The 238,020-nt window shown below is 42.7% G+C and overlaps 1 protein-coding gene across 6 annotated transcripts; it reads left to right on the top strand.

Annotated features, from left to right (window-relative positions):
* Window positions 1–20,423: 20,423 nt before the first annotated feature.
* Window positions 20,424–235,296, top strand: DCLK1 (doublecortin like kinase 1). Of its 6 annotated transcripts, XM_038761722.1 has the most exons (18): window positions 20,424–20,461; window positions 26,635–27,023; window positions 37,904–38,250; window positions 108,643–108,742; window positions 146,090–146,206; window positions 155,764–155,858; window positions 173,567–173,651; window positions 175,669–175,777; window positions 179,947–180,004; window positions 180,484–180,603; window positions 183,034–183,180; window positions 192,907–193,040; window positions 194,198–194,275; window positions 194,968–195,064; window positions 197,456–197,536; window positions 210,731–210,844; window positions 216,169–216,242; window positions 229,216–229,365. In XM_038761722.1, the coding sequence occupies exons 2-18, from the start codon at window positions 26,648–26,650 to the stop codon at window positions 229,271–229,273; spliced, it is 2,190 nt and encodes a 729-aa protein (XP_038617650.1). In that variant the 5' UTR covers window positions 20,424–20,461; window positions 26,635–26,647; the 3' UTR covers window positions 229,274–229,365. The 6 variants fall into 6 exon arrangements, with proteins under 6 accessions (XP_038617650.1, XP_038617649.1, XP_038617651.1 ...); XM_038761721.1 differs by lacking the exon at window positions 216,169–216,242 and having other exon boundaries at window positions 229,216–235,296; XM_038761723.1 differs by lacking the exon at window positions 216,169–216,242 and having other exon boundaries at window positions 229,205–229,365.
* Window positions 235,297–238,020: the final 2,724 nt, after the last annotated feature.

Raw genomic sequence — 238,020 nt, 5'->3', positions numbered from 1 at the left:
ACTGTACATGCTGGGTGACAATCACCTCCATTCTGTCGTATAGTTGATCTGCCTTCGAAGGGAGTGAAAGAGGAAGTAATAAGCACACTGTTCTCTTTTGGATCATCGGAGACTGAGAACTGGAGACTTTGGTCACCATGGAAACTTGAAGGCGATCTCGGAAGGCAAAGAAAACCTTCATCTCCATATTCCAAAGCTGCTCTTTACTGCACAAATCCATATTCTCTCCCTGAAAAATCAGCAAGGCACTGCATCATATAGCAACCATTCAGCAAGCTGATTCATGTAACTCCCTCTTATTTTGGCAGCTTTTCATGAAAATATGTTTCTGCCTAGATTTTGAAGGCCAAGGTCAAGCATGCAAGAGGCATGTTGGGAGGTGGACAGCTTTTTCACGGGACTGGGCTTGGACCCTCCTGAGAATAACAAATTCTAGGAATACAAACTACTAATGGGCCCAAGCTGACAACTGCAGACTGCGGGTCTGTAGCGCAGAAAGCTGTCAGAGGATAGGTTGTTTGGTTTTTTTCTTCCCTTTCTCTCGTTCTTTCTTCCCTTGTCTCAGTGGTTATTTTTCCCCAGGGGAACTGCCAAACATTTATCATTCCAAGAACTTGAGTCTACCCAGCTATCATGTCAGCCTTTTGTCCAGATAACCAGATCCTGAAAGAAGCTTCCTGATTTAAAGCTCAAACGATAGATACAAAATTAACTTGACTTTACAGGTACAGTCAAACATCTCTGCACTGTTTCTTTTTTTGGTCTCAGAGAGGAAAAAACTCCTCACACCTGAAAGGAGTAAATCAAAAAGCACTTCCCTATAAACAAAAGCAAGAATGAATCTTCCCTTGGAGTTTTATTCCCTGGCAGTACAGGTGTAGCTCCCCAGGCTTCAGGCTTCCAGTATAACTGGAGTAACCCACTCCAGGATCATTAAAAATAGAAAAAAGACCCAGGAAGGCAGTAATTTTGGTTCTTTCAAATTTTCAGGTTCACTTTCCTTTATAACAAGAGAGGCCAGATTATCCTCCCAACGTTTTTTTTAACCCCTAATGGAGCCCTTTGCTTAGAAGAGTGATTTGAGCCATTGCCTTGCTGAAGAGGCCAGGGAACTGCATCTCTCCCCTAGTTCTGACCCTCAAAAGGTGTCAGAACTAGAGAAGTGAAGAAAGTATCAGGTCTCAGTTGTCAGCCGAGTTTGGGCCAGCCAGGAAACCCAAACAAACCTTCGCTTCTCTTTAGGATTTGAGACTTCAAATGAACTAGAGAAGAACCAAAAAAGATGTACAAACAAACTTCGACATATTTAAATTGTTTTTCAAAGTGAGACCATTCTCGGCTCCGAACCTTGGATGCGGAATGACCTCACTGAAGTGTTCGGCTGAATCGGGGTCCCTTGACAACAATCTGCAACTCATCAAAGACCCCTCCTCAACATCTGCGAGGGGAAGGAGTGAAGGGACACCCTTCCTCTGACCCTCCAGTAGTTTACTTTCTGCAGTGAGAGCTTGCATTATTTCAGGACAAATATTATTACTGGCCATAAACTTGCTCAGCATTTTAAGCTCTGCTACGGGTGCTGAGTAGCAAAGAATGTGTTTATGAAACTGCCAGGACCCTTCCTTCCCAAGATGGGAGACATACAAAAAATAACTTTAGAAACAGGTGTTCTCAACGGGTCGGTCCAGAGAGGTCACATTTGGGGATTTGCACTCAGCGCCTTGGACCCATTCCAGGCTGCTCTCAAGCTGAGCAAGAAGGGAAACCGTTCAGTCCAAGTGGGAAAAGATTGGAGAAATTAAGTGAAAAAGAGATGTTGGTGGAGGTGATTGACTTTATAATTTCCGAGCAGTCACCTTTTACATATAGACAGCATCTATCCAGGGGAAATTGTCCACATGAAATTTATAAAATGGAAACAGCTTGGGTTGATTGAACCCCTTTTATCAGTATCATCTGGGCATTTTCCTCCAAATGCTAATGAATCCTAACTCCTTTTGCTTCTTTAGACAGCAGAGCCAAAGAACTCACTTACATGGCCAGATGTGAAGTATCGGTCTGTGACCTCACCCATCGGATAAATTTGAGTAATCCAAGTTTCAACCTTGGTTTTCGCGTTGGTATGCTGAATCCTTGAAAGCAAATTTTCTGGCACATGCATCTGTGAGCCTGGCCATAAGACTTGGAACAGCGTGGGTTTAGTCTTCCTTCTGTTCAGCCCCATTTTGGGCCTCAACTCTCAATTTCCCCAGTTGTCACCTTCCATGGTGACGAGACAGGCTCCTAAGGTAGTGCAGGATCCTACGCTTCAGCAACTACGGATTTTAAAGGGCTATCTAGTGTCTGGGAACTGTGTGATAATGTCACTTGGTGAGGGTTTTAATTGATGCACGTAGTTACGTTGATTGGGCTCAGTGGATACATTTACTGAGCACCCAGAAAGTGTAGAGCAGCATTCCATACATAGCCCACAAGGCAACGGATTCACGTTCCTTTGTAATGTGTCTGTATTGTGAGAGGTGTTTTCTTGTAGACTGATGTGCAGTTAGTTGGGCCTTTTTTTTTTATAATGGCATTTATTAAGCGCTTACTATATGCAAAGCACTGTTCTAAGCACTGGAGGGGATACAAGGTGATCAGGTTGTCCCACGTGGGGCTCACAGTCATCATCCCCATTTTACAGATGAGGGAACTGAGGCTCAGAGAAGTTATGTGACTTGCCCAAGGTCACACAGCAGACATGTGGCGGGGCCGGGATTCGAACCCATGGCCTCAGATTCCAAAGCCCGGGCTCTTTCCACTGAGCCACGCTGCTTCTCTTGCCTTGTTTTAGAACCAACCCAGATGTGAAGGGTGAATCCTGTAGGTAAGTAAAAGTGATACTGCAATGCCCTTGCCCCAAACCTGGTACCTGCTCTCCCTTTTTCCCAGTGGATTTCCTGTCCCCCTTCCCCAACACGCCCTACCCCCTCCCTGGCATGCAGAACTCACCTTCCCATCAGCCAGAGATACCAGCTTTTCATTTTGAGCATTTTAGAGAGGAGCGCTGGGAGGAGATGAGCTTCAGAGAACTAATTGGAGAAGCAGCGTGGCTCAGTGGAAAGAGCACGGGCTTGGGAGCCAGAGGTCATGGGTTTGAATCCCGGCTCTGCCACATGTCTGCTGTGTGATCTTGGGCAAGTCACTTAACTTCTCTGGGCCTCAGTTACCTCATCTGTAAAATGGGGATTAAGACCGTGAGCCCCACGTGGGACAACCTGATCACCCTGTATCCTCCCCAGCGCTTAGAACGGTGCTTTGCACATAGTAAGCGCTTAACAAATGCCAATTATTATTATTATATTATTATTAATAGGCTTGAAGGTCACCCATTTGGGATCACTGTAGCCCCCGATGGGAAACTCTCAAATCTTGTCTCACATCTTTGGGATGGGCAAATCCGAGCATCCAGCTCACACTGCGATGGTGGCTCCGGTCCCCATCGCCACGTGGTGCCCGAAACTGCTGAGCAGCTAGGCTCAGGCCCTGCCTTCCTTCTCTTCTCTGTCCATTGCAATCAGTTCACGGCACCAACAACTGTCTTTCCTGAGCCTAGGTCAGCCCCTCCCTAACGTCACCCAACATCACAAAGCTTCCGAGGGCCGTTCACATGGAAACTCCTTCATTGGGCTTCCTGGCCCTCCCTCCTCTGCTTTCCCCAGTTAAATTGAGTTCATCTCCCTCTGCTCTATCCCAGCCAAACAAACCTCGGTATCCCCTGCCTACCCTCTTCTGCCTTCTCCCTCCCTTTCCTCTAAACAGTGCTTCTCACTTCCTTCCATATGCTACTCAAGGCTCAGGAGGCCTTTCCATCTAATAATAATAATAATAATAATTGGCATTTGTTAAGCACTTACTATGTGCCAAGCACTGTTCTAAGCGCTGGGGAGGATACAGGGTGATCAGGTTGTCCCACGTGGGGCTCACAGTCTTAATCCCCATTTTACAGATGAGGTAACTGAGGCCCAGAGAAGTTAAGTGACTTGCCCAAGATCACACAGCAGACATGTGGTGGAGTCGGGATTCGAACCCATGACATCTGACTCCAAAGCCTGTGCTCTTTCCACTGAGCCACGCTGCTTCTCTAATGTCACTGCTCCAGCCAAGTTTCTAAATGCTCTGTCCTTCCCACATGTGAGGTTGCTGAACACTTGGACAGTATCACTCTACAGTAATGCAAGACGTTCATAGGCTGTTGAATGCTTTTATGTTAAATGTTTAGAATTTTACATTTGTGTCACTTGTGTATACCTGGGTATTTTAGTTCTGTTTGTCCCTCCTTAAATCGTAAGCTACTTGAGGGCCAGATCTACAAAGCATCAGGGGGATGCTCAAATTTCAATAGAGATTGGTGGATATTGAGCTGAAAAAAGAGCCCAAAGAAGGAACCCGATTGTGCTTCTTTTGTGGTTGTTGGATGCCCCTATGCCTTGTCTGTCTCCTGCCCTGGGTGCATAAGATTCCCTGCGTGAATGCCAATGTCTGCTTCACTGACCCAACTCTAAAATTACTTTCCAATACTGCCCACCATCTGTCAGTGTACACTTGTCGCCTTTCCCATGCCTTCCCATAAAAAACCAAAGGTTCTCATAACCGTTTCTCATCGATTCACTTCCATTGCATAGAGAACGGATTTTTTTTTTATTTGTGGGGGATGGGATTCAGCCAAACAGGCTGCTGCCTTGCATTCTGCTGCAGTGTCGTCTTTTCTATTTTGAAAACTCCTCTCACTGATGTCTTCCCTCAGTGCCGCAACTTTCCAGTGTCTCTCTTGGGAATGCAGGGACACCCTGGCAAACTGCCAGTGGGTTTGTGCCAGGGAAGTGGTGAACTGGGTGGGAACGTCATGGGGGTGGCATTTCTGCCAGTCTGTGCCCTGTTCTTGGGCAGCTGGCCAACTGCAGGGCCCCTTGGGCTCAGCTCTGAATCGGGTCAGGCCCAGGTGCCCTGTTGGGTAGCAGGACACACCTGGAGAGGCCTCTCTCCTCAGCCGACCCAAGAGTTGGGTCACCGAGTGGTTCCAGATCCGCGGTAGAGTTGTAAGTCACGGGGGGAAATGTAGTAGTTTTTTTGCTGTTGTTGACTTGTATGGTAGTTGTTAAGCTCTTACTATGTGCCAGGAATTGTACTAAGTGCTGGGATAGATACAAGCTAATCCAGTTGGTCTCAGTCCATGTCCCACATGGATCTCACAGTTTTAATGCCCATTATACAGATGTGGTAACTGAAGCACATAGAAGCACTTGGGAAGTGACTTGCCCAAGGTCAGTCAGCGGACAAGTAGCAGAGCCGAGATTAGAACTGAAGTCTTTCTGACTCCAGGCCCGAGCTTTATCCTCTAAGCCACACTGCTTCTTGTAGTTGTAGTAGTTGCAGTATCAGCAGCAGCATCCCAGCTCCGCCAATTGTCAGCCATGTGACTTTGGGCAAGTCTCTTAACTTCTCTGTGCCTCAGTTACCTCATCTGTAAAATGGCTGTGAGCCCCTCATGGGACAACCTGATCACTTTGTAACCTCCCCAGCGCTTAGAACAGTGCTTTGCACATAGTAAGCACTTAATAAATACATATCTATTCTATTTATTTTATTTTGTTAGTATGTTTGGTTTTGTTCTCTGTCTCCCCCTTTTAGACTGTGAGCCCACTGTTGGGTAGGGACTGTCTCCATATGTTGCCAATTTGTACTTCCCAAGTGCTTAGTACAGTGCTCTGCACACAGTAAGTGCTCAATAAATACGATTGATGATGATGATGATTATTATTATTATTACTATTATTATCATTTACTGAGCAACCACTTGGTGAGGTCCGCTGTATTAACTGGGGCGGGGCAGCCTAGAATAATGAAATAACATGTCCTCTGCTCACAAAGAGCTTCCTCATTAATGGGGAAGATAAACATAATAACAATAACAATATTGAGGGAGTTGTTAAATACTTAACTATGTGCTAAGCCCTGTACTAAGTGCTGGGGCAGATACAAGGTGATTGGACAAGCTGCAGTACCTGTCCCACATGGGGCTCACAGTGTAAATAGGAGGGAGAACAGGCATTTCACCCCCATTTTCTCATTCTTATGAAGTGCTTTCTCATTCTTACATCTTTGCCCTCTTCACTCCTTACTCTCTGGCCCACATTCATTTACTATTCTATTTATGTTCTTAATGATGTGCATCTAGCTTTATTTGTTTATTCTGATGACTTGACACCTGTCCACAATTTTTTGTTTTGTTGTCTATCTCCCCCTTCAAGACTGTGAGCCCGTTGTTGGGTAGGGACCGTCTCTATATCTTGCCAACTTCCCAAGTGCTTAGTACAGTGCTCTGCACACAGTAAGCGCTCAATAAATACGATTGAATGAATGAATGAATGAATTCATGGTCCATCACTCTCACTTCTCTCTTCGGGGCCCCTTGCTTTTTCCCTCCCCTCGGCCTGCACCACCACCAGACCCTACCTCTCTAATTCAATCTAAAAACATTAATGCCGTCACATTATTCATATATAATTAAGCAAGCACCCAATTATGGGGAATTGGGGGAAGACTAAGGTATCCGGCCATGGTTCAGGAACCAATCCCCCATTTGTAACATTGTTTCCATGAGAAAATTGCTTCTGACTTTCACTGTTTCAGTTTAAGGCAGTGTTCAGGAACAAGTTGTGTCATTTATCCAAGGTTGGGCTGATAGCCACTTGTATGCTAATGGATACACAAACCACAGAAGTCTTGGGGAATTAGAAATAGGCATTGCCTTGGAATACGAATGACCTCCCAGAGAACAGTTTAGTCATCACAGTCTTTTGAGTCTAAGATCTCTTCCTGTTCATCTGGCTCTCTCCGCAACTTTCATTTCTTTCATCCCAGTTTTTTCTCTCCAATCCCTGAACCCCTTTCACACCCACAAACCAAAACCATCTTCTCTCCCTGCCCCAAACTCACAGCCAATCTCAGTTGTGAGAAGCCTAGCTGGAGCCACATTAAATTGAATAATGGGTAAGATCTTGGATCGGGTTCACGAAGCCACTTAATTATCCTTCCTAAACAATGCAAGTCAGACAACCTCACGAAACCTGTGCCAGACTAGTGTCTCGTCGCCTTGGCACAGTAAGAGCGAGGCCTGCGTGTCTGATACATCTTGGACAGGGATTAGAAAATCAATCAGTCGTATCATTGAAACCCCACCTGGACCACGGAAAACACAGCCCAGCTTCTGCAGCAGTTCATTAGGCTACCCTTTGACTCATGGTCAATGTGGTCATGGGTTCGAATTCCGCTCCACCACTTGGCAGCTGTGTGACCTTGGGTAAGTCACTTAACTTATCTGCACTTCAGTTACCTCATCTGTAAAATGGGGATTAAGACTGTGAGCCTCCCTTTGGGACAACCTGATCACCTTGTAACCTCCTCAGCGCTTTGAACAGTGCATTGCACTGCCTCGCTCTTACTGTGCCAAGGCGACGAGACACTAGTCTGGCACAGGTTTCGTGAGGTTGTCTGACTTGCATTGTTTAGCAATGTAAGCGCTTAATAAATGCCATTATTATTATTATTATTATTATTATTATTAATGGCAGGAGAAACTCACCAACAAAGAGGTCCTGGGAATGTAGTTAACTCAGTTGACTCATTGAGGCAATGCTCATGGCAACACTGAGTGGAATGTGTGAGCAGAATGGACGTGAGGATGCTCTGAAATGCTGAGTGGTGATCGGCTGAGAATGGACGACAAGGGGATGCTGAGAATTGCTGATGGGAGATTGGCTAGAAGGCCCACACAGGCCAAGAGGGCAGAACAAAAAAACATTTTAAAGGCAGAGTAAAGCACAATCTCGCCCAGTGGCAGTGGACCATTGTAGACCGGGTTGCTGGTGCGGCAATCAGTTGAGAATTTGCTCTCAAGGAGAAGCTTTGCGAAGATCAGGTTGCCAAGAAGCAGCCTTGAGCACGGCAACTAGCCCCACAAGCAGTAAATGCTATCAGTGGAGCAAAGATCTATTTTGTCATTCCCACAACAAGGAATGAATTGCTGATCGCGCATGAGTCTATTAAGCCATCCCTGAATGTTTAAATGAAGTTCCCAGTCCTGGGTAGCTTCTTCGGAAATAAGGACCAGTTCTAGACAGAGCTGTACCTAGAAGTACTCATGTCAACTTGAAAAGTAGTACCCTTAATTATAATGATGACATTATGGATTTAATAATAATAATAATAATAATGATGGCATTTGTTAAACGCTTACTATGTGCAAAGCACTGTTCTAAGCGCTGGGGGGGGATACAAGGTGATCGGGTTGTCCCACATGGGGCTCACAGTCTTCATCCCCATTTTACAGATGAGGTAACTGAGGCTCCGAGAAGTTAAGTGACTTGCCCAAGGTTACACAGCAGACGAGCACTTACTATTTGCCAAAGACTGTGCTAAAGTCCCTATCCACGTGGGGTGCCAAGGCAGATTGTTGTCTCATCTTTTCTTTTTTTTATTTAAAGAACTTCAAGGATGAAACTTCCATATCTTCCCTGCAAGGCAGGGAAGATCAAGGTGTTTTCCCTTCAGTTTAGTTAAAATAGAAACATTTAGGAAGCCCGCATGGCTGATGGCTAAATTCAGCCACTTCGGTATTTTTGAGATAAAACGATCTAATCCAACTCAGGTACCTAAAAGGAATGTGTCTGTTGTTATATTTCACTCTCCCAAACACTCAGTACAGTGCTCTGCACACGGTTAGTGCTCAATAAATAAAATTGAATGAATAAATAGCCATTATTAAGAATTTTTTGGTCCCCAATGAGTTGATGGTAATACAACAGTAAAGATAATAATAGATAAATAATAAATAATAATTAAAGATAAGTGCTTACTTGGTGCCAAACACAGTTCTAAGTTCTGGGGCTGAGCCGAGATAATCAAGTCAGACACAGTCCCTGTCCCATATGTGACACAGTCAAATGGGAGGGAGAACAGGTATGTCACCCCCATTCTACAGATGAGGAAACTGAGGCACAAAGAACTTAAGTGACTTGCCCAATGTCACATAGCGGGCAAGTGGCAGAAGTAAGATTGGAACTCAGGTTCCCTGATTCCCAGGCTCTTTTGTCATTTCCTCAGTAATTCCGGGATTTTCATTTTGGTGATAGATTCTCAGAAACTTTCCTTCTTGTAATTTCAAGGCAAGAGGATGGGGCAGCCCAGCAGCTGGAGAGAACAGTATTATTAACTTTCTCCCCGAGTGAAAGTGGGAAAACATTTACACACTCCTGTTCTCTGAAGATGGTATGTTCAGGTAAAGTTTCCTGCTCCAGGATGAAGGCTTGAATTCAATAATAGATTCTCATTAAGCTTTGGGAAATTGAATTAAATTTCCCTATTAGGACTCCACTCTCGAACTTTCGTGCAAGTGCCAAAAACAGAACAATTAGAACCATCCCCAATAAGGACATTGGCACCAAATGAAGGAAACGAGACCTTAAAAACAGAAGTAATGAATCTTCTTACAGAGTCTTTGAAACACCCTCAAACCTAAGGTTCTTCTCCCTCCAATTCACTCCAATTCATTTAAAATATAATTTCATCCACCCAGCGAAGCCCAAAGACAGTAAGTGTAATGTCAGCTGCAGTCAGTGTGGCATAGTGGAGAGAGCTGGGAGTTAGGAGTTCTAGACTCTGATCCCGGCACTGTAACTGGTCCATTGTGTGACCTTGGGCAAACCACTTTAATTCCCTTAGGCCTCAGTTTCCTGATCTGTAAAATGGGAATGAGGTGTCTGGTCTCTTTTCCTCTCTGATGATGAACCCCCATGTGGGACAAGGACTGCCTGATGCTTGTCTGTGTCTACCACAGTGTTTGGTACACAGTAATTGCTTAATAGCTGCCCGAGTTAAGTGATAGCTAATCCCTTGCCTCTGTTCCTTCACAGTGACAAGCCCATCCCTCCATCACAAATATCTCTTCTTTATGGCTCTGATGAGGCCCCTTTTGAGCAGCTATAGGCCATCTGCTGAGACAGTGGCCAGGGGGTTCTGAGCAAGAGATGAACTAAGTGCAGTTGACTCGTTGGTAGAGAGTTGGTTAGGCTACGCTGGGCCTTGGGGTAGTGGACGAGGCCCAGCGATTATGGCCCACATGCAGTTTTTATCTGAGGGAAGTCTTGGAGTCAGCCGAAAGGCCAACGTGAATCCCCGCCTCAGTCTATTTTGAGCATCGGGGAGCTGGCCTGCTGGGCCCGGGGTGGCTCCCCAAGGTCCAGTTGGATTTGCTATCAGGAGTCCCATGGGGGAAACCAAAGTTGAGAACCACAAGTTCGGACTCGAAGCCTTTTAGGGTGGGGAAGCTTAGCACGTTCTTAGAACAGCTCTGGCGCGACAGTTAAACTGTAGTTAAGCACGACAGGAAAAGACAAAAGGCTCAGGCTGCAATTGCAGTTTTTCATGGACCTCAGATTGCTCTTGGCCCACTGGCTCTTCAGCTTGAGGCTCTTCTGCCTCAGATCGGGCCCCGGCCAGAAGGCAGCGGAGACCAGCTGGATGCCTTGGCCCTCGGCCTGGCTGGACGTGACGGTAGCCCCATCAATATGTAAATGGAACCAAGAAAGCAGATCAGTTGTTGCCAACTTTATGATTTTGTTAATCCTAGGGTGAGACAAGAAATGAGTTCGACATCCAGCTTAGAGAGCAGCAAGACGTACTTGTCTCCTGGGGCACAATTCTTGGCATTTCCCCGGTCAGTAACACAATAAAGAACAATAAAATGGCGTAGTAGAGGTGGTATTTAAAGAGTACCCACTGGGCACTATGCTGTGCCTTTAGGAAATATTAAGCTAGCACTTGGCCCAGTGCTTTGCACATGGTAAGTACTCAATAAATACCATCAATTGACATATTCCATGCCCACAAGGAGCTTACACTCAAATGGGGGAAACAGTCATAAAAGTATATAGAGTGATTAAGTAGGCAAACAGAATTTTGGGATCCCTCAGATATTGGAGCCTTTGATCTGGAGCAACTAGACTAGAGCTGAAATAGAAATCTGATGGGGACTGTAAACTCACTGTGGGCAGGGAGCCTGCCTACCAACTCTGTAATATTGCATTCTCCCAAGCACTTAGTACAGTGCTCTGCACACGGTAAGGACTCAATAAATATGATTGATTGATTAAATCAGCTAAGCAGTGACCCCAAAGACCCAACAAAGAATCAGCCGTTTTCTCAGCGCCACAAGGTTCTGGGCAGACTACAGTAGAGACCAGTTCCCCACTTTCCAGGAGTTTCCAGTCTAAGAATCCGTCGGACTGGAGGGGCAGACTGGGGTGTAATGCGGATGTTGAATGGTGCCAGGATCAATATCACAGCACTTATTGGACAGTTATTTCAGCTGCATTGTTTATAAATGATGGCCAATTAGCTTTTTCAGAGCACTTTAGACCTTGGAGAGTATTTTATAATAATATTGATTACTTATAGTGAGTCAGGACTCCTATCAGTAATGGAAGCTCCCGACAGGGCCCAGCTATGGGGGGGCCTGGTGACAAAGACAACCCATTTGTAGGCTTCTGAGGGGTGGAAACTGCCAAGGTGGGAAAGGAAGCAATTATGGTCACCCCAGGGGACGTGGCTGGAGACAGGATATGAAATGGACCGTCCAAACAGACTGAATACTGGCCCTGGCTTTGGCCAAAGGCCAGCCTGGTCAAGAGGGAGGGAGAAGGGGAATGAATGAGTGGACAGAGCACGGGTCTGAGAGCCAGAATGTCATGGATCCTAATCCTGGCTCTGCCACTTATCTGCTGGGTAGCCTTGGGCAAGTCACTTCACTTCTCCAGGCCTCGGTTCCCTCATTCATTCATTCAATCATATTTATTGAGCGCCAACTGTGTGCAGAGCACTGTCCTAAGTGCTTGGGAAGTACAAGTCAGCAACATATAGAGAGGGTCCCTACCCAACAACGGGCTCACAGTCTAGAAGGGGGAGAAGGGGGAGACAGACAACCAAACAAAACATTTAGACAGGTGTGTTAATATGTTGTGTTTTGTTGTCTGTCTCCCCCTTCTAGACTGTGAGCCCACTGTTGGGTAGGGACCGTCTCAATATGTTGCCAACTTGTACTTCCCAAGCGCTTAGTACAGTGCTCTGCACACAGTAAGCGCTCAATAAATATGATTGATAATGATGCCATTTGTCTGCTGCATAGGGTTAGGGCACGGGCCTGGGAGTCACAAGGTTTGCTGCCGTTTGTCTGCTGCATAGGGTTCGGGCACGGGCCTGGGAGTCACAAGGTTTGCTGCCATTTCCCCATTTAGACTGTGAGCCCACTGTTGGGTAGGGACTGTCTCTCTATGTTGCCAACTTGTACTTCCCAAGCGCTTAGTACAGTGCTCTCCACACATAAGCGCTCAATAAATACGATTGATAATGATGCCATTTGTCTGCTGCATAGGGTTAGGGCACGGGCCTGGGAGTCACAAGGTTTGCTGCCGTTTGTCTGCTGCATAGGGTTAGGGCACGGGCCTGGGAGTCACAAGGTTTGCTGCCATTTCCCCGTTTAGACTGTGAGCCCACTGTTGGGTAGGGATTGTCTCTCTATGTTGCCAACTTGTACTTCCCAAGCGCTTAGTACAGTGCTCTCCACACATAAGCGCTCAATAAATACGATTGATAATGATGCCATTTGTCTGCTGCATAGGGTTAGGGCACGGGCCTGGGAATCACAAGGTTTGCTGCCGTTTGTCTGCTGCATAGGGTTAGGGCACGGGCCTGGGAGTCACAAGGTTTGCTGCCATTTCCCCGTTTAGACTGTGAGCCCACTGTTGGGTAGGGACTGTCTCTCCATGTTGCCAACTTGTACTTCCCAAGCGCTTAGTACAGTGCTCTCCACACATAAGCGCTCAATAAATACGATTGATGATGATGCCATTTGTCTGCTGCATAGGGTTAGGGCACGGGCCTGGGAGTCACAAGGTTTGCTGCCGTTTGTCTGCTGCATAGGGTTAGGGCACGGGCCTGGGAGTCACAAGGTTTGCTGCCATTTCCCCGTTTAGACTGTGAGCCCACTGTTGGGTAGGGACTGTCTCTCCATGTTGCCAACTTCCCAAGCGCTTAGTACAGTGCTCTCCACACATAAGCGCTCAATAAATACGATTGATAATGATGCCATTTGTCTGCTGCATAGGGTTAGGGCACGGGCCTGGGAGTCACAAGGTTTGCTGCCATTTCCCCATTTAGACTGTGAGCCCACTGTTGGGTAGGGACTGTCTCTCTATGTTGCCAACTTGTACTTCCCAAGCGCTTAGTACAGTGCTCTGCACACACTAAGCGCTCAATAAATACGATTGATAATGATGCCATTTGTCTGCTGCATAGGGTTAGGGCACGGGCCTGGGAGTCACAGGGTTTGCTGCCGTTTGCTGCATAGGGTTCGGGCACGGGCCTGGGAGTCACAAGGTTTGCTGCCATTTCCCCGTTTAGACTGTGAGCCCACTGTTGGGTAGGGACTGTCTCTCCATGTTGCCAACTTGTACTTCCCAAGCGCTTAGTACAGTGCTCTCCACACATAAGCGCTCAATAAATACGATTGATAATGATGCCCTTTGTCTGCTGCATAGGGTTAGGGCACGGGCCTGGGAGTCACAAGGTTTGCTGCCATTTCCCCATTTAGACTGTGAGCCCACTGTTGGGTAGGGACTGTCTCTCTATGTTGCCAACTTGTACTTCCCAAGCGCTTAGTACAGTGCTCTCCACACATAAGCGCTCAATAAATACGATTGATAATGATGCCATTTGTCTGCTGCATAGGGTTAGGGCACGGGCCTGGGAGTCACAAGGTTTGCTGCCGTTTGTCTGCTGCATAGGGTTAGGGCACGGGCCTGGGAGTCACAAGGTTTGCTGCCATTTCCCCATTTAGACTGTGAGCCCACTGTTGGGTAGGGACTGTCTCTCCATGTTGCCAACTTGTACTTCCCAAGCGCTTAGTACAGTGCTCTCCACACATAAGCGCTCAATAAATACGATTGATGATGATGCCATTTGTCTGCTGTATAGGGTTAGGGCACGGGCCTGGGAGTCACAAGGTTTGCTGCCATTTCCCCATTTAGACTGTGAGCCCACTGTTGGGTAGGGACTGTCTCTCTATGTTGCCAACTTGTACTTCCCAAGCGCGTAGTACAGTGCTCTCCACACATAAGCGCTCAATAAATACGATTGATAATGATGCCATTTGTCTGCTGCATAGGGTTAGGGCACGGGCCTGGGAGTCACAAGGTTTGCTGCCATTTCCCCATTTAGACTGTGAGCCCACTGTTGGGTAGGGACTGTCTCTCTATGTTGCCAACTTGTACTTCCCAAGCGCGTAGTACAGTGCTCTGCACACAGTAAGCGCTCAATAAATACGATTGATAATGATGCCATTTGTCTGCTGCATGGGGTTAGGGCAGGGGCCTGGGAGTCACAAGGTTTGCTGCCATTTCCCCGTTCAGACTGTGAGCCCACTGTTGGGTAGGGACTGTCTCTCCATGTTGCCAACTTGTACTTCCCAAGCGCTTAGTACAGTGCTCTCCACACATAAGCGCTCAATAAATACGATTGATGATGATGCCATTTGTCTGCTGCATAGGGTTAGGGCACGGGCCTGGGAGTCACAAGGTTTGCTGCCGTTTGTCTGCTGCATAGGGTTAGGGCACGGGCCTGGGAGTCACAAGGTTTGCTGCCATTTCCCCATTTAGACTGTGAGCCCACTGTTGGGTAGGGACTGTCTCTCTATGTTGCCAACTTGTACTTCCCAAGCGCTTAGTACAGTGCTCTCCACACATAAGCACTCAATAAATACGATTGATAATGATGCCATTTGTCTGCTGCATAGGGTTCGGGCACGGGCCTGGGAGTCACAAGGTTTGCTGCCATTTCCCCGTTCAGACTGTGAGCCCACTGTTGGGTAGGGACTGTCTCTCTAGGTTGCCAACTTGTACTTCCCAAGCGCTTAGTACAGTGCTCTGCACACAGTAAGCGCTCAATAAATATGATTGATAATGATAATAATGATAATTAAGGCCCTATGCACATCATTAACAAAATGAATAGTAAATATGTACCAGTAAAATAAATATGTACAAGTAAAATAGAGTAATAAATCTGTACAAATATATACAAGTGCTGTGGGGAGGGGAAGGAGGTGGCGGGGGGGGATGAGGAGGAGGAGAGGAAAGAGGGGGCCCCGTCTGGGAAGGCCTCCTGGAGGAGGTGAGCTCTCAGTAGGGCTTTGAAGGGAGGAAGAGAGCTAGCTTGGTGGATGTGCAGAGGGAGGGCATTCCAGGCCAGGGGAAGGACGTGGGCCGGGGGTCGATGGCGGAAGAGGCGAGAACGAGGCACAGTGAAGAGGTTAGTGGCAGAGGAGCGGAGGGTGCGGGCTGGGCTGGAGAAGGAGAGAAGGGAGGTGAGGTAGGAGGGGGCAAGGTGATGGACAGCCTTGAAGCCCAGGGTGAGGAGTTTCTGCCTGATGCGCAGATTGATTGGTAGCCACTGGAGATTTTTGAGGAGGGGAGAAACATGCCCAAAGCGTTTCTGGACAAAGATGATCCGGGCAGCAGAGTGAAGTAGAGACTGAAGTGGGTAGATACAGGAGGATGGGAGATCAGAGAGGAGACTGATGCAGTAATCCAGTCGGGATAGGATGAGAGATTGAACCAGCAGGGTAGCGGTTTGGATAGAGACGAAAGGGCGGATCTTGGTGATGTTGCGGAGGTGAGACCGGCAGGTTTTGGTGACAGATTGGATGTGTGGGGTGAACTAGGGAGAGGAGTCGAGGATGACTCCAAGGTTGCGGGCTTGTGAGACAGGAAGGATGGTGGTGCCGTCTGCAGTGACGGGAAAGTCGGAGAGGGCAGGGTATGGGAGGGAAGATTAGGAGTTCAGTCTTGAACATATTGAGTTTTAGATGGTGGGCAGACATCCAGATGGAGGTGTCCTGAAGGCAGGAGGTGATACGAGCCTGGAGAGAGGGAGAGAGCGCAGGGGCGGAGATGTAGATCTGGGTGTCATCAGCATAGCGATGATAGTTGAAGTCGGGGGAGCAAATTAGTTCACCAAGGGAGTGAGTGTAGATCGAGAACAGAAGGGGACCAAGAACTGAACCTTGGGGAACTCCCACAGTAAGGGGATGGGAGGGGAAGGAGGAGCCCGCAAAAGAGACTGAAAATGAACAGCCGGACAGGTAAGAGGAGAACCAGTAGAGGATGGAGTCTGTGAAGCCAAGGTTGGATAGCGTATTGAGGAGAAGGGGGTGATCTTGTAGCGCTTCTAGACTGTGAGCCCACTGTTGGGTAGGGACCGTCTCTGTATGTTGCCAACTTGGACTTCCCAAGCGCTTAATACAGTGCTCTGCACACAGTAAGCACTCAATAAATACGATTGATTGATTGATGAAGACTGTGAGCTCTATGTGGGACAGGGACTGTGTCCAACCCAATTATCTTCTATCTACCCCAGCGCTTAGAACAGTTCGTGGCACAGAGTAAGCGCTTAACAAGTAGGATGATGGTGATGATGAAGATGAATTTAGGAGGGGAGAGAGAGAGACCATGTCCCCGTGCTTCATGTGGAGAGGACCCTGTCATGACATCGGTCCCAGGTGTTTATCAAGTGCTCACTATGTGCCCAGCACTGTTCTAAGTGCTGGGGTAGGTACAAGATCATCTGGTTGGACACAGTCCCTGTCCCACCTGGGGCTCACAGTCTCCATCCCCATTTTACAGATGAGGGCACCGTGGCCGGGAGCAGTGCAGTGACTTGCCTAAGGTCGCCCAGCAGCCAAGTGGCGAAGCTGGGGATTCGAACCCATGACCTTTGGACTCCCAAGCCCGTGGCTCTACTCCCTAGGCCGTGCTGCCCATTTGTGCCATGGTAGGGGGTGTGTGCCGGAGCTCCTGGGGGATCTTCCACTTCTTTCCCAACTTTTAGAGAAGCAGCGTGGCCCAGCGGAAAGAGCCCGGGCTTGGGAGTCAAAGGTTTTGGGTTCTAATCCCGGCTCCGCCACTTGCCAGAGGTGTGACTTTGGACAAGTCACGTCTCTGCTCTGTGCCTCAGTTCCCTCGTCTGTAAAATGGGGATTAAGACTGTGAGCCCCCAGTGGGACAACCTGATTACCTTGTATCCTCCCCAGGGCTTAGAAAAGTGCTTTGCACATAGTAAGTGCTTAATAAATGCCATTATTATTATTATTATTATTGTTATTATTAAAATGAGGATGAGGACCGTGAGCCCCATGTGGGACAACCTGATGACCTTCTAGCCCCCCAGCGCTTAGGACAGTACTTGGCACATAGTAAGCACGTAAGAAATCCCGTCATTATTATTGGAGTAGCAGCGTGGCTCAGTGGAAAGAGCCCGGGCTTTGGAGTCAGAGGTCATGGGTTCAAATCCCTGCTCCGCCAATTATCAGCTGAGTGACTTTGGGCAAGTCACTTCACTTCTCTGGGCCTCAGTTCCCTCATCTGTAAAATGGGGATTAAGACTGTGAGCCCCCAGTGGGACAACCTGATTACCTTGTAACCTCCCCAGGGCTTAGAACAGTGCTTTGCACATAGGAAGTGCTTAATAAATGCTATTATTATTATTATTATTATTATTATTATTATTATTAAAATGAGGATGAGGACCGTGAGCCCCATGTGGGACAACCTGATGACCTTCTATCCCCCCAGTGCTTAGGACAGTACTTGGCACATAGTAAGCACGTAAGAAATCCCGTCATTATTATTGGAGTAGCAGCGTGGCTCAGTGGAAAGAGCCCGGGCTTTGGAGTCAGAGGTCATGGGTTCAAATCCCAGCTCTGCCAACTGCCAGCTGTGTGACTTTGGGCAAGTCCCTTCACTTCTCTGGGCCTCAGTGACCTCATCTGTAAAATGGGGATGAAGACTGTGATCCCCCACCGTGGGACAACCTGATCACCTTGTAACCACCCCAGCGCTTAGAACCGTGCTTTTGCACGTGGTAAGCGCTTAACACATAAGCTCTCCTCCTCCTTCCTCCCCCCTCCTTACCTCCTTCCCCTCCCCACAGCACCTGTATATATGTATATATGTTTGTACGTATTTATTACTCTATTTGACTTGTACATATTTATTCCATTTATTTTATTTTGTTAATATGTTTTGTTTTGTTGTCTGTCTCTCCCTTCTAGATTGTGAGCCCGCTGTTGGGTAGGGACTGTCTCTATATGTTGCCAACTTGTACTTCCCAAGCGCTTAGTACAGTGCTCTTGCACACAGTAAGCGCTCAATAAATACGATTGAATGAATGAATGAATGAATGAATAAATGCCATCATTATGATTATGATTTCTAGACCATGAGCCCGCTGTTGGGTAGCGAGCATCTCTATATGTTGCCAATTTGTACTTCCCAAGCACTTAGTACAGTGCTCTTGCACACAGTAAGCGCTCAATAAATACGATTGAATGAGTGAATGAATGAATGAATGCCATCATTTTATATATATATATAATGGCATTTATTAAGCACTTACTATGTGCAAAGCACTGTTCTAAGTGCTGGGGAGGTTACGAGGCAATCAGGTTGTCCCATAGGGGGCCTCACAGTCTTCTTCTCCATTTTACAGATGAGGTAACTGAGGCCCAGAGAAGCGAAGTGACTTGCCCAAAGTCACACAGCTGACACTTGGCAGAGCCGGAATTTGAACCCATGACCTGTGACTCCAAAGTCCGGGCTCTTTACACTGAGCCACGCTGCCTCTATGTTATGATTATGATTTCTAGACCGTGAGCCAGCTGTTGGGTAGGGAACGTCTCTATATGTTGCCGACTTGGACTTCCCAAGCGCTTAGTACAGTGCTCTTGCACACAGGTGCTCAATAAATATGATTGAATGAATGAATAAATGCCATCAATATGATTATGATTTCTAGACCGTGAGCCCGCTGTTGGGTAGGGACCGCCTCTATATGTTGCCAACTTGGAGTTCCCAAGCACTTAGTACAGTGTTCTTGTACACAGTAGGCACTCAATAAATAGATTGAATGAATGAATGAATGAATAAACGCCATCATTATGATTATGATTTCTAGATTGTGAGCCTGCTTTTGGGTAGGGACCGCCTTTATATGTTGCCAACTTGGACTTCCCAAGCGCTTAGTACAGTGCTCTTATACACAGTAAGCACTCAATAAATATGATTGAATGAATGAATGAATGAACAAATACCCTCATTATTATCAGTAGTAGTAGTAGTAGTAGTAGTAGTAGTAGTAGTAGTAGTAGTATATGCTGCCAACGTGGACTTCCCAAGTGCTTTGTACAGTTCTCTTGCACACAGTAATTGTTCAATAAATACGATTGAATGAGTGAATGAATGAATGAACAAATACCGCCATTATTATCAGTAGTAGTAGTTGTAGTAGTAGTAGTAGTAGTAGTATATGCTGCCAACGTGGACTTCCCAAGCGCTTAGTACAGTTCTCTTGTACACAGTAAGTGCTCAATAAATATGATTGATGATGATGATGATTGAATGAATGAATGAACAAATACCATTATTATTATTAGTAGTAGTAGAAGTAGGAGTAGGAGTAGTAGTAGGAGTAGTAGTACTAGTAGGAGTAGGAGTACTAGTAGGAGTAGTAGTAGTATATGCTGCCAACATGGACTTCCCAAGCACTTAGTACAGTTCTCTTGCACACTAGTAAGTGCTCAATGAATACGATAGAATGAATGAATGAATGAACAAACACCATTATTATTATGGTCATTATGATGATTACTATTATTATTATGGCTAGGCAGGGGGCGGGGGCCGCCTGAGGCGGAGCACGTGCGGGCCCAGGTAGAAGGCACGTGGCCGGGTGAGGCGCCCCCCCCCCGCCGCCCCCCCATGGCGGGCGTGCCCACGCGCATGCGCGCCTCCTGTCAGCGGCGACGCCGGGAGCGCGCGCGCGCGAGAGCGCGCCCCGGGCCCAGGAGAGGCGGGGCCGCGGGCGGGCGGAGGCGCGCGCGCGCGCGCACACCCCGGGGAGGAGCCCAGGAGGAGGCGGCGCGCGCTCCCCTCACCGCCCTCCCCGGGAGACAGAGAGCGAGCGAGCTGAGCGGGCGGGCGGGTGTGAAGAGGCGCGGCCGGCTTGGGGAGCGCAGCCCGCAGACCCTCCCTCCCTCCCTCCCTCCCTCCCCGGCATCCCGGCATCCCGCCATCCCGGCTTGGGGGTCCCGGGCCCCGGGCCCCGGCCGGCCGGCCCGCCCGCCCGCCCGCCCGCCCTGCCCTGACACCTAGGTGAAGCCCCTTGCAGCGGCCCCGGGAGCAGGCGGAGGAGGAGAGAGCAGCAGCAGGAGGAGCAGCAGGAGGAGCAGGGCGCCCCGGTCCCCGGCAGCCGGCTCCCCGCCCCCGCCCCCGCCCGGGGCCCCGGACCCCCCGCCGCTCGCCAGGGCGGCTCGGTAAGTGCGCTGGCCGCTAGCCGGACGATGGTCCGACGGCAGCCCGGCCTCTCCTTGCCCTGCCCTGCCCTCCTCTCAGCTCCCCGCAGTGCCCCTACCCTCCCTTGCCCTGCCCTGCCCTGCCCTCCTCTCAGCTCCCCGCAGGTCCCCTGCCCTCCTCTCAGCTCCCCTCAGCTCCCCGCAGGTCCCCTGCCCTCCTCTCAGCTCCCCTCAGCTCTCCGCAGGTCCCCTGCCCTCCTCTCAGCTCCCCTCAGGTCTCCGCAGTGCCCCTGCCCTCCCTTGCCCTCCCCTGCCCACCCCTGTCGTCGTCCCCTGCCCACCCTTGTCTTCTTCCCCTGCCCACCCCGTCGCCCTCCCCTGACCTCCCATGTCCAGTCCTGCCCACCCCCGTCGTCTTCCCCCGCCCACCCCGTCGTCTTCCCCTGACCTCCCATGTCTAGCCCGGCCCACCCCTGCCCATCCCTGTCGTCTTCCCCCTTCCCGACCACTCCTGCCCTCCCCTGTCGTTTTCCCCTGCCCTGCCCTCCCCTGTCGTTTTCTCCTGCCCTCCCCTGTCGTTTTCTCCTGCCCTCCCCTGCCGTTTTCCCCTGCCCTCCCCTGCCGTTTTCCCCTGCCCTCCCCTGCCGTTTTCCCCTGCCCTCTCCTCTCGTTTTCCCCTGCTCTCCCCTCTCGTTTTCCCCTGCTCTCCTCTCTCGTTTTCTCCTGCCCACCCCTGTCCTCCCTGCCCACCGCTGTCCTCCTGCCCTCCCCTCTCGTTTTCCCCTGCCCTCCCCTCTCGTTTTCCCCTGCCCTCCCATCTCGTTTTCTCCTGCCCACCCCTGTCCTCCCTGCCCACCCCTGTCCTCCTGCCCTCCCCTGTCGTTTTCCCCCTGCCCTCCCCTGTCGTTTTCCCCTGCCCTCCCCTCTCGTTTTCCCCTGCCCTCCCCTCTCGTTTTCCCCTGCCCTCCCCTCTCGTTTTCCCCTGCCCTCCCCTCTCGTTTTCCCCTGCCCTCCCCTGTCGTTTTCTCCTGCCCTCCCCTGTCGTTTTCTCCTGCCCTCCCCTGTCGTTTTCTCCTGCCCTCCCTGTCGTTTTCCCCTGCCCTCCCCTCTCGTTTTCTCCTGCCCTCCCCTCTCGTTTTCCCCTGCCCTCCCCTCTCGTTTTCCCCTGCCCTCCCCTCTCGTTTTCCCCTGCCCTCCCCTGTCGTTTTCCTCTTCCCTCTCCTCTCGTTTTCCCCTGCCCTCCCCTGTCGTTTTCCCCTGACCTCCCTTCTCTTTTTCCCCTGCCCTCCCCTCTCGTTTTCCCCTGCTCTCCCCTCTCGTTTTCCCCTTCCCTCTCCTCTCGTTTTCCCCTGCCCTCCCCTCTCGTTTTCCCCTGCCCTCCCCTGTCGTTTTCCCCTGCCCTCCCCTGTCGTTTTCCTCTTCCCTCTCCTCTCGTTTTCCCCTGCCCTCCCCTGTCGTTTTCCCCTGACCTCCCTTCTCTTTTTCCCCTGCCCTCCCCTCTCGTTTTCCCCTGCTCTCCCCTCTCGTTTTCCCCTTCCCTCTCCTCTCGTTTTCCCCTGCCCTCCCCTCTCGTTTTCCCCTTCCCTCTCCTCTCGTTTTCCCCTTCCCTCCCCTCTCGTTTTCCCCTGCCCTCCTCTCTCGTTTTCCCCTGCCCTCCCCTCTCGTTTTCTCCTGCCCTCCTCTCTCGTTTTCTCTTGCCCACCCCTGTCCTCCCTGCCCACCCCTGTCCTCCTGCCCTCCCCTCTCGTTTTCTCCTGCCCACCCCTGTCCTCCCTGCCCACCCCTGTCCTCCCCTGCCCACCCCTTTCTCTCCCTGCCCACCGTCCTCCCCCTGCCCATCCTCCCCTGCCCACCCCTGCGTCTTCCCCTGCCTTCCCCTACCATTTCTGACCTTGCTTGTCGTTTTCCCCTGCCCACCCCTGTCTTCTTCCCCTGCCCACCCCTGCCTTCCCCTTCCCACCCCTGCCTTCCCCTTCCCACCCCTGCCCTCCCCTTCCCACCCCTGTCGTCTCCCCTGTCGCCCTCCCCAGCCCTCCGCCCCCCTGCCCACCAGTGCTGATGCAGAGCATCCGTGATCCCGGCCTTAAGGTCTCCCGTACGTGGTTCTATCTATTGTCTGCTGACCAGTGTCAGGTTGGGAATGGGACGAGGGACTCGGGGGAAGACGAGAGTCCGTGGGGAAGTGGTGCAGTTTGCACCATTTTTGCTCTGCTTTGCGAGGAGAGGGAGAACGAGGTGAAGAGGGGTATTACCAGAGCCGGCTTGAGGAGCAGACCATTCCTTGAAGGAGAACCTGGGCTAGGCCTTTATCATGAGAATTTTTCATGTGTGGCTTTTGTGTGTGTATATGTGAGAGAGAGAGAGAGAGAGAGAGAGAGAGAGATGGGTCAGGCTGTCTTCTATGGGGTAATTACATTTTGCTCCTTCTATCTCAAGTTCCTCCGGGGACGCCAGGCAACATCCTGGTACAATTAGTAGCTGCAGTGTTAAAAGCATGCAAAGAGGAAATGGCATTTTCCTCCTTGCGGGATCGGGGATTCTCACTGCTGCTGCAGTGCCCCACTGGAAGGCCTCTTTGAAGGCATGGTGTCGCCTCTCCCGGCTGGATTTAGTGCCGAGATGCTTGTGGGAGATTTAGGTGAGGTTGGATTTAAATTGATCTGATAGAACCCACATCTTTGAATGTGTTGGTGTAAAAAAAAGAAAATTATCGAGGTTCACATTCTTACGGATTCCCCCACCGGGGAATATTATCTGTGCTTTCGGGATATTGGAGGAATGCATCATTTTACAGTATTTTTGAAAGAACAAAGGAGAGGGGAAAGCAGTAATTGTGAAAGCGTGAGGTGCTGGGGAAAAGGTCACATGGTAGGTAGGCTCTGCTGGGTCTTGAAAAAATAGAGACCACATGCAGGAAAACATGAGTAAATTTGTGAATAAGTGTGCGTAGCCATAGGTGGGCATTTCCCACGCAGGGTGCACCCATTAATCAGTGGTATTTATATGATTTGCTCCCAATTATCCATCCCCTTGCAGCATAATCTGTCCCTAGTCATTAGTGGTGTGAGGTGGGAGAAGCGGTGAAGCCATGTGGCCAAGAGGAAAGAGCCCAGCTCTGGAAGTCAGAGGACCTGGGTTCTAATTCGGACCCCACCACTTGTCTGCTTCGTGACCCTGGGCAAGTCACTTAACTTCTTTGTCCCTCATTTACTTCATCTGTAAAATGAGGGTTAAGACTGTGAGCCTTATGTGAGGCGGGGACAGGGTTCAACCCGATCATCTTGTGCCTACCCCAGTGCTTAGTACAGTGTCTTACACCTAAGTGCTTAACAAATACCATTAAAAAGGTGTTAAAGGTTCAGTTTTAGACTGAGCCATATCAAATTTGAAATTGCTAAATGTATGTGGTAGGGGTGTGTGTACTTGCAATCAATTGTGCAATGGGAGCCCGTGTAGTAGTGCTAGAGCTGGGCTCCTAGACTATGAAAAACAGTGAGGAATCCCCCAGGGAGCACACAAGATCTGCTAATGGGTGCAGTGGCGATACTTGTAGAAAGTCTCATTGTGGAGAGACAGACTGTTACCCTCTAGCACCTCAAATTTGTCCCACCTGTAGCTGGAAAATGTAATTGCATTTTTTTTTTAAACCCAGGAACTCTTTAGTACATGAATAATTCTGCAACATCCCTTGCTTCTGACACTGGCAACCTTCCTGCAAATGAAAATCCTACCTGACGCTGAGGCCACACACATGCTTAGAAACCAGGGGATTTATAGAGCATGGCCTATTTTCCCGTGGTAATTCTGGAAATGACTGCAATTCAGTGACACTTGAGAGAATAGAGCCTAAACCGAAAGGAATTCATGCCCTCTTTTCTTTTCCATCTGTGAAGAAGAGAAGAGCATGGCATAGTGGATGGAGCCCCAGCCTAGGAGTCAGAAGGTCATGGGTTCTAATCCTGGCTACGTTACTTGTCAGATGTGTGAGCTTGGGCAAGTCACTTCACTTCTCTGGGCCTCAGTTAACTCATCTGTAAAATGGGGTTTGAGACTGTGAGCCCCATATGGGACGGGGACTGTGCCCAACCCAATTTGTTTCTACCCACCCCAGCACTTAGTACGGTGCCTGGCACGTATTAAGTGCTTAACAAATACCATAATTATTATTATTATCCATATTTGAAACCAGTATTTTTTAGGCACTTTTGTGTGCTGTTTCTATCCATAGGTGTTCAAATTGATATTCAATATTTCTGTCATTGTAGTAATCGACCCCCAGGTGAACTTCAGTCTTGTCATAGGCTAGACTATTCCTTTTGCTGAACTGCAGTTGATTCTGACTATAAATTTAGGGCAGTCCCTGAAGGGAGTAAGGAGAATAAACCAAAACCCTTAAAGAAAATTGGATCCGTGGCTTCAGCTTTTGGTGAAGATGTTTGTTTTCTTGGAGGAGCCCTTGAGATGGTTTCTTAACAGCATCTCTGTTCCTGGGAATAAAAAGGAAACACAATATGCAGTGCTCGCATATTATTACAAGCAATAAGTGAGCAAGATTTGTTCAACTGTTCTTACCCTACAGCAGTATTGGTAGCTGTCTGACCGGTGTGGCTTCAGATGATAATTCCTCTCGCGTTATTCAGTTTGTAATTCATTGATTTTTATAACTCGGTATGACATAACTTCTTTCTCTGTGGAGAGAAGGAAAAATCCTTCAGAATAATTGAGTTTGAAAGAGTAAATTTTTAAGCTTCTCGAGGGCAAGGATTGTGTTTTCTATCTATCAGTCGGTGGAATTTATGGTTGGCTTACTGTGTGCAGAGCACTGGACCAAGTAGACCTAACCCTTGCCCTCAGACAGCTTACAATCTAACAAAGGAGACATGTTTAAAAAAAAAAATTGCAGGTTGGGGATGCAGCCGAGTGTAAAGATGTGTACCTAAGTGCTGGCAAGGGGTGGAATCAGAACCTAAGTTAAGGGTTACAGACTCAGGTGCATAGGTGGCACCCTGTTGTGGTCTCGCTAACTTTCTACAATGCTCTGCACTAAAGGTGCTTAATACTGTTGATTAGATGGAAGCAATATCATGATTTTGTGGGGGAAAAAGTCCTTGCCAAATAGCGATGCTGCTTTCATTACAGGTCTTGTTCTGAATCACATTCGTTTCCCTTGTTACTTTCCTCCTGTCTTTAGAAGAGTGCAGGGGTAAAATGAATGTTTCTTTCTCCTGCCCTGAAAATTTCTTTCCATGATTTTTAAAAATGGGACAGTTCAGTTCTTTGGGATTGCATGGGAGAGGTGTACAATTCACCCTCAAATACCATTGTTTTCCAGATTGTCACCTTTCCTCTGCACAATGCTATTACTGTTACATCGATCAGGCTAGTTAGTGGTAACTACTGCTGTTTCCAATCTTCCTCTCTAGAGTGGGTTTTATTTTGCTCACAGATTTTTCACCTGCTGCAAAATTGTTAACTTTTCCGAGTCAGAGGATGATCGGGGTGGAAACAAGCTGTGCTTTGTGCTTGGAATATGAGTGAATAAGTTTGGGTTGTTTTGAGGATTAGGAACCTCTTCTAGGCTGGAAGAAATGGCATATTTTCCCAATTATACTGGTGATTTCCTTTTGGTTTGAAGGTGACTTGACTGATGGTTAGATTGTGTCCATCAGTGTGTCCTTGAGAACATCTTTTGTGCATGTTGTTCCATGGCAACACAACTGGGCATCTTTTTTGGCCTCTTGGCATTTGGGTGAGTGTTGCTCAGATACCAACAGTTAAAAGAGGGTAAGGTGTGTTTTTCAGTCAACAGGACAAGTTGATTTTTTGCAGCAGTGGTGATGGTTTGCACTGAACAATTAACACTGCCCCCCACCCCCCTGCCCATGCCCAGTGGCAATTGTTGTTGTGTATAAAATCTTACTTGTTGTTGAATCAAAAATGCTATTTGTTTCTGGCCTGCTTCTCCCCACTCTGCCTCCACAGTAGCTTACTGCCAAACCCCACCGAGTTGTAAAACTGTGTTGAACATTTCAGTTTCAGCTTCAGAAAAAAAAGACCTGTTCATGCTCTACTTTCCCTCCTCTCTCCACTGGGAATTTTGTTCACTGTCAAAGTCCAGCAGTCACGCGCCCTCTCCCTAGCCGGACCTTTCGGTTGACGTTCTTTTCATTTCTGTCTCATTTCTCTCCCCCCAGATCCACCTTGAGGATGTCCTTGGGGAGAGATATGGAGCTGGAACACTTTGACGAGCGAGACAAAGCCCAGAGATACAGCCGAGGGTCCCGGGTAAATGGCCTGCCCAGCCCGACCCACAGTGCCCACTGCAGCTTCTACCGAACCCGCACCCTGCAGACGCTCAGCTCCGAGAAGAAGGCCAAGAAAGTTCGATTCTACCGGAACGGAGACCGCTACTTCAAAGGGATTGTATACGCCATCTCCCCAGACCGCTTTAGATCTTTCGAGGCGCTGCTGGCCGACTTGACCCGAACTCTGTCCGATAATGTGAATCTGCCCCAGGGGGTGAGAACAATCTACACCATTGATGGAGTTAAGAAGATTTCCACCTTGGACCAACTGGTAGAAGGTTAGCATTCAACCTACTCTCTATTCACTATCCCACCAATGACCCATTACCCACGTCCTCCTTCTGTCCTGGAATGCCCTCTCCTTCATATCCATCACTCTCCCCACCTCCAAAATCCTCCTAAAGTCACGTCTCCTCCAAGAGACCTTCCCTGACTAAGCCCTGATTTCCCCTACCCACCCTCTCCTCTTTGTCCCCTGTTCACTTGGATCTGGAATCCTTAAGCAATTGATATTCATTTCTTCCTCAGCCCCACCAACACTTACATATCCTTACAATCTGCCATTTTCCATATCTGAAATTTATTTTCATGCCTGTTCTCCCCTCTCGACTGTAAGCTCCTTGTGGGCAGGGATCATGTCCACTAACTCTTTTGTATTGTACTCCCATAAGCTTAGTCTAGTGCTTGGCACTCAGTAAGTACCTTTGACTGAGAGCCAGCCATGATCTAATTCAGTTGTAGGCTGTGGATCTGATATTTTGTCTCCTTTCTGGGTGTGATTGTCCAACTTCGGTCTGCATTTTTCCTAGCTAAAAATCGCATTTTCCTTTGCTCAAAATGACTAAAACTGTGTTGTTGTGACTGCTGACATTCCCTAGACTTAAATCTTCACTCTATTCTCATGTCAGGAAAAGCTTGATAATGTCGTTGGGTAGGGAAAGGGAGGGAATGGTGAAGAAGTGGAAAAGACAGTTCTGTCCTCAGTTTCACCCACTGGGTTTATTTCCATTGCCATTTGCACAGTTCTATTTAAAGGACCACAGATTCTAGAAGATGAGAGATATTCCACCAAAGGGAAAAGGTGAGAGATATTCCACCAAAGGGCAGAATTGGTCCCATCATCTGAGAGCCAAGGAATGAGCTTTCTGAAAGGGATAGACAGGCTCTTATTTGAGTTACCCACTGTTACCGTTTTCCCCTAAAGTCATGATGGCATCTAGGCTGTCAGACCCCTTGTTGTATTGAACTCTCCCAAGGGCTTAGTACAGTGCACTTTACTCTGCACACAGTAGGCACTCAATAAATACCATTGATTGACCTATTGATGGAGGAACAGAGGCCCGACTTGTCAAGCTTCTCAAGCCTCTTCTCTGGGTCCTGTTAATCTCCTGGCCAGATGATTGTTGAGAGTTGATAGATGCAGTCCCTGTCCACAATGAGCTTACTGTCTACAGGGGGAGGTTCATTCATTCATTCAGTCGTATTTATTGAGTGCTTACTGTGTGCAGAGCACTGTACTAAGCGCTTGGGAAGTCCAAGTCAGCAGCATATAGAGACGGTCCCTACCCAAAAACGGGCTCACAGTCTAGAAGGGGGAGACAGACAGCAAAACAGAACATTACACTATATTAGGGAGAGGTGAAATAGTAGACAAAAAAGAAGGATGAGCTCATTTTTCCATCAGGTAGACTTCTGAGCTGGTTCTGATGTGACTTTGAAAGCATATGGGGCTTATAATTTGAGAAGTGTTTCATTAAATGTTTGAAGAGATCTGGTCAAAGTAGAAGGGTTCTGGATTTTACATAACCAAATGTGTGTTTAGATGACTTTGCATGAATGTGTAGTGGGGAAAGATCTTAAAACCCATCTCAGCATATTTTAATGGCGTAATAGATTGAAGGTTATCGAACCTTGCTGTGTCCTAAAACTGTGGGATTTCACCTGTCTTCCTGTCTGTTTCTCCACCAGTAAAATAACGATTAGTCCTTGAGATACATAGCTAATCCCATGCAATCACAGGTTAATTTCACCATTGGAGGCATTATCTTTCAGCACAAAAGAACACAGTGCTAAAACATGTGAGATCATTTTGAAGTACCTTGGGCTCTCTTCCCCCACCACCGCCCCCCAAAAATAAAAGGGATAAATTACTCTAGGGGAAAGATCTTAGAATATAGATCTTCTGATAGGATGTGAACCCATTTTTTGAGCTGTTTTCAAGACTCTTTCTTTCATTTTTACACATCTTAAATATTTATGCAATTAATAGGGATAGTGTATCGTTTCCAGGTGTGGGAGTAGCAGAATTTTGCGGCTATTCCTGCAGAAAAGTCTTCTCCATTTTTTTTCTTTCTGCTTCCTACCCCACCAGTACATTCTCTTTAGGGTGTTTTGACTACTTGCAATGACATATGGAGGTAGCTTTTTCTCAAAATAGGAGAAAACGAGTAGGAGAAAATGTTATATATTTAAAGAAAGTGTAGTTCTCTTGAATTTTTTTTAAAGAGGAAATGCTCCATTTTTGATTGGCTGGTGACTCCATGATGCAGTTCTCCAGTTCACACATTGTCAGTTCTTTTCTTTCTTGGAAAAAAAAAATTGTCCTTCTTTGTTTCAGTGTTAACAGATTTTGCTAATTTATAAGTGCAACAATTAGCATGCAGCTGTGCCTTGTGTTCAGAGAGCTGGAAAATCATTTGGATTTGCCACTTGCCCAATTACATTTCTGCTTAGTTGGCTGAAATGCAAATCATTGCTTCACATTCATTATTATCCTCATCTCATCAAACTTACTCATTTTATGTGACTTCATTGCATATTATTAGCTTTCCATTTTTACTTCCTTCCCATTTGATGCCCTGGGTACTTTTGACGATTAACGATTGCCCCCTCTGCGCTGTGAACTCATCGTGGGCAGGGAATGTGTCTACCTACTCTTATTAATGATGGTAATAATAGCAACAATGATAATGGTATTAAGCGCTTACTATATGCCACTAAGCACTGCATGGGGAACACAAGCAAATTGGGTTGGACACAGTCCCTGTCCAACATGGGGCTCACAGTTTTAACCCCCATTTTACAGATGAAGGAACTGAGGCCCAGAGAAGTGAAGTGATTTACCTAAGGTCACATAGCAGACCAGTGACGGAGCTGGGTTTAGAACCCTTGTCCTTCTGACTCCGAGGTTCACTCTCCACTCGGCCATGCTGTTGTATTGTACACGCCCAAGAGCTTAGTACAGTGCTCCACATACAATGAGCACTCAATAAATACCTTGGATTGATGACACGCAAATTCGTGAAGCGTTCCATATTTTTTCGTTCTCGCCTGTCCCGCCGTCGACCCCCGGCCCACGTCATCCCCGGGCCTGGAATGCCCTCCGTCTGCCCATCCCCCAAGCTACCTCTCTTCCTCCCTTCAAGGCCCTACTGAGAGCTCACCTCCTCCAGGAGGCCTTCCCAGACGGAGCCCCTTCCTTCCTCTCCCCCTAGTCCCCCTCTCCATCCCCCATCTTACCTCCTTCCCTTCCCCACTGTACCTGTATATATGTATATATGTTTGTACATATTTGTTACTCTATTTATTTTACTTGTACATATCTATTCTATTTATTTTATTTTGTTAGTATGTTTGGTTTTGTTCTCTGTCTCCCCCTTTTAGACTGTGAGCCCACTGTTGGGTAGGGACTGTCTCTATATGTTCCCAATTTGTACTTCCCAAGCGCGTAGTACAGTGCTCTGCACACAGTAAGCGCTCAATAAATACGATTGATGATGATGATGATGATGATGATTCATTGAGTCCCCGGTCGAAGTTTAGAGATGGGCCTTGTCGAGACTTGCTGATCGTGAACCCGCCTGAGGGGATCGATGAAAGCGCTGGTGGTTTGCACAGTGTCACTCCCACTTTGACCCTGCCAGTCATCATCATCATCATCATCAATCGTATTTATTGAGTGCTTACTATGTGCAGAGCACTATACTAAGCGCTTGGGAAGTACAAATTGACAACATATAGAGACAGTCCCTACCCAACAGTGGGCTCACAATCATGTTCCCAGTGGGGCCCAGGGTAACAAGCGAGTAGGTGTGCAGGGGTCAGAGTGACCCCAGTGTACTACTGCTGTTGTGTGGCAGCTCTCTGGACCAGCAGGCGGTTGACAGGGCCTTCCCCTTAGTGGCCCCCATGGTCTTCGCAACTCACAAAAACCAGCCAATTTTCAAGATTCTGGCCATGCTTGTCCACCCCAAGAACCATCCTAGAAATGTAGCCTAGTGGAGTCAGAAGGACATGGGTGCTAATCCCAGCTCCACCACTTGTCTGCTGTAACCTTAGGCATGTCACTTCACTTCTCTGAGCCTCAGTTTCCTCACCAATAAAATGGGAATTAAGACTGTGAGCCCCATAAGAGACATGGACTGTGTCCAGCTTGATTAGCTTGTATCTACCTAGCGCTTAGTAAAGCACCAGGCCCATAGTAGGCACTTAAACACCGTTTAAAAAAAAATCGTTCTCCAGTCAGGGACCGTTGCCACCGATGATGCAGGCATTCTTCTGCTTCTGGCTGTTTTGCTCCAGCACTGCAGTGATGTGTGGTTTTTAGGAGGTGTGGAATTTAGGAGGAAGTTTTACTTAAAGATCCTTTAAAAAAGATGTCTGTGTTTGATGCTGGATTACAGTGCATTCATTCTTGCTTTACATAATCAGGGACTCCCAGCTCTACTGGGGTTGGATAGCATGCTGTTTGTCCCCAGGCCTAAGCTGAACACTGATATGTCCTCCTTGTCTTCATTTAGCAGTCTTTTCATTTCAACATTCAATCAAAATGCCTAATGATTCCCAAACGCTTAGTTCAGTGCTGCGCACACAGCAAGCTCCCAGTAAATATCATTGAAAGATGGATTTAAGACTTCAATTACTCTTTCCATTTAGTGTTATTCTTTGGCTTTTTATTTCCATCCTTTATTCCTTTCTTCAGTTTTTTTCCCAACTCCCACTCAAATTTCTCTCTGCTCCCTCTGAGTTAACGTGCCCCCCCCCCCGAACATCACATGACCTCTCAGGGTTTTCTGAGAATCTCTACCTCCAACTCTGTGATTCTTGGGTTAACTGTTAAATGGCTCCTCAGATAATAATAATAATAATAATAATAATGGCATTTGTTCAGTGCTTACTATGTGCCAAGCACTGTTCTAAACGCTGTGGGGGATTCAAGATCATCAGGTTGCCCCACATGGGACTAACAGTCTTAATCTCCATTACGGATGGTTGTCATGGACAATATGCCCGCTTCTCCCTGGACGGGCATGCATTTTGGCAAGACTAGTCAGAGAATCTGGCAAACTTGCCTACTTTGTTTCCACTCATCTAAATGAAACATTGTGATCTCTTTCATTACAATTCATCTTCCTCACCCACACACTCCTTTGCTTGGAAAGAATGAAGAAGGGCTAACTGACAATGTTCCATTAGCGGTATTCTCTGCTGATATTCAAGAAGCCCAGTTCAAGGCTCAGATGCCTGTGGTTCCCTGAGTCAACTGACACGGTGCCCATTTTATGTTGGGTTTGGAAAAGAAGGTTGCATATTCCTTCTGTGACCCCAGAAAACGTTTAAATATTTATTTTCGTGTTGCACTAATAGATTGTTGAAATGACTGTGACAGTAAGAATTGAAGAAGATGCCAAGAAGGTTGCATAGTCCTTCTGTGACCCCAGAAAACGTTTAAATATTTATTTTCGTGTTGCACTAATAGATTGATGAAATGACTGTGACAGTAAGAATTGAAGAAGATGCCAAGATTGTACCAACTCCCATTTGAGCCCCTTCTGCTGTCAATCTAAAATGTAGAAGGCTACCCGGGCAGTTGGTCAGACATTGCCATTCAGAGGGCGGGAGCAACAGCAGTCTAGAAAATGAGAGTTTAGGAATAGAAATTGGGGAGCGAGAATACCCTTGTATTTTTGTAGCCAGAAAGGGTAAATAATAGGTTGATTTCTATCGGCTAGGAAAACAAGCATTGGTTTGCTGAGCCTGTGGCCTGAGAAAGTCAGGCAGTGATCCTAAAAAAAAAATTAATAGGCTCCATCTCTTCTTGTCCTTTTTATTTTCTTTTTGAAGAAATATTTATTTACTTTAGGAACTATTTGCAAGGCTTAGTTACGTAGGCCAACTAAAAACTCAGATTCCCATGAGATTGCAACTTGATTATGAAAGATTCCAAGGGCATAATCCTGGCCTGTGGAATCCTTTTAAGTTGAGGTCAAGGAAAGAGGTAAGGGAAGGTGGAATGTGTCTGTTTATTGCTGTAGTGTCCTCTGCCAAGCACTTAGTACCGTGCTGTGCACGTAGTAAGCGCTCAATAGGTACGATTGAATGAAGTAACTGAGTCCTTTCACGCATCTTCGCCCTTGCTGCCACAACCTTTCTCCCTAATATTAATTTTGATCTCTCTACAGTTTCTAGGGACCACTCCCTCTCCATTCCCACCTCTTCCCTCTGCCATAAACATATTATGGCAGAGGGAAGAGGTGGGAATATTAATAATATATTAGAGCACTAATATCTGCCATAAACATAGATTTTCAGGAAGAAGAAGAAAAGAAAATGGAGCCTACTCAATTTCAAGTAGTGAGACGCACTACTTGATTTCCATTAATTTTTCCCTGAATTCTGATCACTTTATTTTCATAGAAGACATGAATGGGGTGTAGCTTAATTAATGAATCAGTAGTATTAAACGTGTACTGTGTGCAGAGCACTTTATTAAGTGCTTGGGAGAGTACAGTGCAGCAGGGTATCCAGGATCTGATCCATTGTCTTTTGTTTCACTATAAGCCATTTATTTCATCCCTCTCTACAGTCTTGACCAGGGCATTTTTTTCCTGGTCTTTTATTTGTCCAAATATGTATAAACACACACATTTTGAGCTGCATTTTCAGGTTATATATAAACACACAAAGTACACATGCGTGTGTTTGTGGTGTGTGTGTGTATGTGTGTTTTGAGCTGCATTTTTGGGTTATTGCCCCTCAAAGAAAATTAATGTGGGAAGACGGTGTGTGTAGGAAACTGTTCTCGTGAGGGGTTAGGGATTTTGGGATCCCAGCTCCAAAATGAACTCTGTGGGCCCATCTTATCCATCCCTTTGAGAGGCTGTGGTTTAGTTCATCCCATTCTGCTGAGGAGCAAGTGTGGCCTAGGGGAAAGGGCTAACCCTGGGAGTCAGAGGACCTCAGTTCTAATCCTGACTCGGCCAGTTGCCTGTTGTGTGAGGGCAAGTCATTTAACTTCTCAGTGTTTCAGTTTCCTTATCTGTAAAATGGGGGTTCAGTACCTGTTCTTCCTCGTTCTTAACCTGTGAGCCACATGTGGGTCAGAGACTGTGTCCGCTTATAATTAACTTGTATCTATCCCAGAGCTTAGTACAATGCTTGATACATAGTAAGTGCTTAACAAATATCATAGTAACAATGATAATAATAGAGATTCAAGGAAGTCAGTGAATCAGTATTGAGCAGCAGCTGTGTGCAGAGCACTGTATCAATTGTTTTTGAGTGCTTATGATGCGTTCCCTGTTCATAACAAGGTTACAGTGTAGATGGGGAGATGGATATTAGCATGGATAAATAAGTAGTGTATAATGTACAATTTAAAGATATGTACAGAAGTACTGTGGTGCGAATATCTCAAGTGTCCAAAGGTCACAGACTGAAGTGCATAGAGGGCTTAATTGGGGAAGGTCTCTTGGAGGAGATGTGACCATAGTAATGCTTCAGAAGTGGAGAGAGTGGTGGTCTGGCATGTATGATAGGAAGGGAGTTCCAGGCTAGGGGAATGACTCCTTTCCCACATCAGTATGGCCATGGCCATATTGAAAGTGGCCATGTAGCACTTGGGAGAATACAATAAAAATGAAAAGACAATCTTTGCACTCGAGGAGCTTACAATATAAGTGGTTCTTGGAAAACATCTACTGCCGTTTAGCCTGTACAAGCTCTTCCCACACCCAGGTCAAGGACCTTTTTTTTTAATCTTTTCCATTTTCAGTTCCTAGGATTGTATAATAGGAAAACGATATGACATTTTTCATTATCCTCTAGTAATTTTTAACTCCAAAAGCAATTTATTTTTGAAGCCTCATTATGGGATGGTTGAAATATTCAAGTCTCCGGTGGTTTTAAGGGTGTTGAAATCATTTGTTTTATAGCTTTTGTGGAAGTGGCATCTATCTTGGCAGTGTGACATCTGTTTACTGAAATGTTGGTGCCTTCTCTTTAGATGGTGAGAGTAAGAGCTATTGGAAACAGTACTTGCTATTATATCTTTGCAAACAGTTCAACTTACCTATGTAGCAATTTCTATATAGAGGTAGTAATAGTAAAACTAATTGTGGTATTAGTTAAGCATTGACTCTATGCCAGGCTCTGGAGTTGCTACAGTTCAATCAAATCAGACACAGTCCCTGTGCCCCAGGGGGCTCACAGTCTAAGGGGGGAGATATTTTAATCTCCTTTTTAAAGATGAGGAAACTGTGGCACAGAAAAGTCAAGTGACTTGCCCAAGGTCACTCAGCAGGCAAGAAGCAGAGCTGGAATTAGAGAGAGCGAGAGAGAGAGAGAGAGTGTGTGTGTGTTTTGCCTCTGTCCCCCTTCCCTCTTTGTCCCAAATGTGATTATCCCTCTCTTGGCATGTTTCTCCTTATTCCTGTTTGCTTGTGTCTCTACCTCTCCGTCCCTATTTTCTGTCTCAGTCCCTTTCTGTCATCCTTGACTTTCTGTCCTGTAGAGAAGTCAGTCTTTGCATTTCTGATGTCAACAATCATATTTATTGAGTGCTGACTGTGAGCAGAGAACTATACTAAGCGCCTGGAAGAGCGCAGTGTAACAGAGTTGGTAGACGTGTTCCTTGCCCACATGTGATGTGGTTTGAAATAAAGGTGTTTTTTCCATCACCTGCTTTGAATTCAATGAGTGCGCTGTCAGCATGTGCAACTTCACTAATGAAATATGTCGCTAGCCGGCATTCATCTCACACCTAGGAACTTTTATTGAAATTCATTTAGAAGGAATAAAGCTACGTTGGTATCTGCTCCAACCTGACTTGCCTCTTGGCTTTCTTGGTGGAACAATTAAAATCGATCACAGAATCACACAAAAAGAGCTCCAGCTGCTGAAAGGCACTTCTTCCAGTGGCAGGCATTTAATTTTGAAAGCTAAATCGCCCTGAAATTCCAGTATTGCATCAGTCCAACAAAAGAATAGGTATTTGTACTGGCATCAGCTTTGCCAGTAGAACCCCACACCTAACAGCTTAAGTTGTGGTTCATTAAATCACCTGTGTTGCCCTTTGACCTAGACTGAGGCCCTTGTTAGAGTAATTTGGGACTTAGGTATGTTTGTTACGAGACCGGCAGGTGTATTATAGGATTAGGGGGCCTGAAATTTTAAGTTCTCGAAGACTCAGTTCATGTGTTTTCTCCAAAGAATTTAATTAGTTATGGTATTGACTAAGTACTGACTTCGCTCCAGTCATTGTGCTAAACACTGGGCTGGATGTGGGATAATGAGATGGGCTATAGCCCCTGCCCCACACAGACTTAGAAGTCTAAGAGATAGGGAGAGCTAGTATTTGATGTTTGACCTTGGGATGTCGGAATGCTGATTCTCCACATATGAGACAAGGGAAAATATTACCTGGTGGATTTCAGCTTTACATCATTATGGCAGTGATTACTAAGAAGTTCTCTCCTATTTCCCTCTTCCACATTACACAATGGATTACAAACATTATCCTAACAGGATAAAGATTTTCACTAAACCAGGAAAGGTGATCCTAAGATGTCCACCTCTTAGTTCCTTTGGTATTTTGCAGTGAACCAATGTGGAATGGCCTATTTCTCTAGCTGGGAAGTTCTACAGGAACTTTCTGTAGAACCTAGTTCTTAGTACGGTGCTCAGCACCCAGTAACTGCTCAATGCCATTGATAAATTGATTTTAAGCTGCAACATACAGGGAGGAGGGAAAAATCATTTTCCTCCACCTTGTTCCCTGCTGGAATTCCAACAGCAGGCAAAACATCCCTTCTGGTTCCCCACCCACTTTCCAGGCTAACTGTGTTAGCCACTTTGAAGAGCTGCTAGAAGGGGATTGGAGTTGCAGCATTGCTTGTAATAGAGGAGGGTCACATTTTTCCTTCTTTGTCTTCGCCCTCCTTCAACCAGTGTTACTTTTTGAACATATATTGTGTGCAGAGCACTGTACTAGCCCTTCAGAGTGTACAATACAGTAGAATTTTGAGAGTGCGTTGTGGTTTTCTTCATCACGTTAGCCCTGAGATGTGCATCATTATTTTATATATGAAGAAACTAAGGTTCATGGAGATTCTTGACTTACTGAGGAGTATGTAGTCTATTGTGGGCTGAGCTATCACAGGATTAGAAATCTCCATTCTCCCTGTCTATGCATGGCTTTGCTTTAAAGGTGAAAACCAGCCTTTTTGGTGACAGTGGGACTGAAAAAATTGGAGAATTATAATGTGGTATTCAAGTGCTTACTATGTGAAAAGCACTATACCAAGCGCTGGGGTAGATGGAAGATAATCAAGTCAGCCACAGTTCCTTAGGCTCACATGAGACTCACAGGCCAAATAGGAGGGATAATAGGTATTGAATCCCCATTTTACAGATGAGGAAAGTGGGGCACTGAGCAGTTAAGTGACTTGCCCAAGGACGCACAGCAGGCCAGTGGCAGAGCCAGGAGTAGAACTCCAGATGAGAGAAGTAGCATAGCATAGTGGATAGAGCTTGGGCTTAGAAGTCAGAAGGTCATGGGTTCTAATCCTTGCTCTGCCATGTGTCTGCTGTGTGACCTTGGGCAAGTCACTTAACTTCTCTGTGGTTGTTATCTGTAAAATGGAGATTAAGACAGTGAGCCCCATGTGGGACCTGGACTGTGTCCAACCTGATTACCTCATCTCTACCGGAACAGTGCCTGGCACATAGTAAGTGCTTAACAAATACCATAAACTCCCAGGCTCCGTACCCGTTCCACTAAGCCCTGCTCCTTCTCTAGGAGGAAAAGGGAAAAATCGGTTCACATCACTGTATATTAATGGCTGGACAATTCTTTTCTTTTCTCCCTTCTCTTCCCCAGGAGAGAGTTATGTCTGTGGCTCAATAGAGCCCTTCAAAAAACTGGAGTACACCAAAAACGTGAATCCCAACTGGTCCGTGAACGTCAAGACCTCCTCCGCATCTCGCCCCGTGTCCTCCCTCGCCGCAGCGAAGGGAGGCCCAGCGGACGTGAGGGAGAACAAGGATTTCATCCGCCCCAAACTCGTCACCATCATCCGAAGTGGCGTGAAACCCCGTAAAGCTGTCCGGATCCTGCTGAACAAGAAGACGGCCCACTCTTTCGAGCAGGTCCTCACGGATATAACAGATGCCATCAAACTGGACTCGGGAGTGGTGAAGCGCCTCTACACCTTGGATGGGAAGCAGGTAAGAGTCTTCTCAATTTCTTCTCCGGAAAATGCAGAGGGAATTTGGAAGGGGCTGCGTGGAAAACCTCTCTGAAGGTCTGGGTCAACCCCTCCCCATTCCCAGCGAGGTTGCTAAAGTCTGGGAAGGGGGCAGATGATGGTGAACCATTCTTGGGTAAACAACTCAGTGTAAACCTCTGGGGTAGGGGAGGGGAAATAAAACACAGCTAACTTTTATGGGGGCTCAACAGATATGCTCATCTATTTGTCATTGGTAAGTAGAAAAATCAGTCTTGAGAAATGATATACACCCCTCAGAATTCCATGGATAATTCATTCAGTCAGTCATATTTATTGAGTGCTTACTGTGTGCACTGTATTAAACGCTTGGAAAGTACAATACAGCAATAAAGGAAGAAAATCCCTGCCCTCAACGGGCTTGCAGTCAGACATGGCAGAGGTAGGCATTGAGAGAATATGCCGAATGAAAGAAAATCCCAAAATAAAGCCACCCCAGGCAGAGGCAGACAGCACCTGATCAGTGGCCATTTAGTTGGACTGGTAAAATAGGCCATCATTTTGTTATCACATTGAGGGGACCTTTGCCATGTATTTCTCAAACTGCCAGTAAATAAAGCATCCTTCTTCCTCGAGTGTAAAAGTGAGACAAACCTGGCCAGCAATGCCCCCTAGCAAAGGAAGCTCAGAGACATTTTCTGACCTAGATAAAGTTCCCCCGTTCTATATTAAAGTGACACAAATTTACAGAGACGGGAGGTGGGAAGGAGCTTTAATGTGGATCTCAAGAGAATGAAGAACGGCTCACTGGCCGGAGTTGAAAGGTATGTTTCTGCAATTGTCTTTCTAAATATGATTGATTGATCTTTTGGTTTGATAAAGAGTAGAGTAAAAGTGATGAAAGGAAATCTCTGTGTGTGGCAACTTGATCTGGCTCTGAGCCAGGCATTAGGTGAGTGGTAATTGACAGTTAGTCGGGCCTGGTGACCACTTAAGACCCCTTTCAGGCTCTGCCATCAGTCTGATATTAACATTGGCAGAGCGGTGCTTACGACCTAATGCAAATCCGGAATTGGAACTGGAAGGGAACCTGTGAACTCATTTGGTCCACACCTCCGCTGCCAGGTGAATACCTAAGCCATCCAGGACAAATAATAACAATGGTATTTGTTAGGTGCTTACTATATGTCGAGCACTGTTCTAAGTGCTGGGGTAGATACAAGCTAATCAGGTTGGATACAGTCTCTGTCCCATATTGGGCTCACAGTCTTAATCCCCATTTTACAGATGAGGTGACAGAGGCACAGACAAGTTGTGACTTGCCTAAGGTCACATCGCAGGCAAGTGGTGGAGCCAGAATTAGAACCCAAGTCCTTCTGACTCCCACGCTCATGCTCTATCCACTGTGTCACACTGCTTCCCTAAAAAGCATCTGCCTGTCTATTCTTTCCTTAAAGCTCTCTAGGGATGGAGCCCATTCCAGTGTTTTGTCACCCTGGCTGTCAAGAAGCTGTTCTTTAAACCAACCCAGTTGCTTCCTGCTTCAAGTGAAGCTCATTTTGCCCTGCTCATTAAACCCCATTATGTTCCCAAATCTGGTTAATGAGTCACCTACTCACCATCTCTTCTGTAGGCTAAATAACCTTAATTGGCGCTTTAGCCTTTTGTCAGAGGGCTTACTTTTCAAACCTTTTTCTGGTGACTCTTCTCTGGACCCTCTCATCGTCACAACACCCGTGTCCCCGCATTTTTTTTTGAAGTGTGAAGGACTGAGCCAAACCAGCACTTCAATCTGTGGTGTTTATTGAGCACTCACTGCAAGTAGAGCACTGTATACGTAAACGCCTGGGAAAGTAGAATACAACCGAGTCAGTAGATGTGATTCCTGCCCACGGAGCTTGTGATTTAAAGGGGGAGAGAGATAATGGAATGGATTAGGGATAAGGGAACTAGTAGAGTAAAAGATCCCTTTGGTCATACAGTCCCACATTCATGTACTTTACATGTACTACAAAGAAAACTAAGTTTGTCCCCCAAATCCCAACAATCATGAACATAATGTTCTTGTGACCTAATGTTGAGAAAAGATTTTGTTTGACCTCTTGCCTTGAGCAGAAACCTGCTTCCCTTTGAAGAACCCCATGGGTACTGTTGTACTCATGTCCCCTTCAATCAACCATATTTATTGAGCGCTCAAGGTGGGCAGAGCACTGTACCAAGTGCTTGGGAGAGTACAATGTAACAAAGTTGATAGACATATTCCCTGCCCACAAGGAGCTTACAATCTAAAGGAGGAGACAGAATATGTACCTGTGTGCTGTGGGGCTGAGGGTGGGGTGAATTAAAAATGTGCAGAGACAATGCCGAAGGGAGAGGGAGTAGGGGAAATGAGGGATTAGTCGCAGAAGGCTTCTTGGAGGAGTCAGGATTTTAATAAGACTTTGAAGGCGGGATGACTGATGGTCTGTAGGATATGGAGGATGGAGGGCATGGCGGAGGGACTGGTGGTGAACTTGAGGTACAGTGAGCAAGTTGGTGCTGGAGGAGTGAAGCTCACAGTCTGGGTTGTACTAGGCAATCAGCAAGGTAAGATAGGAGGGGACAAGGGGATTGAGTACGTTAAGGCCGGTGGTGAGGAGTTTCCGTTGGTGGAGGTGATTGGGAAACCACTGGAGGTTCTTGAGGAATCTCTCCTTGAAAATTTCTCACTTGGAACACTCCTGTTTTGAATTGTCTTATATCCCTCTCCAACTTGAGGTTTCTCGCATTTCCTCACCGTTGCCTGTTTCCCGTTCAGGGTCTTGCTCCTTCCTCTCCCTGTTATTCCCTATTACCATGTGGACCTGGCTGTGGGGACTATAAATTAACTCCATCGTTGTCATAAAAAAATGGCAAGCCACTTCTTTTTGCCTCAGTTCCCTCATCTGCAAAATGGGGATTCAATGCCCGTTTGCCCTCCTACTTAGACTGGGAGCCCCAGGTTGGACCTGATTAGCTTGTATCTACCCCCGAGCTTAGTACAGTGCTTGGCACATAGTAAACACTTAAATACCACAGTTATTATAATAATTCATGGTTATTGGTTCTAGGATGACTCAAGTGTTCAGGGGCCTGGCTTCCTTGTGCATACAATCTAAATGGATTAAATGAAACATCAAACTGGGTGGGGAGGGGGGGCTTTAAATGTCAAACTGCAGAGCGTGAATTCCAGAAATACTCTAGGAAGAGCACTGCTGGTTTTGATCAGCTTTTCTAGCCTCAAATTCAACTTGTTAAAATCCAGAAAAAGAGGACCACCCCCTCCCTTCTGCCTTTCTGCAGGAAGCTTCGCTAGCCAACTAGTTTACCTCCGTGGACATCAAAGACGCCTTCATATCAGAAGTAAATCTGATCTAATTCTGCTTTTTGAAACACTCCAGGATTTGGGTGGCACAAGGTGGGAATGGTCACTCTGGTGGTCTTTGATCACTCTGAGTTGGTACCCTTTACTCTTCTGGTTTGGCACATCAAGATTATAACCATATGTTTGGTTGTCTTGTTTCTGCACAACAGACCCACATACCAGAAGTATCTCTTGATGCCACTTTGTGTGAATGATTGTTTATTATTATTACTATTAATAATAGTAACTATGGTATTTAAGGGCTTATGATATGCAAAGCACTGTACTAAATGCTGGGGTAGCTATATGATAATCAAGAGCACAGTTCCTGTACACATGGAGTTCACAGTCCAAGTACAAGGGAGAACAGATATTGAATCCCCATTTTACAGATGAGGTAACTGATGCACAGGGAAGCCAAGCAACTTGGCCAAGGTCACATAGCAAGCAAATGGCAGAGGATATTTAAGTTTTGTTGGTTGACCAGAGCCAGAAATGTTGGCTCCGCCACATGTCTGCTGTGTGACCCTAGGGAAGTCACTTTGCTTCTCTTTATGTTACCTCATCTGTAAAACGAGGTTTAAGTCTGTAGTCCTAATGTGGGACAGGGACTTTGTCCAACCCTATTACCTTGTATCTATCCCAGTGCTTAGTACATAGTAACCACTGAACAAATAGCACAATTATTATTATTTTTATTATTCATTTATTCATTCAGTCAGTCATATTGAGTGCTTACTGTGTGCAGAGCACTGTACTAAGCACTTGAGAAGTACAAGTCGGCAACATATAGAGACGGTCCCTACCCAACAACGGGCTCACAGTCTCGAGAAGCAACGTGGCTTAGTGGAAAGAGCACGGGCTTGGGAATCAGAGGTCGTGGGTTCTAATCCCGGCTTCGCCACTTGTCAGTTGTGTGACTTTGGGCAAGCCACTTAAATTCTCTGGGCCTCAGTTACCTCCTCTGTAAAATGGGGATTAAGACTGTGAGCCCCACATGGGACAACCTGATCACCTTGTATCTACCCCAGCGCTTAGAACAGTGCTTGCCACATAGTAAGAGCTTAACAAATACCAACGTTCTTATTAGAAGGGGGAGACAGACAACAAAACGAAACGTAGACAGGTGTTAAAACCGTCAGAGTAAATAGAATAAATAATAATTATTATAATTATCTAGCAGTTCATAGATGGTAATTGTGTAAAGCTACACATTTCTGCTCCGATTACAGGACCTCGTGCCCCGTCCTCAAGTATTTCATGACATTTTGTAAAAGACCCTAACTTTTGCACTGTTACTGGAGAGGGCAGGCTGACATCTGGTGAGCTGTTCTTGGTCATCAGGAAGAACAAAATGATCTCTAGCAGCATGACACATTCCCTGCCCACAAGAAGCTCACAGTCTAGAGGGGGAGACAGACATTGATATACATAAATTAAAAAAATGACAGATATATACATATGGACTGTGGGGATGGGAGAGAGGATGAATGAAGGAAGCAATTCAGGGTGATGCAGAAGGGAGTGGGAGAAGAGGAGGGGAGGCTTAGGGAAGGCTTCTTGGAGGAGTTGGGCCTTCAATAAGGCTTTGAAGTGGGGGAGAGCAATTATCTGTCATAGGAGGAGGGAGGGCATTTCAGGCAGATGTAGGATGTGGGTGAGAGGTCGGTGGCAAGATAGATGAGACTGAGGTACAGTGAGAAGATTAGCAGCTACAGATTAGTATGAGCCGTAAACTACCAGTTTTGCTTGCTTTTTCTCTTTATCAAGTCCCCATGTACTCATACAGGTACATTTTGGGGGAACCTCTCCGTCCTTTAATTTCATGGTTAACTGCTCAGGACCAAGTTTCATTCATCTTTTTCAACAGGAGATTCCATCATCATGATCGTCACTTGGTAGTCTTCGTTTAATCTGCAGTAGGCAACTGCCCGCTTTTCAATTACATCTGTGGGTGATGATTCTTAATCTTGTTTGAGAGTGTAATGGGCACAAAGATAATGAGAGGGTCTAGATGACTTATTAACATTCAGATGGAGAAAATGCAGCAGTTTAGGCTCTCCTAATGCCAGTCCATTAGCTGCAGAGCTCTCGGTTGTGGTAACGCTCATGAAACCATCCAAGGAGAAGTCCTTGAGTGGGATTTGTTTGCATTGTGGTCAGTAATTGGCATGTTGGATCAAGAGTTTATGGGTTTTGTGGAGACCGCCATGAACTTGTTTTTATCTTAATAGAACTGTCTCAAGAAAGATGTGCTAGTTAGCATTGTCTTGCTGGTGGCTGACAGCCCCGGATTTCTCAGAACGAAATGGGTAATGAAAATTCATTCCGGCAGTTCACTGATGGGGCGTTTGATTACTAAAAAAAATTACATTACAGCTTACTGAATATGCCTAGGGAAAATATATGTAGGCAGTGTGCATTTTTTGGAAAACATATTAATTTAACCAGCGACATCACTCTTATTGCTAGAGGTGGAAGATGGTTCTAGTTGTATGAAGCTCTTGATTAGGAATAATAATGGATTTGTTAAGCACTTATGTGCCAAGCACTGTTTTAAGCACTGGGGTACATTCAAGGTTATCAGGTTGTCCCACGTGAGGCTCGCAGTCTTCATCCCCATTTTACAGATGAGGTAACTGAGGCACTGAGAAGTTAAGTGACTTGCCCATAGTCACACAGCTGATAAGTGGCGGAGCCAGGATTAGAACCCATGACCTCTGACTCCCAAGCCCATGCTCTTTCCACTAAGTCATGCTGCTTCTTAATAACAATTTAATGGAGACAAACCTGCAGTGGTCCCTAATTATTACCTCCATAACAAGGTCTAGCAGATAGAGCACAGGCCTGAGAGTCAGAAGGACCTGGGTTCTAATCCTGTCCTGCCATTTGTCTGCTGTTTGACCTGGGGCAAGTAACTTCTCTCCTCTGTGCCTCAGTTTCCTCATCTGTAAAATGGGGATTAAGACTGTGAGTCCCATTTGGGACAGAGACTGTGTCCAACCTGATTAGTTTGTCTCTACCCCAATACTTAAAACAGTGCCTGGAACATAGTAAGCACTTGCATCCAGTAAAAACAAACAAAAACACCCAACCCCTTTCAGCGAGGAAAGGATCAGAACCACTAAAGTGAGCAGTTTTCTTGGAGTCAAATGTGAGTGGTTCATCTCCTTTCTTAACTAAATCAGCCCATCAAGCTACTCATGTTGGCTGTACACATTTCTAGCTTTTGGATTATGGTGGCGTCGTCATTTTTATTCCTTAGTTTGGTAGTGAAGTTTCCCATTGATCTAACTTGTGTTCTAGTTGTGAGGGAGGCAGCATAATCTTAATAGAAAGAACTTGACCCTGGGATTCAGGCGACCCAGATTCTCGTCGTGGCTCCGCCACTGGCCTGCTCATTGTCCATGGCGAGTCCTTTAACTTCTCTGTGCCTCCAGTTCCCCCTCTTTAAGATGAAGATAAAATACCTGTTCTTTCTTTTTCTTTCTCTTAGACTGCAAACCGAAGTGGGACAGGAAACTGTGTTCCATCCTTTATGTACCTCATCTCTTAGCTCAGTGCTTGGCACATAATAAGTGTCTAATGAGTAGCATTGTTATTGTTCTCCCTCCCTTTCCTCTGATTCCCTTCCTGTGGATTAAGATGACCATGAATGGTGGACTGGTGAGATCTGAGTTAATGGGGTTTTATTTTGCAGCATTTTTCAGTTCTCTGAGAATAAAACGGTAAAAGACAAAGTCTTGCTGTGCATTATAGCTTGAACCTGCAACAATGGCTGAGCAAAGTTGTTCACTTCACCAGTTCTTTACCCTCTTCTTGCAGCACAGTGCCAAGTTTCCTATGATACCCTCCTGGTTGGTTTTATAGTCAGCATTCATATGTCATTGGATCAAGGTGATCCATTGCCTCATAAGCTCATGAGACAACCATTTTTAGTGCTTCTGGGTTTTTTTTTCTTTTTTCGGTCAGTGCAGTGTTGACATCATGTATTCTCACATTCCTTGGTCCTGATTATCTGGCATTAGAAGTTGCCTTTCAAACACTTCTCATCAGCACTTACAGTGCATTGCCTTTGAAGCCTAGACCGCTGATGATGATGGGGATGATGATAAGAAGGGCTTACTGTGTACCAAGCCCTGTGGTAAGTGCTGGGGACAGATAAAAGAAAACCAGGTTAGAGTTATTTTCGTTTTACAGATGAGGAAACAGGCACAGACTAGTTAAGTGATTTGCACAAAAGAACATCCAGCAGGCAAGTGATGGGGCTGAGACCAGAACTTGGATTTCCTGTCTCTCAATTCTCTGCTTTTCCCTTTAGGCCACATTGTTTCTTAGCAGGGAAACCACTCCAAAATTGTTATGTGAATCCAGCCCTGTTTGGCTTCTTGCAGGCAGGGACTGTGTCTTCTACTGTACTACTCAAGTGCTTCTTGTAGTGTAGGGGTCCCAGACTGAATCCCTCTTGACAGCTTTGCTCCACTGCTCGGGATGTCACTTCCTTCTGTGGCCCCAATCAGATTTAGTAAGTAATTCATTAATACAGTTACGTATAAGCTCAAGTGATTTATCTCATAAGCCTACATCTTACCACAACTAGTGGAAGCAGTAAAGCTGTGACCCAAATTTCTGTAAACACATTTTCCAATTTTCCCTAATTCACTTTATCAATTGATGCATGATTTTAGCATCTACTCTGCACTACATATAATGAAATTCTAATGCAAAGCCTCTCACTTCCCTATTACTCCTAGATATATGCCTAAGAAAAAGGATTCTTTAAAGAAATAATGCTTCCCCCTCAAGTATTCACCCAGGAATAAACTTCATGGTTGAGAAGGCTGATTGTGGTTAGTTTAATATGAATCTGCCTTTAATTTGTGTTAGAGAAGAGGCCCTGTGAAAGCCTGCAGTATATCTAGAATTGGTAAAAATGTAGTCTGCTGGGTGTGAAAGTCACAAAGTTAAATGAGAAATTTCCACATCTGGAAAGGAAAATGTGAGGTGGTATAGAAACAGGAGGAGATGGTAAAAAGTAAAGTTGGATTCATTATTAAAAAACAGCTTGGCAGGTTTTCCTGTCTTAGTGGATTTGGCTTTTTTGTTGAAGTCGAGATCTCTGAAGATCAACTTCAGACGAACTCCTCTGAGTCTTTTTAGGAGCTTAAGGCACAGAAGGCATTTATCCTTCAAGTGACTAGAAAATCAAATCCAACTTTGGTTTGAACAATCTTGAAATACCTGTGAGCTTGAGTTAAGCAAAAATGTAATTTAAGCCATCAAAAAGAGGAAGGGGTTGGGGTGTTTCTGCTGCCTCGGCTATTCTGAGCCTTGGATTCTAAAGAGAAATGTATCTTGGCGAGACATTCATTTCTTTCTCTCGCTCTCTCTCTTTCTCTCTCTCTCCCTCCCTCCCTCTCTCTTTTCCTCTCCCTCCCACTCTTCCTTGTGCTCTGCTCATAGTAAGCGCTCAGTAAATACCATTGATTGATTGATTGATTCCATCCTTGCTCTATCTCCTTCTCCCTAGCCCTTTCTGTAGCAGAATATCTTATTCCAGGTGCTTCTTCATTCTCATCTGGGGACATAATTGGCATCTGGCTCTTTATTTCCACAGGGCTGGATTGACCTGTAGGTGTAAAATTAAAGACATTTCTACCGAGTTGGGGGCAGTGAAATGGGCTTGGAAAGAATGGAACTTCAAAGGGATGGGTCCTAAATATAGGAGTAGTAATGGAATTGTGAGCACCCACTGTGGGCAGTGAACTCTACTATATGCTGGCAAAGTACTTGCCTGACACACTGTTCCCTACTGACAAAGTGGTTACACTCAAGATGGGTGAGGCAGACACACAAGTGGGAAGCGGAATAGATAGCCTGTGGATCAAACAAAAATGCTCACTTGTCACCTGGAGTAACCAGGCTTGTTTTGGGTGTGAGTGGTTGTGCGTCAGTCAATCAGTGGTATTTACTGAGAAGTTAATGTGTGCAGGATACTGTACTAAGCGATTGGCTGAGTACTGCACAACAGAATTGGCAGACATATTCCCTGCCCATCCCACTCTCTTGCCTGGTCTTCATGTGCCCAGCATGCCATCTGGCAGGGACAGCAGGCACAATCCATGGCCACGGAAGAGGATGTTCCTGAAATCTTAGCAGCAGGTGCCATTGCCGCCCTCACCCATTTCTTCAGCCACTGTTGGGTATGACTCTGAGTGATTCAGTGCAGGTTATGGTGGGCGAAGGGGGTAAGGCTCTCCATTTCTTATAGTATCTTTCCCCTCTTCTCCTCCCAACACAAGCTCAAGTCTTCACCCTAACTGTTTTTTCTTGTCATTCCCACTCCCAAAGGCTAGGAACTGGGATTTGCTCCTGGTGCCTTTGGTGGGGTCAGTGGGAGCATTTCTGTGGGCTCACCCTTGTCCCTCCGACGACTGAATCCTGGAGGATTTAGGTTTTCACTATGCTGAATGACTACATTTTAGACCCCCACCATTTATGCCCCTCTGTGCTGAGGGGGACTATTTCCCTTCTTTCTACCCCTTGAATCCAAATCAAAACTTTCTTGGGCTTTTTGTTAACTTTCATAGGGATAGGGTTCACTGTTTTCCTCCCAGGTGGCTTTCTCTTTTCCTCTGCCTGTCTGTCTGTCTGTCTGTCTGTCTGTGTCCCTCTCCTTCCTGGTGGGGGATGTGTTTGGGTGACTCTGTATCTTATTCCTTGATTAGAGTTCCTTGATTTGAGGAGGTCACAATAATCACGATTTTTCTGTACCCTTCCTATGTTAATTAACCTTTATCTTCTGTTCATTCATTCATTCAATCGTATTTATTGAGCACTTACTGTGTGCAGAGCACTGTACTAAGTGCTTGGGAAGTACAAGTTGGCAACATATAGAGGCGGTCCCTACCCAACAGCGGGCTCACGGTCTAGAAGGGGGAGCCAGACGACAAAACATGTGGACAGGTGTCAAGTCATCAGAATAAATAGAAGTAAAGCTAGCTGCACATCATTAACAAAATAAATAGACTAGTAAATATGTACAGGTAAAATAAATAGGGTAATAAATCTGTACCAACATATATACAGGTGCTGTGGGGAGCAGGAGGAGGTGGGGGAGTGGGGGAAGAGAAGCAGCATGACCTAGTAGAAATAGCATGGACGTGGGTGTCAGAAGTCTGGGTTTCTAATCCTGGCTCTGCCCCTTGTCTGCTGTGTGACCTTGGGCAAATCACTAATTCCTCTGTACCTCAGGTACCTTGTCTATAAAATGGGGATTAAGACTGTAAGCCCCATGTGGGACATGGACTGTCCAACCTGATAATATTATATCTTCCTTAGAGCTTAGTACAGTGCCTTTCACATAGTAATCACTTAAATACAATTTTTAAAAATCCCCCATCTTCTCAGAGACTGCAAGTATAATAATGATGGCATTTGCTAAGTGCTTACTATGTGCGAAGCACTGTTCTAAGCGCTGGGGGATACAAGGTGATCAGGTTGTCCCACGTGGGGCCCACAGTCTTAATCCCAGTTTTACAGATAACAGAGGCTCAGAAAAGTTGTGACTTGCCCAAGGTCACACAGCAGACATGTGGTGGAGCCAGGATTCGAACCCATGACCTCTGGCTCCCAAGCCTGGGCTCTTTCCACTGAGACATGCTGCTTGAATCTCTGCTGGTCTGCAATTTTAGCTTTCTTTCCCTCAGGTGGTCAAAAAGGAGACAGGGGAAGACAGCTGCCGAATAGGAAATAGATTGTGTCAGATTTTTCGAAGACATATTGGATTTGAGAGCATTTTCCCTTGGGAAAGAGGTTTGTTTGTCTCAGTCGATCATTTTCCTGGTTAAGGCTTGGGCAGATTTATGATATCTTACCAGACTATTTCGGTTGCAGTTGTTTATCTTCAGTGACTTAATCTAGTGTTTTTCCTCTACATTGCACTCTCAACAGGATTGGGCCTGAATTTGGAGTGTTGCAGTTGACCAGTTCTGACTTTGGTGAAAGTGATGGGGGACTTTTGGGTTTTTAAAGATTGCCACGTCTCCTTGAGCTTCTGAGAGTGCTCAGGTGTCCCTTGTAGGATTCAAAAATGCATAGGTTTTTTCGGGAAAAGTTAGAATTTGAGGTACTGTTCATCATGCTTCATTTTTATGTATCCCAGTATTTCTGAAGATTTCTTAGAAGCAACATGGCCTTCTGAAAAGAGCTTGAGCCTGGGAGCCAGACGACTTGGGTTCTGATTTGAGCAGTGCACTTTGCCTGCTGTATGACCTTGAATAAGTCACTTGACATCAATCAATCATTTTTATTGGGTGCTTACTATGTGCAGAGTACTGTACTAAGCACTTGGGAGAGGACAGTAAAACAGAATTAGCAGACATGTTCCTTGCCCACAACGAGCTCACAGTCTAGAGGGGGAGGCAGACATTAATATGAATGAATAAGTAATTTATAATCTATAAATTATTACCTGTGCCTCACTTTCCTCAACTGTAAAATGGAGATGAAATCCCTATTCTCCCTCCTTCTTAGACTGTGAGTCCTTTTAGGGACGGGGACATTGTCCTTCCTGATTTTCTTTTATCTACCCAGCACTTAGGACAGTACTTCATTATGGCCACATTTTTCATTGGTGAATGGGATGCAGCTCAAGGGAAATCGCCTAGAAACTAAAGCTCTAAATAATTGAAAGAGATTGGAAGAAGCACTTGGCATTTCAGCATCACAGTTTCACGTTAATGGGGAGCAGAAGCGTCACCTGATAACGTGGGTGATAAAAATGATGACTCTTAAGATCTCAGCCAAGTCTGATCCAGGGGGTCCTGAATTCCTTATCCATCATTGATTTGAGCTCCAAGTCCTGGATATTTGTATATTTTACATCTTTTATACCCTCCCCTATGATTAGTATAGTGTGCCTCATTAAACAGGTGCTTAATAAATACTTGCATAGTGAAGATATTGATGGCTCTTTGTAAGATTTCAGATCAGTCCCTTTTTTTTCTGTCTGCATTGCAGAACCTTTATGGTTTTTCAGACCGGTTACCTTGGGGGTTCAGTGTCTTTTTTACTTGTGCCCCATTTCTGCAGCTGAGATCAGTAATAGCTTTATGAAAATCACATCTCCTCCAAGAGGCCTTCCCTGACTAACCCCCTCATTTCCCCACCTATTTGCCTTCCCTTCTGCATTGCCTGTGCATTTGCATCTGTACTCCATTAAGCACTTTTTCTCTATCCAGCCCCCCATCACACTTATGCACTTTGATACTCATCCCACAGCCCTACAGAATTTGCAGTACTTTGTTGCTTCCCCTATCTTGAATTTATTTTGATGTCTGTTTCCCACTAGTTCATAAGCTCCTTGATGGCAAGAATCAACCAAATCTATTTTATTGTATTCTCTCAAGTGCTTAGTGTGATGCTTTACACATAATAAGCACTCAGTATGTACCATTGATTGAGTATAGTATTAGCGTTAATTTGAATACTCAGTGGGTGCACTGTCCTAAATGCCAGGGAAAGTACAAAACAAGCAAGTAACATTCCCTGCCTGAAGGGAGCTTATTCTCTAATGGATGAGATAGACATAAAAATATTTCCAAATAGAATATTCAGAATAAATAAGTGAATATTCAGTTGAATAAATTTATAAACAGAAGTGTCGAGGATGAGAATAAGTAGGTACATAATTGCTGGAGATAGCTGAGGGATTTACGTGACCTGGGGTGCTGGGAATTATAGTCTAGACAGGTATGGTCTCTATGGACTAGAGGTAGATTGTTTTCTTTTTCAGACACAGCTGCAAGCTTTGTTTTGTGTACTATGGGCGTAACAAGAGGTATTAATAAAAGTATGTTGTGTGACCCAAATATTTCTAGAGTTCCTGCGTAAATCACTTTTAGATGGACTTAGGAGGTTGAGAGGCAATAAATCTGTTTGTTTATATTTTTGTCAACTCAACTAGACTCTCCTGTTTCAAAATGAATTCAGATTTACTTTGCTGGGAGTTTGGGGATGTGTATACTGGAAATATTTCAAAAAAACTTTAAACTGTGTACCAAATAATTGTTGATCAAGCCTTGTTGATCAAGGCCATTTTATTTTTGTAGTCCTGACTATCCTTTTGAATGCAGATATTGAAAAATGTAATTTATCTTTAAATCAGGCCCTATGGTAATTTTATATCTTATAACCCAAATTACACCCATGTAATCTGCCCAATTAGGAGCAAGTGTGAAACCAGTGACAGAATGATTGCAGCTTTCACAAGTATAATTAACTTCTTGTAAAGTACATTTCTTCAGGACAGATCTCAAAATAGAGCAACTATTACACAGGGAAAGTTTTTCCCCTTTGATTACTCATCCTTAACCATTTCTGTGACATTCAAAGAGCCAAGCTTTTCTGTTTGGTTCTGGAGCCTTCTTTTTATGTGGCTTTGTCCAGCAACTCCTAGCCATTGGAAAGGTGAATGATAAAACCCAAAGTCTTGTGTGTTATTACTGTGAGATTTTATCTTATTCCCATTTTACAGTTTTGATTTTGTTGTCTGTCTTCCCCTATAGACTGTAAGCCTCTTTTTATGGTATTTGTTAGGTGCTTACTGTGTCAAGAACTCTTCTAAGCACTGAGGTAAACACAGATTAATTGGGCCAGATTCAGTCCCTGTTCCACATGGGGCTCACAGTCTTAAGTAGGAAGGAGAGCAGGTATTGAATCCCCATTTTACAATTGAGAAATGGAGGCACAGAGCAGTTAAGTGACTTGCCTAAGATCACACAGTGGTGGAGCAGGGAGGGACTAGAACCCAGGACCTCTGGCTCCCAGGCCCGTGTTTTATTCACTAGGCCATGCTGCTTCTTTGGTGGCAGGGTTCATGTCTACCAATTCTATTATATTGTACTTTCCCAAGCACTTAGTATAGTGTTCCTTCTAGACTGTGAGCCCACTGTTGGGTAGGGACTGTCTCTATATGTTGCCAATTTGTACTTCCCAAGCGCTTAGTACAGTGCTCTGCACATAGTAAGCACTCAATAAATACGATTGATGATGATGATGATGTTCTGGTTGATATATATATATATATTTTACAGAGCTCATGGAAAAGCCAAAACACCCACTCTGTGTTCCCTTGGGGTTTTATTTCAAAATCCATATTAACAGTAACTCTATGAGGCAGTGGGAATGATGAAAGCCAGTCTGTCCCCATTACAGGCTATGCCCCTTGTGGGTAGAGAATGGATCTTGTGGTTCAGTTGTGCTTTCAATCAATCAATCAATCAATCAATCGTATTTATTGAGCGCTTACTATGTGCAGAGCACTGTACTAAGCACTTGGGAAGTACAAATTGGCAACATACAGAGACAGTCCCAAGTACTTACTACAGTGTATTACATTTTGGTGCTCAGTAAATACCTGCACAAAATTTCCAAGAACCTCCCCTTCCTCTCCACCCATCCTGCTACCATACTGGTTTACGTTTTGGTCTGACCATTCTTAGCCTCTTTGCTGGTCTCCCATCCTCCAGCCACTTTCCCCACCTCCCCCTTCAATTTACGCTGTGTGCTCTAGCACAGTTTTACCTTCTTGAATCATCACTTGGCCCACATCTCTCCTCTCCTCAAAACCCTTCGATTCTTCCTTGGGTCTCTTTGCACCAAACAAGAACCCCTTTCAGTTGGTTTCGAGGGTCTCCAACAACTGATCCTACTTTTCCTATCACTGTCAGCCCTCTTCTTCTGCTCGTTCCCCAACTGGCTGTTACTGCTATTGCCAAGCCAACCTTCTAACTGTACCTCACTCTTGACTCTTCTGCCTCTGTCTGTGTTCCCCCAGCTTGGAACTCTCTCCCTTTTTACATCAGATGGACAGTGGTTCTCTTTTCATTGATATTGGAGGAGTTAAATCCCCGCTCCTCCAGAAAGCTTTCCTTGATTAATTTCCCAACATCCTGAGCCATATTCCCTCAGCCAGCTCCAGCCTTTGGACTGAAAGCTCGCTGTGGGCAGGGACTATATCTGTTACTGTTATATTGTACTCTCCCAAGTGCTGAGTATAGTGCTCTGCACACAGTAAGCACTCAATAAATACAGTTGTCTGATTGACTGACACATGGGCTTATTTAAAACCTCCTTAGCACTCACTATACATACACACACACGTATGACTCCATTCACTCTCTCACACACACACACACACAAACACACACACACATCTTTATTTGTTTCATTTTGACCTCTCATTGCAACTGTTTTTGTGTTTATCTTCCCTGTAAGAGTGTGAGCTTCTTGTGGGCAGGGAACATTTTTCCTTGCTATTCTGTATTTCCTAAGCATTTAGTACAATGCACTGCACCAGGTCAGTGCTTAAAATAAATACTACTACTACTACAGTTACTGTTTCTAGTATTCCTGAGACACCAGCATTTACAGTGCTTCAGTCCAGTGATTCTTTTTTCTTCTGTCTCTACACCTCACTGGTTCCATTCCCCCATAATAATTTGCCAATTTGTCTTTTGATGACCCTGTTCATATATTTTAAAAGCCTCAGAATATAGTTTGCGTAATTTGGGGGGGGGGGGGCAGAATAAAATCACCTATTTTCCAAGGAAAAGGTCACCTCTTCTTCCTGATAAAAAAAATTTGTTAGAAGAGGTAGATGTCTCAATATGATCATTTCTCTTTTGTTATAGGTTGTACATAATTTTGTTTTAAGATTTGATTTTAGGCATATGGTAATTCTGTTTAATCGATAGTAATTACTGTGTACAGAGCACTGCGCTAAATGGTTGTGAGAGTACAAGATAGTAGAGTTGGTAGACATGTTCCCTGATCACAAGGAGCTTATACTCTGAAAGCTTTAGATAAAAATGACTTTTCTCAGATTTTGGTGTAATAATAATAATAGTTATTGGTACTATGATTTGCTGGACATGCTGTGAATTTAGTACGAGGAATTTTAAAAAGCCATTTCAATTTACAATTTGGCCCAACTTTTAAAACAATTACTTCAATCCAATGTAGGTTTTCCTTATAAGGTCCTAATTGCTGCTGCCATCACAAACTCCTTTGAGGAATAAGAGAAACTGAAGCTTTGGGAAATTTAGGAGTAAGATTAAGCCAGGGTACATTGCTGAGTTCATTAATTTTATTCTTGGACAGATTGGTCACTCTTATTTTCTCTTTTCAGAATCACTTTTTTTTTTCCCTGTAGGGGAAAGGGAGGAGAAAGATGTTTGGTTTGGAGAGGATTACTTTTGACTCACTGGTTTGTTACTCAGCTTCACTCCAGATTGTTTATTTGATTATGGGGGAATTGGTTGCCAGCTGAATAAAATTCTTATGTTTCTGTCATTTGAAACAACTCATGACCTCTGGCATTTATCTCCAGCATTTATTCAGTCTTTGAAGATACCAGTGAATCATTTATGGGGTTTAACATATTCTGTGTTTGGATTAGAGTCTGGGTATTGATAGAGCAGGCAGTGAACATCTTATTACAACTATGTAAATGTCAATTAGCATGAGCTCCCCTTATTCTGAAGTCTGCTTTTGCCCAATTGAGGAGGCACTGTGAACTGACCAGAGACTTAACTCTGAAGCAGAACTGATGGTGATCAAATATAAGTGCCCTCCCCTGAGTGAAGGCAGATAGAATAGCCAGTAGAGAGGCAGTGAGGCCTAGTGGAAAGAGCTCAGGACACCAGAATTGTAGTCCCAGCTCTGTTTCTTGGCCTGCTGTATGATCTTGGGTGAGTCATTTAACCTCCCCAGGCCTCAGTTCCCTCATCCATCAAAAAAGATTTTGAGTCCAGGATAGGTCAAGGATTGTCTGATCTGATAACCAGAGAAGCAGCATGGCTCAGTGGAAAAGAGCACGGGCTTTGGAGTCAGAGGTCATGGGTTCAAATCCTGGCTCTGCCATTTGTCAGCTGTGTGACTTTGGGCAAGTCACTTAATCAATCAATCAATCGTATTTATTGAGCGCTTACTGTGTGCAGAGCACTGTACTAAGCACTTGGAAAGTACAAGTTGGCAACATATAGAGACGGTCCCTACCCAACGGTGGGCTCACAGTCTTCTCTGTGCCTCAGTTACCTCATCTGTAAAATGGGGATTAAGACTGTGAGCTCCCCGTGGGACAACCTGATCACCTTATAACCTCCCCAGTGCTTAGAACAGTGCTTTGCACATAGTAAGTGCTTAATAAATGCCATCATTATTATAACCGTGTATCTTCCCCAACACATAGCATGTATAAACAGTCTCTTGTGTGGAGCCAATGGACAAGACACCGAATCTCTCTGTGCTTCTGTTACTTTATTTGTAAATATAAATCTTTTTCCTCCACTTGCGTGCCTCCAGACGGAATTTTTAAAGGCCGATTCTCAATCAGTGCCACTATTATGGATGGACCCTAGCAGCAAGCAGGGGCTTAGCGCTTAGATGTCTGCATGACTGTTCCTCACCGTCTGAAATACTGAAGAAATATTTCAGAGACATCACTGTAATCACCATCTTCAAGAAGGAAGGTGAAAGACTTGACTTTGATAACTACTGAGGCCCCTCACTGCTCCCTGTTGCCAGTGAGATCCTAGTCAGATTCCTTTCTGGGTTGTGGAGACTTCAAATCTAATCTCCACAGCCTGAAGGATGCAGCAAAATTCAGATCTCTATTACACCTGTAATCTTCACAAAATGGTTTGAACCATCGGCAGAGCATTCCGGCTGGCCTGAGGGTTTACCCCAGGCTATTCCAAAATAGTATGTCCACATGAGGCCGAAGGGAGATAGATGCCCTTTCCGACGAGATAATCCCTGGAATAAAGCAGAGTTTGGTACCAGTTTCAGCATTGTTCTACCTGCTCTCTTTTTCCATGCTTGGGGATGAGATCAGGGGTTGGGAAGCAAGTGTCAGAGGGTACTTCTCTTCTAAAGAAAATGTTTAGAACAGTGGATTTTGACAGGTAGCCAAGGATTCCCGTGAGTGCTGTCCAGGCTCCGGACGCACACTAAAGAGGGCATGCCGATGAATCACTTCACGCAATCTTTAGACGGGCTACAAACTTAAAGATTACAGGCACCAGCTTGTAGTCAATCAGTGGTATTTACTGAGCACTTACTATGTGCAGAGCACTGTACCAAGCCTTGGGAAAGCATACAGTACAACAGAGTGGGCAGACACATTCCCTGCCCACAAGGAGCTTACAGTGTAGAGAGGAGCGTAGAGTCCAGAGCTTGTACCCAGGAGACCCAACTCCTAAGTTTTTTTGAGCTTCAAATCGACCCATCTTGTTGAATTTCAGGTATTTCACTGTGAGTATTTTGGCTATAACAATTGCTTTGACAAATTTTCAGATATATTGGAAATTTTGGAACTCTAGCATTCATATGTGCCCACTCCACAGGGGCTTTGCCCCCGACAGTTTTCTAGGTTGGACTGCCAGACTTGCCCATCCCAGGTCTCTGACAAAACTTGAGAACGTCCATTCAGGCCTGAGAGGCTCCAAAATGACAGCTTTCTGATCTTTTTACTCTTTGAAGCTTGTCCTCCCCCAATCCTTTTCATCCCTAAAATCTCTGTCACCTTTTCACTCCCATGCCTAAAATGAAAAGTTGGCTCCTTTGCTAGCATGTCTTTAAAGAAAAGAGAGACTCAGATATCTATTTCATATGATGGTATTTGCAGCAAGTGGTCAGGATTCAAACTATACAATGGGTCTGATTCTGTATTAGGTCTTCAAGGTTATAGAGGGACTGTCCTAAAGGAGTGCAAACATTAGTTTTTAATGAGCCCCAGTTCTCATAGTGAGTAATGCTCAAAAGGACAATTTCCAGGTAATTTTCTCGTCAGCCTTAGTATCTTCTTCCTCGCGCCAGAAAAAGAAAACAGAGGAAACTTAATGTAGGGAAGCAGAAATAAGTGATATTCTGTATTCCCTATTTTCTCCATTATCTCACGCTGATAGGAGCCTCTCTAAACAGATGCAAGAACATTATAAAATTACTCCCCCAGAGTATTAATTGGATGGAGCAACCCAAACAAGGGAAGTTAAAAATAATTTTCTAGAATAATCGTAGTAGGTTTGTGGATGGTAGTTTCTATTAAAGGGTAAATTGGTTAGGTGAGAAACTCAAGGTTAATAGGAATCCCTATTTATAAAAATTGCTTTTAGGTGGCTAATATTCAAGTAGAACTATAACTCCACAATGCTGCCACTGCCCCAAACATCAGGGAATGGATGGCCTTCATACATTCAGTTTTTCTTATGCTTCCAGGACATATTCTGCAGTTAGATTTGCACGCCTTATTCACCACCTGCCTCAGTCCCACAGCACTTATGTACATATCAATAATTTATTTATATTAATTTAATGTCCGTATCCCCCTCTAGACTGTAAGCTCGGTGTAAGCAGGGAATGTGCCTACAAACTCTTGTATTCTCCCAAGTGCTGAGTCCAGTGCTCTGCACACAGTAAGAGCTCAAAGCAGCATGGCGTAGTAATCAATCATGAGAATAAGAAGGTCATGGGTTCTAATCCTTACTCCTCCACTTGTCAGCTGTGTGGCCTTGGGCAGGTCACTTAACTTGCCTGTGCTTCAGTTAGCTCCTCTGTAAAATGGGGATTAAGACTGTGAGCCCCATGTGGGACAACGGACTGTGTCCAACCTGATTTGCTTGTATTCACCCCAGTGCTGAATACAGTGCCTGGTACATAGTAAGCGCTTAACAAACACCATAATTACTATTAAATTTGATTGATTGTTTTCCCAGGTCTTCTTGATGTCTTTTTGTTAATCTCCATTTCACCAATAGTCCAGGATAGTTTACTGTAGTAGTTTTAACACTGAATGATGAAAGAAAGTGGAATGATTTTTTTTTTCCCCTCTAAGCTTTTGCATTCAGTGTATTTAGGCTGTAGAATGTGTTCTGCTAAATGCCTTTGGGAGAGTTGATGTCTTCTGGGAAATTCCACCTGTTTTAGACTTATTTACTTAGAAAAGGACTATTTGATGGAGAGAATAAGGCATTTAACTCAGGTGTATTTGCAACCTGTCATCTTGAGGAGAGGGGAAACAAATTGATTTGTGGCTTGGTAAAATGTTTGTGTTCCTGAAATGCAGTTTTTTCAACCTAAATGTCTTCCCATTTTACTGGCTACACCTCAGTGGCAATGAAAGAGAATGGGGCAACCATCTATGTTTAGCGATGCTTTTCATTTGCTTTGTTTCAGCCTTTTAAAATTAGACTCTCAGGTTTCCTTGGTAATTCAGTTGTCAGCACCGGTTGCCAAGGAGCAGCCAATGCAGCACAAAGCAGAGGCAGTCAAGGACGCTACAAGTGATTTCATTCTTGGCATTGACAGACTGTGGGAGGGTTGGTGCTGTTTAAAGGGGAAAGCCTCCATCTGGGTTGAGAGAAGGGTTTCCTATGGGTTGGTTGTCTCTTTGCCCCCCGACACCTTTTGAAGTGGAAGGCTCCTACAGAAATGATAACTGTATCCACAGTTTACTTGTTTGTTATATATTGTTGGACTTAAATTAACTTTCTTGCTATAGCTCTAAGCCTATAGAGGCCTCATCTTTGAGTACGAAGGACAACTGTATATTCACTGGGACCTAAACGGTAACGTTACCCGTTGTTAAATTCAGCATAGCAGCTGCATTTAAGGCCAGACAACTGTTAAGTTCAGTGGTTATTCATAGCAATGGGGCACCTGCCATTTATTGCATCTGAATGGTGGTCAAATGGTCTAGGGAATGACTATTGCCAATGTAATGTTTTTATTTGGATTTGGAATTACGCAAATTTAAAAAATCCATAAAACCTCCAGCTGCTCCCTCTGCTACCCCTGCCGTGGTTACCTGCAGTGCCATCTCTGTCACAGCTCCCCATCGGGATCTGGAGGAAAATGGATGTTCCGGTGGCAGAAGAACCAAAGGCAGTGGTGAGAGGAGGAAGGCCGCATTAGTAATAGCTGTAGTGGCATCCTTTGAACACCTCCTGGGCGCAAAGCATGATACGAGGTGTTAGAGGATACAGGCAGATGTCTTGGTGGTGGGATGATCCCCCCAGATCCATATGACTTTCCTGCCCAAAGCAGGATGACTGCCCTGTGGTCCGTGACCTATTTACCTAATGGGTGTCCCTAGAAATTTTTGAATATGACCCGTGATTCACTGGCCAAGTTGACAAGTTGAAACACTTGGAAAGTTGGGGGCATTGGGACTCCATGATAGACTGCAGTATCATGTTGATGAAAAGTTTAGAGCGCTTTAAGATTTTGGTCTCCTGATTTGAACTATTTATTTTTCCCTTTAATTTGTCATTTCTTATCGCATCTTTTCTAACTAGATGGATTTTTCCCCATTCAGCGTAATTCCCAATATTTAAACCATCTTTATGATTAATGTTTATAAATGGAAATAAAAAAACAGATTTTTCTTCCGAAGGCTAAATTAGGATGCACCATTCCTACTTCAGAAGAGTACGGGATTGCATACGTTGCAGTACTAATTTGTACTTGTAATGGGGCAGTTGAATGCGGATTTATGAAAATGAAAGATCAAAAAGTTACTGTATCACAGAATTTATTTTACTTTAAAAAATGCCATTTATCGAGATGCTTCTTAGGGCATCAATGCATTTCTGAAGCGTGTTTTGTAAGAGGAAGGATTCTTTTGTACAAGCCATAGTCCCAAGAGTGGAGAGTATGACTACTCTGATTAGAAATGACTGAAATGAGAGAATTAATGAGTCTCTTCCATATTCTGGGGTAAGTCTTCCCAGACAGGGCCCCATCTAGGGCGGTTTTACTTAAGTTTCAGGTATCCAGGGTTGAAACGCAACTTTGACAGTTGTATCGGACAGTACACTGAAAACAACAAAATGTCTGCCTGCCCAACCTGTTGGCAGCTTTTTCTGTCGGTTTTCTAAATAATAGTACTCATCATCACCATCGTTATTATTTTTCTCATGTAAATTAATCAAATATAATTATGTGCACATTCATGGTATTGTATAACAAAATAATTTGATCACAATTCTAAAATCTAAAATTATTTTGATTTCATCACTTTCCCTTTGGCATTTTTTAGAGATCTGAGAAATGATTTCTGCATCTTTATTTTCACCCTGTTTCCAGGACAGGAAAGGAAAACTCACCCAGACCAAGCTGTGGCCCCACTTCAAATCTATTTTAATTTCATGCAAGGATATTTGCCTTTTTCAGCTTGGCATCAGATCAGATAATCTTGTAATTGTTATGATTTTAGGAGCAGTAGCTTGTAAAGGCGAGGCAATCTGGCAATTTGTTATAATCATTTAGAAGTCATAGTGTTATTGCCAATTCTAATTTTAACAAACACTGCAGTATCAAACTTGTCATTTTAAAGAACATTGAAATACATGTGTTTGTGTGCATTTCTACCCTAAACTGAAGCAGTTTCAGTAAAACAAATTTTCCATGAGCAACTGCCATTCTTGAGTCCTCTAGGTTTTGTTAAAATGCATCTTATTGTACAACAAATAGGGATTTAAAATCATTGCTTATTTTACATCGAATTGTTAACCTATTTTCATGCATGCCATATGTTGATAATCGAGCATTAGTATTCATTGAGCAACTGTACTGTTAGGGAGAATGTAATAAAGTGAGTAGACACAATCCCTGCCTTCCACTATCATACAATCTAGTTTAAATAATTTTTACGTAGGAAGAAGTGCTCAGACATGAGAAGGTGAAATGAATGATGTGGGGAAATATTAGGAGTGCAGTGTTTATATAGTAATGATGGTGGAATTTGAGTGCTTACTGTGTGCCAAGCACTGTACTAAGAACTGGGATAGATGCAAGCTCATCAGATTGGACACAGTCACTGTCCCATCCAGGACTCACAGTTTAAGTTCACAATTTAAATGCTTTAATGCTTCTCTATATTCTTTTATCTCCATTTTGATGCTTGTTAAATATGCATTTTGACATAAAGCAGTTTGGTTGTATTGTACTTTCCCAAGCACTTAGTACAGTGCTCTGCACAAAGTGCTCAAGAAATGCCATTGATTGATTAAAGGAAGAAATAGGATGCTTTTCTTTTTCACTTGGCATCTGGGCAGAAAGCAAATGGGAGTATCAAGGTATTCTTATTTATGTTCAGAATTCTTTTTTTCCCCTGCCTGAGTTCTGCTTGTGAGGCAGTGGCTGCTGGTCATTTCATAGGGCCTTCTTCACCCACTGTCCCGTAGGTACTACACTTGGAAATCTGGAAAATTTGCTTTGGCTGAACTGGTTTGCAGTGGGATGTAATAATGAGAGAACCCTTTAAAAAGCTTGTTGCCTAAAAGAAGAACAGAGGCCCATAACAGGTTACTTGAGGTAAAGATAGGGACCTAGAGGGAAAAGTTAGGAATGCTAGATGGTACATCACTAATCGTTACGATAGATTTCCAACAGGGCAAGCTTTGCATTTTCCCTCCAGGCATCTCTATTTGCCACTGTTGGATTCTGAAAATTGGGCTCGGTGGAACCTTGGTTTGGACCCTCAATGGTCATTCTGATTTTCTTATGTTTTTAAGACTTTTTCTTTCTGAGGAAGTTGAAATTTTCAAATATTCCAGATTAATAATCAGCAACATTGCTACTTCAACCATTCACCCCTCGCCCTGCAAAATGAATGAACAGATGAAGGGGTCTTTACTTGAGAGCCACATTTCCTCAATCAATTAGTTGTATTTAGAGAACCGTACTCCAGGCATCTCTATTTGCCACTGTTGGATTCTGAAAATTGGGCTTGGTGGAGCCTTGGTTTGGACCCTCAATGGTGGTTCTGATTTTCTTATGTTTTTAAGACTTCTCTCTGAGGAAGCTGAAATTTTCAAATATTCCAGATTAATAATCAGCAACGTTTCTGCTTCAGCCATTCACCCCTCACCGTGCAAAACGAATGAACAGTTGAAGGGGTCATTTCTTGAGAGCCAAGTTTCCTCAATCAATTAGTTGTATTTAGAGAACCGTACTAAGTGCGTAGGGGAGAGTACAATAGAATTAATAGACACGATCTCAGCCTTCACTGTTTTCATAATCCAGCCTGGAAGATGGGCACTAAAATAAAATTATAAGTAGGAAGAAAAAGGAAAAGGGGATGTGTATGCAGTTAGAGCATGAATAATAAGGTATAAAAGATGTGGATATATGTGCCATGGGAGGTTGACAATAGTTAAGTGCATTGGTGGCACGGAAGTGCCCAAGTGGCAGTTGATATAGAAACAGGAAATCAGAAATTAATTGTGTTACCTAGCTGTAACGTCAGCCACTCCTAGGATGATTTAATGGCATACATTGATTTGAACTGGTAATAAAGTGAGAGGTGAGTTTCAGTTGTTTTCTATCATTTATTTTAGGAACGGGGGCTATCGAGCTGACATTCAATCAAGTTAGCTGGAGTTTTTGTGTGTCACTGCAGTTAAATGGTGTTTAGTGATGAGCAAGAAAAAATTTTATGGTTCACCGTTACACACAATTCCTTCAGGGGAATTGCTCAACTGAAATGTTCTTAATGGTCCTTAAAGCTTTGAAAGGTTTGGAGCCATTAGAAGCATTTTAGCTTTTCCATGAAAGCAAGCCAATGCAGTTGGCCAAAAACCTGAAACTTAGCAAGAATTGCAGACCTCCAAGGACCATAGGGACCAAAACCAATGTTTACCTTCGGACAGCCATTTTTCACAATTCTGATTTTATTTTATATTGTTTTATTTTCCCCTCACCTGGCTATTCCAGTTTCATATTCGTGGAAACATTATCTAACTTTGGGTTCACTGACACTGTCCTTCCCTGGTTCTCCTGTTTCTCTGACTGCTCCTTTTTAGTCTCTTTCACAGGCTCCTCCTCTACCCCCCACCCCCTAACTGTCAGGTGCCTTAAAGTTCAGTTCTGGGCCCCATTTTATTCTCCATGTACACCCACTCCTTTAGACAACTCATTCGTTCCCAAGGCTTCAAGTATTCTCTCCATGGGAATGATTCCCAAGTTTTCTTCCCCAGCCGTGACCTCTCTCCTTCTCTGCAGTCTTGCATTTCCTCCTGCCTTCAGGACATCTCTACTTGGGTGGCTTAGTCAGAGAAGGCTTCTTGGAGGAGACATGCCTTCAGTAAGGCTTTGAAGTGGGGAAGAGTAATTGTCCTTTGGATTTGAGGAAGGAGGGCATACAGGACAGAGAGAGGACATGGGCGAGGGGTCCGTGGCGAGTTAGACAAAATGGGGGGAAAGTGAGACGGTGAGCATTAGAGGAGTGAAGTGGTCATGCTGGGTTGTAGTAGGAGAGTAGCAAGGTGAAGTAGGAGGGGGCAGTGTGATTGAGTACTCTTCCAAGCACTTAGTACAGTGCTCTGCATGCAGAAATTGCTCAGTAAATGTTTGAATGAGTGAAAATGAATGAATGAAATCAGATTTTGTTTGACAGGTTTCCTTTTTTTATGGAATTTGTTAGCACTTCCTATGTGCCAGACAATGTGCTAAGCGCTGGGGCAGGTACAGGCTAGTCAAGTGGACCCAGTCCATGTCCCACATTATGCTCACAGTCTTAATCCCCGTTTTACGGATGAGGTAACAGGCACAGAGAAGTCAGTTGACTTGCCCAAGGTCACACAGTAGACAAGTATCAGATCTGGGGTGAGAACCTAGGTCCTTCTGACTCCCAGACATGTACTCTATCCACACTAAGCCATGCTGCTTCTGATCATCTTTTTCTGAAGCATGTGATTAGTTCTCTAGACTAGAGTAGTCCATTTTGTCAAAGGAAGTCAAGCGTTTGGCATTGTGGAAACCTGAGGAGGCTCTATTCATGGACCTACCCATTCCCTCCACTCTTCCCATCATAAAATCAATCAGGATTAAGCAGTAATGGTATTTACATGTAATAGTAATAATGATGGGATTCATTAAGCGCTTACTATGTGCAGAGCACTGTTCTAAGCGCTGGGGAGGTTACAAGGTGATCAGGTTGTCCCATGGTGGGGGCTCACAGTCTTCATCCCCATTTTAAGGATGAGGTAACTGAGGCACAGAGAAGTGAAGTGACTTGCCCAAAGTCACACAGCTGACAAGTGGCGGAGCTGGGATTTGAACCCATGACCTCTGACTCCAAAGCCTGTGCTCTTTCCACTGAGCCACACGTACTAAGCACTTGGGAGAGTACAATAGACCAATTAATGCCACCTGAATTTCTATTTCTCCTTCCTAAATATATACTTCTCCCTCCTACCACATTCTCTTCTCCTTTCCCCAGTATTTTTTATATGAGATACCTACTCTGTGTTCTATACAGTTAAATCTTCCTAGGAATTGTAACCAGTTACCATGTACCATTGGTGCTTGAAACTCTTTTTATTTGTCACTATTATGTGGTGGAGAGCACCTGTAGTGAACAGAAGCCAGTATTGGGGTTGCTGAACTCCTAGGTTGGTTTCCAGCACTACTGTCTTTCTGTTGGTGTTTTGGGGATTGTAGGGAATAATATTTCATAAAGTCTTTCAAGCATCATGAGAGAAAGGTGCTTTTTAAGTGCCGCATCCAGCCATTTGGAGTTCTTAATGTTGCAGTGAGACATTACAATTTGCAGTTTGTGATTTAGGGACTTATACAACAGAAATGAGATTCAGAAAGTTCAGAAGCTCAAGTTCCTGCCTTTGAGGAATTTACAGTCTAGTGGAGGAAACAGGAAAAATGCAGAATACATGGGAATTCAAAGGCTAAAACACAAGCAGATCAACAGGTAATCACAACTGTATAAATGCACACCCCAGTGCTGAGGGTGTTTGGAGAGGCTCAAACCAGGCAGAGTGAATCTGGGAACTCACCATGGAGGAGTCAAGCCTTAGGAGAGGCTCACCTCCTCCAGGAGGCCTTCCCAGACTGAGCCCCTTCCTTCCTCTCCCCCTCGTCCCCCTCTCCATCCCCCCTTCTTACCTCCTTCCCTTCCCCACAGCACCTGTATATATGTATATATGTTTGTACATATTTATTACTCTATTTATTTTACTTGTACATATCTATTCTATTTATTTTATTTTGTTAGTATGTTTGGTTTTGTTCTCTGTCTTCCCCTTTTAGACTGTGAGCCCACTGTTGGGTAGGGACTGTCTCTATATGTTCCCAATTTGTACTTCCCAAGCGCTTAGTACAGTGCTCTGCACATAGTAAGCACTCAATAAATACGATTGATGATGATGATGATGATGAGAGTTATGTAGAGGAGAGGAAAGAACTAAGCTTATAATGATTCAGCCGGGAATCATTAAATAAATAAAAAAATCAAAGAACCATCTTTTAGCCCTAAGTCCAGCGTAGTTTGACAAGATCTAAGGAACTCAGGATGAAAAGGAAGCACCATTTTAAGTTCCCACCACCAAGCCAAAATAATTCATCATGTTACATGCTTTGATGAAAGTATGGTATCCGAGTCCATTATCCCCCTGTTCTACTGAAGATGATAAAAGAAAACACAGTCTCTGGTCCGAAGGGAATACAGTAGGAGGCAGTGTGGAAGGTATTTTTTCCCCCCTAGTAGTTCAGAAAGAGAAGACAAAGTGAAAAGGTTTTTGAAAGGAAGCACGGTGACTTTAGCATTTGAGTGAGAGAACCTGGTGCTGAAGCCACAGGCTTATGATGTGCTTTAGGCAGCAGAACTCTCTCATTTACTGCGGCCCTTACTGAGCTAAAATAGCACCATGATTTAAGCCCATTTGATAGTAAACTTCTTGAGGGCAGAGACCATACGCTGTGCTTCTGTCATACTCGCCCAGGTACTTTGTACGGTGCTCTGAACTCAGTACTACTGATTTTTATGTTGAGTAGTAGTAATTGTGGTATTCATTAAGTGCTGATAATATACCAAGTGCTGTACTAAGAGTTCCTGTCCCACATGGGGCTCACAGTCTTAAGTGGAGGAGAACAGGTTTTTAATCCCCCATTTTACAGATGAAGAAAGTGAGGTACAGAGAAGTAACTTTCTCAAGGTCATCCAGCATGTGGGACCAGGATTAGAACCCAGGTCTCCTGAGTCCCAGTCTTGTGCTCTTTCCATCAAGCCATTGCAGGGAGGGTGACAGGAGGTGAATTTTGGCCTGGTCGTCCTCTGACTCGGACCCACTGGAGCCTTAGGCTATACTGGGAGGTTTGAGAAAAGTGGGTATCCAGGCAATATACTTCAGAGAAGTTTGTCCTATTTAATTAATGATGGCATTTATTAAGCGCTTACTATGTGCAAAGCACTGTTCTAAGCGCTGGGGAGGATACAAGGTGATCAGGTTGTCCCTCATGGGGCTCACAGTCTTCATCCCCATTTTACAGGTGAGGTCACTGAGGCCCAGAGAAGTTAAGTGACTTGCCCAAGGTCACACAGCTGACAATTGGCAGAGTTGGGATTTGAACCCATGAACTCTGACTTCCAAGCCCGTGCTCTTTCCATTGAGCCACGCTGCTTCTTTTCTCTATTCTTCTTCTATTGGTAGTCCACTAGAACCCCACTGTTTTTTACCAATCCCCAGAAGCGTTACCAAAACAAGTAGAAGCCCTTGAAGTTTGAAGACCTGGAAAATGGAGTCTAAAGATAACAGAAGGAAAGGTATGGAGAGAAATTTATCTCTCTCTCTTATCTCCTCCAAGCTTCATTTAAAGATATTAAAGACCAAAGGACATTTCTAGCTAGCTAAATGGGAAGATTAACTTGCAAAAGGTGGAAAGACACTAAATATCTCAGCATCTGTAAAATGGTCATGATATTAATGAATAAAAATATGTTCCCTCATGTGCATATTTGTGAGGAATATGCAGTTATTTTAAAATATATTACAATAATAGGTCCCCGTTTACATATTCTTCTTGCAATCCCAAGTACCTACACACTCACTCCTCTGGCAGGTGATCATTAAAAATTATTTTCTTCCCCATTGTCATTAATTAAGTGGTATATGAGGGAACCAGGTCTCTAACCCACATTGAGCAACAAATCGTCCCTTGCAAGAACGATTGCTATTACAGTTGTTGCTTCCTTCATTTTACTGCTACCAAAATGGAGACGTTATGGAATTCCTGAGTGCTAATGTTAGTAACATCGTGTCCCCGTTGAGGCAAATCAGCTTCAGAAGCATGTCTGATAAAATAGAGCACTTTAACAGGAAGGAATAGCCTGAAAAGGGGAATCACTGAGTTGACTGCTTAAAGAGAAAACAAATGCTACAAGAAATCCAAGGACCTAAGATTAAAAGTACACGCTGAGAAGATTCCTCAGGCCTTTTATCTAGGAGTCTTGTTTTGTTGATGGCACAGCATGTCTTCCATAATGGAACATTGGGTTTCATTAGTGTCAGAAAGAAATTGGCCTTTGTGGTCAAACCTTTAGGAGTTCAGATGACAATTATAAGTTATCATCAGTTGAGCAAGAGGGTCACATTACCGGCCATCATTGTGTTTCAAGATTCATGAGAGCTACATCTCTAAACTTTTAGCCATTAATCAGGTGTTCACCTCGGGGCCTTTTACCTTGTGCTTGAAATGAGAATGCTCTCTGAATTAATTTGTTCTATTCCAGGGATCCTTTATTTTTTATCAGGAAACAGAGCTTTCTAGATGGGTATCTCGCTAATGAGAAGAGTTCTGACATTTGGAGCTATTATTAACTGAAAAGGGGCTTTGTCTTTTCTGCCCAGGGGAAGGTGGTCCCATAACAGTACCCTAGTGTTCACTCCTTTAGTTACTTTCATGTTTCCCTTTTCTAAGACATGCCAGCAGTCTCCTGCCTGAATTTTAGTCGTTCCAGAGAACTCAAAAGCATGCACTGAACACTTCAGGGAAAGAAGATTGGACCTCAAGGCATCTCCGTCATCACAAATATTAACTCATATTGATTGAAGGTTCACTGTGTTTCTGATACTCTAGAAGATGCTGGGCGGTTTGTGGGAGAAAACTGAGTTCATTCAATTCATTCTATCGTATTTGAGTGCTTACTTTGGGCAAAGCACCGTAGTAGGCGCTTGGGAGAGTACAGTACACCAACAAACAGATTCCCCTGCCCACAACAAGCTCACAGTCTAGAAGGGGAGCCAGACATTAATATACACAAATAAATAAATTACAGATATATACATATGTGCTGTGGAGATGGGAGAGAGTAAGGCTAATCCTTACTATGTACTAAGCACCATTCTGAGCATTGGGGTAAGCTATAAGAAATTAGAATTGAATGGTAGAATGAGAGGGTGTCTGGAAAATGGTATCAGACTCACAGTTTCTCAGACAGGAAAGTTTCAGTCATTACAGATGCCTGGAGATGTCTGAGCTGGAGGTGAGCCAAAAATAGCCTCTTTGGCTCCGAGAACTGGGCAGCAGAGAGGCCCAGATTCAATCTCTGATTCTAAGAGAGGGGTCCTCAGCAGCCATCTACCTTTCTCACCTCCACCCAGTTCCAGGCAAACTGTCCAAATCTTTGGCCCTAAAAAAGATGGTATTTAAAAATGTTCACCAAGCTTTCAGCTACCCAAAAAGGCTTGTCTGCTGGTGTTCCATGTCCAATCTCATTCCCCTTAACCTTTTCCTTCCAGGACAGGCCTATGTTATGAACAAAGTGATATTTGTTAAGCACTTACTACATACCAAGGACTGTACTAAGCAGTGAGGTAGATACAAGATAATCAGATTGGACACAGTCCCTTTCCCATGTGCGCTTACATCCAAAGAAAGCAGGAGAAATAGGTACTGAACTCCCATTTTACAGATGAGGAAATGGAGGCCCAGAAAATGTAAAGTGACTTGCCCCAGGTCACACAGCAGGCAGGTGGTGAGCCAGGATTAGAACCCAGGTCCTCTGATTCCCAGGCTCTTGTTCTATTCAGGAATGTCTAAACATAGAAAATGGAAAATCAGTTATTTTTAGGAGATTGGTGTCCGTGAGCAGTCTCGAGAAAGTCCAGTTTAGAGATATGGTGCAGTTTCTGGTGGGCTGTCCCACTTAGTATGGCTTGGGGACACTGGTGTGCTGTGTGTATACTGCACTGGCCTAGTCATGGAGCCACCTAGGGAATAGCTAATGGCATTTTAAACCACTGATTGATTTTCCTGGCAGACAAGGAGAAGTGACTCACCGTCCTGGTCCTCAGCACAAAGTCAGGGAAATCATTCAATAAATCCACCAACTTTAACAGTAACTCTCTGAGTGTCAGTGGTCATAAGTTATCCAGCTATTGTTCACATTAATTTAGATGTCGACTAAAGACTGTTTAATCAGAGAGTCTAATCAATTACTGCTAGTCATTTGCAAATCTCAAAACAAAACCAAAAAACTGTCGTGTGGGGTGTTCATTCATTTAGCCGTATTTATTAAGCACTTTCCGTGTGCAGAGCACTGTACTAAACTCTTGGGAGAGTGCAATATAACAATACATAGACACATTCCCTGCCCACAACGAGCTTAGTCTAGAGTTTAAAGGTAAAGAGTTTGTGAGGGGAAATAAAATTATTAGTCACAGTGTTTATTAATCAGCTTCTCTGTACAGAACACTATACTAAGCACTAGGGAAAAATACTCAATCTCTGCCCTGCTAGGGGCTCAAAATCTAAGGGTAACGGAGGAAGGAAGGGACAGACAATAGACATAAAAGAAAGGATGAAACAAAAGCACAAAGTGATGTATCCAAGCAAGTTAGGGCACTGTGGCTAGAGGAGCAGAATTTCATTCTCCTTGTGGCTCAGAATCCAGCAGTCACAGCTGTAGCCACGATCCCAACAGTCTTCCCAATGCTGTGAATCAATCAGTCATATTTATTGAGTGCTTACTATATGTAGAACACTGTACTAAGCTCTTGGGAGAGTACAGTCTAACAGAACTGGTAGACACATTCCCCGCCTACCATGAGCTTACAGTCTAGAGGACTTCAAGCTAAGGCACATGAAATAAGGGATAAATAGGTGAGTGGAGTTGTAGGAGGGTGAACCAGTGATCAGACCAGTAAAGATCTGGCCGGGAGTTGGGTTTATTTTGGGGTGAGGAATGCATAAAGATGGATTTGGGACGCTTCAACATCAGCTCTTCTGTGGAGCCAGACCTCCAATAAAAAAGAAGAGAACGCCAAACGATTCCAACTCTATTGCATTTAGAAAAACTGTAGGAAACCCACAAGCTTAAATGGGAAAGAGCTTAAAACCTAGGCTGGAGCCAAATAGATATTTCCATTGGTGGGTGCCTTAGCATTAGGTGCCTATATTTGTTAGTCATGCATTGGGTCATGTAAGAAACGCCCAGAATGCACCAAAAATGTGTGATACTACAATCAGGGTAGTTAGGGAGTCCAGTTCTTCAATCTTCTAATTCATTCATTCAGTCATTTATTGAGCTCTTACTATGTGTGGAGCAATCATTCAATCAATCAATCGTATTTATTGAGCACTTACTGTGTGCAGAGCACTGTACTGAGCGCTTGGGAAGTACAAGTTGGCAACATATATTGGAGCACTGTACTAAACACTTGGTTTCTTCTAGTAGAAATCAAGGGCTTGTTGGCAGGTGCTTGCTTAAATACAGTGTTCCATCCAGTGTGGTTCCAGAAAATTCAGAGCTGGTGAGAACTAAGGTCCATGATTTGTTTCCAGATTTTTTTTGGTTGCCATTTATTTTCGACTCGCGTTCCTGTGCTTGAAGACTTTTCCCTCCAGGAACTTGTTCAGTTTCTTAAAAGATATTGACTGAAGGCACTGGGGATCAGAATGATGTCACTATCTCAGATTGGGTTGGAGAGGAGTGAAAGGGAGTGGTTATGTAGTCTTATTTACTAAACACCCACTGTGTGCAGTGGGCTGAACTAAATACTTGGGGAAAATACAACACAAACAAGAGACATGTTCTCTGTAGGAGTTTACACTCAAGCAGTGTGGCCTAGTGGAAAGAGCACTGGCCTGGGAGTGAGAGCACCTGGGTTCTAATCCTGGTTCCCCCACTTGCCTGCTGTGTGACGTTGGGCAAGTCACTTAATGCCTCTGTGCCTCAGTTACCTCGTATAAAATGGGGATAAGACTGTGAGCCCCATTTGAGACATGGACTGTGTCCAACCCGATTAGCTCGTATCTACCGCAGTGCTTAGCACAGTGCCTCGTACATAAGTAAGTGCTTAATCGACACCAATAAAAAAAATCAAAATAGATCGTCGAATGCATAGGTGAAGAGGATGCATGTTTAAATCCTGGAAATAGCTGGTAGGTTTGTTGAGCATGGGGTGTTGGGGATTAAATGGGGAAGGCTTGTTGGAGGAGGTGGGGTTTTAGGAGAGCTTTGAATATACGGAAAGATTTGGTGTGGTGAATTTAGGGAGGGTGGGAGCTCCATGCTGTGAGCGCGGGCATGGAGATAGATGGGAGAGTCAAGAGTGATTCCAGTAGGTTAGTATGGGTGGAATGAGGAGAGCAAGATGGAAAGTAATGGTTTGAGAGCTGATATATATATGTATGTGAGTGTGTGTGTGTGTGTGTGTTATATTTACACATAATATATGTATATATAAATGTTGGGAGAAGTGGAGGGAGCAAATTTCTAGACAAGGCCTAGTCAGCCCTCTCTTCACATCCTGTGTCCTGCTGCTTGCCACTTGTGACTTCGGCCCCTCCGTTTCCAGCAGCGGGATGATGATATAGTCAGCCAATTGGAGATCTATTTCTTTCTTCTTTCATTTTCTTTGGATAATAATATAATAATGATGGCATGTGTTAAGCGCTTACTATGTGCCAAGCACTGTTCTAAACAGAGGCCCGGTCCTGCTTGAGCAAGGCAAGGGAATAGGCTAGATAATATTATATAAATTCTGCTTCTGTGATTACAGTGTTATCTGCCCCCTACCAGATGATAATGCCTGAGGGGTATTTTATCAGGCTTCCCACCATTACAACAATATCTCCAGTAGCTTTGGATTTAAATACCGTCCTGAATTTGTTAAAGATTAAACCAAGTTCATATGCTCTTCTATCCCCAGAATAAATCCATTTAGGTATTCCTTGGGCTTTTTCCTCCAGGCTCACCCTGAGATCATATTTTAAGCCCCTAAATAAAACAGCAGCATGATAATATTTTAGCTGCAGTTTTATCCTGTACCCAGAGTTTTTTTTAATAAGCAAAACTGCACATGAAATTAGCAAGGTAGTATTTTACTTAAAGTAAGAATACCATTCTCACTGGTGACAACCCATGTGAATGAACTATATTAGAAACAGAGAGTGGGAGAGAAGTTTTTGGCATTTATGGTATGATTTCTAGTAAGTAAACAATCCTATTGAGTGCTTACTGTGTGTAAAACACTGTACTAAGCCCCTGGGGGAGTACAATATAACAGAGTTAGTAGACACATTCGCTGTCCCCAACCAATTTACAATCTAAACTCTTGGTGGTCACAGATTTCAACTGTATGTAGAATAGGGGGGTTTATTTTACTAAAGCCAGTGTTTATTGTCCAATTTTCGGTATCTGGCATACACATTTACTAGCCCCAACTACAGTAAATCAAAACCAATGTACTTGATGAAGCAAATGCATTGAAATTTTTATTCTAAAATTGAATTTTGAAAACACAGTCTTCCACTCTAGGCCCTTAAAGAAGGGAATGCTTAAAGAGATGATGTTCCCACATTCAAGTAGCATGGATTTTATTCAGAAACTTGCTTTTTATACCAAGAGCCAGATGCTTCATTTTGTAAGAATGAAGTATCAAAGCCAAAATTGTTAGCAGATCTCTGAATGCTATTATGGCAGCAGAATTTCTACCATATTATGCCCTTTGATTTTCACAGATTTTGTTCAGAGGATCTGGCTGTGGGTTGCCGATTCTCACTTCAGAAGTACGTGGTTGCCAAGAGTTATATCTGGATTTTTATGTAAGCATTTCTTCTCCTCTGAGATGCTGTACCGTCTGGTTCCAAAAGCCAGAGTGAACTTCCTGGTCATTCCTTGCATGAAACAAGATATCTATTTGTGGTAATGCAGTTCTCAGTTTTAAAAAGGAGCCTATGCAGAGTCCATTTCATTATCATCACTTAGAGCATCTATTTAATCCCAGTTATGCACAAAACTGCATACTGGTAGCTTGGGGAATAGGTAGAAAGATGACACCCAAGGTTATTACCACATAATAATAATAATAATGGTATTTGTTAAGTACTTCCTATGTGCAAAGCACTGTTCTAAGCGCTGGGTGGGATACAAGATGATTAGGTTGTCCCACGTGGGGCTTACAGTCTTAATCTCCATTTTCCAGATGAGGTAACTGAGGCACGGAAAAGTTAAGTGACTCACCCAAAGTCACACAGCTGACGTGGCGGAGTCGGGATTAGAACCCATGACCTCTGACTCCCAAGCCCATGCTTTTTCCACTGAGCCACGCTGCTGGAGAAGATCTGACCCAATTAAAACTAGACGAGGCAGTAGAGAGAGCCATTATGTGGGATTTTGCTGTCTCTTAGCTTTTGAATCAGGGAGGTGCCATTAGATTAGTTCCATGACACAAAATTGCACCCGTTTCCCAATACCACCGAGGAATGATTTCCTACTTCTCTGGCACAGATGCTTGGATGGCTGTCTGGAATAGGGCACTGTCAGCAGGGAGTGGGATTAACCCAGAGAAGCTAGGTTTCCAAGCTGTTACTCATTAGCCTCTGAACCACAGAGGATGTCTTCAGTGGTGTGAAGCAGCATGGTTTAGAGGCTTAAGTAAATGCTTATGAACCCAAGGCATATTTATTGAGCAGTTACTGGGTGCAGAGCACTGTATTAAGTGCTGAGGAGAGTACATTAGCGAGCACAATTCCTGCCCTCAAATAGCTTACAAACTATTGATGGAGACTGACATTAAAATAAATTACGGATAAGTAAAGCAGCAGAAGTACAAGGGTGTCAATAGAAGTGCTGTGGAGTGAGGCAAGTGTTTAACAGGTACAGATTGAGAAGCATCATGGCTCAGTGGAAAAAGCACGGGCTTTGGAGTCAGAGGTCATGGGTTCGAACCCCGGCTCCACCACGTGTCTGCTTTGTGACCTTGGGCAAGTCACTTAACTTCTCGGAGCCTCAGTTACCTCATCTGTAAAATGGGGATGAAGCCTGTGAGCCCCATGCGGGACATCCTGATCACCTTGTATCCCCCCCCCCAGCCTTAGAACAGTGCTTTGCACACAGTAAGCGCTTAACAAGTGCCATCATTACTATTACTAGATTCAAGTGCATAGGTGGTGAAGAAGAGAGAGCAGATAGGATGGGCGAAAGAAAAGTTAGAGAAGGCTTCTTGGAGGCAATGTGGTCCTGGTAGGGTTTTGAAGATGTGGCGAATGATGGAAATAGTATGAAACACTTACTGCACGCAGGGCACTCTATTAAGTGTTGGGAGAGAATGCACAAGTGGGAATTACACATGGTCCCTGTCCCTAAGAGGGCTCACAATCTAACTGGTCTGTTGAATATAAAAGGGAGGGAGTTCCAGATCAGTGGAGAAGCAGTGTGGCTTAGTGGCAAGAACACAGGCTTGGGAGTCAGAGGACATGGGTTCTGCCACCACTTACCTGCTGTGTGACCTTGGCCAAGCCTCTGAACTTCAGTGTGCCTCAGTTCCCTCATCTGTAGAATGGAGATTGAGTGTGAGCCCCACGTGGGACAACCTGATTACCTTGTGTCTCTCCCAGTGCTTAGGAAAGTGCTTGACACACAGTAAGCGCTTAACAAATACCTTAATTATTTTATTATTATGTGAGCAAGGGGTCAGCATCTAGAGACACGAGATGGAGGCATAATACATAGATTGGTGTTGGAGGAGCAAAGTGTAAAGGCTGGGAAGTAGTGGAAGATAAGTGAGTTTAGGTAGAAGAGGAAGAATTGATTGTGTTCTCCTCTGGGTTAACACCAAACTGCCAGTTGGGAGAGGGATCTGTTGGCGTAGGAATGTACTTCTAATCGAGAAGAAGTTAATGGGAAAATAAGATTCCAGTTGTCAGAATTTTAACTTGTGGCCCACTTGTCACGGCTTTTTCTGAAGTTTACCTGAATAGCTTTTAAGAAAAACACTAATCGTTTTTGAAATTGATTTTATAGTATCAATCCATAAAAGACTGACCCTCGCCTTTGGAGTCAGAACTTTAATTATGGATATAAATTGGCCTTAATACCTTTAAGCTCATAATGACCACATAATGACTTAATTATCCCCTGAAAGTTTTTGAGGTGATTAGGTGAATTCACTTCTTCAGGTCATTGGGTACTGTTTAGTGCATTACTTCTGCATTTCATAAGTGCAGGTTAATACTGCATTGGCATTTTGCAGTTGTCAAGTGTTTTTCTCCCAGGAACTCTGAACACTTTATAGGATTCCTATTAATTGGCGCAACCCATGGAGTATTTGGGGCTAGCTACCCTCATATTGCAGGGGAAGAAACAGGTTTAAAGAGCATCCAGATAATCATTAATAATTCTGGGGGTGAAAACTTGTATCTCACAACTTTCAGCTTTTTACCCATTCAGGTGATTTCCTCTAAGTTTTAGCATTTTAAATAACGTCATCAGCCATCTCCCTTTCACATAGTACATGACTGGTGTTTTCATTTGAGAAAAAGCTTTTGGGCATGCCCTTTTTTCGTAGAGGGTTGTGTGTGCATATATATATATACAAATACCATAATTATTTTATTGTTATGTGAGCAAGGGGTCAACATCTAGAGGCACAAGATGGAGGCATAATACAAAGATTGGTGTTGGAGGAGCAAAGCGTATGGACTGGGAGGTAGTGGGAGATATATATATCTTTCAGATTGATAAAAGAACATGTTTATCATGAAGGTGCTGAAATGGCTTACATGAATTTATGTATGTGAGGACATGCGCACTCCAGAAACATGAGGACTGGGGCTTTGTGAATGTTTCTCTGGTAATGACTTTTTGGCATCTGAATCAGCTAATCGCCAAAATTAGTTGCCCAATTCTCTGTCAGTACCACTGTCTAACACTGCTTTCCAGGGTCTGAGTAATAACAGAATATGACTGCACCGAATCTGACCTTCTTTGGGAAAATCTGTAATCTCCCTTGGAATAGCATTCTCCATAGTACCAAGTGGCCGTGTGGTTCCTGTGTACCAAAACAGTGCCAGATGCTTGCAGTTAGTAGCTGCAAATTAATCATAGAAAGGTTTGTCGTGTGCTTCAATTACGAAATGGTTATTTTCAATAACCTCTTAACCAAAAGGTAGGTGATCATTAGCTTGCTTATGTCTTTAATCTCCAGTGAATGGAACATCATGGATTGGGTTTGGCAGCGTGTTTCTGTAGGTGTCATTCATTTAACACATGGGTGGGAATGGTCACTTCCCTCTGAATGTGTGGGTTTCATTGTTAAAGAACCCCACGTTAAAAGAAAACTCGCAGCTCCTACTCTCCCAGAGTTTGACGCCATGGTCCCGTCTCTTTCTCTTGGCATTTCATCCCACTGTATCCATCTCTAATTCTGCCGTCTTTCCAAAATGTCTAGTGAGAACAAGGTAGAAGAACAGAGTGTACATTTTCCATTGCTTGAAGCGTCATGGCTTAGTGGATTGAACAGTGGGCCTGAGAGTCAGGTCACGGGTTCTAATCCTGGCTCTGCCACTTATCTGCTGTGTGTCCTTGGGCAAGTCACTTAACTTCTCTGTGCCTCAGTTCCCTCATCTGTACAATGGGGATTAAAGCTGTGAGCCCTAGGTGGGATAGGGACTGTGTCCAACCCAATTATCTTATATCTACCAAATTTGTTATATCTTAACAAATATCATAATTATTATTATTATGTCTTTGGCAGTGTAGGGAAAACTGCATATCAGAAAGATGGACTTTCCTGATTTTCCCTTATCAAGCCTTACATGTGGAACTTGACTGATTCAGAATGTGGCCGTCTTTTAAGTAAAAATAATTTGACATACGGGGGGGAAAAGGCTCTGTTTTAGTACGGCACAATTTGGCTTGGGTAAACCTGAAGGCCACGGTCTCCATCGAAACCCTGGGAGCTCCTGGCTGGAGCTCCATTCTTTTCTGCAGTAATGGAAAATTTGCCTGGTGGGTTGTTGACAGAACATGATTTCATCTGCGTTCTTTTTGTTTGGCAAATTTTTCCCCCCTTTGTTTTTATTTGTATTCCAGTTATTGGTACTGCCAAAATTTCCAATAGCAACACATTTCCTGCAGATGGCTTGGTGTGTTCTCTCTTTCCTCCGTTCCACCAGACTCGATCTTCTGACTTAGGTCACTCTTCTTTCTGTCCCTTCCCTTTCAACACCAATGGAGGGGATTGCTGAGTCATTTGAGAAGGGGCAATGCTGCAAGCAATTGCCTGAGCATGTTGACACTTCCATGTTTTCCCATATTTGATCTGGATTTAATTATGGCAAATAAGAACTCTTTACAAAAATAACCTTTTCCAATAGAAACTGTTTCTCTTGCTATGCATATCAGTGAAAAGAAGTCAGTTGCTCCAGAAGGTGATCGATAGGAAGTTAGAAATATGGGCTGATGTTAATCTCATCACTGCGGACTGCCCCACCAGTCTCACAGGCCCGTCACCTTGGCGTTATTCTTGACTCACCTGTCTCATTCAACCCATTCAGTCTGTCACCAAATCCTGTCGGTTTTACCTTCAGATCATCACTAAAATCCACCCTTTCCTCTCCATCCAAACTGCTACCAAATGAATCCAAGCACTGTCCTGTTCTGTCCTGATTACTGCATCAGCCTCCTTGCTGACCGCCCTGGCTCCTGTCTCTCCCCACTCCTGTCCATACTTCACTCTGCTGCCCAGATCATTTTTCTACAAAACTGTTTCCCCGCTCCTCAAGAACCTCCAGCGGTTGCCCATTTTCCCCATCAAACAGAAATTTCTTACCACCAGCTTTAAAGCAGTCACCTTGCCCCCTCCTTCCTTACCTCTCTGCTCTCCTACTACAACCCAGCCCACACATGGTACCTTGATTTTGGCTATCACACCGCTGACCTCTCGCCCACATCCTACCTCTGGCCTGGAATACCCTCCCTTTTCATATCTGACAGACAATCACTCTCCCCACCTTCGAGACCTTTTAAAAACACATTTCTTCCAAGAGCCCATCCTCAAACGTCATTTCCTCGTCCCCCGCTCACTTCTCTGTTCCCTTGCACTTGGATTTGCACCATTTATTCACCCCTCCCTCAGCCCTACAAGAACTTCTGTATATATCTGTAATTTAAATTACTGTCTGTCTCCCCCTGTAGACTGTAAGCCTGCTGAGGTCTGGGAGCATGTTTGATAACTCTGATATTGTGATCTCCAATTGCTTAGTACAGTTCCCTGCTCTTAGTAAGCACTCAATAAATACCATGGGTTGATTGAATCTGGCATATCTTTATCCTGGAAGGTTGGAGTCCTGATGTTCGGAATGCATGACGAAGGTGAACTTATGTGCTTATCCTTTTATTCTACTATTTCTTCCATCTGTAATTTATTTAAATGTGTGGATATGCTAATTACCTTTGAAACAGATTTTCCATGCCAACATCACTCAAGTGCTGGATCTGAATGCGTTATAAGAAACAATTTCACATGTGATCTGTAGAGAAAGTTGACAATCAAATTCAAAAGTCATTTAAGTAAAAACATACCCGGTGAGGTCTCTGTGTCCCTTTCTAGCTAATTTTGAGACCCTCTTCACAACTGGTTAAGGCATAGAGAAGGCAAAGGTTAGAGGACATGAACAGAATTCAGAGAGGGGACAGGGAAGGAGGGAGGGAAATCAGTCAATGATATTTATTGAGTGCTTACTCTATTCAGAGCACTGTATTTAGTGTTTGAGGGTGTACAATACAATAGCGTTGGTAGACATGATCCCTGTCCTTAAATTGTTTATAATCTAATGATTTAGTACTTTTAAACAGCAACAACAACAAAAAATGGCTATTCACAATGACATACAGCCCTCTATTCTTCCTTCTCTTGTCCTGTTATATCTTCTGAATGCATTCCAGACACGTTAGGACGTTGAATTCAAACAATTTGACAATGATAGAGTTTTAGCTCTATTATTGATCTTCAAGGAGTTGGTGTTCTTGGAGTTATTTTCAAAGCTATCCCCAAAACAGATTGTGGTATTACAGTTTATGTTCACTTTCTTTTTGGGAGCATTCTAGTGTCTGTCAAATGGTCAAGCAATCCAGATAAGCTATTTCAAGGGATCAATATTGCTGGTCTGTTTTTTGGGAAAATGTATTTCATAGCACATTGGCATCTAGGGAAATATGCAGTGTAATAATAATTGTGGTATTTGTGCTTACCAGTGTTCCAAACACTGTACTAATTGCTAGGGTAGGTACAAATAACCAAGTCAGACTTAATCCTTGTCTCACATGGGGCTTACGATCCAAGTAGGGAGAAAGGGAGAACAGTTATTTAATCTCCATTTTACAGATGAGGAAATTGAGGGACTGAAAGTTAAGTGGTCACACAGCAGGCAAAACCCAGGTCTTCTCCCAGGCCCATGACCTTTCTTCAAGGCCCCTCTGCTTCATTGGCATATTGCTCTTTCCTTCACTTAAATCGCATGGGTCTTCAGGATAGCTTTTTGGTTATAAGGCAGAGGTTTTCTTCTTGAAGAACCTAACATTGTGAGTTAATTGAGCTGTAACAACTATTGAACCAGTGGGACTTAATGTGTCAGGAAGTAGATGTTCCAAAGATACCACCACGAATTAAGTTTTTCAGCCCAAATTCCTATATTATTGCTATAAACTACCACTATTGAACCCCTGCAACTCATTGTTGGTGTATTGTATTAAATACTATCAAGTTTTGAAAACACAAACCAACATGGCCCTGTACAGTTCAAGGTAGGCAGAGGCTAGGAAACATAGTTAATCACCACATTGATTTGCTTTGGCCTACTTTATACATGAAACATTTCTGTAAAAGTCAAAATAAACCAGAAAAAAATATTTCTCCATTGTGGAGAAATACTATCCTGAAGACCAGTGCGATTCTGGGTCATAGGCTTCCCATCAATTCTCAAGTTTCTTATTCTCTTGTGTGCCAAAAATTAAGCTACCCTAGTTCTGCTCTTTTGTTTCTAAACATGCCTCATTTGATCTTCATAGAGCTTCCAAAACTGAAAGAAATCTCAGCTCTTCCCTTGAGTGCCAGAATATGATGTTTATTAGCTTTGCATAAAAGACCTAGCAACTCTGTAGAGACTTCTGTAGAATAAGTTCTCTGGGCTCTGCACGGTTCTCTCACTGTAAAGGGAAATGGTTGTATCCTGCTGAGCAAAGCATTCTCTTCTGTATCAGTCTCACATTTAATCTCTCTCAACCTCTCATTGCCCCTCACTCTCTTACTTCCTCCCCGTTGTATTACCTATGCTCTTGGATCCTCTAGAATGTAAGCTCGCTGTGGGCATGGAATGTATCTGCCAACTCTGCTGTATTGCAACCCCCCCCCCCCAAGTGCTTAGTACATAGTAAATGCTCAATAAATACCGATGATAATGAGTCTTCACCCACAAAGCACTTTGGCATTCAGTCATATTTGAGTGCTTACTGTGTGACAAGCACTGTACCAGGCATTTGGGAGAGTACAGTACAACAGTAAACAGACACATTCACACCGTCATCTCCCCAGCATCTATGTCTGTATCTTTAAACATCCCCTATCTGTAATTTATTTTTGTGTTGGTCTCCCGCCACTAAATTGTAAGGTCTTTGTGGGCAGGGGTTATGTCTCTCAACTGTTATACTCTACCAGGCATTTAGTACAGGGCTTTGCACTAAGTGCTTAGTAAATATTATTGATTGATTCTTCATCTCAACCTTTGGGGAATTGTGCCCTCTTGAGAATGTGCCATCCCTATGACTGACAGGCTGAAAAATATTACGGCTTTAATGGTTAAGGCTAACGTGATTGTGAAACAGCGTGATCTGATGGAAAGATCATGGGCCAGGACGTTCAGAGAACCTGGGTTCAAATCCCAGCTCTGCCACTTGCCTGCTCATTGACCAGGAGAGAATCCTTTAACTTCTCTCAGCCTCATTTTCCTTACCTGTAAAATGGGGATTCAAAATCCGTTCTTCCTCCTGCTTAGACTGTGAGTCCCATGAAGAACAAGGACTCTGTCTGACCTAATTACCTTATGGATACCCCAGCGCATAGCACAGTGTTGGCACATAGGAAGTACTTAAATATCACAGTTATTGTAATTGCTAATAAACGTCCAGTCTTAAAATTGTCGGCAGGGGTACAATTTAATCAGTAATTAACATTCAAACCTACATCTCGCTTGTAAAAAAAAGAATAACCGACTTCCTAATTAGTGGAATAAACATGAACAAGGATAAAAGTGCAAATTCAGTTTTCTGACACTGCCAGTGGCTACACAAAAGAAGGCTGGATGCTAAAGACGTTGACCCTCAACTTTGTTGTGTTTCTTTGTTGTCTCTTTAGAAGTGATTGAACTCCCCTCAAAAGTCCCACACAGGCAGGGCAGGGTAGAAAATCAAAGCTGAAGTTGTTTTTGCTTAGAAAAAAGCTGAAGTGCATCCAGTGCTCCCCCGCTGATTCAGAAAGGAGATTCAGCAAAAGTTTCCAATTAACTTGGTCCACACAATAACATTCTTTCATCCCAGATTAATCAAGAAAAACATTATCAAGTTTTAGACTTTTGGTTGTGACCCTTCACCATGCCAGGAGACCAAACCAAAACAAAAATCCTTTGTCTTGAGCATCTTTCACATGGCACATTTTGAAATTTCTGGTCATGCATTTTCAGTCCAGCCCAGTGCATTAACCCATTTGTGTCAGCATTTAATACTTGAATGTGGTTGATTCAGTGTGGATTTAGTCCTTTACCAAACCTAAGGCCAGCAACGCTACATTCTGAATGACCGTGGAGTTTGAAAAGCAAAGCAGCGACTAAAAAAAAAATAAAAAAGAACACGCAAAAAAGTCCAGGAGAGCAGTATTCATGCTTAAAAATTGTTTATTCAAAAAAGTGGACTTATACTTGAACTCTGAATCTTTCTTCTCAGCTCTTCGGTTTTATGCTTTATAGTACATCAACCAAGGGGGTTAAAGTTTACTTAGTCATTATGTGTTGTAGTTACACCTGGATACTAATCAATGTGTGAAAATCAATTTTACTGTAATGAGATTAATCTAGGGAGAGTTTCTGGATAAAGTCATCTGATCTCATGTGTTTAAGTATTATCTGTCCAAGAATGACACACAAATCTGTGTCACTGCCTAGAATCTTCTCCCTTAATTCAGGCCTGCATAAATTTTGCTTATATCTGTGGTTTCCCGTGAGAAAGAAAAAACCCACCAATCTTCCCTCCAAATTCCTTGTCCAACTCATCTTCCCGTCCTGGTGGGGTGGGCAATGCCACTGGATTTCTCCCCTCGGGCAAGAAACTTCGCTATGTCTTTTGGTTTCGTCATCTGGCTTTGATTCATCCACTCCCTTGCTGTAACCAGCCACTTTTTCTTTAACATATTCTGAAGCTGTCCCTATTTCTCCATTAGGTGAGGAAGTGAACAAGACTGGGAATACAGCTGTGGCTATTGGAGGGGGAAGGAAGAAAGAGGGGTTCATTTATGTAGTAAATGGCATTGCTCATTTAAAGTCTCTAGGCCTCAGGGTGGACTTCTTTCTTGCTTAAGTCACATGGGACTTTTGGCATGATTGGTATTCCTTGGGTTCAAAATCTTTTTATGAGAATATTAGTATCTGCTTAGTGCAATTCTTGAGTACATGCCGTTATCATTCTGAGACATTAGAATTAGAATGGCCACTTGGATTAAGTAGGTAGCAGCAGCATTTATTGAGCATCCATTCGGTCCAGTACAATGTACCAGATGCCAAAGAGATATGGAAGTGACATGCTCCCAGCCCAAAAGGAGATAACACTCCTTCAGAGGAGGCACTTTCTTTCTTTTTCATGGTATTTGTTAAATATTTACTATGTGCCAGGGACTATACTAAGCACTGGGATAGATTTGAGATAATCAGGTTGGACACAGTCCGTTCCCATTTGCAGCTCATAGCCTTAATCCCCATTTTGCAAATGAGATACTGAGGCACAGAGTAGTTAAGTGTCGTGGCCAAGGTCACACAGCAGACAAGTGGTAGAGCTGGGATTAGAACCCAGGTCTTTCTGACACCCAGGCCCTTGCCATGCTGCTTCTTTAAATAAATGTATTCACAACTGGAATTTGCACTGTTGAATCCAGTCGTAATCAATCCATTGCTCTCAGCCCTCTTATTAAAGAGGTGCCACTGGGGCGGAGGATCTGACATGCACTTTATTTCATCCTGTATGTACTCCAGCATCCGACTGAACCAAATTCAAGATCCATGCCCTACATCCTGTGAGGTTTTGATAAATATTTGCTGATGGATTGAGCCATGGGGAGATGTGGCCAGTGGGAACTGGTGTGCTCTTTGTGTAGTTCTCTGTTCTCATTTTTTTTTTTTAGTGCTATTTGTTAAGCACTTACTCCGTGCCAGACACAGTAGTAAGCACTGGGGTAGATATAAATTGATCAGGTTGGACATAGTCGATGCCCTACATGGGGCTCACAGTCTTAATCTCCATTTTACAGATGAGGTAACTGAAGTACAGAAAAGTAAAGTGACTTGCCCCAGGTCACACAGCAAACAAGTAACTTAGAGGCCTGTGCTCGGTCCACTAGGCCATGTTGCTGCTTCTCCACAGACCTGCCAAAATTCCGGCTAATTGAATATTTGCAACCTTATGAAGATGGAATAAAAAAGTAAAAGATTTTGGTCCTTTGGGAGGGCCACTGCCAGCTGAGACCAGCCTAGAAGAGATCTACTCTCATCTTCTCTTTACCCACTGTATTTCACAGTGGCTAACCCCATAAACCTTCCCCAATTCACTCCCAACACATCCCGCAGCCAGCTCTATCACTTGTATATTTATTTATTTATACTCTTCTTCAGCATCATTGGTGTATATGAACACAGTCACTTGTGCTGTCTACTCTTCTGATTAGTTGATCTGTAAATTTATCTGTGTCTGCACCACAAAGAGCATTTCAATGTAGACATCAGAGTAAAGGCATGATGATGGAAGAGAATAATGCCAAGTCTAGTGGGGGGAGGAGGAGAGCAAACAGTTGATCCAAGGTCTGCATTTAAATTGAAGCGACATGGCCTAGCGGAAGGAATATGGACTTGGGAGTCAGAGGACCTGGATTCTAATCCTGGTTCTGCCACTTGTCTGCTTGTGACCTTGGACAAGTCACTTAACATTTTTGTGACTCAGTTTCCTCACCTGTGAGCCCCCTCTGGGTTAGGGACCGTCAGACCTGATTGTCTTGTATCTACCCCAACACTTAGACAGTGATGAACAAATACCATAAAAAAATAATAAATCTCTGACGCGTCAGGGTTAGGGAAGTCTGGCAAGATAGAGAAGAAAAAGAACAGAATGAGTAGTGAAGGCAGGCTATATAATATTCCAAAAAATACCCCTCCTCCAAAAACAATCAGTTGAATTTTGGGAACTTTTCTTATCCATTCGAAGCTACCATTGAATAAATTTGTAGGGAAAGCTGTAAAATGAAACAATCTTAAGAGCATTTTGGTCTACTGCATCATTTTATTTTGGTTTTACTTTTATTACTTGTCGGTGGCAAAGAAGAGAGTGGATGATATTTCTGAGGGCCACGCGTGACCGCCTCAGGTACTATGTAGTAGCCTCCAGATTAGGAGTACACTAAATTCAATCTAAAATTAGCAAGCCAAGTCCTTCTAACCAGAGGTAACTTGTCATTTTAATGCAAGAGCAGAAAAATCTCTCCTGTGCGCTTAATACAAGGGCCTGCATTCAGAAGCCACTCGATAAAGAATATTGATTGATTGAAAAATCCAGGTGTGTTGATCTACGCAGTTGTTAGGCTTAATCAGCGCTTGGGAGAGTACAGTACGACAGAGTCAGTAGACACATTTTCTTGCTCATAATGAACTTATAGTCTAGAGGATAACAGTGGGCAGAATCCTTACTTGCTTTCTTGACTGTATATTATTGTAACAGCAGTGTCCTAAAATAGAAGCCCCAAACGTCATGTATGAAATTCACGAGCTATGTATTATTGCCCAAGATAGACACTCAGCCCTTGTTTGGAACGAACAAACTGCTCTTACCTTTTTGAGACAGAAACATGTCTAATTTTATGACTTGAGCGAGCTCCACTTGCAACCCGCATGCTTTTGAAATGGCTCACCGTGATCGACAACTTGCTTGAGTGTGAAATGGCAGGTCATTCTTACTGCTTTTTACTGCTGATTTATGTCAAGTGCTTTTTAATGCATTGCGGCACTTGGGCAGTGTGATAAGGGATAAGCAGTCACATGCTGGTTGCTTAATGATGCAATAACATGAGAATTTAAAGCCTATAATTCAGTAGCTTCAGGTTAGGTTCACAGGTCACGGGCAGTGCCAGGGTTTGAAGGCTGACTGAGAGCACATCTCCCCACTCCCCTGCCCCCAAAGTAGGGTCACACTTGTCCACCCCCATGTCACAGCAGCCACTGGAAGCCTTCAGTGCCATAGGAAAGCCGATTAATTGGAAATAGCATCGTTCTCCAATAAACAGCTTATCTAATCTTTTTTTTTGCCTAATTAGTAGAGAGAAACCATCTTGAGCACCAAGGGGTCCTAGCATGACTTGGAGAGTTTAAATCCTTGGTGGGAAGTGCCAGGGAGATTTGCAGCAGTTGAGAGTGTGCGGTTGGATGTCAGTTGGGTGTTCTGCTTTCAGGGTTTTTCGTGTGGGTCACGGTGTGATTGATGTTGTGATGTGGGAAGCTAAAAGCAAGAAAAGCAGCTTCTGTTGCCTGTGTTTATTTAAGGCTTGCACAGCTTCAGATTCAATTGCTTGAGCTCTGGCACAGGCATCTCTCGGAGGGCAGATTTCACACTACAAGGAAAGGCCCAGAACGGTTCCTCAAACTGGAGGAGCCCAACCCTGCATTAAACTAATTAAATAGTGTGAAATTTCTCATACAGCCAGGAGTGTGAAGAGGAGAGGGTTTTAAGGTCATTCTAGACTCTCCCACCTCTGTCACTTTTCTCGTGCCATTCCCCTGCTTTGGGACTCCCTCTCTCCTCTGGCCTCTAAGAAACCACAGCCTAAGACTAAGTCAGAATAAGTCAAGGCAAGGAAATTGGCAACAGACACAAAAGGAAAGTTAAAAAAATAAAGATACCAAACCAACATAGAAGACAAAGGTGGCCATTTTTACTTCCCTGCCTATCAGTCTTCCAGACCATGTTCCCATTGGACCGTTTACCATTTCTCCACCTTTCAAAAATGGTTTCAGTCCGTTTACTGCTCTGTGGTGGCCCGGGACGCCCCCGGTCTAGTTCTGTTGAAGAGCCCTGCTAAGCTACGAAGAACATTTGGCTACTTTTATTAAGTATAGACCTCAGCAGTTCTGAAGGTGGAATGTGGAAAAGATGGTTCGACAATTGAAATAATGGCTGAGGTGGGTCTCTGATGCATTTTAGGGGCAGGCATCATATTATTTGAACTGCTACATTAGCAAATTGATTACACAAGCAAATCCCAAATCATGGTTGTCTGATATTTGGCATTGAATTCTTGAATTCTATTAGTAATCCCCCACAGATCCTTAGAGGTACTGAATGGGAATGGGGAGATGAAATTTTACCCTGTGGAATGGGGAAGAAAATTGCACAGAACAGGAGAAAAATCATCTGGGGAAAGCCTAGTGTCTTTAGCTGGATAGGGAACGTGTCTTCTTCTGTTGTTCTACACCAAACACTTAGTACAGTGCATTGCACCCATTTGGCATTCAGTAAATACCATTATGGCCATATCCCACGTTTTCTTAGTGCATAGGGGCTCTCTCACTGTAGGGCATGGATAATCACCTGCTAGTTGAAGGCAACTTATTTTAACCTGATTCAGGAATTAGAGGCAATCAATCAATCGTATTTACTGAGCACTTACTCTGTTCAGAGTACTGTACTAAGAGCTAGGGAAAGTGCAGTGTAACAAATGAGCTGCCCACAATGAGCTGACAGTCTAGATTCACCCTCAAAGTGGAAACAGTCAGAGGAACTGAATTAGTACTAGTTGAAACTTGTAGGAAATCCCATTTGAATTTACTTCACTTCAAGATTCAGAAACTCAGTCATGTTTTCAAGCCTGGCCCAAACCACATCTTGTTTAGGGACAGAGAGAGGTTAAGAATAATAAAATGTAATGTTGTATTTCACTATTTAGGTTTTCCCAAAGGTAGTTAGGTTCCATTCCATTTGTGTACTAAGGAACAGCTTTTCGTCTGGTGGATAGGTAATGCCTAGTTGTTGTGACTGTCATATTAATATTAAAATACATTATTTTGAGTAGCTATTTAAAAATCCAGGGAGCTCCCACCCAACCGTGCTGTGTGGGTGATATAGTGCATTTTATTCCTGGCTGCAGAACTGATTTTAATCTACTGTAATGTTCTGGGCCTCAGCCTTTTCCTTGCTGCAAATGAATAATGAATGAGCTCTGGGTTGAAAGCTAATGGTTCAAGATGAAATCAGAAGCTCATTGCAACATGGGCAATATTCATTTGTCGTTTCCATGGAAACAGCTATTCATCAAGACACTACCATCCGAGAAGACAGTAATGAGAGAGTAGCCAGTTCCTGCAACTTCGGGTCATCTGTTGGAAAGCAGATTCAATAACAGCAGATCGGGGTAGGATAAACAAGATACCATATTGCAAGTGTGTGAAAAGTTTCCTAATCCATTCATTCTTCTTTAATAGACTCATCGTGTCTGGGGAATCGGAAAAGCAGATTACACTGCATGAACTTCAAAAGGCGGTGAACACACATTGCAAACAAGCAGGATCTGCTGCTTTGGTATCTCCCCTTTAGCCGCTTGGCTAGTTAGCCGTTTATTATAATATGATCAGAAAGTGCTCAGAAGGGAAGCTGCTGCTGTGAAACGAGACACAAAAGTGTGACGTTTTCAGAAGTTCTTTTCAAATTGAGGAGCGGGCGGAGCGTTGGAAAAGGATGAGGAAATCTCTGTGAGAAAGGTCAAGTGGTTATTGTGCTGGGGAGGGATCCCTGTTTCAAACCAGACGTTCCCAGTTGTTTCCAGAAGAGCACACACCCTGTCTTCCTCTAATCCTCCTCCTTTAATTTTGAACATTTGCACCTTTGTTTTTGTGCTTTTGGCTAAGGTTTGACCTATTGTTTGTCAGAGACAACATCCACCAATAGTTGGGGGCTTGGGGGGAGGTTGTTTTTTAGGCCACCCTGGGTTGCTAAGACAGTACTATTTGTTGCTACTCTAACCTGGAACCGTCTATTCCTGGCCAAATCCAGTTGGCAGCCCACACCCCTGAGGAGAAATTATGTTCCACATTACTAATGCAAGCAAAGGGAGCAATCGAAAAGAATGAGAGGAAAATGACTTGCCAACTGAGCTGAACAAATCAGCAATCGGTGGCATTTCCAGGTTTCCTAAAAGGCTGTTTTTGTTATCTGAACTTCTCCTTTAAACAGCCGTCACTGGCTGCAGCGATGCTGGGTCCGTAGTGTCTCTATCCCCTTGTTACCATAGCGATAGCAGGAACTGCAGAAAGACATGATTATTACGGCAGCCATCAGGGAGTCGAGGAACATACTGGAGCCTCTCTAGGGCAAGAGGTTCTTGTTCAGTGGGAGTGAAAAGTGGAAGATGGCCTGGGGGAGGGGGAGATGTGGGAAATGAAAAAGGATGGATTAGGAGACACAACAGATTTTGAGTGGAAGAGATGGGGGGCAGAGGGCCGGAGGAGTCTCGGGAGAAAATAGTTGGAGGGAAAAAATTAGTTAAAAACTTAGGAAAATGGCAATTGGAGGAGGAGGTGGCAAAGGAAAAGAGGGCTAAAAATGGAGGAAATGCAGAAATAGCCACATCAAAGTGCACTGTTTCTAGTAAATAGGTTAGGTGTTTGAAAGGGTCAGGAATGATGGAAAAGGATAGAATTGCCTCAGACCATGTTGGGGAGGAAGGTGAGGTGTTTGATACAAAGGAAGAATGTATGTCTGAATATTTATATACAAGCAAACCCACAAAAATGCACAAGGTTGTATACATCTGGGGCCACCAAGCCTTATGAACTGAAGGGCTACAAACGAGAAACATAATATGGCTAAGATATTTAACCACCCCATTGCTAGGAATGGTGAGGGTGGAGGCAAGCTGAAGCAAGCACGTGTTCTTGGGGTGAGGAGGGGCAGGGCCACTGGTCTAGGCACCTTTCATTCATTCATTCAATCATATTTATTGAGTGCTTGCTGTGTGCAGAGCACTGTACTAAGCGCCCAAGTTACCCCCAGCCTAGAAAGTCATTCCTTGACCCTCAGTGCAACCTCAATAGTCATTTTCTGACTAATTCTGACCTCTGTCATCAGGATATTCCCTTAGCCATCCACAGTCAGTCAGTGGTATTTATTGAGTGCTTACTGTGTGCAGAGCACTGTCTGTTTGACCTTTTTTCCCCCCATTGTATTTTTATCATCCGAATGCATAGTCTTCTCTGCTAGATTATAAAATCCTGAAGGCAGAGATTATGTCTTAAACCAGTATTATACGCTCCCAAGTGCTCAGGACAGTGCTGTGCACAAAGATGCTTTGTTAGTACTATTAGTTGATAATTACAAGGGGCTTTCCTTAGTGTTTTCATAATGTGTGACTCACTGCTCTACTCAACCTGTTTCATCACAAGGAGAAAAATCCCAGTAGAACAAAGAATGGACTGGTTGTTCACAATTGGGTTTTTTGCTGGGGTAATGTCACAAGCAAAGACACAATTTTCTGTCTTCACCAGATTGCACAGCATCCTAAAAACTCCCTGGCCTGCAGATAATCAGATTTCAGTGGGGTAGAAGCCTCTCCCTTGGGGTCCATTGATCTGCTCTCTGTGATTACAACCATCCTGCTGGGGAAAATTTTCAGTGTCGCCTTTTGAAAAAAAACAAAACACCCCATCGAGTCCCTTCTAGAGCTCTAAGTGACCGAACTCTGTATTTTAACTTTGAGGCGGAGCTGAATGGATGGTCAAGGCAGTCGGCCAGAGCTCCAGCAGGGTTTGCCAAAGAGCCTCAGGAACCGCTGAGAAATGAAATGAAGAGAAGTAAGGCTGGCATTTATTTGTTCTTGAGTCCAACTGGCGGTGTATCTATTGAAAGAAAATCACCCTAAACGCCTCAAACATCGTTTCCTATCTGTTAGCTGGGAGACTTAGAACCTTCACCAATTTCGTTCCTCGCCCCGATGAAGTCATTTCTGCCTGTTTATCCTGCGATGATGAAATGTGTCATTGGGTCTGTCCAAGATGAGTTTGCACATGGTAAGCGCTCAATAAATACGATTGATGGTGATGATGAGTATGGCCCCCTGAAACAACTGCAAGCAGATGTGTTTGCTAGGACTGCACTGCCCTCTCCTGAGTAAATGGAACTGCTGAATTCTAGGATTACTATTCCACCCTCAGCCTGCTCCTGCAATCGATGCTTTATGCCACATATCACCCTGTCAGCGTGTCGCTCTAATCTTGTTTTAAAGATTAATTTTAAGGACCTAGGAGGTGGCACCTTCAGATTAGCAATGTGCAAATCATATTATTGTATTCAGAAAAGTGACCCCAAGAGCTACAAGACAGAAAATCAATCCACGGCTTGCTTTTTTTTTTTCCCCCTACATTATAGTGTGCCGGTGAAGCATTAGCTTAAAACGTACATTGAATTAGAATTCATTATTAAGGTCAGCCGTATGAGCCATGGTAAAAGAACAGTGTCAAGCATATTTATACTGAGGTGAAATCGTGACCTAGTGGGTTCATAAAATTCCAAATTATTTCTGCTCCAAGGGCTTAATGTATCTTAAGCCGGTTCCATGGGCATATATTAAATTAGTTCCTTTGTTCCCTATTGGAAAACGGTTCTCACGATTAGTTATTCTCGCCATAGTGGAGATTGTGCTTGCATTGTTTTATTCTATTAATCATTCTATCATTCTCAGAATAAGAGATAGAAGCAGTAAAAGGATGATGTAGGGCTGGGGTCCCCCGATTTTTCAGTCAGTGAGTCTTTTGGAAGGTTTGTATTTTGCTGATTTCCTTTCTGTAGCTAATCAACAACTCCCTCATGCTTTTTAGTTGACCCATTTCCTACAGACAACCACTGCTCCTCATAACCTACAAAGTGAATCCCTGTTATCTTTCCTCTCTCAGTATCCTGGTCACCCCCTGATCCTCTTGCCCTCCCCCTACCCCCCAAGATAATTTTCTGTCTCCAGCAACTATGTGGCCTTTGCCATTCTCCATTGCAGTTGATACTCATTTCCAGTAAGAGGGGAGGAGGCACCCTAAATATGGAGACTTAGTTTGATTTTGAGACTTGGTTCCTCCTGTTGGAATGTTAAGAAAATAGTATTTTTATGGGTAATTACCCAACAAGGAAGATTGATGAATGCTGTTTGAACAGTATTGTGCAGTCTCTAAGCTTGCGTGGCCAGGGAATGTGTCTGATTATTGTTACATCGTACTCTCCCAAGTGCTTAGTACAGTGCTCTGCACACAGTAAGCACTCAGTAAATGCGATCGAATTGAACTGCAGGATCTGAAGACCTGTAGATGAAAAGCTCTACTGAAATGCCAAGCCGTGGCTCCAGTAATCAATCAGACACCTATACATTTGCATCAGAGAAAAAGAGGTGTAGAAGAAGTTTCTAAGTAATCAGAGTGGAATGTGTCTTTATTTTAATTTCATTCGATACCACCTGTAATAGCTAAATCGTTTCTTGTATTCATGATACAAATAATGGGGTAGTGTATGCACATAATGAACATTACTAAATTCCTTTTTTTATATTAATGTAAAATTACATCATTTCAAATAATATAAAAACCATCTGTGGTATTCAGTCTGTTTCAGAGAGCAACACAGACTATTTTGGGATGCTAAATGTGACTGTAGTGCCTTCTCATTCAGTTGGGTACTAATTTGGGGAAATCTTGTACATACTAATAAAAGCTTTGATTTCAAGTGTAATAGAACCAGAGCCCAGTTTCAGAGCACGGGCTTGGAACTCAAGGGACCTGAGCTCGAATCGCTGCTCTGCCGCATGACGCTGGGTAAGTCCCTTGACTTCTCTGGGCCTTGGTTTCCTCAGCTGTTCACTGGGGATTCAAAATCCATTCTCCCTCCTACTTAGACTGTGGACTGCAGGTGGGATAAGGACCGTTCCTTGTCTCTACCCCAAGGTAAGCACTTGACTTATTATTCCCCCTCTATACCTCTCCTGGGGATCGAGTGGTTGAGAGTGTTATGTTATACTCTCCCAAGCGCTTAGTACACTGCTTTGCTGTGCACACAGTAAGCGCTCAATAAAGATTGAATGAATGAATGAATGCTTTGCACACAGTAAGCACTCAATAAATACGAATGAGTGAATGAATCCTTTGCACACATTAAGCACTCAATAAATACGATTGAATGGATGAGTTGAAGAGCCATGAGGACGTTTGATGAGTGGAAGTCCCTGTATCCTCCTGCTGGGTGAATAAAAAAAGCTCCCAGGCCCTCAAGGCATCCCATAGGTTACATACAGGGGCAGAATGGGACTCAGTTACTGACCAGTGGTTCAGACGTTCACAGGCAGAGCAGCTGTATGTTTGTCGAACAACAAAATTAAAGGAAATTGTTGCTTTTCAAAGAGGAATGAAGAGAACCAGCCCGCAGAACACCAACACCAGCAGGATAGCCTTCTGTAAGCTCGTTATGAGCAGCAGTGTGTCTGCTATTTCTGTTGTAGTGTACTCTCCCAAGTGCTTAGTATAGTGCTCTGTACATAGTAAGTGCTCATTCATTCATTCATTCAATCGTATTTATTGAGCGCTTACTGTGTGCGGAGCGCTTGGGAAGTACAAGTTGGCAACATTTAGAGACGGTCCCCACCCAACAGCGGGCTCACAGTCTAGAAGGGGGAGACGGACAACAAAACAAAGCATATTTACAAAATAGAATAAATATGTACAAGTAAATAAATAGAGTAATAAATATGTACAAACTGCACACCATTAACAAAATAAATGGAATAGTAAATATGTACAAGTAAAACGGACTAATAAATCTGTACAAATATATATACACGTGCTGTGGGGAGGGGAAGGCTTGTATCTCCCCCAGCGCTGGGAACAGTGCCGGGCACATAGGGAGCGCTTAATAAACACCATTATTGTGAGTATAATAATGTTGACATTTGTTAAGCGCTTACTATGTGCGATGAATGAGCACTATGAATGAGCACTGTTCTAAGCACTGTGGAGGGGGGGGAATACAAGGTGATCGGGTCGTTCCACGGGAGGCTCCCAGTCTTCATCCCCATTTTACAGAGGAGGTAAGTGAGGCCCAGAGAAGCAAGGTGACTCGCCCAAAGTCCCACAGCTGATAAGTGGCGGGGGTGGGATTAGAACCCAAGCCCGGGCTCTTTCATTCATTCATTCATTCATTCAATCGTATTTATTGAGCGCTTACTGGGTGCAGAGCACTGTACTAAGCGCTTGGGAAGTACAAGTCGACAACATATAGGGACGGTCCCTACCCAACAGCAGGTTCACAGTCTAGAAGGGGGAGACGGACAACAAAACAAAACATATTAACAAAATGAAATAAATAGAATAAATATGTACAAGTAAAATAAATAGAGTAATAAATATATACAAACTGCATACCATTAACAAATGACCAGAAGCAGTGTGGCTCCGTGAGAAAAGCATGGGCTTGGAAGTCAGAGGTCATGGGTTCTAATCCAGACTCCACCACTTTTCAGCTGTGTGACTTCGGTCAAGTCACTTAACTTCTCTGGGCCTCAGTTACCTCATCTGTAAAATGGGGATTAAAAGTGTGAGCCTCACGTGGGACAACCTGACTACCTTGTACCCCCCCCACCCCCCCAAAGCGCTTACAGCAGTGCTTGGCACATAGTAAGCGCTTAACAAATGCTATTATTATTTTATTATTGTTATTATTATTGATTGATATTGACTGATTGTTATTATTGTTGATAGTTATTATTATTGTTATTGATTGATTGCAGAACATCAGCACAACCCAATCCCTCCATTAAACTTCGAGCAGTCACTGCTGCCATCTGGTGGCAGGAAGAGGAGACACCTCTAGCAGACATTTATTTAATAGCCTTTTTTCATTTCTCCTCTGAAAATTCTGGCTTTGCACAGTGAAGAACAGTACGCAAATGCGGGAAGCGCCATAGCACGAATCAAGCATAGAAAGATTCATATCGATGACTCTAGCTTCATGTTTCTGAACCCCAAAGAAGCAATTCAAGAAACGTAATTTGATTGAATGAAACATCATTTTACTAATGATGTGCATAAAGCTATAATTCTATGTATTCTAACGGTTTTGACATCTGTCTACATGTTTTGTTGTCTGCCCCCCCACCATCATCATCATCAATCGATATAGATTATATCGATATAGATACAGATACAGATATATCGATCGATATAGATCGATATAGAGACAGTCCCTACCCAGCAGTGGGCTTACAGTCTAAAAGTGGGCTCACCAAACTGTGAGCCTGTTGTTGGGTAGGGACTGTCTCTATATGTTTCCGACTTGTACTTCCCAAGCACTCAGTGCAGTGCTCTGCACACAGTAGGTGCTCAATAAATACGATTGAATGAATGAATGATTGAACTTAGGCATGCCACTTGTGTTTGGGAGAGTGCCATTTCACCCCGAGAACTGTGATTCGGACAAAAGAGTGATAAGCCACTTATTTCTGTTCCTTCATCACCAGATGGTTGGAAATTAGCCATTTTCCTCTGGCCGTATGCCATTGGTTCCTGTTTCCCTCCAAACCCAACCTCGTTTACCCCCCCCCCTTCCTGCCGGGAATTTTGATGTGGCTTGGGGACAGTAGTGGGAGGTTGAAAGGATCCTGATGACTCAAAAACCCTTCTGCATCCACCACCCAGAAGTAGATCAGAAATTTATGGCAGTTGGTCCTTGCTTCAGTGGCTCAGGTTTTCCAGAAACCTTGAGTGGTGAACTTCCAAATAAAAAATCCTTTGGTGACCAGAGGTTGTCCGTGGGCTTCATTGCCCTTATCCAGAACGTGATTCCAAATCCAGTATCGCCTTTAAAGAACTAGTCAGGAAAGTGTCACCTCTAAGTTACAGTTGTGATGAACAGAATGAGCTTGTAAATGCAGCACTGTCATCAGTCACAAATTGGAGCAATCTAAACTTCTAGGATGACTTTTTTATTTTATGGTACTTAAGCACTTACTGTGTGTCGAGCACAGCGTTAGGGTAGATAGACGTTAATCAGGCCAGAGACAGTTCCTGCCCCACATAGGGCTCACAGTCTAAGTAGGAGGGAGAACAGGTATTGAGTTCTCATTTTGCAGTTGAGGAAACTGAGGCACAGAGAAGTTAATTGACTTTCCGAAGGTCACTTAGGCAGGTGGCAGAACTGGAATTAGAACCCAGGTCCTCTGGTTCCCAGGCATGTGCTTAGTACAGTGCTCTACACACAGTAAGCGCTCAGTAACTATGATTGAATGAATGTGCTTTGTTTACTAGGCCATCCTAGGCTCTGGATTAAAATTTATACTCAAGAAAGAAACCCAGGCATCAGAAATTGCTTCTGCCGGGTACATTTCAGACTTTATAAGTTATCTGTAGCTTCCAGGGCTTGAATTTGGAATTATGGATTGTTTTGAAACTGGGCTTGCAGAAATCAATTGTAATTTGAAAAGGCTTTTAGTAATAATTTAAATGTATTTTAGGTAGAGGAACCGGTGTTCTTATCCATGACTGAATTTTCCAAAAGTCAATAATAACAAAGAATTTGTGTTTTGCCTATGACATTTTAATATGTAGTGGAAAGAAAAGCAGTGTCCCTCTCTAATTCTGGCAGAGAGGTAAAAACAATGAAAAGTTGTAGACACAATATTTTTTTCTGGACTGTGTAATGCTGTTATAGATTGCATCCTAACGTAAGTGTTGGTCATATTTCACTTCCAAGTTGTAAAAAGGGGTGTTTGATTCTTAGTCTTTAGCCTACAAACCCAAATTAGAATTTGGCAAAAGGGAAGTGAGCCCTGGTTTCACGGCGAGCCTCACTTTAATCTACTCCAGTCTGTTCTAAATTCCTCTTCTAAGGCAATGTATTTCGTCTGTCATCAGTGGCTCTGGAGTTGGAATATGCCTCTGGTCCTCTAGGAAGATTACATTGTAAATCACTGAAAGTCTCTGACTCAGTCAATTGAATTTATTGAGCACTTACTGCGTGCAGAGCTCTGTACAAAGCGTTAGGGAGAGTATATAACAGATACATTCCCCACCCACAGATCTTGAATTGCTAGCTTGTCGTGGGCAGGGAATATGTCCGTTGTTGTATTGTGCTCTCCCAAGTGCTTGGTACAGTGCTTGGCACACAGTAAGCGCTTAATAAATAACGATTGATTGAATGAATGAATGAATCAGCCACCTAGGACGTGCTAGAGACTGCTGATTGTGTTCCAGAATAATAATAATGATAGTATTTGTTAAGCGCTTACTATGTGCCAAGCACTGCCCTAAGAGCTGAGCACTGTAGAAGTGCTCATAGAAGCAGACGTGCCATCATTCGGGAGGGGGCTATCCAGAAACACCCTGAGAAGCAAAGGAACAGAAAACCCTATTAAGAAGGTGATAGTGGCCACACTGTGCTTCTTTTCCAAACAGATAACAGGTACTGATTTAAATACAGTCCATGGGACAGTTTGTCAGTCAGTCACATTCACTGAGTGCTTATTGTGTGCTGAACACTGTATTAAGCACTAGGGAGAGCACAATATAACAACAAGCAGACACATCCCCTGCCCACAACGTGCTTACAATCTAGAGGAGGAGCCAGACATTAATATAAGTAAATTGCAGATATGTACGTTAGTGCTGTGGGGCTGGGCAAGGGGAATGAATAAAGGGAGCAAGTCAGGATGATGTTTCAGCAGTCCCAGCTGAAATTTAAATGGAAAGGAAAAGCATCGAGAATGTTAATAGTGATAGTTCTTCATTCAGTCGTATTCATTGAGCACTTACTGTGTGCATTTTGGGAGAATACAATATAGCAATAAGCAGACATATTCCCTGCCCTCAAGTGCTTACCATGTGCCAAGCACTGTCCTATACACTGGAGTAGATGTAAGTTAATCAGGTTAGAAACAGTCCCTGGTCCCACATGGGGCTCACAGTCTATATAGGAGGGAGTAGGATTTAATCTCCAATTTACAGATGAGATAATTGAGGTTTAAAAAAGTTAAGTGACTTGCCCGTGGTCACACAGTAGGTCCCAGGCCCATGCTCTTTCCACTCTTCATTTAATAGTATTTCATTCAATCTACTTATTGAGCGCTTACTGTGCATAGAACACTGTACTAAGCACTTGGGAGACTACAATGCAACAATAAACAGGCACATTCCCTTTCCACAACCAGATTACAGTCTAGGCCCTACTGCTTCTCTTACAAGTTAGATATCTAAAGAAGCCAGATTGATAGGAGAGCGGTTAGAATATCAGCATTTGGGTGTTCCAGTCTCACCAGACCTGCTGCCGACTGGCAAACTCTGACTTCACACTTAATTTCCACATGCCTCAGTTTCCTTATCTGTAGAAAAGGGTGACCTACTTAGTTCCAGAAAACGAGAACACTTCATTGGTGACTTTTGGAAAAGTACTTCTCCGGCAAATTGCACTTGGAAACTTTGAGTGACAGAATGTCTCCCTGTGAATCACTCACGGTAAATGCTTTCAGGGAAAAAAAAAATTAAAATCCGGCAAGACAAAATGGGTCTAGATTTAATCATCTTTAGGAGAAGGGTTGATTAATAATACTTACGTTGCCTATGTTGGGTGCTATTACCGGTGTGGGGCGAGACTGCATCTTTAAGCAATAAATCTATCAAGCAGGTCTTTGGTAGAGAGGTGATGTATATTAAGTGCTGTAGAAAAATATTAGGTGTTAGACATCTGGAGGAGATTACAATTTAGTGGGTTTAGAAAGATGTTGTACAATATCATTAATTTGTTCCCACAGGACTTAAAATCAATCAGTCAGTGGTATTTATTGAGTGCTTACTGTGTGCAGAGCCCTATACTAAGTGTTTAGTAAGATCAAGGAAGTTTAATGCAGATTACTGAATCTCCATCAGGAAACAGAAAATAGAGGGCTTTTTTTAATATGGTATTTAAGCATTTACTATGTGCCAGGCACTGTACTAAGCACTGGTATAGATACAAGTTAGGTTGGACACAGTCCATGTCCCATATGGGGCTCACAGTCTTAATCCCCATTTTGCAGATGAGGTAACTGAGGTACAGAAAAGTGAAGTGGCTTGTCTAAGGTCCCCCAGATGACAAGTGGCAGCCCAGGTCCTTCTGACTTCAAGGCCTGTTCCCTATCCACTAGGCCATGCTGCTTCTCTAAGTTTCACTTTAGTAGTAGTAGTAGAATTTCTTCAGCACCCAATATATGTTGCCGACTTGTACTTCTCAAGCGCTTAGTACAGTGCCCTGCACACAGTTAGCGCTCAATAAATACGATTGAATGAATGTGATACACTGTACTAAACACATAAAAAGTACAGAATAATGAAGTGATATGTTCCCTTCCCAGAAGGAAATAAAACTATTTGATCTTCATAAATGTTTTACTCAATCACTTCACTTCTCTGGGCCTCAGTTGCCTCATTTGTAAAGTGAGGAGTGAAACTGTGAGCCCCATGTGGGACACAGACTCTGTCCAACGTTATTGTCTTGTAGCCACGCCGGCGTTTAGTACAGTGCCTGGCATATAGTAAGCGCTTAACAAATACTATTAACAAATTATTTACTCTAAGTTCCTCCTGGACAAGGGAATATGTCTTACCAACTCTGTTGTATTGTACTCTCCCAAGTATGTAGTTCAGTGCTCTACACACAGCAAGAAATCAGTAAATACTGTTGATTAGTTAATTTTTTTAGGGCGTCTTCTATAATGCTGTCCCTGGTTTGACTTCAGAAACAACCAGGGGAAAGGCACTTACAAGTTTTTCATACATTTCATGAATTTTTTTATCTGAAAATATCGAAGCATCAGATTGACTCACAGAGTTCCGGTAGGGAAAGCTGGTCCGCAAGCCATCGTTTACTTTTGGTAAAGTTTATGCCTTCAAATGGGTTTCTTAGAATTAGGAACCACTTTGAACCATCTGCCTCTCCATTCGCCCCGCATAATTCTCCCAGCCCTTACACTGTCTGACCAATCATGGTAGGGGTGACAGGAGCACATTTCAAGTTGTTATGAGTTATCCTTCAAATTTATTACTCGATGGCTTGGGGAGAAAAATGGGCATGTTCAATTTTGAGGGTGAAAGAACCTTATGTGTTTCATTTCTTCCTGGTGCTTTAAAAAGCCCAAATAATTAGATCACATGGCTTGCTTATTGGAAAGGCTATTATTATCCAGGCCTGACCAACATGCTGGAAATTGTACAAGTCACCTTAGAGTTCACGGTTTTACAGTCCTTGCAGTTTTATTGCCCTCATCATTACGCAATATGCTTCATTATCGCCACACTTATATTGTTTCTGCATTTTTCCCAGATGTCTGTTTTCCGTCTCGCTCTACTTTTTCTCACATCATTGTCTTCCAGTTGTGCCCACTGAGGCTTAGCATGTGTACCCAAGCAGGCGCATCATGCGTTTTGGTGAACTTTGTGACAGCAGGCAGTTAAACAGGCCTTTGGCCTCTTCTTACAGTAGTATTGAAAGAGATGTGATTGAGTACCAAGTTTCCAGAGCTGTTTGTTCATCAGTGATCTGCCAGGAAAGCACTTTGTCATGAAGAGCTATCAAAATTGGCTATATAACAAATGTTAGCTCATATCTAATCTGCTCTCTGTTACTTTTACAAGTTATCTTCTTTAGGGGTTGCATATTCTAAAGCCCCTAGCAAACTCTTGGGAACATAATAAATGTCAAATGTTCAAATAAAGTATAAAGCCATGTGCCTTATTAACCATAACTATTATAGCTCAGAATACAGAATTGCTAACAGAGGAAGGTTCCAGAATCAGTTATGAAGTGTTCGCCCATCTTAGCTCAGTAAAATAACAATTTTTTTAGCCTTTGATGGAATATGTTCTAGGTACTTGAGGGGCATGTGCCTTTGGGTGATTGTCTTTAAGTGCCCATAGGTGGACTGATTGTATGTCCTAAATTTTTAGAATGTCTTGGGCTACTGTAGAAAATTATACAGATTTCCCAGAAATGCAGTTGTTCTGGCCAAACTCATTAGCCTAACTAAGCCAAGCCCATTGTCCTCAGTGCTGGGGTAGATACAAAGTTATCAGTTTGAGCACATTCCCTGCCCAAGTTGGGGCTCACAGCCTATGTGGGAGGGGGCGGGATTTAATCCCCAATTTACAAGTGAGGAAATCGAGGTGTCCTAAAGCTATCCCAGGATCCTATCTTGCCTGTCCTTGTGGGCCCTGAGAGGGAAGGGAAAGGTGAAAAAGCTTGGGAAATCACCTCAGTATCCTGATTTTCAACCCAGGTAATCTGGTCAGCCTGTCATTTTGAAGGCTGACAACAACAGTTAAATTATTTCGGTGTCATGTGCATTTAGCAAACTGAAGCCTGTGTGATCAATGACTTCCAGGCTGATTTTTGTTTCAGTATCAGAATCCTTATACTTATTCAAACTTTGCTACATGTGCCTAAAACGATTTATGCAGAGGCTTCAGAGCAGCAGTTTTCCAAAATGTTGGAGTTCAGAGAGATTCATGGAATGGTTGTAGGTCACTCTTCCCAAGGTGGAGGATCCAGTCCACTTTGTGCAGCTGTATTCAGAGTTTGTTCAGTGGCAGAAATGGAGGTAATAAAGTACGCGCACATGGAGACAAGGTTGAGACTTTTAAAATTGGGCACCTTCTGAATACTTCTATTGTCTATGTATTGTGGATGATCATTTCCTCAAGTGGATTCTTTGAATTTTTAGAGAACTCATTTCAGTGAAGCATTCCAGTACCCTCTTTAAGAAACCAAAATAATAAAATCCCCCAAACTGTGTTTTCCTTTCAAGTGCCTTTAATCCACTAATTTACAGCCAGACCATTGACCTCTTATCTTCTAAATTGGATCATCTCCCGGCAGCTATGTGCAGATAAGAAGCCCTAGGAATCTTTGATTGGGCCAATTTATTAGCAGGAAAATAATCTTGCATATTTCTTTTATTTTAACTGTCAATAAATTGATTGAATGCATTAAAATGAATTGAAATGCAGTTTAAATAATCGCATCAACTGTAAATAGCAAAGAAAGGTTACTTAGTTTTTCTGGTGCTTGTAGCAGGATTTCTGCAGTTAAAATGCTTAGGGCAGGGGATCACTCTACTTCCTCCCATGGGAATAAAGTTGGGGAAGAGCCAACTTTCCCTTCTGCTTTTCCAATGTGAAAGTTTGCAAGGGAGTGATAAAGAACAGGTGACTTCTCCCCAAGAATCAAACTGTCATAGATCCCAGGAAATCCTTAGACCAGGAAAATAGGGAAAGGGACACCCTGAAACAGAATTCATTCAACTGTATTGATTGAGTGGTTACTGTGTGCAGAGCACTATACTAAACGCTTGGGAAAGTACAATATAACAATAAACAGTGACATTTCCTTCCCACAATGAGCTCACAGTCTAGAGTGGGGGAGACAGACATCAATACAAATAAATAAAAAAAAGAAAGTGCCCACCTAGTTAATGCCTTGGGCAAATTAGACTACCTGTTCTGGACTGCCTGTGGTTACAGACTTGAACAGTTAATTTTGATAGTAATAATGTTAATAATTGTGGTATTCAAGTACCTATTTGCCAAGCACTGTATTAATTGCTGGGGTAAATGCAAAATGGTCAGGTCATACACAGTCCCTGTCCCATTTGGGACTTAACAGTCCAAGTGGGAGGGAGGACAGGTGTTGAATCTCCATTTTACAGATGAGGAAGCTGAGGCCCAGAGGAGTTAAATGACTTGCCTAAGGTCACACAAGAGATAAGTTAACAGAACCAAGTCCTGGAGTAGATAAAAGATGTTCAGATCACAAATGATTCCTGTCCCACACAGAACTCATGAGTATGAGATGTATGTATGTATCTTAGCCCCATTTTGTAGATGAGGAACCTGAGGCCCAGAGAGGAAAGTCACTTAACAAGGTTATGTTGGCACAGTCACTCACTTTTCTTCAGGCCAGTACAAAATTTGTCCCCCCAAAGTGTTTGAAAACAAACATCTGTAACAGTTTTTATAGCATGAACATTTTTTTCCAAAGCTTACTAAAACTCCATAGCAAAGGCCAGAAGAAAATAGGGTTACTGTCTGCTCTTCATTAGTAAAAACAATGTCCTTTTCACTAGGTCACAGATGATTAATTTTTCATTGCTCCTTTCTATTCTTCTGTTTAAAATGTGATGATGAAGGTGTTCGGCAGAAACTGGGAAAGCAGTGGCTCCTCTTTGGTCTGGGTCAGAAGATACAATAGCATTTATCTTGAATTTTGGTTATATACAGAACCCCTCCTACTTAGACTGTGAGCCCCACGTGGGACAGGGATTGTGTCTATTCAGATAAACATGTATCTACTCCAGTGCTTTGAACAGTGTTTGACACATAGTAAGCGCTCAACTACCCAAACAATAATAATGCAGTGGTTCCCGTCAATACTGACTTACCTGTGGTGGGTACCATTGTCATGGGACAAGAACTCCAATGGTGCGGTGATGAAACTTCATACATCCTTATTTCGGCTGTATCAATCAGTCAGTCATATTTATTGAGTGCTTGCTTGTGTACCGAGCACTGTATTAAGTTCTGCAGAGAACTTTTATTAAGACAAAGGAGAGAGAGGAAGCTTGGGTAGGATCAAGAACACATTTGCTAGAGCTCAAAGCAAGACAAGAGGTGAAATTAACACAGGTGACATCTAAGGTGTGAACACACTGGGAGAGGAAAAAAAACACAAGGTAGCCAGACAAAATACAGTGATAGAAAATGTGTGCTGTGGCTAGAATATCTGTTATTTTTGATTTGCAAGTCTTCAGTTCACAAAGCTTTGGCAACCTGTCTTACAAATGAGGGGTCCGTTACTTCAAGCTCTGTGCCTGCCTGGATTGTGCATTTAAAATGATAAAAAATGGTATTAAGCCCTTACTATGTGCCAAGCACTGTGCTCAGTGCTGGGTTAGATGCAAGGTAGTTTAATCAAACACAATCCCTGTCCCACATGGGGCTCATAAACCAAGAGGGAGGGAAAACATGTATTTTATCCACATTTTACAGGGAAGAAAACTGAGGCACTGAGAGGTTAAGCCCTGGTGCTGGTTTTGATCAATTCTTGGGCTCCTGATCTTCAAAGACTCTTCTCATGGTGCCTAACTTTATCCTTTCACCCAATTATTTATTTGACTGTTTCAACCTGCTGTTTTTGTGCAACTTTCTGTTTTAGATTATTTCTCCTGCTTTCACTATTGGTAAACAATTTGTCTGTCTTCGCCGTTATATTGTAAACCGTTTGAGGGCAGGTGGCATGTTTATTGCTACTGATGTACTTTTCCGAGCACCTAGTACAGTGCCTAGCATTCAATATGCCCTCAGCGCTATTAATTAGGTTCTAGGGGGGCTACTCTACTACTCCGAGACCCAAGGACTACTGCCAAGAAGCCCAAATTACCTTGAGTATTTCACTTACAAGTCTGAAAGAAAAAAACTGGAAACTAACTGGAAAGCAGTTAGGATTTTTAGAAGCCTTTCATTTATAGGAAGAGTTTTCATAACTGATAGAATACCATTGGAAAGATATGATGGAGTATCTTCACTTTCTAGAAATCAATTTGGGAGAGCCCGTACTAGGTGAAATGGAAAGACAAGGCTGCCGTCTTGTATCCTTGTGGGTATTTGGAGCCCTAAAATATACTTTAGGCTGTTTGCATATCTCTAATCAAACTTCTAGGGGTCTCCCAACTCATCTCGCTCTGTGAACAAATGATACCTAGAAGGAAAATTCAGTAAAGCAAATAATTATTTGTTCAAACTTCAAGAAAGTAAAAGGGGTCATGGGATTGTGAAACTTTGGTGCAAAGATTCTAATTTATCTCTGCAGGACTCACTCTAGTCATATACTGGGCCCAAGGGAGGGAGAACTGCATAATTACCGAAAGTGCAATTTTCACCCTGGCAATCAACTCTTTAAAGTGGCCAGCTGCCCTCTGTGGAGAGCCGGAAATCGAAACTGAGTAGGGGATGGTTTCTGAAGAAGGCGTTTTCCCTTCCAAGTATTCTGGCTGAAAAAGCAGTTTAATTTTTGGCAGGAAGAGGCTGAGTTTTAGCCAGGAAAAAATGGAAATGGTCAGTTGGCCACTGGTGCCAGCGGGAGGGAGATTCACTGTGGAGTGATTGCTAATATTTAAATGTCTGCACAATCACTAAGTGGATTGCTAATATTTCTCAAAGGGGTCAGATGTAGAGCTGGGTTTGCAGGGAGAGGAGCCTTGGACCCTGGGACCTTCATCTCTCAGGGAATGTATCTGTTTCTTGTTGTATTGCACTCTCCCAAGTGCTTAGCACAGTGCTCTGTACAAAGTAAGCCCTCAATAGATACGATTGAATGAATGAACAAATGAGCAGCTGGGATCTTGGGGAATACAAATAAAAGTGGAAAAATTGGGTGAACCACCCAAGAGATCTGATCGTCACTCTTGCCTGCTGTGTGACCTTGGGAAAGTCATTTCACTTCTCTGTACCTGTTACCTCATCTGTAAAATGGGGATTGAGACTGTGAGCCTGACATGGGGCAGGAACTGTGTCCAACCCGGTTTACTTGTATCCACCCCAGCACATAGTACAGTGTCTGGCACATAGTAAGCACTTAACAGATACCACAATTATCATTGTTTCTGATTTTTGAAGCAGAACCCTGTGCAGTAGATGAAACAATGTCCCTTTTTCGTTTCCCTCTCCGGTGAAACTCTTGATATATATAACAATAGTTGGAAGGGGTGGGTTGCACACTGCCAGAACAAGGACTAGCCTGTAAGCCCGGTGTGGGCTGGGATCGTCTCTATTGCTGAACTGTACTTTCCAAGCGCTTAGTAAAGTGCTCTGCACACAGTAAGCGCTCAAGAAATCCGGTTGAATGAATGAAAGAAGTCGGACACAATATCCTATGTCGTTCAAAACAAATGAAAAGATGTGGCTGAAGTGCCATCCGCTGTTTCATTTCTAGAGGACGCTCTTGTCAAGAAAATCCCCCAGGAAAGGGCTGTGGGGGGACAGCTCCCACAGGTTGGTGACGTCACTGTCGCCATGGAGATCTCATTCCAACAGAAAAGAAGGAATTCCACGCACTTCTGCTTTAGAAATTTGTAAAATAGCAGATGCCTTTACTGCCTTTGTCTGAATCTCTGCCTTGGCAGACTGCCTTGAGCCGGAAGTTCAGGAGAGAGGAAGTACATATTTGTCAGGGGCGAATTATTATTATTTTTCCCCCGTAAGGAGCTTATTCTTCTAGGACAAATGTTCCAAACGACAGCTAAATGGACGGGGTAGGAAGACGGACTTGAAGGCAGAGAAAATCAGGATGCGGCATGCAGCGATGTAAACCATTCCAGATCGTCCCTTCTCGTTCCATTACTAATCTCTGTCATCCATGTAAAATTCACACTCTGATCTTGTGAAATTTTGAATAGGTGACATTTACAAAATGTAAATATGTAGGTTCTTGCATGCAAACTTTCCTGTAAAGCTGAACCTGAAACAACTCCTTGGTCTAACGTCACGCTTCAGTAATACTGCAGATTAAGGGATTTCTTAATGGTGCCAATGCCAACCAGCACTGCACTATTTAAACATTCAGATCTCACCGTAATTATGGATTAGTATTTACTGACCACTCTCTGTGTAAGTGGCATCGTATTAAACAGGGAACAAGTTTAAAAGGGACCTGAAGTTTAGTTGTTTCATGCGATCAAAACATTTAATAAACATTACATCTGAAAAATATTACAAATAGAAGTGTTCCTTAGAAACCAGATTTTTTTCCTCTATCTGCCTCCTCCCTGAATTGTATGTGCTGCAACTTCTCAATGATTCTGGGGCAACTGATGTGCTCATGCTGGTTAAGTGGCAGGAAGTTGCGGTTCAGCTTGTTCAGGCTTTGGGGAAGGATGGTGTTATGATCTGTTTAGTAATTCCCCTCGCCACATTTCTGTTGGTCTCCCTCCGAAGTGGATTTTGCAAAGACATTCGCAAGCTAGTTCCCTCTTCCTAATAATAAACGTGGTGGTATTGAAGTGTTATGTACTAGTCACTAGGTTCAGCACTTGGGAAGATGCAATCCACACGAGATGTGACAAATACTCTAGTTAAGTGGGTGATGGGGAAGTGCTAAAGTGGCAGTAGTGGAGGAAAGAGGACTGGAAGATGAGAGAGTAACCAGAGAAGTCTTGCTGGAGGAGGTGTGATTTTTTAATGGGTTTTGAAGATGAGGAGAGCAGTGGTCTGCCGGTTCCGAAGGTGGAAGGGAATTCCAGGTAGGAGGAAGGGAGTGAGCAAGAGGTCAGTGGCGACAGAGACGGGAATGGAGCCAAGTAGGCTGGCTTCAGAGGAGCAAAGCCTGCGGGCTGGGGAAAATTGATGAATTTGCATCCCCACTTTATTTGTATCTGTGCCAGGCGAGAGCAAAAGTAGAGCTTGAGCATGCTCAGATAATGGGCCTTCTGTTATTAGCTGTTAAACAAAATAGCTTTTTTCCCAGCACATAGGGGACAGGTTTTGTGTTCTTATTGTCTTGAGTGTGAAATAGTGTGTTATTCCCCTTTTCACCGTGATTAGAGGAGTGAGAAACTCAAGCTGATAGACGGCTGATTTATCAGTTTTCAGTTTTACCATACAGAACTGATCATAAATATGTCTCCAAAAGGGCCATCAACTCATCCCAGCCTGTCTAAATTGGCAGTTGATACGCTATAAGGGGTGTGGTTCTTGAACTAAATTCATAGGGAGGAATCACTTAAGCAATCCTAGAGGTAAAAGCATTGGGTAAAACCATTCGTAAATGAAAAGTAAAACTTAATCCATCAGTGGCACTTGTTGAACTTCCATTTTCTCCAATTTACTAAACAAAAAGTAAATCTTTTGTAAGGAGCCGGGAAATTAAAACCCTGCTCTGAACCGGCATCACATTAAAGGCATTGGATGTCAGTTGACTTTTAAAATTTGTTTTAGATCAGCAGGTAAGTCTGTTTCCACTACACTGCCTCTGTATGATGATAACCTCATTTTTCCAAATTTTGCTTTTTATAAATTGATTTTTTTTCCTGTAAAATAGAAATGAGGCAGGTCACAAAGAGGAAAGATTGTTGTTTTACAAATGAAGCATTTTACTTTGCCAATTACCCATAGCTATTTGACCATCATATGGATGCTATTGAATGAACCACTGAAAATATTTCTTGCTGAAACCATATGCAAGGAATATTACATTTAAAGCAGCAAAGGCAAACTCACTCTCCATAAATTGCTGCATCCACTCTGTTATGAAAACAAAGGGGTCTTACCTCATAGCCTATTGATACGTCAAGTAATAAATGTGACAGTTATGGCTTTGACTTTGTTCACGTTTTCCTGCGGAACAGAAACATAACATGTTTCTTACTAATAACAGATGGTTTACACACTCTTTTGAAATTTTTCTAGAGAAGGATCCCTGTTGATTTCATTAACCATGGAGAGGTTTTATGCAGATGTAGATGTGCAGAGAATTTATTGTTATAATTATTATTATGAGTGATCCCTGCTGAGTGCTTTGCTTTTCTCTTGTAGGTGATGTGCCTTCAGGATTTTTTCGGGGACGATGACATTTTTATTGCATGTGGACCAGAGAAGTTCCGTTACCAGGATGATTTCTTGCTAGATGAAAGTGGTAAGAAAAAAAAAGTTCAAAACCAAGGGAAATTCAAGGCAGCTTTCCAAAATGTACAGGAATAGGCCAAGATTATGTCAGCTCCAAAGCCTACCAAAATCAGTTTCAGACCCAAGACCAGCATGTCTTTTCCATAACTCTAATTTCTTTGATTTTTTGATATAGAAAACAGATGAAAAAGAAATGAAATGATAACTGAAAAGCTTATAGCTTGCCTAAAAGATTTAAAAGAGTGAGTGATTGGATCATTTTTATAACCCCTGAGCTCGTGCAAACTCCATAATTATTTTACGGAAAGTAGGAGTTTCGATTCCAGAATTTCTGGTTCTGTACTCCCCGGCCTCTTCCCGACAGGTTACCATTGCAAGGGATAGAGTTTATGAAAGTGCTGAATGTATTTCTTGGCTCTGCCCTCATTGAGGCCTTTGATGACTTCTATGTCTGAAAGCTGCTCAGTAGTCTTGATCCAGTGAGCGTTTCAGAGTCTGTGTTTTGTTAGCACCTCTCGCCAGCATGAAAGTCGATATGACTCCTCACAAGGTAAAACTATGCATGGAAAACAACTCTTGACAGACAATTTCAGAGTTGGGGGAGGAAGAATATTCCACAGGCACAGAGGGGCCTTGGGGGTCGAATTTAAGTTCGGAGCCCCCCACCCCCTTCCTATTCGTACGTTCATTCATTCGGTCAGTCAGAGATATTTATTGAGCGCTTCTTCTGTGCAAAACACTGTACTAAGTGCTTGGAACAGTACAATATAACAATACCCCTGGCATTAGGATTTCTAACTTCTTGGCTATCACATCATAGATTAAAATAGCGCTTGGTATCATGAACAATCCTTAAGGTCTTCCTGGTGGGGAATTTTGCTATAAAGTTGTGTGCTTTTTGTGACTGCCTTGGGCCAGATTCATCCCAGAGGCTTTTCTACCCAGATTTCCCAAAGAACACCTGAAAATCCTTTAAATGGTGATACTGTACTTCAGAAGGCTCTCTGCTACTACCAATCTGTTGGTGCTTCTATGAGGCAGGGGCTGGGGGGGAGAAGGAAGGACAGTAGAGAGAAACAGGAAGAGAAGTACTGTATCTGTACACACAACTTGCAAGCCCTGTAAATGTGACAAGCACCAAACAATATCAGGGAAATCACCAAACTCAAGTGAGGACAGTGAAATTCACCATGTGTGTGTATCGACGGTCAATTTGTGAATTGGTGTATTTGGAAAGTGACCTTTGTTCATTGACAGGTGCCCAACTGCCCTCTCACAAGTAATGCATGTTTCTTTGGGACTCTGCTGTGCCTTACTATCACCTATGATGTCCCCTCCTCCCAAAGCTCCCCGTCCTCCCCCACTTCCACTTCAGAACCATTCCAGTAACCTCTCACTACTTGACTTGCCTCTTTGGCCATTTGTCTTCCCCATCTCTCCCACCCAGAAAGCGTGTGTGTTTGCGCTCTCTCGTTTTCTCTCTCTCTGTCTCTCTCTGTCTCTGTCTCTCTCTCTCTCTCTTTTCCTCTCTTCTCCACCTTTTCCTGCCCTCCCCTGTGTGTCCCCTTCTACCAACGTCCTGTGCTCACATTGAGGCCAGTTGTGAGGAGGGACTGAAAATTGACCAGAAACGATCCCAGAAGCCTAATTTGGTATGTTTTCACTTGGTCGTGGTTTGGCATTTGACATATCAGCTCTCTCTTCAGATCACATGTGAAATTGTTTCCTTAGACAATTTCAGATCTAGCACTTCCTTGAGTAATGTTGGCAGGAAAGATCTGTTGTAAAGGGAATTAACATATCCTTTGATGTATTCTCCTAAATGCTTGAAACAGTGCTCTACACACAGTAAGCTGTCAATAAATACCATTAATGATGATCATCCTTTGAGCAGCAGATTTGGAGCCTGAGTAGGAAGTTATGACCATGGACAAGTCACCTAACTTCTCTGTGCCTCAATTACCACATCTGTGAAATGAGGAATGTGAGCCCTATCTGGGCAAGGACTGTGTTCAACCTGATTAACTTGTACCTACCGCAGACCTTACTTAGTAGAGTGCCTGGCACATTATAAGTGTTTAACAAATGCCGTTTAAAAAAAGTAACTAAGATCAGAGTTTTGGACCAACCTTGCTCTCTGATAGCAAAGGAAATGTCAGACTGGATCTCAGAGGGGACAGCAGGACAGGCTGGGTAGGAGGAAGGCAGAGAGCATGGAACCTCTATTCCCAAAGAGCACCAGGAATCTCAATATCAGGCTGATTTCACTGGCTAACACAAATTCTGCATCCTACCTCATCCTCTTCTCACACGAAACCCAAATGCCAGAATCAAGTGAGGGTGAATCAGGCAGAACAGGGAGGAGCAGTGTGTCTTAGTGAATCCGTCTGTGAAATGGAGATTAAATTCCTTCTTAGATAATGAGCCCAATGAGTTACCAGAACTATGTACAAACTGTTAATCTTGTATCTACCCCAGCACTTAGTACAGTGCTTGGCACATAAGAACTGCTTAACAAATTCCATTAAAAAAAAAGAACAAAGCTTAAAGATGCAAGGTATTTCTCCAAGTATCAAGAGTCATACCCAAATTGTTTTGGACTGAGGTTCCACTCTTTTTCCATGCCTTTGTTTTCATTTTTTTTTCCTCTTTACTTTGGAAAACCTTCAGGAGGAGATGAACGGTCAAATGTTTGTTAGGAAGTGTTATTACAAAGATGAATCTCCCACCACCCGAAGTTGTGGCCATCCAACAACCATCCTTAGCACTTATGTATATCTGTACACTCAGGTCTGCCCAAACATGTATTCTTACGGGCATTTGGGTGAGGATACAGCAGTAGAATTAGGGACAATTCTCCTGATTGCACGAGTCTACTTGGATACAAAGGGACACAGTGTTGGAAGGAAAGCTCTGCTCATGTATGCAGTGTTGGACATGTTGAGTCTTACAACATGATTTCCTTAGCTTGGGGGTCTATGAGAATACTACTTCGATGTTCTAGGAGAAATCAGTGTGATTTCATTTGGATATTCATATATTTTTTGGTGTTCCACCTGACATTCGTAACTTCCCTGCTGGCAGGGAGCTTAGGAGCTAATGGAGCTTATTTATAAATAGTGGGAGTAAGAGGAAACACAAAAATATCTCTTGGTAAGACCTGATTTTCTTATACCTATCCCAGTGCTTAAGTGCTTAAAAAAGCCCACTATAATTAGCGATGTTGATATTATATTACTATGATTAATACTGATCTTAATTAATCATAATGTAGTGTTAATAACACCATATGGTAAAAAGCGACACTGTGAAGTTGCAGAGGAAGTTTAATTGGAACTTAGCTAGTTTAAGATTAACTTGCTGACCCATTTGGCACTGACCTCTGAACTCTTTAATGCTGACCTTTGCTGGCCTCTTTTTTATTAGGAATGGCCATTATTCTAGGAAACCTAATCATTAGAATAAAGAGAAAGTAAGGTCGGAAATAACATACTTGGTAAGCAGTGAGCCGTAAATCAACTGATGGGATGCCCATACGGAGTTATCAGAAGGAAAACCAGGGACCTAGAGGGAAAATTTAGGGGTGTCAGATCATTCACCCCTAACCATTGAGGTGGATGACAATATTACTTGCCACTACGGGACATGGATGGAGCATTGGTCTTACCCGGTAATATCATCCCATATGTTCATTAGGGTTTCTGTTAGCTTGTCGTGCTGTGCTCTGTGGGAAATGCATGGCTAATTCCCAGTGTTCTTGATTGATAGAATATTACTGGGTATTGAACACAAGTTCATGGCTAAATTGAGAAACAGAGAGCCCTCTGTAGCTGTTGATTCTAGACACTGGGCAAAATACCATGGCTTCTGGGGACATTTTCAGAATATAGCTTTACCTTCAGAAGTGGCATAATTATAAAGTTTCCAGTTCTTTGCGGTATTTTCGGATGTCTGCAACTGCCAAGATCTAGAGGCACATATTATGCGTTTGAGGCAAAACAAAGCAGAACATAAGCTGGTCCCCTTACTATATATAGGAAGATTTTCCTTTTAAAAACTGGCATTGAATAACACATTCAGCCTGTTCCTTAAATTTTCTTTGCCTTCAAGAAGAAGGTTGCCATTTCTCTGGGATTTAGTCTGGCTAACACAGATACATAGACTCTTTGTTGGTCTAAAACTTGCCTCATTGTTACTAAGCTCTGACAGTGTCCCAAGAGCCATGGTGCCCATTTGGATTCAGTTTCCACGCCTTTGCTACCTGGTTGGCAGAATTAAGTGATTGGGTGAAGTGCAGTGCTGCCAGTGGAAACCTTTGGTCATGAGTAGGGCCATGTAGAAGGCTGCTACGCAAACTGGGTTTTCTTCAGGCTTCTGGTCAGGCATGCCATAGAGCTGTACTGACCTTCTAAAATAATTCAGAATTATCTCCATACCTCTTTGAGGTTCATCTTTGTGGGGAGGCATTGTGGTTTAATAGAAAGAGCTTGGGACTGGGCCTCAAGAAACCTGTGTTCATATCCCAGCCCCATCACTGTGACCTTGGACAAATCATCTAACCCCTCTGACCCTCAGTTTCCTCATCTTTGAAATGGGCATAATCAATCAATTGTATTTATTGAGCGCTTACTGTGTGCAGAGCACTGTACTAAGCGCTTGGGAAGAACAAGTTGGCAACAATATGCATAAGAGAGATTTTGAGTCCAGTGAAGCTCTGGGGCTCTGGCTGATCACATGATCTTTATCTCAGCGCTTAGCTCATATTAAGAGCTTAAATCATTGCCAAAATCATTACTATGCTGCAGTCAATTCCATATAAAGTATGGAAATAGGTGAGAGAGATACGAAACTAAATTACAGTTAGGGGGAATCAGCAGAGTTTAGAAGTATGTCAGTACGGGCTTTGAGGTGGTTGGGGACTGAGTACCCCCAAGTGATAAATGATACAAAAGTGCTAGATAAATAATAATAATGTGTAGTATTTGTTAAGCACTTAAGGTTGCCAAGCTCCAAACTAAGGGCTGGAGTAGATACAAGGTAACCAGGTCAGACACAGTCCCTGTTCCACTTAGAGCTCACAGTCTAATTGGTAAAAGGTGGGGAAATAAGAGGGTAGATGAGAGAACAGTGCTTTGCACCTAGTAATTGCTTAATAAATGCCATTATTATTATTACTATTATGAGATTATTAATCAGGGAAGGGCTTCTGGAGGAGAGGAAAATCTTCCTACATAATAACCCCTGGTTTAAAAATATGTCTGTAAACACACTCATCTCTGTATACACCTTCATGCATACCCACACACACCCATGCCCACATGTATAATAATAATGGCATTTGTTAAGCACTTACTATGTGCGAAGCACTGTTCTAAGTGCTGGGGGGATACATGGTGATCAGGTTGTCCCACGTGGGGCTCAAAGTCTTCACCCCCATTTTACAGATGAGGTAACTGAGGTACGGAGAAGTTAAGTGCTCATTCCGTGGAGCCACTCTGCTTACACACACACACGCACACAGCCCCCCTCCCCCCCAAAAAATTTCTGGTGAGTGCCAGGCACTGTGCTGACCATTGTATGAAGCAGTTTAAAACACTGAGATCCTTGCTCCTTCAGGGTTTATACTCTTTAAGAAACGATCTGTGCTGTCAAACCCAAATGTAAAAAGGGCATCACTTAACACACTGAACATTAATCAAGGTCGTAATTAGTGAACAAGTACTAAGGCAAGTCTATTTATTGAGGTGGAGAGTGAAGAAAGAGTTGTGGGAGCTGTAGGTGTAGATTTGATCGCTGCCTAGAATCATCTCTGTGTTCTCCCTTTACTAGGAGGGTGGAAGGAGACTGTCACAAGGGCATTTAGATATTTCTGGCCCACCCTTCCGTGGGAAGGGGAGAACATTTATCCAGTTAGAGGTTGTAATCTAGGGACTGCCGTCTAGAACATGAGCAATTACTCTTGGTTTTTGTCTTTAAACATATTTTAATCATGAATGCTTACACGTGTGTGAGCAGTAATGCACATGGGGACCTCTTGGAACAGGGTAAAGTTTTAAAAGTTAAATAGTAAATCATAGAGGATAAGACAGATACAACCCCTGAGAAAGAGACTGTGGGCTAAAACACCATCGGGAAGCAAATGCACTCATTTCTGCCATAACGTGTGCTTCGCGACGCATTCTGGAAAGAACACTGTCGTTCGCCCGATGGCTTGAGGCTGTTTGGATTCCGTGTGGGAGAAATGGTGCTGAGCGTGGTCGTGGTTTCAGACATGCTTGAGTGCTACAAGGCGGGTGTTCCTTGAAATGTTTTTTTGCAAAAATGCAACCCCCAAATTCTGGAAGAGCTGTCGGTATAATAATTTCATTCGCACACATTACCGTGTTAAATAGTCTGTTGGATATCTTGAGTCCGTCTCAATCAGTCAATTGCATCGAGCCCGTTGTGGGCAGGGATTATCTCTATTTGTTGCTGAATTGTACTTTCCAAGCGCTTAGTACAGTGCTCTGCACACAATAAGCACTCACTAAATATGATTGAGTAAATGAATGATTTGAGCACTTTCTGTGTGCAGAACACTGTACTAAGGCCTTGGGTGAGTTCAGTATAACAGACACATTCCCTGCCCTGAGCTTCGCCCTCCCTTTAGATTAAAAGCTTCTTGAGGGCAGGTATTAGGCCTTTTACCTCTGTTGTTCTGTACCAAACGGTAGTGCCGTATAAACACTTTTCATTGATTAAAAGGCCAGAGGCAGTAAATCAAGGGAAGGCCCAATGTAACTGAGTGAGCATTATCTATTGAGGATAAACACTCTAAAGGTTTGGAATGTCAGTGGCATTTTGAGACCAGTTTCCTTCTCTTCTAAGTTTGCCGCTCGACTTTAACGTTAGCCTGGATAAATTTATGTTTTAATATAGCCCCATCTTTTCACACTTGGTAACCTTTCAACAGAGTTATACTAACACTGACGTCAGAATTTCAGTGACTAACAGACATAAAAGAAAATATGGAATGTGTAATGTTTTCCCCTCAAACTGAACCATTGAATGTTATCATATCCCCTTTGTTACCAAGAATAAAAAGCACATAAAGGCTAATTGCCTAAACAAAATAAGTCATTAAGAAAAACTTGGCCATGTAGGAATGCTCAGATTTTATGTAAGTTCAAGTTGGGATAGACTTTCAGCTTCCAGGGAAAATAGTTGTGCCATTTATTGAAGATAGTGTGCTGAGAGCTGGGATAGACACGGATTGGGCATGTGGGTCCTGCAGTCATTCTTATCCCCATTTTACAGATGAGAAAACTGAAGTCTGGATAGGAGGTTAAGGTGACAACAGCCCAGGGGTAGAGCCAGCACTAAAATCTGGGTCTTCTGGCTCCCAGTTCCTGGCTTTTTCCACTAGACCCTGCTGCACTATCGCACAAGGAGAAAGAAATGGGGTAGTTGAGGGAGGAAAAGGCAAAAAATAGAGATAGGGACAGAGAGGAGGAAAAGGGAGAGACAGAAATAAAGAGGACAAAGACGGTACTGAGGCTCTCTCCTCAGTTGTACCTCCGTGCCCATGTCCTGGTCCCTAGATCCCATTTGGGAGTAAAGTCAGGTTACCTTCAGGCCCTGTCTGGTGGTCCGCTACAGGCCTGGAGCTCGACTTGCACTAGCCCTGGGCAGGGTTGAAAATCTGTTGCTGCACAATGGATTTTCTAGACCCCCTCTTGGCACTCTAGATCTTCCCTGCCAAACTCAGTGAGTTCTCACTCACCCTCCAGTTTATGCGTTTTGGATACTAATGTGGCCCACAGGATTTATGTTGGGGTTATTTCAGAAAAAGAACCAAACTGGGAAGGTGTCACCAAGGTAGAAGTGGAAGTACAACAGGTGGAGGAGAAGGTAATGGTTGGGAGGAAACTTATCTGAAGAGAGTTGGCTTAAGAACAGGGCGGGTCAGTGGGGGGGAAAATGATGCAAGCAGACAGAAGCTGTGTGGCCTAGTGGAAAGAGCACAAATCTGGGAGTCAGAGGACTTGGGTTCTAATCCCTCATCCCCCACTTGTCTGCTGTGTGACCTTGGGCAAGTCAGTTAATATCCCTTTGCCTCATTTTCCTTATCTGCAAAGTGGAGATTAAATCATATTCCCTCCTAACTAGACTGTGATAATAATAATAATAATAATAATAATGTTGGTATTTGTTAAGCGCTTACTATGTGCAAGGCACTGTTCTAAGCGCTGGGGTAGATACAGGGTAATCAGGTTGTCCCACGTGGGACTCACAGTCTTCATCCCCATTTTACAGATGAGGGAACTGAGGCCCAGAGAAGTGAAGTGACTTGCCCAAAGTCGCACAGCTGACAAGTGGCAGAGCCAGGATCTGAACCCACGATCTCTGACTCCAAAGCCCGGGCTCTTTCCACTGAGCCACGCTGCTTCCCCATGTGATCCCCATGTGGAACAAGGACTATATCCAAATTGATGTTTGTATTTACCCCAGCACTTACCAGGGCTTGGCACATAGTAAGCGTTTAGTAAATACCATTCACAAAAAAATTCACACACTACAGGGCAATTGTTCCAGGTTACGCAATTTCCGGGGTGCTCCATAATGCCAAAATGGGATTTACCCAAGCATCATGTGGGTGCACAGAGATGAAAGAAGCCCCTGAGAGTCCATTGGGCAGGTTGTGGAGTACTAGGGCCACCACATGTAATGTCTGAACTCCTGGAATTCATTCCCTTTCTGAAGGGAGTCCTCTTCAGAAGAACTCGCACTTCCCCTGCCAGCTGCCTGTGTGAACTGCTTGGGCCAAGTGCAGATTCCCATGGATTTCAATTTCCTGTTCTCTGAGTCCGTCACTAGCGTCATAATGGGCATGGGATACCCGCTGAAAGGGGACTAACTCCCTCCGATGGATTTGCAGGCATTCTAGAAGTGGAAAGGTTGGGAGCACTTCAGAATGTGTTGAAGGACCAAAATGATACAACCGCTGTGGGCAGGTAGGGGTCACCAGCATGGTCTGCATTTCTGCCTCAGTGAGAACAGGGATATGGGGGTCATAATAATAACGGTGGTATCTGTGAACCTACTATATGCTAAGTGTGGTATAATTGCAGTACAATCAGATCAGACACAGTCTCTGTCCTTCAAAGGCCTCACACTGTTACAGTGAGGGAGAAAATGGGGAGTAATCCCCATTTTACAGAAAAGGAAAGAGATGCATAGACAAGTTCCGTTCTTCCTACAACAGACAGATATGCACATGAATGTTAAAATGGCTGATGGAGAGGTGTGACCAAGAAGGTGGAGATTAATCAGAGAATACCTCTGGTGGAGATTAATCAGAGAATACCTCTTGGAGGAGGTGTTTTTTAATGCAGGTGCTGAAGATAATGGACATGGCTTGGCAGATTTGAAGGAGTTTCAGGCAAGAGGAAAGGTGTGAGCAAAGAGTCAAAGTTAGAAGAGTTGCAAGCACTTAGTGCAGTGCTTTGCACACTGTGGATGCTCAATAAATACAGTTGAATGAATGAAGAGGTATTAGGTTGGCTCGTCAGAAGAGAAAAGTGAGGTGGGATGGAGCAGAAGAGATGGGGAGGTGAGGGAGACAGCTTTCAAATTTGGTTTGGATGGCACTTTGTTGTACACATTGGCTTTGGAGTGGCAGGTAAGATTTTCCTCAAGCTGTTGGTCTTGAGATGGCGTTTTGCAGGGCCTCAAGCATTGTGGCTGGCACAGATACATAGGACAGAGTTGGAGGGGAATGAGGAGGAGGAGGAAAAGAAAAACCCACATCTAATTTGTTCCCGGGGGGCATAGCTACCTTTGTATTCAAATAGGGTAATAACATATGACTCTTATTACGAACTTTTTGCTACATAAGCAAAATGCTTGACCAGGTCAAAAGAGTGTAGCTTTTGAATATCCGTGGTTTATTAGGTTTTGGAATGGAAAAAAGAAAACTCTTTTCAAGCCATTTGTTTGAGACATGGAGAGTAATTATCTTTTCATTAAGGCACTTAATATTAATCTCAGGACCCTCAGTTGAGACAGAGATAGAGTAAACACTCTGGAAGATATTTGCAGAAACCAAGCATATTCTGTTGCTCACACAGTGCAGAGATATCTGGTCTTCCGGAAATATAGTTTGTATTCCCCCAAGCTTAAGGCTTCTTTTTAGAAGATGCCCAGAGGCTACACCAATTTTTTTATTGTTTTCTCACAGTCTTATGTTCTCTCAGGGGGCTAGCCTTTGGGGAAGGGAAGTGGAGTCTATATAGGAGGACACCTCCTCCTCCACCCCAATTGTCTCAGCCCACCCCAGAGTCTAGAATGTGTGTCAGACGTATTATTTATAATGTCATCAATCCCCAGTAAAGTCTTCTGACCAGTTCCCTTCAGCAGGGCTCTATGCTAATCTACACTTAAATACATTCCCGGGATGACTAATTATTAAGAAAATCTCCTGTTGCCATGGTAGTTGAAACATGCAGGTGGAGGGTGAGGCAGCTATGCTTTAAATTCAGTAAATCTTCAGGTTCTTTGGTTTCGTTCTCTTCGAGTGTTTGGTAGGGCCTTTGTTCTTCGGGGAGGAGAATTTTTGCTCTGTTTCAAGTGTTTGAAGCAAAAAATAGAAGCAACCACACAGCCTGGGGTTTTATTCTTTCGCCTTTTCTGTCACCGCTGCCAGAGTCCCTTTCCTGAAGTAGGGGCGGGCCCAGGGGGGATGGGGTGGGGGGACGTGGGCACTTGCATTGCAGTAGAATTTGCACTTCCTATAATGAGGATAGACACAACCCTGTTCATGATTCACGGGAGCGGAAGGCGGGGCCGTCACAGCACTCAAACATGTTAAAGGGGGGGAAAACATTCCTAAAGAAGACATCTTCCCTTTCTGTATCGCCTTCTTGGCTTAACCCACCTTCAGGTCTCTTCCAAATGTCTCTGATTCCTGAAGGCACATGGTTGCCAGGACAGGTGGGCTTTTGGGCAGAGTTTTTCTGTGGAAAACGTCCCAGTTCCCGATCCGCAAAGGAAACCAAACACCCGAGTCTTGACTGAAGGTGGGGGGACGGAAGCTGCGCAGACAAAACAGTCAGGTGCCACGTACCCACTGTTAGCCCACCCTGGCAATAATGAGTCATCATGTCAGTTTGATTGAGAGAGCGTATTTCCGCTATTTTCCCTCTCCTTGTGACTTTTCCCTCAGTGCGGTGCCTGTCGGGGTGACCTCAGTGTGACCCCTGGAGTCCAGGTAAGCTGGTGGCAGGAAGAGGGCGAGAATCCAGGACTGCCAGCATCTTCAGAGTGGCTTCAGGAGTGGTATGCAGGCTCAGCTGACTGGCCCCTCAGGACCCTCAGACCCTCAGACCCCTCAAGCGCTTAGTGCAGTGCTCTGCACATAGTAAGCGCTCAATAAATATGGTTGATGATGATGATGATGATTGCAGAACTTCTGTGAATCCCGTCACACAATACAGGCTGCCTGGGGGCACAAGAGTTGCCCCCAGTGGGCTGAGAGGTTGGTGGGAGGAAAGCAGCCTGGTTGCAGAGCTAGCAGAGTTGAAGAAATCCCAAGGGATTCGAGGCAGGGTGAGGGTGCTGAGACCTGCTGGCAGTAGGTTTAAAGAAGATGTGACAGCGTGGTTCCATTTCCAGCCCTAAGGGACAGGGCCACTCCATGTGAGTGAGAAGCCCCCCCGCCGATCTTTTCCTCCCCATTTAGCTTTCTGGCTGGCAACTGTAGCTAGCTCACTCAGCTTCCAAAATAGCAGGGGGGAATCTTGCCTCTAAGGAGCAGCAACAATTTCACCCCCATGGAGCTGGTGCCCCTGATCTGAGGCTGCCTGAACCCCAAAGCCCTGGCCATGGTAGGCAGAATGTAGATGTGAGCCCACTGTTGGGTAGGGACTGTCTCTATATGTTGCCAACTTGTACTTCCCAAGCGCTTAGTACAGTGCTCTGCACACAGTAAGCGCTCAATAAATACAATTGATGATGATGATGATGTAGCAGATATGTAGCTTTAAATTTGAAATCCTCATTCCTTTTTTTATTTCAAAGATCTTAGTTTTGAAAAACCTCATATATATATTCATGTATCCCACTGTTTGACTCATACTAATGTGAATCATATCTCATTAATTAAAAGACAGTTGATCAGTGAAGCCAAATAATACAGATTTCATCTTTATCCGTCCTTCCCCCTCTCCTTCCGAGGCCCATTCTCGGGAGTCTTTTTAGTACGTCAGAAGCTTGCCTCAGGACTCTGAGGTGACCTAAGTCTGCTATTGCTTTCTAGCCAGAATGCAGAGCCAGTACCAATCAATGGTATTTATTGAGTGCTTACGATGTGCAGAGCACTGTACTAAACGCTTGGGAGAGTACAGTACAACAGAGTTGGGAGTCGCATTCCCTGCTCATAATGAGCTATCAGTCTAGTGGGAGAGAGACAATATAAATCATTTATAATATGCGATTTTAAAATATGTACATAAGTGCTGTGGGGTTGAGGTGGGGCAAATATCAAATGCCCAAAGATCATCTGATAGTCACACATTCCAGCAGAACTGGTTGTATGGATGATTATTGATTTTTTTTTTTAAATGGTCATTCTGCATAAAAGGGCTGTAATCCTCCATTTCAAAAGACATGTCTCTGTAGGGGTTCCAAGGTTAAAGGTCTGTATTCCCTCTGTATTGCATTGGCCCTCAAGCTTCCAGAAAACCCCCCTGGCAAACCTGAATTCTGGCTCTATTGAGGATGGAACTGCCCTTCCATAGACACTGACCTCCATCCCTTTTTAACTCTCTCTGCTTATTTTCAAATAACTTTCTGAGATTAGCAACCACAGGAAACAGTCTGTTTATATGCAGAAGGTCATAAATTGTCATAAAATGAGAGATCAGCAGAAAAATATTTAGTATCTCTGGATAATACAGGCATTTAAGATCCCAATCCTTAGGTTTTTAGCCTATGCCTTATCATTCCCTGTGGTCTGAAGAATTAGATGATATCGAAAGCCAGCTGATGGGTGCTTATAATGGTGATTATTCCGAGTGTCCTCATCGAGAATTTCAGGGACATCTTAGTAGCAGCATTCATTGCCTTCTTATGCCTCCAAGCTTCCGGAGGCATATGTTACTGCCGTATTGCAGTATGGAAGTGAGTATTTTTGGACATGGGTTATGTGTTATTTCTTGCTAGTGAGAATTTGTATATATGAATTCAGTCTGTCAGCATTAAAATTGTAAGGGAAAAAGTGTTTGCCAGATCAGTGATAAAAAACATCTGAACCCTCGAGGTATGAAATCAGTTCTTTTGAAACTACGAATTCCCAGTCGGGTCATCAGATTGTGGCTTAAGGTAATGTGCTGTCCAAAACGATATTAGTTTTACAGTTTCTCTCTTTCCAGATGAGTGGCTAAATTTCCCTCATTTGACTGATTAGAAACCCTTTTAACATACGGAACGTGATCAGGAAGGTCTAAGAAGTTGTCAACCTTTGCTTAAGTTCCTTTACCCTTTATAACTTGCCTTTCATTGAAAAAATTAGAAGTCGAGGTAGACTTGGTTTCTTAGTGATCTGTGGCCCAATTTCCTTGTAGTATGGGTATAGGACATTTTCCTCACGGGGTATTAGAATTCATACAAATATTGTTGGATGAGAGCGCGTTTGGCCTAGGATTATAGAGTCTAGGAAGTGTCAGCCGTGCCAGTTCCAGTCATGGGCCCCAACTTCGGATGAGGGAAGGGTATGTTCACAACCCCACCTACTCTCCAGTCACAGAACTCAAAATGGGAGCAGGACATTAGCCTGAAGTTCTCACCCCTTGTTATCATCATCATCATCATCAGTGTACTAAGTGCTTGGGAGAGTACAGTGAAACATAGTTGGCAGACATGTTCCTGCCCACAGTGAGTTTACCTGAGTCTCCCTCCCGCTGCAGTCACTTCTGGTGATAATAATAATGATAACAAATACCCCAGTTATTATTAGTAATTGCTTATTGTGTACCAGACATTGGAATGGATGCAGGATAATTGGACTGGACATAGTCCCTGCCTGTCATGGAGCTCACAGTCTGAGAGGGAGGGAAAATGGGTATTTAATCCCCCATTTTAGAAATGAGGAAACAGAGGCAATGAGAAGTTGTCACTTACCCAAGGTCACACTGCCGACAAATGGCAGAACCAGGATTAGAACCATGTACCCTCTTCCCCAGGCCCATGATCTTTCCACTAGGTCATGACAGTTCTCTAAGGCCACAGCTTTATTGGTGAAGCCACAAACTAGAAAGTGCTGGAATCTGAGCCATCCCTTCTTGCCCGGTTTGGTACCCCTTTCTCCTTTGGTGCGTCTGTGGAGAAGGAGCAGGGGGGAGGATTCAGGTGGAGTTGGGATGAGGCAGTGAGGAGGGGTAGACATTTGGGAGGAGGTGGGAAGCAAGAACTCTATCACTGTCTGTCTGCCAACCACTTCTCTCTTCTCCTGGCTGGAGTCTATCTCTCTGATGCTTTGGCTCACTGGCTGGGTCCTCTGGCTCTTGTTGTATCTCTGGGTGTGTCTCAGGATTCCTGTCAAAGTCTCTCATTCCCTAATAGAACTCCCTGGATTTTTTTTTTCCTTCCTTGCCCTCTGGAAGCCCCCAACTTCTGAAAGTCCCAACCTAGATTCGTCCCTGCAATCAAAATGGAAACTGGTATCTATGAACCCAAGTGGAAAACAGCACATTTCTTTTCACCACTTTTTGTAGTGCAGAGCATAGTTTAGGAAATTAAAGCTTATTTTTTTTCTGGAATGCAATTATTAATCCATTTTAATTCTCCTTTGTTGCCATTGGGAGCTCTTGGAAGAGTCTGATCAATCAATCAATCATTTGTATTTATTAAGCACTTATTGTGTGCTGTACTAAGCGCTTGGGTGAGTACAATACAACAGAAACAGTGTTGCCTAGTGGATAGAGCACGGGCCTGCGAGTCAGAATTACCTGGTTCTAATTCCGACTCTGCCGCTTTTCTGCTGTATGACGTTGGGCAAATCACTTCACATCTCTGTGCCTCCTTTACCTCATCTGTAAAATGGGGATAAGACTGTGAGCCCCATGTGGAACATAGACCGTGTCCAACCTGATTACCCTGTATCTCCCCCCATGTTTCATTCAGAGCCTGGCACATAGTAAGCCCTTAACAAATACTATTTAAAAAACAAACAAAGAAACCAGAGTGGGTAGACATAATCCCTGACCACAAGGAGCTTACAGTCTAGAGGAGAAGTTTACAGTCCAGAGGGCTGAAGCCCTGGGCCATATGCCATGGAGGGGAGGGGCCCTGAATTAGGGCCCCAGTTGTGAGAGCTGTTTCCACAGTCATGGTGTTTTTCCTGCCCGAATCTCTCTCTCTCTCTCTCTCTCTCTTGCAGAGAATCTCCCTTCCCTTCCTGCAGTTCTGGCCCATTGCTAGGGATAGTCCGGACATGTGATTGGCAGAAGGAGCAGTCCAGGATGTGAGGCAAGAGAGAGGCAGGACAATGGAAAGATGACAATAGTGGGAAGAGAAAGTGGCTGCATCTTTGGAGAAGATAGCAGTGGAGTACATAGGTCTGTTGCTCCCAAGAGTTGCCTGGGACCTGCCACCCATGCCTGGCTATGCCCAACTTGGTGGGGGGCGGTCTCCTTGCCTGGTGACGACACCTGCTTCTACCCCCTCCTTCTCCCCCCAAACCCCAGATCTAAGCAGCCACTGCTTCCCCAACAGCTGGTGGAGTGGAGGGGAACTCATCCATATTTCTGACCGGAGGAGAAAGTAAATCATCTCCCTCCGACTAACTGAGCCTCCTTTGGTGAATAGCAATCACTTCACGATGAAAGAAAATGCCCTCTCCCAATGTTAGCCTCAGGCCTGCCAAAGTCAACAGAAACATTTATAGGTATGACAAAGGCAGTAGTGCAATGGCCTCCATAGACTGTCCTTAAATATTACACTGCACCTTTTCCCTCCCCCGCAGTCCTAATAATAATAATAATAATAATAATAATAATAATAATGGTATTTAAGTGCTTACTATGTGCAAAGCACTGTTCTAAGCGCTGGGGAAGTTACAAGGTGATCAGGATGTCCCACTGGAGGCTCACAGTCTTCATCCCCATTTTGCAGATGAAGTAACTGAGGCACAGAGAAATTAAGTGACTTGCCCAAAGTCACACAGCTGACACTTGGTGGAGTCAGGATTTGAACCCATAACCTCTGACTCCCAAGGCAGCAGCCACGCTGCTTCTCAATAACAATAACAGTAACAATTATTATTGTTAATAATAATAATAATAGCAACGTGGCTCAGTGGAAAGAGCCTGGGCTTGGGAGTCAGAGGTCGTGGGCTCTAATCCCGGCTCTGCCACTTCATTCATTCACTCATTCAATCGTATTTATTGAGCACTTACTTTGCACAGAGCACTGGACTAAGTGCTTGGGAAGTACAAGTCGGTAACATCTAGAGACGATCCCTACCCAACAGTGGGCTCACAGTCTAGAGGGGGGAAACAGACAACAGGACAAAACATATAGACAGGTGTCAAAATCGTCAGAACAAACAGAATTAAGGCTATATGCACATCATTAACAAAATAAATATAGTAAATATGTACCAGTAAAATTCATTCATTCATTCAATCATATTTATTGAGCACTTACTTTGTGCAGAGCACTGTACCAAGCGCTTGGGAAGTACAAGTCTCTCCTCCTCAGAGAATTCCCCAAGATCAAACATTCCCTGAGCTTCCAAAGTCAGAACACATTTCCCTTCTCTATACTCACTCCCACCATTTCTAAATTGAAGACTACTTTTAAACATAATAGGTCACCTGGTAACAATCCAAGTGGTGACTATATAATCTTCATTAATCATTAAGAAGACGGGGCTAGGGGAAATCAGAGCAGCAAAAGGCTGTCAATGGAATTAAATACATCGTGTCTCTCAGGAAAAAAAAAGACCCAATAAACAATCCTGATTCTGTTTCTGTTCCAAAATTAATATCAGTATTGCTCTGTGGGCAGAAAGCTTCATTTCAACCCGGACCCTTTTAATGACTAGAGTAGGAGAACTGCCATATTGGCACAGCTCTACTTCTGGAACGAGATTATGGAGTTATTGTTGACTCTTCTTTTAAATCAATCAATAGTATTTATTGAGCGCCTGGCATAAGCAGAGCAGTGTATTGAGCACTTGGGAGAGCACACCAGAGTTTGTAGACTTGTTCCCTGCCCATGACAAGCTTACAGTCTAGAGGGAGACACAGATTTTTTATATAAATAAATAATTAATAATCCTCAGTCACATGTGCAGCAGCAGCAAAAAAAAACCTAACAAAATTCTGCTTTATAATCAGGAAGAGGATAGGCTAGGAAACAAAAAAAAAAGGTCAGAGTTTTGCTGCGATATAAAATCATATTATTCCTGTTCCTGGAAATAGTGCGTGCTGTTCTGGTCAACACATTTACCCTGAATTGTTCATTTTGTACTTACCCTCAATGCTTCATACTGTGCTTGACATATAGAAAGTCGTTAATAATTAATTTAGAAAGAATCTATCAGAGCTGGAGAAGGTACAGAGAAGGGCAATCAAACTGGTCAAGGGAAGGGAGAAATGGAGAGTTGGACTCTCCACTCTGGAAAGACATAGACTGAGATGGGCATGATGGAAATTTATAAATTCGTGAAGGGTTTGGATTGGGGAACACACCAAATTGTTCTCCAAATTCCACAACCTTGGGATGGGGTCACCCATTGAAAGATAAAAATGCTGAGTTGGAAGCAAATGAAATAAAACTCCTTCACAGAGTGGGTGGTAGACATGGAATTCATAAACACAAAAGGTTGTGAGCAGGGAGAGAATACCAACTAATTTAAGAAGGGTTTTTTTCTTGTTGTTTTAGGGGTTTTTTGATAAATCAAAAGACAAGAAATCCCTAGTTTGTCACTATAGGGGAAGTTAGGAATTTAGATGAAAAGATTAGGGCTGTTAAATGGTTCTTCCTAAACTTGTTCCTCTTCCCAACTTTTCTATCCTAGTCAACATCCGCATTATATCTTCTAGACCTGTCCCTTCCTCTGTTCCCTTACTACCACCAACCTGAGCCTAACTTTTATCAAATCCATGCTGAACAACTATACCACTTTTCTTGCTGGTGTCCCTGCCTCCAGTCTCTTCCCTCGTCGGTCTGTCCCCCATTCTGCTTCCTGGACCATCTTCCTGTATGCCTTTCAGAACAGGTGACTCCTCCTTGAAAATATCTAATGTCTTTCCCAAGACCCATGTCTTTCCACAGCAAAAGAAGCTCCTACCCATTGGCTTCAAAGCTCTTCACCAGCTGAATTTCTTCCCCCTTCCCTCTCTTACCCAGCTTATACCCTTCACTCCTCCAAAGCAAGCTTTTTAGCTGTATCTCACTCTCAGCTCTCCTATCTTGGACCCATTGTGCACATCCTCCCTTCTGCTTGGAATCCCCTCCGCCCTCAAACCATGAGAGTCGCTTAGGCCTGGGAAAATGTAAGAGACTAGCCCTAGGTGGTATCTATTAGGCAGAAATAGAGGGAAAAAAATCCAGTGAAATGCATCAGAGTATTGAATTGTATTTGTATCAACCAATGATTTGTAGAGCAGGCAATACTGAGATATTGGTCAGAAGTAAGAATTAACTTGTTTGTATATCATGGGAAACGATATTTAATCAAATTTATTAATTGAAGTACTTGGGCTTTTTTCAACACATGGTTTACCATCTAAGGTTACAGCACCCAGTTGAAGAAATTTGTTTGGGGAATGTAACTCTCTGTGTGTCACTTCCAAGCTGGAGTATTCTCATTCAGATGGGGTCAAAATAAATGGTTGATAATTTGCAAAAGCAAAGACCCCAGTTTGGTAATATTATATTGCTGAACTACATGTTTTGCAATATGAGGCTCACCAGCGGAATAATTATTTGGGAGGAAAGTCTGAATTAAAGTTCCAATAAATTTGGGACTGAGACCCTTGGGAGAGAGGAATGTAATAAAGAAAAGATGATGAGAATATTGAATTAAAAGCTGTGTTATGACAGGATTTCCCACAGTTTGCCCAAATTGCAGAAAAATGATAGGTTCTTCAGTTGAAAATTAGGAGTGGATTAGGATAATAATAATAATAATAATAATGGCATTTGTTAAGCGCTTACTGTGTGCAAAGCACTATTCTAAGCACTGGGCGTGATACAAGGTGATCAGGTTGTCCCACGTGGGGCTCACAGTCTTCATCCCCATTTTACAGATGAGGTAATAACTGAGGCTCAGAGAAGTTAAGTGACTTGCCCAAGGTCACGCAGCAGACATATGGCGGAGCTGGGATTAGAACCCATGACCTCTGACTCCCAAGCCCGGGCTCTTTCCACTGAGCGAAGCTGCTTCGTGGCGTGGCGTAGTAGAGCTTGGGCCAGGGACTCAGAAGGTCATGGTTTCTAATCCTGACTCTGCAACTTGTCTGCTGTGTGACCTTAGGCAAGTAACTTCACTTCTCTGGGCCTCAGTTACCTCGTCTGTAAAATGGGGATTGAAACTTTGAGCCCCACGTGGGACAGGGACTGTGACCAACCCAATTTGCTTGTATCCACACCAGCACTTAGCACAGTGCCTGACACATAATAAGCGCTTAAAAATACTGTAGTTATTATTATAATCATCATTATTATTAGGCCAAATGGAAGTGGGTTTAATGTTGCAGTGGAAAAGGGACCAACCTGCAGAAGGACTAGGAAACATTCACAGCCACTACCAGATGATAACATTACAAGCAAAAACAAGGTTTTGGAAAACACCAGATATAATATGGGAAGCAGTGTGGCCTGTTGGATAGAGCACAAGCCTGGGAGTTGGAAAGACCTGGGTTATAATCCCAGCTCCACTTGTGTGACCTGGGCAAATCACTTAACTTGTGTGCCTCAGTTACCTAATTTGTAAAATGGGCATTAAGACAGTGGGCCCATGTTTAACCGGGACTATGTCCAATCTGATTAGTGTGTTTCTACCCCCAGTTCTTAGTCCAGCACCCGGCACATAGTAAGCCTTTAATAGCATTTTTTTTTTTAAATGCAGAGAAGCCTAGGGGCCATCCTTTCATTTTGCATGTGAAAGGAGTTTGAGGAAGAACTGCTGAAGTTGTGATTTAGCAGGAGACAGAAAAGGCGAACACACCCGTCCAGGGAAACTCCTGAAGTTCAGAGAGCTAAATAGGGAGAATCAGCAATGTCACAAGGAATAAAGAGCCCCCAAGCCCAGAGACAGAGCCCTGGAGAGTACTGAGGGGAAAAGTGCTCAGGTGAGAGACATGGTTCCTGACCCTTTAGAATGGGGCACATTCTAAAAATAAGGTGGGGAAGGGTTTGGTGACAGACACTACAGGGGAGATCAATCAATCAATCAGTGGTATTGATTTTGTTCTTTCTATGTGCAGAGCACTGTACTACTAAGCATTTGAGAAAGTTTGGTAGTCGATAACATGATTGCTACCTTAAAGGAGTTTACAAGCAAGTAGGAAAGATGAAATAATAACAATACAAAGAACAACATAAAAGATAGAGTGGAGAGTCTAACAAGGCCAGTGGCAAAGGAGTAGGTAGGGGCCTCAAACAAAATAGCAGCAAGGAGAATCAGAGAGAAAAAACACAACAGGAGACTGAAGAGAAAGAGAGAAAAGCCCAGGCAAGAGGTAGTTGAGAGCAGACGTCCACCGTATGACTGGGGTTTGAACTGATTTACAACGTTTGGATGAACCATATCTGAAGGAAAAATGTGAATTTTACCTGTACTTGTGGCAATCAAAACAAGCTGAAACACTTTGGAAATCATACATGGCATAAAACAATAAGCTCTACTTAAATTCTGCTTTGGATGCATATGTAGCATGTGACACATTGCTTAGTTTATGGTAGGCACTCGGGGCATCATAAATAACGATGACTATGTAATGTGGCCCTTACCCAAGTTCCCTGCTATTAAATTTCTACTGAGAAACAGATTGAGATTCTTGGGTGTTTTGAAGTCATCATATAATAATAATAATGTTGGTATTTGTTAAGCACTTACTTTGTGCCAAGCACTGTTCTAAATGCTGGGTTAGAGACAAGGTAATCAGCCTGTCACACGTGGGGCTTACAGTCTTCATCCCCATTTTACAGATGAGGTAACTGAGGCACAGAGAAGTTAAGTGACTTGCCCAAAGTCTCACAGCTGACAAGTGGCAAAGTCAGGATTAGAATCCATGACCTCCAACTCCCAAGCCCGTGCTCTTTCCACTAAGCCATGCTGTTTCTCATAATGATGGCGTTTGTTAAGTGCTTACTATGTGCCAAGCACTGTTTGTTCTTAAGTACTGGGGTAGATACAAGGTAATCAGGTTGTCCCACATGGGGCTCACAGTCTTAATCCCCATTTTACAGATGAGATAACTGAGGCACAGAGAAGTGAAGTGACTTACCCAAAGTCACCCAGCTGACAAGAGGCGGATCAGGGATTCGAACCCACGACCTCTGACTCCCAAGCCCAGGCTCTTTCCATTGAGCCACGCTGCTTCATATTTGCTGTTAGGGAAGGGAGAATTAGTCCTGAATAGATTTCTTATTGGATCATGACCAGTTGTAAAAACACCTTGAATATTTGGTCACATGAACTGGAACTCTACAGCCCCCATTTTCTTGGAGGTGGGGGGAATGAAGGCAAAAAAGTCTTTTTATGGTGCTTAAGTGCTTACTATGTGTCAGGCACTGCACTAAACACTGGGGTAGATTCAAGCTAATCAGATTGGATACAGTCTGTGTCCCACATGGGGTTCACAGTCTTAATCCCCATTTTAACAGATAAGTTAAATGAGGCATAGAGAAACACTTAAAAGTTCTCCATTTTGGTAATAAGCATTCTGCCAATTAGCTAAGCGATCATTGAAGATAGTTATCAGGAAAAAGGGATGAGTCTAGAGGTATAAACTCAGGAAAGCAATTTTGAAATCTACAATTAGAACCCATTTAACTTTTCTTTCAACTTCACTCTGTCCACAAAACTCGTATCTCCTACCAACAGTCAAAGAGGGGGCCTGGAGAAAACTAAGTCCAAATCTAAGGTTGGGAATCAGACAAACAAAAGAATTAAGGAAAGTTGGGTGAAGGAAGGCCTTACATCCTCCACATCTGTCCTGTCATAGGAACGCAGAGCTATTTTCAGTTGGTTCTAACAGTCACTGGAGTAGGTGTACGGTATTTCAAAATTCAGCAACTGTTCTGCAGTTAGATTTTCACCCACAACACTCACATTAACTAGGAAACACCTCAAAAATTAGCAATATGTTTTCCCAGTCTTCTCTGAGACCAGTAATCCAGCCTTACAGGATAAATACTCTCTAGATCATCAGTTAAGTCTCACTTTTCATTGCAAAGGAGAAGTGTTTGGCAAACTCAAATGCCTTATTTGAGCCTCAAGCATTTCATTTTTAGTCTCCATGTTCATGTCATCCGTTCTTGTATTCTCTTTGTCTATAAAGTGAATGTCGCAGGGACTCCTGAATGTTAAACTCGCTCTCCAAGACTATGTACTCCTAAACATCTGTCCACTTTCACAGCAGCATTGCAGGAGTAAGGAAGGTAGTAGCTGAGTGGTCCCTCAATTTGCTTCAGTCCCTTAACTGAAAGTTCTGAGGAACGCCTTAGGTTTAACTCTATCCTACCTTCCGTTTAGGAATTTCTTTCGGTGCTCTTCAGATTTCAGCTTCTTGACCCAGCCCTGCGGTAGAACCCTTGTGGAAGGGATGAAAGAAAACCCTCTACCTAATTGCATATTCTGGAGCTACATGAAGGTTCAAGTGCTTTTCCTATGGAGTTAGATTTCTTGCATACATAATAACTGTTATTTTCCCAGACAATGCACAAAATTTCTTCTTGTTGCTTATATGCTCCTCAACTCTTCCTAGTTTTTTTTCCGTGGTCCACTGAATTAAGTATATTTTTGAACTACGTCTCTTTTATCGATCCTTTTCTCCTTCATTTGGTATTAGTTCACCGCTGTCATTCCGAACAATCTATCTGTGCAATCACCCCCTGCTCTCTGGGAACATGCCGCAAATAGAACTTCATTAATTTTCCTTTCCCTTTAAAACTGATATTTGGAATTCATCTTTTTACCTTGTTATTTAGATATGTAAGACTTCATATCTATAAAGCATATATTATTTTAGTTCTAGCAAAATGAATTGCTATAATTGTAGTGTTCTGGGACTACTTGGCAGAAAGCAAATGTGGCTAATTGAGCTGTGAAGGCGGAGGGGGCCAATTTTCAGTTAGGGATATCTTTAGGCATGTAAAAAACACTTCTCTAGGTTACTTTTTAGTCATAGACTTAGTAATCTACCATCATGGAAGAGGTGTATAGTGATACCGACTTGCGTATGTAGAATAAAATGCCATTTCATTGATTGGATTTGGAAGAAATACTGCCCCCCTGCCCCCAAGGAATAATAAAAAAAAAATTGATGGTGTGTTGATGAACAGGTTTTCCTGATAGACTATCAGCTAGTTTCTTAAACGGAAAGCAGAAAGCGGAAAGCATTTCCCATTTTCTGTTTAGTAACAAGAGTGTATACCTGAATCTCTTCAGAATGAGGAAATGATTGGTACTCTAAATTCTTGCACACAGACTCAGAACCTATTGGTTGCAAATTCTTACCTGAAATTTTCTTAAATCTAGTATTCCTAATGCTGTATTCCTGATGGGAAATGGTGGTTTTTCATATAATCATCTGTGCTGTCGAGAATCCACTAAATTAAATTCACGACAAAGGATCCTGATGTCATTCAAACTAGAACTAAAGGGGAAAAGGTTATGTGTTGCTACCACTTTGACACACTCTTGAACTTCTTTTTATGGTATTCGTTAAGTGCTTACTATGTGCCAGCAGTCTACTAAGCACTGGGATAGATACAGGCTAATCAGGTTGGTCACAGTTCATATCCCACATGGGGCTCACCCTCTTAAACCCCATTTGACAGATAAGGAGACTGAGACACCGAGAAGTGAAATGACTTACCCAAGGTCACACAGCAGGCAAGTGGCAGAGCTGGGATTATTACCCAGGTCCTTCTGACACCCAGGTCCAAGATCTATCCACTAGGCCATGTTGTGTCTCACAATTTTAAGATTAGAAGTGGCGTACTCAGGAAACAATGGGAAAATGCCTTCGTTGCTTGATGTATACTTTTGTATTCAAAAGGAGGCAGCAATCTTACCAAAAAGGAGGACGTCATTATTAAGTAGCATCATAGTGAAGGGGCTCCAAAATGTGTGTGCACAAGTTTTGTGTGGGTGTTTATGAGCATAAACCAGTAGTTCAGAAGAATGGCGTAGTGACAGAGTAGAACTCTGCCATTTGAACAGACAAGCTGGAAGTCATTGAAATTAATTAAAATTAATAATTTTAAAAGGTAATCAATAAAGGCAAGAGTACCAAAGATACTGCGTTCAAGGAGGTGCCACACATATTGATACTGTACTGTTGGTATTAGTCAAATATTTTAAATTCGGAAATTCCCTAATGGGTAATCACCTGCTAGAACATGTATTCTCACTCTCTCTAGTGTGTGCTCTCTCTCTCTCCCTCCCTCCCTCCCCCTCTTCGTCCCCTCTTCCCCCACCCACCCCCTTGCCTGATGTCCATTATGGTTTTTATTGCTTCTTTTGTAGTAATAGTGGTGGAAGTAATATTTTTAAGTGCCACTGGGTGAAATACACTTTGCTGAGCACTTTGGAAGTACAAAAAAAAGTATCACCCACAAGCTTGCAGTCCAATGATATTATGGGGTCCTGCTCTTTAATTTAGAACACAAATCTGTCTTTCAACTGGAATACCTGGTTCAAAATATTTTTTTATATGTGACTAGCGAGGAATAGCTTTGCTGCTGCTTTTTAAAGCACAGTGTGGTGTTCTGTCCAGGACTTTGTAGCTTCCTTGCTTGGTCCTGGCCCCAACGTTTCTTTGGCCTAGCTTAAACTTCCCTGGCACATCCTTGATTGTGGGAATGCCCCATCTGAGCGCTGTGACGTCCTGCTGTCCATTCAAATGATCCATTTGAGAATTCTCTGTGGTCTCCCAAAGGAATCTTTAGGTGTCTAATTGGTGATGAGGAGAGAAGGAAGCTGTGCTTCGTGATCTAAGAGGGAGAAATGGCAACACAGAACAGCCCCGATGAGTATGCAAGTGAAGCTTGAAGCCAAAATGGTGCGGTGAGGCTGTTTGTCCTGGGCATTTTTGCTGCTTGCTAAAGAAAGGCAACACTTGCAAAAAGTCAGAGTGAGAAAGTGTGAACAAAAGTGGTAAAAACAGATCTCACGAACCTGGCATATTTCTTTCCCGTATTTGCGGTATGTCTGTTTGGCTGCAGCTAGTATTTTTTTTTTTTTTAATAAGCCAAGTGTCTAAAGTTTTTTGTCTCCTCAGAAGCATAGTTAATTTCAAAATAATTTCCAAAGGGAAAAACAATTCTCTCAAGTATGCAGAAAATGTTGCTAGCAGTTTGACAGTACTAACTTCTTAGAACATTATTAACTCTGATGCTGATTTTTGACATTTTTTCCTGGGTGAAAACCGAGTTGGAATGCTTCGTAAAAGTGTTAACTGTGTCTCCTGAATTGTGTGGGATCATTAGGAACAGGAAAGGAGTAAGGGAGAAATGTTGTGGCTCTTGAGTAACAATAGGAAAAAAAAATATTTTTGTAAATCAGTTAAACCTGTATCTAAAAGCAGTTGAGGAAAAAAAAACCTATTGCATATTAAATTGATTTGGCCTTGGGGACTTCAGTTTTCCAGTGGAGTTAAAACAGAAGGGATCAGAGTCATCACCCAGCTGAAGATGTTTCTCAGCCTAGCACTGCTGTTGAGGGGAGAAATTAGAAAACTAATAATTCTAATTCACAAGGAAAGATGTCTACTCAAGTAATTTTATGAATCACATCGCCAGGCAAAACATGACTTGTCACTTGTAGTAATGACTCATTTATCTCATGGATGAGAATCAGCTCAAAATGAAACTTTGTCTGATTTCCGCCTGCCACTCCACCCAGAATTCTTTCCCTTTTTAGTTTAGTTGGCTTATCAAAAAAAGACTGTATTTTAAGCTGCCATGTTTGAGAGAAGCATATGAATCACCCGAAATATTTATTATCCCTGAGCTAATGTAATCCAGGACTCTACATAAATAATATATTGAATGGGTCACTGGTTTTCTCGGTGATCTGCAAATAATTTTTAAGGGAAATAAACTTTAATTCTCTATTCCTAATTCTCCTAGTGATAAGAGTAAAGGTATATCTGAGAGAAGTCCATTTGCTCACAATCTAGGCCAATTTTTGCTAACAGAAGAGGAAGACCATTGGTTTAAGAAGGGAATCCCAGAAGGAGAATAAAGGGAAGATGTATTCCCTTTATGTGTTTGGGAGATTCCACTAATGTGCCCTTGTGGGAATGTGGGGGAGGATCAAATTCGTTCTGTGTGGATCCATCATGGAGGCCATGAAAATAGTTTTCCATAACTAATATAACTAGACATTTTCCATCCCTCTTTTTCAGCCAATGCAAGGATTTTCTTCTCGACTCTGATTTCACAGCACTGCTAACATTTCAAAGCCCACTTGAAGGCAAAAGATTATGGGTCTAATACACAACAAATCCAGGGGTTTTTTTTTCCTCGTTTGCTACAGAGACTGAGGAGTACTTCAAATATGATATTCAAAGCATTTTTTATTTGATAGCTCATTGGTGGAATTTTAAATTGTGATACCTGAATGAAATGGGCTTATTTTTTTCAAGACCTTTCACTGTAGCCTCAAGGGGTTAGGCCATTTTTTTGGTAATCAGAAAGAACTTGCACATATTTTTATGAAAACTGTGTCATAAACAAGTGACATTCACCTTCAAGGATCTACAGTGTTTCTGGTCATGAAGTCAAAATGTAATAATATCTTCAATATCTCTTTTTATTTGGTACCTAAATCTCCATTACCATTTGAACAGAAAGAGATGAGCTAATCAAAAAAATTCAGGGTAAACCTGGAGAACCTTCCTTACCTTAGTACTGTTTAGTCACCCACCAAGTTTAGAAATTTCTCAAATACTTGGAGAATCATATGAAAATCCATTATTTTCACCTATCTTTGATAGACAAAAATAGGAATTTGAAACATCAGAGGAAGTAGGCTTACGTTTCTGTTCAGGGTGATTCAAATACCGATCAGGACAGATTGAATGTAGTCCACTAGATTGCAATCTCCTTGTCAATCGGGGCAGCTATCTGCCCATAGGAGGTTTTCAATATATTCTATTGATTAACATATGCTTAAGGTTCCATAACTACAAGAAAATATCCACTAATGACACTTTTGTTTCCCCCCCCCCCCCCCCAGGGAACAACCTTTCACCCAAAATTTTACCAGTCCATGCCCCTTTTTCCTTCAAATACTTCCCAAGAAGTTACCACCTCCTAGAGGCCTTCCATGATCCATGATTAATGTAATACACACACACATTTCTGCCTATTCTTGATTCTAGTGGGCTTCATCACCTTCCTCTCAAAACTAGAACTTAGGCCTGTTGAAAAGAGCAATGGGCTTGGGAGTCAGAGGACTTGAGTTATAATCCCAGCTCTGCCTTTTGTCTGCTGTGTGACCTTGGGAAAGTCACTTAGCCTCAGCTTCCTCATCTGTAAAATGGGGATTCAGACTGTAAGCACCACGAGGGATATGGACTCGGTCCAAGCTGATTAACTTGTATCTAACCCAGCGTTTAGTACAGTGCCTAGCACACAGTAAGCACTTGAAAAATACCATAAAAAAGCTCCTCATATACTGAAAGGTGGTTACTCAGTCTCTTCTTAACCTTCTCTTCTATTTGCTAAACATCCCCATTTTCCAACCCTTCCCACTTTCTCACTTTCATTTCAGATCACCAGCTCTGAATATAGGACTCTCTAATAAGGGGATGGGATTCGATCCCATCCCTTACACATTAAGCCCCTTGAAATCTCCTGTTTCTAATTTCCGATTACAGTCCAAGCAAGAAGTAGCCTATGTCCCCTAGGTACTTTGAGGAGAGTGGGCCAGCTTGGGTAGAGCAGTTTCAGATGGAAAATACCTTTCCATTTGGCTACAAGTAAGTGTCATTTTCAGAGCATGAGAATTTAATTTCTATACATCTTGGATAGTTTCATATCTAGAGATTCATGACTGTCTTGTTCAAACCACTCTCATGGAATCTCTAAGTACATCTGCAACACTTCCTGGGTTCCTCCTGAGTCCTGGAAGAGGGTCAGAATTGCTGGTCAGTGACTCCAACTAGGTAGGAGTTCAGCTGACTCACCAGTCAAGTCATTAAACAAGGAAAGAATTGAGTTCATCCCGCGTACTGAACTAGCGATTCCTGAAGAATTCTTCAAACAAAAGCCTAAAAGCCCTGGAGGTATAAGCGACTCAGAGAAAGTTAATGTGTATACAGCACTCAATTTAATTTCTCCAGTTTATCTCCCAGGCGGGGATCCCGAATCCTTTCAGAATGGCTACCCCAGTGGGCTCCTCTTTGGGAAGTTTAATTTCTTCTGGTTGTCTTTCTCTGGGTAATAATCTCTGCCATCCACCCTTGAGAGACCGTCAATTCTAAAAACCGGGCGTCAGGCAAACTGTATACAAACCCCATAAGATAAATGGCCGGCTCCCCTCTTGGGGATATTCTCAGGTGGATAGTCTACACTTCCTTCAGCACCTGATCCTAGGTCTATCATTGCTTTCTGAAAGGAAGCCTCTCCTTATTTTCAATGAGCTCTCTACTGCTGTAGCTTTAGTCCACTACCTCTTAATTTAGATCAAGAACAGCTGGTCAACACTCTCCTCATAAGAATTCTTTGTGAAATTGTAGAGGATTATGAAATGTCCCCCAAGTCGTCTTTTCTTTTCTCCAGACTAAATAATCCTTCATTTTTAGAATTTTCTCAAAGGTCCCATTAATCATGCCTTAGACAAAGCCCATTTTCTCCATATCCTCCTTAATAGACAGTCCCTAAACTCAAATGAGCAGATGGATATAGTAGAATTATATTATGTTTATGCATTCCTGGATCATGTTTGCTCCTCTAATTAATTAGAGCCCTCCCCCCCCCCCCCCCCCCCCCATCAGCATGCAGTTCATTATGGCTTCCAGACCTTTTTTAACTGTATTTGTACTGAGATAGTAATCCCTAGCATGTAAATGCAATTTGATTTTCCTTCCTCTGAGCCCTACCCTAGCTATTTCTCTATTGAATATTTTGTTCATCTTTGTCATTTTGAGTTTTAATCCATTCCTTCAAGGTATTTGGCAGTTTTCCTTAAGCATAGTCATTTACTAGCAAAATTGCTCAATTGCTCTTAAGATGCTTCCTCCCTGCCAGTAACTGTTGTTAAGGGTGTCTATTATTTGAATACAGTGCTCTAAACTATAGTAGGATAACCCTTATCCTTATCCATATATACCTTAAATCTGAGCCTATTTAAGAGGCAGGCCCAACAGTAGGGTGGGTAATTGGGCAAAATGGAGTACCCATTTAACTTTGTATTAAATTTTGATTAGTCATTCACTAATTCAGCCATTGAGCATCTACTGTGTTCAGAGCACTGTGAAAGGCAAAATGACATGATCCCTATCCTGTAGGAGTTTCCAATTATTAGGGAAAGACAGGCATAAAGTGAGTTCATTTAGTAGGAGCAAGAGGAGAACTATATGTTCATCTGGTAAGAGAAAATATCAGTTAGCTGTATATATTGAGTGCTTACTGTGTGCAGAGCACTGTACTAAGTACTTGGGAGAATACAGCACAACAATATAACAGACACATTCCCTGCCCACAACATATGGTAACATATAAGTGAGTGAATAAAATAAATGTAAACCTGTTCTTGCAGAGGTGCTAACTGTGATGTGTATCCAAATACTTATATTTTAAGGTTGGCTGTTGGGTGGCAATTAGTTGGGGAATGTCTTGTGTACTTTCAGGAGGACTTGAAGATAGAAAGGGGTTTAACTGATTTGAAGGGGGAGAGAATTTCAGGCTGAGGGAAGGGTATGAGATGGTAGAATGCAAGGTGCAATAAGGAGGTGGTTTGAAGGAACTAAGAGGGCGAGCTTGGGTGTAATGAATGGAGAGCACAGATTTGTGAGAAGGGTGGTGGAGAAACTTGAAACCAACAGACAAGAGCCCCTGTCTGTGAAGGGAAATAAATAGTCATTAGCTCTGAACTAGTCTCAATCCCAATTGGTCTGGTTCATTGGTTTTCTGCTTCTGTCCATTTTACAGAGCATATTAATAGTTTAGCTTCTAGCTCAGGTGGATGGAGTGTCAAACTTCAGCGGGCAATCTAAGACCACGTTTTTGGTCAGAACTTTTCTTGACTGAAAGCGATCAACTTTACCTCCAGGTTTTGTGATCGGTCATACATCTTTGAACTGTATGAACTCTGAGCGGTCTAGATTATTGTTATAATTGTCATTATTACTGTTGAAGCATATAATCCTAGTTTGACTCATTTTTGAAACTTTACCAAGGTTATTTATAGCGGTGAATTGGATGCCTATTTTTCAAGTTTGTGTTGTGGTTCAGATTGAGGAGAAGGAGGGGAAGGGTTAATAAATGGGATGAGAAATATTAGGGATTAGGATATTGGCAATCTATTACTATAGATGCTTGGCTATGAGCCAGTTGTCTCTACCCCCCCCCCTTTTCTTTTTCAATTTTGGTGTTTCAGTTCATGGAGCAGCAGCTTGCAGTGGGTATGATGATGTAAATGCCACTCCATTTGGGATATTGAATTTGAGACTCTGGTTGGTATTGGGAAGCCGCTAGGTCCACTATGGAAAATTGAAGGGATTTTGGCCCAAGAGAAGAGCATAGAAATAGCAATACTGAAAGGACTACTCTAAGGAATAGGAGATGATTGAAAAGTGAAGAGAAATTTTGGCTAGCCAGTGGGAAATTATAGACGAGGATCTGGGCATACATAAAAGGGAAGAGCTATGGCAGATAAGTTTGTGGAAAAGCAATGCATGAGCTATTGGCAGCACCCTGTAGAAGGAGTGGGTGTGAGAAAGTAGCACTTCAGTTTCAAGGAGTGAAGAGCCAGGAAAGAAAAGCATTGAACCAGTTGGCTTGTATGTAGTATTTTTAAATCAGGCATCTGTCTTCTATCCAAGCCAGTGCAGTAATAGCAATAACAAATTTAACATTAATTTGTCATTGTCAAAAGGGGTGCTGAAGTTCAATATGGCTGACACATATTAGGTGATGTTTCACAGGCCAATTATGATGTGTGTAGGCCTTATAACGACCTGGCCCCAATTCTGAGACCTGGCCTGAGCTAAGCTAGAGAAGTATATAACAATATGGCAGGACATCCCCTGCCCAAATGAGCTTACAATCTTGAGGAGGAGACAGACATTAATACGTTCTAAGTTCTAAGGTGGCTATATCTTGCTCCAAGAAGCCCTCCAGTGCTTAAAAAATACATTGGTGTTTGAGTCTCCTGTATGGTGTGCAAATTCAGTTCTAAGGGCATATATAGGGCGAAGGTGTTGAAAACGTGCAGGAATAATTACTGGGCTCTAGGTTATTGTATTTCCTAATTGTAAATTTATGAACCTCCATACCCTCCAAAATGTGACTAAACCAAGTATCCGTTGCAACTGGAAAGCATAAAGACTCTTTTACCTTGCTTAACTGCAACTTTGGCATGTGGGAAATTACTGAAGGAAGGTTTAATTAAAAGCATATTTTTATGTGGAAAAACAGAGCTCCCTTTCTGAGTAAGAAGTAATTACCACAGGACAAATTACACAACATTATTGGTCTTTTTTTTTCTGCCTCCAAAGCTGTGATAGGTTAAGAGCTTGAGCAATAGGAAAAATGATTAGAGAGTAGCATCCCTCAAGTGACTTCCCAACACCACAAGTATGTTTCATTGTGTTTCTTCTGACTTATCTGAGTGGTCCTGCTGTAGTTATAACCAATGAAAATGCCATCGTCTTAGAAAAATAGACCCAAAGACTAAGAATCTGCCAAAAAATTTGTTACGCAGTACCACCTCAATCAATCAGGAATACCTTGAAATAAGCAAAACACCAGCTGGGGGGAAATATACCATAAAGCATACAAAAATCCCCAGGACACATTAAGATGCCGACGAGCCAAGGCCTTTCCAGTTTTAGAAAACTCCCTTCCAACCAGCCAGAATGATCTGGAACAGCATTATATCACTTTGCACATAATAATAATTGTAGTGTTTGTTAAGCACTTACTCTGTGCCCAGCACTGAATTAAGTACTGGAGGAGATATAAGTCCCTTTCCCACATAAAGTTCAAAGTCTAGTGGGCGAGGGAGGTCAGTCATTTGTTGATGAGGAAATTGAGGCACAAAGAAGTGAAGTGACTTGCCCAAGGTCACACAGCAGGAAAGGAGTGAGTCAGGATAAGAACTCAGGTCCTCCAATTTTCAAGGCCATGATCTTTTCACTAGGCCATGCTTTCCTCCCTGTCCACTGCCAACCTCCACCTTGATTCCCCCAAACTCGTTCCCTTTTGTCTCCACATTTTCAAAAATGAAAAGGGAGCATCCGGGCCTTAGCTCCCGAGAATGAGCTGGGGCCTTGGGAGGGCTCTCACCAGGCCACCAAATATAATCCACCCCCTCCGTTCAGTCTAGTGGAAACAGCCTGGCCGTGGGAGTCAGAGGACATGGGTTCTAATCCCTGCTCTGCCACATGTCTGTTATGGACCTTGAGCAAGTAATAATAATAATAATAATAATAATGGCATTTGTTAAGAGCTTACTATGTGCAAAGCACTGTTCTAAGCACTGGGGGATACAAGGTGATCAGGTTGTCCTACATGGGGCTCACAGTCTTAATCCTCATTTTACAGATGAGGTAGCTGAGGCTCAGAGAAGTTAAGTGACTTGCCCAAGGTCACACAGCAGACAGGTGGCAGAGCTGGGATTCGAACCCATGACCGCTGACTCCAAAGCCCGTGCTCTTTCCACTGAGCCACGCTGCTTCTCATAAGTCACTTAACTTCTCTGTGCCTCAGTTACCTCTATAAAATGGGATCGAGACTGTGAGCCCCAGGTGGGACAGGGACTGTGTCCAACCTGATTACCTTGTGTCTACCCCAGTTCTTGGCACGTAGTAAGCATTTAACAAATACCACAGTTTTCATTATTATTACTGTGCCCCACACAGCAAACTGCATCCAACCCCTTCCAGTTGCAAGGCCAACTCGGGATTCAAGGTGAGTTGTCGAGCTAGGCCTGGGGGGCCGTCCATCTCCACCACTGCCTGTCTGGGGCATCCCTAGGCGTAGTGAAACACACTCTTAAAGCAATGCAGTGCAGCCAGGGACTATAGGCAAACCACCACAGCAGGGAGACATGAATGGATAATGTGGCAGGATGTGTTGGTTACATATCGGTCTTTTCCTTCACGCTGGCACACATGGATAGTCCTTGTGATCAGTAGTATCATCTTGGAAAACAAGGGATAGGTATATAGTGTGAGTGTGTCTATCCACGTATATAATTAACGTATATTATGTATACACATATGATAAATGATGCCCACATAGGTCTCACATTTTTCATGAAGGACAGACTTAGAGAAGACAGGATGTTATAAAAAATGGCAGCTATTGGAACATAAGAAATGCAAAATTTAGGAGCAGCAAGGCGCCAGGAGGCTGTTCTTTGGCACCTCCCCTCTGTAGGCTCTTTAGCCGTAAGCAACAAGCCTTCCCTCCAGTCTAGCAGTTGGAAAAGCAGGTTGAAGAGTGTTGTGCCCCTCCTGCCAGGAGCAATGTGGGCCTCCAGTGGTGGTCCTCTCTTTTACTCTTTCCCTTTACCTCTGGGGTCTCTCCTGCATACCCTTTCCTTGCTCCATCTTCCCTCCATTTACTGCTCTTCCATTCTCCTTACTGTTGCCCCACTGAGACTTGGGTATAATGTTGGCCCACTTGGCATCCAGAAACCTCACAAGCTTCTGGTTCCACTTGGAACTTGAGAAAATACACTCCTTTCAGTTTCTCTGCTCTTTAGCAATCAATCAATCAATCGTATTTATTGAGTGCTTACTATGTGCAGAGCACTGTACTAAACACTTGGGAAGTACAAGTTGGCAACATATAGAGACGGTCCCTACCCAACAGTGGGCTCACAGTCTAGAAGGGGGAGACAGAGAACAAAACAAAACATATTAACAAAATAAAATAAATAGAATAAATATGTACAAGTAAAATAGAGTAATAAATATGTACATATATATATATATATATATATATATATATATATATACAGGTGCTGTGGGGAAGGGAAGGAGGTAAGGCCGGGGGGATGGAGAGGTGGGGGTGGGGGAGAGGAAGGAGGGGGCTCAGTCTGGGAAGGCCTCCTATGTCAGTTATATTTATTGAGCATTTACTGTGTGCAGAGCACCATTTTGAGAACTTAGGAGAGTGCAGTGTTACGGCTGGTAGGCGATGTTCCCTGTCCACATTGAGCTTACGGTCTAGAGGGGGAAACTGATATTAACATAAATAAGTTACAGATCCGTAGATAAGTTCTGTAGGGCTGAGGGAGGCCCGAGAAAAGGGAGCAAATCCAAGTGTAGGATTTATGTATGGCCGTAATCCTAAAGTCTCTTGGGGCCTTACTCTTATCCTAAAGACAGAAAGGCATTATATTCCTTGCTTTTCCTCCTTGGATTGCTTGGTAGGCATCTTTTAGGAATCACGGACCTTGGGGCTAGCTCACTTGAGCAGAGTGTAACAATTTCTGCAGGAAGATGTTAACTGCCAGTTCTTTCTTCTCTCTGCAGTATCAATCAATCATTTATTGAGTACCTACTGTGTGCAGTATAATGTCCAGGTGTTGATGCAGTTAATACTAATAATAGCGATATCTGTTGAGAAATACCATGTGCTAAGCAATGGGGGAGATCCAAGGTAATCTGGTCCGGCGCAATCCCTGAACCATGGAGGGAGAGGGAGAGGAGGGATTGTAATCCCAGTTTTACGGATGAGGAAACTGAGGCACGGAGATGTTAAGTGATTTGCCTAAGGTCAGATAGCAGGCAAGTGGTGGAGCTGGGATTGGAATCCAGGTCCCAGGCCCATGTTCTTTCTGCTTGGCCATCCTGCTTCTCATTGTTTTCAAAGTTAATAAGCTGATTCACTGAATTGGAATACAGATGTATTATGGAGGAGGGCGGCTTTGGCATTTTGCTTTGTATTTCTGGGTGCAATGGGAGCAGGAGTAGCAGTCAGGAAGGACTGTAGCACTTGCCAAGGACACAGACAAAGGACTTTTCTTAATCCTATTCATGGGTGGCCCCTACTTACCTCTTATCCTCCTCCTTCCCCATTGGGTAATTAGGGGAATGATAAGGTTAGTGTGAGAAGTAGACATTTACTGTGAGTTGACTCCTTTAACTTAAGTTTATTGAATTTTTTATGATCTTTTGGAAGGTTTTATAGGAATCAGAGTCTTATAATTAGAATTAACGCCCCCCCCCATACACATACAAGCACATGCACACGCACCCCCCCCACACACACCCCACCCCCATTTGTGGTTTCATTAACAATCTTGCCAGGTCAATATTAGTGGGTTCCTTGTTACCCTGCTCGAACAATCCTCTTCTGACTAGATTTCCTTGTGGTGTTTGGTTTATTTCCCCCACTTTTCTGGATTATTTTGATTGTGTTTATAGTTTTTGCTGATGTTTTCACTGGTGAGAGGATACCAAAAAATAGAAGGTGCTGGTGGCAGCCCATTCCTGGAGAACTAAGATTCTTAGAATTCTTAGGTTGTGAGCTCTTTGGGGTTGGGAACCAGGTCTAATTCTCACTTGCGTAATTCGTCCCAGCATTTAATATGTGCTTTGCACTCAGAAGATGCTTAATAAATACTGGTTGCTACTACTGTTAAGACTACTAACAGGACTTATAAAACTATTAGAAGACACTGGAAAGACCCCAACAACCCCTAACTAAGTGGACCTCTCTCCCCTTACCAGATGGACAAGGAAATAACTCTATATACAATACATCTAGTTATGTAACTTAATTTCCCTTGTTTCCTGGGCCTCTAACAAGTTGCAGCCTTGCAGTAAATCATAAGGTGAATCCTGAGGAAAGTTGTGTACAAAATTTGGTTCTCTGGTCTTTGTAACAGTAGTTACAAACATATGAGCTCAATTCTGTGTTTACTGAACTCCAGTGTAGGTTTGGTTGATGAAATAAATAGAGGAATGCTGTTCATATTAAGCTGACTTGAGCAAGTGGCACACAGGTCTGTTTCTTACTTAGGGAATAAAAAAAAATATGAATCAACAGGAGTGGTATTAGATATATAGCTCATTTTACAGAATGATGATTACATATTATTTTCTTAAAAAAGGTACTGTCTTGACTAGGGAATGCAACAGATTGACAGTCTTTTGGTCTAATTATCCAGTTAATTGAAGACAAATGAGCCATTGCAGGTTAAAATCACTGATGGTTAATTCAGAAAGCAAGGAAGTGGATGGATTGAAACCCTAATGAAAAGGTAGTTCTCCCCAATTCCTAGGCCAGGAATCATTTTACAGGCGTTATAGATGTTTGCCTTCCAAGTTGCGTGGGTGTAAGTGAGCTGTAACCCGATCGTCTCCTGGTGCCCACGTAGGAGGATAATCTTGCCTCTTCATTGATTTTACTGTTGTTTCTGATGAGCAAATGGTGCCATTTCTCCTCCAACTTTGATGAATCCTCAAATGTTACCATGTAGGTTATTGCTCACTTGAGGATTATCACAAGCAACAAACTGGTTTTACTTTTTGCCAGCCTTTCAAGATTGACACAAACCTGCGTCACCTCTGATGTTGGTACTAACATTTTGATTTAGGAGATTGGTCTTTATGCCATCATCTTTTCTTTGGGAAAACATTTTTTCTTAGATTGAAATGCACACACACACACACACACACACACACACACACACACACACACAGAAGATGTAGAAAAGAAAAGCCAGGGATACTATTGTAGCACCTCTTCATTGGGAGGTTATCACTGACAAGAGTTTGCAACTATTTATTAAAATCTCGCTGAAATGAAGGATAATATTGCTTACTATGCTGTTCATTGGGTCCTGTAACATGGCCTTAGTACAGAGCATTGCACCCAGTGAGACTTCAGTGAATACCATTCCTGTTACTTGCAACCTGCATTGCTAATATATGGTTTTCTTTTTTCCCAGAATGTCGAGTGGTGAAGTCGACTTCCTACACCAAAATAGCATCAACTTCCCGTAGGAGCACTACCAAGAGTCCAGGACCATCAAGACGTAGCAAATCCCCTGCATCAACCAGCTCAGGTAAAGAAAGGAAAAAGTATTTTTAGCCAATGGAGGCCTCTTAATTTGCAGCCCAGAGTATACAAAAGTTGTGCAGAGTTATCGAATGATTCCTGTCCAGTATTGTCATAAGTGTAAGATGGGTTTGCCGAGCGGGTTGGATATGCAAGCGAATGGACAGATCATACAAGGGGAGGATGGGAGACCCAAAGTCTGGCCTGTCTCACATCCCTGTCTGTAAAATGGGTATTAAGAGTTCAGGCTTTTTGTCTGCCTCTCGTGGGTGTTCTGAGGTTAAATGAGAGCAAACTAGAATGCTTCGTAACCCTGAAAGGAATTTGACTGTAGATGATTTATGGAGATAGTGTCAGTATTATCCATAGTAATTCATCCAGAGAAGATTGAAGCTTTCTCTGGAGTCAGATGGATAGAACTGAAAGCTGGCAGCATCTTCATTCCACGTAAATGTCTGAGGATGCCGAATTTTAAAATGTGAGTTTTGGACATGTGGCAACCTCATCAGGTGCCAGCTTGGTGGTTCCAGAGACCTCTCCATGAAAGTGTTCAGATTCTTCACTTCTTTAATTGGTTGCTTTGCCCTCCTGATCCCATCCCCGATTGCTGCTCCCTGTTCCCTGGGCACAAAGGAGTGAAAAATCAGACGTTTTTATCTGTTCTTAGTCCTAAGCCCTCTCATATGGGCATGTGATTGGGTGATGGATGGGTGAACAAAAAGGGGTACCACGTCTTCTTGCTTCACTATTAAACAGTCCTTAGTCAGCAGAAGGAATTTACTGCTTCATGAATAGTGTCTGTTTTTAGATATCCGATCCTACCACAAACCAGGTATTACCTGATCAGATAAAAACCGAGAAATTTCGATACAGGTGAAGAAGTTTGCAAAATACGCAGCATTTCTCTGTCAACAGTTCACATTTTTACTTATTCTCTGCCTCAGGAGGTGATTGTGTGTCACATAAAATGAGTGCTCAATAAATGCAAGCATTACTGCTTGTAGGGCCTTTGTGCACTGGATAAAATATATGTAATAGAAGATGATACTGATTCTACAGGCTACTGATGTTTGCTATGCCGGCTGCCTCAAAACTGAGACGTTGGAATGTGTATGGAAAGAGTCTGTGAACTTTTATGGGCCTGTAAGAAATTTTGTGTGTTGGTAGATGTTTTTCAGTTGGCTGAAAGCACATCTAAACATGATTAGTGAACAATCACCAAATCCAAGAAGGGTCTTTAGGAAGTTAGAAATGGGAATAAGCTAACCACAGACTCTCCTTTTCCACTTTTGGGCAAAAGGTAATCCGTGAGCTCATGCTTATCACTGTCTAACTCTTGATTGCTCATGTCCTAGAGGAAATGATTACTTGGAAAGCTCTTTTCAACCAACCGTTTCATCCTGCTCCCCAGCCGTCCATTTTACCGGGACTGTTGACAAATCAAATCACCTTGTTTCTCATTCCCGCCTCCCTCTGCTAAAATGGCTATTGGCCCTTAGGCTCATTTTCCATGTAGAGGTATCTGAATGTAACCATCTCTGGGACAATTCCCCCTCCCCTAGACAACCCAACCATCTGAACCAAAGTATTGTTTAATTTTTACATAGTGAGATTCAATTATAGTGAATCATAAGGAACTGATTCCCAAGCAGGGGAGCTTATGCCTTAATTGACTTTCTTGTAATTGGTCCAGCACTTTGCATATTTAGGAAATTTGATTAATACTAATAATATCATAAAAGAAAAGAACCCCAACAATTTTAATGGTGATTGTCAACAGATTTTTTCCTTAACCATGTCTCCTCACAGTGTCATTGGTTATATTCTCTCTATCCTTATTCTGTATCTTCTCTGAGTTTTTAATTGACATTTTGGAAATGATCCTGATCCCTCTTACACCTTTTGTAGGAAAAGGGATTTGGGGTTGGCCCTGCTTCGGGGCATTTATTCTCCATCATAGAGAAGCTTCTGGGGTATACCAGTCATTCCCTCTTGCAAGCCAGGGCCACAATCAATGAGAGCAGGAAATACAACCCATACTAGTGCTCATTATTGTTCTGCTCCCAATAGGAATTGCTCCCTCTGTTAAGTTTTGTCCAGCAGTCCCTGAAATGCTCCATTTTCCTCCCAGAATGTCCCAGCATGCAAATATATGGAGTTATCAGACACCCAGCAATTCCAGGAAATATTTCTCCCACTCTTACATCTCATAATTCCAGTTGGAGAAGATTCAGGAATAAAAGGAATGGGGCAAAAATGGAAAATTGAGATGGATTGTTTTTATGATAAGTTCTTTATGCCTCCCCTCTTTTTGGCTCATGGATTGGAGGCATGGAATAGTTGAGGACTTGGCCGATGAAGAACATTCGAAAGAAAATACAGTTTCTTCCCTCCTGGACCCCTGGACGCCTTCCCCACAGCAGGAAGGCGTAGTGGTTAGAGCACGGGCCTCGGAGTCAAAAGGTCATGGGTTCTAATCCCAGCTCTGCCACATCTCTGCTGTGTGACCTTAGGCAAGTCACTTCACTTCTCTGTGCCACAGTTACCTCATCTGTAAAGTAGGGATTGAGACTGTGAGCCCCACATGGGACGGGGATTGTTTCCAACCCTCTTTGCTTGTATCCACCCCAGCGCTTAGGACAGTGTCTGGCACATAGTAAACTCTTAACAAATGCCAAAACTATCATTATCATGGTTGTGGATTGAACCTCCCAACATTTTTTGTGAACAAAATACTCTGGACCCATCATCCATAAATTATTCATAAACATATGCAAATGTTTCTTGAACCTAATGATGATGATACCTTCTTGCACAAGTTTGAGGTGCCAAATTCTATAGCCTGGCAAAACACTCAATTATCTGGTGATTGAATATCCACAACCTAGAGAATCTACTGCTAGACAGTTGAGAGAAAGTTGTGTAGCAGTTGGCATGGTTGCCACATTTGGTTAAGTGGAATATGGTGAATGAAAAGTAATATACCTGGAAGATAGATATATAACTCTTGCGGTACAGAGCAGTTTCACAAAGAGCAGGCCTAAAATTATTTCTTGAGGAAAACCTCAGTGTGACAGGTTTTATGAAGAGGTTTTACGCAGTGTACATCTAAAACTTTACAGTCCTCTTAAAACAGAAACACGATGGGAACTTATGGGATTTTAATGGCAGCTGCTGTGGCTGGATAAACTAGTTTACTATGCAGAAACCATGGTTTTCTGTTTGAATTTTCATCACCAGTTCCTTCTGACCTTCAGATGCTGGAAAAAAAAATCCTGAAAGTACTGTAAGATCCCCTAGGAAGGGCCATGATTTACTGGAACCCCATCCAGTACGTTTTCAGAAATTTTGGGATAATTAGCCAAATGAGTTCCCTTTTTGCAGTCGTAGGTATTCCACGTCTTTTCATATGTAGGACACTGTTGAGAAGGTAGATACGTGAAAAACGTGATTATTGAAGTGATTATAAAGGCTGTAGTTGTGAAGCTGTAATGACAGTGATTGCTAGGTTTCTTATTTCTTTGTCATTTTCTTAAACTACCTCATAAAATGAGGTTAAGTCCAGGACTTTGTGGCAAGGATGGTGTGGTGTGGTGGGGTGTGTGTTCTCTGTAGCACCAAATTAAGTTAAAATATCTCCTTTTGACAAGGAACAGCCTTTCTATTGATCAGTTGTAAAGTTCAAGAGTCAAGTTGGTTTGCCGTCATTTGAAAATTTTGAGTTCTTTGGGCCATTAAAATGATAAAGAATCCCAGAATCCATAGAGGGGGCCCTGAGCGTGGTGAAAGGGTTTCCATTGAAATTCCAGATCTGTTCTGGATTTCTAGCTTCATAAAACGTCTTTTTACTTATGCTAGTCGGATTTTGCTAGGCACATAGTAAGTGGTTAAGAAATACTATCATTTTAGCTCTCCTAGTCCATAAAAGATTTTGTGAGAAATGATGAGAACTTAAATCAGTTTACCAGTGTGGTTAGCAAAGTTTTCAAAAGGGACAAGACCTTAAACACCTGGTCAATATCTGTTTTTCACCTCTACTTCTGTCTATTTAGTTCTGATATTTCTGCCTGAATTCCTTAGAGCCTTCATTCATGCCTGTGGAGGCCAAGGAAAATATTGAAAGACACTAATCAATCAATCAATCATTAGTATTTATTGAACGCTTGTACAGAAAGCTGTCCAGAGCAGAGAGGCAACATGACCCAGTGGAAAAAAAATGGGGCTTGAGAGTCAGAAGAACTGGGTTCTAATCCTGGCCCTGACACATGTGTGTTGTGTGACCTTGGGCAAGTCACTTCATGTCTCTGTGACACAGCTACCTCATCTGTAAAATGAGGATTTAGACTGTGAGCCCCATGTGGGATATGGACTTTGTCCAACCTGATTATCTTGTATCAGTGCTTAGTATAGTGCCTGGTATATAGTAATCACTTGACAAATACCATAAAAAGGGTGTAGAGGGGTAGACGGAGATATAAATAAATAAGCAGTGTTGCACCTCACCCTGGCCACTAACTTTATCATACCCTACCAACCACAGTAGGTGCCCAGTTCAGTCATCTACCCATAATAGGTGCTCTGTATGTACTGTCGATTGATTGAGTACCTGATATTCTGGTCTCATTTTCTTTTCCCTCTCCCTTCTTTCTATCTGTCCCCAACCTACTGCTTTCCCCTCTCTTTACTCACCTTGATTCTCTGTTCCTTCCGTATTGACTCCTTTCTCTGCCCATCTCTTCATTCTCTCTGTCCCCATCCCCTTTAAATGCCACTGATTGACTGAATATAAATATACTCCTTTGATTACACCCCTTTGGCAGCAGGGTGGCAGAAAGAGAAGAGGGCGAAAGGGTTCAGGAAATGGAGATCTCCAGAATGATCCAAGGAGCCAGTAGTGGAGAAGGGAGAAAATGGAGCAGAGAATCCCAAGGGAAATATAATGTTTTCGGGGTGGTGGTGGGGACTGAAAGGGTCCGTGGAGGGAATGCTCATGGAGAGAGATTTCTGTAGTTTTGATTGGAGGCTGGGGGCCGCAATAGATGAACCTAGGAGCTTTTCTCCAACTCTAGGATTCTCCAAAAAGGAAGAGAAAGCTAAGTGCTCCCTCAAGTAACATTTATTAACTATTTACTGCAAGTATGGCGTTGTTCTAGGCCTATTCTAGTTTTAATGGGAGAAGGAGCAATGCATGGGTCATTCATGAGTGAGAAATATAAATTGTGTTACAGATCAGTAACATAAATTCCATGAAGAACTTGAGAAAACTGCCAGATTTTGCTGTTCTAATTCATTTCTGCCACAATGCGACAAATGCTTCCAAATCACCTGTCTTGTAGGAACTGCATTCTTGAAAATCCCGCATTGTAAACTCGCCATGCCCAACTTTGTGCTCATGCTTGCAGTCAATACAGCAGCGGACTGTATCCAAAAAGGCTTTGGTAATCTGTGAATGTTCCCTAATTTCCAACTTTGTGCCAACCAAAACACATTATGTCAGAACTGAGTGAATGTGGTTTGTCTTTAGCTGTTAATGAATGTTATCATTATGGAATTTGTTAAGTGCTTACTATGTGTCAGACACTGATATAAGCACTGGGGTAAATAGGGAGTTCATCAGGTTGGACACAGTCCCTGTCCCAAATGGGGATCACTGTCTAAGTAAGAGGGTGAAGAAGTATTTCATTCACTGTCGTATTTATGTGCAGAGCACTGTACTAAGTGCTTGGAAAAGTACAGTACAGCAATAAAGAGTGACAATCCCTATCCACAACGAGGTCACAGTAATCCCCATTTTACATGTGAGAAAACTGAGGCACGGAGAAGTTAAGGAACTTGCCCGAGGTCACACAGCAGGCAATTGACAGAGCCAATAATTAGAACCCAGATCTCTGACTCATAGGCCGGTGCTCTTTCCACTACGCCATGCTCCTTCCCAATGTGCTCATAAAGCATTTTGAGATTCTTAAATAACAAAGCACAGTTATTAATGTTGGATGTAGCTGTTATTAGTGAGTATTTATTTAGAAAACATTAATTTCCTTATTGCTCTGATTAGCCTATTTTGAATGAAGATCCTCCCTGCTGTTCTATTCCTTCCAAATCTGAAGAAGGCTTTTCTAGATCCCGATTACTTTTAGCACACATTGCCTAGACCTCGGAGAAAGTGCGAACTTCACAAACCTCTCAGCTTCCTGATGAAATATTTAGGCATAAAATGAATTGTTTAAGCCATTTGCCATGACCTCCTCATCTAAGGGGATTTTTAATATCCAGTGGCTAGTGCCTTAACCATTTTATAGTCATTAAAAATAACATTTTGAGTTCATTTCTATAGGAGATGACTTCAGAGAGTTATTATTTTGAAAACAGACATTACTGCCTAGGTACAAAATAACTTTTGGTGAACTAAAATCAGGCAGAATATGTGGAACTTAAAGGCACTGCATTCTGTGGGGAATCAATCATATTCATTGATCACTGACTATGTGCAGAGCACTGTAGTAAGCTGTTGGGAGAGTACAATGCAGCAGAATTAGCAGACATGACCCCTGTCAATAGTAAGCTTTCAGAGGGGCAATGACATGAGATCACAGAAGGGCATTGATATGGGCAGTGAAGGATGTCCTAGCATTCTTTCATAAAGCAAAAGTATTCACTCTTTGCACCCAAGTTACTTTGGAAATTTGATGATTCAGTCTACATATGATCTAGGCCCAAGGCATACAATTGTTTCCATTCTATCCTGCAGAACTATTCATATTGTTGGTAGGAATTCCAACAGTGTAATTTTGGGGAGCTACAGAGAAGAAAACCAAAACTCTACATTTATTTCTATTGGATTTTTTAATGGTATTTTAAGTGCTTAGTATGTGACAAGCTCCGTTCTAGGCACTGAAATAGATACAAGTTAATCGGGTCAGACACAATCCCTATGCCACATTGGAGTTCGTAGTCGAAGTAGGTGGCAGGATACATATTGAGTCCCCATTTTACCAGTGATGAAACTGAAGCACAGTGAAATGACTTGCCTAAAATCATACTGCAGATAAGAGGCAGAGCTTGGATTAGAACCCAGGCCCATGCTCTTTCCCATTGGACCATGCTGCTTCCCATGTCATAAGATGTTTTTTCTCCTCCAGTGAAGCCCCTGGTGCCATGAAAGATGTCTTCACATTTGGGGAAGCTCATAGTTCCTCGACCAATGTGAGGAGTGAATCCGATTCCTTCATCCCAAATGCCCCTCCCCTCCCCTGCCCCCTCAAGGATCGCCTCCAGAGGAGTCAGGGATGCTGTGGTGGTTGTTTGTCCGACCAACACAAGATGGGGTTTCAACATCAGCCCAGGGGCCAGAGTTGGGAATCTATTAACTGGCATATTACAGCTTCCTTCAGTGATTCCTTTATGTCCTGCAAGTAGTTGGAAAAGCCCACTATCCAGCAACACCTATCCAAGGAAGAAATAGAAATTGATGTACATAACTGAGAGGGTAGATCATGTTTTTCTCAAAAAATGACCAAAGTCTTGTTCTTTTCTCATGGGGTGTGGCCCCAGAATCTTTGTAAAAATCTATCTCTTTGCCATTGGTTTTAAGACAGTCAACTCTTCCCCTCCTACCTAACCTCACTCCTCTCCCGCTAGAACTCATCCTGCACACTTCACTCCTCAAACACCAGTGCACTATGTATCTCATTCTTGTCCCTTTTGCCACTAACCCCGTGCTCGTGTCCTCCCTCCTGTCTGGGACTCCCTCCCTCTCCATAGCTGATGAAATGCCTTTCCCCACATCTTCAAACATACTGAAATTATATCTTCTCTAGAAAGCCTTTCCTAACTTCATCTCCCCACCGTTCTTTGTCTCCCTTCTGTGTCACCTGTGCACTTGGGTTTGAACTTCCTAAGCACTTAGATACTCCCCCCCACCGCACCTGTGCCCATATCCTTATACTGGTTCCCCTAGCTCTAAATTATTTTAATGTCTGTCTCCCCAGCTAGATTGTAAGCTCCTTGAGGGTAGAGTTCGGGTCTTCCAACTCCAGTAAACTCTGCACACAGCAAACCATAGCTAAATTCCACTGATTGATCAATTGATTACTTAACACACTGTCCATAAATATCTGACTCCCGGTCCTGAATCCTGTGGAGAGGGTATTGCCAGGACATCTCAGTCAGCTAAGGTTTTTACAAGTGGTGTCGTTTAGATTTGTCAGATGAGGCATTTTGGGTGAACTGCCCCCGAAAGGCGACTCATTGTGATTCAGTGTGTGGCAGTTGCTTCAGCTTTTGGGGCTTCCGGGATATCAGGGTAGGGGGGCAGTGGATCCCGGCTCTGAAATGGTGGCATTATGCTAAATTGCCACCTTTGATGAAGCCCCGAGACAACACCTGCACCTCCCACTGCTGCTCAGAAGACGTCAGCCTTACGCAGAAAAGGCATCTGCCGATGAATCCCGCATCTCATTCAGCTTGCTCTGCAAGCAGCCGCCCCGGCTCTCCCCAACCAATCCCACTGCTTTCCATTTCCGTTACAGCTTGGCTTAGTGCTGGGCAAGGATTTTTCTTCTTGCCGGGGTTTAGGTTCACTACTGACTGTGCCCATGTTAGAACTTATAGAAGGTAAGATAGATGCGTTGTTGGTCTCCGTGTTTCTGTACAACTCCAAATTCATGGGTTTTATTGCTCCTTTAAGTTTGTTCATTGCTAAAATAAATGAATTGTAGCACTGCTCTTATTTACCTACCGATCTTAGCCAGTTTGTATGTAGCTGTGTGTGTCATTCTGGGAACTTCTTTCAGGGCTTAAAACAGTTTTTAAATAGAATCAGTCAATCAGAGATGGAAACACCAAATAGCTGATTGTTTATAGCCTCAATATTTACTATTCTGGCAGACAAGGCTAGATGATGGGGAAAATCTTAATTGAATGTATTTACATATGGGAGGGGAGTTTGCATTTTCACTAAAAGTGAATCAGTGTCCTGTTGTGAAGTGTCTGGGAGACGATTTTGTTCTGGGCACAGCCAAGTCCTTTGGAATTTGTTCTGAGGTGCCATTCAGTGGAGGAATCTCCTGGGACAGTGGGTAAATAACTACTGAACTATAGCAATTTGATTCAGCAAGTAAATCACTATATATGCATATCACCCATTAGCGATGACCGTCTTGATTTGTAATGCTGGGAGACTGGAAACTAATTCAGCCAAAGACATTGAGTTCATAAACTGAATTAAAACAGTAAACCTCATCCCTGATGATAAATTTTCAGAGAGTTTTATGAAAAGTGTATTTTGTGTAAAGGCTTGTTTAGTGAGACTGTGTTATGTAAGTTACTGCTGTATTCAACACAGGGTTAAGAAAACAGGTGAACCCTAAAACCTGCAGTGGCATTTTTGTTCATAAATGAGAATATCTAAAAGTAGTAACAAGTACATTGCTTTTAAGGAAGGGTTTTTGGCATTTAGGCAAATTGTTTTGAAGACAACTTTCCTCACACAAGTGAGAGGGTGAGTCGATGTGAAGAGTATTTACAGTATCCCTGTGTTTGTCTTTCTGATTCTCTGTACTTCAGTAAATGGAACTCCTGGTAGTCAACTCTCCACCCCCCGGTCTGGGAAGTCTCCAAGCCCATCGCCAACCAGCCCAGGAAGCCTGCGGAAGCAGAGGGTAAGAACATAAGAAAACTCCTTTTTGAGATCTTCTGAACAAGCATCGGGTGCAGGGGCTGTCAGATCCCTTTCTCCGAAAGTGTTCATGTGTCCAGAGCAACTTTAGGTGGGAATTATTGGCTAAAGTTCTTGCCGCACAGGTATTGTATTTTACGGCTGCCGGGATTTGGGTGGCTTCGACAGATACGGCAAAAATATATTCACCTTGAGGGATTTAGGGCTACAAATGGGCTCATGTTTCCTTGTTTTCCTGCTAGAGGTGTGGTGTCCCTTGCACTAGCATTGCGTATGTGTCGATCAGTGTAAAGAAGAAAATGTGAATGATGTTGTCGAGGGGGCTTGAGGTTTCCTCCAAACTTTCTCAGGGTCAAGGTGGCAGTAGGTCAGGTGCAGCTACTAGAGAAGCAGCGTGGCTCAGTGGAAAGAGCACGGACTTTGGAGTCAGAGGTGATGGGTTCAAATCCCAGCCCCGCCACTTGTCAGCTGTGTGACTTTGGGCAAGTCACTTCACTTCTCTGTGCTTCAGTTACCTCATCTGTAAAATGGGGATTAAGACTGTGAGCCCCACGTGGGACAACCTGTTCACCTTGTAATCTCCCCAGTGCTTAGAACAGTGCCTTGCACATAGTAAGCACATAATAAATGCCTAATCATCATCATCATCATCACTAGAGGGAGACCTGATTTATGAATGGAGCCTACATTTTCCCTCATGAGGGATTGTTGGCTGGTTGCAATCTCTTCGTAGTGTTGTCTTACCAAAACATTGGATTCTCTTCAGTTGGAATCCAGAAATATTGGGGTATCTCCAAAACGAGGATGAAGAGTGTGCAGGGCATTCTCGTTCCATCATTCTAATAGAAAAGAGATTAAGACGAACAATCTCTATCCTGTCCCCTTCCAGGAAGAACCCCTGCATACAGTAAGCGCTCAGTAAATACGATTGAATGTGTGGACCAGGACAGGTTTGGGTGGGTGGGTGGGTGGGTGTTCGTGGCTGTGCACCCTCATATCAACCTGCATATCAGAGATCATCATATCAAGTAATAATAATAATAATCAATCAATCAATTGTATTTATTGAGCGCTTACTGTGTGCACAGCACTGTACTAAGCACTTGGGAAGTACAAGTTGGCAACATATAGAGACAGTCCCAACCCAACAGTGGGCTCACAGTCTAGAAGGAGGAGACAGAGAACAAACCCAAACATATTAACAAAATAAAATAAATAGAATAGGTATGTACAAGTAAAATAAATAGAGTAATAAATATGTACAAACATATATACATATATACAGGTGCTGTGGTGAAGGGAAGGAGGTAAGACGGGGGATGGAGATAATAATAATAATGGTATTTGTTAAGTGCTTACTATGTGCCAAGCACTGTTCTGAGCGCTGGGGGAGATACAAGGAATTGGGTCCCATGTGGGGCTCACAGTCTTTATCCCCATTTTATAGATGAAGTAACTGAGGCACAGAGAAGTAAAATGACTTGCCCAAAGTCACACCGTTGATAAGTGAATGAATGAGTGTATGAACTGTACTTGTACTTAGTACAGTGCTCTGCACACAGTAAGCGCTCAATAAATACGATTGAATGAATAAATGAATGATGGAGCCAGGATTAGAACTCACGACCTCCCAAGCCCAGGCTCTTGCCACTCAGCCCCACTGCATGGCTCAAGAAGAGAGTTGGTAAAACGAAAAGAGCCTTAAAGGGGATACTTATTTTTAAACCTACTGAACATTGGTACCTTCAAGCAAGGCCTCTTGGAGATACTGTGCTAAATAGTTGGACTTTTTGCATTGAGTTGCTTTGACTGGCTACTTTAAAATTAACTCATGAGTCATGCTTCTGGTTGACTCCCAAGTGAAATAAGGCATTTGAGGTCTCACTCTTCTCTTCCTGGTTTGGGACTTGGTGGGTGGGAGAAACCTCTAATTCACTTGGATTGTTTCTGTAGTGGTCAACTTCTCAGCTGCAATTGTGGCTACTGTTTTATTTTCCTGGGGTTGTGGAGCAGTTCACCATTTTGAGCCACAAAAAGAAGGGACGATCAGTGGGATTTATTGAGCTCTTACTGTGTGCAGACCACTGTATACTGAGCTTTTGGGAAAGTACAGTACATCAGAGTTAGTTGGTCATCACAATCCCTCGCCCACAACGAGCTTGAGTCATCCCTTAATTTTATGGTGGAAAGCCTCTTGCAGAGGGGTTGGTTTCCTGCTTGGAAATAAGCACCGAGGGAGTCCATTTTTCAGGCATTGTTCCTAAATTCCATATACAACTGTGAAGAACCCAAGCAATTCTCAGATAAGTCAATCATATTTGTTGAGTGCTTATTGTGTGGAAAGAGCTCTGTGTTAAGAGCTTGGGAAAAATACAATATAAAACAGTTGGTAATAATAATAATGACGATGGTATTTGTTAAGTGCTTACTATGTGCCAAGCACTGTTCTAAGCACTGGGGTAGATACTAGGTAATCAGGTTGTCCCATGTGGGGCTCACAGTCTTAATCCCCATTTTAAAGATGAGGGAACTGAGGCACAGAGAAGTGAGGTGACTTGCCCAAGGTCACACAGCAGACAAGTAATGGAGCCGGGATTAAAACCCATGACCTCTGACTCCCAAGCCCGGGCTTTTTCCACCAAGCCAGCACTTTCCCTGCCCACAACAAGTTTATAGTCTAGATGGGGACTGCGTTTTTTTTTTATTGTTGTTACTGTTGTTCTTCCTTTTTATGGTATTTTTTAAGCACTTCCTATGTGTCAGGCACTGTTCTAAGTATACAAGGTAACCAGGTTAGACACAGTCCATGTCCCACACGGGGCTCTCAGCCTTAACCCCCATTTGACGGATGAGGTAACTGAGGGCCAGAGAAGTAAAGTGACTTGCCCACGGTCACACAGCAGACAACTGGTTGAGCAGCTGGGATTAGAACCCAGGTCCTTCTGACTCCCAAGCCTGTGCTCTATCCATTAGGCAACACTGCTTCTCGTTCTACTTATCTACCATTCTGCTGATCTGCTGCTCTCCCCAGGAGAGGATGACTAACCCTAAAATATCAGGCCAATCCTAGACCAGAGTTCTATCACTCCATCAATTGTTCATATTGAGCAATTACTGTGTGCAGAGCACTGTACAAAGAACTTGATTGTCCATGTGTGTCTGTGTGGAGAAAATTCAATTCTAGTTTGAAAACATTCTGTAGATTCTGCCTTTTTCAAGTGGCATTTGAGTCATTAGCCAGGAAATAAGTGGGGAATTTTCTGTTGCAGTTCAGAATCGTGGGGCTGAAAAACATTAAACTGAATTCTTGTGGAATGCTTTTGTTATTGCGTCCAATAATGGTTCCCAGGACACTGGTCTGGTCTTCAGGGTTCAATTATGAATGCCAACTGGCATTTCACTTGGGCAGATTTGACCCCAGAATGAATTTTCGTACCCCAAACATGTCTGATTTATGAAGGCATGGTCAATGAACTCTAATCTCACTATTTTAAAGGACTCTGGGCTAAGGTGCTGTAAGTACAACGAAATAATGATTGTAGTCTCAAGAGGGGCATTTTCAACCTATATAACCCCATGTTGCTAAGCTCTACAAAACAGAGAATTGAACTTCTCTTTCTCCTGGTGCCTTCACATCCACTGACAATCAATCAAGAGGAATGGGTTTCATTACTTTAAAGTGGAGATTTCAGTGGGACCAAAGGCTTTTAGTATATTTTCAAATTCTGGGTTGGATCACTAAGGGGATTGGTTGAGTCTTAGACACCAGCTGTCCGGAATGATTTAGTCATTCATGTACCCGGATCTAAGGGACTTGGAGAGATTAATGTCTGTCTCTTATTAGGGATTCTATTTAGGGTCTTCTATTTTTTTAGCAAAGGTCACAGGTGAACATTTGCCTCTTTACACCTTTCCAAGTAAAGGTGCTTTGCATATTTATCTTGAGTGGGAGTCCCCCTTTTATCTTGCTGTAGAGGCATCTGCAAAAATAATCCCTCCCACTCACAATTGTTCTAGAATATCCCTAAAAACCTTTGTGGCTGTCATCATAATAAGTTGTCTTAAGAATAGTAGCATATGCTCTCCCTTGATGGTTATAGCAAAAATATAGAATACATTGAAGTATATGTTTATAGGAAGAAGCATAAAAGAATAAATTGATTCTTTACACTGTAAATAGGAAAACATTAGCTACTTATATCTATTCTTCGGTCTCTGTTGCGTAGCAACAGAGCAGGAAAAGTGGGTTGCTCCCCCCTATTTAAAGCAGAAGACAGGTTAATATGAGAAGATTGAAACTTCATTTTTTTGTTTTGCTTTGGTTTTTAATAGTTCCCTTTTCTATCCAGGGGAAATGGAGGTGATCATCTCTTGTTCTTCTACCTAGTATTCCTTGAATCTAGGCTATTATGTTGCCGTGTACTCATTTTGACATAGTTGAATGACAGTATAACACAATTCTTGTTCCATACCTCTGGTGCTTTTTTCCCTAAGGTAACGTGTGGGAACTGACAACGTGTATCACTGCCAACACAGCAGACATTTCTAATCCCTCTTTGTCCCCAATTCTTGTATTTAATTCGCAATTTAAAAGCCCTTGACTTGGGTATGCATGTTGCTCTTTCTCATGGATATCCCTTGCGGTCCCACTTCTTAATATTGAACATCAGCAAGAAACATGTTGTCTTGTGTAGGTTGAATGAAGCTACCCATTATCCTCCCACATCCCTGGCTTTTGTACATTATCCGATCAGTCAACGGATGCTAAGAGTGGGTGGTGCGAAGTAGAAACGAAGCCTACTCCAGACGTGTATGCTGTCTCCCTCTCCCCTCTTTCCTGTCTCCTCTCCTTCCCCTCTCCCTCTCTCTCCCACTGCTGAAATGAGCTGGTTGCCTGGCTACAGCACAGGAGGAGGGAAGGGATTTGCATGCTTTTTCTTTTCAGAGGCAAAATTTTGAGGAAGCAGCAGTACTTACCCAGGTGTACTCTTACTTGCAACTACAGCATCTGAACTGTCCCCTTGGTATTCAGATCTTGACATTCAGAATGAGAGGGTAAGCCCAGTCTTTTTCCACCCACAAGGGGAAGAACCAGATTCCAGTAGGTGATTAAAACGTATATCAGACAAAACCTCAGTAGCTGTGAGACTACCCTTTTCTAGGTTTCAGAAGGAAAGCACAACTGAAGGAGTGCATTGACAATACGGCGTACACGTCAAATGATCGTTTTGTTCCTCTATCATTTAGTCTGTTGATTTAAGCACCTGAAAGATAATTTCAAGTGAGTCCAGGACTCTTGCTATAGTTCACTGCCCAGTGTAAAGACAGGGATGGTTCATCCCAAGAACACAGTAAACAAATCTGTACTGCACTTCATCTTTCAGGACCTGTATCACCCTCTCTCTGCGGATGATTTGGACTCAGTAGGAGACTCAATGTAAAAGAGAAAATGGAGCAATGTATATGGTTTGTGATTTGGTGAAGGTTTAACTTTTGCTAAGAGAAGGTTTAACAACAAAACACACAAAAGAGTTTTGCATATGCACTTGTGAAATTGTAGGTCCAGACCTTTTACCAAATTAGTTGTTTTGAGTATTTTATGCCCTTGTAATAGTTTTTCAGTCCTTTTATAAATGAGTTAATTAAATGAAAAAAACTATTTGGTACACTGTCATTTGGTGTAAAGTTCGGTTAGGCGAAGTTCACAACAAGCGAATGTGAATTAGGGACATATTTTCAAGACGAATCAGCAAGCTAGATTCACATCTTTGATAGGTTTTCATGCACAATGTAGAGATTAGGATACCGTCTTCTATATTGTGGGTGAACAGATTATGACACCATCAGACATACCCTGCACCCTGTCATGCATGGCTTGTTCATTAAAAGGGCCATGGTTAAAGAGCAAGGAAGTAATTGGGACTCTTTTTTGGGGAAACTCTGTCCTCGGAACAATGGATTCATAGTCTTTTTACAGTATAAGACTTCTAAGGAAAAATTTGCTCCTAAGGCAAAGAATGGATTTGTGTGAGATCCTACACCACGACCTGTCTTGTTTCAATTGATAAGAAAACTTTAGAAAAGAAAGTCCTCTGGTTGGATTTTTCTTTTTTCAATATATAAATGCTACCAAATGTCCTCAGGACTAACTTTAGCCAGTGGCATTGTGCTCAGTGTTCTTATTTTCCCCTCAGACCCATGTGTTCTTTTCAGTCATGTGAAGGCTCAGACTTCAACACAAAGAAACTGAATCCTGGGCCTCTTCCAAGAAACCTATTTGAACTGTAGAAAGCCTTCCAAGAGGAGGTTTTATAAATGAGTTTCCTAATACCTGTCCCCCTTCTGATCATTTCTAGATCTGTTTTTTGAACTATTAATATGCAAAACTCCTTTTGTGCTTAGCTAGTCTGCTAATACAGCCATTTGTTTAGCATTTACCTATTAATTCTGCTCTTCAGTGCTTCATTTTGAAATAATTAGCCATTAATGGTAGATTTAAACTAGCATTTATAGAGTTGAATGTTACTCTAACTTTGATATTGATTGTATTCACCTTTAGCTGAATCACTAGCAATTCATGAGTTGAGGCATGATTTGTTATTATTTTAAAGTTATGAAATATCTCAGTAGGCGATATATTCACCAGTCTTATTGAGTAATGGGATGGCTTGGAAATTGGATTGTAGACTTAAAACTTTTAAAAATCTAATTCAAGATGGAGGATTCAGTCATTTCAGTTCTTAAAAATCATCTAATTTATAGTCTTGATAATGATCGTGCGACTAGCAGATTCTACCATCTGTTTTATAGTCGAATTTGTTATCATCACACCTACAACAGAATCAAATATTCCAACCGAGTAAAATGCCAGGCAACAGAAATCAGGAAATTTGCACTTATTTAAGTAATGAGTATTTTGCTGTCCCATCATTTGCAGAGAGTTGAGGAGACTGAGATACTGATCTGGCAAGTTATTCAAGAAACACAAACTGAGCCGTTCCCATTTGAAAGAACAGTTCATAATACCTGCCCCACACTTTCGGTTTTCAAACTGTTTCCAATAGAAATTAACCGAGACTCCTGCGGAGATCAAAAGGCTGCTTTGTTTTAGCTGAAATAGTAAACGTCTGTGAGGTTGCCTGTGCTCCTGTCTGCTCTGGTTATGTCTTTGTAAGATGCATTATTTAATTCAGTTGGTTTCATAGAAGTTTTCCATGCAATCCACTAAACTGACAAAAATGCAGAGAAAGCAGTGAAACTGTAAATGTAGGTAATTATGGAGGGGGGGAAGGGAATGTCACAATTCATCCATAAAGAAAATAGATTCTGATTACATGACTTCTCTCCCTGTCAAATTTATGGGCAACAACTGCTTAGAAAAGTCCATCAAATGGGTTTTGTTGTTGTTGTTGTTAGTTTGGATAGGTGCCGGATTTTCCCAATGATCTGAATTCCATGGCTTGCTGAGATATGGCCAAGAGACGGGGTCAGTGGTAATTGTTGATAGATTCTCCAGCTAACGTTCCACCCAGTTTGCTCCAAAGCAAATGCTGCCTTCCCAGCATTTGATCTCTCAAAACACGTGATCTTTTTTAAAAGATTGTTCAGGGACAATATAAGTATATCTCAATTATATATATATATAATTTATGGTTGAAGTGAATGCCCTACAGAGGTTAAAATTGCAAACTCTGAGATCCTCCCCAAAGGAGTGTAATTCTATTACAAAATATTTCTTAGCAACAAGCCATAAGATTTCAGGTCATTGGTGGAACAGAACTGGAGTTCCGTCAACACTTAAAAATTTGCTTGCAAATTGCCAAACTTTGGTTTGAAAGCCTTTTACTTTTTTTCTTTCTGGCCACTTCGACTATGTCAAAGGGTACTCCAGAATCTTGGCGGTTTTAACGTTTTTTTCAATTCTTTCCCTTTTTACTGAATTTTTCTTGCTCTGGAGAGATTGAACAATTATCGAAAGCTCATGCACATGTGTAAAACATTTGTTAATAAAGATTTCCCTGCTTTCAGCATTTTAAAAACCCAGTAGTAAAGCATGTAGTCATGCGTGAACACAAGGTGGGTTCTGAAGTTCATACAGCATTGTTTTTTGGTTGTGTCGGTTAACTGTAGGAAAAGAAGTAAAATGTTTGCTCCTCTATTGCTCTGTGAATATTTTGAATTGCCATTGTGACCCCCAACTAGGCAGACCTGTGTAAATATGCTGTCTTAAAAAATGATTTTTGAACATTTGTTTCCCAACTGCTGTGGAAACTTGGCTGGTACATCCACTAACCAATCTATACACTATAACAACCAGCAGGATTACGTTTTGCTGCACCCTTTCTTGATTAGCATTCAACCTATATCATTTATAGTGAACATAGTGATGTACCAGTAGTAAGAAGCTTGGAAATTATATTTTAGAGGTTGAAATTACTGTGCTACTGAGCCTGTTATAGATGGCTGGCAATGGATCTCTCTTCAGGTGTGTGCATGTTTTATTCGAATCTGCAGGGCTCTGTGTTGTTGTGTATATCTTACTGAGTATTTATGCGTATGTATGCAATATAAAATGGTAAAATGCAGTATTTCATACAGCCTTAAAGTTACTGGCTGTGACTCATAGCTTTCCATGTAATATCTTCATGTCGTGAATTTCAGCACAGGCATATTTCTGGTGATGGTGTGGTGGTCAAAATTAGTATGCAACCTTATGGGAAAACATCTGTAATAGGTTTACTGTTCTGCCAAATGAAGAGATATTATTTGAAGACTCAACAGTGCAGTCTCCATGCATTGTCAACTCTAAAATAAAAGTACCTGCTTGTGTTTTAACATTATTTTGCTTGGTACAGGTAATGCATTGTAAATACCTGTATGCCAAGGTGTTTTATAGTTGTATGAATGCTGATGACATAGCAATTTTCATCAGGATTATTCAGTCAAAATGCAGTTGAAATGGAAGTGAAGGGTATTTAGATGTGAAGACTTTTCAGTGGTCTTGAATGTTTGATAGTAACAAAATATGTGGTAGCTAATAGGAAAACAGTGCAGGTTCTTTTGAAATGCAATATTCCATATTAATAGTATAGTATGCTTTCAACTGTTATCCAATTTATGTAATGGACTTATGAGTATAGGTGCATATATATGTGTTCATTGGATAACTATACCATATACACATTCTTACACATACATACCTACCTGCATGCATATTTATATTCCTCTTGCTAGGGCCTGTACGTTTGCTTATATGGTAGTGGTATATGTGTGAGGATCTCCTACTGTAGCTTCGTGGATGTTATTGATGATTAGTACTATATTTAATCTACCTACTGCCTGGTATAGTTTGCTATACTGTTAATAAAATTTACTGTAAGGTTGTGTTTTAAGCATGAGAAAAATGTGAAATCTGGAGCCGTTTGACCCATTTATGCTGTTTAGATGATCCTGTTCTTAAAGATTGGTTCTTTTGGGCAAAGTTTTCAGCTAAATTCCAAGTTTACTATAATATAAATATGGTGCATGCAATATGTTAGTGCTACAGATGGCCACAAAAGTTTTAAAGTCAGTGTGGGAAGTGCTTCTGGGTATGGGCTGTCTATGGGACAGTACTGTGACAGTGGTCTTGTAAATTTGGTATCGAGTTTACATTCACTAGTAAATTCAGGAACTAACTTGATTCCTCAAGGCCTTTGTTCTTCGTAACTTACTTAGTAGCTTCTTGCAAATGCCAGCTAGCATTTGCCATCACCAACTTGTGTCTGCAATTTTTAAAATTGCTTGCATCTCTACAGTTGTCTTCCAAAATAGCATTCCATTTCACAACAGAGCAAAAGGTCTCTTTCCAAAAATCAAGTAAATCCGCCGAACAACATTAATCTGCAAAACCTGCAAGAATTATAGCGTTAATTGGTGCTGAAGTATTTCATATGAATTGGTCATGTCATGTTGTGCTGTTTCATTGCAGAAGGCTGTACTGTGTTTCATATTCTTTCTCAAGTTTATTTTGTGAGGTTTACCATCTTAGAAAATAAGTTACCTAATAAAGGAAAGAAAATCCATACTGTTGGGTGAGTTTCTTTTGAAGATGTGACAAGTGGACTTTGAAAGTAATGTTGGTTTGGATTTTGCTGCCGTGTTTGGGCTTACATTGTTCATGAGACAATGAAGCTCCTGGTCACGTATGTAAATCCTAGCCTGAAGATTCGAGTGGTCACCTCAAATAGAATGTATCTGATAGCTTTAAATAGAAACTCCTGAAACCCCCTAAGTGGTTGGTAGAGTGCTCTGAGCACAGTAAGCACTCAGTAAATACCACTGGTTGATAATGTGAGGTGGGGAAAAACCCTCCTTATGACAAGTTTTGTTTCTGTAGCGTTCTAGATTTGCTTATAGATAATTTTTTAAGTTTGAGGCAATGGACATACCAGAGATATAAACCACACACACACACACACACACACACACAAACACACACACACGTATTAATAATAATAATAATAATAATAATGGCATTTGTTAAGTGCTTACTATGTGCCAAGCACTGTTCTTATATATAGCTATTATTTATCTTGGAAGATTACTATTGATCTTCTCCATGCAGAGAAGTCTGGCATTCATTCATTCAATCGTATTTATTGAGTGTTTACTGTGTGCAGTGCACTGTACGAAGCATGCAGAGCGCTTGGGAAGTACAAGTTGGCAGAAAGGACCTAAGCCCGGCCTGTAATCTCTTCCATGTGATATGCATGTAAATAATATACTTTATTGATTTGATACGTTGGAGAGTGGCAGACAAATTGTAGGATACCTTTTCTGTGCTCTGAGGTGAACAGAGCATCATTAATTAGGGCTGCTCAGACACCCAGGGTTTGGCTGAATGTCACCGATGTCTCTACTGGGACTGAGTGACAGATGTTTTAAGCTGATATTGTACCCTGGAAGAATTCTGAAACCTGTCGATTTTGTGGTCACCTTCTTCCCCACCAGCTTGCCTAACTATCGAGGCAAAGTACCCGCTCAGTTTAAAAGCATCCTGTTTTACCTATTTACTGAAACTTTCACACAAACTAAAAAAAGGTCCTCTTCTGGCCGTTTTCTTTTTTACTTCATAAGTTTATTCTAGGCAGATGCTAAAGCAGCATTTGATTTTGATTAGGGTCCCAGAAAGAATCTAAAAGCCTTGTGGTCTAAGTAGATTAAAAATATTTAACAGATAAAACAGTTCAATTGACAGTAACTTCAATTTTTAATGAATCTAATCATTACTAGGTATATTTAACCACAAAGTTTGCAGAATTGTTGTTGTTTTATTTCTTTGATAATCACATTATGGCTCTACTCAGAAGGGATAGTTAACTGCTTCAGAGTCTTCAGATCATTCATATTCTTAATACAATTTTCTCTTTCTGGAATAGTGTATAAATTCAACTTTTCATTACCATATTAGGTAAATGTTCCAAACACCTGGAAATCTACTGATATCAGTGTCTTCTGTTATAATTTCGGTATTTGTTAAACACTTATAGGCTAGGCACTGTAGTAAGCGCTGGGGTGGATACAAGCATTGTGGGTTGGACACAGTCCCTGTTCCACATAGGGCTCACAGTCTTTATCCCCATTTTACACATGAGGTAACTGAGTCACACAGAGAAATTAAGTGACTTGCCCGAGGTCTCAGCAGACAAATGGTGGAGCCTGGATTAGAACCCAGGTTCTTCAGACTCTGAGGCCCATGCTCTATCCACTAGGCTAAGCTCCTTCTTCTATGTTCCAAGAACTCTTCAAAGCACTTGTGGAGCATACAAACAAGTAAATGATGGATGTGATCCCTACCTTTAAAGAGTTTATAATCTAGAAGTATCTATTAGTAATGAGGAACTCTGTAAATATAAATGCAACTTTATCCCCTTTGATCCCTTAAGTATATAAGAGAATTGATTCAGTTATTCATAGTAAGTTTTTTTTAAGCAAAAACATGAACAAATAGCTCATTCTGAAGCTGGCATATTCAAATGTGATCCCTCCAGGTAGAAATATTGCCAAAGTGGAGACCTGTTTATGTAAAAATTATTGAGCCGCTCCTTCATTCGTTAGAGAAAGATGCTTAGACTTCCTAATTTTTGAGCAGATATTTTGGGTACACCCCTAGATTTCCTCAGGTTCATACTTGGCTTTGAAAAATGCACATGGTTTATCTTAGACGAAACTCTTTTAAACTTGATGAATGGAGGGTCCATCACAGAAAGCAAAGCTATAGCAAGGAAAATGAAGTTTTGGCCTTTAATGGCAAAGGAAGATTTCCTTTCTTAATTTTTTTATACCAGTGTGGAGGCGGGGAAGGAAAACAAGTGCATCATTTTTTTTTCTATCTGTGGAATTCCATCTTTTAACACCAGATGCATAAATTCATAATTTTCTCTGGTAATTTTTGCCATGTGAGCTATTTGCTTCTGATTTTTCAATCCCCAAAGTACCTGCCAAGAAAGTAAATGAACTTAGCATGTTAAGTAAAGAAAATCCTCTATTGGATAAAGATAATGAAAAAGTTTTAAATTGTATTGTTTCCCATGACCTTTTGTTAAGAATTAATTTCCTTTCATAAATTCAGCACACAGTTTGTTGCTTTTATTGTCATTCAATAGGTAGTTGGCCTGTAAATGATTTATTTTAAACATGCTCATTCAGCGAAGTATAGTTTTTAAATAATTGTTGTCTGAAAAGCTGTTTTTCAGTCCTTGGTGCAGTGTGTCCTCAAGAGGCTTATACTACACCTGCCACCGGTTGTCTAGGTAAATAAAATAATCAGCCATCATTGTAAGGAAAAAGGCACGTGGCATCCTCCTTCCCCTTTCCATCCCTTAAAGGTCACAATTTTGAACTCCTGCGGGATCCTGCCCACTTAAGCCCCAAGTAATAGTAAGCTTTGAGTCAACATCACCGGACTGGTTTCACTGGGAAATTATTTCCCTGGAGAGACACTGGAGAGAATGGGCTTGAGTTAAAAGAGAATAGATGTGTGCTGTTTGAAACAGGGCAAAGTCATAGAGCGTGTATTCTATGGCAGGCTTCTGGGTCAGAAGGAAAATGGTTAAAATGGTTCACCTACTGATTTACCAGAATATTCCCCAAACCCATTTTCTCCAAAACCAAGTCTGTGCAACTCTCGTTGGGTACTACCTCACCCATCCTGGCATCAATCAATCAATCAATCGTATTTATTGAGTGCTTACTGTGTGCAGAGCACTGTACTAAACGCTTGGGAAGTACAAGTTGGCAACATATAGAGATGGTCCCTACCCAACAGTGGGCTCACAAGCTAGAAGGGGGAGACAGAGAACAAAACCAAACATATTAACAAAATAAAATAAATAGAATAGATATGTACAAGTAAAATAAATAGAGTAATAAATGTGTACAAACATATATACATATATACAGGTGCTGTGGGGAAGGGAAAGAGGTAAGGCGGGGGGGATGGAGAGGGGGAGGAATGATACAGTGCTAATAATGCCAGTAGTACAAAGGAATAGTAGTAGTCATAGTACTAGAAATACTGCAAAAATGCACAAAGAAATTTATGAAGGCTGGTTATGGCTAATGCCCATCTATCTGCTTGTTGCCCAGATAGTTACCAGTCAAGCCATGTGAAAGTGATTTATTGATCAGGCTAATCTTTCGTGTGCCAAGCTCAAAGAATGCCAAAGGACGCTTTGCCTTCTAGAATCCACAATTTCCCAAATGAGGAAAATCCATCATGGTCTTTCCCATTCGTTCAGTGGTTCTAACTCAGTTTTAATTATAAGTACTTTTAGAGAAATCAGTGAGCCTGTAAAAGTTCTAAAGAGAAGCTGAACATCTGTGTGGATTTGGGTTGCCTGTGCTTCATATGACTTTATCCTTCATACTGAACGCTCAATGTACATCTGTAATTAAGAAATTGTCTGCATTAATGTATATGTTTAAGGGTTTGGAAAACATAAAAAAGCATTCATGTCCCTTTCTTTGGTAAAGGGAACCAGGCAATTAGACTAATTTTTGGAATTGCCAGGTTTAATGCATTTCAAAAAGCAGTTCTTGCAGTTGAGTGCCCCACAAGAGTTAAGGGGAAAAATGCATTCTGTTTTCAAATCCATCATCTTTATCAGAGTCTGTGTGTACTCATTTTTGAAATTACTGAATATTTCCAGGGCTATTGATTAATCCACCTCCATAACAGGTCCTGGAATCAGAACGCTGCCCAGAGTAATCCTGGAAAAGGTATGATATGTTAGCCATCTGGTTTGTGAACCTAAACTAAATTACTACATCAAAATTGTGATGTTTTAAAGCCATGGTTTTTATGAAGGTGTGTCATAAAAGCGTCCAGGTGGCAGCAACCTGGACAACTGCTCCCCCTTAAACCTGCTTGGAGGTGATGACATTCCATAGGTCCCAGGATCTCACAGAAACAGTTAATTGCACTAAATTCTGCCGTTTGGAAACATCTTGTTGAAGGGGCTTTTTTTTCCATCTTCTAATAACTTTAATAGCATTGCAACTGGGGGAGTCGTAATCTATACCCAGCTGCATCAGATTCAGCAACCCCCTTAAGAAAACCCTACATGTCGTTAACCTATAGACCGCAGACAGGTTTCTGTTTAATCAGAAGGATCAGTTAAGTTTGAATCCATTTATATTTCTGCTAACAACACAGCTGTGTAAGTAAATAACTATACGTAAAGGTTAACAAACCACCATTACAAATCTTTACATTATGTAAAGGTCAACAAGAATCTGAAATATGGCAACCATTTTCTCAAATCCCTAACACAAGAGTGATTTCAGAAATGCTCTAGGGCTGTCAGAGTTAGATGCAATAAAACATGTGAGTATTGAGAGAAATGAAAATATGAAGCAATATGTTGATATTTAGCACATGGTAAAGAACGTTGGAAGGTTCACCAGCCCTTGTAGTAAGCAAATGGTGCACTTATTTTTAAAAGACATTGCAAAATGGGACTTTCAAGTGGTCATATTGCATATCGTGTGGCTCAGTGGAAAGAGCCTGGGCTTTGGAGTCTGAGGTCATGGGTTCAAATCCCGGCTCCGCCACTTGTCATCTGTGTGACTTTGGGCAAGTCACTTCACTTGTCTGTGCCTCAGTTACCTCATCTGTAAAATGTGGATTAAGATTGTGAGCCCCCCGTGGGACAACCTGATCACCTTGTATCCCCCCAGCGCTTAGAATAGTGCTTTGCACATAGTAAGCGCTTAACAAATACCATCATTATTATTATAGCTCTATCAGTGGCATCATCCCATTGTTTCGTAGGGATTGTCCCTATTTGTTGCAGAATTGTTCTTTCCAAGCGCTTAGTACAGTGATCTGCACACAGTAAGCACTCAATAATATGACTGAATAAATGAATCATCTTCAGATACACAGGACAACCACATACACACACACATCTGTATATGTGATAGAGCCCTTTTCAATTAGTAAAGTTTTCCCTGAAAAACTTCAACTGATCATCCAGCCCGATACGGAGATTTGTAGTAAGTTTTCAAAACTGCTTGCTAGAATTAGAGTCTGCCCCATTTTATGAGTGTGGAAACACATCTCAATGCCTTTGTTTTACTGGTGAACACAAGGGAAGAAGAGAGCCACTTCATTCATGAGGACGTGGAAAGAACACTTAGGGCAATGCCAGGCACACCGTGGGTTGGGCAATCAGTTTGGTCTTGGGGTTGTTAAAATTGGAATGGATAAAATGTTGTGAAATTTCCCTTTCTGGTTAGAATTCAGGGTGACCATCAAGAAGTATGTATTAAGACAAAGACATTACATTTCACAAATTCTTTAGTAGATGGGATGTGAGCACCTTTTTAAGCTGGCTTGTTAAAGTTATGTTGGTATGCGGGCTGATTGTCCTCTAAAATTTAAAACACATCCCACTGAGAAATCATCCACTACCCCAAAAACACATTATGACCTCTTTTTAAACCCAGTTTATGGTACTGCTGGTATCTCAGGATGAGAAATTTCAGAAGACGAAGTGCTAATTTTAAGCACACATCTGGTGTCTCTGCTGGGAACACCAGAAAATTTTTACCAAATGAAATGCCAGAAGGGATGAGAGATCTCACTGTTCCGGAAAACAATCCCAAAACATGGTGATGTTGATGTTTATTTTCCGCCCCACTCATTTGAAATAGATCTGTCTCTTCTCTCTTAGTTTCCAGATTCCAACTGAGAGGCTTTTCCCAAAATAAGTATCTGCAAAAGAAACTAGAGTTTCGTTTAAATTTTTTAAAAAAATCATAAAGCTTCCAAACCCCTATAAGAGTGCCTGTTGTGATTTTTTGTGGCATTCAGGGACACCACAACATAATCAGAAAACTGCTAACGCTTTCTGTACTGAAGCAGGAGTTTTCCTTTGGTGTGTGTTGAGGATTTATTTTAACAACAAGAACTGACTTGCAGTCCAGGGAAGGTGCCCATCATGACTGCATTGAGATCATTTACCTGAATTTATTGTTGGCTGAAACCTCCCTGCTGTTACTTGATGTGTCAGTTTTCCTCCTTAAAAATGAAATCTCTAATCCCTTCATACCTCACATTTGGGATACCTTGGGACCTAATGTGGTTTGAGATGGTCGATACTGAAGACCTTTTTGCCATTCAGCTCGATCAGGAGAAAGAGGGTGAAAACACAAGGTGAATTTTGCTCTCGCCCTGCCTCCTTCTGTTCAGCTTCTTCCTGTTCCACAGTCAGGCAGCAACAACACAAGCCAATTCCTCCCACTTGCCACCTCCTGCTCTCATCAGCTGATCAAAGTGGTTTTAGAGATAAACTGGCGGAAGCAGAAGGGAGATCATCTAGGGCAAGCTGTGTACACCATTGAAATAGCACGGAAGAAGAATGTGTGAATTGTGTTGGCACTGATCACATCCTTGAAATAGGTGATTTTGTGGTCACCTGCTATTAGATTAGTATAGCATGGCCTCCTGGTTTATCAAATGATCGCGATAGCGCAGTCGGGGTGTTTCCTGGAGTGTGCTGTTGGCTCGAAACCGGCTGACAACAAGAAATCGGCCGACCCGACTTGACCTCGGCATCCCGTGTGAACTTTGGGAAGTTCCCAAGCTGCTGTTTGCTTCGTCCTCAAATGTAAAACGGGGTTCAGCAAACCTGTGTTCAGGTGCTTCAGCCGGCCCGAGGTTGAATAGTTCTGAGAGACCCCACGGCCAACAGTGGAAAGAACCGGGAGGATCAAAGAGGTTGTCTGGTGGGGCCGTGCGGGCTTCCTGAGGAAAGGTGATGTGTTTCCTGAAGGTGACTTTACATTATATAATCATATATAACTGAACTGCTCGTAGTCCCCTGGCAACATGCCTGGGGTAAATAAGAGTTGAGAGAATTGGACTGTCTCAAATGTAAATGCTGCAATGAAAGCGAACGACTGGGGAAAAAAGTTAGAGAGCCACAGGATATCTAAATCCTTGATTGCTGAGCTTGGCTTATATTTGAAGTAAAGTCGGAGAGGCAACCTTTAGTTGGGATGCCTGCGTTGCTTCATCAGTGTGTTGAATGATAATTTCGTGTGACAGTAACTGTGGCCCTCTCCCCAAAGTTTGCAGGGCGACTCATTAGTGCCATAACCATTCACTTTTGGAGGCTCCATTCTCTTCTTTTTCATTTCCAGAGCTCTCAACATGGTGGCTCTTCTACCTCATTAGCGTCAACCAAAGTCTGCAGTTCCATGGATGAAAATGATGGGCCTGGTGAAGGTGAGCAACATTCTTGACCTTTGTGAGGGAATCAGAGTCTCAGCTGCAAACTCGGCAGAGCCATATAAGTAGTTCTCTTTGGTTGAACTGATTCTCCACTGCACTGTCTCAGCCTTTTTGCAGCGGAGAACAGGAAATTTCTCTATCAGAACAGTCAAATCTAAAAGACTTGTTTGAATTTTAACTTCGAGGCCTGTCTCAGCCCTTGGTGCCCCAGGCCAGCTGCCTAAAGAATGATATCTGGCTGAAAATATCTTCTCCTGGCCACAAGGCTAATACTGGCTTGGTGGCCATGCCACAAGGTTTTGGTTATTTTTGGTTTTTTAATGGTATTTTTTAAGTGTTTTCTGTGTGCCAGGCACTGTACTGGGGCTCACAGTCTTAATCCCCATTTTACAGATGAGGAAGCTGAGGCACGGAGAAGTGAAATGACGTGCCCGAGGTCACAGAGCAGACAAGCAGTAGAGCCAAGATTAGAACCCAGGTCTTTCCCACTCTCTGGCCTTTGGTCTATCCACTAGATTGAAAATGGGAGCGTGATAGACCCCCCCCCCAAGAAAAGTTGGGTAGGCCCAAGGGGTACATAGACTCAGCTGGCCCCCTCAAGCCAATGGGAAACAGAGCTGAAAACCCATTTTCTCTGCAGTGCCAACCTAGGCCCCCCAGCCTTCTTGGATCCAATTGGGAATGGATGGAAGTCCCCAGGAGCCCCTATTTGGAAGCTGGTATCATTTAGCAGGCATTCAGGGAAGAAGAAACAGAACTACTTTCACCGAAGCATCTGCGCTGCGGTGTTTTGTTCCATTGATGCATTTTCAGTTTTGGAGGAGACCTCAGTTTATGTCTGAATGTTCTCCATCTAAGTGGTAGAGGTCTGGGGACACAGTGAGTGCTCCAGCCATAGATGTAGCAGCACCAAAGGATCAGCATTTTCACAGGTCTCTCAGTACATCCAAATATTCAAGAATGTCCTTGGCCTCGTAAATAAAGTCAGAATAAGCGGACTTCAGCGGATGGCAGATCCTGCAGGTTTTCATCCCCAAAGTCCTCTAATATCAACAAAACCTGAAAGACCCCAAGAAAAATGATTTCCTCCAAGGAGTTTTACTTTAGCCAGGTATTTAAGCCTCAGCAGACAATTCAGGGCCTAGGCTACGAATGTGTTTAATGTCTTCATTGCCAAAAAGACAATTCCATTTTGCATTTGGGTTGTGCAAGGTGGAGCCAAGATTTATTACTCTATGGAGTGGAAATTTAAGAGCCATAGCTTTAAAAGGTTTTTTACATCCTAGGATGTGAAAGGTTATGCAGTGTATTTATGTGGTCCAAAAATGTGTTTTATTTTATGGCCCTAGATTTTGAAAGCATTATCAGGCATTTGTAAACTGTTATTTCCAGTGCATTTTGTAGAAGGAATGGTGCCATTAAGAGGCACTAACATTACTGAGACTTCAAACCTTTTCTGTTTTCAAACCAGGGCAGAATGTAATTTCACCTGAATATCTGGTATGCAGGTTGCATGTCAATGTGATATTAATGGGAACATTTGTTCAAGACTGTTCATTAATACTGGGATAAGAATGAGTGTTAAGCACAAGAGGCGTTTCAAGGCCACCTCAGTCATTGAGGCTGGCAGAGTAAGGACCAGAGATGTGGCTGTTGTTTTGGCTTGCACGTCGTCGAGAAACCCCAACATGTATCAAGGATTGTGTTCTTCTTGGGCAATGCAGACTGCCCATCCACAGAAATGCAGTCCTCATTTTGCATTCTGAACCCTCAGTGCAATGGAAGAATGTATCCTGTGATAACATAGGTAACCTTGGAGACGGCCCGTTTCAGAGCATCATATGTCTTGGTTAAACCCTGTTGAGCCTTGGCAGTGGGACATCACCATATTGTCGAGAGGATATTGATTGTGAATGGGCTCCAGTCTCCTAAACGAAAGCCTAAGAGCTTATTCTGTGCAACATCTGTGTTTTCTTCTCCACCAATAAAAGTCTGCTAATGATTCTTTCAGAAGTGTTGGAAGAAGGCTTCCAGGTGCCAGCCACAATAGCAGAGAGATATAAAGTTGGAAGGACAATAGGAGACGGGAATTTTGCTGTTGTGAAGGAGTGTATAGAAAGGTGAGAAGGATGATTTTCATATTAATCCCAGAGAGCTTCATTGTTCTGCTTTCCCTGTCCTATCTTCATTTGCAGACTGAAGCACATATGGAATAAGGTAATGTCTCCAGGCCAGATGGGGAAAATGAACAACTTGTCTACCCACTGGTTTGAAAAATGTGGTGATTCTCAGGGACAATCTATAAATTAAGAGCTTTGATTTCTTTCTATATGTAGCAAAACTTTTCCAGATCCCTCTCTCGTCCCTTTTACTGTTTTAAAAAGACAGATTGGAAACTTTATTTTACGTTTTTGCCCATTCCCATATTGCCAAGGTCATAACCTATCTCTAATGGAATGATTTCAAATTCTAAATAACTAACCTTTGTAATGCAATGGAAATTTAATTCAGCCCAGTGAAGTTAACTAAAAGACAATTACACTATACCATAGAACCTCATGAGACCTTTTGAAGAATCAAGAAAAGGAAAGGCCCAGAAGGATGTCACGGTCAGGAAGTATTTTATATGGAATCATTGTTTCTTTAAGGGATGAGCATTTTATGGTGAAAAAGCCAGTATGTTCTGATTATTGTGTTGTCTTACTTGTAAAGTTGGTTGCTGTATCAGGAAACCTGTTTATTTTAAGGGTACATCAGGAAGTGACGTACTTACCTGAGTGTCACATTGACCATACTAGAAGATGGAATGGAATATAAAGACTTTCTCCTTTCAGTCAGTGCTGCACTTTACCTTCTTAACCATCTTGTTATTATTATATTATTATGTTTGTATTTAAGCACTTGCTGTGGTCCCACATGGGGCTCACAGTGTAAGTGGGAGGGAGAACAGGTACTGAATTCCCATTTTATAGATGAGGAAACTGAGGCACAGAGCACTTAAGTGACTTTCTCAAGGTCACCCAGCAGGCAAATGACAGACTCATGATTAGAACCCAGATCCTCTGACTCCTAGGACCGGGCCTTTTCCTCTCGGCCACGCTGCTTCCGTCTCAAGTGTTATATAATACTTCATAATTTATGTATGACTACTTTTAGGTCAATTTTTAATATACAAAGTCCAAATTGTAATGTCTCCGTGTGAGTGAACATTTGTGGCTTTTCAAAAATATGCTACAATAAAAAACTGGACTTTAAGAAACCCAGAAAAGTAATCATCAGGCAGTCCGGCAGTCATACTCGGTGAGCACTTACCATTTGCAGAGCACTGTACGAAGTGTTTGGGAGAGTACAGAATAGCAATAAACAGACATATCAATTTCCCGGTATGTTCAGAATGTTCTTGGTGCATCATTTCTTAGCATGAAAATGACCCTGGTAGGCCCAATTCAGGGCCTTGTGTGTCAAAAAGAACAACCATGAACCTGTTTCTGGTCTGGCTTTGGAATATTACATCTTGCTTTGCACATAGTAAGCGCTTAATAAATGCTGTTATTATTATTATTATCATTATTATTATTGTTGTTATTATTATTATTATTATTATTATTATTATTATTATTATTACAAGGCCAACTTGGGAGGAAAATCATCCCCTTTCACCTAAAACAAGACGCCCTCTAGTGGAGAAAACACAGGATATCGAAATGGGCTGGGGTTTTTTTTTACATTCTGACTTGATTATTCTGTGTGCATGTAAATGTCTGTATATTTAAATGCTGTAGTTCTTCATGTTTGAAAAGAATCATCACAGATGGTGGGAGTTCAACCAAGGGAGCAAATATCATGGGAGGACAGAACCTACCGAACTGTGGTCAACATAACAACGTGTTTGGCAGATTCTCAACATCTCCCTCATTTTTTTTTTAAATTTTCTTCATTTATTTAAAGATTTTTCTGTTGTGCTCCTTGAGTCTTTGGAGAATGGAAAATCTCTAACAGAATGCCCTTGGAATCCTTATCACTTCCTTACTGTGTTTCTGACATTCTCCAATTTATACTCAAACAGTTGATTGGGTTGAGTCTGACTCAGATAATTGCCTAAGTTCCAGAAAATGTTCTTTCTTAAGAAAAGGAAAAAAAAAAAACAATTGAGCTTGCTGGGTCCCTATTTTTAAAATTCCTCATCAGAGAGTCTGACAATAGATATAATGAAAGTCATAGAATAATATTCCAAGTAACTGTTATAATTATTAAGTGTGCATTCTATAATGATACTAGCTCAGGGTATCATACCCACCTTCACTCGGACTCCTACCTTTGAACTTGACATTTTCAGGGACAGACATGTCAAACCTATTACCAAGGGCGGGCTTTCTAAGCAGTTATGCATCCTGTTTCAGGCCACTCTTTTCAAAAGATGCTTAATGAATTAATTAGTAACCCAACATGTCATTATTGAATTGGTCAAAAGAAAGTAAACTGGTGACGAGAACTATATTCTTTTCTTTCAGATAAATTATTTGTGGATAGGGCTTCTTTGGGGACAGGAAGCATAGTCCAAAAATTCCCAAAAGAAGGCAGGAAAGGGGGGAAAGAGAGGTAGGGGCAGATGAGGTAAATGTGGTATTAGACAGGTGGGGAGTACGGAGGGGAGAGAGAGGGAGAAGTTAGAATGATAAGCATGGAAGCAGAAACAGATAGAGATGAACAGAGAGACACACAATCACTGGAGTTGTAGAGAGAGATCCAGAAGATGTCAGGCTTAGAGAGATAGAAACACAGAGAGACAGTGATGAGTCACAGAGCTCTATAAATGGAAGACAGACCCACATGCGTGTATACACACACTCACCTGGGTGATTTTGCGCTTGAGCAGTGATGATCACAGAAGGAGCAGGAGATAGGTGTAGGAAGAGCTTCCTTTTCCTATATTGGCTGAGCAGTCAGGCCCATGCTCTCAGGTGAAGAAGTTGGCCCTGCTTTCCCAAGTTTCCAGCAATGGGGGCTACAAACAGAGGGCCCCTTGGAAGTCCTTGAGAGTGACGGCAGGGGTGGCAGCATCAGCCCCTTCAACATGGAGCGAGGCGCTGAGCTGCCAAAGGCCAGAGATCAGCATGTCAACTGAAGCATAAGAAAGCTTCTCCCCTTCAACTCCCCTCTGCAGCCAGCCATCCTTTGGGCCACATAGGACCTCACTAGGGCCCACACCCAGCCCATGGATCACGGCTTGAACATGTATGAGGTAGGGAATGTTTCCCCACAACTGAGCCCTATCTATTCTGCCCAAATCGAAGGGAGGACTGGAAATATATCCTCTGAGAATTGATTGGGTGCTGCCATGCAGTACTTTTCAGCATGGCTTCCCAATGTTAATAACGTAGTTGATTAGTTTCCTCTCTCAACATGTGGCACATCCGGGCCGGTTCATCTGTGGCGAACAGCAGGGTAGAAATCATCCACTTCCTCACAAAATGTGCAAGCAGTTTTTAAGAGGAATACTCCTATTTGTTATAGAAATGCCTAAAATATATAGTCAATCCTGTCACCATCTGACACTAGAGCAGAAATTGAATAGGCCTAAAATCTACAGTCATTCCTATGGCCACCTGACATTTTAGGGTACAAATTAAATAGAGGTTAATGGCAGAATAGAGGAGTCAAGTGCTTTATTGTCCTTATCAAGATGGAAGGCTCCTGTGGCTCTGCACAAACAAAGGTGCTGGAATACTAGGAATAATATTAGGGTGGTATGGGGAACTAATCATAACTCTTTCAAGTTCACTGTTCCTGGTAAACATATGTAACAGTCAGCTTTAAGCAGTTACACTTAGTTCCTTATCCATCACTAATGACCTATTGATATAGGGTCAGAGAAGCACAGTGTGATTCTTTAGGGTGTTTTTGCTTTCCACAAACCCTCAGAAATTTCACTCAATGTGACCGAACCTACTCTTTGTGTTATTTCATTTGTTTGCCCACCAACTTGCCCTCACTCCATTATTTCCTAGTGAAACAACAAAGGCCATGGTGGTGCTTGTTGATAACTTGGGGTTTCAAGAATGCAACTTGAACTTTGAAGCAAGAATGACTATTTATTAGCTTTAGAAATAGCACAAGTGAGCCTAAGTTTTTATATGCTCACCATGTCTATTGTCTTGTTCTCTGATCAACTTCGGTTTTCTTCCATTTTAAAAAGACCAAGGAAAGTAATTAGAAATGACCTTTAAAATTATAACAGCCTATGACACTTACTTTCCACTTTTTAAATAAATAATCTTTCTCTCCGCAGGTCAACTGCTAGGGAATATGCTCTGAAAATCATCAAGAAGAGTAAATGTCGAGGAAAAGTATGTATGAAAGCCCAGTATTCTTATGAGGAGATATTTTTAGTCACACAAAATGTTAACTAAATATTGATCCCAAAAGACACTAATGCAAATAATACTCTGAAATTGATGCTTTGGGGAGGATAGCATGTGAAACTCTAGAGTTGATTTAACTAGTTCATGAGTAAAACTATATCCTTTTAAAAATGCATGTTAAGTTTTGTGATAAGATGCCCTATCATTTTCTTTTTATATTTCCCACCCTTTCTTTGTTGCCCTTTGTCTGCTCAGTAGGGGTGCTGAAATGTAGTAGACATATTAAGATGTATATCTCTTAAGATATATATACGCATGCGTACATGGAAAACATGTAAAATATTTTCAGATTATTGTTGGCATCTTTGATTTACTGCAATTCCCATTATCTTCCCGAGGGGGAACAAGAGCAGTCTTCTTTCATGACTTGATTGAGGTGGTTTTTTTTTCCTCACCTCTGACAGGAACACATGATCCAAAATGAAGTCTCTATTTTAAGAAGAGTCAAACACCCAAATATTGTTCTTTTGATTGAGGAGATGGATGTGCCTACTGAGTTGTACCTTGTCATGGAATTAGTAAAGGTAAGTGTTTGGAAGAGTACATGGTTTCTCTTCTGTGTCAACAAAGACATTTCCTTCTGGGCTTTCCCTCAGTTCAGTATCTCTTAAAGCCCATCATTACTTTTGCCTCTGTCATTTTTATTTCTTGGTATCACATTGTATGTACTAGATACAATATCTGCTATTCAAGATGTATGAAATTAGCTCAGAACAGTACTCAGTCATTCAGTCGTTCATTCAATTGTATTTATTGAGCGCTTACTGTGTGCAGAGCACTGTACTAAGCGCTTGGGAAGTACAAGTTGGCAACATATAGAGACGGTCCCTACCCAACAGCGGGCTCACAGTCTAGAAGGGGGAGACAGACAACAAAACAAAACATATTAACAAAATAAAATAAATAGAATAAATATGTACAAGTAAAATAAATAAGTAAATAGAGTAATAAATATGTACAAATATATATGTATACAGGTGCTGTGGGGAGGGGAAGGAGGTAAGGCGATGGGGAGGGGGAGAGTCTGTTCCAATAGTCTGTTCCAGTAGTTGAAATCCAGGACAAAACATTTGTCTTTAAGAGCCATCAAGATGAAAGAGAGAAAGATGTCCAGCCGGGGGATAATTTATGGGCAATAGAGAATTTGGCTCTTGTTTAAAATTGCATTTTAAAAAAAAACCTGTGGTTTGTTTCTTCATTGATTTCTCAATTCATGGAGTCTTCCCTTTTTATTTTATTTATGGGAGGACTCAGCTTCCTTTAAGCTGGTGGTTCACTAACCTTCATTAAACCCTGCAGTCCCCAGCCAGAACCCCCCACAGTCCCTCTGGATCCCAGGATCTACTCAGGTCTTCACCAGTCAATCAGTGGTATTTATTGACCTTTCCCTGTTTGCAGTGCACTGTCCTAAGCATTTGGGAGACTACAGTACAAATGGGTAGACACAAACCCTGCCCTCCAGGAGTTTATAATCTAGTGAGATAGCACAGATATGGGAGCATATTTGGCATACTACATCCTTTCCAAAGGCTTTAAAGAAAGCTTGGTTTTAAAACACGATCTTCACTTAGGCAAAAGCAAAGGAGAAAATAAACCAAGTGAGAGTATTTCAAGACACTACTTTATTTCTTGATAGAAAAAAACCCAATAACAACTTGCTTAAAACCTCTCAAACTCTCCCCATTAGATTGCAGACTTTTTGAGGGCAGGTAATTGTGTTCTTAACTTCTACTGTACTTTCCCCGTGCCCTTTGTACAGTGCTCTGCACACAGTGAAGACTGTCAATTCAATCTATTCCTTTTCTTAAAATGCTTTCCTACATATTGCCAGTAGTTTTCAGTTATTGAATGTGCCTGTGTATTTTCGTAGTTTCCCTGCTATCATTTATGTTGTAAGTACCATAAATGGTAGCAGGGATTTTTGTATATATAAATGAAATCTGCTTTTCTCAGCACATGCTGCGTTTCTGTAATTCTAGATTTTATAGTGCATGTTTCTGTGTAAGTGAGGGGGGTTAACTAGGAGAGGTCCTAATTCCATAGAGGTTTATTGTCCTTCTCGCAATGTACTGGGACTGCCTCTGTCTTATTTCATTCTATCGATATTGTGGTCTTTGCCCACCCTAACACCGAGGAGTGCTTTTCTGTAATGCTATTAATTGTAAATCCAGCAGTTGCAGACTGTTTCCCCTGCATAGCAGGTGCTGCCGTAATTGATTAACCATCTGTTTTGGAGTCGCAAGTAAAGAATAGGATTTAATAAATGACCAACAAAGAACTCCAAGAGTCAAAGGCCTGATGCCTCAGGGCCATTTTGTGGGTTACCGCTGTAGTGCAGGCAGAAATGCGTTCAGCTGCCAGCCTCACAGACCTAAGCAGCCAACTGGTGGTGTTGCTTGGCAGTCCCCCCAGGGATAAATGATCCCTGCAGCTGACAGAAGTACGTACCAAAGAGGGGAGAGATTGGAGGCAGGGAGGTCTGCGAGGAGGCTGATGCAGATCTTTAGCAGCCTGTATTACATTCACTGGCTTTTGTTTCTCGTTTTTGTGGCCTTAAATAAGACTTTTACTGTGTTCATAACCAGGTTATAAGTGTATGGAACAAATCAGGTCGGATTGGTAGGGAACTGATGCCAAAAACATTGCCATTCAAAGATGCGGTGCGGGGCCTTGTGCGGATTGGGAGATCCTGGCCAATTTGTGAGCACTGTTAGTGCGTTAGCTAAGCTCTCGGGGACATAAGACTTGTCAACCTTCTCTTGTATCTGTGGCTCTAGAGCTGGTGTCTTTGGCTTTCTGCAGTGGAATGGGAATTCCCTCGGAGGTCTTTCATGAAGTACCAACAGGACAGTGGAAGGGTAATCCCCACCCTTACCCTCCACTTGTGTCCATAGACTGTGGTTGGCCCAGTAAGGACGTTCACTAATGGGCCATTCCTGCCATTCTGTTCTCAGGGAGGCGACCTCTTCGATGCCATAACTTCCACCAACAAGTACACCGAGCGAGATGCCAGCGGGATGCTGTACAACCTGGCCAGTGCCATCAAATACCTGCATAGTCTGAACATCGTCCACAGAGACATCAAACCAGAGAACCTGTTGGTAAGAGCAGGTCAAACTTATTGTTTCTAAAGGATTTTCTGACTCCCAGGTGCTTACTGAACCAACTGAGCGCATTCATTGCCTCTCATTTAATCAGGAAAGATCACACCTGGATTTGTCTTGTAACTAACCTCGACAATTGAGAAGGGAATATGGAGGAAAAAATAAGAATAATGCAAATTATTAAGGGAAAAGAGTCCAAGAAGGTTTTTTTTTTTTCTCCACGTCTAACTGCCTTCTAAAGCAAGTGAATTAAGTGGTCCTCTAGTGGCCTGAAATAATTAGCGTGGATCCTCAGGTCTTAATATGGCACTAGGAGGAATTTGATTCGTGTTTTTTTTAATAGTGCTTGTTAAGTGCTTACTATGTGCCAGGCACAGGGGTAGATACGAGCTAATCAGGTTGGACATAGTCAATTTCCCATGTGGGGCTCACATTCTTAATCCCCATTTTACAGATGAGTGAGATGACCGAGGCATAGAGAAGTTAGGTGACTTGTCCAAGGTCACAAAGCAGACAAGTGGCAGAGCCGCACTAGAACCCCAGGTCCTTCTGACTCCCAAGCCTGTGCTCTGTCCTCTGGACCACACTGCTTCAGTTCATTAGAGATGGTATTGTAACATCATAGGAAGAGACTGAACGCTTGCAAGGCGAGGCACATGATACTCATTTTACGCTACATATCTTTGCTTACCATTAGGTGTCTGGCCTCTAGGAATTCTGAAAATCAGTTTGGTAATTTGGCTTCCAACTTCAAAGCTTGTGATATGGTCCCAACATTAAATAGGCATGTCCTTAAACTAAATGGTATATTTTTTTTTAAATCGAGCAGTGGAGTGGAGAGGTACTGCCTGTGTCCTGCTCTTCTTTTTAGTCATTTGGTGCAGCTTCCATGGATTATGGATCTCTGGGGGAAAGTCCAGTAGACTAGGATACTCCCATTGGTTGCATTCATTCATTCAGTCGTATTTATTGAGTGCTTACTGTGTGCAGAGCACTTTATCAAGTGCTTGGGAGAGTACAATATAACAATAAACAGGCACATTCCCTGCCCACAACACTCATTTACTGTTAGGACAAGGAGTCAGGAAACAATTTCCCTCATTGGGGATGGCCAAATACAGTCACAAGATCGAACTGAACAGTGGAATCAGCTGGAGTTTACCATTGGGACAAACATTTTCAAACTTTAAATCTGAGAGGGATTAGTTTTTCAGCTAACTGTAGTATTTTAGTGCTTGCTTTATGCCAAGAACTGAGCTTAAACACTAATGAAATGCAATCAGACCAACCACAGCTCTTGTCCTATTTGGGACTCACAGTCCATGGAGGAGGGAGAAGAGGTATTTAATCACCATTTCACAGGTGAGAGAACTGAGGTCCAGAGAATTTATGTGACTGACCCAAGGTCACGCAGCTGGCAAGTGCCAGAGCCAGGTTTAGAACCCAGGCCTCCTGGCTACCATTCATGTGCTCTTCCCACTAGGCCACGAGGTTTTAACCCTAGTTTTAAAAACAAAGCAAAACAAAATCCTCACAATTCTCGGGCTAAGTTGAATTAAACCCCCAAATTTATCCCCAACTTTGGGGATAGAGTGGCAGCTCAGTCCGTTGGCTTAATGGAGACAGGGCATGTATGGTGGGGGTGGCAGAATATAAGTGTGTTTGCCCGTAATTTTCCTTCCTAGGGATTTGGGCATGAGTGGTTTTTGAAATCTCTTTTTAAAGCTGCTGTTTACCTTTTCATTTCTTACATTTTGCAACCTGGTGTTGTGAGCTCGCCTATTAGTATAATTCAGACACAGCACTCTCATGTTCTTGTTCCTGTTCTCAGAATTCCTCCCAATTTGTCCTCCTGTTTCTGGCATCCGCTACTCCAGGGCAGATTGACTGCATTGCACTGATTACACTAAACAGAACTCCATTTTTTTGTTTTTATTTTCCTGTTTAGTGTCTTTCATTAGGTAGTGAGTTTGGGATTGTTACTCATAAGGAATCTAGAGTAGGGAAAGTCTCTGGAATAAGCTTTACTGGGGCCTGTAGGGAATTGGATTTGTAAAATAGTACCACAGAGTTCATCACTGGTACCTGGGTTCTTTAGTTTGGGTCCTATTAGCTTCAATTAGAGACACATGGGCTATAATTCTTATTAATTCTCAAGTTTAGCATCACCTTTAGCATCTATGTAACTGCATATATAAGCAGCAACCATTTTCAAATGTCTGTATTCATTAAGGCTATGACTTGGAAGTGGTAGGATTATCTCATCAGGAGAAAGCTTACTTGTCTTTGTACATTCATTTTCTCTAAATGCCAAAAGTTCAATGTCTTGGGCTTCTACCTTCCTCAGTTTGGAATGCAATAGTATCCAGAAATGTTGTCTCTCAAGGTGCTCAGTTGTTCTTCACCTGGACACAGTCTCCCCAGAATGTCGGAGTGGCCACAAAACCCAACATTTCATTCAGAAAGCAATTTGCAAAATATTTAAAATCATGGTAATAATAATAATAATAATAATAATGACATTTATTAAAAATTCCATGTGAGAGTTGTTTAAGTTGAACAAACTGTCTCTCTTTTGAATACTTAATGAAAGGCTGCCTATAATCCCAGAATTTGTCAGTCATGCAAATGAAAATATGTCCAAACTTCAAATTTGCAGGCACCCACACAGTTCTGCCATAACTCATACTTTCATCATGTGTTTTGAATAGAACATTATTGAGGAAATAAGGAATGTTCTTCAAGTACCACACATTTGTCTAGATAAAACATGATGCAGTGTTAGAAATAATGGCCTTTCCCATGCTTGGAGTATTGATAAGAGAACAAATACTACAATTTAACCCTGCTGTTGTATTGGTGTGAAGCACCCAGATATGAGAATCTGAAGACCTAGATTGTAGTTTGGCCTCTGCAAGTAGCAAAATGCCTCAGCAATGGTATTTAAGTGCTTACTGAGTGCCAAGCACTGTACTAAACGCTGGATACAAACAAATCGAGTTGAACACAGTCCCTGTCCTATGTGGGGCTCCCAGTCTCAATCCCCATTTTACAGTTGAGGTAACTGAGGCACAGAGAAGTGACGTGACTTACCCAAGGTCACACAGCAGGCAAGTGGCAGAGCCAGGATTAGAACCCATGACCTTTTGACTCTCATGCCCATGCTCTATCCTTCACTATGCCATACTGCCTCAGTGGGGTTGTGTCGTCAGGTTTTTGACCAAAAAACCATTTTTGGTGTTCCGTGAGATGGTTGGGCCACGCAGGAGCCCTGAAAGACAGCTGACTAAAATGGGCAGCCGAGATTGTCCACCAAGGCAAAGCCACTTGCAGACTCATGCTGTTGTGGCCGTAAATGGGTCCTTCACCTGAAAGAAACCTCTGTATGTGCTTCACAATGTGCTGCACCTCTGGGTCGCTGGATTTTCTCCCTGCCGCAGTCAGAACCTGACAGGCAGGGATGAGAGAAGGCGAGTAATGCCACACAAAAATACTGGCTCGATGATCAGTTCCTTACTGAGGGATCGTTGTCCTAGTGAAACATGGCCATCAGTCTCAGCAAGAGACTCTGTCACTCCAATAGGATTGTATTCCCATGTTTTAGAAGAATTGATTAGAAAGGTGGCAAAGGGAAAAGAAAGGGAGAAGGAGGGAGACAGAAAGAACTGCCCAGTTCAGGGATGATGCTAATGGTGTTGAAATTTTTAGTTGGGGGGCGGGTGTGTGTGTGTGTGTGTGTGTGTCTAGTGAGACTGATATCTAACTGGCAATCTCTTCCACTTGATGCGCAGATAAAGATTGCCCTTGGCTATAGGGTTGCATTTTGGTGCTGTTCTTGTTTCTCCCACCTGATATCACAATTTTCCTGTTTTTTGATGGAATTTAAGTGCGTACTATGTGTCAAAGATTGTTCTAAGTGCTGAGGGAGGTACAGGTTACGGTCATAATTTTCCCAATGTGTTTACCCCCCTGACTGTCACCCCATTTCAGATTGCTGTGTGCCATGCTGACCTACGTACTGCTGCTGTCCACTGCCGGGCCACATTGTTTGATTTTCACTTCATTGGGTTTTTAGAGCCTTCTTCCATCCACCCTTTCTCTGGTTTCCCCATGTCAGCTGACGGTAGAGCAGTTGTTTGGATTTCCTGCTCTTACCCATTCTCCACCCCTGCCACACCCAACAAAAGTGTGTTGTGCTTTATGCTTGCTTTATGCCACTTTGGACCACTATGCCTCAAGGACACCAAGCCTAAAAAAGAAGTATTAAAAAAAAACATGACTATCAAGTTACCCTATCAAGTTACAAATAATAATGTTATTTGTTAAGCACTTACGATGTGCCAAGCATTGTTCTAAGAGCTGGGGTATCTACAAGTTAATCAAGTTGGACATGTTAATCAGGTTCAAAATACGACTGAATGACCCAGCCTCTTTTCCACATGGGGCTCACGCTCTTAATCCCCATTTTGCAGATGAGGTAACTGAGGCCCAGAGAAGTGAAGTAACTTGCCCAAAGTCACACAGCAGACATGTGGCGGAGCTGGGGTTAGGACCTAAGTCCACCTGATACCCAGGCCCTTGCTTTATCCACTAAGCCATGCTGCTTGCATGGGCCGCAGCGGGAGATGTAGTTAGCAGGGTGGCATAGTGAATACCAGGGGGACTAAGAGAGAGATTCGAGTGCTACTGGGGGAGACCTGGCATTGGTAAAGAATTAAATATGGATGTGACCATTGGCTTCGTGATAAAGCTGGAGAACTCACCGTGATCCTGACCGTTTTGAACCCCGATTACTAGAGCTGTTCCCTTTCTAGATTTTTCTCTTTTCAGTGAGCTCTAGCTGTACATTTCTGTATAAGCATACCTTGCAAACAGTAGAAAATTTGCATGTAATTTTTTTTCCCCTTTTATAACATTACCCCAGAAAACAATTCTTTTTAGTCTAGAAATTGCCTTTGTGGTTGGCTTCATTTCCAGTGAAGGGTATCATTACTCAGTTTAGCATAAGTGGCTGCAATATAAAGGAAAATATTTAGCAAAATTCTCTTTATTCTTGGCTTAGGCACAACTGCCCTTTCAATCCCCCTCATCAGTTCTAGGAAAAGTCTTTATTAATTCGCCAGCTTTCTTCATCTTCAGACTGGCTTTACAAAGACCTTGGTGGTGTTCTGAATGAAGATCAGCAACTAAAAATATATTTGAAACATTTATTTTCTCCCACAAAGCTTCGCTCTCAAACCAGATGGTGCAAATGTAAAGTACAGGCTGTGACTAACAGTAGGTTGAAAATAGTTCACATAATCTTTCGGGTCCTTTAGCAGTTGATGATGTCTATCTGGGACAATCCTGTTGCTGTCTGGGAGGTATATTTCCCCCTTGCACATTTGGGCAAAAGAGAAATTTGCCCTGAATTATGTCCTTCCAGAAGCTTGCTAGCCCCATGAAGGAACAGCTCATAATAGGCAATGTATTTTTTTTTTAATGATTCATTCCTTACATTTTATTTCACTTGGACAAGGGAAATAAGAGGAGTGTCTTTAAACCATAGTGATGACCAAGCTAGATTTGTAAAACAGCCAAGACTTATACATACGGAAAATTACCACTCAAACAACTCACTTTCATGGAACCATTTCAAGAGTGCATTTTAACCCCTTTTCCATTCAGGTGAAAGAAATGAAGTGCAGAATTCTGGGATTTAAGTAGCCAAGAGGCCCACATCCAAGATTGTGTAGCACTAGAGATATGTTGTGTCCAATGTGTGTGGCATGTTTGGAAACATTTCACTTACGGATAATATGTGGATTGTTGGCATGTTTTGGCTCATTTTTCTTCTTGGTTTGGGCCTTTATAGAACCCAGGTTCTTGGTTCTTTATAGACCCCTGCTGTTTGTTATACACTTTTTTTATTAAGTAGGTTTTCTTCTAGGTTTGCCAAACAGCCTGGCTGTCCTTTTGAAGTGAAATCAGTGTTACATCCAGCTAATTCCAGTTCTCTGAGGGGCTGCTAAGTGTTCTGTGTCAGGGAAAAAGAGGGTTGGAGGGGGAGTGCCTCTATTTCCAGAAAATCCTTTATAAAGGGTCACTGTACCAAGTCGGTAGAACATACCTTTCATGTTTTAATTGGAGCATTTATCAAAATCGCTGCTATTTAACACGTTTATTTTGTCAAATCACTGGATGCCTTTATAGCCATATAATAAACTCTAGAGAACAACTTCTCTGAATGTTGCCATCTGTGGCAATCACAAGAGTCGCTCACAAAATACTGACAGTCTTTTTCATAATAGGATACATATGGCAGCCTACAACTACGTGTAGCTGCATTCAATTAGTGTTGTACAATTACACAGTTTTATTGCTTAGTTAAAGCAGTGAAAGCACTACATAGCAGGTAATTTGCACTAAACTCTGTTCCTTTAATAGCCCTGGAGCATTTAAGGTAGGTGAACATCTACAGTATTTATTGTGCCTGAGATGAGTATTAAATTATCGCTCATGTTGTGTTTGCTCCTTGACTGACAATTAATGTACCAACACTTCAGGTTCAAGTCATATTTCTTATGGGCCCTGAAGTACAGTTATCAGAGACGCAACACTGCCTTGTTTTACGAGAAACCTCCTTCACTGACAAGACTAAAAAAGTTATCCAAGTCTTTCATTAAGCGGCCTGCCAGTTTCCACTCTCAGAACGATTAAACTAAGGGGAAATGTTGAGTGGAATCAGTGATTTCAGACACACGTATACAGTCCAAGAATTAGTGTGTCTATTATACTCTCACTAGAAGCCTTAACCATCACTCTTCTCCCCCTTTTAATTAAAAATCTAAAGTGGACTTACTGTTCCCATTTGAGAAAATAATTTCTGGACTGGCGCTTTGGGGAACAGATGCATTTAACGATCTGTGGATTTAGAGGCATTGCGTTATCGCTTTAAGCAGTCCCTGTTCTCATCTCCTATTGGCTCCATATCAGACCCTTCTGTAGTCTTCTCAGATTGAAGTTGTCTCCGATGATGCTAGCCAGTTGTGTGTGCTCGCACAGGATGGACAGCAAGAATTCCGGGTGCACCATTGGAATGTGGGAAAAAATGGATGTGCCCTTTGGGCGGGGGTGGGTCTCCAATAAGGTGTCCCAGAAGAAGAGAGAAAACCAACAGTCTGGGCTACCTGACAGTGAGGAGGTGGAACCGAGAGACCAAACTAGCAGCCTAAATGGAAGTTATGGCGCTCTATTCAATTCATTCCAGACTTGGAAGCAATCGTGGGCTAATGGAAATGTTTCCTATTTCGCTGCTCTGCCTGTCACCTGCAAACTGTTATCCTCTCTCCTGAGCAAAGCCATGACCTTCCCATGTGATTTTTTTTTCTTTGAAAAAGGGGGATGGCAGAGCTCATAAAAATAGAAAAGTAAATGGGCCCGATTTAATCCAGCTTCTAAAGATGCGGACTTTTAAAATTGTTTTCTCGGTGTTTGGTTTTGCTGGTGTATCTTGAGGCAGTTATTTTAAAGCTGTTGTTATTTAATGGAGTTCAAGCCTAGGGATCTTCCAGCACAGTAATGGAAACCACAAAGATCCCTACAGAAGAAACACCCCCCGTTCTTGCAGCTCCTGGTGGGGTCTGTGGTTTCTTCCTCAACTCATTCAGTGGTCTTACTGAACTCTCCTTGGGTGCCAAGCACTGTACTAAGCACTAGGGAGAGGACATTACAGTTGAGTTGGTAGACATGATCCCTGCCTTCGAGGATTTTACAATCCCACTACTTCTTAGAACTAGCCTTTCCTACTCTGAGAAGCAGCGTGGCTTAGTGGAAAGAGCCTAGGCTTGGGAGTCGGAGGTTGGGGGTTCGAATCCTGGCTCTGCCACTTGTCAGCTGTGTGACTTTGGACAAGTCACTTAACTTCTCTATGCCTCAGTTACCTTATCTGTAAAATGGAGATTAAGACTGTGAGCCCCACGTGGGACAACCTGGTAACTTTGTATCTACCCCAGGGCTTAGAACAGTGCTTGGCACATAGTAAGCGCTTAATAAATACCATTATTATTATTATTCTGCCATAGATCCAGTTTTCAACTGGTCTGTCCCTTGCCCAGTACTGATACAGCACCAAGGGCCTGTATAGCCAGTGTTCTTGTTTTTAACAGTTAGCTCCCTCCGCCCAGGGATGCTGATGCCTTCAGGAATTCCAGGGAGGAGCTGTGAAGGAGAAGGTGGAGGCTTCTGGAGATCAGCACTGTCAGCCACACAAAACAGACTAATCTAGTACCGCTTTAGTTTCTGGTCAGATGGACACTGGGCAAACCAGCATGCCCCCTTCCTCTAAATCTGTGTCGTAAGCAGCAAAAGTATAAAGTGTGCCAATTAAAATGCAAAAAGTTCTGTCCTTTTTCCTTTCTTTCCTCACCTCCCCTTCCCTTTCCCTTTCAACCTCCCACGTCCTTTCTTCTCTTTCCGTCTTTTGTCACCTTACACTGCAAATGAGCCACACTGATTAAAGCTACTTTATTGGTATTTGCACCCTTAAATTCCAAATATGATCCTTTTAGGCAACTTCAGATTAAAAGTGTTAACAGCATAAGATTTAAAAACTACACCCTAGAAATGCTGTGGAGATCACACTAGTGGCACAGCAAAATATTGTTTGAGAATTTCTGGACTAGAAATTTGCTATATGATCTTTATTTGAATTGATTTTAAACTCAATGATAAATAATCATTCCCTTCAGATAATCATTAGTAGTAATAGTTCTGCTATTTTTTTTAGTTAAAGCTTTTCATCTAAATCCAATGTAATTCATCACTTTCTGTTTATACTGTATAAGGATGTAGGTATATTTTTAGCATTAAGTGAAATTTATAGTAACTGAGAGTTGTGAGTTGGAACCACAGTGTGGCCTATTTCTGGTCCATGGTCAGTGTCTTTAATTTTTCATTAAGCCGTCTCATCAGTATTTACAAAAGTAGGTTGGTCTAGTGGAAAGAGCCTAAGGCTGGTGGTCAGGAAACCCAGTGTTTAATCCCAGTTCTTCCACAGGTCTGCTGTGTGCTGTGTGACCATGGACAAATCCCTAACCTCTCTGGGCCTCTGTTTCCTCATCTGTAAAATGGGGATAAAATAGCTGTGTCTCTCGCTCTTAGATTGTACCTGGAACGGGGTTGGTGTCCGAACATATTCTCTTATATCTGCTCCAGCACTTGCAACAGGGGTTTTTTTGTGCATTGTAATTGTTAAATAAATACCATAATTATTGTTGAGTGCCTACTGTATATTTAACCCTGTGCTGGCAGTTGGGATATTAAAGAGTAGTGTTTTATGATGCATGCATACCTAAAGTGGCTATTAGATGCAAAGAGGAGGAATAAAATGTGACTGAGGAAATGGAGATTTATGAAGGAATAGTGAAAAACCTTAATCTGCCAGACATTGTGGAGTAAGGTTGTTTGTGTATGTGTGCTTTTGTGTGTGTGAGAGAGAAGATGGGGCAGTGCAAAGCTGTAGTCATTGAATAATTATCAGCATTTTGGCATGATAAGCAAACTTGTATCAGATAATAAAATGAAAGATACATAGCAAAGACTTTAAAAGTATGTTAATCCCCCCCCCCACACCCCCAACTTTCATAGAAAACCTCAAGGCCTTTTTTGATTTGACTTTGCTTCTCCATTTCACTTTGGGATTTGGGGTTTCATTTTGTTGACTGAGTTTCTCATTGTTTTCAGGTTTATGAGCACCAAGATGGCAGCAAATCTCTGAAGCTGGGAGACTTTGGGCTGGCCACCATAGTGGATGGACCACTGTACACAGTCTGTGGCACCCCTACCTATGTGGCTCCAGAAATCATTGCCGAAACTGGGTAACTCTTGGACCTTTCATTTTCTCTCACTCCAGCCTCAAAAAACTCCCCCATCCAGCTGCAAAACCCTCATTCGGTTCTTCCACATTGTCTTTGTGTTTCCACAATGGCGGCCCTTGGCTTGCTTCTGTCAGGACGGCAGTTACCCCTGCCGCTCTCGTTTAAGGCTTTCATTCTGCCTTGCCTCTGCTAAGGCTGAGCCCAGCAGTCATTAACACCAACAGAGCAGAAAATCCTCAGCGCAGGACTGAAACATACTGGACTCCCTATTAACTTCCCCAAGCCGATAAAAGAAAGAAAAACGGCTCTCAGCAGTGACTGTGGTTTCCTGTGGCTTTTCCCTCGACTCATGTCCATCTTCAGTCACTTGCCCATCTTCCGCTTGCTTAGGATCTATTGATTGAGTTCAGAGAGCAAACACCTGAGGTGGCAGAGAGCACCTCACTGCGGGGTTCTGGACATGAAAGATGGGCCTCCAAAGGGAAGACATAAATGCTTTCCTTGGATCCCTTGTCATAGCCCTTATCATCTTTACAACCGACCTTCGGGCCAGTGGCCAAACCCTCGCCTCTGTGAGCGTTTAGTGCTCTCTAAGGTTCCTGCTGGTCCTCTTTTTCCATCTTTCCTTGGCCTTCCTCCTCCCACTCCTCCCTCTTCACTGCAGTCCTCCTCCCATCCCTCCGCTGAGCAGCAGAGCGGCAAGCTGGACTGGAGTGGGCAGCAGTATTGCTGGAGGTAGAAGGAAAGTGGGGACCGTGTTGAAAGGATTAAAGCCCATGGAGGAGGGGAGCTGTGCAATTGGTGTCTCTGGCTACTGCCTCTGAGCAGCCACTCTTGTTTGTGCTGACCCTTGGTGGTATATTTATCCGGTTTGCCCGACTTCTGAGTGCAGTGGTCAGCACCCAGCGGGGGCTCAATAAATACCATCGACCGATGGCCGCAAACAAATGCTAGTAGGTGCTGGCCTGCTCAACCTTCCTTCCCATAACTCTATTCACTTTGACATGAAGGATTTTATCCTTTGATGTAGCTCGACTTCTCGGGTGTTAAGTTTTTGCAGGGCTGTTACAGTTCATCCTGGTTTTCATCCCTTATGTCATGTGCCGTGGTTCCCTTTGGCCTGGTTTCTCTAACCAGAGTATCGCTTACGTTTCTAGGTATGGCTTGAAGGTGGACATCTGGGCGGCTGGTGTCATTACATACATCCTGCTGTGTGGATTCCCTCCGTTCCGGGGGTAGGGGCCTCATTCGGTTCTCTGCAACGCATGTCTCTCTGTCTCTCTCCGTTTCTTTTGTGATGGACCTTGTGTCTCACTCACCCAAAAGGACCCCCCTGCAATGCCTGTTACATGCTTATTTTTTTTTATAGCTCCTTTAAACCGCCTCTGAATCATGTTAGAATCTGTCTGTCCTTAATTTACTGAGACAGTTCTACTGGAAATCGTGATTGCAGGTCCTTCAAGGGCAGAGATTGTTTCTGCCAACTCAGTTGTAATAATAATAATAAAAATAATGATAGCATTTATTAAGCACTTACTATGTGCAAAGCAGTGTTCTAAGCGCTGGGTCGGTTACAAGGTGATCAGATTGTCCCACGGGGGGCTCCCAGTCTTAATCCCCATTTTACAGATGAGGTAACTGAGGCGCAGAGAAGTTAAGTGACTTGCCCAAAGTCACACAGCTGACAAATGGGGGAGCCGGGATTTGAACCCATGACCTCTGACTCCAAAGCCTGGGCTCTTTCCCAAGTGTTTACCCCAGTGGTCTGCACAAAGTAGGTCCTCAATAAATAATGTCGAGTGATTGATTGAAGCATACATTTATCAATCTGAGGGGGACTGGAAGTTCCAGCTGATCCAAATTAAGTGTCTGTAGAAATGTGTTGCTTGCTTTTTAACTGATTTTTCTTGCTTTTTTTTTTTAACAGAAGTGGAGATGACCAGGAAGTGCTTTTTGACCAGATTTTGATGGGGCAGATGGATTTCCCTTCTCCATACTGGGACAATGTTTCAGATTCTGCAAAGGTAGATTTCACGTCACAGTTGTTCTCTTCCTTGTCTACTTTGGTGAAATTCTTCCTTGATATGCCAAGCATCGGGGTCTTTGAAACTGATAATGTCATCCAAATGTGACTTTCCATGAATGGTTTGCTAGTTCTATTCATAGATTTCCAGTGATATTCCCACAGCATCCAAGGCCTTTTATTTATGTTCTTTCCATGTCTTCTCTCCAGATGTTTCATCCTGGCTTCTCATTCAGGGTTAGCAGACATTGAGAGCTTATGAGTTACACAGTGATGTAGGGAGGTCTACACATCACAAAACCTCCAGTGGTTAAGAATGTAGGGCGGTCTACACCTCACACAACTGCCATTGGTTAAGGATGTAGGGAGATAGATATACACAAAACCACCAGTGATTAAGAAATATGGAGGTCTGCACCTCACAAAACAGCCATTGTTTCAGGATGAAGGGAGCACCACTGGCTTTTCACAGGAAACATCCATCTCTGGAAATTACCCAACTTTTTTCATTAGCTTCTGCCCGAATTAGAACTGTGTGCCCAGATGTCTGAAGAGGGTTGCTTCTGTAGACGTAATGGACGTGGAAAGACTGTTTCACCTCTTCCCAGCGATATTCTTGGTAAATAAAGTGTTTAACATGCTGTCTCAGGAAGATGTTTAATATTAATTAGTGGTATTTATTGAGCACTTATTGGGTCCAGCCCTTGGAAGAGTTCAGTGCAACAGAGTTGGTTGACTCATTCCCTGCTCACAACAAGCGAACAGTCTAGAGGAGGAGACAGACATTAATATAAATAAATAGATGCTCTTGATCATTGGTATTCAAAAAGAGCCAAGTCAATTGAGTGAACAGATCCCCCTGAACAATGCTACTCTTGGTTGCTGAATCCCTGGCTCATGCCTAGAAGCCAATCAAGCTCATAGAGGACAGAGAATGTATGTTACATTGTTGTGTTGTACTCTCTCAATCACTTATCACAATGTCCTGCACACAGTAAGTGTTCAATAAATGCCACAGATTGAAATTTAGCTCCTCATATTTGCGCTGGTGATGATTCTTTACTCTTCCTTTTTTCTGAGCATTTTAAATACAATATTTAATCTGCTTGTTCCTGATTTGGTACTGTTTTGGGCTCCAGTGATTCCTCCATCTTCAGTAAGGTAAATGAAGCTACCAAGGCCTTCTAATGGCTCTAATGGGTGCCCCATTTTTGTAGGCTCCAAGGAAAACAGGACTTTTACCTCAGGGAGGAGGAGAGAAGGTGCTGGTGTCTCATAGCGGAGTGATGTAGAGCAATCTAGAGCATTTTTTTAAAATGGGGTATTTGTTAAGCACTCACTACGTGTCAAACATTGTTCTAAGTGCTGGGGTAGAGATGAGTTTATTAGGTTGGATACAGTCCCTGTCCCGCCTGGGGCTCACAGTCTTAGTAGGAGGGAGAACGGGAAAAGTAAGGCAGAGAGAAGTTAAATAACTTGTCCAAGGTCACACAGTAAGCAATAGGCAGAGCTGGGATTAGAACCCAGGTTCTCTGACTCTCAGTCCCATGCTCTTTCCACTAGGCCATGCTGCCTCTCTAGCCACGCTATCAATCAATCAATCGTATTTATTTAGTACTTACTATGTGCAGAGCAATGTATTAAGCGCTTGGGAAATACAAGTTGGCAACATATAGAGACAGTCCCCACCCAACAGTGGGCTCACAGTCTAAAAGTCGAGGGAGTCAGAGACTACGCAATGGGGAAGACAAGGCTCTTGTCCTCTCCAGCCCTGTCTCTGCCAAGCTCGGGTCCCGGCCCCTCATTCACTCCCTCCCACATGAAGGGAGCCGTTCCGTGCTGCTGTGCTCTCCTGGAAGCTCTCGCTGTACTCAGCAATGGCAGAGAGAATTAGACTCACTTGTCATCATGAGAAAAAAAATCCCCTTAGCCTTCAACATCCCTAAAAGGCAAATTCATTAAAATGCGGGAAAATGTTGTTCATATGGTACACTGGGCTTTTGGGGAGTTTTGCTTTGTCTTTTAACTTTTGGCCAATCTACCGTGAGATCTTGGATAGGAGGCAAGATCCTGATTAGAGACAGGACACTTCAGTCTAAAACTCACCACGTTCTTTGCTCCTTTCCTGCAAACGATTGGCTACTTGGGAATTGGAATGTTAACCTAATTTCATGCCCCTCATATATTTTCTGCATTATCAAAAATATGACTATAACCCTGTATGACTCCCAGTGCTGTTTTCCAGTGTTTTAAGTTGATTTTTGATAATCGGTTGAAGGGCCAAGTTAATCGAGCAGAGTCATATACATTTTTATCCAACACTTCAAACCTTCAGCTTCCCACAGTGAACTGACAGAAATTGAATTGAATCTTTTTTCCCACCCCCCCCCAGGAACTTATTACTATGATGCTTCTAGTAGACGTCGATCAGCGATTCTCAGCCCTCCAAGTCCTCGAGCATCCATGGGTGAATGTAAGTCAAAGGTGGCCTTCTGGCTCATTACCTTAATATACTTTTAAAAATAAAATGGTAAGGTCTTTCCTAATGTTGTTTTTGCTCTAAAAATTAGATTTTAGAACTAGGATAGCAGGAAGTGGTTTGTTCTGTATGGGAAAGTGTTGGCTCAATGTGCTCAAACATTTGTGGATTTCACACCTGCTCTGTGAAGATATCAAACCAAGGCAAGAATAGTCTAGTAGAAGGGGAATGGTCCTGGGAGTCAGCAGACCTAAATTCTAATCCCAGCTCCACCACTTCTCTGGGCAAGTCACGGAACTTGTCTGTGCCTCAGTTTCCTCCTCTGCAAAATGGGGATAAAATACTTGCTTTCCCTCTTTCTTAGACTGTTTTCCATGTGGGACAGGGACTATTCCAATCTGATTATTTTCTATCTACCCTAGCATTGAGTACAGAGTTTGGCATCTAGTCAATGCTTAACAGAAATCACCGTTATTATTTTTATGATTATCATTATTATAATCTGATTTTCTTGTATCTACTCCTGTGCTTGGCCCACATGGTAAGTGCTCAATATCATCATCATTATTTAACAGAAATATGAAAAAGATTTAATAAGTTACGCAAAAATTCCTGGGGAGGCGTGATGACGGGTCTCAGTTTGGGAGGGTAAATCTGTGAAGGCTTTAAAGTAGGCGGTGAAGTTTTAAAAGTTTGAAAAGTTGGGAGAGACTTGATTTAGCGAGGACAGGAGGGGGAATTCCATTCGGGGGGAATCTCTAGTGCAGGAGCTTGGAGGCAAGAAACGATATGAGGGAGAGGGAGAGGGCTTGCTTGGCCACAACAGAAAACACTCACTGGGAGGTAATGGGAGAAGAATACAAATTTACAGTTGAGGGAGAGCTATGCCCTGTAACAGTAAGTCTCAACGTCTTCAGAGTGTCCATGGCCATATCATGGTTGTGCTCTTCATGAGTCTTATGTTAGACCAATTCTGGGAATCAAATGACATGCACTTTCCACCTCGGGAAAAAATGCCCTCACAGTAAAAGGGAGACAAAATGCTCTTCTACTTTCTCCCCCTTCTAGACTGTGAGCCCGTTGTTGGGTAGGGACTGTGTCATTTGCCGAATTGTACTTTCTAAGCTCTTAGTACAGTGCTCAGCACATAGTAAGTGCTCGATAAGTACGACTGAGTGAATGAATGAAATACTTGCCTAGGGAAAGTTTTCTCACTATAAGTAATGAAATGAGCTCTTTCCAACTCTGCATTGTGATTGGGAGGGAAAAATGGTGAGTCAGCCCATCAGCCAAAAGTATTTTGTATTCCCACCACGTATGGAAACAAGGTGCTGTGGTGGTTACCAAGGAAATATGGAATAGTTTGTCATCTTGAGGAGTTTCTACCCCAAAGGGCATTGGACGGGCAGATTCCGATTGGGTATGGACACAAGATGATGCGGTCTTTGGGGAGCAAGGCACAGATAGATGGTAGAAAATCTGAGGAGATAATAGCAGCATTTAAAAATCCATGCTCAAAGATGGAGGTAATATGGGAAAGTGTAATCCAATATTAGTCATAGAAGTGGTATCATTTCAGGAAGTGACATATGAAAAATGGAAACTGAGAAATTCTGGAGAGTGTTTTAAAATAAAGGGATAAAACACTCACAAGAGGAAAAATATGGAGGCCTAACAAAGTCTTGATGTGTCTTATGGGTAGATTCATAAATCCTTCACTCCAAATGTGACTTTAAACTTGAAATATTGATTATTTTAGGTCCGGGAAATTGGAATTTGGGTGTGTTAACAAAAAGGGATACTCTATTGTTCTAGAAGGCAGTGCCATTTTAATTCTCTAAGCTCAGTTGCTTTGCTGGAGAGTCACTATACTATTGCTCTGTGAACAAATGACATTTCTGGAATTTAGCACAGCTCTTTCACTGGCTCCTGCCCTGATTTATTTTCAGTTTCAGTGTTTACGATAAATATAGCTAGAATGCTCTTGGAAATTGCATAACTTGCTATGGCCATTCTCAGACTGCTCTAGTAACTTTTTATGTCAGCAGTTTCCCAGCTGTTTTCAGTTTAAGAAAGAAAACTGTGAAGACTTGGGCCTGCTGCCATTGATTGAAATGACTCCCCTGGTTTCCAAGTATTGGAAATTGCAACAGGAGCTTTGTTCCTCTTCAGCGTAGTGTATTTTAATTTCTCTCAATTTTAGGCCCAACAGTGTATTTGTGTTTCTATTGATGGAATTCCAGATATGCCTTTTATACTTATTTTAACTGCTTGGAAACTGCCTTGTTCAGGCAGGTCGTTTCCCAACTCTTCCCCACCAGCCCAAAAGTTGTGCAACTCCCAGCATGTCCCACCTCCCATCCTTCCTACTCATCCCCCCAAAACAGGCAGGTACTTTATGCTTTTAGGAAATGGAGAAAATAACATCTTCCACCCAGCCTCCAAGAAGGAGAATACCAGAAAGCACAAGCAGAGAATGGTTATAACAAAGTGAAAAAGAGGGCTGGGTGACTTTGGACAAGTCATTTAACTTGTCTGGGCCTCAGTTTCCTTGTAACTAAATTGGAGGAATTAAATACCTGTTCTCTCTCCCCCTTAGATTATGAGCCCTCTAAAGGACAGACACTGTCTGACCTGATTCTCTTGAATCTACCCCAGTGCCTATTACAGTGTGTGGCACATAAGGTTTGTAAGCGCTTAACAAACCTCACACTCTCCTCCTTCTTCGTATTATTATAACCATCAGCGGGTGATTAGAATGGGATTTCTAGGAAAAACAGTATTCTGTGGATAAAGTAAGAGGAAGGAGTATGAGTTGAGAATAGGATGATCACATTTTATAGAACTCAGTCCAGTGAGCAGAGCTTCCAATGGGCAGGACCAAAAAGGCAGAAAAGGAAGACAAGGAGATAGAAGAGAAAAAGAAAGAAAAGGAGCAAGTGAGAGACTGTAAGCTCCTTGAGGACAGGGGTCATCTCTCTCAACTGTATCATTCATTCATTCAATCATATTTATTGAGCGCTTACTGTGTGCAGAGCACTGTACTCTGCCATCACGTAATTCCGTTGATTGTTTGGGGATGAGAAAAGCGGAAAGGCATAGAAGAACAGAACGAAAGACACACAGGCAGAAACATCTGTGATGTGCCCCGGGACTGCAGCTGGGACTATTTTTGATGCAAGAAGCCCAAATTTCTGCTCTTCTAGCCACAGTGCCCTGCAGCTTTTATTTTATTATTTATCCCTGGCCTCCTCTTTTGTATTGCCTTGGTGTTTTATTGTTTCATTTTTTTCTTGGGACTGTCACCAGTCCCCTTTTCCCTCTTTATTCTTAGATTGTGAGCTCCTTGAGGGTTGGGGAACCTAATTCAATCAGTCCTTCAGTGCTATGTACTGAACACTTTGTGCAGAGCACTATACCGTCAGTCATGTACTCTCCCAGCGTGTAGGAGAATGTTTTGCACACACTAAGTGCTTAGTAAATACCCATACTAGTATTGCACACCTCACAACAATCTGTATTCATTCGGATGAACTCTCAGTGCCAGGAAGGGCAGCACAAAGAAGCAACAGCAGGTGTAACAAAGCAAGAGGAGGCAGTGTCCACTGTAAAGTAGTCACTTTCACAACCGACACTCTCCCTATTATTTCTGTCAAAGTCATTACCATCACTGCTAACGTGACCAAAAAGCAGGACTTTTGAGAATCTTATCAGGTACCGTTTGGCTAGAGTGGGAGTGGAAATTCATGACTGTCTTCCTAAAGTAGGGTGGCTGGTCACATTGTTTAAGAAACTGTGCTGTCACCACCACCCAACAGCTGTTTGGAATTCTGCTGCCTCTCCAAGCTTCCTGATCACCGGTTGAGGAAAACTGACCTAGCGGAATTGAATCTTTCACTTCCTTGAGTTCAGGAACAAATGTATTGGTTGAGCCAATTTGATACAACACCTATTGTAGAGAAGCAGCGTGGCTCAGTGGAAAGAGCACGGGCTTTGGAGGTGAATCCCGGCTCCGCCACGTGTCTGCTGTGTGACCTTGGGTAAGTCACTTAACTTCTCTGAGCCCCAGTTCCCTCATCTGTAAAATGGGGATTAAGACTGTGAGCCCATGTGACAACCTGATCACTTTGTATCCCCCCAGCACTTAGAACAGTGCTTTGCACATAGTAAGCGCTTAACAAATGCCAACATTATTATTATTATTGTACATAGAAATTCATTAGGATTAGTAACTGAACTTTAACCCTGCAATTTTTTTTTATTTCACAAAAGAATGAAGGAAAATAGCTTAAAGCAATCTTTCAAACCCAGTCTTGCCTATATGTCTCTGTGGAAAAAATGAATGAAGCAGTCACCTGTAATGAATTGAGTCTTAAAGGGAAGCACATGTAAACAGACACGTCTAACATGGCAGCTCTATTACTGGGATCATTTTAGGGGAAGCAGCCCCAGAATTGCAATCAGAGTAATCACGCAGAAGTGTGGAAGCGGAGTCGAAAGGTTTTTCCGGTAGTTGTATTTCTATGACTTTTCCCCTATTATTTAAACAGTGACCTCTTCACCTGGCAATCTTGGAACTAAAAAGGACATTGCTTGTGAAATGGACAGGAATGCTTCAGGGTGAAGAAAGTCTGGACATTTCAAACACCAATTTAAGCATAGAGGTCCATCTGTTTCTAAGTGTTTACGCGCAAAGATATATTATACATTCTGTATACTCCAAGTTTATGTATTGAGCCCAATTCCTGTTTTGGAAAGCCCATGAATTAATCTCTGTGGGATTGCGTGGGGAAAACAAAGCATAAACACACACAATTCAATTTAGGTCACCACGAAATCCCAACCTGAACAAATATTTCATTTTGCCAGCAATGACCCATACGTTGCAGTAAGAGGAACTATGATTATAACTACAACTAATACAAGTTAACAGTCAGATTGTAATGATGTGACCCACTTAGTTATTTCGAAGTAATCTTAATAAGACCAGCAGTCTGACTATTTCATATGGTTGTAGGTCTACAGGATGCTCCAATATCTGATGCAGACTGCATCCATTTTCCCTCCAGGGTATCTAACACATGCCCCTGGGCCTAGGGAAACCAGGTGAGGGAGTGTGCATGGCTCAGTGCAGAACATCACTGCTACTGCATAAACAACTCCAAAGCATATCTTTCTCTCTCTTCACCAATGGTGTCTGAGAAACCCTCACCCAATGACAAGGGATGAGACTTACCTTCTCTGTGTCTGTTTCCTCATCTGTAAAATGGTAATTAAATATCTGTTCTCCCTTCCCCTTAGACTGTGAGCCCAGTGTTTGTCAGGGACTAATTCTGACCCAAATACCGTGCCTCTACTCCAGCACTTAATACAGTGCTGGCACATAGTAAGTGCTTAACAAACACAATCATTGTTATTATTATTATTATCATCATTAATAATAACCACCTGATATTTGAATTTAACCTCTGTACCCTCAGTCAGTGGTATTTATTGAGGGCTCACTGTGTACAGTGATGGCATTTATTAAGCGCTTACTATGTGCAAAGCACATAGTACACATGCGTGAAGATATCTGTACTAAACTCCTGGGAAAATACAAGATAGTAGAGTTAGTAGACCCAGTCCCAGTCCCTGCCCATAGGGAGTTTATAATCTAAAGGAGGAGCTGGAAAAGAATACGGAGGTGGATGTACCATGTGAAAATTCAAGAATTCCCCTTTGAACCAGCATCCTTTGTTGCTGAAAAATTTATGCTTCCTCTGAACCCAAGTTAAGATGGTAACAAAATAGCTGGTGCTAAGGATTTTTGTATCTGAGACACTATGACTTGTCAGGTTCTAAGGGGGGAAAAAAAGCATAGCTGAATTAACCTTTTTGTTTTCTTGAGTGAAGTCTGAATTTTAAAGGCAGTTTTTCCTGTCAGAGATGGAGGGATATTGGTCTATATGAAAAGAGTTAAAAGAACTAGGCAATTGAGCCCAGCTGGGGATCATTAACAGTAATCAAGGGACAGCAGAAAGCTGACTCTTGTTGGGGGAAAAAAAAAAACCCTTTGTTATATTTGAATTTTTCATTTAAAACTGGGCTGTGAGATCCCTTTGGTAAACCACTTAAGTCTCCTTGCCCTGCTAATAAACTTCAAAATATTATTAATGGTCAGAACTCTGGCTTTGAATAAATAGATCGAAACAACACCCATGATGAAAAACAAAAATTGACATTGTGTGTTCAGCAAGGCTTTGGCCGAGGAGCAGAAGTGATCCACTTTGGAAAATAACTTGTAGGAAAATAAAATGCAAAGAAAGGGCAGGTTTTCTGAGTCGTGGTGTTCTGCACTGACCTAATTAATTTGTGCCTATCGCGGTGCTTAAAACAGCATTTGACACGTAGTAAGCGCTTAACAAATACCATTTTAAAAATGATGGATGGCTACAGTTTTCCTGCCTTAGCCTTCCTTTCTGTTCAGCTGCAACCTTCTGCCAAATGGTAGATGACAATCTTGGAATCACTCACCACAGATAGCAGACCACAACCAACCTGTGTAAAAGTGCATGATAGCGTTCCAAAGCCTGAGAGTGCAGGAGCAACACTGTAGCTATTTGTAAATCCCTGCCTGGCTTGTCACTTCTATGGTATTTGGGAATAATAATGATAATAATAACTGTGGTATTTGTTTCAGCACTTACAATGTGCTAGGAACTGTACTAACCACCGGGGTAGATACCAGCTAATCAGGGTGGACACAGTCAGTGTCCCACATGGAACTCACAGTCTTAGTCCCCATCTTAGAGATGAGGTAACTGAGGTGCAGAGTGAAATGACTTGCCCAAGGTCACACAGTAGACAAGTGATGGAGCCAGGCCTGTCATCTATCCATTGGGCAACACTGCTTTTCTCTCCCTGAGAACTCATGGCCTGATATTGGCAAGCAGAATGATCAAAGTGGTGTCCATGACCATTGTTAAAAACAAAATAATAATAATATGAAGAAAACAAAACAAAACAACCTTGTAAAGACTTTTTACCAAATTGCAATTTGAACTCCCCTTTTTATTGAATTAAAACACATCTCCTCCAAGAGGCCTTCCCGGACTAATCCTCTCATCTCCCAAATCTGTTTCCCCATCAGTTGCCACTTAATAATAATAATGATGATGATGGTGATGGTATTTATTAAGCGCTTACTATGTGCAAAGCACTGTTCTAAGTGCTGGGGAGGTTACAAGGAGATCAGATTGTCCCATGGGGCGCTCACGGTCTTAATCCCCACTTTACAGACGAGGGAACTGAGGCACAGAGAAGTTAAGTGACTTGCCCAAAGTCACACAGCTGACAATTGGCAGAGCTGGGATTCGAACCCATGACCCAGACTCCAAATCCCATGCTCTTTTCACTGAGCCATGCTGCTGCTTCTCAGTTGAGCAGAACATATCCACTGGAGTGAAGCAGCATGGCCTAGTAGATAAGCACGAGCCTGGGAGCCAGAAGGACCTGGGTTCTAATCTTGGCTCCATCACTTGTCTGCTGTATGACTTTGGGCAGGTCACTTGGCTCCTCTGTGCCTTCTACCTCATCAGTAGAATGGGGATTAACAGTGTGAGCCCCATGTGGGACATGGACTGTGTTCAACCTGGTTAGCTTTGATTTGTATTACACTTTCCTGAGTGGTTTGTACAGTGCTTTGCACATAGACTTGCTCTATAAATACCATTGACTGATTGAGTTCTCACCCCCTAATCACTTAGGTACTTTCCCACTGCTCCCACTAGGCCACACTGCTTCTCTGAACGATAACTAATGCCCAACTAAATCTTCCTTCCCTGATTACTGGGAGCATTAGTTAGTCAAGTCCTGGTATCAGGTATATCTATCTCCCAAATAGCTTCCTCACTGTCTTTAATCCAAATTAACTGAAGAAAGGAACACATTATGGATCATACGTGGACTTTCAAAGACATTGTAAAATGAAGGTTTATCATCATCATCATCATCAATCATATTTATTGCGCGCTTACTATGTGCAGAGCACTGTACTAAGCGCTTGGGAAGTACAAATTGGAGGTTTATTTACTGCTTTGATTTTTTTGGGGGCGGGGGGGGGAAGCCTGTAAAGTAAATCTGTCACCTCATGAACAACTCATCCAGACCTGGGCTAAGGCCAAAAGCCACTGTGACTGCAGGTGAAACATCACCCCATTTTAAGTTAGCCATTGACGGTCTTCCAGAAAGAAACCGACGACTTCACTCAGATCTAAAAGCTGAGGACGATTCCCGGATTATTAGAACTGATTTGGCCTGGCCCCTCTCTCACCAGCCTGGGGCTAAAATTGGCTTAAAATATGGTAACATATGAGCCGGGCTTCTTTGACCCTCCAGGAGTCTGAGGTGAAGGGTCATCGCTTGAGGGAGAGAGTGCTCTTTTGCCAGGTCTCTGAACCCTCTAGGAATAGCTACAGATCATCAGCTCACTCTGTAGCTGGCCAGCGTCCAGAGAGGGAGAGGCTCAGTCATTGTGAGTCAAAGGGAGAGAATGATGCACTGGGGGCTGGATATTATATATGTTTATTCAGAATAAATAATTGCCTGTACAGTTATGCCAGGGGTAAAAATGTTTATGTATGTCTCCCCAGCTAGAGTGTAAGCTCTTTGAGGACAGACAGTATATCTTTTTTTGTGTGTTGTACTTACCCCACCATCTAGTAGAGTGGGAATTGGGAATACCATATATACAGTTACTGCTACTGAAAGGCAGTGTTGGGTTACGTACGCTGTTACAACCTTTCTCTCTTCCTTGCTCCCTCTTTCTCCTTCTCTCCCTGTCTTCCTCTTTCATTCTTTCCTTCTCTTCCTCTCTCCTTCTTTTCCTCGCTTCCTCTTTCTCTCTCCCTCTCTCTCCCTTTTTCTCTCTCATCTCCCTCTTTCTCTCTCCTTCTCTCCCTCTTTTTCCCTTCTCTCTCCTATTCTCTTCCCTTCTTTCCCCCTCTCCCTGCTTTTTCTCCTGTTCTTGGACCATCCACTTCAGTCCCTGGGAACTCTGCTGTCTTACCCCATTAAGTAATCAGAATTTAATTTGGAAGCATGATCAAGGATTTGGGGCACTTTTTCAGAATTCCTGGGATGGAACCAGAAGAGAAGTCAATCTGTTCATCCTCCTGCTTTCCAGCAGCATTGCGTTTAGCCTTCTCAGAAAGATGAGACTCTTTCCTAGGTATAAAGACTTCCACAGAACGTGAATCCATGCGTTTCCTCTGTCTCCATTCCAATTTCTAGTAGCTCTCACCCCGAAATCTATTCGACTGCCCAACACAAATCTTTCATGTGGCAGTGAGAGTCAGTTTCCTCTTGTTCTGCTCTCATTGGAAATGGAGAACAGCTGGTTATCCTGGTTGGTATGAGAGCCCTTCTTGTATTTGGAAGCCATTATTAAATCATCCCTCTATTCTTTCTCCAAGGTGAATGATCATGCCTTTGCCAAGTCTTTAATCTAATCAAGGAGGTCTTTCTGAACCGAAAGTAAAATTTATTTTTACCAAGGATATCATCTTTGTCCAGGGCATTCATTAGCATCCCAGAATGCTTGTTTGTGAGGTCCTTAAATGTTTGTGAGCTCTGCCTAGCCATGCCCATTTCTAATTTCTCCCCTCAAAAAAAATCCAGTGAGAGGATATGTTTTAATGAACTATACGTACCCTGTATTATTTGCACTCAAATCAAGTTGATCAGGAAATGGTTCATACAGTACATCATTTGGTACTGACTTGTGTTCTAGCTGGAACTGTTTGCTTCCAGAGAAACAGTGTGACTCAGTGGAAAGAGCATGGGCTTGGGAGTCAGAGGTAATGGGTTCTAACCCCGGCTCTGCCACTCGTCAGCTGTGTGACTTTGGGCAAGTCACTTAACTTCTCTGTGCCTCGGTTCCCTCATCTGTAAAATGGGGATTAAGACTGTGAGCCCTACGTGGGACAACCCGATTACCTTGTATCCCTCCCAGCACTTGGAACAGTGCTTCGCATATAGTAAGCACTTAACAGATATTATCATTATTATTATAGAAGTGAAATTTTGACTCTCCTGTTCTCCTGTGGATTTCCTGATAGACTGGTAGACTTTTTGACTGACACTTGATATTCACTTCTTCCTGTTCTCCTTTCCCCGTTTCAAAAAGGAAATAGAGTACAATTTAAAACAACGTCTTTTTTCTGTGTTCACTCAATCATATTTATTGAGCACTTACTGTGTGCAGAGCACTGTACTAAGCCCTTGGGAGAGTACATTGCAACAATAAACAGTTGCATTCCCTGCCCACAAGAGCTTACAGTCTAGAGTTGGGGAGAGAGATATGCACATAAGTGTTGTGGGGCTGGGAGGGGGGAAGAACAAAGGGAGCAAGGCAGAGTGATGCAGAAAGGAGTGGGAGATGAGGAAAAGTGGAGCTTTGTCTGGGAAGGCCATTTGGAGGAGATGTGCCTTCAGTAAGGCTTTCAAACTGGGGAGAGTAATTGTCAGATTTGAGGAGGGAGGACATTCTAGGCCAGAGGTCAGATGTGGGCTAGGGGTCCACAGAGAGAGAGATGAGATCAAGGCACAGTGGGAAGGTTTGAACTAGAGGAGCAGAATGTGTGGGCTGGGGTGGAGAAGAAGAAAAGCTAGGTGAGATAGGACCGGACAAAATGGTGGAGTGCTTTAAAGCCAGTGGTGAGAAGTTTTTGTTTGATGCAGAGGTGGATGGGCAACCACTGGAGTTTTTTTGAGGAGCATGGTGTTCAGAAAGTTCAGAAAGCCAAACTTATTCAAGGAGTAACATTTTTTAGCACCAGCTCCAGGTCTAAGTTCCCGAGACAATATGCCCCAGGGCTCTTGAGGCCTAGAAGTTCTCTCTCCTCTTGCCTTCCTCTGCTCACCACTTTCCTTCTAGACTGTAAGCTCATTATGGGCGGGGAACCTGTCTACCAACTCAGGTATATTGTACTGTCCCATGTGCTTAATACGGTGTTCTGCATGCAGTAATTTCTGAATACATACAGTTGATTGATTGATGGATTTCCCTCTCTCATCTGTCCTGCGTGCTCAACTTCTCTGTAGTCGGATTTCCTGATTCCAGCCTCATGTTAGTCCAACTAGCACCCAACTGATTTAGCAGAAGAAATGAAGCAATGTGATAGTATGGTGTGAACTTTTTCCATTTCTTTTCGTGGAAGCGTTAATCTCAAGGACCAATTTTGCCCAAAGACGTATTGATCTTTCTGATACGAACAGGAAACAGGTTAAACAGGAAACAGGTTACAAGGAGAGTAGCAATCCTAATGTCAGGGGGGCCAAGCCGGCTCCGAGATTTATTGTAAACTCTGGGAGGACGGGGGTTATGTTGTTTTCCTCTATTTTTACCCCCTCCCCTACCCCCACTCGAGGTGCTTGGTACATGTGTTCTGCACACAGTAGGTGCTCAATAAGTAAATCGAGAAGCAGTGTGGTTTAGTTGGAAAGGGCACGGGCTTGGGAGTCAGAGGACGTTGGTTTTAATCCCGACTCCACAACTTGTCTGCTGTGTGACCTTGGACAAGCCACTTAACTTCTCTGTGCCTCACTTACTTCATCTGTAAAATGGAGATTAAGATTGTGAGCCCCATGTGGGACAGCCTGGTTACCTTGGATCTACCCCAGCGCTTGGAACAGTGCTCGGCGCATAGTAAGCGCTTAACAAGAAAACATTATTATCATTATTATATATGATTGATTTGTTGGGATAAATGTCACCAGCTCCAGAAACCCCGCCTCCATGGAGTTGTGTTCACAGGGGATAGATTGCGATCAGACTTGTGATTTGCCCCAGGTAAATATAGGTCATGAATGGAATAAACTTTGGAAAAAGTTAAGAAGTATACATTCACCTATTGACTAAGTAAAACCTCACTTTGTTCTTGAGCCTGGGGTGGCAATAATACTGCTACTACTAAGAATAATGGTAGTTTTTTCTCACTTAGTGTGGGCCAAGCACTGAGTTTAAGTACTGAGATACCAGCTGATCAGATTGGACACAGTCCCTTTCACTCACAAGGCTCACAGTCGAAGAAGGAGAAGAAGGGAGAACTGCCTGTTGTAACCTGCTGAGTTAATCGTCTAGACACACGTAGCCTTGTGCAAAATAGGGATAAATGGTGAGACTGTTGAACCGAACAAGGGGAAGGCTTTTGCTGATTTCTGTGTTTCTGGTTTGACTAGACTAGACTGTAAGCCCAGTTTGGACAGGGATTGGCTCTCTTTATTGCTGAATTGTACTTTCCAAGTGCTTAGTACAATGCTCTGCACACAGTAAGTGCTCAGTAAATATGCTCGAAAGAGTGAATTATATTTGGCCTATTTCTGGAGGTATGCTTTGTGGGTGCAACTGGTGTCACTAGAAAATAACGAGGAAATAAAACTTATTCTTGGATGATTAGCGAACTATGGTTGAGGTAGTTGGCACTGAACATAAAATCAAACAGATCTTAGGATAATTTTGGAAATCTGTGCGACCCAAGGGAAAAGACCTTGTGCCTGGAACTCAAGAGACGTGGACTCAAGTCCTAGATCTTCCACTGGCCTATTGTATGACCTTAGGCAAGTCACATCTTTTAAAGATGAGGAAACTGAAGCCCAGAGAGGTTATAATAACAATAATGATGATGATGGTATTTGTTAAGCACTTACTGTGTGCCAAGCACTGTTCTAAGTACTGGGATAGATACTAGGTTATCAGGTTGTCCCATGTGGGGCTCACAGTCTTAATTCCCATTTTACAGAGGAGGTAACTGAGGCACAGAGAAGTTAAGTGACTTGCCCAAAGTCACCCAGCTGACAAGTGGTGGAGCCGGTGTTTGAATCCACCACCTCTGGCTCCCAAGCCCGGGCTCTTTCCACTAAGCCACGCTGCTTCTCAAGAATGCTAGATTATGAGCCTGGTAGGGCAAAGGAACTACGCCTGATCTCGTAACCTTATTCTAGCGCTTAACACATAATAAAGCCTCAGTGAACGCAATAACGGTTGCCTGCAAACTCTAATTGGAACAATGGCTTTTCATGCCATCACCACCATCTAATGTGTTCCATTTCCTAGGTCTTGCCTTGTTTCTCAAAGAAACTCTCTTGCCGAATTTGGCATTTCTCTAAAGTGGTTTTCTCTCTGTTTTCTCCCCGCTTCTCTCTCAGGATGATGGCCTCCCAGAGAATGAGCATCAACTGTCAGTAGCCGGGAAGATAAAGAAGCATTTCAACACCGGCCCCAAGCCCAACAGCACGGCAGCTGGAGTGTCTGTCATAGCAGTAAGCATCAGAAATACGCGGATTTACCATTTAAAAAGAAACCACCAGGAGCACAGTTCTGCTTTAGGAGAACACCAAAAGGCAGATGAGTTGGTTACTGCTTTAGGCAGCCCCACCACTACATGTGATAGCGGAGATTCCGTTCTCATTTATAGCATGCCATTTTGCAGAAGAGTTGCACCATTATTCAGCCCCTCACGGGGTCTCATAGTGCCCAAACGCTTTTTAATTTTTTTTGTTTTTTAACCAGAAAGACTTAGAGCCACCACCGGGCTATTTCCCACTGCAACCTTGGGTAGTTCGGTAGGCAGGGTCATGCTGTTCTCATTTCAGGACAGAAGGATGGGGACATGGCAAGGCGGTTGGGGCTGGGGGGAGAGAGAGACTTCTTTTGAGGTAGGTAACTTACTGGTGCTTGGAGCTTATCTGCTAGGACAGTGGAAAGCCTCAGTGCCACTGGATTAACCTTACTGGTGAGAGCTGACCTTCTGGAAACCCAAAATAGGGTCATGATGGCTCACTACTTATAAAAGGTTTGGGGTGAAATCTTTTCCAGCTTTAGCCATTCTCAATAGAGCATTTGCAATCATCTTTTTCTGTTGCATCAGCGCTCTCGACAATTTGATAGCTGCTCTAGGCGGAGATTAAATTGGGTGGGGAATTGATGGAATTTCCCACTTCCTTGGGTCACATTCCAGTATAGTACATATGTATCTGAGCCCCTTAATTGAAACTCTTCAAACTCTTTCCCAATTCCAGGGGCACATTCACTATGAAAATAGGCTTTGGAGGTAGTCTCTCTCTGTAGAACATTTATGCCATCAAAGAACGATTATAGGGAAAGCACATTTTCAGGTGGGAATTTTTAAGTGTATCTGCTCCTCTTTTAAAGCTTTTTAAAAAAGCATTTTCACTAACGTTAGCGCGCCAGCTCAATTTAGAAGAAAAATACATGACATGTTCAACGTAACCAGTGCCCTAGCCCAGTTAAGCAGGATCTGTTGCAAGCCTCCCAAAATTGCATGTTGTGTGACTGCAGATGTACACTTTATCTTACCGTTTCCACTCTCCTATTTCTCAGTTCAGCCCCATCAACGGTGGGTTAAATCAGCATGAAGTAAACTTAGCTCAACAGGCTGAATCTGGCTCACAGGTGTGAACTGTTTGTGCAGGAAAAAAAAATGCATCTTCTTTTCGATGTTCCTCAGGAGTGCAAGGATTTCAAATTTCAAGCTACTCTTTTTTGCCTTTTTCTTTTTAGCTCTTTTTTTAAGATAACTGCCTTGACACAGAAGCAACGTCCCTCATGCTTTACTTGGTTTTTCCTCTTTCTGTTTCATCAGCTAACATCCAGTCAGCAATTTTTTTAAGTAATCCGTTCCCCTCCCCCAGTAATCCTCCCACAATCAAAACATTGCATACTCTGTACCCATTGTTCATATGAAATGCCAGTCTATCCTGATCAGCCTTCGTCAAGCAGATTTCTTTCCTTCTGGGCCTCCGGCACGTCTGTCCACTCTTCCACAAAGCAGATTTCAGCTGCTCACAGTGATGCTTTTGCCTCCTCTATTTTCTTTTCATTTCTGTTATTTCATTTGCCTCGGTTGCTCTGGATTGGAGTGTTCACTGTAGCCTGGCGTGTTTGAAGCGACACAAGCCACTCTTGCATCTATCCCACTGACTGACAACTTAGAATGGAAAAGAAAAAAAAAAAAAAGTCCCGACTTACTGAATCTGGAGACATTCTGGAACCAGACCCAAGCAAATTTAGCAGACTCTGTGTGAGTTTGGTATGAAAACACTGCAAACCCAGGGTTGGAGGAGTGCCTTGCACACGGAAAAGATTTTTCCGACTCCTCCGTGATGATTGTGAAGGCGGCTTACAGATCGATTCCTCAGCGTATTGATAACTAAGTTGCACAAACTGGTAATGCATTTATTAATTTTAAGGCAGACTTGGTAATGCTGATTTAAACATCAGTTGCTTAAGTATATATTTTACCTGCATTGCACACAGCTTTAAATTAGTCTTCTGCTAAATCCTGTTTGCACATAATGAACATGACAATGCCTTCTGGAAAAAAATGTTATATATTTTGAGAGGCACAGTACAAAGTATTGGTGTAAAGCTCAAAGGCAATTTTAATAGAAAGTGAAAAGGGTAATCTGCACATCTGTGTATGTCACACAGTAAATTATATGTGGATTCTCTGCCTCATCTCTCCCTTCTCGTTCCTCTCCCATTTTTTCTCTCTTTCTCTTTCTCTCTCTCTCTCTCTCTCTCTCTGTCTGTCTGTCTCTCTCCCCTTTCCCTGCAAGTTCTACCTAACCAAATAAAAATAATGATGGTACCTGTTAAGCGCTTACTATGTGCCAGGCACTGTTCTAAGCACTGGGGAAGATACAAGGTTATCAGGTCGTCCCATGTAGGGCTTAAAGTCTTAATCCCCATTTTATAGATGAGGTAACTGAGGCACAGAGAAGTGAAATGACTTGCCCAAAGTCACACAGCTGACAAGTGGCAGAGCCGGGATTAGAGCCCATGACCTCTGATTCCCAAGCCCATGCTCTTTCCACTGAACCACATGATAGAGTGATCAGCATAACAAAAATGTTGGGCCAAGTGTGTGTCCCCATGAGCATTTGATAAATATTACTTGATTCTAAAGCCACACACCGTAGTATCACCCTTAAGTCAATTAAGTCTGATAGCTTTCCTAATAATAATAATGATATTGGTTAAGCAGTAAGTGTGTGCCAAGCATTGTACTTAGTGGTAGGGTAAAAACAAGGTAATCATGTCAGACACAGCCCGTGTTCCACATGGGGATCATAGTCTAGGAGGGAGAACAAGTACTGAATTCCCCATTTTACAGTTGAGGAAGCTGAATCACAGTGAAGTTAAGTAACTTGCCCAAGGTCACACACAGTGATGGCGCAGGGATTAGAACCCAGGTCCTCTTCCTATGGGGCCATGCTGGTTCCTCCTCATTTAAAATGGAATTACGATGTTCTTGTTAGTTTATTCAATAGTTTTAGCGGACAGGAATTGCAACGTATTTGAGTAAACACAGTGCTCCTATTTGGTCTAATATAGTAAACCCCGAGCAGTACTGCCCCTTGTCCTTGGAGTTGAGCCCAGCAAAGCCAGCTATTCTTCTGGTGGTTTTGTGTGGCAGATCTACTTTCTATACAGAATGGATTGCTTTCCTGCAAAATTTTGCACCTAATTTTTTTTGAAAATTAAGGAGCATGTAAAATTCAAGGGCAATAATTTGTTTGCCCAGTTTAAGCCAAAGAGATCACAACTTTCCAAGGAACCAGTGGGTGAACAGAGTTGGTCAGAGTTTAAAAAAAATATTTTGGTTAGTGACATTGTTTGTTAATAGTGTCTCCAATCCCGAAGTGAGAGAACTGATCATGCTTTCTTAAATAAAACAAGCTGGGAATGGAACAATGGCAATATTCTTGAGAATCTGTCATGACACTTTTTCTTTCTTAGACCATCAAGGGGAAAAGAAATAAATTATAATAGCAAACATATTCTAGTATTCAAAGATGTAACATATTACATGAACATAGTTTAATGTATGTTCATGTTTCTGAATGTTATAATCTTTCTTGTGTGTGTCACTTTTTGGCTTTTTTTTGGCATTAATAAGTCCAAGGAAAAGACTAACGATAACATTATGTTAAGGTTGTGTGAGGTCCTTGACTTGACTGGAAGAATAATTCACAGCTCCAGGCTCGCAGAAACTCAAGGAGCTTTTTGTGAATAAATAAATGAATAAATAAGGGAGATGCTCTCTGGAGAACTGACTGTCAGCCCTGGAGTTTATACATGCAAACCTGCTCCTGTCCTAAGGCTTGCCACATGTGCCTCTCAGAGACAAACCCCATTGTCTAGAGACACAACTGAGGGTCGCCTCTTCCAGGAGTTGACTGTGGAGAAGCAAAACAGAAACCAGAGTGGAGAGGCAGAGGGTTATTAAAATGCAAGCTGGAGGCATAAAATAGAATTAGAGATGGCATCTTAACAGTGTGGTCTCCGAGGGCCGGCCGAGAGAAGAGAGGCATTGGATTTGCTCAGTGTGATGGACCTATGATGAACACCTTGGCCCCGATCTTTGCCCTAATCTCTCCAGCAACTAAAAAAAAAGTCTTCTTGAATTTTGCCCGTGTAAATGGGGCATTTTAAACCCGCGTTAATCGGCGTGCAGATACTTTGGATGCAATGCTACATAATTCTCAAAATGAGTTTAAAATGGTTCATCACTTATGGACTTTTCTGCTATACCAGGGCAAACCAGTAGATAGCACTACGAAACCAGTGTAGCCCCTAAGTAGCAACAAAACCGAAATACTATAGCTGTTCAGTCCCTCTGCCTATTAGGAGTCCCTCCTCCTTTAAATATCTCCAAATAAGACACCAAATTCACTAAAAAAAGGAAGGGATGATTGTGACGAGGGGGCTGACAAAGACCAACGTAAACTTGCAGTCAGGATGCCACCCCTTGTGCTGATACTGGAGCATAGTTAGCGTTTTGGGAATTGAGACTTGGAACCTGCCATCAGCATTGCACCAATACAACATTTTCAGTGAACCATTCATGAACTCTCTCCCAGAAAGCAATTTGGAAGGGAATAATACCTTTCTACAGGATTAAACTCTACAGAGTAAGGTGGAACATCTTTTTTTAATAGGAATTTTTTTCTAGAAATTGTATTGTCATTTGCAAGTTCATGAAAGTGCAAGATCAAAGGGCTGGAGAACAGAATGCGTCTTTGGCTCATCTTCCCTAATTAACTAGTGTAAATAATAGCCACTGAAATATATATGCCAAATACACTAAGAAAACACCCTGCCAAAACACAAGTTTTGGCCTAGAGGAAATTTAGTTTAATGTTTTATGCCGTAACCTGGTACTTAGAAAAAAAAAAAACACCTTGTTAAAATGCAGGTAGAGGGTAAGTGGATAGATAATTATTCAATCTCTGGCATTTTAAGAGGCACTTCTTTTGAAGGTTGAGAGGATATTGTCAGATGATCCAGTGAATGCATTGAGCATTATTAAGGAATCTGTTTCACAAATTCTATTTCAATTCAGAAAAAAAAATAGTTTCTAAGTTACCAAGATAGCTATAAGACGTTAGTTTCTTTTCATGTTTTTTCACTTCCAGTATCTAGATTTAGGATGTTAGCTACCTTTCTGAAATGGGAAAGGGTGACTGACTATACACTGAACGAGGAACAGCTTGGTCTGGGCTCTTACTTTTTTAGCACAATGTCGATCCACTGAGTTGCCCCATTTCTCTCTGCTCAGCTGGACCACGGGTTTACCATCAAGAGATCAGGGTCTTTGGACTACTACCAACAACCAGGAATGTATTGGATAAGGTATGAGATGGTGCAGCTCCAACAGTCAGTGTTTCCATGGCAACGTGCTGGCAGTCTCCATTAACCAGTTCCTTCAGTGGATAAACATGCTTTGATTTGTTATCCAGTCCATATGCTGCTTTATCAGTTTCATTTTAATCTTGATTGAGATGCCACACCCCTCCATTCCTTTTCTTCACCCATTATTCACACTGACATCGCCAGCTTTCTTTCCATTGCACATGCTCAGTATCGATTTTCCATACAGTTAAAAGGACAGTATATTTAGTATTAATGCCAAAGCATTTTCCTCGCGTTGTCGGCTTAAAGCATCTGTTGCCAAGGCGCCGCTGCCGTCTAACGAATGGAGGGGCAACAGGACATTAGTTTACCTTCTTCGCTTCCTGTTTAAAATGTGGAATTATATACTGTCATTTTAAACCCACCAAGCACAACCCTTTTACCGTAGAAGGAACAGTGCATTTACACATTAGTACGAAAAGCTCCTCAGAGTGTGATGAATAATGCATTGTGGGTGTTGGTAAGCTTGTGTTTTCAAACTTTCCACATTTTCTATTTGGTTTAGTTTCCTTTTTTTCTTTTGAAGACCCCCTCCCCCGTTTTATAGGTGATATATTGCATGAATCTATTTGAACTTCTTTCTTGTTTTTTTCATTTTGTAACTGCAAGAGGGCGGTGATTAGGGGGCTTGATCAGTCAACACAGGGAATCTTGAGACTACCGGCTTTGTTCTACTACATGCCATGTTCTACTTTTGACAACTGTTGTTATTAACTTCTTCTCTGCTAGTCGCTCCCCTGGCATTGCCTTCCTCTGGCTATTTACTTCTTATATACCTCTCCGATGGCCGCAGAGAAGGTTTGAGGAATGCAACGAGACCCTCTAATGAGCATTTTCTCCTTTTCAATCGCAGCAAAATGATTACTGTAGAAATGGCAGGGCTTACTTTGAAAAAAGATTCCACCCATATTGCATTTCATTTCGCAGAATGGCAGAGACCACATCTGCAAGTGTTTTCAATAATGTAGAAGTTCCCCTGATATTTTGAGTTTCCATTAAAAATCACGCCCCCACCCCCCACCCCCGCAGCACAGAGTACCCCACATGAGTCCCATTGACTTTCCTTTCAGAATTGAGCAGGCTCATAAAGTGGATGCTTTGGAGAATTTTGAATGGCTGGTCATGACAGACCGTCAGTCAAAATCCAAAGTGAAATAGATCCAGGAAACAGTGTTCCAATCATAACGGTTTCCAAACTAGTTTAAAGACAAAGCAGCAGCCTAGTTCAACGGAGTTAAATTTTTCATCTGTCTCACAAAGAGGGTGGGGGGATGGGGTTCGTATCTCATATGTTGTAGAGAAGGGGCCAGTATGTTGATTCTCTCTTTAGTAAAGCAAGAAATGATGCAAATGGGGGTTGCTTTGCTTTAAACACTATTTTGGAATTAATCATGTGGCTGAGCTATACTTAGGCTCTTTAATGTTGTGAAATTATTATATGGAAAATTATGTAGGTATTTTCAATTGCTTGCCTCTCCCTTCCACCAGCTGCACTAACTAAACATCTGAGGGAATTTAGTGAGACCAAATTAAGCACAGGAAGGTTATAATTTCTATTGCTAGAGTGGGTGCCTATTTTTATAAAACATACTGTGCATCTACACATTTTCAATCCGATTTCCCAGAGAGAGGACCTCTGGAGAGTGACAGTAGCTGGTAAATGACTGTACATGATCATCGTGGACTGTCCAATAATCCAAATTTGGAAAAGATGAGAAAAATCAATCAAGGAAACAACTAAATAAGCAGCACATAGGCAGAGACGGTGTAACTAAAACGTAGCAAAGATTTCCATCGGTAGACAAAATGACATATCCTTGAATAATGGGCTGGAGCAGATGGGCGATAATCTGCTTTATTCATCCATAAACCAGTCTGTTTTCCAGCTGGGGGCAGTAACAACAATGTTGATAGATAATGCTGGTCTAAACAGCGCATGCAGTGTGTAAAGCTAATTGGGAAAGAGATGCTGAAAACTCCTAGGCCTATATGTTTAATTAGGAAGTTTTACAAGGCCATTTAGCCGCAACGCTACTTGGTACCTGGACGGATGGCAAGCGTTGGCTCTTTTATCTCTGTGGAAGTGGGAGCATTGTCAAACCACCCGAGAAGCCAACTTTCAAATTCAGACAGTCACTGTGGGAACGGCATTTCTGATTGTCATGTTTACGCTAAGAGGAAGTCGCATAGAAAGCTCTCCGTTCTTTGATAAAGCATTCACAAATCTATGAATAGCTCCTCCTTGGTGCTCCCTCAGTGAAGTCACCATTGCGGGGAAGGAGAAAATGCTTTCCCCCGCATTACAGTGGTTCATCCCACCTCTTAAAGGAGAATGGATGTCTCCAGGATCCGCAGCTTCTGTTTTCATCTCAGAATGAACCGGAGACTTTGTCTCACTTTTGTCTTGGCCTCAGGAAAAGGGCCAACTGTCACTTCTGGCAGAGATGGCTCTGGTTCCGGGCTGCTGCCGGGTCACCAGAGACAGTGTTTCCTTGTTTCTTCCCCAAATCCTTGCTCTCTTCAGAGTGGGAGCAGTCATTACAAGCTCATAATAATAATAATAATATTAATGGCATTTATTAAGCACTTACTATGTGCAAAGCACTGTTCTAAGCGCTGGGGGGATATAGGGTGATCAGGTTATCTCACAGGGGGCTCACAGTCGGTCTCCGTTTTACAAATGAGGTAACTGAGGCCTAGAGAAGCTAAGTGACTTGCCCAAAGTCACACAGCTGACAATTGGCGGAGCCAGGGTTTGAACCCATGACCATTGACTCCAAAGCCTGGGCTCTTTCCACTGAGCCACACTGCTTCTCTGAAGTGTCTGAAGAGACACTGACACAGTGTCAGGTGTCGGGCCCATCCACACACACACATGTTACAGGACATAATATTGCCCCGCGTAAAGGAGGACGGTAGCCAGATTTCAGTGACCAAAAAAAAATAAAAGTATTTCGAAGTGGCTGAAAAAACTCAATAGACCAAAACTTAGAGCCAATGGAGATTTTAATTCCCAAACAAATAATTAAGAAGGGACTGTGTCTATCCAACCTGCTTATCTTGGATCTACCCCAGCACTTAATACAGTGCCTGGCACATAGCAAGGAAAATATTGTCATGTGCACAGAGGTAGTGTGGCTTGGTGGAAAGAGCACTAAGGAGACTCAAGTGCTCATCCCAGCTGCACCAAGGTCAAGTCAACAATAATAATATTAAAAATTATTATTATTATATTTTTTAAGCACTTATTATGTGTCGAGCACCGTTCTGAGAGGCGAGGTTAGGTGCCAGCTAATCAGATCTGACACAGTCCTTGTCCCTCCTGGGGTTCACACTCTATGTAGGAGAGAGAATAGGTTTTGAATTCCCATTTTACAGGTAAGGGAACTGAGGCACAGAGAAGTTAAGTGCCTTATCTAAGGTCACATAACAGACCAGTGGCTGAGCTGGAATTAGAAACCAGGACCTCAAGGCCCAGGCCCACGCTCTTTCCTCTGGGCCACGCTGCTTTCCGTGTCACCTGACTGCTAGCGGAAAGCGCTTTATTTCTCTCTGCCTTAGTTTCTTCATCTGTAAAGTGGGGATCAAATACCTGTTCTCCCTCAAGGTCATTTTAACTGTGAAGCCCTGGACATAGGGATGCAAGGGGAAATCTCAAAACAGGAGTCACTGGTTCTGCATGGGGCAGCAAAGCAGAAGAGATCAGAAGTTGTCATTTCAACTGAGTCCACGAATGTTCAAAAATGCTAATAATAATAATGTTATTTGCTAAACACTTACTATGTGCCAGGCACTGTTCTAAGCACTGGGGGTGGATACAAGCAAATTGGGTTGGACACAGACCCTATCCCACATGGGGCTCGCATTCTTAATACAAGATCCCAGGCATGGTGAGATATCTGGGTTAGATGGCAACAAATCCAGCAGGTTTTCTCAGTCTTTTCCAGAGGGGCTTTTTCTCTGGAGAAGTTCACCAAATAAATCCATCCTTTGAATTGTGTTTCGTGGGCATATTTGTCAGATAAGATGTCTCTGCTCCCCTGACCTTAGATTTGATGCATAAGTATCATATATCATCATTGATGATATATGTATCATATATCATCATTGAGCACTTTCTATGTGCAGAGCACTGTACTAAGCACTTAGGAGAGTACAAAAGAGTTGGTAGACATGCCCCCTGCCCACAGGGAGCTGTGAACTCCTTACAGTCTAGTGGATTTTAATTGACTTTGGAGGTGGGGAGAGTGAGCAGGGAATGTGTCTCTTATAGTGTACTTTCACGAGTGTTAAGTACAGTGCTCTGCACACAGCAAACACTCAATAAATCCAACTGATTGATTGCCATGTTCCCTGCCCACAAGTTTATAGTCTAGAGGGGGAGACCAACATTAATATAAACAAGTAATTTATAATACATACTTTATAGATAGGTACATAAGTGCTGTGGTGCTGAGGGTGGGGTGAACATCAAATGCCCAAAGGTCACAACTCCAAGTGCCCAGATGATGCGGAAGGAAAGAGCCCAGGTTTGGGAGTCAGAGGTGGTGGGTTCTAATCCCAGCTCTGCCGCTTATCAGCTGTGTGACTTTGGGCAAGTCACTTAACCTCTCTGGGCCTCAGTTACCTAATCCGTAATATGGGGATTAAGACTGTGAGCCCCACGTGGGACAACCTGATTACCTTGTATCTACCCCAGTGCCTAGAACAGTGCTTGACACATCGTAAACGCTTAACAAATACCAACATTATTATTATTATTATTATAGGGAGCCAGGGAAGAGAGAGCTTAATCAGGGGAGGCCTCTTATAGGAGATGTAACATTAGTAAGACTTCAGAGGTAGAAATAAGGCTTTGGTTTTCATGCACAAGTGTCTTATAGGGAAGAAGATATCTCTGGGGCTTAGTGGAACCCAGTGCTGGTTGTAAACTGGCACATTTCAATCTGGGCTTTGGTCAGAAATAGCAGTAGCAATCCTCGACCTGCTTGCTGGCCCTGACCATCCTTTTACCTAAGAGGCTGTTCTGTTTACCAAACTGAATTATCTTGTGGCAATTTAAGCACACCTTTCTATTGTTCGCTTCTTTGGGGCAATGGGTAATTGTTCAGCATCCTCCCCATAAAGACTCAATATATTTGAAGAAAACTGCAATTATTATTAATAGTAATATTTGTTAACCACTTACTATTTGCCTAGCAGTCTACTAAGTATCTGGGTAGGTACAGATAATCAAGTGGGACAGACCTTGTCCCACATTGGGCTCACAGTCCAAGTGGGAGGCAAAACAGGTATTTCTTCCAGTTATTTCTTCCCCATTTTACAGATGAGGAAATTGAGGCACAGAGAAGTCAAGTGACTTACCCAAAGTCACACAGCAGGCACGCGGAAGAGCCAGGATTAGAACCCAGAACATCTGATTCCCAGACCCATGTTTTTTCTAGTAGGCCACACTGCTTCCCCCCTGCACTTATGTGTGTCCTTCTCCCTGGCCCCTGCCAAACACACACTCACTCACCCTTCTCTCTTCTAAGCCAGACAATCCCAATTCCTCTAATCTTTTCTTTCAGGATATTTTTCCCCATCCATTTTTGGCATTTGTCCTTACTTTCTAGCCAATTTGAACAGTAGTAAGTTCTTAACAAATATAATAATAATAATACAGGATTTAACTGGACACAGCACTTTACCAAGAGTCGGGCCAAAGAAAAAGTGAGCATTTGCATTCTTTTTATGTATTATTGCATTCACAGTAATTATATTTTTAATTACTATATATGCTTCTCGTTTTAAATGTATTGGCATAATATAGAAATCCAATGGGACCTATTTCATCAGTGGAAGGGTATAGGAGAGCACATTACAATTTCCCTCTGGAAATAACAGTAGCAGAGACCAGCAGAGGATATCCACAGACATTAGGATAATTTCATTAGCGGAGTGTAATTCAAGGAGAGCGATGATTTCTCACAGTCCTCAGCAAGAGCACTGCTTGGGCACTAGATGTCTTTTTCAGAGAGTAACTGATGAGATAAGTTCAGAAAGGGCTTTAGTGGGATTGGGGGGGTCCCCTAAACCCCTCCCATGGTCTTTGCCAGCCCCTTAAAGCACAACATAGCTTACCATGAACATAAACTTACCCTTCAAAATGCCTTAACCTGAGGTAGAGGAAAATGACCACTCTATAAAAGAACAGTCTGTTCCTTTTATAAAATGTGTTAATTCCCCCACATCGGAACGTTAGTTGATCATTATGAAAAAGTTCAAGCAAAATGAAAATATGATTTAGGTTTAATGTCTTTTAGATTATTACTGGTTCCGTGGCAAATCAAGGTTACCTAACTTGCTCCCAAGGTCACTTGGGCTCAAACCATAATCAGTAAGACCGGTGAAGGTCAATGATTTTATTGTTTTCACTGTTCATTCATTCATTCAATTGTATTTATTGAGCGCGTACTGTGTGCAGAGCACTGTACTAAGCGCTTGGGAAGTACAAGTTGGCAACATATAGAGACGGTCCCTACCCAATAGCGGGCTCACAGTCTAGAAGGGGGAGACAGATGACAAAACAAAACATATTAACAAAATAAGATAAATAGAATAAATATATACAAGTAAAATAAATAGAGTAATAAATATGTACAAACATATATACATACATACAGGTGCTGTGGGGAGGGGAAGGAGGTAAGGCGGGGGAGATGGGGAGGGGGAGGAGGGGGAGAGGAAGGAGGGGGCTCAATCTGGGAAGACCTCCTGGAGGAGGTGAGCTCTCAGTAGGGCTTTGAAGGGAGGAAGAGAGCTAGCTGTTCTCTCTTGGGCCTGTGGCAGAACCATTTCACAAATGAGCCACTCTGGGATTCTCTCTATGGAAGGGGAGACTAAATGATGGGGGGAAAACAAGCAGGCTTTTAGGGGTGCTGGGCTAGTTTGAAGAACTTCAAGGACTTGGAGTAGCAGCATGGTGTAGGAGAAAGAGTGCAGGCATGGAAGACCTGAGTTCTAGTCCTGGCTCTGCCAATTGCTTGCTGTATGATCTTTGGCAAGTTATTTAGCTTCTCTGTGCCTCAATTGCCTCAACTCTAAAATGGGGACTTGTATTTTGACTTGAGCCCCATATGGGACAGGGACTGTGTCCAACCTGATTAACTTGTATCCACCCCAGGGCTTAGAACACATAGTAAACACTTAACAAATATAATAATATCATGATAATAAGATTGGGGAGCAGAGGTATGGCAGAGCCCTAAGCAGTGGCTTAACTTTGAGTAACTCCAGAAGGATACATCCCCAAAAAAGTCATTTGAGTAATAAATTCCACACCCAGAAACTAGTTGGGAAACTCCTTGATTCATTGGGTAGCACTTCTGCCCCTGCCATCATAACCTGGAAATATTCCACTTATCCTGATAGGCTGGAAACCCTCACCCAAAATTTAAGAATAGTAGTGATTTTCAGGTTCCTCACCCATAATTTGAGTGGTCAGGATTTTCACATACCGGAGAGTCCAACAAAATAGCACACTGAGGATGGTGGAAATTTGAATAGATTTGTCAGATTTAATTTCAGTCGTAAGTAAAGCTCTTCCAAAACGTAACTACGTCCCTCAAGGGTTGGAGGGTGAGAAGGAGAGGGTTTCTCAGATTAATGCATGAACAGCTGCATCCCCAGTCGAGTCTTCTAGGTGTAATGAATAATGGATGGGCTAAAAGGGAAAATGCACAGTGATCTTTTATTAATGAAATGAAGACTTTTTGGGATGTCGGGCAATAAATTAAGAGCAGCAAAAAGGAAAAACAGTCACTGTTTGCATCTGAAAAATGTGGTTACTTAAATCCAATAATTACTGACATGACAGAAGATATTGCTGCATGCCGAAGATGAGATTCTTCCCATTGCGAATCCAGTACACATTACCACGGGGAAATTCATCTGACCTGCTCCCAGCAGACAGTGAATTTCAGTATTTACCAGGAAACATAGTAGGGCTATTATTAGAAAAGTGAGGTAGATTTATACATAAATGGAATGTGTGTGTGTGGACAGTATCACCAATTTGTTATCACCTGTCCAGGAGACAGGGTTAGGGTGACCAGGTGTCCAGACTTTGGCAGGACAGTCTTCCATTTGAGCACCGGGTCAGCTGCCCCTCGGGTCTGTGTCACTCAGTACCCCAATAACTGCCACTTCCACTGCTTTCTGCCTCTTCTGGAGTCCCTCCCCTTGCTTCTCCAAACACTCAGTGCTAATGTGATTGGGCAGCCACTACGGCGTGGGGCAAGAGCAATAGAAACAGGTGACAGGAGTCAGCCGAGGCTGGAGCAACTTTGAAAACTTTTCTCCTCCAACATCTACAGCAACGGCTCCCGCTCCTGCCATGGCTTCCCTTGCCCTGCTCTGAGGGCCCAGAGCTGGACAGAATTCAGACTGGGGGATCGATCAGCCCCTTTGGGGAATGGTACAGAAGAGAAGCAGCATGGCCTAGTGGCTAGCACCCAGGCCTGGGAGTCGGAAAGATCTGGGTTCTAATCCTGACTCTGGCACTTGTCTGCTGTGAGAACTTGGGCAAGTCACTTCACTTCTTTGGGCCTCAGTTCCCTCATCTCTAAAATGGGGATTAAGGCTGTGACCCTGATGTGGGACAAGGGACTGTGTCCAACCTGATTATCTTGTAAGTACCCCAGTGCCTAGAAAAGTATCTGGCACATAGTAAATAAATGCCTTTTTTTTAAAAAAAGGTGCCAGAAATAGGATCAGGCTACTCTGCCTGTTGTATTCTTAATAATAATAAGTGATGATGATATTTGTTGATCGCTATGTGCCAAGCCCTGTACTAAGCACTGAGGTAGATTCAAGATAAGCAGGTCCCACATGGAACTCACGTTCTAAGTAGGTGAGAGAACAGGTATTGAATCCCCATTTGGCAGATGAGATACCTGGGGCGCAGAGAAGTTAAGTGTCTTGCACAAGGTCACACAGCAAAGTGGCGGAGCTGGAATTCGAACCCAGGTCCTCTGACTTTCAGACCTGTGTCCTTTTCACAAGGTCACGTTGCTTCTCAGTGCATGGCACTGCCTCTTCATCCCCGACCTTACTAATCAAACAATCAGGAGTATCAGAGTGCTTACTGTGTGCAGAGCACTATACTAAGAGCTTGGGAAAGTGCAGTACAACAGAGTTGGTAGACACGATCCCCTGCACACAAGGAGCTTACAGTCTAAAGGGTTAGCAACCCAGTTGGGGAGTAGAATGGAGAAACTGTGGTGGAGAAGGAGAAAGCAGCAGCCTCTTCAATTCCAATAGTTTGACATCCCCACTTCCTTGGTAGTAGTAGTAATAATAATAATGGTATTTAAATGTTTACTATGTACCAAGCAGTGTTCCAAGCCTTGGGGCAGATGCAAAGTAATCATATTGGACACAGTCCCTGTCCCACGTGGGGTTCAAAGTCTAGGTCGGATGAGGTGACAGGCATAGAGAAGTTAAGGGACTTGCCCAAGATCACACAGAAGACACATGGCAGGGCTGAAATTAGAACCCAGGTTCTCTGAATCCCAGGCTCATGCTTTTTCTCTAGGCCATGCTGCTTCTTGGTGGAATAAAAAAGAAAGTACCTTGGCTTTCCCTGCCAAAGGACAAGTCCCACCCTTCGAAGCCTCCATCCCTGCCCCCCACCGCACCCCCGACCATGAAAATACAGCCACTTAGGCGAGATAAAATCTTAGGAAATACATGAAGTGGTCAGGTGGGCCAAAACACTAGGTAAGCTTTCTTGCATTTCAAATCCTATCTGAGTGATTTTCCTATCTAAAATACGTGTATGCTTGTTCATGTGACATAGAATGTGTTAGACACATTTATCTGATATAGATCCACGCTCAAAATGTACATCAAAAAGATGTTTCCAGAATTAGTGCTAGACATACAGATTATAAAATCCTCTCATGATTAATGACATCAAGGCTTAAAGAAACATAGGCAAACTACACGGTCTTAACTGCTCACTCATAGTGACACTGATGAGAGGGTGAGGGCAGATGAATGCTTGTGACAAAGCCCTAGCATCATTTGGTTACCTGGGGTAACTGATCCTCTGGGCTCCTAGAAATTCTCACATTCACCTCAGCTGAGAAAAATGACACCGAAATGTGATAATGAAAATCTGAAGTTTACAAGTTTCTCCGGCCCAAGCACAATTCTGATCTTCTTATGTATTATGTATAAAACATTAACTTACAGAAGAAATGTCTGGAAAAATCTATGGGCTGCCCATTCATGTTGATTCCTGTGTGCCATGAAATCTCTCAATGTAATAATAGACAAAATAATAAATCCTTAGAGGCAAAATAAACACTGAGCAGCAAGCCACTGCATATCAGAGGCGTCTTTTACACTGAAGATATCTAATACAGTTAAAGTTTGGCTGTTTTCTGGAAAATGCAAATAAAGGGAGGATACGTAGATGGGTAGTTAAGTTATGTCAGATATATATATATATATATAGTCATTATAGTCTTTAAAATGAAACTGATATTTTTTTCAAGGACAAAGTATAATCATAAATTCAGTAAGTACAAGAAATTCAGTAAGTAGTGGTCTGTGAGAGACTTTGGTAAATGAAGACATCAGAGATAAACTTCAGTTGTATTAATTTATAGCCCTTGGTGCTTAGAAATCAGTAATGACTTATTAATGTTTATCTGCCTCATCCTGTTGGTTCAACCTTCACAACACTTCTAAAGTCCGTCCTTTCCTCTCCATCCAAACTGTTACCATCTTTATTATTATTATTATTATTATTATTATTATTGTACGTAAGCACTTACTATGTAACAAACACTGTTCTAAGTGCTGGGGTAGATACATGTTGTTCAGGTTGGACAAGTCCAAAAAAGCACTTATCATCCAAGCACTCACCCTATCCTGCCTTGATTACTGCATCAGCCTCCTTACTGACCTCCCTGCCTCCTGTCTTTCCCTCTCCAGTCCATACTTCACTCTGTTGCCCAGATCATTTTTCTCCAAAAATGTCCAGTTAATGTTTCCCCACACCTCATAAATCTGCAGTGGCTGCCCATCAACCTCCACATCAAACAAAAACTCCTTACCATTGGTTTTAAAGCACTCAATCACCTTGCCTTCTCTTACCTCACTACTCTCCTATTAAAACACAATCCACCACGCTTCGCTTCTCTAGTGCCAACCTACTCACCGTACCTCAATCTCGTCTGTGTCGCCGCCAACCTCTCACCCACATCCTGCCTTTGGTCGGGGATACTCTCCTTCTTCGTATCCAACAGACAATTACTCTCCCATGCTTCAAGGCCTTACTGAAGGCACATCTCCTTCAAGAGACCTTCGCAGCCTTTTCCTTTTCCTCCACTCCCTTTGGCATTGCCCTGACTTGCTCCCTTTATTTATCCCCTCCTCCCAGCCCCACAGCATTCCGGTGCATATCCATAATTTATTTATATTAATGACTGTCTCCCTCTCTAGACTGTAAGCTCATTGTGGGCAGGGAATCTGTCTGTTATGTTATTATATAATACTCTCCCAACTGCTTAATACAGTGCTGTGAACACAATAAGGGCTCAGTAAATACGATTGATTGATTTGTAGCATTGGTATATATGGCTTGGGTAAAAAAAAATCAGCCTAACATCTATTTGTCGCACCACCTCTACAAACTGCTTCTTTGCTTTCTCTCTATTACTCTGATTTAGAATTTAGATTGCCCTATTTTAGATCCTAGATTGCTGTAATGTCATTTTGCAGTTATATGAGGGACTTGGTTTTCCCTGTGTTCTCAGGACTAATCTGGCTATAAATTTATCTCCTTGCTTTGAAGAAGCTAACAGTAAATTTTCAAGAGGAAAAAATGGTGCTATTTCAGTCAAAGAAAAAAAAAATATCTCCTGAAAGCAAAATAACCTCCAGGCCTTATAAAGTTGGCCCTGCATCTGGGAAATTTTCTGTGTTTTGTTTTGTTTTTTTATATTTTCTTCACTCTTTGTACTCCTGCTCTCTGTGTTAAAGTATTTTCAAAGTGACCTGCTTCCACACCTATTTCTGCTGCAAGGGCATAGGTCTGAATTCTGATGTGACATTCACACACACCTCCAACACACAAAACAGTGTATTGTTGATAGTATCAGGTAGGGGGAAGGTATTCTGTGAGACTCATATGGTATGCATAGGTAACTCTCCAATAGTGATCTTCAGAAGATAACTGCAAGGATAAGTTTGCACCTGCTGCAATAGAGAGAACTTGATTAGAGTCCCTTTAGTCTGGGGTTACCAGAAGTTAAAGGAGTTTCCTGAGAACTTCATCAACCTCAATGAGACTAAAACCAAGGATTCTTTCAAGAAGGAAGAAAACCATTATTGGAGAAGGTGCAAAGGGGGTGGATTAATTTTTATCTGTATCCGTGTCTGACGCTTCATCCCCTTTCATCTTTCTTAGATATCCTCGCTGAGCCAAATGAGGAAGATCATACTACATGTCAGCCAACGGCAGGCAGTTAGAGCCACCGCAGTCATTTCCAGAGGTTATCAGGCTAGGTTTTGAGGAACAGAGGTTAATCTGTATGTAGCTAAGTTGAAATCTGAATCGCTTTCTGTATAGAACTAATAGCCCCCAGAATTTGCACATTTGGCATCCATAAATAGACTGAACGTCATCGATGATGTTGTTGCACCTCTCCAATTTTAGGGAACTGCACTTTTGTAAATAGCGGGCAGTGCTGCGTAGGTTGTGGAATTTGTGTTTCTAAGAAGAGGGGGGAGTGCTCAGGTTTCTCTGGCGTGAATATTCATCCTCATTTCTTTCCAATCCCCGTGGAAATTTGTGATTTTCCTTCCCATTAGTCCACACGGCCTAATTTAAATCTTTCTCATTTTATGCCCCTGCCAGACCACCGCTCTTGATAAGGAGAGGCAGGTTTTCCGACGAAGACGCGACCAGGATGTGAGAGGCCGGTTTAAGGCCCAGCAAACTCCACCCGAACTCAACTCTGAATCAGAAGACTATTCTCCAAGTTCATCAGAGACTGTTCGCTCACCTAACTCGCCCTTTTAATAAACCACTTTTCTTCAACGTCCTGGCTTAACCCTTTGAGACTCTTAAATCCTCTAAACCTGCGTGAAACTGTCTCATCTGATCTTTAGAGCACTCAATGCTTGAATGACAGGACAGGTGTGTTTACGATATCTTTGTATTAATTTCCTTAGGGTGAATGAAACGGCACGTGTTCTTTGTCGAGAGGGCAACTTGCTGCTACAAATAGGATCCTCAAAGGGTTAAGTCTGTTTTGCAGTTTTTTTTAATGATAAAAGCAATGAATGTCTTCATCAGTCAAGCTAGGATCTGCAGTATGTTATTAATTATAGTACATGTTAACCTTCTGAGTGCATACAATTTAAGAATACAATTCTTTAACAATAGTCATTCTTTAATATTTAAGAGCCCTTATTGGGGAATGATCATGACTTTCTGACTCATTGGCAGATGTTTCTTGATTTTGCTACAGATTAGAATGGGTCAACAGGAGACCAGATCGTTTTGCCCTGATGGCATCAAATTTGGTCTTTAGGTGGGTTTGCCAATGGGAGATATAATATAGGGTCATGATAATCTTCCTTTTTAGTGAAAATGTTTTTTGAGTCGTGGACTTGTTTTACCTTTGGAAGTGCTCCCTGCAGAGATTCCCTCCAGCCAGGCAGAAATTGGATTGTTGAGTCGGGGGTACTGTTTGTCAGGAGAAACACAGAGTGACACTAACATACCTATCAGCGTTGTGCTGACGGATTCCGTAAATGCTGCTAGTGACGGTGCAGATTCTTGGGAGAAGTCACACTCTCAGGGTGCTCTTTAACAATACTAGTTCTCCACCCTCAGTCTTCCCCTGCCGGGGAAGAAACAGCACTGATGCAAAAGAGCAATAAACACCCCCCAGTTGCTCTTCAACCCTAGAATCCCAGTCGAAGGTGTGAAATTGGGTCCCTTTCTCTGAGGTGGCTGGGGACCCCTCTCCTGAAATAAGATTAATGCGTAGGAGGGATGCAGTGATACTGTTTTGTTGGGGGGTTTTTGGTGTTTCCACGGGAGGAGTTGAGCTGAAGGAAAGTAAAGTGGCAAGAATATTCTGAATTTTCTGAATCTGTCATTACTCTGTTCACCCCAAGTACCGGTGCCGCTTCGCACAAGCCGTTCATTTGCTTCGATTGTCTATGTGTAATGGATCTAGAGCTATAGGCAGGAGCAGAAAAGCCTTAGGGGCCCCTGCCTAGGCAAGAGCCATTGGCATCTAGGAGAGTGTCCTCAGAGGCAACTCCAACCGGCCTCTATCGGTTTCTGAATTTACCACGTCAAGAGGGGAACGGATTGATTTGGTTTTAGGCTTCTTAAGTGTCGTTTCTTTCTTGGGCCAAGGATCTCTTTCCTGGTAGCACAAGTGTGTCTGTATTTCTGTAAAGAATTTCTTGTAGACTGTATCACCTTTGAACATGAGAGAGCCCTCTACATATCCTCTCATCCATGCCATCGAGGTGTTTGGAGGATAACACAGGTCCTTGGCTGGTCACAGGCAGGAGGCTGTTTCAGATGACCTCTTTAGATCTCTTTCAGTCTTCTAGTCATGGAGAACAATGCAGAGAAGGATTGCTTAGAAAATCTGTGATGTCTATGAAAGGCTCTTTTTCAAAGTGTTTTTGATATGTTCCCTCTAGAGTTTCAAGTGTGAGGTTAGGGCTTAATTTTAAAATTCAAGGTAAGCATTAATGGCTTTTTTTCCCACTTTCCTTCTTGCATATGTTTCATATGTACAAGCTTACATCTCTTTAAATGGAAACATTTGATGACTTGTGTAACTGCTTCCCCTAATGCTCTCTCACCTCCACACGAGTGTGCCCCTGACAAGGAAATGAGACACGTTTTTGGAAGGTTTCTTTTCTTTCAAGAGTCCTGGAAGTGAGCACACCAAATGGCAAAATTCACTGTCCTTTGGGTGTATTTTTGTGAGAGGGGGGATAAAAGGAACCATTTTTCTGCACGCTTTCCTTTGAAGTACTCTTTTTAAGGGGCCCAAACAAAGCATTGGTGATTATTTGAAGGAGATTGAGAAGTTTGGTTTGGATTAAGGAGATCTAAAACTAACTTGATGTGTATACTGTTTCATCCAGTAGATAACATGTGGCTAAATAGTAGTAAAGGAAACAACTGGTCAGAAATTATTGTTTTTTCTAGACAGATAGCTCATTTAAGCAAAGAAAATCAGTTTTATACATCTAAGAAATAGTAATTTAATTGGCCTCTCCTTGTGTGATAATCTGATGAACCATATGGCAGAGTGGTTATCTGCTGTAAAATACATTCTCTTTCTTTCTTCTTAATTATTTCTTTTTTTCTTCTTTCCTTTTTTTCCCTCTAGTTCTATCTTTCTCTCCCTCCCTCACCTCTTTCTCACTATAATTTGCTGCATTAATTCTTCTTTTCCCAGAAGAACTTAATGGATTTCTTAAAATGTCCATTGAAGAGGGTGGTAAATTGTGCAACCATGGTCTTCAGATCACCGAATTCATTGCTAGTTTTACAGCTCTGGGCTGCGTTGGTGCAACTGAGTGAAATCCTAGGGCACAGGATTTACTTGGTATGTGATGGAATCTGGGGTCTGAATTCAACTCTCCCTTTGGAGCATCGTGAGCAAAATACATTGTGGAATGTGACTTTTCATCCATAGAATGCAAACCATTAATGCATTTAGTTACCCAGATCCAGAATGTTGTAGGTGTACTCAGAGGGTTAACAGAAAAGCACAAGGCATGCTGATTACATTGGTGTATCCAAACCGCTTCGCTTCTTAGGCAGTGTTTGCTAATTTTTCAGAAAATTCTTAGAACATTTCAGGTTTGAAACAAATTAAGTGTTGTTGTTATTCAAGGAATTGCGATAACCGAATTAATCTCATTTTTCATTTCTCTTCGCGGAGTATAATACCATAACGCAGTATGTCTGTAGCTATAAATTTTATCAATTCCACAAGTGATAGGTTTTTTTTTTTTCAAGTACTTAATATAGTGCTTTTGGTGGTGGCATAGGTGACTGAGACTGTCTTCTCTGGCAAATTAACAGCAATGTGGTATTTTCAAGGGAATTCCATGATTCAGCTTTATGGTTTGGAGAATACTGGATGGGGAAAAGCTCTTTCTTCGTCTGCATCCCGTAAATCAACTTCGTAGATAAGAACTGTCCATATTAATGAACATATGTTTCTTGACATTGTAGCCGAAAATTGTCTCACTGGCCAGTAATCCACCAAAGTGTGATTGGCTTCAGACTGTTAGAGGGAAAAATAAGACTTAAATCCTTGAGGTTGTGCTTCTTTTTACACTAGCCCCCTCATCTGATTTCCATGTGGTACATACTATGATAAGCAAAGCCAACCTGTGAATAAAGTGAAAATATGTGGCGTTTCGTATTCAGTGGGGCACAGTAGTGTGTAATGGTTAGCAAGCCAGACAACTGCTGTTGAAATGAAAGCAATATTTCCATGAAGGAGAACTAAATTGCAATTCTTTACCCTCTGAGCTATATTTCAGTTGAATAAGCGGAAGAAAGAGGGGGGCGGTGGGAAATGAAAGAAAAATGGACTCAGAGGGGCACAGAGCTGCTATATGACCAGAGGTCAGGAACATTAAATCACTGTTATGCGTTGGCCTAAGGTATACATTGGGAAATTGTATCCCCTGTATTGAGTTTTGATTGTGGTGAAGGAGAGCTTTCCTAATATTATTGTGGTACCCGTGAGCACAGCTCGGGTGAAGGGACTGTCGGTATTTCCATGATAAACTCCCATTTGGAAGGTTTTTAATTTGACCATAAAAATGTGCTCTAGGCTGCACCTCGGCATACAGGGAATGAAGCCCAGGGAGTGAAGTTTACTTCTCGTCTCAACCCACGGCCCTGAAATAGAAAGAAATCCAGTTTGGCTTGTATTTTACCCTGCAGAGAAATTGTACATGGTAGTTGGGGGTTTCCGCAGGGATGGGAGGGACGGGATTTAAAAGACCACTGAGTTATATGGTCTGGATTGAGGTGGACACACATACTTTGTAGCGTAGAACACATCTACCAATTTTGTTTTATTGTACCCTACCAAGCACTCAGTACAGTACTCTGCACACAGTAAGCGCTCGATAAATACGATTGATTAATAGAAGCCATCTGACAGGTCCTTACATCGACCTCCTAGGAAATTTGCCCTAGAAAGGAGGGGCTTCCCTGGGTGCTCATGTCACATCCACTAAGGTTTACGTGAGTTTTTCAGGGGCCACCGAGGGAGACTGGCAGTGAGCAAGAGTCACTTTTGCGTATGGTAATTGTAGAGGACAGATTACTACATTGCATTTTTAATAGTTTTTTGGATTGTCTCCTGTTCGAACGGAAACGTACGTAGCGGAAGCGACGTTGTAATTGGCACTTTTCGAACTGCACCAACCATGAGAATGATTTGCCAGTTCTGTAGGAACTCGTTAAGGAAAATTTGTGCTGTGGAACACAGTGGCTCCGAGGCCAGACTTGGGCACAAAAGCATATCATCCTGTCCCACACCGTGTTGTGTTGTATCGGCAGGTGTCTTGAGTCCCAAGAGCATTCCCTAATTGTGCCGTTGTGTTCTAGCCAAATCATATAGTGAAAACACACCTTCTGGCCAAATGGAGTGCAATCAGTTTTTCTGAGGGATTTTAACAACAAGGAGTAAAGATAGAATTCTGATAAAACCAGGGCAAACTATGTAGAATTTCATATATATCAGTTCTTCACTTGGAACACTTGATGATGGCCCAGTTCATTTGAAGAACACTGAGGAAATGATTGTTTATGTAGTATTAGTTGTTGAGCAACACTTTGGCATTATAAGGCACTTAATGAATGTGTTTTTTCTATTTGCTACAGAAGTTAAGGATGCCCACTTGTACCTCCAGTAACTTTAAGGGTCAATATCTGACAGGAAACGGGAATTCGACAGACTCGGGATTTCCTGTATTTAAGCCTGGGGTTTGAGGTTGCTTGACCATTTTTCAAATGGCTTTCAAATGGTAGTGTGATCTAATTATAATACTGTCTCATCAAAGCCTTGAAAGGCAAGCCAATTTCTTCCTCCCAACCTGAATCTTCTCTAAAATATTTCCCTTTTTTGGTCTTTTCACCAAGACCCTTAATGTTACTTTATTATAACTGTATTTTTCTGTGAATACATTTTAAGTATTATTATTTTAAACTCTACTAATGGTAAAGATTTTTTTAAAACGTTATTAAAGAGGGTCATGTAAAAGATGACGGTTATGTTACAATGTAAATTCATTCAGAGCCAGTGAAATAGGTCCCACAGAGATCTCAAGAATTCCCGAAAGGCAATTTATCACTTGCTATTATAGTGATACTCTGTGTGTTCTTAGAGAAAAAAAAAACAATTCTGAAACTGGTCCAAGGTTAAAGACCTATCCTCTATAACTTTTTTTTTATTTTATTAGAGAATTAATAATGGCTTTTTACATCCCAGTTGAAAGAAAATTATTAAAGGATTAGTTGAGTGTGAAATTAAATAGCACTTTTCTCATGCATGCTAAAGAGGGGGCAAGGAACTCAATGCATTTAAACAAGTTTCTGAATGGTTTCAATTTTGTGCAAGAAAAGAATTCAGTGTTTCCTTTGAAAATACCAAGTTGAACAGTTGCTGCGTGGATCAGATGACATAGGTTAATCTCTAATTTTCAGGATCCTAATTAAATAACTTTCAAATGATTTGTATCGATGATTAAAGCTGGAATGAGGTCCAATTTTTTTTCTCAGTTTATGCTAATAAATGTAGGTTCATGTGGAATGAGATCATCTGTGATATTATGTTCATTTATGAACTAAGCTTTTTTGATGTTGCTTGTTTTTATGTAAAACATGTTCTTTAAACTAATAAAATAGTAGTACTGGATGTATCAACCCCATGCAACATTTCAGTTGCAGTGTCCACTCCTGAGTTGGTGTTGCCATTGCAGAGTGAAATGACGTTTTATTTCAGTTCATGATCGACACAATCAGTCATCAGGGGGGTATCCAGTTTCATTCCTAGGGGATTTTCTCAGTATGAGGCTTCCCAAATTAGTCACTCAGCCATGTTTAGCTTTCCCACTTGATCTCTGTGTCAAAGTGAGTATTTCCTGAGCATAATTCAAAAACAACTGTTCGAAAAATCCCCCACTTCACACATGACTTTCCAGTCTGGGTTAACGGTGGGATAAGCAATAGGAATAAAATACCATTTAGCTCTCTGTTATCCTTCAACCTATGTAGGCTCGCTCTCATGAGGAATGCAAGTGCCCTTCGATTCACTAGCCTATCACTAGCGGCCATCCATCTTTACGGCAACTTCCCGTTTGACATTGCATGAGCTGTGATAGACTTCGGAGAAAATCGCCAAACCATAGGAGAAGTTGAGCACGCTTCTCTGGGTGAGTTTGCTTTCCCTCAGGGATTGGGAAATCAGACCGAAGCAAATGGAGAGGGCCCTGGACCTTGAGCGTTACTTACACTGTTCACTCTTGGTTCTCCTCCTATCTCTCTGGCCTCTCCCTCTCAGTGTCTTTCACAGGCTCCTACTTTGCCTTCCACCCTCTAACCAAGGCTGAGCTCAAGGCTCAGTTCGGATTTCCCTCTATTCTCCGTCTACACCCACTCCCTTGGAGAACTCATTCACTCCCACGGCTTCAACTACCATCTTTCTCTACGTGGATGATTCCCAAATCTGCCTCTGCAGCTCTGACCTCTCTCCTTCATTCCCTCCTGCCTTCAGATCATCTCTACTTGAATGTCTCTCTGACACCTCAAACTAAGCATGTCCAAAACAGAACAGACACAGGAAATGTGCCTACCAACTCTACTGTATTGTACTCTCTCAAGCACTTAGTATAATATTATGCACTCTAAACACAGTAGGTGCTCAATAAATACCATTGACTGGGAGTTTGAAGAAAGAGCACAGGGCTGGGAGTCAGAGTACCTGAGTTCTAATCCCGACTCTGCCACTTGTCGGCTGTGAGCAAGTCACTTTACTTCTCTGGGCCTCAGTTACCTCATCTATAAAATGGGGATTAAACAATGGTATTTATTGAGCCCTTACTGTGTGCAGAGCATGTTCCCCACCCACAATGAGCTTACAGTCTAGAGGGGGAAACAGACATTAATGTAAATAAATAACTTCTAATATATAGTTTAAGGATATGTACACAATTTAAATATTTAATTATAATTCAAAGGGTTTAAAATTAATTTTAAATTATAATTTTAATGATTAAATCCTCTTCCCTCTGATTTAGAGTGTGAAGTCTTATAGGGACTATGCCCAACCTGATTGTTTTGTATCTACCCTAGCGTGTAGTACGGTGCCTAGCACATGGTAAGCACTTAATAAGTACTGTAATAAATACATAAGTAAAATACCTGTTTCCCTCCCTCTTGATGTTGAGTCCTAGTGGGGCAGCAACTCTGTCTGATCTGATTTTCTTGTATCCACCCCAGTACTTAACACAGTGCTCGTTACATAGTAGCTCTTAATAAGTACCAATATCATTATGAATATTAAGAAGTGGTACATTCCCTGTCCACAAGGATCTTACTCTAATACAGGTGGCAGACATAAAAAATACTTAAAATTAGAATAATCAAAGTAAATAATCGTACAGACAAGGCACTGTTGTAAAATTAGCTGTTTCTTTCCAGATTGCTCTTCCGTGAGCTCCATGTGGAACAGGGACTGTGCCTGACCTGATCATCTTAATCCACCCCAAAACTTAGTATGGTGCTAGTCATCTAGTAAGCACTAAACAAATACCACTTATCATTATAATTAGTATTATTATTACATTTCAAATACTGTATCCTAAATACCAAGAAATCGTGATTTTTTTTTATGCTACTAGGTAACTCCACCTGGGTTCTGCAATGGGAGAAATAGGACATGGCATAAGATACTCAGGCAACTCTAGGATCAAAAAAGGTAAAAACTACCAGATGTGGAGATGGGAAAACAAATGGCTTCATCTCCTCCAGGTCACACAAGCTGGTGTTTGGGGAGGAAAGGCTGTGGGCATGTTAGACACTGGTAAGATGGAGAGGAAGTGGGGAGTGGGAAGACTATGTAGAAGAACATTTATCCAGAAAAATAATTTGCACTTTAGGTTATCGTTACTAGGTCTAGATACTTGGGCTCTTCCTTCATCTTAGTGTCAAAGGCCAGAAATATAGAGAGTATATATACTGAAATATATACTGACTCTCAGTCCCATGCTTTTCCCACTAGACTTTGCTGCCTTTTGTAAGGGCGAAATGCTGTAATAGAAAATGATTTTATTCCATCCTGCACTGCTTAGCGTAGGACTGAATCCATTGACCCTGAAAATAGCTTTCCTCTCTCCTTCTGGGCCCAATATACATATATTTATATAATAGTACGTAGTATACATACATATATATTTAATAGTATTTGTTAAGTGCTTACTATGTGCCAGGCACTCAACACTTGTGAGAGACAGTTTCTAACTAAGTGACTTACCCAAGGTCACCAAGCAGACGAGTGGCGGAGTCGGAACCCAAACTCAGGTCTCCAAACTCCCAGTCCCATGCTCTTTCCACTAGACTTCACCGTCTCTCACAAGTGCTAAGTGCTCT

This window comes from Tachyglossus aculeatus, chromosome 20 (genome assembly GCF_015852505.1).
Source record: "Tachyglossus aculeatus isolate mTacAcu1 chromosome 20, mTacAcu1.pri, whole genome shotgun sequence".
Classification (NCBI taxonomy): Eukaryota; Metazoa; Chordata; class Mammalia; order Monotremata; family Tachyglossidae; genus Tachyglossus; species Tachyglossus aculeatus.
This window is presented reverse-complemented; position numbering and strand designations above follow the sequence as displayed.

Excerpts from the sequence above, each read along its gene's own strand:
- DCLK1 (XM_038761721.1), top strand. The coding sequence starts at position 26,648 with ATGTCCTTGGGGAGAGATATGGAGCTGGAACACTTTGACGAGCGAGAC. Across the intron at positions 155,859-173,566 it reads GAAGCCTGCGGAAGCAGAGG|AGCTCTCAACATGGTGGCTC; the intron begins GTAAGAACATAA and ends TTTCATTTCCAG. Across the intron at positions 180,005-180,483 it reads AGAGTAAATGTCGAGGAAAA|GAACACATGATCCAAAATGA; the intron begins GTATGTATGAAA and ends CACCTCTGACAG.